This window comes from Neolamprologus brichardi, chromosome 1 (genome assembly GCF_056152115.1).
Source record: "Neolamprologus brichardi isolate AB-2024 chromosome 1, ASM5615211v1, whole genome shotgun sequence".
In the NCBI taxonomy this organism is placed as follows: domain Eukaryota; kingdom Metazoa; phylum Chordata; class Actinopteri; order Cichliformes; family Cichlidae; genus Neolamprologus; species Neolamprologus brichardi.
The window spans coordinates 41,608,717-41,881,522 of record NC_142104.1 but is presented as its reverse complement, the minus strand read 5'-3'; the positions used below and the strand labels follow the sequence as shown (position 1 = coordinate 41,881,522).

General features: G+C 41.9%; 4 protein-coding genes across 17 annotated transcripts; 1 reads left to right on the top strand and 3 right to left on the bottom strand.

Moving 5' to 3' along the window:
• Positions 1 to 1,625: 1,625 nt before the first annotated feature.
• Positions 1,626 to 11,163, bottom strand: LOC102786308 (ras association domain-containing protein 8-like). Of its 3 annotated transcripts, none has more exons than XM_006804570.3 (5): positions 11,034 to 11,163; positions 4,704 to 4,832; positions 3,821 to 4,456; positions 3,478 to 3,740; positions 1,626 to 1,911 (listed from the first exon to the last, which is right to left on the bottom strand). In XM_006804570.3, the coding sequence occupies exons 2-5, from the start codon at positions 4,804 to 4,806 to the stop codon at positions 1,759 to 1,761; spliced, it is 1,155 nt and encodes a 384-aa protein (XP_006804633.1). In that variant the 5' UTR covers positions 4,807 to 4,832; positions 11,034 to 11,163; the 3' UTR covers positions 1,626 to 1,758. The 3 variants fall into 3 exon arrangements, with proteins under 3 accessions (XP_006804633.1, XP_035769671.1, XP_035769672.1); XM_035913778.2 differs by having other exon boundaries at positions 3,484 to 3,740; XM_035913779.2 differs by having other exon boundaries at positions 1,821 to 1,906; positions 3,484 to 3,740.
• A 25,708-nt stretch (positions 11,164 to 36,871) lies between these two features.
• On the top strand, positions 36,872 to 198,571 carry LOC102789834 (serine/threonine-protein kinase BRSK2-like). 12 transcript variants are annotated; one of them, XM_087842218.1, is made up of 22 exons: positions 36,872 to 37,399; positions 120,257 to 120,351; positions 139,782 to 139,867; positions 146,339 to 146,479; positions 149,543 to 149,659; positions 153,263 to 153,296; positions 155,325 to 155,393; positions 158,121 to 158,267; positions 159,069 to 159,100; positions 159,635 to 159,799; positions 160,025 to 160,122; positions 163,052 to 163,205; positions 167,451 to 167,510; positions 173,278 to 173,338; positions 177,227 to 177,884; positions 178,377 to 178,425; positions 180,412 to 180,535; positions 183,328 to 183,508; positions 186,301 to 186,393; positions 190,656 to 190,703; positions 195,940 to 196,198; positions 196,436 to 198,571. In XM_087842218.1, the coding sequence occupies exons 1-21, from the start codon at positions 37,306 to 37,308 to the stop codon at positions 196,155 to 196,157; spliced, it is 2,724 nt and encodes a 907-aa protein (XP_087698344.1). In that variant the 5' UTR covers positions 36,872 to 37,305; the 3' UTR covers positions 196,158 to 196,198; positions 196,436 to 198,571. The 12 variants fall into 12 exon arrangements, with proteins under 12 accessions (XP_087698344.1, XP_087698352.1, XP_087698336.1 ...); XM_087842226.1 differs by having other exon boundaries at positions 163,055 to 163,205; positions 195,940 to 198,571; XM_087842210.1 differs by having other exon boundaries at positions 195,940 to 198,571.
• Positions 198,572 to 208,829: 10,258 nt separating this feature from the next.
• On the bottom strand, positions 208,830 to 235,986 carry LOC102789538 (ankyrin repeat and BTB/POZ domain-containing protein 2-like). The gene is made up of 17 exons (XM_087845139.1): positions 235,007 to 235,986; positions 223,092 to 223,220; positions 222,036 to 222,243; positions 221,779 to 221,931; positions 221,275 to 221,440; positions 220,990 to 221,079; positions 220,810 to 220,911; positions 220,586 to 220,682; positions 220,082 to 220,208; positions 219,738 to 219,991; positions 216,304 to 216,482; positions 215,462 to 215,567; positions 215,274 to 215,376; positions 210,855 to 210,927; positions 210,702 to 210,770; positions 209,886 to 209,999; positions 208,830 to 209,302 (listed from the first exon to the last, which is right to left on the bottom strand). The coding sequence occupies exons 1-17, from the start codon at positions 235,884 to 235,886 to the stop codon at positions 209,057 to 209,059; spliced, it is 3,096 nt and encodes a 1,031-aa protein (XP_087701265.1). The 5' UTR covers positions 235,887 to 235,986; the 3' UTR covers positions 208,830 to 209,056.
• Positions 235,987 to 238,774: 2,788 nt separating this feature from the next.
• LOC102789254 (USP6 N-terminal-like protein) lies at positions 238,775 to 271,988 on the bottom strand. Its single transcript, XM_087842199.1, has 14 exons — positions 271,646 to 271,988; positions 263,024 to 263,097; positions 252,842 to 252,927; positions 252,710 to 252,749; positions 252,545 to 252,625; positions 249,544 to 249,651; positions 248,892 to 249,001; positions 247,259 to 247,307; positions 245,135 to 245,255; positions 244,805 to 244,899; positions 244,646 to 244,711; positions 242,332 to 242,431; positions 241,609 to 241,761; positions 238,775 to 241,504 (listed from the first exon to the last, which is right to left on the bottom strand). Exons 2-14 carry the CDS (start codon positions 263,087 to 263,089, stop codon positions 240,810 to 240,812), a joined length of 1,770 nt encoding a protein of 589 aa, XP_087698325.1. The 5' UTR covers positions 263,090 to 263,097; positions 271,646 to 271,988; the 3' UTR covers positions 238,775 to 240,809.
• Between the last annotated feature and the right edge of the window lie 818 nt (positions 271,989 to 272,806).

Below are 272,806 nucleotides of genomic sequence, written 5' to 3'. Positions count from 1 at the left end.
ATACAATCCATTATTATTATTATTATTATTATTATTATTATTATTATTATTATTATTATTATTATTACTATTATTATTACTATTATTATTATTATTATTACTACTATTATTATTACTATTATTATTATTACTATTATTATTACTATTATTATTATTATTATTATTATTACTATTATTATTACTATTATTATTATTATTATTATTATTATTACTATTATTATTACTATTATTATTATTACTATTATTACTACTACTACTACTACTATTATTATTATTATTACTATTATTACTACTACTACTACTATTATTATTATTATTATTATTATTATTATTACTATTATTATTATTGTTATTATTATTACAATTATTATTATTATTATAAAGTTTTTTCTGCAGCCTGTATCCTTTTCAAGCTTTTTGTTAAAAACCTCCACACTTATATTCTCCCTAAGACGTTCTTCACACCAAGTCTTGCTTAACACTTTAAACTGCTGAATCTCTATACCTACATTAATTTAACCTTAATATAAGATAAGGGTCGTTATCAGTGTTGCAATATCTTATATTTCTAATGATGTCAATGTTACATTTTTTGTGCTTTCCAGTATTTTGTAAACTACTACATACTCAGCAAGAGCCCTTCAGTTCATCACTGCCCATATTATCTCTAACTGACGGCCTGCTCAGGGTCGACCCCTGCAATCTTTAAGAAAGAGGATACTTTTTATTTATAGGCTCGGCTGAGCACAGTTGTGTAACAGCCTGTGGCAGTTCCTGCAGTCTGCGAGGCACAGTGTTTTTATCTGTGGGAAGTGGACTATATTGTGTTTTAGTAGGCAAACTGTGACGATCCATTCCTGTATGAACACGAATTACAAATGCATGTGCTTTGCTTTCCGAGTGAGCGCAGCCTTGGCTGTTGGGGTTGAAGATCTGTTCACGGATGAGCCTTTGGGGCCCTCTGGTGGAGAAAAGGCAAACAGTGACACGAGATGATGAAGAAACACGTATTAATAACACAATTAGAGTCATGTGATTGAATACAAACAGTAGTTATAGTCAGTGGCATCAGCTTTATTTCAGACACTGGCAGTCAGAAAGAAAGCGACGTGTGTCTCCTTCCTTATACACAAGTAATCACGCCACATATTTGACTTGGCAGACTTTTACGCCTTTCTGACAGGACGCCCGAGGGACTTGTGTCTCCTCCACATATTTACACTGTGGAGCCACGAGTGTAAATATTGGCAGTTACACATGCAGAGGCATACGAGTGACATTTTCGAGGTCATGTATTTCTTACAGTCTATGTCCTGCAGACGAAAGTGAAACACCAGGGTCAGATATCAGTTATATTGTTGGACATATAAGGTGGTTTTTCCACCACATTTTAGAGGAAATGTGGTACATTTGACTCCAGAAGTCATGTGACAGCTTAAGTGTTACATTTTTGATTAGAATGAGCTTTAATAAAAGTCAAATCTCAAGTGATGATGTGTGACAAACTGACTGATAATACACTCGGGGTGGGAACGAGCTGCAGGTCGAAAGGAGTGAGATGAGGCACCAGGTGTGGAAGGAAATACTTTTAAAATAAAACAACAATAAATAAAGTCCTAATAAAATCCAACATCATGGCAGTAAATTTACATTAAATATGGCACAAACATAAAATGGTATCGTAGACAAAAGATGTAATGTCTCGTCTTCTTCTTCGTTTTGTTGCAGTCGCTGGAGTGAACAGCGCCCCCTCTGTTTCTACTCCCTAATGCCAGCGTTGTTAAGGCAAACATCGTTGACTGGTAGGTTTGTCTGCTCCGTCTGTGAGGTCACACCGGTCTGCTGGATGAACTGCTGCAAGTTACATTGCCTCAGCTCTTTGTTCAGCTCCTCAATAATCTCCAGCCTGTCCTAGAAGACACAACAGGTATTATATTACCGGAGAACATCGTATCCACCAGCTGATATATCTTGATGTTCTTCAGGGCGGCATCGTTGCCTCCGCTACTAAAAATACAGCAGTGCATCTTTAGTCACACCTTCGCACCAAATGAGACACATTTCAAAAGAATGGAGTGATGACCCGTCCTCCTCCCTCCCTGGAAGGCATTGCAAATGCTCAGGACCATCCCAGAGCCAGAAGTATCATCCAAGACCTGTTTGACCTGCTGCCCTCAGCAGGCACTGCAGTCGTCACCAGCTTCTTTCCTGAAACGCTGTTTGGAATCAACTCAAACATCCAAAATCCACAGTCTGCAGTAACATCACTGGTTTAATAACTAAAAATTTCAGCTCAACAGTCAGTTTCTTAACATTATACTGATCAATTAAGACTTTTCCTTCATTTGAGTTAATTAAAGTCCTTAGTTTTTGTCATCAGTGGCTCCACAGAGTACTTCTTAATACATTCGACCAACATACAAACAAATTCCTGGGAGAGTTGTGTCAGAGAGGGAATGTGGTGTAAAAACACATGCCCACATTGAATTTGCAGATTAACCCTTTTGTTTTTTGGTTAACACCAACTACTTTGCAAATGTGTTAATTACTGCTTAAAAGTATTATTTCAGTGCTCTCATTTCCACTGTTTCAGTTTCTGTGTGTCTGATCTCACCTCGTTACCGGGTGTGGTGAGGATTATTGGAAAAGTGTGATCCTTTCCAGGCGATTATTCATGCATTCAGAAAAAGGCAGGAGGACGGAGGATCAATGCAAAGACCAACAAAAACCTGTCTGTCAGCTTTTGTCATGGTCTGGGTGGTTTTCCACAGCATCGGCTCCTCCCCACTGGGTGGAGTCTTTGTTGTTCCTCACCTGATGGCAATCATACCGGCAGTATTTATGACCTGCGCACTCAACTGGTCTTCGCCAGATTATCTGCCAACTTTACCTCTGAAACCCACCTACTAAGCTCTCCTGGATACAAGTTTGCAGCCGCCGGTAATCTCTCCCTTTTTTCGAACTGCCAGTCTCTCCTGCCTGCCTCCCTGCATTGCACGCAGCACCCACCTGCAAGCTTTGCCCTGGCCAGCCACAGTTTCCCCTGCCCAGTCCCTGCACCCAGTTATCCCTGCCATCTAGTCATAGTCATAGTCATAGTATTTTCTCTCGCCTCAGACGTCTAGTTTATGTTCCTTAATTCTAGTCTGAAATTTCTGTTAGCCTCTGAGCATTGTAAATAAAGACTCTTTTCATTACACCGCACCTCTAGCCTCCGGGTTTGAAACTGCACTTGAGTCGTGTCTGGAAAGTTTCAAGTGTGCAGTGGCAAATTCTTCTCATGTCAGCTATAATATCACGCAGCATTATGTATCATACTTTTCTTTCATTTCATCATCTCATATTAGCTCTATAATGGATCTAGCTAATATGAACCCTGATGCAGCACATCTTCCCTAAAGCTGCTGAAACAAGTCTTACAGTAGTTTTTGTGAGATCAACCCTTCAGTTCAGGTAGAGATGATTGAAGAATTATACCTTTACCCTTTCCTCAGCCGTTTCCATCTCCTGCTGTAACTCAGCCAGTCTTACATCAAGTTCTTCTCCTAGCTGCAGGCGGTTGTGGAGCTCCTGCTTCAGGGACTGCAGGGACTCATCTTGCTGTGCCGTCAGAGAACTTTGCGTTTGGACTCTGACTTGCAGGTCTTCTTCTAGATGTGCAGAACGGGTTTGCAGTGTAGTGATTTTGTAACTTTGATCGTTTATGGATGAATGAATCTGATCCAGGCGCCTGTGCATACCTGTTGATAACAGTGTTAATGGTTTTTGTTTTAGAAATGCACCAAAAATGTTGGGAATGTAAACAGATATGAGCACATACCTTGTTCTCTTTCCATCTCTGCCTGTAATGCTTTCTCCCAGTCCTCCGTCTGCATCAGCTCTACCTCATTCTGTCTCACTCTCCACTGCAGTTCCTCCAGTTCTTCAGCCAGAGTTACTTCAGGAGACGACCACTTCTGCTCCCATAACTCAGTCTCTCTTTCCAGATCTTGAAGCTGAATCTCCAGATCCTGTAGTCTTCTCTGTTGCTGCAGAATATTCCTAAACACCTCGTCTTTGGGGTAAGAAGGATTTGTCTTCATGGAGTTCACAGGGTCTAGGAAAGATACCGGTGAGGCCCTCAGTTCTGGCGAGGATCTGGGAGATCGAGACCAGTCCTTCTTTGGTTTATTCCTTTTGGGAAGTGTTGAGGGACCCAGACTAAATGTCAGAGCCTTTTGTGGCTCTCTGCGTTTGAGGGGCTCTGGTTCTGAGGGTCTGGAAAGTGGAAGACGTCTCTCGTTGGCGGAGGTGTCTGGACCCTCGCTGAGGCTCGGGCCGGTCCTCCGCAGAATGAACTGGACCTCTGTGGCCAACTGTCCCAGTTGAGCCAGGTGCTGCAGTGGACAATCATCAGCAACCAAGTGTCTCTCATTCCCTCGTAACTTCAAAATGAGAACGTAACGACCTGTCTGACCTGAGCAGGGATACAAAAAGGCTTTTTAACTGATCAACATATGGCTAATAACATGAAATGCAAATATTAGCTGAATGTGGTGCAGAGTGTAATTTACAATTTTTTAGTCCTCCTAAAATGTCTGCATGTAACGTTTGTAGTTTGGTGTTCACGACTGCAAACACCAAACTAACACCATTCTGATAACAAAGTAATTCAGTGAGTGTAAAATGAGAATTTTCATTGTTAGTCAGACTGAGAGACTTACCGATTGCTTGTGCGAGAGCTATGACGACATCCTGACAGGAAGTGTTTAGTGATAGGCCACTAACAACTCTGACCACACCCTCCACCCACACCTTCAGCTCCATTGTTCACACGCAACACCAACTTTTACCTACAGGGTGACACATAAACATCTGTAAACTACACCAATAAACAGTCAATACATTCTAAAAATAAACAGTTTGGCAGTAATGTTAGGTAATCTTCCACAAAGATTAAATGTCTAAGTCTGCTGTCAGAAATACATACGGTAGCTTTGACCTTTATTTGCTACATCTGCTCATACGGCAAAGTTGCAAACACGGAGCAAAGCTGATGAATGACAACTGCAGGTTTGTGTCTGTTATTGTGCTTAGAGTCTAATAAGTACAAATATCAACAGAACAATTTTCTACATTGTGTTCTACATTCAAAACTGTTCATAAAAATACTTCTAGCAGAATGATTAATCCATCAGGCATGCTCCCATCTGCTTAACTGCCTATTCAAAATATTGTAATATTTTTCTATATTTTTATGTATAAATATATTTTTGCACTATATATTTCTTAAATTGCAGTTACACTAATCTAATTGTAGTTCCATTTATATTTTATAAGGAACATATGTAACCAATAAAAATAGCAAATCTGCCTTCTCCTATAATCTTTAGAGCACAAATTTATTTGTATGTATTAGAGATGGACCGAGCCGATATTACGCATCGGTATCGGTCTGATACTGACGTAAATTACTGGATCGGAGAGAAATAAAAAAAAGTGTAATCCGATCCATTAAATATCAAAAAAGCACCTCACTAAACTTGCGACACGGGGTAACTCGGCTCATAACCGTAGCACGTTGCAGCAGTATGAGTCACGTGATAGAGCGGCTGTGTGTATTTGGAGCCTCGCTACCAAACCAGCATTTCATCTCCGAGGAAGTTATCCCAGAGAGAAGTAAAGCAAGTGTGTAAGTTCATCTCTGAATGTTTGTAAAGCATTCCCACCTTAAGCTTAACAACCGATATATGGAGCGACTGCCTCTTCTTGCTGCTACTTCAATCATGAAACTGATCAATGATCAGCTGATCGGCTTTTCTGTCGCGAGTCCGTCTCTCTTCTTTGTTTTTGGCCCACTTTGTGCCAGAAAGAGGAAACCAGCGGCTGAACAACAGCAGCACGTTTAAGCTTGATCAGCTGTTGTTAGAATTTATTTAATATTACTTTCTACTCCAGGATCTTTTTCTACGTAGCTGACGTAACTGTGCAGGGGCGGATCTAGCAAAGTTTAGCCAGGGGGGCCGATAGGGCATGAACAGGGAAAAGGGGGCACAAAGATATACTTTTCTTTCTTATTCTCATTTAAAATGTGTAGCTTTTAATAAATAATTATCTGAATCTTACAACCAAAGTTTTAATCTGATGTAAAATGTATAGAAGTCCATTACTGTATATAGTGACTGTTAAGTCTAATATACCCTAGTAAGCTATAGTACTGTATTCCCTTGGGAAGGTATCATCTGTGCAGTCTGCAGTTCTGTTGAAGAAAGATGTTGAATCTATTTAATTATTCTTGAAAAATAATTTATTTCTGTGCATTTTTTTTTCACACTGCATCAAATTAAAGTTGATACGTCGATTAAGCATCATGAGCTGGAGGGTGGTTCCCTATTTTTTTTTATATTTTTTTTTTGCTGGGAGTTTTAGAGCCCTATTAGTTAGGTTGCTTACTTTTTAAAATACCAGAATAGGGAGGATGGAGCAGGTTTAAGTTTATTAGATTGATCAGTTTTGCTGAACTATGAAATATTTTGGGTGCAGTGCATTTTTTGCATACAGGTAGAACAGAATAGCTTTAGTGTTGTTGTTTTTTTAACTTGAGTATGAACTTATACAAAAAGCAGCAATATATTAAAAAACTGTTTTATTGATTAAAAAACACTATATCGGATTCATATCGGTATCGGCCAATTTCCAAATTTATGATATCGGTATCGGACATGAAAAAGTGGTATCGTGCCATCTCTAGTATGTATCTATTCGTGTATACAACATGTTGTATGTGTTTGGTGCTTTGTTTTTGTCCCTGCTGAAGGTCTGTTTGACTGAAATGTTGGGATTTAATAAAATAATTGTAGGCACGATCTATTTTTCTCTCTGATGGACAATTAAAACACTACTTTTTGAAGTATGTGAAATAACATACAAGTGGCTTAAGACAGATTAATATTCATTGTTACATATTTATTTTCTTATAAGTTGTAAAATTACTTATTATTACCAGTACGTTTCACTATGAATAGTTGAACTTGATGGACAAAACTTTGCTGCCAGTCTTACAAAACTGTTGGAAATGATGCCAATTTTGTCCTGTTTGGAAGTTTTAGGTAGTCCCAAGTCACAAACAACAATTCTCAGAAAAATGATGTTGAATTTTATAAGCCAGCACTGGAGGTAACTAAAGGGGTCTGAGACTCTGAGAGGTGGAGTGCAGGAGTCTGTGGAGGGTGGGCAGGCAGGGTTGTGTCAGCGGGCTGCAGGAGGAGAAACAGGACGACTGTTCCTCCTGAAATCTTGGCTGGGAGCTGGAACCAATTTCACATGGACAAACTGATACCAACACTCGGGTTTTCTCACACACTCTGCAATCTTTTTGCAAGAACAATAACAACAACAAAGGCTTTGTAGAAGAGCAGCCAGAAGAAGAGTAGCCTGTTTAAAAGTATCTGACTTATATAGCAAATAATTCTCTGTTTCCACTGACACTGAAAAGGCCAGTTTACACCCTAATGAGACATTCCTCTTATGCTCTAAGACAAATGTAAGAAATACAGACCATGTTGCTTTCACTTTCTATCACCTGGTGAATGGATGTGTTCATATATAGCACTTTTTCTACTCGACCTGAGTATCTTGCCCTAACCCTAACCCATGCAGGAGCCAACAACCAACCACCTTTCGATTAGCAGATGACCAGCTCTGTGCTCTAGCCACCCCCGAACCCACCTGAATATGAACATTTTAAATCATTAATTTAAAAATCCGTCGTCAATAAGATCGACACAGACACTGTAAGCTTACCCAGATTCTTTCCTGAAAGCAGCTCGTTTGAAATGTAATTGTTAAAAATGCACTCTTTCATGTTGATATTATACAAGTGGTGATCAACGCTGTCCCACTGCTTAGTAAAAGATTTAACTGAGTGTATACACTGTGGATCGGAGAAAAAAACATCAAACTTGTGCACTCAGTTCTTTCTGTTTGCTGTACAGTCCTGGAGAACAATTCAAAGACATCATTAAAAGCCCAAAGTTACCATGACATTTATGTCCATGATGTGTAACTTATTCCCAGTTACAGTTGATGGAATTCTACTCAAACTGTTTGTTTTTATCTAATCAGATCAGGGAATCTTTTGCCTCGTAGCTTTTTGCGTCAGTCCTCCTCCATGCAGGTTGCTCAAAGACGTACTGTTCTCTAACCTTTCTTTCACCTCTCCATCCTACTTGCTTGGTTATCCAGTTGGTCTAGGCCAGCGGTCTCCAACCTTTTTTGCGCCACGGACCGGTTTATGCCCGACAATATTTTCATGGACCGGCCTTTAAGGTGTCGCGGATAAATACAACAAAATAAAACTAGTACCGGTACCGAAAAAAAGAAGATTTATTCATAACACACGTGAAAAGACCCAGGAAAACCGAGTTAACGATAAAAACGATAACAAAATAACGCTGAAAACCGATAAAAACCCTGAAAACTATACATTTCACACCTGAGCCTCAACTCTCGCGGCCCGGTACCAAACGACTCACGGACCGGTACCGGTCCGAGGCCTGGGGGTTGGGGACCGCTGGTCTAGGCGACCAATGTTTTTAAGACTCTGCCTGTTCCAGACTTGTTTACCACACTGCTCTGCAAATACTCAGAGCTCAGTCTTTGATCTGATGCACAATGTAAATTCTGGGACTTTGTATAAACAGGTGCAATGGTTTCTTAATTATGTGTAGAACAAAACATCTAAATTATGACTGGTCATCTGTCTCTTTGCGTTAGCCCAGCAGTGGACGGGAGATCTATCCAGGCAAACTACCAAATGATTAATATTCCTGGTCCTATGTCTGTGAAGGTTCTCAGTCATCCAGGTCATCATAGTCTAAGAAGCTTAGAAAGAAAAACGTCTGGACTTTTCCTTGAAGACGTTTCACCTCTCATCCGAGAAGCTTCTTCAGGTCTAAGAGCAACTGGTGAGGAGTCCCAGATTTTAAGCCCTATTGGGGTGTCCCCAAGAGGGACATGGACCCCCTATTGATCCTCTACCCAATCACACGAGCCAAGATATGAAAAAAAAAACGGGTGTAGGTCACAATCAGTGAAGGTTTTGGGACTCTCCACCAGATGCTTTTCTTTCCAAGCTCCTTAGACATTCCTGGTCCGAGTAAAAAGATGTACGGGTGGTTTGTCAAAGTAGTGTGTTGCTGTACCTCAACAGAAGCTGTTGTTTGACTGTTGTGGGAATTTTAAACGTATGACCAAGTGGAATATGAGGAGAATATTCCGCTGGCTAGTTTGTTGTTTCCATCAGTTCTTGACGAACTGCATATTACTGTAACATTACGTGCCAATAGTGTCAGTTCAGCCAGGAAATCCATAAAAAGTTAATGTCAGTATAGCCTTTTGTGTTGGGATTGTAATGAGACTGAAAAACCTTCAGGAGGTTTCTGGAGTGACAACAAATATTTTTGGTGAAAATGAGCCGATTTAGGATTGTTAATCCATCATCATCATCACCGATATTCTGTCACAGGTCAGTTAATTAGACAAAAACCAGCCTTGCAGCCAACAGTGGTGCTTCCCGGCACATTCAGTGAACATTAGAGGGTTTTTCCTGGCTAACAATGCAAATATACATGACTGGTGATTGATACAAAATTAAGTTCCTTACTCAAGTGTGATAAACTAAAGTGTAATCCATACTGGAGCCAGAGAGAGATTTTTTTTAAACGACTCTATTCTTGTCATATTTTAGGGCAGGGGTGTCAAACTCAAATACACAGTGGGCCAAAATTCAAAACTGGAACAAAGTCGCGGGCTAACGTTAATATTTATTGAAAAATAAATCTTTCTCCAGATTTAAGAATGCATCTTTTCTTATGGACTCAAATAAGTTTAGCTGAAAAACTGAATATGGAACAAGCAAAGCTTAATACTAAACAATATATATATTAGCTGTATAATACCAGTAGGCCAGCTCTAATAGTAATTTGGTATGGCTTCGTGGGCCAAATGTAATTAGGCTGCAGGCCAAATTTGGCCCGCGGGCCAGAGTTTGACACCTATGTTTTAGGGGAACCCTCAGAGTGAGCAGTTTAACATATGTGCATACTTACATTTCAAACAGGTGTTTGACGTGTGGGGAGGTTTGTGTTTGTGTCATGTGTTTGCTGGGAAAGACGCGCGGCCTCACTGAGCAGGAATGCAGCAGAACATGTTGACATTCCTGAAAGAGTCAGACTCCTCCCACACATACTCCAGTCTCTGTTTACTAAATTCCACTGCCCAGCATCAGTTTCAGTGTCACCATCATTAAGAAAACAGTAGGTGCTATAACGCCCTTAAAAATACCATGAAACTGATTTTCTTTATGTGGAAAATGTTGATTTTCACTTTTATAAGACCTGTCGGTTCTTGATGGGTCACAAATACATTTTTGTATCAGCCTCTGTGTTACCTTTTTACCTTTTTTTGTAATGATTGACATTAAATTTTAGTCCACATCCAAAGATTTTGTTCTTGATATAGGATTATTTGATTAATAGAAAGCTATTTTACTTAAGTTAACCAAATCACAGCTTTGTCTTTGATTTGATAAACATGACGGGACATTTTATGCAAAACAATTTCTAATGCACGGAAACAGTTAAATAAAGGAAAAACATTTAGTAGCTGAGTGAGGTGCTAGTCTTAGGTGATCATTTCAGAGCCTGTTGGCACTCGCCTCGAGTCGGTAACCCTGCTGAAATGATGGAGCATCGTCCTCTCACAGATATTACCCCATTAGCTGTTTTGATGATGGTGCTGGACAGCACTGTCTAACTATAAATCTCCCACAGGTGTTCAATTTTGGGAGAGCTACACACTATAAAGGACATGCCAAATGATTCCCAGCAGTTTTCTCCTCATCGAACCGCTCAGTGAGCTTTTCTGTTAGTTTGTCTCTCATCTGTATTTCACTTCATTGTTAGTCTGTATGGGTAATCTAAAACACTTTATGTGTGATGCTTTTTAATCATTCAAAACTGAGAGATAAGCAGAGACAAATGTTGTACACTTACCTTGTATTTCAGTTTCTCTCTGTTTCACTGAAGGTCCACGGCTGTCAGTCTGTGTCGTGGTCGGCCTGCTGAGCAGCTGAACGGCTGTGACTCAAACACACCTACAGACTCAGCTGAGGAGGAGGAGGAGGAGGAGTGCAGCTGTGGAATGCAGCTCTTCTGGGTGTGCTGCATGTAATGTGATGTCACTGTGAAAGTACTCGGAAGAAGTAAAGTGCATTTACTGTAGCGGATTTTTTTGTGCCACAATCATCCTGCAGGAAATCACCGGCTTTTGTTCTGAGCTTGTTATCTTTTTCTTTTCAGTCCTTCGTGAAAATGCCTCGAACCACCACTACAAGTTCTCACCAGACAGGTCCACCTGTGCTTACTCATTGTTCACTTTTCCCCTAAATTCTACAGCCTGCGTCTGCCTGATTTTAACAAAATCATGTTAAACCCACAGCTTTGAGTTGCACTGGTGTGATCCTCAGTTACAGAGAAAAAGTTTCAGTGCTTTTACTCCAGCCTGTGGCTCCGAGCAGTGATGTCACTGTGACGCTGAAACTGGGCTCCTCCCAAACTAAATAGGAGATAAAAACAGAGAGGAGTGGCTCCTCCCACCAACTTGTTCTTTCTGCACATTTCCAACATTCCACCTCAAGGTGTTAGTTTCTCCTTTTCTCCTTTGCTCTGTGTTTCAGTGTGTTTCAAGTTTTATTGTCATGTACAGATGAACAGTGTAGCCACATTTATCCATAATGCATTTTCTCGTGCTCCTCAGCCTCACATGAGCATATAGAGAGTGCACTTATATTAGGAAGAAAATCACAGAATTTAGCAGTTGTAATAATAATGATAATAATGGTAAATGGCCTGTATTTGTAAAGCGCTTTTCTAGTCCCTAAGAACCCCAAAGCACTTTACATATCCAGTCATCCACCCATTCACACACTGGTGATGGCAGCTACATTGTAGCCACAGCCACCCTGGGGCGCACTGACAGAGGCGAGGCTGCCGGACACTGGCGCCACCGGGCCCTCTGACCACCACCAGTAGGCAACGGGTGAAGTGTCTTGCCCAAGGACACAACGACCGAGACTGTCCAAGCCGGGGCTCGAACCGGCAACCTTCCGATTACAAGACGAACGCCCAACTCTTGAGCCACGATCGCCGTTATTATTTTCATAATAACAATGAAAATGAGAAAAGGAGAGAAAAAAAGTGATAAATATTAGAGAATTTAAGACCAGTTGGTATTTACAGTTTAGAGTATTTACAGGTTGAAATGGTTTTGTATGTGTCCTTTCAATGCTGCTGGTTACAGCACCAAACCAACAGCAAACATCAGCATCAGGATGAGCATAAATGAAGCTGAAGTCGTGCTTCCATGTAGCGTTTCTTTTACTGAAGTTATTATTTTGTGTGGCCCTGCTGTATACCATTTATACGCTGACTTTATGAATTAAGTCTAAAGATCTCATTCAGTTAGACTGGAAATGTCGACAATGGGAGGAAACCAAGTAAAAGTCTTTCAATCTCTCATCAGGACAAACACAAACTCATTTGTAGTCAGGTCCCATTGAAGACTGTGCTCAAACACAGAGGCCAGTGATTCATGTGAATTAACATCTTGACGTCTCCCTCGACTGGTAGACAGATGAACTGGAAATATTACTTTTTATGGATGGACAGAGCTGCTCTTCAGCAGTGAAGCAGCACTGTGCCACGGACAGCCTTTTTAATCAGTCGGTGTTCAGTGGCTCGTTTTACTCAAGGTTAAATCCGGTTAATCCAAAATTGCAGAAAAAAACGGGACAATGAAATCTTGCTAATGTTGTGTGAAATTGATGAACCGTTTATTTATTTCCCCAAATTAAATTTTTTGTGCCTCGAGATCTCTTGGCCAATCCCATTTTTGATGTTTGTGTTACTGAGAAATGCCTTAGGAACCTGCCAAGTCCAGAACTCATCAAACACCAGAATGTCAATGATACTTGATATTCTATGACACTGGTGCATGATACTGTATCACGCACCAGTGTCATTCATCTGCCTTTTCATAATTCTACACCTATGAGTTCCTTAAATCCATAACCCTCCCCCATTCTTCTTATGATCAATTCAATATCTTTGAAAAACTTCATCTCAAGACGAATGATTTCGTCAGTTTGAAATCACGTGGACCCGATGGTTTCCATGCTGAGCTCTGCAAACATTTCTAATAACTTTTTCCCTTCTATTTATAAGAACGACTTCAGAATGTAGATCCACTCAGCTGATTACTCGACACTGTCTCCTATAAATACAGACATTAAAATTCCAAGTAAGGGTTCAGCATCCAGATTAGATAAAGTGATTAACTTTGCCCTCTCATTCACCCTGACCAGACAGGTTTTATTAAAGGCTGACTATCTATCAGTGCTCGCAAACCCAACACTTTAATGCAGCTGTCCCACATTAGTCACTGTAATGTTATCATGTAGAAAAAGCATTCAACAGGGTTCACTGGAAATGTCTTTTTGCAACACTACAAACATTTGGGGAATCATTTATTAGCTGAATCAGGGCTCTTTGTATTTCCTCAGTGACCACCGTCACCATCAGTTAGTTCAGCGGTCCCCAACCCCCGGGCCTCGGACCGGTACCGGTCCGTGAGTCGTTTGGTACCGGGCTGCGAGAGTTGAGGCTCAGGTGTGAAATGTGTGGCTTTCAGGGTTTTTATCGGTTTTCCTGGGTCTTTTCACGTGTATTATGAATAAATCTTATTTTTTTCGGTACCGGTACTAGTTTTATTTTGTTGTATTTATCCGCGACACCTTAAAGTCCATGAAAATATTGTCGGGCATAAACCGGTCTGTGGCGCAAAAAAGGTTGGAGACCGCTGAGTTAGTTGATAACATTCATAAAATCTCACTCTTCACAGTGGGACCTTTTTCACTAGCAGGAGCAGGAGTGAGATAAGATGGAAATATCAAACGTGTTCAAACAATCATTACACAACGCGTGTTTGTTTTATGACTCCATTTAGACAAACATGATTTTGCAGCCCTAGTTTCTCTCACGAGGTTAATATTAAATATATCAGGATGAACTTTTCCTACAAGCTTACAATCTCACTCCATCGTGCCGAATAGTACAAGATGATTTCAGTCACTGCTCCAACCTTCCTGCCTCCCTTTATAAACAAACTGTAATAAAAATGTCACGCTTACCTAAAGTCCGTCATGTATCCACAGTAGAAAAACCTAAATCTCAAGCAGGTGTCCTGGTGCTGGGTTTGGTGAGCCAGTGTTTGTGTTTTTGATTTAATATTCTTTGATTATTGTTATTTGTGGTTCTCTGGTTCTTGATCTTAGTTCTCCGTCCCTCAGTGTTTTAACTTAGCCTGTGTTTAGTCTCAGCCCCGTGTTACTCTGTGTTCCTCGTTTCACGTCGAGTCACCCTTGTCTCTATGTTCATCTCCTCTGCCTCCCCAGTCAGTCATATCCCCGTGTCTCAGTGTGAATAGCTCACGGTTCCTGTTTTACTCTGACAGTCTCGCGTGCCGTGTTCAGTGATTTCAGTTTTGTTTCCTCCCCGTCTCATTGTGTCAGATTAGTCCCAGCTGTGTTTCCTTCTTGTTTCTCATTCCCTCGTTACTTTGTGTATTTAAGCCCTGTGTTTTCCTCTGCTCGTTGTCGCGTTGTCCCATATGTTGTGTATTCTTTGGTTTCATTCGCGGTCACCAGTTCCTAGCTTCTAGATTCCAGGTTTCTAGTTTCCTAGTTTTCAGTTTTAGGCTGCATCGTCACTGCGGGGAACGCCAGTGTATTTATGGAACGGACCCAAAAGCCGACATGGGAGAACAAAACTAAGGTTTAACAATAGGCGAGCTTTTATTGTGGCTGAATATCATAAAAAACTAAGATCAAATATGAAAAGTGTGACAAAAACACGAACAAGAAGCTGGACTGGAGCGTGCAAAACAACGAGGGGAAACATGAGCATGAACCTGACCAGAAACCTGACGAGACAAAAGACGACCTGACAGAGGACTTAAATCCACAGGAGGGTAATGAGGGTAAACACCTGGGGAGACACAGCTGACACCAATGAACATGACCCCATAAGGGGAAGTAAAACTAAACACACACAACATGGAAACACAAGAGTCTTCAAAGTAAAACAGGAAACGTGGAGAGACGCAGACATGACGGGCCGGACAGGAAACATGACACATAACCAAGGAGAGATGAAACAAAAACACAAACTTAACGTGATAAACTTAAAACGGTCACAGACCCAGCCCCCGCTTTCTTATTTCTGGTGTTTGAGTTGTGTCACAGCTAGGGATGGGTATCGTTTAGGTTTTATCCGATACCGGTGCCAAACTGGTACTTTTGAAACGGTGCCGGTGCTTAAAGAATGGAGAACACAAAATTGGTCCAAAAACCTCTCATGTTTAACTGTTTTCCACTTTTTCTTTGTTCATTTTAGCCTTTTTGTCCAGGGTGAAGGGAGTATCTGCCATCAAACAAGAAGACAGCTGCATGTAGCTATGATGGTGTTTGCTAGTTCACCTTACATGCATTAATGTAATAACGTGGTTAGCCTACTCAACGTAAATTACACACCAACAACATTAAGCTACTCACGCAGAGAAGAACGGCTGCTGCTGCATCATCATCCTCATCATTTCTGCTACACTGGCAGGGCTAGGGGCCTGGACTCTCCTCTTCGGGTTTTTGGGGGATGTTGCTAACTCCGGGTCGATAACAGGCACCACACCCACAGTAGATGTGCTCGGTGTGAGGTCTCGCAGCAAGCTATCAAATACGGTGCATTTCTCGGCTTTTAAAAAAAACTGCTATGCGTCACCAGGTGTTTCATCAGATTCGAGGTGTTACCTCCTTTGACAGTATCACAGTATCAGCTTAAAGCACTTGTTGCAGCTGCTGAGTTTGCATCTTTTGCTGTGAAGTACAGCCAGACTTTGACCGCTTCGCCTTGGGCATTTTTAATCTGTAGCTCTGCTCTAAAAGAACGTACGTACCTGGACCCGCCTACTATCCTCGGAAACGTAAAATGATTGGCTAGAATCTAAAGTGTATCACATCTCAGGAAAATAAAGCACCGAAATGTGCGCTGCTTTTCGGTCTGGTTACTACCGTTTATGTCAGAACCGGTACCCATCCCTAGTCACAGCATGATAAAACTGCCTCCTTCGGTTTACCCTTTTGTTTCGAGTCGTCATCCTGCCTGCCACCACGTTCTACACGACACGATTAAAAGCTCCAAACTATTCATTCTGTTTCCAGCTCAGCTGCTCTCAATCTAATGTTACCTGCTAGTTTATCAGATATTCTCAATATTTCAAAATCATATCAATAGCTGGGATTCTGACAGCTTGAATAAAGACACTTCCAACCACCAGCTCCAGTTTCACCATCCCTCATTGATCTGGAACAATCCAAACCTTATAATCAATAAGAGCACATTCAGTTTGACAAAATGGAAAGACAGAGGAATTACTGTCGACTTCATCTATTAAGATAATACTTTCATGAACTGTCAGCAGTTTTTTTAAAAGAGTATTTCTTTTTGTTTTATTGGAGGACAGACAGGAAAGTGGGCTGAGGGCGAGGGCACAGCAGAAGTCAGACTGGCTCCAACAAACTTAAAAGACCTCACATTAAATTTGATTATCTAATGACAAGAGAGAAATTTACACGTTTATTCTATGAGACTAATACTACATGAATATGTCTGTATTTGTTCAGATTTATAATAATGTGTGTGTGTATGGACATGCAAACAAATATTTAATAATTGCATGCGTGACCATAGAAACACTGGTTAGATCAATACTATCATTACTTAATATTAGAATATTATTAAAATATTATTAAAACACAAATTCTAAAACAGTAAGAATCAGAATTTCTTTGTAACTCAGTAATGTTAACAATTACATTATATTTACTACTGTTGTTTGTGATGGACCGAGTTGAAAAACAGGAGGAGTCCCAGGAATTATTAGAAAAATATAGTTTCCATTTATTTAACTCCCAAAAATTATATTTACAAGCGTAATAAATGTTGAGCTCATAAAAGAGGTCAAAGAAACAAAACTGAACCCAGGCAAAGACCGCAAACTTAACGACCCAAATGACTGCTACAAACAAACATAACTGACCTAAACATGAAATGACACACAAGGGTATACATATATATAATGGCTGATCAGACCATTGTGACACATGAGGGGTAACAAACAAACACAATCATAAATCAAACGATGCAGTACAATCTAGTTTGTTAATAAACTAAACACCAAAGAAGAAAATCAAAAACCCCATTAAACCCTAAACTCAAATATTTAATTAAATACAAATACTTTGTTTTTAAAGTAAAGAAAACACACATTCTCCCCTTCAGCAGGAAGTGGTGGTGTGGTCCAATTATCTTCCTTTGCATTTAGTGGTTTCAAACCCTGGCTACCACCATTTGTTCAGCAACTCCCAGGGATGATGGCAGGTAAGAAATAAAAAGACAAAGGTTAGTCAAAAATCAAAGTAATGAAGTGGTATGAATACATAACTAAACTAAATGTGCGCTTACAAATAGAACAAATGTATCCAAACCAATCAATAAAGTTATTGGTAACTAAAATGTATTACTATTTTAAAATGAAGAATGAAAATACAAACGTTACCGACTTTAGAGTGAAGCCGCGGGTTTGGCCATCACATTGTTACTGATATGAAATAAAGCTTTACAGCAGTAAATCATATTAACACCTACAGCGCTGCAGCGCCTGCTTTGTGTTTTATTTTTTCTTTAAAAAAACATTTTTATGCATCTATGTTTGACCTTGCTTATGTCCCATTGAGGGCACTGGGCTTTTTAGACAAAAACCAGTTAAAGTAGTCCCAACAGGTGTTCAGCATGGCCAGGCCAACACAAACACAAACAGTACTACTCCTTAAGAAGGTGAAGGTGGGTCACTTCTTACTTGGCTAGATTGCCACAATAAATTGTGCTGTGAATTTAAGCTGTTCTGAAGGAGATTATGTTCAATTTTAGAGATCAGCGAGCATGAAGCCACCGACCAAACAAGTCTCCAGAATATTCCTGGAAGACTCCTCAGATCTCCGTGTCCTGATAGCAGGAGGATCGGAAGTCTTTGTGTTGAATGATTAGATGTTTTTTTTAATCTTCAAACTATTTTACAAACTTTTCTATAAGCATTAAATAATAAATACATCAAAATCAGTATTTGTGGCTTTATTTCAGTTACCCACAGACTAAGCCATCTAAACTGGTTTTGTTTTCATTCTTTAATTCAATTCAATTCAATTCAATTTTATTTATATAGCACCAAATCACAACAAAAGTCGCCTCAAGGCGCTTCATAGATACAGAGAAAAACCCAACAATCATATGACCCCCTATGAGCAGCACTTTGGCGACAGTGGGAAGGAAAAACTCCCTTTTAACAGGAAGAAAGAACCAGGCTCAGGGAGGGGCGGGGCCATCTGCTGTGATTGGTTGGGGTGAGAGAAGGAAGACAGGATAAAGACATGCTGTGAAAGAGAGACAGAGGTTAATAACAGATATGATTCAATGCAGAGGCATTAGGCTTCAAACTTTCCTTTTTGCTAAAGCATATAGTTAGGGCTGGACCAGGTGACCCTGAATCCTCCCTTAGTTATGCTGCAATAGATGTAGGCTGCCGGGGGATTCCCATGATGCATTGAGTTTTTCCTTTCCAGTCACCTTTCTCACTCACTATGTGTTAACAGACCTCTCTGCATTGAATCATATCTGTTATTAACCTCTGTCTCTCTTCCACAGCATGTCTTTTATCCTGTCTTCCTTCTCTCACCCCAACCAATCACAGCAGATGGCCCCGCCCCTCCCTGAGCCTGGTTCTGCTGGAGGTTTCTTCCTGTTAAAAGGGAGTTTTTCCTTCCCACTGTCACCAAAGTGCTTGCTCATAGGGGGTCATATGATTGTTGGGCTTTTCTCTGTATCTATGAAGCGCCTTGAGGCGACTTTTGTTGTGATTTGGCGCTATATAAATAAAATTGAATTGAATTGAAATAACTGCAGTGATTTAACAGTTTAATTCACAATTCACACAGGAATAAAGGAACATACTGCATCCTGTCATAAAATGTAAAGCTTTAGTTACCATCCATCCATTTTCACTCTCAGATCTCACTGTGGTGCCGGCAGTCTAAGCAGTGAAGCCTCCGCCCAGGCCTCGCTCTCTATGGTCACCTTATCCACGGGCACACCAACGTGTCAACAAACCAGCCAAGAGATGTAATCTCTGCAGTGAGTCCTGGGTCTGCTTCATGGCGTGACATAGGAATGTCAGAATACTTTATCTCGCAGGCTCTTAGAAGTTATTTAGGTCTAAGTGGTTTGCGATGCAGCTGCAGGGGAGATGGACACACCTCTGTGCTCTCTGGTTGTTGTTGTTGTTGTTGGAGTGTGTAGCTGTGGGCTGAATAAAGTGCTGGAAAGCATGAACGTGGACGGGTCTGCCGTGGAGTTATTACAGTGGCGCCGAAACCCAGGATGTGGCACGGACTACCCGTCCACATGCTCGTGCTTTCCAGCACTTTATTCTCTCACAGCTGCTTGTTTACACGCTGGCTGCAGCCACTCACTCCACCAACAACAACCAGACAGCACCGCGTCTTATGTCGGCGAGGTGTAATTGCTGATGCCGTGCAGGTGTGTCCATCTCCCCTGCAGGCATCGCAAACCACGCCCCGCCACAAAGTGGAAGTCCAAAATGTCCACAAGAGGTCTTTCTCAGCCAGTCTGCTGTGGCACCACCGGGTGGCAGTGTCTGCACACAGAGTGCATCAGCGTTTCTCTCTAACAAGCTGATTCACACAGAGGAAACATTTATCTTGGCTATTATATTTTATTCATTTTTGAAATGTCAAGTTGTGCCAAAAACAGCTGTTCATCCAATTATTTACTGCAAAAAACATTGTAGACTGCAGAAAATAAATCATAAAATTCTCATCCCACTTAGTGATACTATTAAATCTACATTTCATTTCAGTCTGAAAAGGAACTTTTAATAATTCTTGTATGGTTTTGGTTTTCTGTCTATTTGTTTTTTGAACAGTGGAGCTGATGTTGAGACGTGTACGAGCGCCCGAGCGAGTTTTGGATGAGAAGCCGGTGAAAGGAAACATCAGATGTTTGCTCGTTCAGTCTACATCTCATGCAGTATTGGTTTACTACAGTGTAGCATCTCATGATTTTCATGAGGTGTACCTTTTTTTATATTACTATGTATTGTTTGACACTAAAACAATACCTCTATCTGTGCTCATATCTGAGCTTAGCAGCTGTAACATAAAAACCAGTCTTAAAGCTGTGATCAAACATGCAACGAGCCAGTATCCAATTTTTGGGTCTTTGTGAACTCTGTGTTATCTGAGGTACTGGAAGTTTTTTATGTTCCCAATCCTGGTCTTTGTCTCCTCAATGATACCTCTGAAATCTCCTTAAAACAAATACAATGCAAAATGTTGTTCGCTGGATTCACATCCGCAAAGAAGACTATTACGAAGCAACGGTTCAGTCCTGACATTTGTATGGAATCATTCTGGAGACGATGTCTTATCCGTGTTATTGGCTTTGAACATACCACAGCAAAATTAAATAAAGCTCGACCCACGACTGTTGACGCTTGGAAAATCTTCTCGTCCAGAGTTATCTCCCGGAAGAGGCAATAATTGTTTTTGTGTTTTTTCTTTGCTGTCCCTATGCCTTGTGACTAATGTTTGCTTTGCTACAGCAGTTTACAGTTGTGCTGTATATGTCTGTACCCCCCCCCCCCCCCCCCCCCAACCCCGTTTTAAATCAATAAAATGTTGATCACAAAAAAAAAAGCATGCAACAAGCCAAACTGGTTTGTGCATTCGAGGTTTATTGAGAGTGTATTTATACTGCATTACACTCACGGATGAAGGAACACACAGACACATAGACTTATACAGGTTCAGGGGTGTTAGTGAGTGTCAGTCTGTTAGCTGTCAATCAATGGCACATATACAGATCTGTGAGTAGAACAAACTGTCCCTGACAAATAAACAGAAAAACTAAATAATATGTAAGCCTGCATATTGTGAGTGCTGTTGGTAATTATAGTCTTTTGCCAATTTAATTGCAGCACTGTAATCTAAATGGGTTTACAGAGCAATGGTCTAAATTAGCAGTTTTATAATTACTACTGAGCTGCGTGCATATCTCTCTATCCCCCACTTAATTACTAACAATTTGTCTGTGGAAAAGCTATTGTTAAGCAAGCAGTAATTGGAACAACAGCCTTTGTTTTCCATGCATTTCAGACGGCCTTTCTTATCGTTCCACCCAACAATGCAGCCAAACGACAGAGGCTTGCAGCAGCATAGCAAGAGATTGGTGAGTCAAGATTTCGTCATTGTGAAGCTTCTTTCCATGTGGTCACTGTGATCACAGCAGGTTGTAAGGCGCTCTGCAGACTGTGAGGGAAGTGGCAGTGGAAGTGTTTTCTGTGTGGTCATAAAGATGGTTTGGAAACAAAACAACAAAATTAAAGTCGGTTCGTTTTTCAGCTGTGACGAGACACCAAGAAAAGACTGCCAGCTGTTTTGTTTGTTAGGAAACTCCGTTCGTGTCACGTCACCGGGGGCTGTGGAGTCAGCAGCGGGTGATTAAAAGGTCTGAAGATCTCCCTCGTTTCTTTTTTAATATACTTGAATCTTCTAGCTGGTTGCATTTTTGCTGCTAACCTGCAACATGTTGTTATCACCTCTGAGTCTTTATGCACTCCTGAACGGTTTTAAAGTTTCTGAATCAACAGATGGGACTTTCTCTTTTAAACATGAATTAGAAATATTGGGGTTTAAAAAAAAAAGAAAGACATTTTTTTTATTTAATCTCAAACTTAAAGTTATAATCCTGCATCTTTAACTTGACCTTTTGGGGTAATGGTGTACTCAAGTCTGTTGTGCTCCAAATAAGAGCTTTTATTACACCAACATATGTCTGACTAACAAAACCTTGGCTTGACGAGTAACGTATCGGAGGACTGAACTAGCCTGAAACTGGGTTCCTCACCTTGCTTCATTAACTGCGGTGGCCGGGTTATAAAGTTATGCACTGTCGGCATGCTTTGTTTTCATTGCATTTTTTAATTTATATAATTTTATTGATTGGTGATATTATCAACACTTGTGCTGATCAGGCTAAATGTGAACTGAAAGAGGATTATCATCATCGATACATGAACAGAGTTTACACTATTCACTAAGTTTTTACCTCAGTGAGGAACTTAAATGACTTTACATGAATCAAGTGCCAAACACAGACACAAGAAACTAAATAGATAGAATAGAATAGAATAGAATAGAACAGGGGCGATTCTAGAATCAGAGCTTTGGGGGTGCTGAGCACCCAGAGAGCTGCCCAGCCAGGCAAGATAAACCTGTCTCTGTCAGTCCCTGCATCCTTAAATGTTGTCCCGAGTTCTCTCTGACTGTCTCCTTGGTGGATTTAAACCTCTGTTCCTCCCTGTCCTCATCGTCTGTTGTCTTCATCTCCATTATCAGTCATCATAATTTTACCATCTCTGTGCAAGTCTGCAAATTTCTTTATTAAATCATAAGATTCTTAAATTCATCAAGTCTCTCTGTGCCTGGGTCCTCGTCACAAAACATGACATCACTGTTTTGAACATTTTAACACAATTTAATCCCCACATTTGTGAAAGAAAAGCAAAACACTTTTTTGTAAAGTCTGTAACAAAACCATCAAATCTGATCAAGGTTATTTAAATGCTGCTAAAGAAGAATGGATTGGAATAAAAATACATATCCTAACCTTAATTACTGCGGGAGAATAATGAATGATGCTCATAGTGAGTAAGAAGTAAACTGAGTGCATTTTTTGGACAGAGATTCACATTTAATGTGTGTGTATAATATAATACAGATACATAAAAAACACTCCCGAAACAGAATAAATTATTACAAATAAATTATTACATAATATTAATAAAAACTATAAAAATGGAGGCAACTTTGCCTGTGGTAGAATGTATACAATGTGTACAATGTATGCAGATACTAATTTTACTAATTTAATAATACTAATTTTCTGTTGTAAGATTTATGAGTTTCATGCTTTCATAGTGGTCCTTAGGAGAGCTTGACATTTTATCAGGTGGTACACACTGTAAAAAGTTTGAGAAACACTGATAAGTGTATGTGTGCTTTTGGAAAACATTTAAAGCTGCTGTACAGAATCTTTGAAACAAGCTTAAAACATTTTTAGAATATAAACAGAGCACTCTGCTTCTCTTTACAGCTCCTCACTCCACCAGGGCTGTTTGACACTTTCTGATAGTGTGCAAATGTAATGTACGTACTGCGGCAGTCATACAGACAACTGGACGGTCCAAAAGCTGGCCTACCTATTACTGGCTGAGGTTTTAGTAGAGTTGTGGCTGAACCACATAAAAATATATCATTAATTTTAATCTCCCCGATCAATGATAATGTTATGTTGGAATGTTGTTAAAGAGGGTCAAAAATGTTTCAACCCAGTTTGTTTTGCAGATTCTGTATAGCAGCTTTAATATAGGGAGGACACAACTTCCAGATTGTGTGAGTTTCTGTTGTGCCTGTCACTGTTTCCTGTCTGTTTTCTTACCTGGTTCTTCCTGACCTTGCCCTTTCTCCTCACATTCCCCTCTTCCCTCTCTCCCTCTTTGGACGGACAATCATACACAAATAGACTGTATTAAATTAGATGAAAATTAAATTAATATGAAAAAATACTATTAAGATCACTAATAAAAAAGTCCTCTCTCAGTTTACTTTCAACCAAAAGGCAAATAACCAAACCACATGAACATCTAATAAAAGATATAAATATTGAAACACTGATCCAACATTATTCTTGATTGACGGATCATTTGATTTTACACTTTCACCTGAATGTGGCTCCTTTTTTTTGAAAAAACTTCCTCATATCCATCATGAACCTGGCTGTCTCTCTGTACACACACACACACACACACACACACACACAACAGGAGTTATAAGGTTAATGGGCATCCAGTCAGTTAGCTAGTTAGTATCCATTTAAAACAGGACAGTGGTAACAACAGTAGGCTACGGAAAATTTAAAGTTTTAGATTTTTAAATAGGCTGTATACATTTCAATGGGAGGAACAGGACGGTGAAATGTCGCTGAATTTACTACAGAGCAGGACGGATTGTAGGGTAGCAAACATTGTCGGAAAACACGTTTTCAACACTGCAGGTTACCTGGTGTAATGTTTTTCAGTTAAAAAGAAACATGGTCTGACTCCTACCCAACTATATAAAGAGTAACTGAAGGTTAAATGCAGCTAATATGTCCTGTTTTAAGCCAGGCACTCACACCTCTGCTCCGCTGTGTCTCAGCCACCATCGCTCTGGCAGCAAGAGCGCTAGAGCCAGAGCAGGAGAGAGCTGGAACAAACCATTTTGGGAGGGGGGGTTATCTATACTTTTGTTGTTAAAATGTTACGTCTCAAACAAGTACAGTACTGTATGCTTTTTATATTTTTAGTAGTGTGTCACACAAACAGCAAATATTGTCAAAAAAAGAAAGAAATCTTTGGGGGTGCTTTGATTCATTTTGGGGTGCTGAAGCACCTCCAAAAATGGGCTAAAATCGCCCCTGGAATAGAATACCTTCATTGTCACTATAGAGATGCACAATGAGATACAGAGCATTGCCAACTCAGTGCAAACGTGGGAGAAGAAAGGGGGGACTGCACAGTTTCTGCAACAATATATACACATGAACACTGTTTAGAAAAACAAGAAAAAAATATATGTTTATATAAAATGTACAAATATCAAAAAAAAGGAAATAAATACTTAAATAAATAGTGTTATGTATTTACAGTTTGAGTCATTGCATGTGGAATTAAGTATTGCACAGTGGTGGTTTATAGAGGAGGGGGGGGGGGGACTGTGATATCAGTGCATGTGGGGGTTCAGGGTGGTCTTGGCTTTGGGGAAGAAACTGTTCTTGAGCCTGTTGGTCATTGTGCTGATGCACCTGTAGTGCTTGAACAGGTCAAACCCAGGGTGGGAGGTGTCCTTGATGAACTGCAACGTGCAAAACTAACAAAGCAACTAAGCTGAGGCTGGCAGTTAGCAACTTAAAACCACTGATGTTCACGAACAGCTTAAAACAGGATGTAAAGGAGCTGAAACAGTCTGAACAGTTCGTCGCCTCCATATTAAAGAGGAGTGAAAGAAGCATCTATGTCCACTGTGAGCGACCATCTTTGAACAGAGGCGGTGGTTTACGACACCAACTCTCTGCCATCTATAATCCAGTTTTGAGTTCCCTCCCCAGACGCCTTAACGCCCACTCACATCCTGGGCCATCTGACCTCAGGAAATTACATGATAAGGTGGGGCCAGGTTTCACAATGAGCACACCCGAAACTGGCTGATTGTGACCCACACCCAGTTTCACACCTTGGCTCAGGCGATTAGAGGATCATCAGGGGGTCCTTTTGTCCCTCTGTGGGGGGAAACTCCCACTAGGTTTAAATCTGGGACTCTCCACCATTTGACCTTAGAACTGAAGAAGCTTCTCGGATGAGAGGTGAAACGTCTTCAAGCAACTTAAAGAAGTCCAGACGCTTTTCTTTGCAAGCTCCTTTGACTACGATGACCTGGATGACTGAGAACCTTCACAGACATATTAAAGAGTCTTTATTTAACTGAGAGACTCTCTCACTTTCTGAGCTCAAACCATGTGCCAGCACCTGTTTTTGCCTCCTGTCCTGAAGAATGTTTGAAGTTCCTGAAATATTTTGTTGAAAAGTTGGAAAATATGTTATAAATTACTCTCCATCTCATTGCTAGATCCATTACCCACATCATCCCCAGGGATCTGTGTGTGTTCTAGACTTTATGGTCCATGCAAAGTTATAAAATGTTCTGTAGATGTCCTGCATTCAGTTCGGTGTTGTCAGAGTCCTTTTGAGTTTCTTAAATCTGGCCTTGTTCAGACTATTTTAAGTATTTTAAATAGGGATCTGTTCAACTGCTCCTTTTTAATCCAATTTCAATTTAACGCTGTTTTCATTTTCCTGACTGACTGCAGTGTTTGACCCAGCTGACCATACACTGACTCAGAAGACCCAGGAACTGGTTTGGCTCACTGAGACGTCCTGTTTCTTTCTCTATGAAATACAACAGCGCTGCAAACTGTGCATATGCACCACCGTTAAAGAGTGGAACGGCAGAGGAAGCAGTGTGTTGGCGTGTGGGGTGGATCACGGGGCATTGCTAATGAAATTAATATTCGGACATTAACCAAAGGAAGAGTGCCCAAATCTATGCAACATGCTGCAAATGCAGAAGCGCACACACACTTACAGAGGACGCATGAAGGAGGAAGTCATGGTGAAGGCACGCAGCAGAACGTTTTCTTTGATTATTGCCATGTTTTCCTTCACTTCCTGCACTTTTATTACTCTTTTATTATAGAGCTGAACACTAAATACATAAAACAGCTCATTTAAATGTATAGAGGGGAGCACAGTCTACACTTGTAATCCACACAATGGCTGAGATTTCTGCCTGAATATTTAATGTGCTGACAACAGCAATAAACTGTAACTCCCTGCTAATTTTCTCTGTGAAGTTTTGTTTTATGGTTTCTGGGGAAATGTGTGTTTTCCAATTTGGTGGTATCAAAAAATGCTTCAGAAAAACAAGCTGATTTGCATTGAACTACAAACGAGTCAGTTTAAACTGACAGGAACGGCTTGTCGATCTTCCAAATATGCAAATGTGCAAAATCGCGATTAACAGTGTTTGTATGCATGGACTGGCAAAGACAATACCAGTTTTAGGACTGCAAAAGCACGAGCCAAGACTTAACTGGTTATAGTTCACAGGTTTTATTGACACAGATTTGATCATGGCAAGGGAAACCTGTCAACTGGGCAGCCACTGGGAAACTGGTAAGGAGGTCGTGTAACCGGTGTGATTCTGCGTTGTGTCTGACAAAAAAGGTAAAAGAAAGAAAGACCTCCAAGTAGATAATTTGCCCACTCCAGCTCCTCTCCCACAGGGGAATTGTAGAAAAGGGCGCTGGCATTTATTTCTACATTAAACATAAAGTATGCATTTACACGTAACATATTTGACATAAGATAAAACAACATGAAATCCGACATACCTGATAAAAAAGGTAAAAGAAAGAAAGAAAGACCTCCAAGTAAATCATTTGTCCGCTCCAGCTCCTACGACCAAATACAAACAGTGGGGAAGAGGGTTAGCTCAACCCACCACAACTTCCAAGCTAGCAAGGAGTATATATCCATGCTAGCATTTATGGCGCCTAAAACACATTTATGATACACACACATACTACACACTTATAACATCTAACAAAAACAGGCTTAATAATGACAATAATTGAACTAAAATAAATATGCATTATATGTGTGTTTTACAGTGTTGGAAAGAAATGACACCCACCTCTCCCACAGGGGAATTGTAGAAAAGGGGAGAGGCAAAAGAGGTACACTGTATTTATAGGATTGCACCAAAGAAGAAGAAGAAAAAAATGAGGAGGGGCTCTAACTGATAATGAACATAACTACAGGCTTGGAGGTCCTAAAAGTCAGGTATAAAAGGAACAGTTTGGGGGTTTAGGACACATTTTGGGTAATTATAACAATGTGATTTATGCAGTGTTGGGGAGTAACGGAATACATGTACCGCCGTTACGTATTTAAAATACAAAATATGAGTAACTGTATTCCGTTACAGTTACCGTTTAAAAAGGTGGTATTTAGAATACAGTTACTTTGTTGAAATAAATGGATTACACGGCGGTACTTCCCTGTTTCATATTGTGGCGGGTCAGGACTGTTTGGGTTTTGTTTGACAGCTACGTTCTGTTGTTCCAGGCGGCAGCGTTACGGTTGCCATGGTTACAGGGTGACGCTCTCTCTCTCTGCGTGTTTCCTGGGTGAGAGAGCGCCTGTTGTTGTTGTGCTAAGCTAATAGGCAGAATGCTACAGGTATAGCTCTAAAGAATGTAGCATCATGGGCAGTGTAGTCCGTGCTGCAGGGAGAATGGACTGCCATACACGTTATGTGTCTGTGAGCGAGGGAGGGAGAAAAAGGAAAAGTACGAGCTGTCATCGAGCAAAAACGGGAGCTGGAAGCGTGTAAATATAATAATAACCACTGCAGCCAAGAAGAGAGCCTGACGAGCCCAGTTGTAAGTAAGCTATTAAGACTCGACTGTACACCGTGTTCGTGTTTTCCTCTGAAACAATAAGTTCTGTTGGAGCAGCCTTTCAACGCCTCTCTCTGTCTCTGCTAGCAAAGTTGACCCAGACAACAAAGTAAAGCTAGTTTTCGGCTACGAGCTGACACAGAACCCACCGTATTAGCCAGAGGTCCCTTTACTACGGTTCGGAGCCGCGGACCTTCAGTAACAGTAATAAATCACAGCAATAGTACATTCATGTAGTTGTAAACAGCATGATAATATATTAAGTAATCCAAAGTATTCAGAATACGTTACTCTCATTGAGTAACGTAACGGAATAAGTTACAGAATACATTTTGGGGCATGTATTCTGTAATCTGTAATCTGTAATGGAATACATTTTAAAAGTAACCTTCCCAACACTGAATTTATGACCCTGTTACAGTCGCAAGAGGAACACAACAGCGAGAGCCTCTGGTTAAGGTTTCTTTGGCAAGTCAGCACCACGGACAAGCAGGTGAGTCAGAGAGGTGAGTATTGTGCCAGACTGTTCTCACACAGGGACGTGGGTCCTGCAGGGAGCATTCAACACAGGAATAACTGGAAAACAAGAGAATTGGAGTGATAACACCGAGTAATAAAGTCATGAATTAAATTTAATTTGTTATTTTTTTTTAATTTAGAAAGAGGGACAATCCATATTAATGAATATTTGTAACAAATGTAAATATGGCTAATTTCCATCTGTACACCGTCTGGCAGGTTGCTGCATGTTTTTACTAACATACATACAGAGACACTATTTACAGCCCATGTAGACAAAAACAGTGATCACATCATATTAGAACAAACAATGACAAGAAGAGTAGACGACAGAGGACAATATTCAATTATATTGAACAAACCCCAATATTACACATGCCCTCATTGTGCTGATATTGCACTGACCCATTACACTAATAGTTGTTCCCTTTTTGTAATATGTATCAACTTCATTACTATTATTACTGTAATAACAATAAGAAGAATGAAATGCAGTAATGGTGAATAAACACCGAAAAGAGCAGAAGCACTCACGAGAAGCTCCCAGTAGTCTGGGCCTATTACAGCGTAATTACAGGAGGGTTCGGGGTCACCTGATCAGGCTTCACCGAGCTTCACCAAAAAAGGAAAGTTTGAAACCTAAAAGCTGAGACAGTGTCGCTCTCATGATTATCAACCAGGAGTTGGTTCCACATCAGAGAAGCCTGAGAGCTGTTAGGATAATGAGGCACTATCACATCTGTAAGATATGATGAGGCCTGATTTAGGATTTTGTATGTGAGGAGAATGATTTTAAATTCAGAATTAAACGAGGAGCCAATTAAGAAGCCGATATGGGAGAAAGCATTCTGGGTGCTCGTCACACAGCTTTTAGAGTGACCTGATAATAATGAATACAACAGTACCGTCTAGAGGCAATAATTGCTTGAATTAGCTTTTCAGCATCGATCTAAAAACAGAATGTTTCTTATTTTAACAATATTATGCAAATGAATGAAGCCACTCTGCATATTTGAAGGACGTGTCCTGATCAACGGTGACTCTGAGACTCTTCACAGCGTTACTGGAGGACAAGGCAATGCCATCTAAAGTAAGTATCTGGTTAGATTTTTAGGACCAAGTACAGTAACCTCAATTTTGCCTGAATTTAGAAGTTGGAAATTAGAGACCATCCAGGCTTTTATGCCTTTAAGACATGCATGGATTTTGGTTTGTATGATCTGGCTTCATAAATAGATAAATAAAGCCGGGTATCATCTGCATAGCAATGAAAATGTCTGCTCTGTTTTCTAATAATACCGTCTAAGGCAGGGGTGTTGAACTCCAGGCCTCGAGGGCTGGTGTCCTGCAGCTTTTAGATGTGTCCGTGATCCAACACAGCTGATTTAAAGGCTAAATGACCTCAACATGTCTTGAAGTTCACCACAGGCCTGGTAATGATCTAATCATTTGATTCAGGTGTGCTGACTCAGGGTGAGATCTAAAACCTGCAGGACGCCGGCACTCGAGGCCTGGAGTTGGACACCCCTGGTCAAAGGGAAGCATTGGTCTCGGCACAGAACTCCATGTCTAACTTTTGTGTGTGACAAAGACCCTGTAAGCTGGAATCTATCAGATAAATATGATTCAGACTCACCGCAGTACAATTCTTTTAATACCAGCAGTGTGTTTTAATATCTGCAGTAAAACATTGTGGTCATCAGTGTCAAATGATCCCTGAGGTCCAGCAGGACAAGCACAGAAATGAGACCAGTGTCAACGGCCATAAGAAGACTATTAGTAACCTTCACTAGTGCTATTTCTGAGGTATGATGCACTCTAAATCTTGAGGAAAACTCTTCAAATAAACCATTCCATGCAATTATCCTAACTGTGCTCTCGCAGCTTAATTCTGCTGGCTCGAATCAGCTGGGTTTGGAGGATGGAGTTCGGAGTCATGGCATTGGACAGGCTCAGGTTACTGTGTTTTGTATCAGTAACATATATGCTGTTTTAACCCTTTAAGACCTACCATAGAACCAAGTCCGCCAGAGCTTATATTATATTTTTACATGCTGTGGAGCCATTTTTGGGAGCATTTCAAGTTGATATACATCAATACAACCATTATAGTCCAGATTTTAATAATATGTCTGCATTAAGTGCATAGAAATTACATAAATTGCAATAAAGTGCAATAAACTACAAAAAAATTGAAAATCGTTTTTGTTTTTTTAACATATATTTCTAGTTAGAGAAATTTAAGAGGCTTATCCCTCAAAACTGTAAATACAAAAAAGTTGCACAAAATAGTTTCCCACCACAGGAAATTTATTTTGAGTGTCTTCATAGTTTTATTTTTGAAATACACCAATTTTTATATACTGCAGGAAAAATGAAAATAAATATTATAGTGCAAATTTGCAAAAAAAGCAGCATATGCATCAAAATAAACTATTTCCAGCAGTGCAATATGAGTCCTAAGCATCCCAGAAACCACACAGAAAGTCATAAAGTCAAACATAACTTTTAAAAACACCAGTATAGGCTCATAAGGCCCTGATGGTAAAAAACTACATTTCCGCAAAATGACATAATTTCTGGTTTCGGGCAGGTCATGGCGGACATGCGATAGTTCGTGCTGATGGACGTAGGAAGTGTTATGAACAGCTGATCGGATCGGCAAAGTGTGTTTCTGGAATATTATGTTTTTGTTGCTGCAAGCGCTTTTTATGCAGTTTTTGCAAAGTTATATGTGGAAGGAAACTGTGACCGAGGACAAGCTGATGGCATAAGATGTAAGTACAACTCCTCCAGGCTTTAATATCAGCTGTTGTTTGCTATGTAGAAACTGTCACTGGATTACTTTAACGCTCAGGAAATCTTAATAGCACGAGTCTCTAAGACAAGTTCTAAAGACTCTGCACTCCTGTGCCCAAAATAAACCTGCACTGAAATTAGATTAGGGGGGCAAATTTTTGAACGAGAGGCAGTTTGTTGAAAACGAGGCATTCAGCGTTTGGCTAATTAAAAACTCCTACAGATGCACATATTCTAGTTGATGCAAAATATATTCAAATCAGCTGTGAGGGCTCACTGTATTTCCCTGATGAATATGTCATAAACAGCTGGATCACCACGGTGATGTTCCTGAGTAAAAACGAAAACTGATGAAGTTTCTTTCCTCCTCTCAGCCTCGCAATCCACTCTATCAGTCTGCTGTCAGAGGAGATGTTCTCTCATTTGGCTTCTTTCTTTAAGTGTGTGTGTGTGTGTGTGTGTGTGTGTGTGTGTGTGTGTGTGTGTGTGTGTGTGTGTGTCTGCATTATCCCGCTCTGTTGGCAAGGCAGCCACAATAGAGCTGACTAATGCAGAAACAGACTGCGGGCTAAGCTTCTTTTTTCAGAGAAGTCTTGAAAAGTGAAGGGTGCATTGTGTGGCCCATTCCCCTAATATTTATACCTCGGCCCTCGGCCTTCGTCCTGCACTGCAGAAAAGCATCACCAATGTCAGGAACACAGAAAACACACCCACTTACGCAGAAAAATTTGTATATACTCAGCAGGAGGGGAACGTGATTTTTCAGCCCCAGTTTGCACTTAAAGGTAAAAAACGAATTAAAAATCATTCATTAGTCAGACCTGTGTTTTGTATAGCACCTTGACAACTGGGCCTTTTGGCTGTTCCTGTCTGGGCTCTGTGACGTCAAAGGGAAATTAGGATTCAGACGTATTGTATAGCTCACGCAGTTTATCCTGTTTCAGACAGCAAACACATCAGAGAATGGCTTACTGTTTTTGCAATTTATAGGAAATCCCAATACAGCTTTGTTGCTTTGATTTTGAAAGTGAATGCAATTTTTTTATGTATGTGCTTGTGTGTATGAGAGTGGATGTGGTGGACCACACCTTTGTGAGAGATGTGAGTCTGCTAGCCATGAAAGATGGAAGCTCACATTGAAAAAACGAAACCTTTGCTAGCAAAGCTGTAAATGCAACACAGACTTTTTTATTTTTACCAAGCTTTACACGTCCAGGAATGAAGCTGAGCCGTTGTGTGATAGGGGAGCGTTTGATAAACAAAAGCAGATCATTTTGATTTTCTCCTCAGCTCTGGATGAAGCCCACGTTTCTCATCTTTGTACACAGGAAAGAGTTTATGATCATGGAGGAGCAGACAACAACTCGGTCAATGAAAGGCACTATGACAGAAAGTGATTTATTCATGTAGGTAAGTGCATGCTTGGAAATGGGACAAAATTGGCAGGTGTTACAATCAATGGCTGTCCAAATCTCACAGGGAAAAATGGCGGCTTTTTGAAGCAGATCCAAGATAAAACGACTGAAAGAATCCAGAACTGGAGTTGGTATTTTTGCAGCGTATTGCACACCAGGAGGTGTTCTGTAACCTCGTGCTAAAAATGAACCATGTGGTAACTAAAAAAATGACCTTAAGGGCAACAGCACTGCATCACAGACAGTTTGTTGCACTTTTGGAGGAGCATGACTCTGAACATGGTGACTCTGGGCTCTGGGCCAAGTGCTAAAGAAATGTTTTTAATATATGAAGTTCACATTTTCATTGCTTAATTGCAACATCTGTTCTTACCAGCAGTAGTTTAGAAATTCTCTAGGCCTCCACGGCAGTCCCAGTTTCTCATGTGGCCCTTGGGGAAATTGCCTGCCCCATCATGAGCACATCAAATAAAAGAATATCTTTAGTAAGGATGCTGTTCTGGCTCCATGTGGTGATGTGAAGTCACCATGTGCCAACATTACTTTCATTATTGTTTTCCCCTGTATGCACGTTAATATATAAGCCAAGTCTATGCCTATAAAGTTTGACTGGGAATGGGCCTGTGACAATAAAAAACTTGCCTGTTTTAAACTTTTGGATCTTACATGGAAGATCAGATGTCTTTGCACTTCTGGGGCATTTTCCCTGTGGTCACTACTGTTTTTAGATCACTGTGTAAGAGTCATGCCGTCTCTCCTTTCTATGATTGATTGATTGAATCTTTATTTTGAACATGTTGAAAAATTACAACAACATAGAATTAAAAACAGATAAACAAACAAAACAAAAGGAAAACGAGCAACCAAAACTACAAATAACTTTCAAGTTCAAAAAGGAGCAGGAAGCAGCATAAGCTTATTTAATCCCGCCCCCTTTCCAGTAATCTAGTAATCAATAGGCTACAGAAATACTTCCTTACAATTACATTATATGTTATGTGTATTTTTTATTTATTTATTAATTATATATATATCTATCTATTGTTCTAGCTGTCCATCCATGATCCATGATGCATGAAGGATAGGGATGGGTATCGTTTAGGTTTTATCCGATACCGGTGCCAAACCGGTACTTTTGAAACGGTGCCGGTGCTTAAACGGTGCTCAAACCGGTGCTTAAAGAATGGAGAACACAAAATTGGTCCAAAAACCTCATGTTCAGCTGTTTTTTTGTAAAAAGATAACAATGTTAGCCTTTTCTGCAGCTATGGGGCATATATGGTATCACTCTTGGCTGGAAGCAGCTTAAACAATGGAAAAAACACAAACTTTGTCCAAAAACCTCTCATGTTTAACTGTTTTCCACTTTTCCTTTGGTCATTTTAGCCTTTTTGTCCAGGGTGAAGGGAGTATCTGCCATCAAACAAGAAGACAGCTGCATGTAGCTATGATGGTGTTTGCTAGTTCACCTTACATGCATTAATGTAATAACGTGGTTAGCTTACTCAACGTAAATTACACACCAACAACATTAAGCTACTCACGCAGAGAAGAACAGCTGCTGCTGCATCATCATCCTCATCATTTCTGCTACACTGGCAGGGCTAGGGGCCAGGACTCTCCTCTTCGGGTTTTTGGGGGATGTTGCTAACTCCGGGTCGATAACAGGCACCACACCCGCAGTAGATGTGCTCGGTGTGAGGTCTCGCAGCAAGCTATCAAATACGGCGCATTTCTCGGCTTTTAAAAAAAACGCTATGCGTCGCCAGGTGTTTCATCAGATTTGAGGAGTTACCTCCTTTGACAGTATCACAGTATCAGCTTAAAGCACTTGTTGCAGCTGCTGAGTTTGCATCTTTTGCTGTGAAGTACAGCCAGACTTTGACCGCTTCGCTTTGGGCATTTTTAATCTGTAGCTCTGCTCTAAAAGAACGTACGTACCTGGGCCCGCCTACTATCCTCGGAAACGTAAAATGATTGGCTAGAATCTAAAGTGTATCACAGCTCAGGAAAAAAAAGCACCGAAATGTGCGCTGCTTTTCGGTCTGGTTACTACCGTTTATGTCAGAACCGGATACCGGTACCCATCCCTAATGAAGGATCTCCTGTATTGTGCCAAAACATGCTCCAACTTCACTTTCATTTTCAGCAAGTTGATGAATTTAAAGAGAGCCTCACCTCTGGGCAGCACGCTAGGTAAACAAGAGAGTCACAGCCTCTGTGCATGACACGATTATTGTAGGGAGAGTTCCTCTCTGTGACATAGCAATATGGGAGTTATGGCACATGAAGAATAGAAGACAAAAAGAAGATATTTGGGGTGAGCTTATCACAACACCTTATTTGCACTTTCGTTCTCATTGAACAGCCAGTCCTGTTCTCCCATAGACTCACTGCAGGTGACTAGAACAGTGCAGCTTTACCACCACAGCTGTCTGCAGCTGTTAAACAGTGTTACAGCCACCGGGGATCAAAGGGGTGCGATCCTACTGGAAGTGCGCACGGTGGCTATGAGAGGACTTATGACTGATCTGTAGACAGAGGTCTCAACCAACAGCCAGGTCGGATCACAATAAAATGCACCGTCGCTCACTCATCCCTGCCAGTCTTTGTTAGAGACATGGTTTTGACAGTGTGTACGTGTGTGTGTGTGTGTGTGTGTGTGTGTGTGTGTGTGTGTGTGTGTTGGGGGAGGAGGAGGCAGAAGGACAAGTGGGAGGGAAGGTAGGAGGAGGTGGGGGGCCCATCTGCCACTGAGCGTGCTGGGTCAAAAGGCCTTTGTTGTGAAGGAGTGATGAGACAGATAGATGGTCTTTGTCACCAACTGCTGGTTTAATCAAGTGAGAGTGTCCCAGCATGTAACTCCACCGCCACGCACACAACCACAACCACCCACAGTCAGACATGATGATTCTTCACCTTCAATCAACAACTGAGTGTCTGACAGAGTGCAGTGGTTACAGCAGAAATCAATCAAAAGAAAAGAAAAATGAGATGAACAAGTGCAAAGAATATTTCTGGATGTCTCTGTGCTTCACTATATTTTATTTTGTGTCGTATCTCAGTTATTTATATATTTTTTATTTTTTTTAAAGGAACTTTTAAACAGTTGCAGCCTTTTATCCCCCACTGTCTCCCTCAAGCCAAATTCAATTGAAAATCCTTGCCATGCCAGATATGTGCGCATGTGCGCTTCATAATTACAGCAGCTGCGTCAAGCGGGAATGGAAGCGGAAGTCAGAACTGCCCTTCAAATTAAAACCAGACACTATAAATGGAATTTTAAAAGAGAAAAATAATAAATTCAGCAAAACACAGCTTTGCCAGAATAAGAAGAGATAATATTATTTGAATCAGAAGATATTATGATTTCAAAATCATTTTTAAATATCGTTTTTGTTTTTTTAGGCTTAAAATGAACCCTTACACTTTAGAATTGAACATGTAATAACAAAAAAATCAACACTGGTGCAGATCTATCCTGCAGTGCTGAATCAGTCCAAGGTTTGTTCATGGACAATCAAATGAACTTAAGTTAGTTAGCGCATCTGCGTATTGGTGAAACGTCATTTACAGTGAGAAACCAAAAGGTTACCATTCCAGGAAAAAGAGTTTCTGAAGAACAAGAAACAAAAGCATCAAAACACCGGAAATGATGCTTTTTTTCTCTTTTGTTGCATTGTGTGGACCTTCTTGGTTTATAAATAGGAAAAGAAATGTGCAAATAAAAGCTTATAAAAACCATTTGATTCATATTTGACATTTTACCTTGTACAGTGGAGCCGGAAGTACTCTCCTGGCATCAGCTGTGACTTGACGCAGGCTGCTGGGGCGCCAGGCAGCAGCAGTAGCTGTCCCGTCATCAGCTCACACCCAACGGGGCTGCAGCGCACCGCTCCTCCGGCGTGAACATCATGACACCCGGATTCAAAACCGCAATCTGAGCCGCACTGAGGAAATCGGCGGAGGACTGTTAGCAACGGACGTGGATACCCACACACACACACACACACACACATACAAACACACACACTCATGCACATATACATACACGTTAACACACACAGGATCGCTAACATTGCAGCGGCCACCAGCAGCACAGCGCAGACTGGAGCTGTGACCGAGGCGAACTCCACCGCTCCGTGGAATTGCTCTCTTCGCCCCAGAGACGCGTCCCGCTCGGACCCCTGCTAAAGAAATCCCTCCCCGCGAGTCGTTTCACGCCAAAAATGTCTTCTTCGGGCAAGGACGCCAACAGCGGGCATTACGCCAACTATGTGGGACCGTACCGCCTGGAGAAGACGCTGGGCAAAGGACAGACAGGTTAGTGAAAGCTCCCACATCACGCGTGGGTGCCGTGAGGACCGCGCTCGGCGTCACCGCACCTGCCCCGCTGACATCATGCCGGGTGATGCAGTTTTGCGTCCTGCGTGTCCCGAATGCGGGGAATGGGAGGAAACGTGTGCTAGTTGCGGATGTTTCTGGTGGATGCGGGGAGATGGTGGTCATAACGGTGGTGGTGATTGTGGTGTTGGTGGCGGTGCGCCTTTAATCCTTGTTGTCAGGCAGAGAGGGCTGATGATGATGATGATGATGGGCCGCTGTGATTTTTCTTGTCTCTAATTCCGCTCCAGCATCCATCTGTCACATGGGCCCGCTGTGCTGAGGCTGCTCTCTGCAGGAGAGGCAGAGCGGTGATGCTGCACTGTCCGGTGCCTGCTCTCTCTCCCGCACTCTCTCTCTGTCACACACACACATGCCGCAGCTGCAACGCAACACATCCCTGCATTCGCTGGTGCAGCGGACGTATCATCGGCTTATTGCACAGACTGACTCTGTACATACAATGTGTTCAGTATGGAGAACAGCAGTGGGTGCAAATATCATTTTCAGCTGCACGTATGAGTCATTTTGGAGGACTGGACTGTTTCAGGGCTTCGGTGCTTTGGCCATTTTGGAGACTGTAGTTCGAGCTGCGAATGATCTGGAAGTGTTTACTATTACATTTTTAGTTTATAGCTAAAAGAGCCTAAATGGGATGGACACTGAAAATATTGTTCAGGTATCCCCGTCAAGCTGCCAGGTGATGTCATCACAGCCATATTAATGAGACGTCAGGTGGAAGGCTGATTTCCATCTGCAGCTCAAAGTCACTGCATCAGAATCGCCTCTCAGGTACAGGACAGTAACGTGGCTGCTCTGGCCTGGCTCCCTGTTTCGGACGCCCCACCATCTGTGATCACATGCGTCTAGAAACTATAAAGGTTCTCCCTCCGGTTCCTGCAGGTAGACCCGATGCACTGCTCAGTTCCCTCAGGGGGGTGAATAATTCATAAGCAGCCAATTAGCTGCTTGCTGGAGTTGGATTGTAACAGCCCCACATTGCTGCTGTATTGCTCACAGAATTCTCCTGTTTAGCGGATGGGATAAAGCTGCAAGAGCAATTTGTCACACAAAGCCACCCAGATAATTTGATTTGTTCGTGAACAAAGAACTTGAAGGCGACTAAAGTTCCAAATTTTATATTAGTTCTATTTATAGTAGGAGTCGACTTTGCGTGTAAGAGCTTTCCTTCTATTGAAAGCGGACGACCTCATTCTTTTCCATTTCTTCTCTCTGTGGCACCGCCAGTATAATAGCTGCTGTTCAGCGCGACTAAGAAGGCGTGATGTCATCACATCCGTTCTTGTTGCGATGGCTGTCTTTCAGTGTTGCACATATGCTGAAACAGGATGGGGGACATCCAAGCGTTCTTGCGGCTCATTTTTCAATCCACTTGCTCTTATTTTGAAGGTTCTGGATGCTGAGAAGCTTGCTGTTGTCCTACCAGAGGTAGCTACCTCTGTACACCACCTCCATCATCTTGGACTTCAGCTTGGCTCAGCAGTCTTTCTCCTGTTGTGGAGCTCACTGCGAGCTGGAGGAGTCTCTCTCACCAGACCCTGAACTCGCTGAACTCACAGAGGCTGCAGATGGTTGAGTCGGACTTCGTCGTCACGCTGGAGCAGTGGCTGTTTATTATTGTTTATTGTCACTCTGCTGTATCACTTAATGATTTATTTAAGGAAGTTCTGGTGCGCCTCCTTTCAGACGCTCATGCGCTCTTCCTACTGCCACAAATAGAATCGAATTATGTGGAAACACTGCTCTTCACAGGCAAAAACAGCACTGAGATGTTCTGCATTTCTGAAGTTTTCTACACATTTCCTGCAAAGCTTCATGTGAAAATGTGCCAGCTCCTGGTACGAAGTCTGCACGATGCCCATTCGAGATATTGGAATGGCGAGGATAGCGGCGAGCTGAGTTTACAGCCAGCGGTTGGTGGTTGTGTTCTGCTAAAGCACCGCCTCGATCCAAGCAGAGTGTTTCCTGTTGTGACAGCTGAGGGGTGCTACGAGCAAGGTTCAGACAGCACTCTAACCTGATTCTGATGACGTTTTTCACAGTTAACGTGTGAAAACTTGCAAGAATCCACCCCTCAGGTTATCATGTCACTGACCTCTGAAAGAGGTACGACATCACAGACACACGCCGCCTTCTCTTTTCCCGTGCCGTCATCTTCTCTGGCTTAAAAGAGCCTCTACCAGTAGTGGTGCTGTCCAGTGCGTGCATCAAGTGACCCTGTGAGTGCTTCTGTGTAACTGGATACAGTGGTTGAGTGCATATGCTTGTAGAAATGAAGATTCATGCAGGAGTGCATGTGTGTGCTGGCGTGGTGAAGCGACAGCACTGCGAGAAAGGCTCTTCGTATAAATCTAAAGTGCTGGTGCTGAGCTGGCAGATGGGGAAGTCCGCACATCATTAAACCGCCTACACAAGTGCAGAACAAGCCCACGCTTTTTGTTAGTCTGTTTGTGTGTGCTTCCCTCTCTGCACAAGTGGCACACTCGCTCTGCAGAATTGCCCCGTATCAGCTTTGTGGTGTGATTCTGCAGATTAATTGGAAAGGACAGACGTACGACATAAGATGTGATTGTTTCCAACTAATAAATGAAAGTTTTTGGTGACAATGTGATTATCTAAAGCTTTAGGGCGCAGCGTGGTGGTCAGCACTGTTGTTTCACACCAAGGTGGTCCAGGCTTTGAATCCACACACCAACTGAGCCTCTTCTGTGTGCAGTTTCTATATTCTCCCCAGTTTCCTTCAGCAGTCCAGAGACATGCATGCTAGGCTAACTGGTGAGTCTAAATTGGCTGTAGGTGTGACTATGAGCATGAGTCATCACTGAGTTGGATAAACTGAAGCAAATGTTTGCATGGCTCTTTATATTTCACGAGTTTATTTATATCAGCTCGTAACAACAGTTGCCTGAAGGCGCTTTATAAGTAACTGTTGTAGAGTTATAGCCGTACAGCTGATTATAAACAAGCACTTGGTGACAGTGGAGCAAAAGAACTCCCTTTGAACAGGAAGTGAACGATAGAAGATGACAGAAAAAGTCTCTTCACTTTTCCTTATAACCGATTAGCCAAAATGGCAAACATCCTGCGATTCCATCCTGTCAAAGTTAGGACTCCCATCTTCATTATCGGAATGTTTTTGGATCGTTGGCCCGGTCAAGGTCAAATTTATTTATATAGCACATTTCAAACAGCCGATGCTGCACAAAGTGCTTAACAATATAAAAATGGTATTAAAAAGCAACAATGTAATACAATAATAACAATAAAAAACAATAATAAGACAATAAAAGAACTAAACTAATTCAAATAAGACCAAAATGCTTGGGTCATAGTGTATTAAAAGCCAGGGCGTAGAAATGTGTCTTTAGTAATGATTTAAATTGCTCAAGTGTTTGTGCAGATCTAATATTTAAGGGGAGACTATTCCAAAGTCTGGGACCTGCCACAGAGAAGGATCTATCACCACGGGATTTGAGGTCAGTCCGTGGGATGGACAGCATTAGTTTTGAGCTAGACCTCGTGGTTTTTCCTGGAGCATAGGCAGAGAGGAGCTCAGACAGGTAAGGAGGGGCTCGGGGGTTAAGTGACTTAAAAACAAAAAGTAGAAGTTTAAATTGGATCCTGTAGGAGACAGGAAGCCAGTGTAGAGAAGCTAAAACTGGGGTTATATGCTCTCTCCGTTTGGTACCAGTTAGCAGGCGAGCAGCTGCATTTTGAACCATCTGAAGACGATGGATGGAGGCCTGATCTAGACCATAATACAATGAATTGCAGTTGTCTAATCTGCAAGTAAGAAAAAGGTGAATAACACGCTCACAGACGTTAGCCGGGAGGTATGGCTTTACTTTGGCTAGCTGTCTTAACTGAAAGAAGCAGGACTGAACTACTGCACTCACCTGCTTATTCTGCTGCCGGTGAAACAAGGAGTTTGTTCGGAATCACCTCGTGCATCCTGTGGAAACCTGGCGTGGCTGTAGCTCTTGTATACTTTGTGTGTTTTTCTATGTGTATTTGTGTGTACATGTCCACTGCTGCCAGGACACTTGCTCGTGGTTCAATGAGGGGAAACATGAACAAATAATAATTGGATTGTATTTCCCAGGATGCTCAAAGTGAAGCCTTTTCAGGCAAGATGCTTCAGATACATCTAGAACATTCATTTCTTCTTTTCTGTAGTCGGTTAGTGGAGGGTTTCCCTGCTTTAGAGGCGCTTGTTGAAGTCTGATTGGATGTGTGACACACTTGCCCAGAGCTACAACAGGATGGCTTTTTCAGAGATGGTTATTTCCTTTATTTAGACATTTTACAGACTCGAACAGCAATCGTTTAACTGAACGGGCCTTTAATCGATTCAAAGACAGTAACAGCCGTTGCTGCTGTTGAGTTGCGCGTCCTCTGGGCTGCTTTGCCTTCCTTTCTCATAGATGAGGAAAAACTGTTTTCACACTGATATGATGCAAAGTGCGTTGCTGTCTGTGCGACCACAGACGCTTCTTTGAACGTTTAAAGTCTTTTTTTTCCACTTTTGAAACTCCCACTGCGATGAATGCTTCATTCCTGCACTTCTGGAGTTGGAACAAAGCCGTCATGGTGTGTCTGCTGGTCAGAGCTCGGTGGCGAGAGGCTGCGCTGACTCTCAACAATTAGTCAGTCTGTTTTCATGTGTGTGCGGTGAAGTATTTCTCTTCTTACGCTGGTTTCCCAGGCTCCACGCAACGCTCGTTTTCTAAGTGTTGGCCAACATTTGGCATGTTGTCATGGTTTCATCGCTCCTCCTGTGACAGTGGCTGTTCGTTTCCTTTTCACTGCGAGACTGAAAGCTGCCAGTCTTTTCTTTCCTCTCTATACACACACACACTGTATGCATATGTGTGTGTTCGGTAGCTCACTATCCTGTAAGTGCAGGAGTGACGGCAACAGTTATTTTTATTTGACCATAATGTTAAAATGATTTTCTGTGTACACGTTTCCCAGTTGTGTTATAATGAATGTCATGTGGATGTAAAGCATCCTAAGGATAGTAGTCCCTTGGGCCCTGTGTGTGGGGGTGTGTGGGAGTGTGTGGGAGTGGGGGTGTAAGAAGCAGGGACAGCCCCAGCACAGATGGCTGCCTTTAGGTGGCTGAAATACAGCTTCATTATCAGCAGGTTGCAGGTGGTAACACTCCCATCACTCTCACTGCGTATGGATGCATGTGTGTGTGTGTGTGTGTGTGTGTGTGTGTGCGCATTGTGCTTAGATCATGAGAAATTACTGTGAGTGCTGTTTCTGGGTCTTCACTATATTTTATTAGACTTTGCTTCATTATTCTTTGTTTAATGTAAAACAACAGAGGTGTGTGCTGCCTCGTGTGCATGCACAGGGATGCTTTGATAGGACAATGCTAACAATTCTACACAGCGTTGTACAAAAATAATAAATGCAGTAAAACAGAGTCATGTAGGTGGAGAATTATCAATTAAAATGCACAAAGGAGAATAAAATCCACCACAAGTCGATGCTTATGTATAAAATTTAAGAAACAGCTGGAAGCCCCCCAGGATAAATGAGTCCCCCCCCTCACCAAAACTCATGCAGTCTGGCCTCAACACAAACTAAAATGTACAATATTTGTTAATTAGACTGTATGAGCGTGATTCGAACCAGGAGGGATCCTGTTGTCCTCACAGTCGTTCTCTGCAGGCAGGATTTCGGATCATCAACATTACGGCTGGTGTCATACCCCCCCCCCCCCCCCTTTTTTTTTTTTTCTCTTCTTCTTTCTCTACCCCCTCTTTCTCTTCTGTGCATCCTTTTGGCACTTGCTTCCCTTCCCAGCTGAGGGCTCGTTACCATGGTAACCGCAGGAATGCTCTCTTCTGCGGCTGGTTGGCGGTATCCTCACGCTGGATCTCAGCGCCCCTCTGCTCAGCCCCTAAGAGGGGGTGGTGTTTCGCCTGAAACATTAAACAATGAGCAAGAGACTACCCCCCATGGTCTCTCTCTCTCTCTCTCTCCTTACATAGCTCACCCTCACGCCTGTGCTCTCTCTCTCTCTCTGAGTTCAGCTCAAGACTGTCTTTGAACTCGTGCTGCTTGAATGAGTCATCACTGGGAGCCAGAACTATTTTCATCTTCCCAGCCCGGCTAATGCCTCTTTGTCTGCCAGATTATCCACAGCTTCATCTCACAAATTCAGTCTGACCCCCCCCTCCACCCCCCATGGAGATAGTAAATTAAACTCGGGCTGTAGTTTCAGGTATTATTGTAACAGTAATTCGGACCCTTTCCTTTTTTTTTGTACTTTTAGACCAACAACACTTGCTGGGAAGTGTTTGTTGCAGCTAAGCTGTCATCAGGTCGCTATTGGTTCCTTCAGCGCGTTCTCACTCCCGAGGCGTAACATCCCGACGTTTTGTCACGTCCCGCGGCGTTCCTGAGGAACGCGAAAGGAGACCTTCGGCATTGTTATGGTACGCGGCGGGTTATGGATGAAATCCAGTGCAATGACGCTCCCGCGGTAATAGACGTTCCAGCCATGTATTCCAGCCCTAAACCTAACCTTATCCCTAGCCCTAACCATAACCTTTTTCCTGATCTTAACCAGGACTTTAATGATGTTAAATAGCGTGTTTCTAAGCGATTTGAAGAAAAAGAGCGAACATGTGTAGATTGAGTCCATACTCCGAGGTCGTCATTCAGGAACGTGGTGGGTAGCCGAAAACGTAATATGTTGACGATTTGTCACCTAGCGTAAAATGTTACGTTTTGGGAGTGAGAACGTGTTGCTCAGCGCTACATGCTGTACTTAAACCCCTCCCCCTCTCACCTTTACATGGCGACAGACCAGCATGTACATAAAGAAGTGCAAAATGCAGTAGGCTTTCATACTACACTGGGGCGATCGTGGCTCTAGAGTTGGGAGTTCGCCTTGTAATCGGAAGTTTGCCGGTTCGAGCCCCGGCTTGGACAGTCTTGGGCGAGACACTTCACCCGTTGCCTACTGGTGGTGGTCAGAGGGCCCAGTGGCGCCAGTGTCCGGCAGCCTCGCCTCTGTCAGTGCGCCCCAGGGTGGCTGTGGCTACAATGTAGCTGCCATCACCAGTGTGTGAATGTGTGGATGACTGGATGTGTAAAGTGCTTTGGGGTCCTTAGGGACTAGAAAAGCGCTATACAAATACAGGCCATTTACCATTACCATGAATTAAACAAGGGCGCATAAATTAGCTAAATTGCAGATTTTTTTATGCATCTATTTTTTATGCATCTATTTTTTTTGTGTCATTTTTATGTTTGTGCGTTCTGCGGGGACAGAGGACGAGGCTGCGGGGCTCTGGTACATGTGTGATTACTGAAAGTTGATTTCCATGCGGGAGGGAGAGATGTACGTGGAGCGACCGCGATGAAGATAGAAGCAGACGTGTGGACGTTGCTTGCAGATGTGTTGAGTGAATTAGTGATGCAAGAAAAGAAAGAGAACAATTGTTAGATCAGATAAAATAGAGTCTTTGAAAGCGTGGGAAACTGGAAGAACAAAGTCTGTTTATTACACTGCAGCTCATCGAAAAGATGCTGTTTGTGTGATACAATTAGCTGCCACACACACACACACACACACACACACACACACACACACACACACACACACACACACACACACACACGGATGCACAAAGACATGCAGTGCTCGTTTGTTCTTGGGCCGCCTTGAGACAGCTGGATGTGATTTAGTTTAGCTTGCTGCCTGTTGGCTGTCAGTCACTATCAGCTGTGCGACTGACTTCAGGTGGATGAAGCTCCGAGTGTAGATCACTGCGAGTGTGACGTCTGCTGGTTTACACTTCGTTCCTGATGTTTTGATTTTCACTAAACTGACTCAGCTTTGTCTCCATTAGTCTTTAGTGTTAGTCAAGTTTTATCAGGTTTGTTTATTTTCTGTTTCAAAGCGATACTGAATGATAAAAAGTATTTTAAGGTATTAAAGTCCAGACATGAGCAGGTTACACCTGTGCATTTTCTAGCAGCTTGCTGTGGTTTCCTGTAGTTTGCAGGGACGATGGCGTCTTTTACTCTCAGAGCTCGAGTGGAATTTGAAAACACGTGAAGCAAACTAGCTTTACATGGTAAGCACGCACTCGGAAAGATGCTTTTTGGTCACATGTGGAATCATAGTCCATCATAGACCAGATGATCATGTTCAGACCCCAGAAACATTCAGTTGTAATTGTAAAGGTGAACCTTCTTGTTAGTTAGCACAGCGAGATGGATAATTAGATCAAATTTCTGTTATTTTTCACTTAATTCTTTAAGGTCTTTAAAGTTGGAGATGGTGGGGAGTCCCAGATTTAAACCTTTAAATCTAGTGGGAGTTTCCCCCCACAGAGGGACAAAAGGACCCCCTGATGATCCTCTAATCGCCTGAGCCAAGGTGTGAAACTGGGTGTGGGTCCCAATCAGCCAGAGTTTCGGGTGAGCTCGTTGTGAAACCTGGCCCCACCTTATCATGTGATTTCCTGAGGTCAGATGGCCCAGGATGTGAGTGGGCGTTAAGGCGTCTGGGGAGGGATCTCAAAACTGGATTATAGATGGCAGACAGTTGGTGTCGTAAACCACCGCCTCTGTTCAAAGATGGTCGCTCACAGTGGACATAGATGCTTCTTTCACTCCTCTTTCAAACCATCTGTCCTCTCTGATGGCCACTAGGTTTAAATCTGAGACTCCCCACCATTTGACCTTAGAACTGAAGAAGCTTCTCGGATGAGAGGTGAAACGTCTTCAAGTAACTTAAAGAAGTCCAGACGCTTTTCTTTGCAAGCTCCTTTGACTACGATGACCTGGATGACTGAGAAGCTTCACAGACACTTCTTAACTTTCTGCTGCTTCCCTTCAGCCTGATTCTAAACTGCATTTTGAAGCTTCAATGCAACAGCAAGTTTTTAGATGATAGAAGTTAGAAGCAGGATGCTTTAATGAAATATGTTCTTGACAGCTTGATGTTACAGATGATCTACGTAAAGGTGTGCTCAGATTAGATCGCCCCACAAATGACCATCATTCATCCATCTGATTGGCTGTTTCTAAGGTTTCTCAGGGTGTAAACGTGTTTGATGAATGTGGTTGATCCACTAAAGCTGGTGTGAACCGCAGAGCAGAAAGTAATCGTTTTTGATCTTGAACCTTGTGTTGGAGCTTTTAGCCTGTTGTATTTGGGTTTGTTTTTTTACGTGGCTGTTTTCACCTCCTGGCTCTCCTTTCTAAACCGGTCCTGGCTGTCAGCTGTAGGCAGAAACTCTCTTTATATTTGTAGCTAGAGGAGTGATTGGGGCCTCCTCTGCTCTGCTCCATTACCTCTGCTGTATTACAGACCCATGTCCTGTTTGTCTCTGGTCAACTCCTGCAGAGTGTTTGCAAAGCCAGATAATTGTCCTTAAATTGCTGCTGATTGTGTCATTGTCAGCTTTAAATATGCAGCACATTTGTGCACCAGGCAAGTTGATACGTTCATGTCTACATGTTGTTGAAGTGGACCACGTCGCCACCTGCCGTGATGGTTCCACCTGCCTGCAGAGTACACTCATGTGACGCAGTCTTGATGTCTGCCATCGGCACTATTGATCCTAATCATCAACATGATGACGTTGGAGCACCTGTTGTGATTAGAGATGGTGAACCTTTGCTGTACAGCATGAAAGGTAGTGAAGCAGAGGTGCTGCTAGCTATTTGACACTGTCGGTGCAGATGTGAACCAAAGAGAGAAGCAGCGTCTCGCCTCTAAACATTAAAAGCTTTCGAATTAAAATCTGTGGGTTGATTTCTTTCTTTTAATCATTTCATTTATTAATTAAACATTTTCCATGACTCTAATTTAGGGTTTTTATTTACATTTAAAGTTTCTTTTTGTTACTAAAGAAACTGATTGCAGAGGTGAATAATTTTTCCAAAGTAATCCAAACAGCAGCCGAGCCTTCCCCTACACGGCTTATTTTGTCCTTTTGCTCGGCATTCAGGATACATGAGACTGCAAAGAATGAAGTGGCTGCGTGGATGCTCCCCCTGGCACCCACACAGCCCTTTCTGAGGGACTCGCCTGTGTCTCCTACAGGCAATAAGAGGCAAAGGGCAGGTCCCGTGCCTCAGTCTCCCCACGAACTACTTGGTGCCCAGAGAAGGTGCTGATTAGTCAAGATGCTCAGGAGAGACCACACAAGAGAGCTTCCATCGCTCACTGGTGACTGTTCAGGAGAAACACTTCTCAGTTTGATGTATTTAGAGTCAAGTGGCACCAACAGCCTCCTCAAGGCAAAAGCATTAAAGGGAAAACCCTGTGAGAGCTGCTTGGCGACAGTGGCAAGGAAGAACTCCATTTTAACAGGAAGAGACCTTCCACCATACTTGGGGAGGGGCAGCCATGTGCTGTAGTCATGACATTTCCGTGGAGTTCGGTTTGTTAATCATGGGTAGCTTTGTCTCTCTATTGTGTGAGTCTTCACTGTCCCATTGTTTCTGAGTTAGATCCACTCTTAGATCCACTCTTAGATCCACTCTTAGATCCACTCTTGTCATTCCTGGTTTCAAAACATCCAGAGAGTGATGGTACTCAGCTCAAGGCTCAACATTTCACTAATCAGTGGGTGATATCACAGTGGTTAATATAACGTCAAACTGCAGAAAAACATAATACCGCAGTTCTGTTTTTTCCAATTCAATTCAATTCAATTCAATTTTATTTATATAGCGCCAAATCACAACAAAAGTCGCCTCAAGGCGCTTCATAGATACAGAGAAAAACCCAACAATCATATGACCCCCTATGAGCAGCACTTTGGTGACAGTGGGAAGGAAAAACTCCCTTTTAACAGGAAGAAACCTCCGGCAGAACCAGGCTCAGGGAGGGGCGGGGCCATCTGCTGTGATTGGTTGGGGTGAGAGAAGGAAGACAGGATAAAGACATGCTGTGGAAGAGAGACAGAGGTTAATAACAGATATGATTCAATACAGAGAGGTCTGTTAATACATAGTGAGTGAGAAAGGTGACTGGAAAGGAAAAACTCAATGCATCATGGGAATCCCCGGCAGCCTACATCTATTGCAGCATAACTAAGGGAGGATTCAGGGTCACCTGGTCCAGCCCTAACTATATGCTTTAGCAAAAAGGAAAGTTTGAAGCCTAATCTTAAAAGTAGAGATAGTGTCTGTCTCCTGAATCCAAACTGGAAGCTGGTTCCACAGAAGAGGGGCCTGAAAACTGAAGGCTCTGCCTCCCATTCTACTTTTAAATACTCTAGGAACAACAAGTAGGCCTGCAGAGCGAGAGCGAAGTGCTCTAATAGGGTGATATGGTACTACAAGGTCATTAAGATAAGATGGGGCCTGATTATTTAAGACCTTGTACGTGAGGAGCAGGATTCCTCCTCACGTACTCCAGTTCCTGCAGCTCTCGTGCCTTAGCTTAATAATGACTGAAGCACCCGACTGAAATCCAAACCTGCACAGGTTTTTCCAGATTGCATGCTTTCAGCAGAGGTAGCACACAGCCTCACACAGAGCTGCTCATTCACGTAGCTGAAGGTGGCCACCAGGATCGGCCCTGTGGCATATCTGCAATCTCCTCTTTTAATCCACTCCCACTTCCTTACACGCCTGATAGCCCGACTTCACCTGCTGTCATATTGAACAGAGACCAATTTAAGGCCTTCATCAATAGCTGGTAATCGAACAGGAACAGCCTATGGCTCCAGATAAGCCCCTTAAGGTCCCGCTGACCTCTTTCTTCAGCCAAAAACTTAATGAAATTGAGCATAAATTCTCCCCCTCTTCTTAAAACTCTCTTTCATCCTGTTCCAAAAGCAATCTGGACTTTCCCCCTGAGTCAGCACTTTGAGCGTCCAGGAGTGAAGCAGGGGAAATTACCATTTGAAGAGCGGCTTTACTTCCTCCTCTCTCTGATCCAGCCTTGCGCGCACGCTTGGCCCTCACTTCATTTTGCAGCAATATGAACTTTCCGGTATCTCGTATTAGATAAATAAACTCTCTTCCACTCTGTTTCCTAAAACCCCTGACTAGTGCATGATGGAATGACCAAGTGCTTCTGGTATCAAGCGATTTCACGGCAAAGAGGACACAGTCATGGTTGGAAGGTCCTGTTAGGCATCAAACCTTAATGAGGTTTTTGCTCTCTGCTCATTAGCATCACCTAAGCGCATCAGGGACAGGCTGCGGCCGCTTGTTGCTGTTTCATATCCTTTTTGCTGTAGCCAGCTGTGCAGATGGTCAAGAATCTGGGAGAGGTCCTATCTGACTTTCACTCGGCATCTAGTCCACCCAGATGGCTCGTAAGCGGTGGCGCGTGCAGATGAGATGCGTCCCCTGGAACTCACTGCCTGCAGTCACAGTGAAACATCCAATCATGTGGCATAATCAGATTAGGGGGTGTGAGAAACCCCACTATACTCACTTTATGGGTAGCACTGGCAGGGTGATCCCAGGATTATGTGTCTGCCTGCGACTGTGACAGTCTGGAGGTAAGAAAAGTCATACATCTGAATAGAAACTCTTAAAAGCAAACGCATATTCTATCACACAGTAGTAGAAGTAGTACACTGGCTCTACACTGTGTGTCTGCACATGCATGTGTGTGTTCGTGTGTGTTATTTTGCAGCATTTTAAGGGCCTGCTGCACTTCTGTGACTTGCATTGGGGCATTAGGACTGCTGGGGCGTAGTGCTGCATTACAGCAAAGGCTGGCCGCAGCCTCTCTGCAGTAAACGCACAGACAGGGTGCAGCCAATAAGAAAGTCACCCAACTGGTTTGAAGCCACTCAACACTGCCCTATGAATCATTCGAGCATAAAAAGGCTCCGAACTCGAAGGATGAATCAGTGCTGTGTCTGCACGTATCAGACAATCTGCCAAAGAACATATTTGACATTTTAAAGGCACTTTAGTAGCTGCTTACAATAACTTACAGTAGGCGACTTTCTTAAAGGGATTGTTTAAGAATAAAGGCAACACAGTTTGAAAGGCTTAACATCGTATTTTTGCACCAATAACGTGATTCCCAAAATGTTATTAGCTAAAAATCTGGCATCTCTGTATATGGTGTGTAGTGTATTGTTAACACTGAGTAAACTGGACAAGTGGAGGATAAAAAACAAACAAACAACCTGTCTACAGCAGATTAACAGTGTTAGCAAAGGCCTGACACAGAACCTGAAAGATGTATCTGGCCTTTCGATTCATCCATCTACTGTTCACTGAACCTTCATCACAAATGGTCTCAGTGGAAGAGCGGCTCTCAATAAGCCAATCTGAAGGAAGGGAGATTCGGAGGGGGAGGCTGAGGTAAGCCCGATTACTTAAGAACTGGACTTAATCAGTGGCAACAGGTCTTAGGAAGATGGGAAAATTTGGTTGAGCTCATTGTTCAGTATATACAAGGGAATTTAGGGGATAGTTATGAGTCAGTTATGAAGACGTTAAAATGATTAACCGTATTTTTCGGACCATAAGGCGCATTAAGCGAAACAAAACAGTCAGATAAGTCAAACTTTACTCAACTCATTCTTCTTGCTTCCTCCACTTCTGTACCATTGATTCATTAATGTTGAATTCTCTGCAGCTGCTCTATTCCCATGTTGTTGCAGTATATTAATGACTAATCTCGTATTGTGGATGGATTATCTCAGTTGTTCTCCTGACTGAAGTTTGGTCCGTTTACAGCATCCTGCCATGCGATTGCATTTGTCTCTAACCATCAGGAACCCTCACGTTAACTTTTATCGAGTGGAAAGAAGTTAGCATTCATCCTCCAGCTTCACTGTGTTTATGCTATGCTAACATAGCTGTGTCGCTAGCGATCACGTAGCACATCATTATATACCAGCTAGCCCAACTTCAGTAACCCTACAAACGTCACTGCTGTTTAGTTTTCTGTCTTCATTTATGTTGGAAGTGATAGCAGAGCTGTACGTTTGAATTCTTTGAGAAATCTCCCAGTCAGAACATGCTATATCATGTTTAGGTGGAAGCTAGCGAGCTAACTTCCTGCTAACTTCTAACTCTGTTAAATGTAATAAATTCTGTTTTCATGGATGCCTGGATGTTAAACTTAATTGTTACACCTGGTAGAGCAGCAACGCTGATCATTTTATTAAAGATGAAAGAATTTAGACAGTTTTTAACTCTCAGTGATGCTGCAGTGTTCGTTTGACTTTGGGACCTGAAGTGGATGGAGTTTAGGACCCAGATGACTCCGTGAGGCTCCTGACTATGGTGCTCCAACAATACATCGAGCGGTGCGGCTTCATAGCTTACCAAAGTCGTACTAAAACATTTTTGACAGATTTTTGAGCGCCGTGTAGCACATAAAATTGGTTCGAGGTCAGTAAGCACAACCAGAATTCATATACTGTAGATTTTTGAGAAAATTAAAGGATTTTAAGAGAAAAATACGGCACTGTAGTGAGTGTTTACAGCCGTCTAAAACAAGATGGAAGCTCTGTCAAGGTTTGAGCTTCAGCCAGTGGTGCTGGGTTAAAGTAGAAAGGCTGGTGGAGATTTTAAAAAGCATATGCTCTTAGTGTTCAGATGGCTGTAATGAACTTTGACCTCTTCTCTCAAGTGCTGCAGGTTGCCCAAATATGTGAATGTAAAGTATATCAGCAGTTGCAACCACAAAACTGAACATATGCACAAGCAGACGTGTTTTCTTTGTATATATATTTTATTATACAAATTCTGTATCAGTGGACGATGGCCATATTAAACATGGCCAGTGTTTCAAGTAATGAGGTCAGTTTTGTGCAAGTAACCCCTGTAAGTCAACACAGCGGCTGCCAGACTGCAGAGGAGCTCTTTTGTTTTTTAAAGGCACCTCATCAGAAAACAGTTGGTTTGTAGGAAATGGGATGTGACCTGAGATCGTCTTGGTTTAGACAAATCGTAAAATTAAGACTCAGCTTGAAGGCTGCAAAATGAGAATAAATCACAGCTACCATAATAAACAGGCGTCGTGTATTATTGTGTACTATCTTTTAAATCTTTTGTTGTAAAAACCAATAGGACTGAAACATTACGTCTCAACAAGCTGTTTAGAAAATCCAGACAGAAAAGTAAAATGCATGGACTTGTATGGAGTTTGGTGACAGCCTTTTTTTGTTCCTTTATTCGTTTGCAATCATCAGTCATGATAAGATCCTGACTGATGTGGAGCCCAGCAGCACAATAACAAGTCTGATGAGTAAATCATTGGATTGAGAGTTTATATTTGAAGGAGAGATGCTTAGTTAGTTAGTTTAATTGTTTTTTTGCTCAGGATTCTCTCTTTTCAAAAGATAAACAGCATCCATTACTGCAGTTAGTGAAGCTAACGCCAGTCTTTACCAAACATTCACCCACAGCTGGATGCAAACTTTTAAAATGATTGAGTTTAAAGTTGTTATTCAGGACGTTATCTCGCTTCACCTCTGAGCGAGCATCAGCAATGTTTAGTGAGAACAATGACATCATTGCTAGATATGACAAAATGTGCAAACGTGTGAAAATCGGGCCTAAGTTTTGATAAACTGTAATAATGACACATTTCTGCTGTGCCTTCTGTTCAGCCTCACGGCTCTTTGCACGTGGCAGCTTGCTAATATTGTCGTCGGGGTGCAGTTGGTTCAAACCAGCATTGATGCATAGGTGCGAAGGAATTTGTCCCTCACACTGAAACCAACACAGTCACTGTAAAAAGACTGAGCGCAGTGAAAGACCAGAATAAAACTGCTGAAAGTGAAGATTGAATAATATGATCTGCTTCATTGTTGCTTTGTGCAGTGATGAACACATAGAGGACATCATAGCTCTGAGGTAAACTGGGTTCGGTTTCCACATGTATGACACCCTGGTGGATGCTCTTTGTGAATTATGGTCCTGTGCAATTAATAAGAGAGTGGGTGGTGGGTGAATCGGGCCCTGGAAGCAGCACCCTGATGGAATGGCCTTAATCTGCTGTTAATCTGAGCATCTGGTGTACGGGGAGTGTCGGCTGATTTCACCAAACAACACAGGAAGCACCGCACACTCAGTCACAGTAACTCACAGAAATGGCATTGTGGGAGTTTGTTTCTGTACTTCGTGTGGTGAAAACGTGACATCTCATCTGTGTTTTCATACATTTGCAGCGCTGCAACAGCTTTTTTCTTTTTTTGTCATTGCCTGAAAAAGGCCAGATTGCTGCTGTTGTGAAGATGTTAGCCTGATAATGGAGGGGGAGGGGGCAACAGGAGGTCGTGACCCTCATTACACCACCTGCCAGATGGTCCAAGACCACGCTGCATGTGTGGATGAATTCAGACATTCATGTAGGTGATGATGACACAGTAAAGCCAGTCAAACAGACTGGGAAAGCACACAAAGGGTTTCAGCGAAGGTTTTGATTGGCCAGCGAGCACATTTGTTGTTCGGTTATGTTTATGGCATTTCCTGTTTTAGTGGTCTTTGTCAATTCTGAAAAAAAAGTTAAATAATTTTCGATGCATATCAGTTAAAATGCTAATTTTATGTATTCTTCAATCTTTAATCACACCAAAAGTTTCAAATATATTTTATTTCCAACTTGTTTCCTGCTGTCCTGGATAAGCGGCGGATGAATGGATGGATTTAGTTTTTCATTGTGCATGTTTGAAATTTACCTGACAGACTTATAATTTGAACAGTTGGAAATCAAACTGTAACCTTAGACGGTCTCTCACTGAAAGGAAGAAACAACGGGAACGAAACCAAGGAAAGAACGATGGAAGGAAGTTGGGAAACAGGGAAGGAAGTAGAAAAATGAGAGAATGGAAAGAGGGGAAGATGGAAATAAGAAAAAAGAATAAGAGGAATTTAAGAATGAAAAAGAGAAAAGAAGAAGAAGCGAAGGATGTGATGAAAAGAAGGAATAAGAGGAATAAAAGATGAAAGTAACAAAGGAAACAAGGAGGAAAGAAAGGAAGGAAGATCTGGTCAGAGTATCATGAAGAAGTGCAGACGTCGTTTTCTTACTCGACACAGTTAGTTGTGAACATGGCTGTCTGCCTGTCATTTCATCTAACTGATTTTATCCTGGAGGTGTTGATCCATATCTCCACCACTTTGACTCTTATGCTGGTCCAGCTGGTCCAGTCCCAGTGTGACTGGTGTGGCACTGAAACCCTCTGATTTTGCAGTCATGACTCCGTCTTCAGAAACATCTTCACTGAACATTAAGTCACACAGAGAGAAACTCTTATTCCCATCAGCCCCCTTCTGCCCCACCACTCCTCTCCCCTCCCTTTAAATCCTGTCTCCTGCCCTAAGGCGCAGGCAGCAGGGTGGGAGGTTGGGGGTAAACTAAGTCAAGTCCCCTTGTTTGACCGTGCTGTTGCAGCCTTTGTCCTTCAGGCTAAAACCCTCCCACAGACTTGCACAAACACCTCCACAGCGCTGCTGGTGTTCAAAGTGACACCGACAGACATGCTGCCGGGTCCAGTCTGGGAACGGGGCTCAGCACCTGCTGTGGATAACAAATGAGGAAAACCACTCTGTCTCCCATGTGCCAGCGAGATCTGAGAGGGTTTTGTAGAAACACAACTCTTAGTTTTTAAAGATGCAGTGTCTGTGATACTTCAGAGTAAATCTAGACAGGCATCGTCTCTAATTTGATTTAATCACAAGCTTTTACAAGACCTGACAGCACCTTCACCCTGCAGTCACTGGGCAGGCAGGTTAGGGTGGGTTAAATAAGACATACAAGGTCATCAAGCATACATACACTGTCTAATGACCCCTGGGACTCCACTCCAACCAGCACATCATTGCAGAGATAAAGCACGCACACTGCCACAGCATTTATTCCCAACTCACAAAGAAATGGCTGAAAGTGATGGTTTGTTATTTGTTACTGTTACAAGCTGTCTTATGTCCTGTAAGAACCATTAAACATAACTGTAGTGCAAAAAGGACCATATGGCACAACGTATGTTTCACAATATCAATCTGTTAGATCAGTCATACCCTGAAATGAACACGTACACCATTTATAAGTTATAATGCATTTATGAAAGGGGTGTTTTTGCATGAATACCACACATCTGTAGTTTCAAACAGATGTTTATCTGGCCAAGAGACACTAATGATCTAAGTTTGATACCCAGCTTTGTAAATCGTATGAAAAGAAGCAGAAAGTCAAAGAATATTGACACTAAAAATACAAAACAAGCTTTTCAATGTTGCGTGTTGAAAGTCACTACAAACATGTGGAATTGCAGTGAAACTGAGCGTACCAGTTACAAGTAAATGAGTGAGATTAAGTGGCTGTGCCGGCAGTGGAGGACTCAGGGGGCTTTGGGGGAGGTTAGCAGAAGCATATCAGCTCAGCTCGAGCAGGCCTCACCTAACAGGGAGAGCTGAGAAGAGCCCGAGCACCCGCTAAAAATACAACCCAGCATCTCAGAGTCCTGCAGCGTTCTTTAGTTCTGGAAGCCTACCAGCAGATCGGACACACACACACACACACACACACACACACACTAACCATACAATCGGCATGGAAACAAAGACGGTGCTTCAAGCAAATCTGGAATTAGAGAGGCAGGTGGGCGGGGCAGAGAAGAGGATGGAGTGAAAGAGAGAGTGAGAGGGGGAGAAGCATGCATGGAGGATGAATGCAAGCCAGTGGGGGGAGGGGACGGATGAACAGAGAGGGAGGGGAAAGGGGGGGCTGAAAACAGAAATCCTGAAAAAGGAATAAGCAACCAAAGAATAAACAACAGATATGAGCAAGTTGATCATTAAAAGGGGGAAATGGAGGAGAGGACTTTGTGATGAGCTGTGATGATACCTTGGCTATTGTACAAGTCTGAATGGCAAACCAGGCAATGATGTAATCATTTGTAATTGGTCCCAGTTGCTCGTTTGATTTTGACTGGCATTTTAGCACAGCCAATTAGATCCCAGGGTGGGACGGCGGCATCGAGCTTTATGTCTTACACGCTGTGTGCTGGAGGAACATGGTTTTTCTCTGATGCAGAAGTCGAAGCAGGAAATGTAGCAGAAAAAGTATTACACGCACACATGCACACATGGACACAGTCGCATGACGGCAGGACCTGCAGTAGACATGCAGTGTTACATGAAAGGCATTCATGCTTTAGATCAGCGGTCCCCAACCCCCGGGCCTCGTCGTTTGGTACCGGGCCGCGAGAGTTGAGGCTCGGGTGTGAAATGTATAGTTTTCAGGGTTTTTATCGGTTTTCAGCGTTATTTTGTTATCGTTTTGATTGTTTACTCGGTTTTCCTGGGTCTTTTCACGTGTGTTATGAATAAATCTTCTTTTTTCGGTACCGGTACTAGTTTTATTTTGTTGTATTTATCCGCGACACCTTAAAGGCCAGTCCATGAAAATATTGTCGGGCATAAACCGGTCCGTGGCGCAAAAAAGGTTGGAGACCGCTGCTGTAGATGATAAGCTTTTTGTCTATTTAAAATAACATGAAAGTGTTTCTTATCCATACACATGCATTTGTAAATGTTTGGCTAAAGCCTCAAATTTAATTGGATTTGAGAAATGTAAAGCAGCGACTGCCTTTGTTTGTTTTGTTTGTTCGGTTCTTTATCAGAGTAACATCCACCCATCTATTACTGCTTACATTTGTTCCTCATTGTTCACCAAAGTGTATCAAAATATAACATAAAATTAAATCAGCAGACATTGTTGAGTTCTTTCTGTTAAAATAAGGTGTTTATTTACCTAAGTGCATCCCTTAGAAGCAAAATAGTCTTTCACCTCTTTCATTTGCCTGCCTGATGGATGTGAATGAAACATATTTCCCTACTATTATCTGCTATCCTCCACAGTTCTTCAGGTTCTGTCTGTTCTGACACGACAGCAGATCTACAGGCTGAACTGAACCTTTAATAAACTCAAAAATAAAAAGATAAATAATCAAACTGTGTCTAATGCTGACCTTCAGTGCTGTTGTACGTCCTGTTATCGTCGATGGTTAGTTTTGGTAACTGTAGAGAAGTAAAAGTAACTGCCTAATGGCTGAAACATTATTACATAAAATAGACGTTTAGTGGCTGTTTATTGGTGCTGCCCATCTGTGCTCAGATTTGATCTCTCTCTGCCAGCTGCCATCTGCATTCAGCCTGGCCACAATTACCCACAGCCAGAAGAGAACGCTCCCTGTGACCCATTCATGCTCCTTGATGCGAGGTCAACCCTTAATTGGTTAGAGTCCCTATCTGTCCCACAATACGGGCCTTTGAAAGAGAGAGCTGTGATTAAGTTGTGGCTGTTCGGTTTTAGCTACACAATGGGAGACTCTCTAAAACACTTAGTGGCTTCGAGTAGCCTAATTCAAGCCCTTTTTGTTTACTCTGATCTCTTCCACACCTACCAGCAGAAGAGGATGAACTGCAGGATGGAAAACACACACTGGCTTGTAATGCTGTACTTGAATATCTACACATCAGTATCAACTGTAGAAACTATAAGTGGTGTTCAGCAGAGTTCTGAGCAATCAAGAAGACAAAAGGAAACTTCCTCTGGGACCATCTATTCTTAATGGTTTGTGAAGATCTAGAGAGGTGCTTCACATGGCTTTTGGAGGACGGGGTGTAATTGAACATATTGCTTAGTTCCTGCAACAATCAGTGCTGCACAGTCCAGACAAAAAGGTCAGAGTTTCATTTTAAACTATGCATTTATTGCAATTAGTGAGTAAAACTAGAATTGATGTCGATAGAAATGTAGAATGTGAAGAGTTGGACCATTGAAGCCTACTGGAAGATGTTTTTCCGACATCTGACATGGTTGGGTTCGATTAGGGTTAGAGCATACATTATAGCCAATGGACCATCGTGATCTAGGCCCTGGAGTACTCAGATGCAGTACGCAGATGGATGGAGGAGGCAAACACAGATAGCAAAGATTGTAGCTTGATCAAAGAAGCGAGTTAAAAATGGAGGAATTTCTCTAGACTCGTCTCCTTGTCAGGATAGAGTCTGGTGGGAAGGTAGATGGATGTGAAGCTATAATGGTGACTGTGTCTGAGGGATGAGGAGCTTATGGCCTTGTCATCAGTCTACCTTAGTTTTCACTGTCAGGTCTTATGAACAATTCAGCTCAGCCTCCAGCAGACTGAAGAGATTCTGTCACAACGTATAGATTTATCCCATGTTAGATATATTAAGTACAGAGAACCACTTGGAAGGTAAGTAACCTGACGACCCCCAAACCCTTTCAAATAGAATTATATGTGAACAAATATATCTTGGAGTTATTTTTGCCTGTTATGTCAGCCTCTTCTTCTTAGATATATCAGAAAATTTGTGGCACCAGATATTTGCAATTTCGATCCCTTGCTGCTTGATAGTTTGATAGAAAGCACCTAAGCATAGAAAAAGCTTTGTTTGATTGGGTGTGAATGAGGCGAAAAGTAGAAAAACGCTCCTCTTATATAACTATCATTAGCTTACAGCTTGAAGTATTTAAGGTATGTGCTAACTAAAAATAAAGATGATAGTTTATTAAACTTTTAATGAAATTTGCAGATTGTTTCGGTGGAGTTTAATAAACTCCTTGCTATCTAAAATATAACAGGACACTGGAGTAAACTCTCGAGCATCTCACACTTCTGTTTAATCAGTTTTCTGTTTGACGTTTATTCAGCTGTGTGACAACTGTAACTTTAATCTCAGCCAAACCAATTTACTCAGGAACAAATAAAACACTGAAAAACGCCAAAAAATAACATTTTAAATTATCTAAGTGACTTATACATCATGTTTAACCTGAGTAGCGACAGACCGCGAGGGGTTTGAAAACGATTTGCCGGGAGTCTGGTGTTCTCACCAGCTCTAGTGAGCCTTGAAACCCGTTGAAACCAAGCACACCATTGTTTTTCTTGTGACATTACCAATAAGTTTGATGTGTCACATGGCCCTCTTCCTATTGAAAAAACAAAAGTTGTATCCAAGATGGCCGACTTCTAAATGGCCACCATGGTCACCACCCATCTTGAGGAGTTTGCCCCCTCACATATACTAATGTGCCACAAACATGACTTTAATATCACCAACCATTCCCATTTTATTACGGTGTATCCATATAAATGGCCCACCCTGTATATACATGTGCTGTTCATAAAATTAGAATATAATAAAATAGTTGATTTATTTCACCAATTCCATTCAAAAAGTGAAAGCTGTATTCATTCCACACAGACTGATAATCTACAAGTGTTTATTTCTTTTAATTTTGATGATTATAACTGACAACCAATGAAAACCCCAAATTCAGTGTCACAAAAGATACTGAATTTGGGGTTTTCATTTTTTGGATGTTAAACTTAATTGTTACACCTGGTAAAGCAGCAACGCTGATCATTTTATTAAAGATAAAATAATTTAGACAGTTTTTAACTCTCAGTGATGCCGCAGTGTTCGTTTGACTTTCAGACCTGAAGCCGACGGAGTTTAGGACCCAGATGACTCCGCGAGGCTCCTGACTACGGTGGCCGTAATGCTCCAACAATCCATCAAGCAGTGCGCCTTCATACATTACCAAAGTCGCACTAAAACATTTTTTGACAGATTTTTGAGCGCCGTGTAGCACATAAAATTGGTTCGAGGTCAGTGAGCACAACCAGAATTCATACATAAGGCGCACTGTCGATTTTTAAGAAAATTAAAGGATTTTAAGTGCGGAAAAATACGGTAGCTAATGTAGTAAGCTAATAGTTTAGCTAAAAGAAACTATGAAGAGAACAGCTCCAGACTCCAGATTCCAAGCTGACAAAGACTTTGAAAAACAAGCTAGTTACTTTTGGTTTATGAGACTTCAAACATCAGACTGGTTTGAACCAAATGAAGGGAACAGTAAGAGATGAAATGTAATCCTATTGGTTTATCCATCACTGGTGCTTGTTACACACAAAATGATGAAAGAGGCTAATAACATAATATATGCATTATTCATAGCAGTATAGTCCAGTGTTAAAATGAACCAGAATTGGATTTTAGTTGCAGACATCCTGATGGTACTTTAGCATCTAGCTAGAACTACAGAATGAATTGCATTTAGGCTGATGCTGTTGATTAGATTTGGAGGGTTCCACCTTCATACCAGCTTTATCCGGTCGTTAAGTCTGACGTCACTAGCCGTGTCTGGGCCTAAACTCCGCTGCAGGTCCATATATCAAACGATCACTATGGCATTACTGAGAGTTAAAAAACTGTCTAACGTCTTTCATCTTTAATAAAAATGATCAGCGTTCTGCTCTACCAGGTGTAACAATTAAGTTTAACATCCAGGCATCCATGAAAACGGAATTTATGACATTTAACGGAGTTAGAAGTTAGCAGGAAGTTAGCTCGCTAGCTTCCATCTAAATGCAATATAGCATGTCCTGACTTCGGGGTTTTGGAAACAAATTCAAACGTACAGCTCTGTTATCACTTCCAACATAAATGAAGACAGAAAACTAAACAGCAGTGACGTTTGTAGGGTTACTGAAGTTTGGCTAGCTGGTATATAATGATGTGCTACGTGACCGCTAGCGACACAGCTATGTTAGCATAATATAAACAAGCTAACTTTTTTTTCCACTCGATAAAAGTTAACGTGAGTGTTCTCGGTGGTCAGGAACAAATGTAATCGCATGGCAGGATGCTGTAAACGGACCAAACTTCAGCCAGGAGAACAACTGAGATAATCCATCCACAATACGAGGTTAGTCATTCATATACTGCTGCATGGGCTGGGCTGGAGTTACATCCTAAGGTTTTAAAAACTGAGCTTAAATAAATGATTAGCGGTAATAAAAGCAGAGGGAGGTCAACAGTGATCACTGACTGTTTTAGGAGCTTTTTGAGATTAAATAGAAGAAAATACAAAACATTAAACATGTTAACAACACAAAAGCTATATTAAACGCAGACTACTTTAGGCCCGGAAGTAGGATTCGTCACGTCATCACTTAATGACCGGATTCCGGCTAGGGTTGATAAATCAGGCGTGATGTACACTGAACAAAAATATAAACGCAACACTTTTGTTTTTGCTCCCAATTTTCATGAGCTGAACTTAAAGATCTGAAACATTTTCTACAAACAAAAAGGACCCATTACTCTCAAATATTGTTCACAAATCTGTCTAAATCTGTGTTAGTGAGAACTTCTCCTTTGCCGAGATCATCCATCCCATCTCACAGGTGTGGCATGTCAAGGTGCTGATTAGACAGCATGATTATTGCACAGGTGTGCCTTAGACTGCCCACAATAAAAGGCCACTCTGAAATATGCAGTTTGATCACACAGCACAATGCTGCACATGTCACAGCTTTTGAGGGAGCGTGCAATTGGCATGCTGACTGCAGGAAAATCTACCAGAACTGTTACCTGTGAAATGAATGTTCATTTCTCTGCCATAAGCCGTCTTCAAAGGCGTTTCGCAGACCACATGTAACCACACCAGCCCAGGACCTCCACATCCAGCATGTTCACCTCCAGGATGGTCGACCAGGTGGAGACCAGCCACCAGCTGCTGCAACGATCGGTTTGCATAACCAAAGAATTTCTGCAAAAACTGTCAGAAACCGTCTCATGGAAGCTCATCTGCATGCTCGTCGTCCTCATCGGGGTCTGGACCTGACTGCTTATTTTTTAAAATAAGCATTTTATTATTGTTCAAGGTCTTAAGCTGAATTAGAATCACAGTTTAAGTTGAAATGAAGTTTTACACGCTGGTATTCATGTTTAAGTTGACTTGGTACCAAAAAGATGAAAAAACTGGTAGAGTTACCTTTTACCTACGCTTTGTATGGATTTCAGAGCGTGTACTTTTTCCACTGTTAAAGGTACAGGAAGTTTTAGGAAGAATATTGTACTCATAAATATACACTGGTTAGCTTGTCATTACATCAAGAAACTGATGCCTTTTCATGACATTAGAATGAATGGAGCGAGTCCAGGTTTGTGAAAGGTGCCAGGCTGCCCCACTGTTTAGGATACAGTGGCTGAGATGGACATTTGCGGTCGTTCATTGCAGAAATCTTTCGATTAGTGACTTGCTGGACACAAACTGCATGCATTACATAGAGGAAGTAGCAGGTAGCTGGACCTGTTCTGGTCTTTCTTCTTTTCTTGTCATTTCAGAGCGACTCTGAGCAAAGACAAAGAGTGACATCTTCCCTGGACAGCAGCCTGCTTATTATTGTCCTCTCTGACTTTAGTCTGTTTTAATAATGGAACATGACTTGGGGAAAAGGTGCAGTGCCGCAAAGACACACAGATCTGAGTTTACTTCTGCTTGTAATTGTGGCTGCTGACAGGGTCCAGCTGCAGTGGGATATCTGACAGTAGCCTACACACGCACACGCACACGCACACACACACACACACACACACACACACACCACATTAGGGTTTGTGTGTCTCTCTGAGCTGTGCTCAGGCTTCCCGCTGTCTGCCGTTCACTCTGTCACAGTAAGAGGATATGAATTTGAGTCTGGCTGACATACACGGCTGAGTAGATGAAAATGTGTCGTCTTGTTTACAGTTAGATATTCTTTTAGTGCAACAGATTTATAATCCTAAACTGTAGACAGAGGAGCTGTCATTTCACCCGGGCGCTGGGAGATTAATGGCTCTGTGGCTGATGTAAGCTGTATTTACACTTGATGGGTGACAGTGTAATGACTTCTCGTGCACTACGGCATCAACACTTTGTAGCAACACGTTTTCATACAAATGAAAATACTTGACTGAATAGTAAATGTCGGCTTTCCTGTCCCGTAGTGACGGTCATGGATTCTAAACAATGACACAGTAAATGCAGTGATCTACCTCTATTCAATTGTACAGTAGAGCCTACAATAATAGATACAGAGAAAACCCAACAATCATATGACCCCCTATGAGCAAACACTTTGGCGACAGTGGGAAGGAAAAACTCCCTTTTAACAGGAAGAAACCTCCAGCAGAACCAGGCTCAGGGAGGGGCGGCCATCTGCTGCGACCGGTTGGTGTGAGAGAAGGAAGACAGGATAAAGACATGCTGTGGAAGAGAGACAGAGGTTAATAACAGATATGATTCAGTGACAAAGCCTTTTTCTATTGGCTCAAATGTATTTGGTGGCTAAACCATTGAGAACGACATGTTTGGAGCACTCCTTTTTGACCAGTATCAGAACACCATGCAGGTACCCGGTGCACAGCTTGTCCCTGTATCTCTCAGCGTGAGTGCAGCATTGCAGAGAGCGGGTCCTCTGCTAATCAGAAGGTTGGTAGTTTGATCCTTGGCTATTCAGGACACAACAACAGCAACAACTCCAGCTCCAGGAAAATTCCACAAGCAGGGAATACGCATGATCATTTATTTATTACAGATGTTTGACTGCTGGATGGCATCTTGGCCCAGAGGGCGACTAATGCTAACGATGAGGGCTGGAACAAACACTAGGACAGCAGTTTATGAAAATATCACAAACGATGGAGAAGGCTTGGTGGAGGTTTGCTGAACATGCCACGCAGCTACACTCTGCAGCTTGTCAGAGTATCCTTGGGCAACATTCTTGGACTGTAGTTGGAGTGTGTGTGAGTGTGTGTGAGTGTTAGATAGAAAGCACTTTGGAGTAGAATTGGTGGATGAGGAATGTTGTTAAAAAAGTGCTTTCTCTGTAACAGTGTTTAAAAAAAGAAAAGAAAGAAAGCTAGCAGCTGTAGCTGCACTCATAGCAAACAGAAAAATAAATCACAGCAATGAGAAACCTTAGCTTTTTATTCTTTGTGGCAGAGCCAGCATGTGTGTGTCTGCTGCATGTGTGTACTGTGTATGGGAGCTGTTGTCCCCTGTGTCTCAGGCCTCCCAAACGGCAGTGATTTAGGGGAAGCCATTATGAGCAAAGCGCTGTTAATCCATCCGCCAGACTGGAGTGATAAAAGTTTCATTAAACCATTGATCTGCCACCTCTGTCACTGGAGGCTTGGTCAGCATGTCGCCACACTGGAAACACACCATCGGCGTTTATAGAGGAGCTGCTGCAGGAAACAAAGACGCTGAAAAAGCAACTCACACAAGACAATGAATTTTCTTTAGCATTAATGTTTCAGTTACTGACCCATCTGATATTATGTTTATCATGTTTCTCTGCTCTCACTTTCACTCTGTGCAGACCTCCTAATAACGCATTGTTGCAGTAAGTCAAATACGAAGTGTTACAGCTAACATAATGTGACAAACGTAGAGGGAGCCGACGGGGAAAGCCACATCGACTGAGCTTTTCTGTGCACAGTTAACACCGAGTAGTGCAAACACATAAAGCTGTTGGCATGTCGTTCTAGCACACACTCCTGTGCTGTTATGTCTTGTAGTGAACATAGACACAGATGCACAGACCAAACCTCCTGAGTGGACAAAATACTGGGCAGCTGACTCTGATGTGCAAGATGGTTAGAAAACGTTAAAGCCACACAAGGAAAGAGCTACATGTAAGTGTAAGTAGCAGTTCGTTTACCATTTACATCACTAAAGTGAAAAAAGTGAGTACAGTGGTGAGCAGCATGCGTGTAAATATGACAGGGTCATTAAGTTTTCCTCTTTTGGTTGAGCTGGCTGTCCCCAGGGAGCTCTCATATTCAATTTTAAGGTCTCTGACCTTACACAAGTCCTTCCTCTTTGATGCTAATATCACGAAGTCATTATCTAGCAGTTCATATCATGATTGTTTTCATATCTCAAGCAGCAGGGCGGTGCAGTGAGGGGGTCTGTACTTGCTGTACTTCACCTTTCACACAGCGTCAGTACGGCCTTCATTTTTATTTTGCGGCCCTTGAGTCTGAGAAAAAGTCGAATCTAATCTTGAGCAATCACTTACTCAAAATCACATTAATCTAGAGTAAGTAAAACACTGATCACTGCTTCGTTTACTTCATTAGCGCAATTCTCTAAAGCACAGTCGTGTGCCTCAGTCTGGGTAATCTCATTAACAGTCATCGCGTCAGTGTAACACAGGAAGTCTGACTGTCATCTTTGGACAAAGAGCTGTGCACTGGCTGCATCTACAGCCGTATATGTGCGTTACTGAAGGTCAGCTCTGCTCAGCCAACAGGAAATTGCTGACGGAGCGAGAGGATGTAGGAACAAGCTATTAGGCAGTTATCTGCCTGCGGGCTTGTGGTGAGATGAGTTTGCCTCCCTGGTGAGTTTCTTCATCTCCTCACAGCTTGATGCTCTCAGAGCAAACGTGTCAATACTTGCTGTAGGCCCGACCATCTTTCCATGTAGCTGTTGGTCAGATTCGCGTACAGATGCTAACGTGGACGCTCAAGTGGCTTATCCAGCTCTATAGAGTTGATTGGAGGAGAGGTAGAGCTGAGAAAATGCTACAAATTCTGTTTGCAATTTAATGTAGACAGAAAATGGGAAAACTTCCATAAAGCTCTCTAACGTCAAGTCCCCAGATAGGAAAGACATTCTATCTAATTGCAGTCATTGTTTCCCACTGCAGGGCCAAAGCACCCTGTCTGTGAGCAGACAGAGCTCATTCAATTCAATTTTATTTATATAGCGCCAAATCACAACAAAAGTCGCCTCAAGGCGCTTCATAGATACAGAGAAAAACCCAACAATCATATGACCCCTATGAGCAGCACTTTGGCGACAGTGGGAAGGAAAAACTCCCTTTGAACAGGAAGAAACCTCCAGCAGAACCAGGCTCAGGGAGGGGCGGGGCCATCTGCTGCGACCGGTTGTGGTGAGAGAAGCTCTGCTGAGCATAACTTGTTCTCTCATCCTCGATAAATAGAGGCAGTAACCTCAAAGCTACACTGTGAAGTAAGTCGGCAAGAGCTGGAAACCAGACTGACACTTACTGCTGAGCCTCAGTGTCAGACGTCTCTAAAGCCAAAGGGGAGCAAAGCTGAAAGCAAGAGCAGGAGCTGCAGGAGCTGCAGAGTGTAGCTGCGTGGCATGTTCAGCAAACCTCCACCAAGACTTCTCCATCGTTTGTGATATTTTCATAAACTGCTGTCCTAGTGTTTGTTCCAGCCCTCATCGTTAGCATTAGTCGCCCTCTGGGCCAAGATGCCATCCAGCAGTCACACATCTGTAATAAATAAATGATAATGCGTATTCCCTGCTTGTGGAATTTTCCTGGAGCTGGAGTTGTTGCTGTTGTTGTGTCCTGCATGCGCTCCAGATTTAAAGCCCAGACGCTAACATAAAGCCTTATTACACCACTGTCCTGTTTACTGCTGTTTTAATCTTTAATCCTCATATAGCCGGGATATAGTATATAAAGTGGGCCACATACTGGCAGAGAGACACTCATCATGCCCTGGTTGCCTGTGGTCTGATGTTGGGGCTCGGTGAGAAAAAAATGCTTCAGGCTGCAATAAAAGAGATTTTCCATCCCAGAATAAAACGATCTCATAGCTCTGTTTTAAATGAAAGCAGAACACGAGCCTTTCATCAAAGGCTGGAGGTATGGTTTTGAATAATGGAGCCGAATGTTGTTTTATTGATCGTAAAATAACAATGCTCCATCACCAGTCATCCCCTGAAATTCCCTTTACATGTGTTTAATTTCATGAGTGGAAAGAAATCAACAAGGTGTAAAACCTGTAAAACCATTTTGGAAACCTGTGAGGTTTCAGTCATCGTCACCTTGATCTTTGGAAACCTTTGGTGCTGAGCGATTTTTCAGGCCCTAATGCTACATCCATCTTTTTTATACTGTCTACAGTTTGATCAGAGATAATCTGACCAGCAGATTTAAACCCTCAACTGTTCAGTTCATTCTTATTTCAAACATACACATTCACCAACATTTCATAAAATCATTCCATGCAGCTGTTTGAAAAGGAGTAGGCAGACGTGTATACGTATTTAGCCCCACCCCCTTATCTTTACATCTTAATCATTTCCTCGTCATCTAAATGTGAACAACAAAACTTATACAATGTTTCAACTTAGAACATAACGTCACAAAAAATATTTTCTCATATTCAACTAAAAATATATTTAGATTTACTGATGTGCAAAAGAAAAGAAACATCACTTTGACTGCTTTCTTGGGTTAATTGCATTTTCTTCATTCTTATACTAATTTAAAATTTCTTTTTTGAGTTTTATTGTAAACTGGTTTATATCACTACTGACCTTTATTTTAAAAACACTGAAACACTCAGTTTATTTAAATCCAGGTTGAAGACTCACCTGTTCTCAGCTGCATTTGAATAAAACACCAAATCCACACTTTTAAGCTTAAATTTTAAAACTTACATTTTAACTACTGATTTTATCTACTGTTTTTTTTAATCAATTTTAAATCGTGCTTTTTATTTGTTTTTGTTTTTTAACGTCTTTGAATCACCTTGTTGTTGAATTGTGCGATATAAATAAACTTGCCTTCTAACTCGTTCCAGAATTGAACTCCCACTATAGAAATTGAAATCCTTTTCAATGTTGTTCTTACTCTTTGTATTTTTAAATTCCACTTCCCTCTAAGATCATACCTCCCTTCTCTCTCTAAGAACCATTTACTTATTTTGATTGGGAGCATCCCTTTCCTTGCCTTATATATTATTTGTAGGGCTGCACAATTTTGCATAAACTGAGAATCACGATTTTTTTTGCTTAGAATTGAGATCACGATTCTCTCACGATTTTCTTTTCCAGTATAAATATTTATTGCACTTATTAACTGCACATCAACTTTGTAACAGTTGAGACTGAACATAAAAACAATAAATAAACATAAAAACAACAAATGTCTCACGTTTTGTCGTTGCCGCAAAATGTTGTACTGCTTGAAATTCCGTCTCCACCGTTGCTCGACACTGTGTGTATAGAGCAGGTAGTGCAACAATAGAAAAATAGTTGCGGGACGGCACTGTGTAGCGTTTGTCTAGGGTGTTGATCATTTTCCTAAATCCCTCGTTTTGCACAGTGTTGATGGAGCCATATCTTGGTCAGGTGATAAGTAATAGCCTCCGTAATTTCTTTGTGCCTGCGGGAGTTCGACCTTGCGGTGCTGCTACTATGGCAAAACACAGCTTGCAAATGATATTTTTGACTCTCATCGTCTTTGAAGCCAAAAAACTTCCACATGCAGGAACGAGAACCTTTTCTTGGAAGTAATTTTACAGTGGGCTTGTCATTCTCACCGCCATCAGGAAACGTTTCCCCTGCGCTCATGGTGTTTCCTCCCCTCGGGCAGTTTCACGTGCTCTCCGTTGTTTTTTCCCTGCCAGATGGCTTCTGTATCACGTGGTATAAGGCTCCGCCCTCGTCATTTGTTGAGCAGGAAGCGTGAGCGCTTGTTTTCATGCAGATTATGTCCCGGATCAAAATGCGGTACAATCTTCTTTTTTTTTTTTTTTTTTTCAAAATCGTTGTCATTTGGAAATGAGATCGCACATAAGTATGAATCGAGATCGCGATTTTCTAACGATTAATCGTGCAGCCCTAATTATTTGCATTGTTTTTCACCAGATCCTGGAATTTTGTAGCTTGCGTCTTAATAAAGAGTGCGTTTACTTACATTTTAACTACTGATTTTATCTACTCTTCTGATTTTATCTACTGTTTTTTTAATCAATTTTAAATCGTGCTTTTTATTTGTTTTTGTGTTTTAATGTCTTTGAATCACCTTGTTGTTGAATTGTGCGATATAAATAAACTTGCCTTCTAACTCGTTCCAGAATTGAACTCCCACTATTGAAACAGACATCCTTTTCAAAGTTGTTCTTACTCTTTGTAATTTTAAATTCCACTTCCCTCTAAGATCATACCTCCCTTCTCTCTCTAAGAACCATTTACTTATTTCGATTGGGAGCATCCCTTTCCTTGCCTTATATATTATTTGCACTGTTTTTCACCAGATCCTGGAATTTTATAGCTTGCGTCTTAATAAAGAGTGTGTTTGTGTGAGCCCTACACCCCTCCTGATTTATTAATCTAATAGCCCTTTTCTGCATTATGATTATAGTCTGAATATTACTTTTTTTTTTATACTTTTTATTTATTCAGCAACATTTTTATGCAGAAAAAAACAAACAAAAAAGACAAAATATTATGAGGTCATGGGAAGACAATGTATGCCCGTGTATACAGCTGCACATCCACACATACATATATCAATACTTTGGTATTGCAAGTTCTATGCATTAAAGAGTGCTGCCACAATTTGTAAAGCCCAGCCATTTTCTCCAACGTCTCCTCCCCAAGTCTCCCTGCAGTCGCAGGGTGAAAGTCATACATTCCATCAATTTGATGTCTTCCACTATAGAGGTAGAAAGTAATATAGTGGGAGGATCTTTACAAAGCCAGCGTTTTGTTATAGCCTTCTTCGCAGATGCCAAGAAAATTCTCAGGAGATAAACATCGTCTGTAACTAAATCTTCTGCAAAATATCCCAGATACAATGATGCGAATGTACAAGTCACATTGAATCCCAGTACCTTTGTGATTATTTTTGCAACTTCCGTCCAGAAGGGTCGTATGGATGGGCAGGACCAGAATATGTGTCCATGATCTGCCATGACTTCCCCACAGTTTCTCCAACAAAGCGCAGGTGTAGCACTGAATTTAGACTTTTGTTTAGGTGTTATGAAAAAGCGTATAATGTTCTTCCAACAAAAGTCCCGCCACATGTTGGAGTTAGTTGTGGTAAACTGTGTTTCCCAAATCCGTGTGCACCCATCTTCTGTAATCTCAATGTCCATTTGTCTGAATATTACTTTTATATGTATTTCCCCAACCTCTACACAGTAACTCATGTATGGTAATAGTAAAGCACAATATAACATGTACAATATTTTCCTATCCAGGAATTGTTTTGCTTTCCCCAAGACAGCAACGCCCCGAGCTAACTGTCTGACTATAGTTTTTCTTTTAGCCACAGGCTAAACAAGCACAATTTCAGAAACTAGAGGATTTAAATAACAAAAAGTCTGTAAATATATTTTCGACTTAAAGTTCACAAAAAAGGTGGATGTGAACCAGGTCTTCAGTTTAAACAGGTTGCCAGCAATTTGATGGATGTTGGTTAACCTCATGTTAACCCCATCTTCATCCATGGCCGATGTGTGTAGTCCCAAACTGTTCTGTGCTCTGATATTTAGTTCTGACTCATTCACAGGGATGACCTTGATTTTCTTTACTGTTCTCTTCACTCTCAAAAAACTCTCGTCGTGTAAAACATGCCAAGGAAAGCCAAACAGTTGCTGTTCCTGTAATCACAATCACAAATTAAGTTGACTCGAGTTTGAGATCCGTCCAAAAAACTCCACCTTTGCGAATTATAACTTACATTTCAGTTTCAAAAACTTAGAGGCTCATTTTGATTGTGTAGACATTGTTGTCAACTGATCCACTGCAATGAAGCGCACAATACAGACTCTGTCACTGAAGCTTAAGTGAAAAGTCAGAGACTGAGTCAGTGATGGATGTCATTTTGGAGCCTTTGATTTGCCGAAATATTTATTAATATTGTTCAGAACCAGGAGAAGTTTGTATTGTCAGTTTATTGGGTAATACAGTTTGACAGTATAAACTCAGCTCCATACCTCTTTGTGCTTCTTAGCTGCGGGTGTGTGCCAGTTGGAGAGCGGTTGCAGGCTGTTGGCTCTCGCCGCAGCAGGGGGACTGCAGCAGTCTGCTGCTGGGTGTGAGGAGGAGGCCATGTAGCTCGCAGCTACCGCTAACCCCTTGATCATCTCCCCTGGAGAGTTAAAAGAGAGCAAAACAGGAACACCGGTGCTGCCGTATTTTTCAGCCTGCACTTTAATCTTTTTTTGTTGAGTCTGTTGTTGCTCTGCTTCGTTTCCTTTGGGGGCGGGGTTTGAGACACTGACGTTAGTTTTTGGCATCAGCCATGAGCTACTGAATTCAGAGTGTGATGAGATGAATAGAACTGTCAGTTCATGTCAGATTAAAAGTCTCATTAGTATCTGTTTGTAAGACTGAAGTTTTCAGTTTGGATGAGCGTCAGTGTTGTCACCAAACGACCCAAAGAGGAGCCGGCATTACCAGAACGAATCAATTTGTAACACTTTGAGTCTCATTTTTGCAGTTTTGACCACATATTCTTGGGAAAAAGTAATTACCTTCTACACAAGCATGACATCAGGTCAACCAGTCATACTAGTTTATAAATGCAACTGACACATTCTCATGTAGGGAACATTATTTCAGCTTCTTTAGCGTGGGCTCAGTTGCTGCACAGCTACAAGCCGCTTTGCAACCCACCACCTCTCCATTAATGTCGTATCTGTTTTCACTGATACCTTCTATATTCTTTGGGTCTTGCAGCTGGCTTTCAGGAAGTGTGAGGGGTCCCAGAACAGACTCATGCAATAGTGGCTGTAATATGGTGCAAGACAGAGTACAGCCTGAACAGGTCGCAGTCTAGGGCTGTGCGATTTGACCAAAATCTCATATCCTGATATAAGACATTTATCGTCCCGACAACGGTATGTATCACAAAAATGTTACATTTTCTGTAAATTCTGTGAATCTCGGGCAGCTCGACTTACGTGAAGTGTTTTCAGCTGGGCGTCGTGTAGCTGGAGTCGAGTGTTACATAAGTTGAAACGGACGCAATTTTCTTTGTGAGTATTTATTACACGGCGTGTTGTAAGGTTTATTTTTTAGCACCTGGCGGCTCTTTTTAGCTTCTTGTCCGTAAACATTCTGCATGCTATTTCATGTAATTCTGTTTATTTTGAAAAATCTCAACAGGATCTTCAGGTTTATTTTGAAAGGTTTATGTGGAAAATAAACAAGCGGACGGTGGAGCCACGCGATGGTTTTACCGTTGTTGTTGCTAACGACAACGCATAAAAACAGGCGCTTGTCTGTCCGTAGTGTGGTTGTATTAAATCTAAGAGAAAAAGAAAACTTTAACCCTCTAAAACCGGTCGGAGCGGGCACGCTCCATTTTGCGTAACTATTTTTAAATCCTGGTAGCTCTGCAACCACGTGAGCTAGCGCAATAATTTTTTTTGCATATGAAACCGGAGGAGTTGTACTTACATCTTATGCCATCAGCTTGTCCTCGGTCACAGTTTCCTTCCACATATAGCTTTGTAAAAACTGCATAAAAAGCACTTGCAGCAACAAAAACATAATATTCCAGAAACACGCTTTGCCGATCCGATCAGCTGTTTGTAACACTTCCTACGTCTATCAGCGTGAACTATCGAATGTCCGCCATGACCTGCCCGAAACCGGAAGTGACGTCATTTTGCGGAAATGTAGTTTTTTACCATCAAGGCCTCATGAGCCTATACTGGTGTTTTTAAAAGTTATGTTTGACTTTCTGACTTTCTGTGTCGTTTCTGGGATGCTTAGGACTCATATTGCACTGCTGGAAATAGTTTATTTTGATGCATATGCTGCTTTCTTTGCAAATTTGCATTATAATATGTATTTTCGTTTTTCCTGCAGTATATAAAAATTGGTGTATTTCAAAAATAAAACTATGAAGACACTCAAAATAAATTTCCTGTGGTGGGAAACTATTTTGTGCAACTTTTTTGTATTTACAGTTTTGAGGGATAAGCCTCTTAAATTTCTCTAACTAGAAATATATGTTAAAAAAACAAAAACGATTTTCAATTTTTTTGTAGTTTATTGCACTTTTTTGCAATTTATGTAATTTCTATGCACTTAATGCAGACATATTATTAAAATCTGGGCTATAATGGTTGTATTGATGTATAACAACTTGAAATGCTCCCAAAAATGGCTCTACAGCATGTAGTGGCGGACTTGGTTCTATGGTAGGTCTTAAAGGGTTAATAAATTCTACAGTGACCATCAAAACAATGAAAAAATATTTGCGTAAACCGTTTATTTTGCAACACCACGAAACAAACGATAGTGTAAAATGAAACGATAGATGTTTTCATATCGTCATCCGATATATATCGTTATATCGAGCAGCCCTACTCCCGTCCATCACAGGGGGAGCGTAGTCTGCATTAGTAACAGAGGTTTCATAGGTTTGCAATTTCTTCTGGCTACACAGGTCCTGATTGAACTACAGTTTATACAGTTTTGCACCTTATCGATCCTGCTAATACATCCATGAGGTTTATTGTTGATAAAACATGACTGTTAGGTTAATTGATTATTTGTAAATTGGCCATATGTGTATGGCCTACCCTAAATTTCAGACAGTGTAGATAAGTGTTTTCTTATTATTTGTAAACAACCAAGGATTTTGAGTTTTTTCCTTCAGTATTTAAGGGTCTGTATACTTCCTGACCTCTCAATGCTTCTGTCTAACCATTACAATCTGTCTCTTGTCGAAGCAGAGACTCTTCGCCTGCTGCTCTTTGGCAGATGGCATTGTGACAGGAAAATCAATGTTATTCACTTCACCTGTCAGTGGCTGATCAGTCTAAGCCTTAAGCAGTCAATGACTGTTGGAGGTCTCTGACTTGTAGACTTGAAGAATTTGCCGTGTTCCTTGCTGGCGCTTTGCTTGGCGTATGCTTCAGCCAGCACAGCCTCGTGTTTGTTTTTGATGATCTTCGCCTTCAGGCTGGGCTTCAAAAGGTCACACAGAAGGTCACGTTAGATCGAGGTCATCAACCTGGCCAGACAAAAGCAATCCACCCACAAACACTTGTTGGCTGAAAGGTGGAGTTTTCCAAGGTGTTTCCATTGGGAATGACGACAGGTAAAGACACACTAAAACAATAACAGGCTTATTGTTTCCTGTGAGATCAGCTGAAAAGAAAACAAACCATCAGAGTTGATCAAAACCTGAAAAGCGCATTCACCGTGTCGATCAGACGGACGAATGGATCAGACGCATGCTGCTCATAGTTGTATTTTCTAGGATTATTGAATACAGGGGGTGACAGCAGACGTGTACAGTATTAGTGAATAGTCATAAAATGTGGAGGCTCTTTTATTTGTTTGGGGATTTGCTTTAGTTTCCACCTCTGCACAGACAGGATCGCAGTGAGATCAAGCCCTCTCTCGCCTCCCCTCTCATCCTTTTTTCTTCCAACTGCTCTGATCCAGGCATGGTGGGATGTGAAGCTATAACAGCTTAACCCCACCCACAGCCCACAATGCCCCCCCCCCCCCAGCCCTCCCTACACACACACATGCAGCACATCTATAGCAACCCCACAACCCCCTAAACCCCCTTTCTCATAAAGCCCCCCATCGCTCTGTGGATGAACTCGTGCTCCACTTTTTTCATCAATACATGCACAGACTTTAGGGAATCCCTTTGTCTGCTGTGGAAGTGGAGTATATTGAAACATGGAGAGAAGAGATTTATCTCCTAGCACACAACAAATTTGATGAAAAAGACAAAAAATGAAAGTGTCTTTTATTTTGGAAGCTTGTAGGCAATTTCATTCCCTGAAGACAAAGACTCTGGTTTTGGAGCTGTTTTTGTTTTATTTTTATGAACCACACCGATGGTAATGAAAGGCACCACTTTTAGCTTAACATAATGGGGATTAGTGTGGGGCCGGGGCTCTGTCCCAGTTTTCTACCATCAAACATCACAGTTGTCAGCTGAAACCCAGTTGTGTCAGCGGAGGGAGGCTGATTGGTGAAATACCTGAAGGTAATGCCCAGCTGTATCCGTTCCAGTGTCCTCTGCAGTGTATTGCTGCTGTGTTTGTGCGGTTAGACAGGATGGCAGCAGCGCGTCTGGCGGAGAGCTGCAGTCGGCAGGCTCCTCGCCGTCAATCAGTCGGCTGTGAGCGGCAGCACGCGGAGGCCTTTGATTGTGGCGAGGAGCCGTGCGGCGGTCTGATCTCTGCCCACAAAGATTCACAGCTCGGTTTTTCAGCTCGCTCAGCAGCAGCACGTGTTACACACTGTGACACAAAGATGGCTTAGATGGATGGACGAAGCTTTATGATGCATTTAGAAAGATAGGAAAAGAAGTGAGGCTACAGGAGAGCGCGTGATGTTCTGTGGGGTTTATTTATTATCAGCTAAGCTTCAGGGATGGTCACCGCAGCACTTTAGTCTCTAATGAAATACCTTATGAGCAAATTACGGATGAGCACACTTTGTTTTTTACACACAATCATGGTTCCCATGGTTAATGTATGTATAGATGTCACTTTCTTGTCTTCCTTATGATGTTTGTCTGATTTTTAATCTGCCATTAAAAGCTAATAGTGTTGTAACATTTTACCTTCTAACTTTGTTTAAATGAAATTTGTTTCAAACTTTAATTGTGATTTTCAGAGCTGACAATGTTATGTGATCAGATGATCAATGAGGATTCAAAAATGGATGAAAAAGAAGGGAACTTATAGTATGGAGTCAAATTTTTAATCTATCATTACTAGTGCAGTCAGTGTTAATCTCGTTAAAATGACGTTAACACCATAACTGCATTAACACGGCAAACCTCCATTAGCGAGTTAACGTGTTACCGCCGTGCAGCCCCTCATACAGGGCGATCTGCGTTAACTTGCTAACGGAGATTTGGCGTTTTTTGGCGAGATTATGGCGTTAACGTCATTTTAATGATGTGCTACGTGACCGCTAGCTACACAGCTATGTTAGCATAATATAAACAAGCTGACTTTTTTCCACTCGATAAAAGTTAACGTGAGTGTTCTCGATGGTCATTAAAATGACGTTAACGCTGACAGCACTAATCATTAGTTAACATAATCTCAATTTCACCTTATTCCACACTGAGAAATCCGGTCGTTAAGTGATGACGCGACGAATCCTACTTCCGGGCCTAAAGTAGTCTGCGTTTAATATGGCTTTTGTGTTGTTAACATGTTTAATGTTTTGTATTTTCTTCTATTTAATCTCAAAAAGCTCCTAAAACAGTCAGTGATCACTGTTGACCTCCCTCGGCTTTTATTACCGCTAATCATTTATTTAAGCTCAGTTTTTAAAACCTTAGGATGTAACTACAGCCCAGCCCATGCAGCAGTATATGAATGACTAACCTCGTATTGTGGATGGATTATCTCAGTTGTTCTCCTGGCTGAAGTTTGGTCCTTTTACAGCATCCTGCCATGCGATTACATTTGTTCCTGACCACTGAGAACACTCACGTTAACTTTTATCGAGTGGAAAAAAAGTTAGCTTGTTTATATTATGCTAACATAGCTGTGTCGCTAGCGGTCACGTAGCACATCATTAACTACAGCTAGCCAAACTTCAGTAACCCTACAAACGTCACTGCTGTTTAGTTTTCTGTCTTCATTTATGTTGGAAGTGATAACAGAGCTGTACGTTTTAATTTGTTTCCCAAACCCCGCAGTCAGGACATGCTATATTGTATTTAGATAGAAGCTAGCGAGCTAACTTCCTGCTAACTTCTAACTCCGTTAAATGTCATAAATTCCGTTTTCATGGATGCCTGGATGTTAAACTCAGTTGTTACACCTGGTAGAGCAGAACGCTGATCATTTTATTAAAGATGAAAGACTTTAGACAGTTTTTCAACTCTCAGTAATGCCATAGTGATCGTTTGATATATGGACCTGCAGCGGAGTTTAGGTCCAGACACGGCTAGTGACGTCAGACTTAACGACCGGATAGGGAATCTCATTGGCACAAACACCCTGGATCATATTCTTAAAATTTGGTCCACATAAAACACAACAACACAGAGATTAAAGAGTTTCCTGATGATGATTGATTACAGAAGTATGTAATTTAATAAATATTTCTAACATCTTAATGTAAATGGAAAAAGGATGAATCTTGTTTTTATCGCCTTGACTCTATTGTGTCATCACTCAGACAAACATACTGGGCTTAACCTCTAATAGTATTGTCCTTTATTATTACCTTTAGTTTTATATGTATTATTAGTAGAGATGGTAAAAGGATATGTAGCATTAGAAGTATTATAGGTTATGATCGATCTGTGAGAGAGAGAGTGTGTACTGATACTAATATTACATGATACTACTACCTGACAGTTTGTACTGTGTGCAGCACGAGCAGGAGTGCTGACACTACTGAAATTCTGGCTGCCGTACAAGTAGAGCTGTCCGTGGTGCTGAACCAGCACAGACTACAGAGTCTGCAATGGAGCACATTCACTTCCTATCTAACCTCCAGCTTCTGGAAGACAAAAGAGCCCCGGGGAGCGGCTACTAATTTGAAATGGCTGGAGTGATTTGCGTCAGCATACAGCTAGTCTAAATGACGACTCGGAGAACGGTCTACATTTAACAGCCCCACGGAGCGAGCGGGAGTGCCAGGATTTCTTTGATCTACTGCGAGCCTCAGGAGCATAGGACTCTAAATCAGCCCGTCTCAAAGCAACAGACAAACACACAAACATGCTCGTGCACATGCTCCACTTTAGCCTTGGGGCTGTAATTTGTCTCCAGCACCCCCCTCCTTGGAGATTGGGGAGTATTTATGTAGATTATTGCTGGAAAGTAGGTTAAGATGAATGTTGTTGTGCCCAATACAAGCACCATCATCTGCCTGTGAGTTCAACGTGCACTTTGAAAGCTATTTTTAGGCGGGCGGGGGGTCTTCACTCCCACTCTAACCTTTATCTCTCAGTGTAAGCTCTAATTGGCCTGGACTGAGGTCCCATCTATTTACAGAATAAGTAACATAAACTAAAGACCGGCCTTTAAGGTGTCGCGGATAAATACAACAAAATAAAACTAGTACCGGTACCGAAAAAAAGAAGATTTATTCATAACACACGTGAAAAGACCCAGGAAAACCGAGTTAACGATAAAAACGATAATAACGCTGAAAACCGATAAAAACCCTGAAAACCATACATTTCACACTTGAGCCTCAACTCTCACGGCCCGGTACCAAACGACTCACGGACCGGTACCGGTCCGAGGCCCGGGGGTTGGGGACCGCTGCAGTAAAGCATCCTTACACAACATTTACGTTGTTTTGGCTTCTATACAGTCTTTAAATGTCAGCCTCTCTGTACCAACTCGAGATTAAATTTGATTGAGACATTTCGCAGAAGTGAAAAATAGCTCTCTGACCTTTATGAAAGCCTCTCTGACAGAGTTGAAGTCTGTTTAGAAGGCTAACACACACAAACTAATACTGTGTGTAACAATGTGTCTTTATTTAATGTTTTGTACATGTCACATTTCTTTGGGTAAACTGAACATTTGTTCATTCAGAACCCATCTTTATTATTACTACTTCAGCTTCACAGGTTAGCACGTGTCACTTCCTCACACTCAGACCAAACGAAAGATTGTTCTTAAATGAAAAAATGAATATTTGTGTGAAATTCTTGCCTTTGATTACACATGATGTTACATAGTGTAATACTTACAAAATAAACAATTGAATTCACTTCAGTTGCCTCAAATCCCTGATAACAATACTGCAGTACTTATGTAATACTAATATTTAAGGCTGTCATTCTAATCTGTGTTTTTTGGGCATACAAATAATAATAATAATAATGGATTTATATAGCGCTTTTCAAGACCCTCAAAGCGCTTTACAATTCCACTATTCATTCACTCTCCAAAAGTTGATTCTGTTCATCTGGACGTAGCGTTTTCTGGGAGAAACGTTTCGTCACTCATCCAAGTGACTTCTTCAGTCTGAAGAAGTCACTTGGATGAGTGACGAAACGGAGATTTATTTTCCTGGACGATTGAGAATGCATCAAGATATTCATTCACTCTCACATTCACACACTGGTGGAGGCAGCTACAGTTGTAGCCACAGCTGCCCTGGGGCAGACTGACAGAAGCGAGGCTGCCATATCGCGCCATCGGCCCCTCTGGCCAACACCAGTAGGCGGTAGGTGAAGTGTCTTGCCCAAGGACACAACGACCGAGACTGTCGGGGCTCAAACCGGCAACCTTCCGGTTACAAGACGAATTGCCAACTCTTTGAGCCACGATCGCCCTATAAATACATGGAGTCTATGATATTACTACAGAAAGCACACGTATGGAGTTATTATCATAGAATAGAATAGAATTCAACTTTATTGTCATTGCACATGCACAGGTACAGGGCAACGAAATGCAGTTTGCATCCATCCATGTGTGCATTAATATTTTTTAGATATCTCTGTTATCATTTATTTCAGATTTTGATTATTTGCTTCATGCACATCAGCACATCCCTAGTTTAGGTTCTGCTGCACAATGAGCTTATCAGGATATATTAGTATGACTTGTATAATATCTGATATGTGCTACAATGAAACTAACTTTAATGATAACATACATACAACAGCTTTCAGTCAGAAGTGCTGGTGTAGAATAATCCAGAAACATTATATTTCATCTGCCGACTCTTCTGAAAACATTAGGCGTACCCACAGCTACACATAATATTTAATTGAGTTTATTTTAGATTTCACACAGTCGGCCTGGTTTTCCGTCGTCTATTTGAATTCGCTGTGACAAACACGCCGTGACACTGTAGCAGCAGCGCACAATAAACTCCAGCTGGCAGACAAAAAAGTGATCGTTTGTTCCTCTTCAAATCAGAGAGCCTCCTGTCAGGCTGAATGGCAGCGCGCAGAGTCCTGAACACTGTTAATGGGCATATTTGTTGAGTGGATGGGAGGGGGTGGGGGTGGGGGGAGTCTTTTTTTAGATATACATAATAAAGGTGGAAGGAGGGGAGAGAGGGTGGGATGATCTCATAGCTGCTGCAGACATCAGGCAGGATGCTTTGTGTTACAGCTGCAGTCAAAAGCTAACGCTGGATTAGCTTTAGCTTTTTGTGCATTTGCACAGCTTCTCACTTCCTGTTTGTTGAGAACTCTGAGGTGATCATTTCCGTGAGGGCTTATTTCGAGTCAAACAAAACTAAAAGGCCTCGGGGACGCTCGTGGCCCTGTGACTGCAGCAGACACGCACCACAAACAAAACCCTTCAATAGATGACAACAGACAACTTTGCTATTCTTAGTTATTTTCTTTCCTGCTAACACTATAGTGTCAAACCTGAGAGTCGGCATTTTGTTTTAGCATCTCAGTGAAATCCGGCCACGTTTCTTTTGCTAAAGATCTCACAGAAAGACCAAAACTGAAGACTTTCTTAGTGCCACTGGTACCTGCTGAAGGATACATCAGATACAAAACCCAGAAAAACATGTCATAAACACCCCAAAAAACCCAAGTAGAAGAATAAAAATCTTAGAAATTGCTGGCCATTGTAAATTTTTGGCAAATATTACTTAAAGAGTTAGAAATGATGCATTTCTTTGGGACTAGTTTCAGTGGATTAATCCACATTTGTGGCTCCAAAATGGTTCGACTAAATGAAAAGCTTCATGTTCATGTAGATTCATTGTTGGCTGTTTCTAAAATCCCATAATATTACCAGTTGTAACCTTTAGGCTCACAATATAATTAAGCCTGACTTTTACACACAGAGCAGGCCTCATTAATTTTGATCATTTTATAGCTCCGCTGCACTTTCTCATTAAAATTAAGATGAAATGTTTATGGATGAGAATTCCATTAATGAGGAACTTAATGGCAGAATGTCTACACATGGAAGCTGTTTAGTTGCACTTTTATTGTAACAAAATAAACTTGGAGGTCCCAAACGTGGGTCATGTGATCATGCCTGGGCCAGGAAAAGTATGAGAGTTTTAGGTTCTGCTAAAAGCATTTAGTTCAGTTGAACAGTGGGTCAGGAAACAATTTGAGCTGTTTTAAGGTTTTACACTAATCTGAGAAGAATGTTCCACCAACACTGCACCCTGTGTGTCTGTGGTTAGTAGGTCGGGTAGTCGTGACCGTGTGGAAACACTAATAGTTTGCTCCAGGAGCTCTAAAGCAGGGTGTGGGGGCCTCCTTCACACTAGGGCTGCTCAATTAATTGAATTTTAATCTCGATTACGATCTGGGCTTTCAACGATCATTAAAAATGACTGAGACGATTATTAGCCCCTCCCTCGTGCTTTACTCTCGCGCTGCTCCGTGTGGCAAATCAAGCGCACCTCTCTGCATTTCAAACACGTGTCACAACAATTAAGAGCAGCGGTCTCCAACCTTTTTTGCACCACGGACCGGTTTATGCCCGACAATATTTTCACGGACCGGCCTTTAAGGTGTCGCGGATAAATACAACAAAATAAAACTAGTACTGGTACCGAAAAAAAGAAGATTTATTCATAACACACGTGAAAAGACCCAGAAAAACCAAGTAAACGATAAAAATGATAACAAAATAACGCTGAAAACCGATAAAAACCCTGAAAACTATACATTTCACACCTGAGCCTCAACTCTCGTGGCCCGGTACCAAACGACTCACGGACCGGTACCAGTCCGAGGCCCAGGGGTTGGGGACCGCTGATTAAGAGGACCCGAGGGAAGCTCGGAAAGCTCAGCAGAAGTTATTTGCCTCCAGGGTGTGTGGGCTCTGCCTTATTGACACAGTCAGGAGCTCCATACCGGATACAGGGCTCAAGAGTAGACCTGCTACTCTTCACGTGGACATGAGGCCTTTGAGGTGGCGACTAGAATATCTTCAAAATTCCTGCAAACGCTCCTGGCATGTCCATTTGAAAGGAGACCCAGGATTGGTGGAGAGAGCGTGCGTCTCGGAGGAGGAGATTTCATGTGACCTGCACATAGATCAGCAGCAGAAAAATTCCAACCAAAGTGGTTTTAGCAGTGTTGATTGTGCCATGGGTTTAATTTAATGTAACGAGTCTTTCATACAAATGATATTTGTAAGCTGTTTCTAAATGTTGTGCCTTCAGATGGTGGGAAAGATACATACACAAACTGCTATTGCTCATAATGAGGCAATCTGGCTGCGTTTACTTCTTCTCACCAGGCCATTGTCTCCTTCTATTGAAAAGGAGAAGAGGATTCCCTCCTCTTCACTCCTTTCTCTTTTGACACCTTATTTTCTGGGTTTTAGTATCAGTTCAGTTCAGACAGGATGATCCCTGTGACTCATCAGGCTTTATTACTCTGAACACTTGTATAAGATTAAATATTAAAAAAAGGGGCCATCCTCCTCCTCACAGCGTCATCAGCTCTCCTCTCTCTTTCAGTATTTATCCTTTTCTCCTTCTATCGCTCTCATCTTCCTCTGCTCTCCTCCTCAGGGAGCTGAGAGGAAATGACAGCGGGTGAGGTAATTAAATTGCGTTCAGTGGTGGGAGAGAGCGCGCAGGAAGTTGATGATACCGGGGAAGTTCCTTTTCTTCCACGCTTCTATTTTTTCTTGCACAGTATTTTGTGTTTTCACGTTCTTGCACGTGTCAAACGTAGGCCTGCCAGCCTCTGCTCCATCCTGTCACTTTGTCTCAGATCACAAACGTTTGAAGAGATCTTATGAAATGATGTTCTGGCACTGAATTATGAAATCAAAATACCCCCCCCCCCCCCCTTTTTTTTTTTTTTTGCTCGTACAGCAGCAACCAAAAAGGTGTTGTCTTCAGAAAAAATGACTTTTTTTTCTTCATAAAACACACCTCTTTCTGTATAACTTCAATAGATGCTGCAGGAATAGTATTTACAGATGTCCATCTGCTGTATATCTGCTTATGAATCATAATAAAGCTGAAATGATTATTTCCAAAACAGTTTTCACAACTCTGTGGTCGTTCTCAGCAGCAACGACTAAACGTGATGTGTAGTGTCTGAGTATATTGGTCTGATTTCAGTTACGAAGACAAAGTTAAAAGGATTAACCGTATTTTTCGGACCATAAGGCGCATTAAGCGAAACAAAACAGTCAGATAAGTCAAACTTTACTCAACTCATTCTTCTTGCTTCCTCCACTTCCGTACCATTGATTCATTAATGTTGAATTCTCTGCAGCTGCTCTATTCCCATGTTGTTGCAGTATATTAATGACTAACCTCATATTATGGATGGATTATCTCAGTTGTTCTCCTGACTGAAGTTTGGTCCGTTTACAGCATCCTGCCATGCGATTGCATTTGTCCCTGACCATCAGGAACCTTCACGTTAACTTTTATTGAGTGGAAAAAAGTTAGCGTTCATCCTCCAGCTTCACTGTGTTTATGTTATGCTAACATAGCTGTGTCGCTAGCCACCACGTAGCGCATCATTATATACCAGCTAGCCCAACTTCAGTAACCCTACAAACGTCACTGCTGTTTAGTTTTCTGTCTTCATTTATGTTGGAAGTGATAGCAGAGCTGTACGTTTGAATTTTTTCAGAAATCTCTCAGTCACAACATGTTATATCATGTTTAGGTGGAAACTAGCGAGCTAACTTCCTGCTAACTGCTAACTCCGTTAAATTGAATAAATTCTGTTTTCATGGATGCCTGGATGTTAAACTTAATTGTTACACCTGGTAGAGCAGCAACGCTGATCATATTATTAAAGATGAAAGAATTTAGACAGTTTTAACTCTCAGTGATGCCGTGTTTGTTTGACTTTGGGACCTGAAGCCGACGGAGTTTAGGCCCCAGATTCCTCCGTGAGGCTCCTGACTACGGTGCTCCAACAATCCATCGAGCGGTGCGGCTTCATAGCTTACCACAGTCGCACTAAAACATTTTTGACAGATTTTTGAGCGCCGTGTAGCACATAAAATTGGTTCGAGGTCAGTAAGCACAACCAGAATTCATACATAAGGCGCGCTGTAGATTTTTTGAGAAAATTAAAGGATTTTAAGTGCGCCTTATAGTGCGGAAAATAGGTTGATATCAATGAATCCCTGAGATTTTTCAGCCCATGGTTGTCCTGGACAACAGATACTCTTCATCTCATTTTCAGATGTTCGTTGTGTGAAAACTCAATTTGAGATTCTTTGCACTTTTTCTCACAACAGCTGTCTGTGTGGTGAAGTATATGAAATGGTAAATGACAACATGTCTTAGCGGCCGTGACGTGGTCAGCTAGGACGTGTGGTGACTGTCTGACATGGAGCTAGAAATAGAAACGGCAAAAAGCTGACTCACTATGATTTCTGAGCTGTTCTCATCTTTGGAACGCCACGGTGTAGAGGTTAACCCGTTTGTCTCACACGGCAAACGTGTTGTTGTTGTCTCCTCATCTTTTCAGTTTTAGTCATTTCTCCCTCTCCTCTCCTCTGGACTCATTCTATCAGTCTAGCAGTGTAAAAGCGGCCCAGCATGAGTCATAGCTCAATAGCTCCTCCCTCCCAGTAAGGCTCCAGCTTTCAGTTTCCTCTCTCTCCTTTAAATTGACCGAGTCGGTGCAGCAGCTACGAAATCATTAGTGCCCCTCTTGTTTCATTCGCCACCCTCTTCTTCTGTCTCTGTTATGTCGGCTTATTCAGTAAAAGTGACAGTTCCTCTCTCCTCTCCTCATTCTCCTCCGTGGGAAAGGCTCGGCCAATCAGATTAACATCGATCAGACATTCCCAGAGATGAGGGAGTGAGAAAAGGTCCTCGAACTCGATTGTCCTCTTCCTTTGTTGTGCGCGTTACTCCTATTTAGTTTTTTTCTTCTGTCTCTCCTCCCAGTGCTTCAGATGCTCACACAGTGGAAGTTATATCACACCAGTCATTTCCTGGCTCGTCTCAGGTTCGCCTCGGTCCTTTTAGCTCGCCTGCTCTGTTACGTAAAGCTGACCAATTAACAGCGCGGCTTCCTGGCCTCTGGTCACGGAGCGGCTGAGTCGTGAGCCATAATTAGCAGATCAGACGTCCGCTCTGGACTACAATGTGCAGACAGAGACGGTTATTGCTCTGCCAGTGCTGCTTTCATCTCAGCCATGCTCTGATTTTTTAGATCTCTGCTCTGCTCATCATGAATTTCTGAGCAGAAGTGGTTCGAGTGCAAAAACACCTGCCATATTTGAACAGTGCTGCAGAAATGTGAAAACCGTGGGCAGTAATCTGCTACATAAACATGAGTTTGTGTGCTATGTATATATAACAGAGCCCTCTGGCTTTATTAGTAAAATCTGAGGCCAACTGTTCCCACTTGTTGGAACGGTGAGTTGTTGTCACCTCGTTTAAAGATGGCGACGGCATAAATCAGAGGACATTTACTCAGTCTAGTCTTGTTTTTGCTTTTTGAGTTTATGCTCCGAATCTCGTAGCCTGACTTTGTTCCCAGAGCTTATTACTTTCATTTTGTGTATGACACAGCTGATAATAGCTTCAAAATCTTCCTAAACACACCTGTGAGTCATCTACAATACAGTGACATCTAGTCTAGTTTTGAATTTTGCGGCTGACAGACTCAGTCAGGCAGCAGACTGTTGGCCGCACACTCTGCTGTGCTGTAACGCGCCGGGCAGCGTTTTCTGTTGTACAGTGTCACAAGAAGACATGTTCATCTTCCTGCCTCGCTACATTGTTTGTGTCCCGCTGACAGTGGTGTCATTGTGAGCTGCAGTTTCATCGCTGGTGGCGGCGGTGTTGGTGACGCCTACACGCCAAGTCAAACAGCACATTCCTCACTGCACCAGACAGAAACCATGGAGACATTAGCTACACACCACCAGCTTTCTCACTGTTTTTTTTCCTTTTTCCACACAAATTGAAATCTGCTGACCTTATTAGTAAAAAGTGTCCCCAGCAAGACGCAAGATTCCCCTCAGCTGTAAGGTCTGTGCGCTCACCCTGATGGGAAAAATGTGGAAGTCGTTCTGCAGAACACCTCAAACACATGCATTAGCTTGGTGTGTGCGCTGTATAGAGAAACGTTGAAAGCACGGCCTGATACACATACTGTTTGGTTTCACTTGTAATAAGTTTTCAAGGCAAACACAGTCTGTCCTGTCTGCTTGATGTCTGCTTTTTAAAAATGTGTATTTCCAGAATGTCAGCAGTTGGAAAAACATATGATGCTTCTTTCGGCTCGCAGGCTGGAGATAAGCGGTGTAAACACAAATAAAGCTGTTCATATGAACATGAATACAAAGTGAACAACTAATGATGTGAATCTGCACGTCAAAAGTTTATCTCATGTCACTTGACCGTAAATACTAAATGTAATCAAAAGTACATTTCACACGTCAGGAAGATGTTATTACAGAGCAGGGCTGCCACAAACGATTATTTTGATAGTCGACTAGTCGCTGATTATTTTTGCGATTAGTCGACTAATCAGATCATCATCCATTGGATGTAAAACGTACAGCTTATTGCACCAGCAGCATCTGCTCTTATATAACTATCATTAGCTTACAGCTTTAAGTGTTTAAGGTATGTGCTAACTAAAAATAAAGACAAGATGATAGTTTATTAAATTTTAATGAAATTTGCAGATTGTTTCGGTGAAGTTTAATAAACTCCTTGCTATCTAAAATATAACAGGACACCAGAGTAAATTCTCCAGCATCTCACACTTCTGATAATCAGCTGTCTGCTTGACGTTTATTCAGCTGTGTAAAAACTATAACTTTAATCTCAGCCAAACCGATTTACTCAGGAACAAATAAAATACTGAAAAAAGCCAAACAATAACATTTTTAAGTTATCTAAGTGACTTATATATCATGTTTAACCTGAGTAGCGAAAGACGGCGGTGGGTTTGAAAACGATTTCGAGTCCGGTGTTCTCACGGCTCTAGTTAGCCTAGCCCCCGGCTAGCTATCGAGCTAGTGGGTAACAGACGTCTCCGAAAACGTCGGAGCGCTTTTGAAAATATGTGGTGTCTTGATAAACTGAGCAGATATTTGAGGTTTACACAGCTACATTCTCGCCTGAAACCTTAAACGTTTATTTTGTGACCCAGAAAGAATAATAAGAGTAACATTAAAACTAACTAGCTGCCGCCATTGTTGGAAACTGAGCTGGGCTGCGCTATGAATTCTGGGACAGAGCTTCTTCTTCTTCGGGGTTTAACGGCAGCTGGCATCCTTGTACATGCAGTGCTGCCATCTTCTGTTGCAGTCCGTTATTACACTCTTAAATCCTACTACTTATTCCTGCGTCTTTTCTGATCTTACAAAGCTTCAAACGACGCGTCGACTATTAAATCAGTCGTCGACGATTTTGATAGTCGACTAATCGTGGCAGCCCTATTACAGAGTAATATTCAAAGCTGTGTGGAGAAATGTCCTCTTTCACGAAATGTCAGTGACTTCTTAAACATGATGACTTGATAACCGAAATCCACGAAGCTGCTGTGGAGAGGAAAGATCAGCTTTGTCTCACCAAAGCAAATGGAAAGGTGGTGAGAAACGTGGAGATGGAGGAGGTATGAATCACAGACTGAGCGCTGGCTGGGGGTTTGAAACTGTGATCCGTCAAGTGAAAGGCGAGTGTGCATGAAAGAGGGAGCTAAAAATAGTCGAGTGTCTCTAAAGACATCATGCAGAGAGTAGAGGAATCACCTCTGCAGCCTCCGGCACAAAGACTGACAGAGAAACAGGATGAGCATGTGCGGACTGCTGAATGGGACATGCTGTGTGCTTTAAAATACAGCTTTGTGTGTGTGTGTTTTCTCTTTTGTTTATTTTTTGGGGGTTTTCTACTTCCTGTAATGGAATGGTTGAGAGTATGCTGAGCTTACTGAGCAGAGAGGGCTTGCAGACAGAGGTGGAGCAGGGTGGATGGTGGATGCAGGTCCAGTGCAGATGTGGAGTTCATTTCTTAGCTTGCCTCCACTGCTGAATATTCTATTAATATGTGTGGGCCACCTGCTAAGTAATGTCTGTGTGTGGGAAACACTTTCAAAGTTGAACTCTGTGGACTTAGCTTGACACAAATCGACTCTGCCTTTGCAAAGTAATCCGCTCGTGGCAGCTCTTCTGGAATAGCTGCCATGAAATTAAATCGAAAATTAATTCCCTAAGGCCTGAGGGGCAGTTATTTCATGCTGAAGATTACACTGGAATTTGATCAATTACAGTCAGAAGTTTTAATAGGACTGCGTGCTGTCGTGTGGAGACACAAGACACATCCAGTGCTGCTGGTCAGACCCACCTGATGCACTGAAAGCAGAGTGGAGATGTTTGGCCATAACGCACAGTTTGGGCAGAAGTTTGTGCCATCAAAAACTGAATTGGCCTAATTTGAAATCCAATGTATTGGTTTGAAAATGATTGTCACTAAATTGTAACTGAATTTTTTTTTTTTTAATTTAATTTGAGCCAGCTGAGGTGGTTCGGGCATCTGACAAGGATGCCTCCCAGGCGCCTCCTGGGTGAGGTGTTCCAGGCATGTCCCACCGGGAGGAGGCCCCGGGGCAGACCCAGGACACGCTGGAGAGATTATATCTCTCGGCTGGCCTGGGAACGCCTTGGTGTTCCCCCGGATGAGCTGGAGGAGGTGGCTGGGGAGAGGGAGGTCTGGGCCTCTTTGCTTAGGCTGCTGCCCCCGCGACCCGGCCCCGGATAAAGCGGATGAAGATGGATGGATGGATGGAATTTAATTTGAAATTGTATTCCATCCAGCTGATGGGCAAAGCTGCGGCTTTCACGAAGGACTAGGGCTGCTCGATTATGGCAAAAATGATAATCTCGATTATTTTCACTGAAATTGAGATCTCGATTATTTGACGATATTTATTTAACAATAACAATGTGTTGAATAATGACTTTAAAGATTGTCAAAAAATAATATAAAATAGTGCAAATACTGATAACAGTGCAAATGTTTGCAATATAAGAAATAAATGAAAAATAAACATCTATGTTTAGTGAACTTTGCAGTGTTGCTCTGTGGTGCAGCTACGACACTGTAGCAAAGTTTACACACTGTGTCTACTTGATCCACGTCTGACTCATGAACCCATAATGTTTCCACACCACTCAAGTTTTTTTACCTCTTTTCAACCAACAGCAGTCACTCTCCTCTCCAAATAACTTCTGCTTAGCTTTCCGAGCTTCCTCTTAATCAGCGGTCCCCAACCCCCGGGCCTCGGAGCGGTACCGGTACGTGAGTCGTTTGGTACCGGGCCGCGAGAGTCGAGGCTCAGGTGTGAAATGTATAGTTTTCAGGGTTTTTATCGGTTTTCAGCGTTATTTTGTTATCGTTTTTATCGTTTACTCGGTTTTCCTGGGTCTTTTCACGTGTGTTATGAATAAATCTTCTTTTTTCGGTACCGGTACTAGTTTTATTGTGTTGTATTTATCCGCGACACCTTAAAGGCCGGTCTGTGAAAATATTGTCGGGCATAAACCGGTCCGTGGCGCAAAAAAGGTTGGAGACCGCTGCTCTTAATTGTTGTGACACGTGTTCGAAACACAGAGAGGTGCGCTCGATTTGCCACACGGAGCAGCGCGAGAGTAAAGCACGAGGGAGGGGCTAATAATCGGCTCAGTCATTTTTAATGATCGTTGAAAGCCCAGATCGTAATCGAGATTAAAATTCGATTAATTGAGCAACCCTACGAAGGACCCAGATGTATGACCTTAAAAACTGAAATTGTATCGTGTGAAGTGAAACTGAAAGCATTCAAGAGCTCCATTTAAAGAAGGATGGAATACAATTTCCATCCATCCATCCATTCACTTCCGCTTATCCTTTTCAGGGTCGCGGGGGGCGCTGGAGCCTATCCCAGCTTTCATAGGGCGAGAGGCGGGGTCCACCCTGGACAGGTCGCCAGTCTGTCGCAGGGCCAACACACAGGGACAGACAACCATTCGCACTCACATTCACTCGCACATTCACACCTAGTGGTAATTTGGATTATCCAATTAACCTATCCCCACAAGCTGCATGTCTTTGGACGGTGGGAGGAAGCCGGAGTACCCGGAGGGAACCCACGCAAACACGGGGAGAACATGCAAACTCCACACAGAAAGACCCCGGCCTGATGGTGGAATTGAACTCAGGACCTTCTTGCTGTGCGGCAACAGTGCTAACCACCGTGCTGCCTGGAATACAATTTCAAATTTAAAATATGAAATTCGGTTTGAATTTAGTGCCGATCATTTTCAAACCAGTACATTGGATTTCAAATTCAGTTTTATTCAATCTGAGCAATTCAAATTCGAATTTAACTAATTCAGATTCAGCTCCTGATGGCACACAGTTCTGCCCACACACAGTGGCGTGTTTGGTAAAAACCAACACAGCAAATCTGCACAAAGAAAGAAAGTGGAGGGCTTGTTTTTGAGCCACAGCACCCTGCAGATTTTGAGTGCACACCAACTTATTCCAGAGTGTTTTCTAGAGCCAAACGTGAGGCCGTGTGTCTGACAGGTAAAGCTCGGCCAAAAGCACGCTGTGTATGAATGAGTGCTGCAGGACTGTCCTATGAAAACCATCTTTCCCACATGACTAGAGCTCAACATAAGCACAGCCTGCTTTATATTCAAAGCCACTTCTTTTTAATTAAATGCAGTATAACATTTCTAAACTACAGCAGGAGGTGCTTGGGATGGTTGGCAGCTGTAAAATAGCAATAACTGCTATAAAGCAAAGGTTGTGATGTGAGCAAATGTAAATGTAAAGTTTGCTCTGATATTAACAGAAGCCTGAGTTTATTCTGCAGTGGGAGCAAACAAAAAAATCAGCGTCTTCCTGTTCATCCACGAGAGGTCGTTGGGATTTGCCTAGAAAATGACTTCACGACAGAGGTGAGGTATTGCTTTACTTATGCAAGACGTTAGTTTGCACCAAGTGTAAAGCTTGCAGTAAAACATTGACCCAATAAGTATGTTTTCACCAGTTACTTTCCACAGTCACTACTTCCTAACTTCTAGCAGTGTTTATCAAGTAAACAATGAGGGAAACTTAAAACTGGAGCTTCATTGATATCCTGATATCATAGATGATGAAAAGGATCAGGCCGCCTGAGGAACTCAGCAACACCACAGGCTCAGAGACCGTGTTTATCCTCATCTGTTTGATGTAAAGTGGAACAAAACTCAGAAGCAAACATCGTGTTACAGTCAGTGATACGTGTAGCCTGGACACTAGTGACAAAGACCAGAGAATCCCGCTGTCCACGAGAAAGATGTGAGGTATTTCTCAGAGAGATACACACTCTTTACACACTCTATGCATTAACAATTATTTACTTCAACAGTTAAATCACAAGCATTAAGTTCACTTTGGGCCATGAGGGTACAGGTATTCCCCAGTGAGACGACCCGATCCTCTCTGCCGGCTCCGGGCCAGAGTCTCCGGCGCTGAGCAGACTCCTGTGTGTTTGTGTTGTACACGCATGCTTAAGTGAGTTCTGTGTCATATTGATTGGCGCTCTGCTCTCTAAGCGCTTTGGCTGGGATGTTTGGATTTCACCGGAACATGCTATCACGCTGCGAGTGTGTGTTTGAGGCAGAGCGGGGATTACTGCTATTGATAATCAGATCATTGTCACCGACACTGGCGTCGGAAACCATCCTTGGACCAGCTGTTGGACTCAGCAGGTCTGTGGCCCGGGGGAGCTACACAGTGTCAACACACACTCTGTGTGTAGCTTTGGCCTCTGAGGTGTGTGTTTGTGTGCACTTGTGTTGCCGTGCAGCACCTTGGCAGTCCTCCCTGTAGTGATGTGGGCCAGCTGAACATGAAAGAGTGTCCTCCAGTCTTTGTGTGTGTACTGCTGTGAATGTTTGGACAGAATATTAGAAACACCTCTTAGCTTAGCTCAGTGAAGTTTAGCCGCCGCACAGAGGACGCCGTTTATAATGCTGAGTACTGTAACCTGCAGTATAGTCTCTTATTTACAGTAGGGCTGCCACAAACGATTATTTTGATAGTCGACTAGTCACCGATTATTTTTGCGATTAGTCGACTAATCAGATCATCATCCATTGGACATAAAACATACAGCTTATTGCACCAGCAGCATCTGCTCTTATATAACTATCATTAGCTTACAGCTTTAAGTGTTTAAGGTATGTGCTAACTAAAAATAAAGACAAGATGGTAATTTGTTAAATTTTAATGAAATTTGCAGATTGTTTCGGTGAAGTTTAATAAACTCCTTGCTATCTAAAATATAACAGGACACCGGAGTAAATTCTCGAGCATCTCACACTTCTGATAATCAGCTGTCTGCTTGACGTTTATTCAGCTGTGTAAAAACTATAACTTTAATCTCAGCCAAACCGATTTACTCAGGAACAAATAAAATACTGAAAAAAGCCAAACAATAACATTTTTAAGTTATCTAAGTGACTTATATATCATGTTTAACCTGAGTAGCGAAAGACGGCGGTGGGTTTGAAAACGATTTGCCGGGAGTCCGGTGTTCTCACGGCTCTAGTGAGCCTAGCCCCCGGCTAGCTATCGAGCTAGTGGGTAACAGACGTCTCCGAAAACGTCGGAGCGCTTTTGAAAATATGTGGTGTCTTGATAAACTGAGCAGATATTTGAGGTTTTCACAGCTACATTCTCGCCTGAAAATATGTTAAACGGTTATTTTGTGACCCAGAAAGAATAATAAGAGTAATATTAAAACTAACTAGCTGCCGCCATTGTTGGAAACTGAGCTGGGCTGCGCTATGAATTCTGGGACACAGCTTCTTCTTCTTCGGGGTTTAACGGCAGCTGGCATCCTTGTACATGCAGTGCTGCCATCTTCTGTTTCAGTCCGTTATTACACTCTTAAATCCTACTACTTATTCCTGCGTCTTTTGTGATCTTACAAAGCTTCAAACGACGCGTCGACTATTAAATCAGTCGTCGACGATTTTGATAGTCGACGTAATCGTGGCAGCCCTAATTTACAGTAACATTTATAACCTTTATGCATGCAGGACCTGACTGCGCTGTGATAAAATTAAACAGGACAGGATCAGAACTGCCTGTGATGCTGGAGACAATCTCACAGTGTTTTTGTATGAGTCAGAGCTTTTCCCACTAATAAAACAGGAATGATCTTAGATTAGTGGACATTTCTGCTCTCTGTTTGAAACGAAATATTTTAATATTTTTCTGCTACAGACCCTTACATTACAGAGGGAAATAACATTTAAGAACATAGGATCCCACAAGCTAAAGAAAAGGACTTTCACATCCCTTAACGGTGTATCTTAAGCAGTGCAAATTGGAGTAAATGTGTGAAACTTTTCCCACTTTGTTACTGTTAGATTGCCATCACATTGTTACAGCGTCGGTTCTTTACAGGCTCACTCTTCTGGTTAATTCTGTATCATTTCACCAAATTTAAGACCGATTCCCAGCTCAACATTTCTGATGTCATTGGAAAAAACCGTTCCAGGGTAATGATGGACTTCTTTATAGGAAAACTGCCAAATATAAGCTCTCTGGTGTTATTAGCCGGCTCATAAAAATCTTTGTGATTTTATGTGATCAGCTCGAGGGCCGTTTTCTGCAGAGCCAATTTCAAATAGCTTCATCTGGAGAGTGACTGAAGCTATGTCATTCAAATGACTTTAGGCCAGATATCTGCTGCTGTGACTGCAGGAATTTGGAGCTTCAAAAGTGTAGCTGAACATGAAATTTCAGGAGCTTGAATTTGTTTGAAATATATTTTCATGCACGTTTATTAAAAAAAGACATTGTGTAACAACTTCCACTTGACTTTTGTAGAAGGTCTTTGGGACGTCACCATCAGTTGGTCAACTTAGTTAAAAAAGTAATTAGTAACTAATTACTTATAAAAAAGTAGTCCCATTACTTTACTGATTACTTATTTTAAAAGTAATTAGTTACTTAGTTACTTTTTAAAAGCAACCTGAATAAATAAAGCACGTTTCAGCCCAATTCTATTTTTTCTGCATATCAAACTGCATCAAATGAAAAAGTCTCTTTTTAAAATTTGTTTTATGACTTTTAATCTTTTAACTTTATGCACATCGCATCAAGCAAAATTTCAATTATATGCAACTGTCTGTGGCTGGAAGATTATTTAACATATTATTCTGACAAAGTTGTATTTTTACTCAGGTGTATATAGCATTTATATTCTTTTTTTATCCGATTGTATATATTATTTTATTTTATTCTATTCTGTACAGTTGTGTACAGTATCTTATTCTTATTGTATTCCAGTCTTGTTGCTATATAACTTTGCACTGTCCACTTCTGCTATAACAAAACAAATTTCCCCCGTGTGGGACTAATAAAGGTTGTCTTATCTGATATTATATATTTAAGCTATGTTCTGCATATTCCAGCATATAAACGATGTGGGGCGATCGTGGCTCAAGAGTTGGGAGTTCGCCTTGTAATCTGAAGGTTGCCGGTTCGAGCCCCGGCTTGGACAGTCTCGGTCGTTGTGTCCTTGGGCAAGACACTTCACCTACTGGTGGTGGTCAGAGGGCCCGGTGGCGCCAGTGTCCGGCAGCCTCGCCTCTGTCAGTGCGCCCCAGGGTGGCTGTGGCTACAATGTAGCTGCCATCACCAGTGTGTGGATGGGTGGATGACTGGTTGTGTAAAGCGCTTTGGGGTCCTTAGGGACTAGAAAAGCGCTATATAAATACAGGCCATTTACCATAAAATAAAATCATGTTTTGTGTTTACACTCTTTCAAATATATGCAAGTAAAACACAGTAAAAATGAATAGAATCAAAGACTCAGCAGCTCTTAAATCTATTGTCTGTGTTTGGCAAGAGTGGGGCGGGTGGAGGTTTGCCCACAGCGGTCATGTCAGTGGGAGGATCCGGGACTTTCTCTGTGGATGTCACGTTGCTGTGGCAGCGTGCTCGCTGCTCGCTCAGATCTGAAGTTTAACTTTTCGCTGTAGAAAGACGTTTTCTTTCCACGCAGAGTGAACAGCAGAATCTAATGTTTGTGTCACTTTTTACTGAATCTAACTCAGAGTAATGTGATTACTTCCAAGCTTTAAACGCTGCACGGTTGTACTCTCTCCATCACTCCGTGTTATCCATTGTTGATCTGCACACGTCTGTTACCACGGACGTCACACGCTCGGATGTCGTTGTCATGAGACACTCTCACAAACAAAATCACGTTTTAGTAACGCAACGTTAGGGCTGCTCAATTAATCGAATTTTAATCTCGATTACGATCTGGGCTTTCAACGATCATTAAAAATGACTGAGCCGATTATTAGCCCCTCCCTCGTGCTTTACTCTCGCGCTGCTCCGTGTGGCAAATCGAGCGCACCTCTCTGCATTTTGAACACGTGTCACAACAATTAAGAGCAGCGGTCTCCAACCTTTTGTGCGCCACGGACCGGTTTATGCCCGACAGTATTTTCATGGTCGCGGACAAATACAACACAATAAAACTAGTACTGGTACCGAAAAAAAGAAGATTTATTCATAACACACGTGAAAAGACCCAGGAAAACCGAGTTAACGATAAAAACGACAACAAAATAACGCTGAAAACCGATAAAAACCCTGAAAACTATACATTTCACACCTGAGCCTCAACTCTCGCGGCCCGGTACCAAACGACTCACGGACCGGTACCGGTCCGAGGCCCGGGGGTTGGGGACCGCTGATTAAGAGGACCCGAGGGAAGCTCGGAAAGCTCAGCAGAAGTTATTTGGAGAGGAGAGTGACTGCTGTTGGTTGAAAAGAGGTAAAACAACTTGAGTGGTATGGAAACATTATGGGTTCATGAGTCAGACGTGGATCAAGTAGACACAGTGTGTAAACTTTGCTACAGTGTCGTAGCTGCACCACAGAGCAACACTGCAAAGTTCACTAAACATAGATGTTTACATTTTTCATTTATTTCTTATATTGCAAACATTTGCACTGTTATCAGTATTTGCACTATTTTATATTATTTTTTGACAATCTTTAAAGGCATTATTCAACACATTGTTATTGTTAAATAAATATCGTCAAATAATCGAGATCTCAATTTCAGTGAAAATAATCGTGATTAGCATTTTTGCCATAATCGAGCAGCCCTACGCAGCGTGCTTATGGGAAAGTAACAGTAATCTAATTACATTTTGCAATAGTAATCCCTTACTTTACTCGTTACTTGAAATAAGTAATCAGATTACACGTTACTGCCCATCTGTGGTCACCATAAAGAATGTCTCCCACAAGAATTTGTGTTTTAGTAGAGAGGTCTGTGCTCAGAGGTGCAGACAGGAGTGCAACATTTCTTTGGATCTCGAGCAACAGCTGTCAGTTATGTTGGAGAAAGCTCAGTAAGTCGTTCAGAGAGGTTAAAGCAGCCTGCCAGGAGTTGGTGTTCTCGATAACAGAGGGAAGTGTGATTGCCTCAGAACTCAGATTTCCAAAGCTCGTGGTAGGAATCCTCAGGAACAAGAGAGGAATTTTGGCTCGATTGAGAGTCATCACGTGTGGATTTAGGTTCATTGAAGCTCCTCAGTTTTCATACTACCTGACAAAATTTTGAATGAAGGCTCTGCCGTGCATTCCTGCTGAGTCTGAGCTCAGACAGTCTGACATTAACCGAGCAGCTCTGTATTTCACAGTGTGGCACTCCATGCTGCAGGCTAAAAGGCTGCCTCTGCCACTGTGGCATCAGCAATTACAGGACTAAACTCATAAAGGGCTATAAATAAATATAAATGCATTGCAGTATACCAATAGGAATCCCCATATGTTGAGTCTTAGGATATATCGACAAATATGCACAGAGTGGCATTTTTCCCTCTTTCTTCAGGGTGGAAGGAGACATCATTCTGTCCTTCCCCTCCTCCACCGTCTCTCTCATATCATCTCCCAGCCAATCAGAGCGCAGCAGCTGGCAGACAGGCAGTAGGCTTATATTTAGGTCACAACAGTAGGATGCCAACTCAGCTAAGTGAGCCACAGAGCGGCTTGTGGAGATGCTGGCACGAGCCTGCTCATTGACTCGAACACATCCGAGCACTGGGAGGAAACTGGGGGAAGCTTATGGAAAAATGTGTGGCCACAATGCACAGCTCATTTGAAAAAAATTAAAATAGTGGTTTGCGTTGGTTGTCCCTACATCGGGGAAATCAAATATGATTGGTTACATATTTTATAAAACTGTTTTTATTGGCGTATTAAACAAATTCTGGGATCTAAATCATCTGTTACAGTCAGATGTTGGTGTGGAAGCTTTAAAGATCTACATGTACACCAATCAAGCTGCTCAAGGTGTGTGTTTTATTCATGGAGACGCCTTATTACAGCAGAGGTGAGTGAAGAAGAAGGAACCAATAGTAGAGAGCAGTGGGACTGAACCAGATGATGCCGACCACCTGTGGGGGATGCTTGTGAACACTGGCACTGAGCTCATACATGTAATCCCAGAAGATAAGATCAAGGATTCATCTAAAGAAACATCCATCCATTTTTCTTCTTCTCGTGTGAATGACTGGGAGACGGAGGAAAGGCAGGCTGCCAGTCTGATGATTACACCTTAAAACAAATCGGACCATATTCACCTGCTGTTTAAAAATCCACAAATATCGTGTGTGGGAAATGTTCTCGTGGGGAATTTGGAGAGCAGGCTTCATTTACTGCACACCCAGGCTTCTGTTGTCATGTTATTTGATTTCCACTTAATTTTTGACCACAGGAAGTGATGAAAGTGTTTCTTGTCCGTCACGAATGGTAAGACTTAGGGCTGGGCGATATGACCCAAAATTCATATCTCGATATTTTTCAGCTGGATGGCGATATAAGATGTATATCTCGATATTTTTTTTAAAGCCATAAGGTAAGAACAAAAAGAGAGTTCTTAGTCAAAGCTGCCTCAGCTCTGTGCTGAGCGCCGTGTTCCACATAAAATCGGTTCGCGGTCATCAAGCACAACCAGAATTCATACATAAGGCGCGCTGTCGATTTTTGAGAAAATGAAAGGATTTCAGGCCGTGCATGGCGTTAGCGTGTTTAGCTCGTTAGCATGGTTAGCTCGTTAGCATGGTTAGCTCGTTAGCGTGGTTAGCTCGTTAGCATGGTTAGCTCGTTAGCGTGGTTAGCTCGTTAACACGTTGACGCCGTCCAGCCCCACGCACGGGGCGATGCGCAATAACTCATTAACGGAGATTTGCCGTGTCCATCTTGTTGCTGCCTGCAGGTGAAGCGAAGGGGGAGGAGGGGGAGTTGTGTTCAGTGAAGGAGAGGCGAGGCGTAGTAACGTTGCGTAAAGACAAAAGCGGACAAAAGAGAGGCAAACTTGTGGCTCCACAACTATAATTATAACGTAACATAGACTATATCGATATAAAAGATATTGTCACATCTTATATCTCGTATAAAAATATATCGATATTTTTAAAAAACTCGATATATCGCCCAGCCCTAGTAAGACTGATGGTGGATGTGTCCAGCAGGCTCCGGCAGGGCCTGAATGAACACTGCCGATAAGTGACTGCGAGCTGCGGCGCTTCGTGTCGTCAGCTGTGTGTTCAGGGAGGTGGCAGTCAAGCTTGTGCTTACTATGTCAGTGTTTCTCATGCTTTTGTGAGAAAGACGTTGGGGCTCATTAACAGCTTGAATCTGACAAGCAAGTTGAGTCAGGTCAGAGTCATGTTGGAAATTAATTTGCAGTGGAAACGTTATTACGAGGTATTTGTGTTGTAGGAGAAGAGCGATGGAGCTAAGGGAGGGACCAGGCCTCTGTGGAGGAGGTAACAGCATAGGCTAACGCTAATTATGAAGCTCCTACTTGGGGCACTAAGAGTTTTGCTGCAGGACTGAATATTTCAGTGAAACTTACTATATGGCTTTATGTCTGTGAAGGTTCTCAGTCATCCAGGTCATCGTAGTCAAAGGAGCTTGCAAAGAAAAGCGTCTGGACTTCTTTAAGTTACTTGAAGACGTTTCACCTCTCATCCGAGAAGCTTCTTCAGTTCTAAGGTCAAATGGTGGAGAGTCTCAGATTTAAACCTAGTGGGAGTTTCCCCCCACAGAGGGACAAATTCACCTGAAACTCTGGCTGATTGGGACCCACACCCAGTTTCACACCTTGGCTCAGGCGATTAGAGGATCATCAGGGGGTCCTTTTGTCCCTCTGTGGGGGGAAACTCCCACTAGGTTTAAATCTGGGACTCTCCACCATTTGACCTTAGAACTGAAGAAGCTTCTCGGATGAGAGGTGAAACGTCTTCAAGCAACTTAAAGAAGTCCAGACGCTTTTCTTTGCAAGCTCCTTTGACTATATGGCTTTATGTTTAATGAGTTCTAATGTACAGTTATCACCTTTACCTCTTATAAAATGAGCTTTCGTGGCCCTTCGATCTGCTTTTACCATCAGTCTGGCTCAGAGTTCGATTCGCTGCTCTCACTCCCGGCGGTGGATTATTTCCTCAGCACGCCTCTGTGATGTTTGGATGTCTGCTGGGTTTTGGTGGTAAGACACATCTGATGCATTCGCTGTGTATTTTCCAGCCTGACTTGATAGTAAATCCTAAGGCGATATTTTTGAGGTCAAGAACTCAATTCGGCTTGAAATTGAAATGACCAGAACCATGAACCATGGTTTGGGTGTAACAGCGCTGTTTCTGTGCAGGCTTTGAAATTAATGTTTTTTTTGTTGTCACAGTTTCTATCGCTTCAATTTTGCATTTTTCCCCCATTGTACTTGTTCATGTTTACAGAAACAATGGTAATGGAAACCTGAGAAGCATCTTCAGACCTGACTGGAGTTAAAGTTTTTATATCCTGGTATAACTGAAGTCAATTTTAGAAGTTAATTAATACTTAACAATGACTTGCCCAGAGGAATTTTACTGTAGATTGATGTGACTGAAATCTAAAAGAACTTTATTTGACTCTATATCAGTATAACTTTGTTTTTCCATCTCACAGCATCTTGGAAAGAAAAATAGGTGATAAATTAAAGTCTGTTTGATTTTAGTAAAGCCATGATCATGTAGCTCTTTGAATATGCAGAGACAAGGATTACTGTCCTGTGTTTCAGAGGATATGCAGAGATTCTTCACTCTCTTTTTGGTTTGATTCGTGGACCAGAATAAATTTTTCGGTTTATGAAAAGATGGTTTGGAGTCAAATAAACATTTTTACAATGTTGCAAGTTCCCAAAAGCTGCATTTTGGTCACGATCAAACAAAGCACATGTTTTACACTCATTGCCAGAATTTGTTTAATTTAAACCAGAACTACAGACTTTTTTAAAATTTACAGAACAGATCCTGTCTTGATAAACAATTACACACTTTTAATGTTGACATATATTAAATATGTCCCTGTAAGTCTTTGTTACACTGACCCCAGCATGACACACACACACACACACACCTACACACACACACACACACACCTACATACACACACACACCTACACACACACACACACACACACACCCACACACACACACCTACACACACCTACACACACACACACCCACACCCACACACCTACACACACCTACACACACACACACCTACACACACCTACACACACCTACGCACACCTACACACACCTACGCACACCTACACACACCTACACACACCTACATACACACACACACCTACATACACACACCTACACCTACACACACACACCTACACACACCTACGCGCACACACACACAGACACACTGTCCAGAGCTGGTCGCTCTGCTCGGCCTCTCTCTCCTGCTCGGCCCAGCTCTGTCCTCAGTCTGTACTGGGACCGCCCCGTCCCTCGCAGCCAATAGGGGAAAGCGTGATTAACCCACTGCTCCACCCCTCCCCTGCAGCTGAGCCACAAACCACACCCACCACATTAACCTAAGTACAATCCTTGTGTTTGGAGAAGGAAAGTGTGGGTCGCTTGATGAATCTGATGTTCTACTCTAAACAGTCTAACTCACAAGAAGCTGGACTCGGTCCTTCCACACATCTGCAGCTTCACATTTACTGATGGAGACACAAGAAGAACAGAAAATGCTGAAATGAATTTGTTGGTGTTGGTATGGGTTTAGCATCAGTCGTTAATGAAACGTAATTGGCTGTCAGTGTGGGGGTAGTGGTGCAGCAAATGTTACAGGATGCAGAATTATTCCATTATTCATGTTCAAGCTACGAAAACAAGAATTTAGCTTTATGGAAAAGCAGCTGGGTTTGCATCTGCAAATGAATCCCTTTGGGGAGGTTGAAAGATTTAAATTGAAAATCACAAACTCATTAGTCCTGAATTCAAAGTGGCGTCATGCTGAGCAGGAGAAACGAACGCGTTTCCACTCTGCAATAAAATGGGCTCCTACTGTATGTGTAAGTGTAGCGTTAGCAGCAGGATGCTTCATCTCTCACTGCACTGTGGCCTGCAGCTATCAGTCGATGGTCAGTCTGGCTGCCTCATCGCTGCACAAGTGAAAGACACAGCAGAGGATTAGCTTTGTGTGCTTTCTCTGTCACAGGCTCAGTGGAGCATAACTTGGTGCTACACCTGCTTTAGCATAAGTACGACTGGTCTACTTCCTGTTAAATCTGACTTTAGTCGGGTTTTCCAAAGTACGGAGAGCAGTCGAAATGCTTGTTTGAGACGTTCGAATAAAGCTCTACTTCCATGAGGTCCAAAGTTCTAGGAGATTTATTAGATTTGGAACTAGCCCACTAATTGACATCTAAAGTTAAACATGACTTAGTGGGCCATTTCCTGACTGAAGAGGTTCTACTGCACTGCTATAACTTTGGCTCTAAAAGAAGCACCGTTAGTGTCTGGAGAATTAGTTGGACTTCATATTTAATGAAGTGCGACTTAATAGCTAGATATATGGTTAGGTTTAAAACACAGCATCACAGGGAAGATGAGGAACGTCAGTGGCAAAAACTGAAAATGGTCTCAGATGATCCCGTCGACAACGTCACAGATGTATCAAGTCCTGAAAAGTCTCGATCCAAATGCTCATCATCATCGTCATCTGTGATTAAACTGTATTGGTGGAAGGGTCCCCTCACCATCGAAGATGATCATCTAGGGCCTTTCTCAATATGCGTACTTGTGCGTACTTGCGTTCTCGTGTACTCGTGATACGTCATCAGTCGGAGACCAAGTACAATTCGAAGTACGCATCAAGCCGAGAACGCGAAAAAGTCCCGGATGTGTTCTCGCTCCGCCCGTTTTATCGAGCATGCATCGGTGGTGACTTGTGTGGACTTGGTACAGCTAAATATCCCAGAATGCATTTCGTCCAAAACTCAAACGCGGCAATGGCGGACGAGCGGGGCTAAAAACTTTTAAATACTCTTTCTGGGTCACAAAATAAACTTTTAAGTTCTTTTCAAGCGAGAATGTAGCTGTGTAAACTTCAAATATCTGCTCGATTTATCAAGATATCATATATTTCCAAACGCGCTCCGACGTTTTCGGAGACGTCTGCGACCCGCCAGCTCCATAGCAGACAGCGAGGTCGAGGATTATTACAGCCGGCGAGAACAGCGGACTCCCGGCACATCGTTTTCAACCCCCCCGCGGTCTTTTCGCTACTCAGGTTAAACAAACCCCAGTAGCTGTCTATTGTATTGAGTGTCCACTAAAATAAAAATAAAAGCGTTCTAACATCTCACCTGCTTGTTTTTATTAAGGTATGTACACGTATGTACATGTACACTATTTTTATTAATAGAGATTTCACTACTGAGGTTAAACATGATATATAAGTCACTTAGATCACTTCTAAATGTTAATGTTTGGTTTATTTCAGTGTTTTATTTGTTCCTGAGTAAACCGGTTTGGCTGTGATTAAAGTTAAGCTTCATAACATATTACTCACAGTTAAATTAAGAGGGCAGTAAAAACTCCGGACCTGTGACATCATCAAGTACGCTGGTGTTCCAATTGTACAAATCGCGAGTCCGTGCTCGCGTTCTCGGCGAGTACGGACTCGTGTACTTGAGAATTGAGAAAGGGCCCTAGTATCTTACATGCATCTCAGTGTGATGCAGATGTGTCCTCTGTAGCTCAAAGCAGCGAAGGCAAAGGGTGTAGGCAGCATGGAGGACTCTTAACAAGTTGGCTCGGCACATTATGTGACACAGTTTATTCTCACAGGGGCTCTGGACGCATGCGCAGTTCAATCAGTGGAACATAAATGCTGTGATGCCGTCGAGTTTGATTTGGTCCAGTAAGTGAGTTCAGAGAAGACGAGGTGGGAGCGAGCAGGTGCCCCACTTTACGCCCTTGCAACACATTGTCTTGAATTTTGAAAGCTCCTCACACTTCGTGTTTTTATCTGGTTTAAGCAGATCTCTGGGAGATGTAAGTCAACTCATCCTCAGAGTAAAAGCACAAAAGACAAGTAGGTTTTAGCCTAATCAGTTTGGAGAGGGGTTGCATCATAGAACCGGGCGTTTGGTTCTACCTCTTGGCATCAGCACCAATTTTCTGTATTGTCAGAAGTGTTTCTCCTCCTCTCCTTTGCTTCTCCTTTCATCATGTGGCTGATGTGAAGCTCCCTTTTCATCGTTTTTTCTTCCTCTCCTACTCAGATTTGGATCGGTCCCCTGTTCGCTCGCTCGCGCTCTTCCTCTCTCCAGTGGGTTAATTACTATATGTTGCAGCTTCCCCCTCAATCCTGCGAGTTACATAAAAGCAAAGTCATTAAAGTGAAGAGTTGGAACTTTTGCCGTTCTTGTCGTGACGAGATTTGCATCTGATGCCACGTTGGCAGCGAGGCAGACTCGTGGCCATTAAAATGGCCTGAGAGCTTTCAAAAAGACTTTGCAGAGCTCTGTGCCATTGCAGCGTCCTCCTCATAAGGACTTTAAGTACAGTGCAATATGATGACGACTTAGGCTACCTGCAATGAATGTGCCTAATGGAAGTTTTGGCCAGATTACAGAGAAGAGCCTCATATTTCTGCATAATCGACAGATTCTGATTAGATCACAGGGATATTTCAGAGGATGAGTTGCATATATGCTCAGATAATTCATAAGGCATACATTTGTTTTCCCAAAGACAACTGGCAGCCAAGACAAACACATTTCCACTGCTTCTATCAGTCAGCTTGCAGCCATAGGTGGGGCTTGCTTTATCATACCCCAGAAACCTCAGCTCCACCTCCTCATCCCGCCTGAAGCAGGCGATCCACCTTTTGCCAGCTGAGAACTGGCCAAACATCCACCGTTGAGATAAATTTGATATCTTCTTTCACCGCTCACAGTCGAGAGGAAGCCGCGTTCTAAAAGTAGCACTTGTGTGTCATCAGTTGCTTAATTGAAAATGGGGGTATGAGCGTCATACTGTACTCACAGCTCATGTCTGCACAATGCCGCCGCAGCACGGAGCAGCTCATTTGCTGCAGCTTTTTAGGATTTCATGTTGATACGAGTCGATTTTAAAGGCTTTGGTATTCAACGGCGCGCTCAGATGGTCAGACAAAAAGCATGGTCGCTACTCCAGCATGCTGCATAAACCTGCTGTGTCATTCATAATGTTGGCAGAGACTAAAAACAGATGCAAGCAGTTTGTGGGAATGTTTTTTCCAGTGGATTTAATGGACAGAGATGAGATGGGAGCAAACATATGCAAAGCTGTTGGTCAGGTGTTGGACGGCCACCTGCCTTGAAGACTGTAGGATTTCCCAGATATAGATTTTACTTGGATGGGCCGACCATGTATTCTCATGGTGCCAAATTTGAATGTTTATTTTTTGTCATCTTTTTATTCCATCCAGAACAGAGCTGTCCACGGCTGATCCAACTCCACTGTGTTTGACTGCAGCTACTGACTGTCGTCCATTTGCTCTGTCAGCCCGACGGCCACCTCACTGTGTGCTTTTAGTACCAGCAGCAACATTTACACTATATTTTTATGGAAACTTAGTTTCTTAAAGAGCAGAAGAATTTTTCATATAATGTTAGCTTTACAACTCAGCCCCACTGTGGTGTGTGTGTGTGTGTGTGTGTGTGTGTGTGTGTGTGTGGCTCTCGGTGTTGACCTCCACTTGCTAATAGCTCTCGCTGCGGGAAGCTAACTCATCCACAGTGGGCCATTAAAGCGCACTCTTCACTGTAATTTACTGTAATTTCGTCATCCTCAGCTTCTCCTCTGCAGCCTATAGAGCTGAGGCTCGTGGTTTCTAATCGACTGACAACACTCGGGCAGTATCTCACCCTGCGTCCAGATGGAGACGGGTGGTTGAATCATGAGCTTGAAGACGTAATACTGAGGAACTGTAAATATAAGCTACACAAATGTTAACTTGTTAAGTTAATGTTAAGTAACCACTTGTATATATTTGGTTTTAGCAGTTTAGGACACATGCCACATATCCTTCCTTACTGCCTACAATAACACTTTATACCTTAACCCTAATACACTCAACGTTTTCTTATTCTCTTCTCCCAAAAGCTTTGTTTGTTCTAAGAAAGAAATGAATGCACAACATGTTCTGGGCCATTCACTATAATGCAGCTACTACAATCTTTCCTGTTATCCCTTCTACCCACTGAATGACACATTTGCTAAACTGCACATCCTCAGTTTGCACCGGGTTCCTATTCTAAGTCTAAGTAGAAATAGAGATAATAGAGGTGGGAATCACCATACATCCCACGATACGATATTATCACAATACTTAACGCACGATACGATATTATTGCAATTTCTTTTAATATTTTGTGATATTCAGATTCTGTACATAAAGGTAAACTTTATCAATATTCATTTTCTCTAATATCAAAGTCTCACACTCAGTCTTTCTCTCATTTCAGTTTTATTGTTGACAAACTGAACGGTTTGTATTACAGTCTAGTCCAACTTAACTGAATCAACCATCTGGTACATTTATAGCTATTCTGAACTATGCAGTTTATGAAAACTATGCAGCCCCTTCAGCAACTGAAGAATTTGAAAGTCAATTAAAACAAAATATAATTTTACATTAAATAAAAAAGTTTTAAACTTCATTAAAATGAAACATGTCTTAAATTAAAATAAGTAAACTGTCATGTTTATTGCTGCCAAAAACAAGTTAAACACATTTGGACAGTGAAGGAATGTCAGGATTCTTGCTCAGAAAAAGGATCAACATGCTCTGAAGTCAGAGCACAAAAACCTTTTTGTAACAAAATATCGATTTCTGCTGTCCCTGTATCCATACATTATTAGCAAACAAAATATCACCATACTACACAGTATCCATTTTTTCCCCCCCACCCCTACTGCCTACGATAACACTTTATACCTTAACCCTTTCCTACACTCAAGGTTTTCTTATTCTTTTTTCCCAAAAGCTTTGTTTGTTCTAAGAACGAAATGAATGCACAACATGTTCTGGGCCATTCACTATAATGCAGCTACTACAATCTTTCCTGTTATCCCTTCTACCCACTGAATGACACATTTGCTAAACTGCACATCCTCAGTTTGCACCGGGGTCCTATTAAAAGTCTAAGTAGAAATAGTAGAGATAACCCTTTTGACATCATTATGACATCAGCCAGATTTTTCCCAGGCTCAGTAAAAAAACAACAGAGGACTTTATGCAGCACTTCCTTAATGTAAAATATTTCTGTTAATTTTATTGCAGCATTTCTTCATGTTGTTTTACAGTAAGTAGGACACGTGGGATTTGTGCCACCTCCGGCTGCAGATTATCATACTTATGTACAAATTTGCATACATTACCCAAACATACTGATATGGATCTTGTTTGTCACTGATGGCGACCTGCGTTTTAGCTTCAACGCTGCACAAAAGCTCCCATGCTTTCTGTCTTTGCTTCCCTCTCTTGAGGCCTGACCTGCTTTCCTCTTATTATTTTCTTCTGCTCCCCCTCTCACTCGATAAGAAAAGATGGGGGGGAAAGGAGGAGCTGGTTTTATTAATTACCTCATTAATGGAGAAAGGGGAGTTGTTTTTGTGAGAATGTGGAGGAAGAAGGATATTGAGTAAATTCATATCATCAGGGGAGCACAAGGGAAATGATGAAGGAGGGGAGGCTAACCTTGACATAGATATGCTGTAACTATGTTGCCTGTTGGTCTTATTTTCTTTAATTGTCAAACAGTCGAGAGGTGATTGGATGTCTGAGCTATCAGCTGTTGCCCGGTGTCTTTGGCTCGGCTGTTAGAGTTGATACGTATACATCCTAATGAAGGCTGACAGAAGGATGCTGATTTGCTGAATGTCACCGGTCTGCTTTGTTGATATATAACTGCAATGATTCAGGATGACCTTTCCATCAGCTGTTATCACCTGGTGTGTCGCTATCATCGCTGCGGGGAAAAATTTATTTTTTTTGACACAGATGGAGAGATTAATCCAGCCAAAGCAGAGGGAACAACGAAACGCATTAATTGGTGGACGATCAGGCTGCTGTCTGCACTGCGTTTGTCTCCATTTGTTTAGGTTTTAGTTTGAAAATCACCGTAAATATCTTTGGACCCATTTGGTTCTCATTGGTGTCCTCACGTTCCTTTCAGTCGGATTTGTTTCATCGTCAACAAAACACAACTAAATATATTGTGTTAGGTTTTCTGTTGATCGGACGAAGAAGCCAAAAGATTTCTGTCAGTTATGTTGGCGACATTTTTTGTCCATTAACAAGCAGGACATCTTGAGACGTTAATATTAGATCAACTCGATGGAAGTCAGCTCGAGTGCTGAGCAAGTTTTGACTGTTCAGAAATCTTTCTGAATCTTTATTTTCCCTGTTCTTGAGTAAAATGAATGCAATCCTGATATCACAGTTGCAGATGAGTGTTTTTCTTTTTCTATGCACGTGTTAAATTTGACATTACAAACCTGAAATCCAGGGAACATCTAGAACTTTGCTTTAAAAAATGCCCGGACTGAAATGTCTCTGACTAGATCTTCTGTTTCTCAGGAACGCCACCGTTTTTTATTCAGTTGCTGCAAATATCAACTAAAGCCCAAAACCACCTAGGGCTGCCACGATTAGTCGACTATCAAAATCGTCGACGACTGATTTAATAGTCGACGCGTCGTTTGAAGCTTTGTAAGATCTCAAAAGACGCAGGAATAAGTAGTAGGATTTAAGAGTGTAATAACGGACTGAAACAGAAGATGGCAGCACTGCATGTACAAGGATGCCAGCTGCCGTTAAACCCCGAAGAAGAAGTAGCTGTGTCCCAGAATTCATAGCGCAGCCCAGCTCAGTTTCCAACAATGGCGGCAGCTAGTTAGTTTTAATATTACTCTTATTATTCTTTCTGGGTCACAAAATAAACGTTTAACATATTTTCAGGCGAGAATGTAGCTGTGTAAACCTCAAATATCTGCTCAGTTTATCAAGACACCACATATTTTCAAAAGCGCTCCAACGTTTTCAGAGACGTCTGTTACCCACTAGCTCGATAGCTAGCCGGGGGCTAGGCTTGCTAGAGCCGTGAGAACACCGGACTCCCGGCAAATCGTTTTCAAATCCACCGCCGTCTTTCGCTACTCAGGTTAAACATGATATATGAGTCACTTAGATAACTTAAAAATGTTATTGTTTGGCTTTTTTTAGTATTTTATTTGTTCCTGAGTAAATCGGTTTGGCTGAGATTAAAGTTATAGTTTTTACACAGCTGAATAAACGTCAAGCAGACAGCTGATTATCAGAAGTGTGAGATGCTCGAGAATTTACTCCGGTGTCCTGTTATATTTTAGATAGCAAGGAGTTTATTAAACTTCACCGAAACAATCTGCAAATTTCATTAAAATTTAATAAACTATCATCTTGTCTTTATTTTTAGTTAGCACATACCTTAAACACTTAAAGCTGTAAGCTAATGATAGTTATATAAGAGCAGATGCTGCTGGTGCAATAAGCTGTACGTTTTATGTCCAATGGATGATGATCTGATTAGTCGACTAATCGCAAAAATAATCGGTGACTAGTCGACTATCAAAATAATCGTTTGTGGCAGCCCTAATCCCACCAAACCTGATCTACCAAAATTCAGTATTTTTTTTGTACTGATCTGGAGCCAGGAGTGAGCAAACTATGTCCAAGGCTTCATTCATGGTATGAAATCAATGTTCAAGCCCATTTCTGTATATATGATCTCATTAGGCTCAGTTGGCATCCATGACATCGAGCATTTCCTCCAGGCCTGGTTGCTACGATGACCACTCACCACTCAGCCTTTTTAGTAAACCTGAAGCTGGAGTCGATCAATGTTACAGAGCAGCGGGGGGATTTGACTCAGACGATTGGTTGGAACAAAAGGGGATTGCATCAAAATGATTGACAGCGAGGTGAGCAATTACAGGGGTGACGTGAGGATAAATCAATATGTGCTCGTGTTGATATGAAGGCAGGGAAATGAATACGTATCGACTCTTATGTTTATTCTGTTTGGGTGTATAAGGGAAAAGGATGTTCTCGATCTCTGTAATAAGATGTAAATAGGCCAGAACTCGTGTTTAGTGGTTGGCAGATCTGACTCAAAAATGAGAAGCAGTGTGCTCATCAATCTGGTCGGACAGATACAGATGGCTCCCAGACAGGCAGGAAACTCCATCAGAGTCCTGCTGAGTCCCACGCATGCAGGTCTGCTGCTAAATGACAAGCGTTTTCCCCTCATTTTCTCTGTGCCCCATTGTCCCCCACCCCCCACTGACAGTTCCCATTTTAAAGTTTTCTCTTGATCTCTCTCGATACATCAGCCGGGCTCTGATTGGTATTTTGTATCACAAAGCTGTTGTGCTTCACGTTTGCATTCGGTGCTGCAGCTTGGCATGAGAAATGTCTCCCTTCAGGATGTTAATGTTGAATGTACAGGAAGCTGGAGTCGGTGAGGATTGTACAGATGGATGATTTAGTAGGTCTTTATGCGGTACGGACACCAACTTCAGAGGTGGTAATAGTTTGGTTGCAAAAAGAAAATTCCTCGTTTGGGGACACACTTAATGAACCTTAAGTCCATTTTGTAAATTATATTCATATATTTTGAATGTCAGAAAGAAGGGCTCATTGGTTAACAGTGCACTGGTTCCAAGTCATTAGTCAATGGGCATCCAAATTTAGTCTGAGCTGCCCATCACCCATCACAGAAGACACCAAGATAGCAGCAATGAAAATGCTCATCCTCAGGGTTCAAAGCAGGACTTCAGAAACCAGTGGGTGACACCGTGGTGGCTACATGAATCTTTCTCTGTGTTTTAAAATATTTGATTCTGTGGAACGCTGCTGCATTCATCAGTGCCACTGTCATCACCAACGTCAAAAGGGGCAGGACTGTGACATTTTAACATTATGCAGCGCTCCCACAATGAGCTCATGGGTGCGGATTCAGCCAATAGAGCTTCATGTCCAATCAACACCACTCCAGCAGTCTAACCTTACCGATATCGAAGAATACGTTTACTTTTAGAAACTCCAGGATCCGTGGATCATCTTCACTTAGTGCTTGCTTGTCTGTTTTGGTCTGAGTGTCGTTATCATGTGGTCGGCTCTTCTAAAGGTAAGATTTGGAGGCCTTTTGACTTTCACAGATCAAAACTATACGTAGTGGGCCAGCGTCTAAATCACACTCCTTGTGAAATTGCTGCCTGAACTGTGATGAGTATCAGACTGTTAACTGCTGACCTTACTTGGTTGTTACTTCATAGTTTGAAGTATGTGTGGGTGACCGGCTGTGGCCTGTAGGTCCGGGTTCTCAGAGCTGCGTGGTAGAAAAAATGTATCCGAACCAAAAAAGAAAATAGTTTAGTAAAATACACTTTTCAGTTCAGTTATCACTTGACTCTTATTTAGATATATCCTGTTACAATGGTGGATATTTGTATTACAAAAGTTTCAAATGACATAAGGAGGTACAAATATGGAAGTACAAGTTATGCCTGTGAGCCAGAAGCTATATTATTGGATCTGTATGTTTACATACAGCGTGGATGTCCTTAATATGGTCCTGTCAGGCAGGTATGAGCGAAGGAGCCCCACTCAGTGAACTTCATTTGGGAATGTCTCCAAAAAAATGTGCCAATGCCAACATCACAGAGGGTTCTTTTGTTCTCAGGGACAATAAATGTAAATTATGTCATCATATGCATCCAATTGCCCTCCAGTTCACCATACCTCACTATAGGTAAGTGGAGTTGTCACGATAGTACAGGGTGGGCCATTTATATGGATACACGGTAATAACATGGGAACGGTTGGTGATATTAAAGGCCTGTTTGTGGCACATTAGTATATGTGAGGGGGCAAACTCCTAAGATGGGTGGTGACCATGGTGGCCATTTAGAAGTCGGCCATCTTGGATACAACTTTTGTTTTTTCAATAGGAAGAGGGTCATGTGACACATCAAACTTATTGGTAATGTCACAAGAAAAACAATGGTGTGCTTGGTTTCAACTGTGGTACTCGCTGTAAACATGTATGAAGCATACAGTGTGTATTCTATATTTATGCATACATTACCGTCTCTAAATAATTTGGGGATGTGTGTGCATGTGTGTAACTGCTAAGGTAACCAGAAACAGCCGATCTGTTAGTTTACTGTTAGCTGACAGTCAAGGTTTTTCAGATTTTTGTCACATCATAGGAGAAAGTTTGTGTCATTTACAATCAGCTTCCTGGAAATGGTAAAATGGTAAATGGCCTGTATTTATATAGCGCTTTTCTAGTCCCTAAGGACCCCAAAGCGCTTTACATATCCAGTCATCAACCCATTCACACACTAGTGATGGCAGCTACATTGTAGCCACAGCCACCCTAGGGCGCACTGACAGAGGCGAGGCTGCCGGACACTGGCGCCACCGGGCCCTCTGACCACCACCAGTAGGCAACAGGTGAAGTGTCTTGCCCAAGGACACAACGACCGAGACTGTCCAAGCCGGGGCTCGAACTGGCACCCACAATCAGCTTCCTGGAAAGTTAAAGTCTACTGTTCCTGTTGTAATAGTCTTTAAAAGTAACCAGTGCAAACTTGTCTTCCTTAGGGGGGCGCTGCAGCTGTCTCAATTATATTAAAGAGTACGACAGAATTTTAAGGTAAAGTCAGAGACCAGTTGGCAATCATCTGGCAGCTACTGGTTGCCAGGGAAAAATGTGTATTCCCCAACTGATTGGAGAAATCTTGCAGTTGCGAGGTGGTGTACGGTGCTGCATTGAAAATCTCTTGCAATTGGTGTAATCCAGTGTTTCCCAACCACTGTGTGCCACAGAAGATTATCTGGTTCCACCTGACTTTAAGCGATCGGCGTGAGCATCGGGCAGAACAATTACATTCTCTCCCACTAAAGGGGAAGGACATATAGCTGCTCTAATTCAATGGGTTGCCAACAGCCAGTCGAAGAAGACTTACATAATAGTCATGCTGTGAGACGACGCAGCACGAGTAGCAATAGATGAATATTTTGAAAAGAAGAAGTAGTCAGTCTGACCTGGTCCTGGAGAAAACTCCGACCCAGATGAAGGCCCAAGCATGAGTTGTGGTCAGAAGAAAGCAAAAATCATATAAAAAACTTTATTTCACTACCGACAAATGACAAGATCTGTTTCAGTTCAAATGTAACTGTTTTGAAATATAGAGTGGGTTAAAAAATGACAACCATTTTTGTCTAATAACTGTCCAGATTAGCGAGGCTTATATCTTATATACACAGTTTAGAAAATAGATGGTGGAATGACACAGAAGTTAATTTCCAGCCGTTATCTTGAGCATGTCAGTATAATTATCAGCTGATGTGTTGGTTTCAATTAGGCTACAAGCGAACAAAAATCACTGCTTAACGTCCAACAGCCTCAAACAAGGAGGGAAAAACTCTCTTTAGGGCCTAGGCCTCTAAATGCTTTAATGTGGAGAGCTAACAATAACATCAGAGTCCTGTAGGAGTAAATCATACCCGAGGGTTATTTAACAGATGCCATTTATAAATATTCCAGCTTCGTTTGTGAGAAATGGTAATTTTTCAGTTGCTCAAAACCATTAAGTACTGCAATTCTCGTGAGTCTTATTAGGAGTTGCTATGGAGATGACTCCAGTCAGAGCCTTGAATCTGTGTTCAGAATATTCAGAACACAACTTCTCAGTCTGAAACTAACCCAGACCTGCGTTACTTATCTAAAATGTATTAGATGCCAGAAGAGCTCTATCGGAGGTGAAGTGGCCATTGAAAACCATACGCATGTAGTCTTTGACTTTTTGGATTCCACTGCCTGATTTATTATATGTGTGTATTCATTAAAGAACCTTAATTGGGACTTTGAAAGCAATTTGTGCTTTCAGCTCCAAAGCACAGAGAGAAAACACAGAAGGTTTAATGAGACAGGAGTTTAAGACTCGAGGGCACGTCCCCTCTGGCAGAAGCTCGGTCTGCAGAGTTCACAAATCCTGGACATTATTGATCTGATTCAGCACAGAGGACCAAACTGATCGAGGGGAGAGAAATCAACGAAACTGAGTCAGTTGTGGCTCCAAACAGTCGCAATGATTCATTCGTCAGAGTTCGTGTAAGTTAAAAACACTTTTCTTAAGAGTCAAAATACAGTAAACTTGTAATCTGCTGTTCCGTTGTGAAATGTTGAAGCTTCAGGTCTGCGTAGTGAATGAGTTCAAACTGAACATGGAGCAGCAGCGGTCAGTGTTTGTGTTTTAAAGGTGTTCTTTAAATTACCATTCCATTACCACTTCATTTTGAAGAAATGGAATCTGGGACAGTTATTCACAGCACACTGCTGATAGGAATCTACCAGCTGGATAGATTCTTTCTGTAGGGTTTTACATTTTCCCCCCGTATCTGCTTGGGTTGTCCTGGGTAAACCCAGGAGATGCATGCTGGTGAGTTATTGGTGATCCCAATTCAGTTTAAGTGTGTTGGTGTAAATGGCTGTCTGTGTCTCAGTGTTGACGCCCTGTGATGGTGACCTGTCCAGGGTGTCCTGTCTCACGCCCTGTGACAGCTGGGATAGGCTCCAGCCGCTGAACTGTGGTCAGATAATGGGATGGATAATTGTTTTGAGCTAACAGTGCTAATGGAAACCTATCAGATATATTCTAAACTAAATGAACACGTAAATCCATATGTCTTTAATTTGAGTTAAAAGTAATATAAGCCAGTAATTTTTAAAACTTCCATGTTTGTTGTTGGACTATAATGGACGGGGGAAATTCAAAATAAAGATAAAAAGCTGTAAGCTAATGTCGATTTATCCAACGTGACTTAACCGGGCACCTGAAGTCATATTTAAATGCAATAAGCAAAACGGTGGCCGCCCGCCGCCCATGGCGTTAACCGCCTCATGCTCGGGACGATTCACAGTAACTCGTTAACTGAGATTTTCTGCGTTAATGCGGTTATGGCGTTAACGTCATTTTAACGAGAAATTCGGACATTCTCTTATAGCGCTGCTGTGCTGAACTTTACAATGCAGGAGATGGTTTGCTCTGTACAGTCAAGGCAAAACAAAAGTACATCTTCAATTCTGAGGTGCTCCATGTCAGAAAACATAAAAAATGGAATACACTCTGTGATTCAGTAGCTTTTACAATCACATTTAGCTACAATAGCTTGATGTAATGATTTTCTATATCACATCATTTTAGCCCACTCTTTGTTGTGTCATTGTTTGAGTTCATTTAGGACTGTGGGCATTCATGTATGCACAGCTCTCCGAATATCCCTCCACAGCATTTCAGTTGGGTTGAGGTCTGGACTTTTAGCGGGCAGTTGTACCACCTTGATTCTTTTGTTTTTCAGCCATTCTGTTGTAGATTTTCTGGTGTGCTTGGGAACAGTGTCCTGTTACATGGCCCAATGAGCCAAGCTTTAGCTGTTGAACAGATGCATGCATGTCACTCTGCTTTGGGATAAAAAGGAGTTGAAGGTTGACTCGGTTACCTCAATGTGCCCTGGACATGCAGTGGAAAAACAAGCCGCCATAATGCTGTATGTTATGACCAGACATCATTGTGGTCTTGTCTGTCCAAAAGACGTTTTATGGTTTATTCAGATGTAGCTTGGCAGACCTGAAATCGCACACATCATTTTAGAGAAAAAGAAGATATCTACCTTAAACCAGCCATGCTTACTCAGTCCTTTTCTAATTGTATGATAACAAAGCCTGGAGGTTAGTTATGAATGTTAGAGTTTGACATGTAGGTCTTGGCTTTTTTAACATTTGTCTGACCATTGCACAGTCTGACCTTAAGGTGAAGTTCATGGGGCATTCACTGTACTGGTTGTGGTGAATGCTCCAAACCAACTAACTTCTAGAACTCAGTGGTCATATTGGCGGATGATCAGGTAATCAAGTGTAATTGATTCGCAGCACCTGGGTGCTACTTAACCTCTACAAAAGCAGTAAAGGTGTGATTTTCCACAGACTGCAAAGAGTCGTAGTTATGATTTCTGCTTGGTCATCGCCAGTTGTCACTGGTTACTACTACTACAGCGCATAGTTATGCTAAACCTGTGACTTGCTTGTTTTACCTGGTGGAGTTTTCGTGTTTGTTTGGTTTCTTCATCTTTATTAATTTTTTAGAACTATTTGATGGGAGTTTCTCCTGACTTTTACTTTGGATGTTTCTCTTTGTTATCACTGTACCAAAAAGTAGGGCTGTTTGATATAACGATATATATCAGATGACGATATAAAAACGTCTATCGTTTCATATCACGCTATCGTTTGTTTCATGGTGTCGCAAAATAAACTGTTTATTTTTTCAGGGTTTTGATGGTCAGTGTAGCGGCTATATTCATTTTTTTAAAGTTCTCTTTTTCTCTTATATTTAAAATAACCACACTATGGACGGACAAGCGACTCTTTTTACGTGTTGCCGTTAGCAACAACGACGGTAATATCAGCGTGTGGGACCTGTCACTACCCGATCTGTACCGGAAACCCGATCGGTACCACGCATGTGCAAAAGGCCACTACTGCCGCTCAAAGCATTTTACGATGGTTACGGGTCAGAGTATCTGTTAAGATGTTAAGAATAATAAGTATCTCTTAAAATGCTTTGCAATAATGAAAGTTTTCAGTATAATGTAGACAAAAACAAAAAATAAAAAGATAGTTACGGATCAGGACTCCCAATCCGTACCGCGCATGTGCAGACGTTTTCTTCTTCTTCTATTCGTTTAATGGCAGTTTACTCCCCAGTGTACGAGGATACTGCCACCTGCTGACCGAGCAAATGAGCCCTGTTGTAAACTGAACTAGCGTCATTACAAACGCGTGTTAAATTTGATTTAGTGATAGTCGAGTGTGTTTATGCTTGTCTGTGTGGAGAGGATTGATTAGAATAGTGATGATGATGTCCACTATCACTATCCATCCATTCCTCTATCCATTGTTTAAATGTCCCGGACAGTCGAAAAGGAGGCAGAGCTGTTGAGAAATGCTAGGAGCTAACTGGGCGCTAACCGTGTCATTCAAATACATAACTGTCGCAATGTTGGCGAAGACAGTCGTAAGATTTGCAGATGCGTGGTACCGATCGGGTTTCCGGTACGGATCGGGTAGTGACAGCTCCGCCGTCCGCTTGTTTATTTTCCACATAAACCTTTCACAATAAAGCTGAAGATCCTGTTGAGATTTTTCAAAATAAACTGAAATGATGACAAACACAAAGACCAGTCAAAACAAATGGAGGACCTTATTTCTAAATGAGGAGCTACCTCTGTAGCATGGACATGATTTGGTTCTGAAAAGTCTGACACAGACCAGAAAACTGTACTATGCAAAATATGCAGGAAACCGGTCCCCACCGGCCCCCAAACACTGCAAACCTCTTCTACCACAGACGCAAGAATCACGTGAAAGAGTGTGCAGAGAGTTTACGGGTGAGAAGCAAAAAAAGAGCCGTCAGGCGCTCCAAATGTTAGAACAGACTTTTCCCCGACGCACGGCGTGTAATAAATACTCACAAAGACAATGGCGGCCGTTACAACTTGTGCCTAAAAATGTACAGTTTCATGCATCGGTCAAAACACTCGACTCCAGGTACACGACGCCCAGCTGGAAACACTTTGAGTCGAGTTGGCTGAGATTCACAGAATTTACAGAAAATGTAACATTTTTGTGATTTATATCGTTTTCGGGACAATAAATGTCGTATATCGAAATATGAGATTTTGGTCATATCGCACAGCCCTACCAAAAAGACCAAAGTTGGTGGTTATTTCCTCTGATGTTCAGCGCCAGTCATGAGCCCTTTATGATGCTGTGCAAGTGGAACAATAATTGCTTGATGCTCAGATTAAAAATAAAAATTATAATTCTCTGAAAGCACACAATAGCTGATTCAAGACATTTAAGCTGTAGGTGCAGAGTCTCTGCTTCCTAGTTTGCTATTTTCTGCTCAGCTCTCACAGAGTACTCTCCTCTACAGCACCTATCATAACTTGTTGGGTTGAATGTGTTCATACAGAGCAACCTTTATAGGGCTTTCTTAGTCCTGAATTATGGCAAGCAGTTGTAGCCGTCCTCGAGCCTCTCTGACAGCAAGATCAATAAGACTCGGCGAATGTCACGCAGGAAGCCATTTCAGTTCTAACTGGTGACATAAAAGAGCCCCCAGGCTGCCATATTGGCCCAGAGACCCCCGCTGCTCGCGGCTCCGCTCGCTTCCTTGTGAACCACCGCAGGGAAATCACCTTTCAAATAGTGACACACTCATCTCCTGTGAAATATATATGCAGCGCCACGTAATGAAGAGGTGCATATGCACAGTGGCATTTCCACTGCCGTCTGAAGACCTTCAGCACAAAGTAAAATATAGTCCCCTGGTGTCAGAGCTTTGATAAAGATGAATGGAGTCATTGTGACTGTAATAAGATAAAGGTAGTATGTGTTGACATTTCTGTTGGAATGGTGGAATAACATCAGGGCAGCTCTCAGAAGTACACAGTGATAAAGAAACCTGGGAGATGTAAGCCGGTGACATTTTTATCCATGTGGTTAACAAAGCTGAGTTTATATCGGCTTGTAGTAAAGCCAGCTATACATGTGCAAACTAGAATCATTAACTTAGTCTGCTACTGGGTCTTAGTGTTTTTTTAATTATCATATATTTCTTTCAATGTGTAACCAGTTGCAGTAGTTGTTGTTTGGATAAAAGAGATATTCCTGAATAGTGGAATTGTAAAGCGCTTTGGGCGCCTAGAAAAGCGCTATATAAATGCAATCCATTATTATTATTACACAATATTTTCACAGACCGTCCTTTAAGGTGTCGCCGATAAATACAACAAAATAAAATGATACGACCAATACAAAAACTGTGGTAATTTAAAAATATAATAATAAACGTGAATTAACTGTGTAACTTTATTAGCAGCGTCCTCCTGAAATGCGCCAACAACATTGAGAGTAACGTCCTCCTCTCTGCCCGTTAATGCGCTCTGGTCGCTATGGTAACGCGCAAATATTTCTTTCAAAATAAGATGCACGACTACAACACAGGAAAAGACCCAGGGAAACCAAGTTAACGATAAAAACCCTGAAAACCATAAATGTCACACCCGAGCCTCAAACGACTCACAGACCACTACCGGACCGTGGCCCAGGGGTTGGGAACCGTTGTGTTAGGCAACAGAACCAGTGCTGCAATAAAGAACCAGCAGTACCAGCAGAACTACAGAACTAGAACAAGAACATGAATGAAAATCCTAAAACTCAAAATATTGAAGAAATTGATTATGATTCTGAAGTGGGCTTATTTGTTCCTATCCGATTATTAAGTGATGACGTGACGAATCCTACTTCCGGGCCTAAAGTAGTCTGCATTTAATATGGCTTTTGTGTTGTTAACATGTTTAATGTTTTGTATTTTCTTCTATTTAATCTCAAAAAGCTCCTAAAACAGTCAGTGATCACTGTTGACCTCCCTCGGCTTTTATTACCGCTAATCATTTATTTAAGCTCAGTTTCTAAAACCTTAGGATGTAACTACAGCCCAGCCCATGCAGCAGTATATGAATGACTAACCTCGTATTGTGGATCAGTTGTTCTCCTGGCTGAAGTTTGGTCCTTTTACAGCATCCTGCCATGCGATTACATTTGTTCCTGACCACCGAGAACACTCACGTTAACTTTTATCGATTGGGAAAAAAGTTAGCTTGTTTATGCTATGCTAACATAGCTGTGTCGCTAGCGGTCACGTAGCACATCACTATATACCAGCTAGCCAAACTTCAGTAACCCTACAAACGTCACTGCTGTTTAGTTTTCTGTCTTCATTTATGTTGGAAGTGATAACAGAGCTATATGTTTTAATTTGTTTCCAAAACCCCGCAGTCAGGACATGCTATATTGTATTTAGATAGAAGCTAGCGAGCTAACTTCCTGCTCACTTCTAACTCCGTTAAATGTCATAAATTCTGTTTTCATGGATGCCTGGATGTTAAACTCAATTGTTACACCTGGTAGAGCAGAACACTGATCAGTTTATTAAAGATGAAAGACTTTAGACAGTTTTTCAACTCTCAGTAATGCCATAGTGATCGTTTGATATATGGAGCTGCAGCGGAGTTTAGGACCAGACACGGCTAGTGACGTCAGACTGAACGATCGGATACTCTGGTGAAATAAACAGATATGTCTGATTCTATGCATTATTTTTTTAAATGTATATATTTATATGTAACGTTAATATGCAGTTGTGTGGTTTGGGATCGGTGTGTAGTATTATAAATCGTTCCTTTTAAACTATAAAAAAAATCCTGTATCAGGATTTGTGGTTTTCTTTCATCTTTTTTCTGAAATACATCAAAACAAATTATTTGTTTTATATTCTTTGTGACTCGTTTCTTCAAAAACAGATAAAATAAGGTAAGACTTTGAGAACTAAACTTAGGAAAGGGCACCTCGAGTACATCTGCTTCAGAAAGTTACAGACTACATTGTCTAACAAAACTTTATGTAGGACTTAAAGCAACCTTATGCCCACCCACAGCAGTTCATAGAAAGCCCTTCCTGATGCAGGTCTGTTCCTGCTTCAAAGGGAGTTCTTCCATCTTACTGCCATCAAGTGCTAGCTCACTCATCGTCTTCATTGTTCGGGGTTTTCTTTCTATGATGGTCAGCTATGGTTAGACTTCGTCCTCTGTTTTTGTTATGAGTTTATGCAAACTCATAACAAATGTTTTTGTTATGAGTTTCCGAGTGTGACTCAGAATATGAAGAAATGACGACTGATGTGAAATTTATTTACATTTTTGTGTTTCAGGTCTGGTGAAGCTGGGTGTCCACTGTGTCACAAACCAGAAAGTTGCCATAAAGATTGTCAACAGAGAAAAGCTCAGTGAGTCAGTTCTTATGAAGGTAAGACCAATTTTACCCTCTGTGTATGCAGTCATCCCCGGCTCATGTGGTTTAGTTGGGGTTCTAATTCATCACCTGGTTCCCGGTCATGTCAGTGGGATTTGGAGAGAAAAGCAAAATCATTGGCCGTGTCTTGTCTGTCATGAGTGCATTGTCCCATGTACAGGAGTTAGGAGTTTGATGCACTGTTCTTTTTTCTATGTGAATACTATTTAGCATTGCATGTTTTCCAGATTTTTTGTGGTAATTCTTACAACATGAAAATGTTCAAGTCCTTAGATTTCTATAACTACTTTTTTGCAAAGCTGCTATTGGCAAATATTCACTTTAGACACCCACAGGAGCAGGAAATAGACCAGAACACAATGCAGGTACAGTGCATTTCTCTCTACATTTCAAATATAAAAACCTCAGTTTCTCGTGTACTTTCTCCGTCGCCTCTCTGTACAATGAAGGCGAATTTGGTACTTTACTTCTGTGGGGAGGTTTTGCACCTATGTAATTGTCAGACGTCGTTGCCCACATTTATGCTTGTGTGTGGTCACTTATTAAAAACTGTGCGGTCATGTCGTGGAGTTTTATTTGCAGTCCCAGCCGATAGGAGAAAAAAAGCATTGGGCCTTTTTTCCCTCGTCAGTCTTGTTGTTTTTGTTTTGTGTTTGTCACATCGTGTCCCTCTCGGTACTTTCAGCAATCTCTTTCCTGCTGACATTTCTTCTATATTTATGATTATTACTCTTTATACCGAGATGATGTGATGAACCCTGCTTCCAGGTCCAAACTACTCTGTGTTTATTAAGGCTGTTGTGTTTTTAACATGTTTTAATGCTGACATGTTCACTGCCAGCCATTCCCTCCTCTGTCTGTCTGGGGGTTGCCCCTGTAGCTTTCTCTAATCTTTCGCGCCTCGGCTTTATTTCAGAAGAAGCCGAGGCCCTGTTGTCATGGCAACAGGCAGCTATTGGCTCAAATTGTAACCGTTGCATTCTCACACAACAAAATTTAACCAGCCACCTAAAAATATAGTACCAAACCCAGATGGGATTTGAAGGAGGTGCATGTTGAAAGCATCACCGAGGCGCCGCTCCTCCTGCTTCCGTTGGCATTTTGAAGAGACCCCATCTCGTCCCATTTTGTTTGACATTTTCAGATGTGCTGCAGGTTCCCTTTTTTTTGTGTCTCTCCTTTCCTTTGCTCCAAACTTAGCGAAGCATTGGATTTATTCTGTCGAGGTTTTGCACACGAACGTCTCTTTTGTTCACCGTACAAGACACATTTACATTTCCCTTGTTCGTCGTTAGACGCCGGATCACCCAAATCATTTCCATATAAATACATTTTGTTTTCTTTTTGTCATCTCAGATTTTTATCCATGACTGATAAAGTTGAAAGAATTTCCACTGGCTTTACTAAACACACCAATATGAGAGAAAAGGGCGAGGTTACTGGCAGCAGTAGTTCTACAGAGATAGCGGTGTATTTTAAGGCTGTGTGAATTATACAGGACTCAACCTGCTTCCCTTGCGGGGATGGTGTCTGTTAGTCAGCATCTGGACTAGTGAAAGTCATCTGACTCTAGAGGACAGTGATGGTGCCATACTACTACACAGGCCGACAAATAGTTAACTTTATATGCTTGGTGAGTACAAAATGTTTGATAAGCAGCTGAATAGCTCGGGGACCGAGTAGTCCCTGTTGTAGTTCCTTGCACTGGTCTCCTCCAGGTGCTCCACTTTCAACCTTTCAGAGACTAATTAACTAGCCAATCAAGTGATGGCGTGGTGGTACAACGGTTAGCACTGTCGCCTCCCAGAAAAAAAAATGGCTTCCAGTTGAAACTTTGTGGCTGGCCTTTCTGTTTGAGCTCATGTTCTTCCTGTTCTTCCAAAGGTTTCATCCCAAAGTCCAAAGACTTGGATCTTAGGTTAGGTTCGTGATTGTAAATCAGATTTGGATGTGGATGGGAATTTGTTTGCTCACCCAGCTGGGATTGGGTCCAGGGAAGTTGGATAAGCAGTGGATGAATAAATGATGAAAGGATTACAATAAGCATAATAATGCTAAAAATTTAGCAAAACTATCTAATAAATAAGAATTTAGCAGCCAAACTGTTAATCACATTTTTAATAAACCGGTCATCCCCCTGAAGTGTGTGCCATACACAGTATATAAGATGGATGTTGCTGCTGGTTTCTGAAATATCATTTTGAAGATGAACCCTTCCATCACTGTCATCTTTGTGTTTGGATGTTGGATCTGACTGTGAAAATGCGTGCTTATTGGCCAGTGACATGTCAGTCACTAACTAATGAGCTCATCCTGAATAATCCTGTGCATGTGAAATGCAGGAGTGTTAAACTGTGCTTGGGTCACACATAGGCCAATTTAATTAAAAAAAAAAAAATCCCTTTTTGTTAGTTTAAAGATCATCCTGACAGGGTTCATGATTAAGAAACCTTTTAAAATCACACATTAAAGTTATTCCATGTTTAGTAATTTGGTAATAATAATTTGTCAAGCTCTAGAAGTATACTGCTAAATTACTGCGCATTTTCATTGTCGTGCTTTTAGAAGGTCGGTTCTGGTCCTAAGGGGTTTTGACTAGCTGCCATATCCGTACCTACTGCACCCCAACAAGTTTGGATTATATAAATTGACCATAGATGTGACATGGTCGTCTGTTTTTGTGGTGGTCCTGTGCTGGACTGGTAGTCTGTGCAGAGTCCATACTTTTCACCCAACGTAATCTAGAATGAGAGCCTGCATTCTCTCAGGAAAACTGTGCAAATTTAATTATTGAAAATATAATAATATTTTTATGTTTTAAAAGCAAGAAAATAAGTTAAATAAAAACAGAAACTAAATAGACATTTGTAATAGGGCTGTACGGTAATACCGGTACAATGTTAGGCAACGATAAGAAAATGAAATATCACGATAGAATATGGGTATAACGCGCATGCGCAGTGCCTTTGTTTTCATACGCACATGGCTGTTTGTTGAGTGAAACATGAACCAGAATTGGTTTGTAAAAATGCTGCCACTTCAGTGATGTGGAACTGGTTTGGTGTTTGTCCGTCAGATACACAACAAAGCACATTTTTTTTGTAGAACATGCAAGCAGCCGTCGTTATTGCCGTATTTGTTGGACTAAGGTGCTCTTAAATCTGGGAGTTATCTGGGTCCTAAACTCCCTCCGTTTCAGGTCCCAAAGTCAAACGAACACTGCAGCATCACTGAGAGTTAAAAACGGTCTAAATTCTTTCATCTTTAATAAAATGATCAGCGTTGCTGCTTTACCAGGTTTAACTATGAAGTTTAACATCCAGGCATCCATGAAAACAGAATTTATTACATTTAACGGAGTTAGAAGTTAGCAGGAAGCTAGCGGAAGTTAGCTCGCTAGTTTTGCTAGTTACCTAAACATGATATAGCATGTTCTGACTGAGAGATTTCTGAAAAAATTCAAACGTACAGCTCTGCTATCACTTCCAACATAAATGAAGACAGAAAACTAAATAGCAGTGACGTTTGTAAGGTAACTGAAGTTGAGCTAGCTGGTATATAATGATGTGCTACGTGGTGGCTAGCGACACAGCTATGTTAGCATAGCATAAACACAGTGAAGCTGCAGGATGAACGCTAACACTTTTCCACTCGATAAAAGTTAACGTGAAGGTTCCCGATGGTCAGGGACAAATGCAATCGCATGGCAGGATGCTGTAAACGGACCAAACTTCAGTCAGGAGAACAACTGAGATAATCCATCCACAATACGAGGTTAGTCATTAATATACTGCAACAACACGGGAATAGAACAGCTGCGATAGAATACAGCATTAATGAATCAATGGTACAGAAGTCGAGGAAGCAAAAAGAATGAGTTGAATAAAGTTTGATTTATCAGACTGCTTTGTTTTGCTTAATGTGCCTAATAATCCCGTGCACCTTATGGTCCGAAAAATACATATTTGACTTTTTTATTTGGCACACTGCAGTTTAATGTCGCAAAGCACCTCTTTTTAACTTCAGTGGATTTTTTTTTTTTTTTATTATTATTAACATTTTCCCCTATCTACCTCATGGTCCTTAGTGGCCTTTGTTGTGAACTAACATGCACTCCATGCAAAGATGCTATAGTGTGTATATCTACCACCAATGCACGGTTCTGGTGGGATGAGCAGCCTGACATTTATAGCAATGCTTCGGAGATCAACACCTTACACAAGACTCACCATCGTCCCGCCTAGCACCCACATGTCTGTCCTGGCTTTACACTGGCGTCGCGCTGGTTTTAAAGGAGCGTGTTGTACAGGAAGCACAGGTTACTAAGAGATGGAGGACAGAAACGGCTCAGGACAGGATAATTAAAACAATAATAGTGCATGCCAATCTCACACTCACACAGACTTTGACAGTATAGCTGTGTGCTGTGGCCTACTACCTTTACTGTTGCCTCATTGCTGGTATTAAATGGTACTGGGAGACTCAATTTTGACATCATCAGTTATACATTAAAATCTGATGAGACATAAACCTAATCAAGTCTTTAAGATTAAAAACCAAAAGAACATTCCACGTAATCTCGATCTGTGGCCCGGAGATGTCTGTGTGTGCCTCCCCAGACTATCACTGACCCACCATCAACCTGGTCATACTGAGAAGGCAGCACAACGTCCTGTCACATGTGACATGTGCTCAGGGTGAACTTGCTCTCATCTGTGAACAGCACAGGGAGCCGCTGGTGTACCTGCCAATTCTGGTATTCTATGGAAAATGTCAGTCGGGCTCCACAGTGCTGGGCAGTGAGCACAGGACCCACGGGTTTCCCAACCACCGTGGCACATACTTGTGCCGTGAGAAGTGTTCAGGTGCGCTGTGGAAGATTATCTGGTTCCACCTGATTAGTACTCTAAGCCAGCGGTCCCCAACCCCCGGGCCTCGGACCGGTACCGGTCCGTGAGTCGTTTGGTACCGGGCCGCGAGAGTTGAGGCTCAGGTGTGAAATGTATAGTTTTCAGGGTTTTTATCGTTATTCAGCGTTATTTTGTTATCGTTTTTATCGTTTACTTGGTTGTCCTGGGTCTTTTCACGTGTGTTATGAATAAATCTTCTTTTTTTCGGTACCGGTACTAGTTTTATTTTATTGTATTTATCCGCGACATCTTAAAGGCCGGTCCATGAAAATATTGTCGGGCATAAACCAGTCCGTGGCGCAAAAAAGGTTGGGGACCGCTGCTCTAAGCAACCAGCGTGAGTAACAGGCAGAACAATTACATTGTCTTCCACTAGAGGGCAGTAAAACTGCCCTCTAGTGGAAGACAATGCTCTAATTCAACGGGTTGCTAAATGCCAGAAAAACAGAAGAAGACAAAGAAGAAATGACATAATAGTCATGCTGTGAGATGATGCAGCACGAATAGCAATAGATAAATATTTGAAAAGAGGAAGTAGTCCGTCTGACGTGGTCCTGGAGAAAACTCTGATCCAGATGAGGGCCCTACCATGAGTAGTGGTCAAAAGAAACCAGCCAATTCCGCTATACCTGGTGCGTGGAGAAAAATGATCAATGTGCTTTTCGGGACATTTTTGTTTGGTGTCGTGTGATTTTTGTAATGTGAAATATGTGCCGTGGCTCCAAAAGGTTGGGAAACACTGCACTAGAGAGTGTTGGGCTCTCAGTCCACCCTTCAGGAAGTCTGTTTCTGATTGTTTGGTCAAAGACATTGACACCAGTAGCCTGCTGGAGGTGTGGGGCTCTGGCAGTACTCATCCTGTTCCTCCTTGTACAAAGGAGCAGATACTGATCATGCTGATGGGTTATAGGTCCAGCGTGTCTCCTGAAATCTCCATGCTCTTGAGACTGTGCTGGAAGGCAACAGGACACCTTCTGGCTTTGGCACGTTGCAGCATTTTGGAGTCGTTGGACTACCTGTGCAACCTCTGAAGGGTCCAGGTATGATCTCGTGCTAGCAGTGGTACCACTGATCCTAGCCAAACGCAAAACCATTCAAAAAACAGAAAAGATGATGGGAAACCAAAGCAGCTAAGATGGATCAACAACTCCCTTAACTGACCAGATCACATGTCAGTATCTCAGAAGTTAATTTGACCCGATGCTGATTAAACTTGTTTCTTGTATTTTTTAACAGTGTATATAAATTGAATGAAGACAAATAGTCATTACATGTTGCTACGTTGTAAAGGCACATTAGCATTACTGCCACCTGTTTGCATATTTAACAGTCACATGATGTTGCTGTCATGTTTGTCCATGAGATTATGCTGTTGTCTCTGGGAGCATGGGGAAGACTGGGTGAAGGTCCAGGATTTTAGAAATAGAAACAGTTTATTGACATTGCAAATTTATAAAATATGATTCATTTGTTTTGAACAACTTCTCTATTGCCTTTGCTACACTGAAACGATTGTGTTTGGGGGGAAAAACATAATCGAACCACCTGAAAATGAAACTTTCATGAATGTGTCGTTCAATTCATTGCAACAATACGTAGCAATGACACTTTAGAATGATGTTGTTTTGGTGATATTTGAATCAGTTCATTACAGCTAATTCTGTTTAATCCATTTAGTCCATCGCCTATCCTCTGGTCCAGCTGGTATCAACAATGGTAGCGTACAATGTAGACATTTTTACCAAGTGCTTTTTCTGTCTCTGCTTCATTTGCTGACTCTTGTCCTGTGGGAGCACTCGTGTTGTAAGCGTGAAAATACAGAAACAGCATGTGGACAGGGAGGGTGATTGTGTGTGTGTGTGTTGGATTAAATCTCTTTTTCCACTGAAGTGCAGTGGATCGTTGGCTAACCTCTTCAGAGGTTGAATTGGGCCTCCTCATGCCTGACCGGACTCATTTCATCTTCTCAACGTGTGGTTGGTTGTGTTAATGGTGTCAATGCTGTCTTAAAGTGTGTTTATTCTGCACACAGCCGCTGTTGCGTGTGTGTGTGTTAGGCTTGTTTTACCATACTTGTGGGGTCTGAAAGTCAGTGGCTCACCTTTTGCATTGGGACCAAAATGCCCCCCGACATTAAAAGGAAAACAAAAAAGGGGGAAAAAGAAAGTGTGAGGGCTTTGGGGTATGTTTTATATGAAGAAGATGATTGTAATTATTCTTACTTTATTCACTATTATTTCTTCAGTCTGGGAGTAGGCTAACTGGGCCTTTCTTGAACAGTTTTGATGTTTGTTTGTTTGTTTTTTATGTAAGGGCATGAACCTTATTCTTCCCGTATGTCACCTAAAAGTCCGCTCAAGCCCAACCCAACATTTCCAAAGGGAACTGAAAACTTCACAGCTGAAAATAAGTGTCTGACATTTCAGATGATATGATCCCGGCCAAACTAATGCACTTTTCACAACTCCTTATCAATCATGTAATTAGTTTTATAACTTGGATTTGGCTGTTATAGCTCTAACCACTGGTTCTCTCCCAAATAATGAAAATAATCTCATTCATAGTCAACATATTATGCCATTTCTGAATGTCACCATTATGCACAAGGTGTCTTTTTGTCTTTCTGTGTCACTGCCTTGATGAACTATGGATAGTGATGGTGGATAGGGCTGTGCCAAAATCTCATATCCCGATATAAGACATCTATCGTCCGATAACGATATAAATCACAAAAATGTTACATTTTCTGTAAATTCTGTGAATCTCGGGCAGCTCGACTTGCGTGAAGTGTTTCCAGCTGGGCGTCATGTAGCTGGAGTCGAGCGTTTTAACCGATGCATGAAATGATACATTTTTAGACATAATTTGTAACGGCCGCCGTTTTCTTTGTGAGTATTTATTACACGGCGTGCTGCGGGGAAAAGCCTGTTCTAACGTTTGAGTCTAAGGTTTATTTTTTAGCACCTGGCGGCTGTTTTTGCTTCTCATCCGTAAATAATCTGCTCTTTCACATGATTCAGTTTATTTTGAAAAGTCTCAACAGGATCTTGAGCTTTATTGTGAAAGGTTTATGTGGAAAATAAACAAGCGGACACGCGATGGTGTTACCGTCGTTGTTGCTAACGACAACGCATGAAAACAGGCGCTTGTCTGTAGTGTGGTTATATTAAATATAAGAGAAAGAGAGAACTTTAAGAAATTAATATAGCCACTACAGTGACCATCAAAACCATGAAAAAATATTGCCGTAAACAGTTTATTTTGCGACACCACGAAACAAATGATAGCGTAAAATGCAACGATAGACGTTTTTATATCGTCATCCGATACATATTGTTATATCGAACAGCCCTAATGGTGGATGTCAAGATATAAGCCCATAATGTTCATGAATGAAGGTTAGAGTGGTGTCTGTGGAATAAGTAGGTGTAACAGATAGGAGACCCTGGTTTGTGTCCCACTTGAACTTTTGGGTTTCGCTTGGTTGATGTGGGGCATTAAACAGTACTTATAGCATCTTTATATATAGAAAATATCATGGTTTTATTTAAAATACATTTATTTCATTGAAAAATTATGAATTGGAAGCACGTCATGCAGCTCTGCCAAAGGATGCCTTCTGCACAACTGAAACACACTAAAGGGATTAAGCCTGAACGAATATATTAGTTGTTAAGAAACAAGGAAACTAAGTTTGTCTGACCTGGAGATGGTGCTGGCTGTGCAACTGGTACAAAACAAAGTCATCTTTAGGTAATATTGATAGAAATGCTCATAAATTCATATAACAGTTTATGTGTTTGTCAGATTCTCCCGTCTGTCTTATGTCGGTAAGTAAGAAAAGCTATTTTTAGAGATTTGAAACAAAAATTTCATTTTAAGAAGCGAAGACCAAACATTTTTGGGTAAATTAGGCTCCTTTACTGGGATGGTGCTTTTGTACCTGCGCGACCTTTAGCCTGTCATCATTCAGAATGAGTGAACCTCTCGAGTGACACGGCAGCGACGGAGCGGACAGCAGATACGTGGAATTGTTCTGACTGTAGTCCTCCACATAGGACAGCGTCTACCCTTTAACTGTGATTAACCACTGACCTTCATCCGCTCACTGTCACATCAGCCAGCCCGCGCTCCGCATGATTGTTGCTCATGTATTCTGATTGATGCCGCTGCACAGTGAGGAGGCTGTGAAGGCTGCTGGCTTCGTCTCACTTATCACGAAGATGTCTGCAGGGAAACAACTGGGCACACCGCCTGATAGTTATCCAGCAGCTCTGGCAGCAGAGACGCTCCCTGGTGATCACTGAGATGCAGACATCTCCTCTGACTTTAGTGCTTTTCTTCTGTTATTTTTTATTTTTTACTCTTCTTTTCTTTCCTCCTCCATTCCGATCTTTTCCCGCTTCCTTTCCATTTTTCTGCATTCTTTCCCTTTTATCTTGTTACTTTTGTTTTTCCTTTTCTTCACATTAGATATATTTGTGATGTATTTGTATCACCACTCTATACATCTGCATTGCTTCATAAACTGCTTCATTGTTCTGTCTCTTCTGTTGGTTCACACAAAACAGTCATCGTCAGGACTAGCGGTTTGATTGTGGGATTGTGATTGGATACTGGAGTGGACTGGGCTTTTCGCTCTTCCAAGATCACCGAGACATCATAGCAACAGATGGCGGTTTGATTACCGAGTAAATGTTCCAATCTATTGCCACTTGTGCCCCTCAGCCCTGCATCATGTTTCAGTTAAATAGAGATTTGGAAGCAGCAGTGGTGATAATTCATTAAGAGTATCTATCAGGTGTGGAGGCGTCAACTGGAGGAGGAAGTTGGCATCAGTCAGGAGCTCTGAGCCCTAATGAATCAGTAGTAGAGATGGACCGATCCGATATCACGTATCGGTATCGGTCCGATACTGACGTAAATTACTGGATCGGATATCGGAGAGAAATAAAAAATGTAATCCGATCCATTAAATATCAAAAAAGCACCTCACAAAACTTGTGACACGGCGTAACTCGCCTCATAACCGTAGCACGTCGCAGCAGTGTGCTCACGTGATAGAGCAGCTGTGTGTATTTGTAGCTTCGCTACCAAACCAGCATTTCATCTCCGAGGAAGTTTTCCCAGAGAGAAGTAAAGCAAGTGTGTAAGTTCATCTCTGAATGTCTGTAAAGCATTCCAGCGTTAAGCTTAACAACCGATATATGGAGCGACTGCCTCTTCTTGCTACTACTTCAATCATGAAGCTGATCAATGATCAGCTGATCAGCTTTTCTGTCGTGAGTCCGTCTCTCTTCTTAGTTTTTGTCCCACTTTGCACCAGAAAGAGGAAACCAGCGGCTGAACAACAGCAGCACGTTTAAGCTTGATAAGCTGTTGTTAGAATTTATTTAATATTACTTTCTACACCAGGATCTTTTTTTACGCAGCTGACGGCTGGTAACTGTGCAGGGGCGGATCTAGCAAAGTTTAGCCAGGGGGGCCGATAGGGCATGAACAGGGAAAAGGGGGCACAAAGACATACTTTTCTTTCTTATTCTCATTTAAAATGTCGAGCTTTTAATAAATAATTTTTCGACTCTTACACCCAAAGTTTTAATCTGATGTAAAATGTATAGAAGTCCATTACTGTATATAGTAACTGTTAAGTCTAATATACCCTAGTAAGCTATACTACTTTTTCCTTTGGGAAGATACCATCTGTGCAGTCTGCAGTTCTGTTGAAGAAAGATGTTGAATCTATTTAATTATTCTTGAAAAATAATTTAATTCTGGGCATTTTTTTCACACTGCATCAAATTAAAGTTGATTACATCGATTAAGCATCATGAGGTGGAGGGTGGGGGGTTTCCTATTTTTTTTGCTGGGAGTTTTAGAGCCCTATTAGTTAGGTTTCTTTCTAGTTATTTCTGCTAAGTACTCTTTAAAATACCAGAATAGGGAGGATGGAGCAGGTTTAAGTTTATTAGATTGATCAGTGTTGCAGAACTATGAAATATTTTGGGTGCAGTGTGTTTTTTGCATACAGGTATAACAGAATAGCTTTAGTGTTGTTGTTTATTTAAACTTGAGTATGAACTTATACAAAATGCAGCAAGATATTAAAAAAACAGTTTTATTGATTAAAAAACACTGTATCGGATTCATATCGGTATTGGCAGATATCCAAATTTATGATATCGGTATCAGACATAAAAAAGTGGTATCATGCCATCTCTACTCAGTAGTATGTAGTATGAACCTCTTGAGATTTTAAATAAAGAAGCAGTTGGGCTGCCAGAAAAAAATGTGGTCAGTGCTCAAGTCATCCCTGCATCTTTATTTTTCTACTATATGATGTCATTGAGAGCACAGACACCTCTGACAACAGAAGCCCAGCTCATCAAACCTTCTGCTTATGAGAAACAGCCAAGACGAATAAAGTTGGCTCAAAGAGTAGCATTAAAGAAGGAGGAGCTAAAGCCACTGTCAGCCTGCATCAAGGCCCAGTGTGTGATACACAGCGACTATTTTTGAACGATGAGTCATGGAAAGCTCAGGTCCCAGAATAAAAATCCAGAGCTTTAAATGAGCAGAAGAGGTTGTTAGAAATACCAACAGCAATATATTTTTAAATTCTGTCTTTCAGATAAAGATAAGGCTCGAAAACGACTTTTAAGGGTTCAGCTTAGAGATACTCCATCTCTGACTGACGGTGTCCAAGATATGAATGTGTTCTAAAGCTATAATGGCTTTACATTAATGCATCATTAATGTTAACTCAATTTAAAGCCGACACTTCTTTGTGTCTTATAGGCTGCATTATGCATGCTCTAACTTGATAAAAGCTGATATGCTAATGCCTTTTTGATGACACTGAGCAAAGCTGGAGACCTCAATGGAGAGGATGAGGCAAAGTTAATTAAGTTGAGCGGAGATGGTGGTTGAAGGATAGACGAGTCTCCGACGTGATCAGAGTAACAGCGTTTCACCTGTGCTGCCGCTCGCTTTTACTCCCACCCCACCCCCAGCCCATCTACGTGCCTTCACACTTTATTACCGCACATTAAAAAACCATATGGGTCGTAATCGAGCTTAATAAATGTCAGCGTCGTAGCTCGCACGGGGACGGCCGGGGTTCAACGTCTGTTTGTCTTGTACATGAGTTTAATTAGCCTCTGCCATGCTACAGTGTGTGCACGATTGTGTGAGGAGATGAAAATGAGGCTAATTAGATGTGATAGCAGGAGGCTGGGCTGATGTGCTGCACCTGCAGCCATCCTGCTTTGAGAGCGCTTGTGGGAGGTGGGAACATGCACACCTCGTTACCTGAAGTGTGCTGACCAAAGATTGCATCGCCATAATGTTACAAATACTGACCAGTGAAAGATATAACACCAAGACGTGCACCTCCTACCTGAACATTGTTGCAAACTAAGCACAATGGTGGCATTTACACTGTCCTGTGGGAAAGTGCAACTAGACTGACGAACAACAATTCATGGCATTGGCCTCCCAACACATCAGATAGCAATCCAAACAATCATCATGTGCCAGGACAAGCCTGATCCACTGGGACCTCTCTCCATATCCCTGACAACGGAAAGGATCTGATGGAGAATTTGTCAGAACAAGTTCCCGGGAGAACCCCAGAGCTCCTGGCTTCATTCACGCTCCAACTGGTCAGAGCTGTTACGAGAAGCACACAATATTTAATCCTGGTAGTTTTAATGGCTGATTGTTCCACAGACAAATCGATGAGATGACGACAACAAAACATTTGCAGTAAGGTTAGGGTTAACCGCCACCAACATTAGCAGGACGCTTACATTAGAGCTGCTTATTGTGTGTTTTGTTTGGGTTTCTGGCAATGTGTGGAATTACCACGATTAGGGAGGGGATAGGCTAACATATGAAACAGGACATTTCAACAAAGTAACTATATTCTAATTATAACTTATTTAAGCGGTAACTGTAACAGAATACAAATAAATGGTAAATGGCCTGTATAGCGCTTTTACTAGTCCCGCCTAGGGACCCCAAAGCGCTATACACACCCATTCACACACTGGTGGAGGCAAGCTACATTGTAGCCACAGCCACCCTGGGGCGCACTGACAGAGGCGCCATCGGCCCTTCTGGCCAACACCAATAGGCGGCAGGTGAAGAGTCTTGCCCAAGGACACAACAACCGAGACTGTCTAAGCCGGGGCTCGAACCGGCAACCTTCCAATTACAAGGCGAACTCCCAACTCTTGAGCCACGGTCGCCCTCATATTTTGTGTTTTAAATACGTAACGCTGGTACTCCATTCCTCCTCAACACTGCCAGCAGGCAAGATTTTTGAACGTTGGCATATTTTCCACACAATTCCTGAACTTCCAGCTCTGTCACAGCAAAAGGAGTGAGCCGTGTGGGAGAAATAAATGAGGATCCATGTGAAGGTGGTTTATTGTAACATAAAACACAAGGGGAAAAATGGCAAAACAGAGCTAAAGCTAAACTATACTGGAACAAAACTAAACTACAAAACAGCAAACCAGAACACGAACATGAGTCAGCAGAGGCATATGGAGGTTGATAGCAGGGAGAACACACAGTAGATTCACAGACAGACCAGCGACCAGTGCACCAGTAGACACGACTTAGGCTACGTCCACACGTACCCGGGTATTTTTGAAAACGCAGATTTTTCTATGCGTTTGCACCTTTCGTCCACACGTAAACGGCGTTTTCGGTCACTGAAAACGGAGATTTTTAAAAACTCCAGCCAGGGTGGATATTTTCTAAAACTCAGTTTTTGCATTTACGTGTGGACGAGAAAAACGGAGAAAACACAGCGTCAAAGGTGTGCGCATTTTTTGACGTCACACTGTGCGCCACGTTATTGTTTCGGTGAGATGAATTTCTACAATACTGTTACTGTTAATTGTTCTCTCTGCAGTGTTTAAATGCTTACATATACACACAGTTACTGTCCCTCCACACATACGACTCGGTTCTGCTTCTATGCCCCAGCTTTGTTTACTTTTTCCCACCGAGGCTTCTAGACTTCTGATTGGCCAACATTTCTGCACGGTTAGGAATATATCGCCACCTGTTGCTTTGGCATGTTCCTAGCAGCGTTTTCCTTTATTTCTGCGTTTACGTGTGGACGGGATTATTTTTTAAAATGAAAACAGAAAATCTCCGTTTTCAAAATACCCGTGTACGTGTGGACGTAGTCTTAAATAGACATAGAAGAACACAGGGAGGAACACAGCTGGAAGTAATTGACAAGACGAGACAAGGGAGACAAACTGAATACACTCACATGAGACACAGACCTTCACAATAAAACAGGAAACCCCTTCACAAAGACACAGAAGTGAACCTACACTAAACATAAGACACAAACCCTAAAAAAACAGAAACAGAGAATTCTAATAATAATCAACAAAGCACAGAAAATAATCCATAATGCAAAAATAAACCAAAACATAAGAAACTCAGACCCAGAACGTGACAGTTACCAGCATTGACAACGCAGGCAGCTTCAGATATGAAGTAAGATTTGTTTTTCATTTTCTTTCTTTCTTTCTTTTTTATTGGAAATGCAAATAAATGTAGAAAAACTTGATTGCATTTTATATTATCTTCCACAGACCATGTGACCATTGTGAGGAAAAGTTTTTACATTTAACACTTTGTGACCAGAACGTTGTCCAGCGGGAAAAAGAAGCTTTTTTCTCTCATTTCTTAACTTTGTAATCCGAGTCCGATAGCTAGCCTGTTGTTTTTTGTTTTTCACCATCACACAGTAAAGCTCTGTACTGCACACCAATAGTAACTGCTTTACAGCTGATTTTAACCTTATCATGTCAGCATATTTGCAGATTCTTTCAGTATTACTGTTGACATGGATATTTCTCTTTACTAATCTTGACTTCCAAATATGACAGCAGCTCGCCTGCTATTCTGAAAAGCCATTTAATTAACCCTTTAAGACCTACCATAGAACCAAGTTCACCAGAGCTTATATTATATTTTTACATGCTGTGGAGCCATTTTTGGGAGCATTTCAAGTTGCTATACATCAATACAACCATTATAGCCCAGATTTTAATAATATGCATGCATTAAGTGCATAGTAATTACATAAATTGCAACAAAGTGCAATAAACTACAAAAAAATTGAAAATCGTTTTTGCTTTTTTAACATATATTTCTAGTTAGAGAAATTTAAGAGGCTTATCCCTCAAAACTGTAAATACAAAAAAGTTGCACAAAATAGTTTCCTACCACAGGAAATTTATTTTGAGTGTCTTCATAGTTTTATTTTTGAAATACACCAATTTTTATATACTGCAGGAAAAATGAAAATAAATATTATAATGCAAATTTGCAAAAAAGCAGCATATGCATCAAAATAAACTATTTCCAGCAGTGCAATATGAGTCCTAAGCATCCCAGAAACCACACAGAAAGTCATAAAGTCAAAGATAACTTTTAAAAACACCAGTATAGGCTCATGAGGCTATATGGTAAAAAAAACGACATTTCCGCGAAAATGACGTCACTTCCGGTTTCGGGCAGGTCATGGCGGACATGCAAAAGTTCGCGCTGACGTCTATTCCAACGTAGGAAGTGTTATGAACAGCTGATCGGATCGGCAAAGCGTGTTTCTGGAATATTATGTTTTTGTTGCTGCAAGTGCTTTTATGTCATTTGGGAGCATGCCCGCTCCCACCGGTTTTAAAGGGTTAAACTCATAGACAGTTTTTGTTTTGGAGAGCTGGTCTCACTTGAGTTTGCTTCATTGGTCTCTATTTGCATTTGTGCAAAAAATGAAAAAGGTTTATAATTATTTTTAGTTTGCTTTGAGGGCTGAGAGAGACTGAGCATAAAACACACCGAGTACTGCCTTGGCCTCTTTTACTGCCTCCCGTTTCTACCATTGACCACACATAGACATGTTGCAAGGGTGTCTGTTGAAACAGTGATGATTAGAGGGAAGGCAAAATGATCAATATTATTATTTTCTGTTAACGCAGCTTAAATTTCTTATATCAGAAGGATTAAAATCAAATGATTTTTGCCTTGGCAGCCAACAGAGATGGATTTAACCCTGAAAATTAACCCAATGATATAAAGAAATGCGTCGCCTTTCTCACCAGCTTTGGGAGAACAGTTGCAGGTTAACAAGAAGAAAGGGAAACGCTGGCGTGGCCAGCACATCTCACTGTGCGAGCTTTGATAGAAGAATGTCATTTTCAGGCGGCCTCTGCCTGCTCTCTCACACCTGTCACATCACCCTAAGCAGGAACACCAGAGGATCGCTCCCATCTCAGGCCGGCCTGTTGACACATAAAGAGCAGGAAGCGTGTCGTGAGGACAGAGTGAGTGATGACGGACTGATGCCATTTATGTGTTCTCCTGCTTAAAGCACAGCAGTGATGAGACTCTGCAATCAATAGATGTCAGTGGTGTGGTGTAGATCCCCGCTGACTTCAACACTCAAAACGGCAACAATCAAGCAGCTCCCCTTTAAGAAAGCACTTGGTGACAGTGGCAAGGAAAAACTCCTTTATAACAGGAATAACCAGGCTCGGGGAGGGACGGCCCCCTGCCTCGACAGACGGGACGAGACAGCTGATCATCAGTTGTTGTACAGGTCAGGCGCCCACAGTGTAATCAAGTCAGGGTGTGACACACTGAGCTGTCTCACAGTTCAGTTCAGTTTTATTTATACGACAGCAGTCGCCTCCAGAAGGTAAGGAATCTGTGTGCCACGTGGACGTCCAGATCAATGTGTAACTTTTATGCAGTGAGTGTTTTTTGTGTATTTTTGGTGACATGGAGAAGGTAATACATGCCTTTATTTCAACACGGCTACTGTAATGCTGTTTTTTGAAGTCAGCCAACGATCTCTTGCTCGTCTTCAGCTCATTCAAAATGCTGCTGCCGCCTCTTAACTGGTACCCACAGCTATGAACATGTAACACCGGTCCTGTCTTCTCTTCGTTGGCTTCCTGTTCATCACAGAATTAATTTCAAAGTCCTAACACTGGTTTATAAATGCCTTAATGGTCTTGCTCCTCCATACTGAGTTACTTCAGCCTTATATTCCTTCACGGAGCCTCAGATCAGCTGACCAGCTGCTGTTGGTTGTCCCAAAATCAAGGCTTAAGCGTAGAGGAGAACGAGCCTTTTCAGTTATGACCAGTGTTGGTCAAGTTACTTGAAAAAAGTAATCAGTAACTAATTACTGATTACTTCCCCCAAAAAGTAATCCCGTTACTTTACTGATTACTTATTTTCAAAAGTAATTAATTACTTAGTTACTTTTTAAAAACACGATTTACAACCTGAATAGGTGATAAAGCGATAGATCTTTCAGCCCAATTCTACTTTTTCTGCATAATCATCATACAAAATGTAATCAAATGGAAAAGTCTCTTTTTAAAACTTGTTTTATTAGTTTTAATCTTTTAACTTTATGCATCAAGCAAACATTTTATTAAATGCAACATTCTCTGACTGGAAGAAATTAGTTTAATATTTAAACCTATTTTCTGCACATTCCAGCACATAAAATAAAATATTTTTGTGTGTTTACACTCAGTCTTTCAAATAGATGCAAGTAAAACACAGCAGAAAATAAATAAAGTCAAAGACTAGCGGTCCTGTTGCTCTATTTTCACCTGTAAAGCAGGAGTGGGGTAGGTGGAGGTTTACCCTGGTGCAGGTGTGCAGCGGTCAGTGGAAGAATCCGCGAGTGTCTCTGTGAGTTTCCCATTACGTCGTAGCTACTCGGTGCTTGTTTGGAAGTTTAGGGGTTTTTTCGCTGTTAAAAGAAGTTTTCTTCCCACGCACAACGGACACTAATGTTTTTGTCACTTTTTATGGAATCAAACTCAAAGTAAGGTCAGTACTTCCACGCTTTAAACGCTGCACGCTCATACTCTCTCTGCACTCCATATATGATCCATTGTTGATCTGCACACAGCTGTTGTCACGAACGTCGCACTCGCTTACGTCACTGTCATGAGACATTCTCGCAAATAAATCACGGTTTTAGTAACGCAGTAACGCAGCGTTCCTACGGGAAAGTAACGGTAATCTAATTACCGTTTTTGCAAGAGTAATCCCTTACTTTACTCGTTACTTGAAAAAGTAATCGGATTACAGTAATGCGTTACTTGTAACGCGTTACTGCCCATCTCTGGTTATGACCCCAAAACTTTGGAATACGCTGCCTTTAAATATTAGACCAGCATCTTCGTTTCCTGTTAAAATGCTTTTGAAAACCTTTTTTCGATAGTGTTCAGACTGGCTTGAGTTGATATGGTTTCTATGTGTTTTATTATGTCTTATGTGAGTGTCAGTGGTTGTTTCTTTTGTTTCTGTACAGCCCTTTGGGCAAACCTTTTGTTTTTAAACGTGCCATATAAATAAACTGGATTTGGATCTTCTGTCTAAAACTGCAATAAATCAACTACCATTAAAAATGAGAGATTGTGATTCCTTTGTCCCCCTGTGGATTCAGCATTCATCGCCCTCTGGTGGTTTCCGTCCTGTGTGATAAGCTTTCAGCCTGGATTGTCTGACTCGACATCGCTCTTGTTCCCCGTTTAGCGATCTGTCCACAGGATTTACATTAGAGCTGCAGACATAAATGCCTCCGAGATGCTTAATAAGATATCAGACTGTGGGTGTCCACAGAGGAAATAGTGCTGTACTTTACTTTGTGCAGCACAGAGGTCTAAACTCTGTTTACCCTCCGGCCTGCTGAGGTGCCAACTGGCAGTAAATCCTGAGCACAGCAGGCAGGTTAGCACTGAAACAGCTTTGGGCAACATCTGTGCAACTACTGTATCATTTCATGACACTCACCTGCTGGCAACAATCATTTAAAGCTCCTCTCATATAATCTGCTGTTATGTACTCTTCTGCGACATGTGTTTTGCAGGTTTTTTGGTGGGGCTTGTTTTTTTAGATAATGAAATATCACTCAAACAGAATGAAATGTAGATACATTCATAGCGATGTGTGTGCATATTTGAAATGAGGCAGCCGGTTGATTCTGCATTCAGACTGCTTCATCACTTCCTGTGAATCGGTCAAATGCTGGAATCCTTCATCTAACACGAAAACATGTTTTTGTCCGAACATTCGTCCATCTCTTCAAATCAGGAGACTCAAAAACTGAAATGAGTCATCGAGCGTTTTGCTGTTCAGATGTGTAATCGCACACTGATCTGTAGCAGGATGAATAATCCCTGCTCTGACGGTTCAAAATAAATATATAGAAACATCCTCAAGTGTCTGAGATGTGCAGGCGTTGTTTATCGCAGCCGTCGCAGAAGTGTGTCTGTTTGTGTGGCCGCCTCGGGCACGTTAACGGTCACCTCTGTGGTATCACGCCAGCTTTTAAAGTTAGACAAATGTACAAGCTGAAAGTGTGAGAGCCCTCATTATGAGTGTTGTTATTCAGAACATCGGGCTGTCTGCTTCCATCTTTTTGAATCTTTTTCTTGTGTTTGTCTTCAGGTGGAGCGGGAGATAGCTATTCTCAAACTCATAGAGCATCCTCACGTTTTAAAGCTGCACGATGTCTACGAAAACAAGAAATACCTGTGAGTATATCCCTCCCTCAGTGAACACTGTTGACACTCTTTTTAAAATATAATGTGTGAAAATACAGTTTTGTTTTTATTTATTGTTTAACAGAGTTAGGAGAGTTTGTAGGCTTTGAATATAGCAGGTACTGCATTAAAGTGCTCGTCCAAATGTTAACGTATCCAGAAGAACTTTAGCATCGAACTTTTTAACTCCAAAAACTTTTTAACCAAAAGTTTCAAATTGACTGATAAGTGTGAAGTAGTCAGACTCGAACGTCAAGGAACGTGATGGGGAAGCAGACTCAGGTTTCCAGAGGTGAGCAATTTATTTACAGTGAACTCCATCTTACGTGAAACTTAACAAAACTTCCCCCCAAAGTAACTAAATTAACAAAACTCAAAGTACATGGATGCGGTAACACAGCTCACCTCTCCTCCCTCAGTCTGGCATCAATTTCCCTTCAGTTAGTGCAGCCAGTACCACTCACTAGAGCTGACGGACCTAAAACTACACAGATGACTAAGGCTACGTCCACACGTACACGGGTATTTTTGAAAAGATTTTCCGTTTTTGTTTTAAAAAATAATCCCATCCACACGTAAACGCAGAAATAAAGGAAAACGCTGCTAGGAACATGCCAAAGCAGCAGGTGGCGCTATATTCATAACCGTGTAGAAATGTTGGCCAATCAGAAGTCTAGAAGCCTCGGTGGGAAATGGTAAACAAAGCTGGGGCATAGAAGCAGAACCGAGTCGTATGTGTGGAGGGACAGTAACTGTGTGTGTATATGTAAGCATTTAAACTGCAGAGAGAACAATTAACAGTAACAGTATTGTAGAAATTCATTTCACCAAAACAATAACGTGGCGCACAGTGTGACGTCAAAAAAGGCGCACACCTTTCACGCTGTGTTTTCTGTGTTTTCTCCGTTTTTCTCGTCCACACGTAAATGCAAAAACTGAGTTTTCAAAAATATCCACCCTGGCCAGAGTTTTTAAAAATTTCCGTTTCAGTGACCGAAAACGCCGTTTACGTGTGGACGAAAGCTGCAAACACATAGAAAAATCTGCGTTTTCAAAAATACCCGGGTACGTGTGGACATAGCCTAAAAATGACAAAAACCTCCTCTCACTTCTGATTAGCACATTAAACAGCTAAACGGGTCTATTTATAAAAACAAAAGATTCAACAAATCCATTCGGACCTGGAAACAAACAAAAGGAAGCATTTCTATGGTAGAAGAAGCCCCTCCTCTTGGTTCAACCTGCTGATGTCATATCTGACATCATCAGCACTTTAAAATGAGGAAATGCTAGGCGGGCCTTTCCCCACACCTGACCTGCATGAAGACTGAAAGAAAGAACAAAGTATGAACAAATGATTTAATCTGCAACATAATAAAATATAAAGAAACGTGTAACTGAGTATTTACCTTAATTTGCCAGCAACAGAACGCTTGCACAAACAAACCCAGGATAGTCGGGCAGCAGTGTTACTTTGACACAATAATGTGCATGACGTGCAAAAAAAGTCAACACATCTGGGACACGTGGAGAGCATTACAATTGCTCATCTACTTTGTCACAATGAGCATGATGCCAACTCAAATGAACAACAGCACGAAGGCCTTTCATCAGTCGGCTTAAACCTGAAGAAATTGAACCCATTCATCCAGAGTTGAGTTATAAAAATATAAAGTAATATAAAATGCTAATCTATAGGGATGGGTATCGTTTAGGTTTTATCCGATACCGGTGCCAAACTGGTACTTTTGAAACGGTGCCGGTGCTTAAACGGTGCTCAAACCGGTGCTTAAAGAATGGAGAACACAAAATTGGTCCAAAAACCTCTCATGTTCAGCTGTTTTTTTGTAAAAAGATAACAATGTTAGCCTTTTCTGCAGCTATGGGGCATATATGGTATCACTCTTGGCTGGAAGCAGTGCTTAAACAATGGAAAAAACACAAACTTTGTCCAAAAACCTCTCATGTTTAACTGTTTTCCACTTTTTCTTTGGTCATTTTAGCCTTTTTGTCCAGGGTGAAGGGAGTATCTGCCATCAAACAAGAAGACAGCCGCATGTAGCTATGATGATGTTTGCTAGTTCACCTTACATGCATTAATGTAATAACGTGGTTAGCCTACTCAACTAAATTACACACGAACAACATTAAGCTACTCACGCAGAGAAGAACGGCTGCTGCTGCATCATCATCCTCATCATTTCTGCTACACTGGCAGGGCTAGGGGCCAGGACTCTCCTCTTCGGGTTTTTGGGGGATGTTGCTAACTCCGGGTCGATAACAGGCACCACACCCGCAGTAGATGCGCTTGGTGTGAGGTCTCGCAGCAAGCTATCAAATACGGCGCATTTTTCAGCTTTAAAAAAAACGCTATGCGTCGCCAGGTGTTTCATCAGATTTGAGGTGTTACCTCCTTTGACATTATCACAGTATCAGCTTAAAGCACTTGTTGCAGCTGCTGAGTTTGCATCTTTTGCTGTGAAGTACAGCCAGACTTTGACCGCTTCGCCTTGGACATTTTTAATCTGTAGCTCTGCTCTAAAAGAACGTACGTACCTGGACCCGCCTACTATCCTCGGAAACGTAAAATGATTGGCTAGAATCTAAAGTGTATCACAGCTCAGGAAAAAAAAAGCACCGAAATAAAGCACTGAAATGTGCGCTGCTTTTCGGTCTGGTTACTACCGTTTATGTCAGAACCGGTGCCATCATGGCACCGGATACCGGTACCCATCCCTAGTAATAAATTTATTCATATTTTTTTAAATTAAGTCATTCATTCATCCTCAACTTCAGGCCTCAAAGATGATTCAGACACTGTGTCCATAAACAAGCTTGGAAACGGTTGCTATTGTGAATCCACAGAGAACGATGCTACACTCTCATATTAGGAGAATTGTAATTTTGCGACGGCTCTTTAACGGCTGACAAACGGCACTGATAAGCCAAACGTCTCACTAACAGTCGGCAGCACTGTACAACAGGACAACGTTTACACGAGCAGCAATCTGAGCTCCGGGATTTGATTAGAAATGCTTCTTTGGTTCCCGTCACTTTAACCGGCCCCCGGCGACTCAAGCGTTCGCGCACGGGTTTTATTGTATACATTAATCTCGTGCATGTGATGGCTGTGCTCCAGTGGCGTGGCTTAATATGTTGTTCAATAATTGATAAAGGTGCTGCTGTCAAATGGAGCGGGAATTTGTTTTCTTAATGTTGCGAGGATGTGGACGAACGGTCATCATGGATGCAAACAGTTTGAAATTCTCACACTCACAAATCACGCCCGAGCGTGTTTCTAATTTAAATAGCTGTGATGGGTAAATGCTCGAGCAGATCCCTTAATCTGCTAATAAATCAGGCCCCGGGGAAGACGGGCTGCAGGAGGAGCCGGCTCAGCCACGGCTCGGAGACGGATGAACACAGGAGATGGATAAAACCACAAACCCACATGGGTTGGGGATTTTCTCAGGGATTTATGTTGTGCATCAATGTGGTGACTTCAACACATCACAGCTAAATACTCTTTAGTTTATAACCCAATTATTCCAATAATGCTTCTTTCGATTTGAGGGGAAAATGAACCAGCGGATCTGTAGGGACTCGGATGGGAAGTACATTTAATGTAATGTTACATGATTGGAGGTTCTTTACTAACGTAACTGTGGGAGATCTTTTCGTTTTGGTCCAGGAAATTACATCGTGTGTTTTACTTTACTATTTGATTGCAAAAATTGCGACGGCTGAAATAAGGTCATCTCAGGTTGTGTTACATTTCTAGGCAACAATCAAACTGAGAGCGACTGACCACGAGAGGTCGCTTTTCTCGAATTGTTTCTATCTGCAGAAACATTCTGGCTCATCTGAGGCTTGTTTTCAACACATTACTGATTAGTTCAACACACAACTAATCTTACTTTGCCTTGGAGTCACAACAAAAATGGAAAGCAGGCTGATATTCGCAGAGGACGGGGTTCAGACGCACCCTAAACCATTGGTTGTGCGTCTTCACTCAAAGTGTTCGGTCATAAAGGCTAAAAGTCCCTCACACTTTCAGCTTCTACATTTGGCTCAGTGGCACGATATCACATGCACGTGGTAGTGGTCACACAAAGAGCCACATTTCTGCGACAGTTGTGATAAAGACTTGCAGCTGCAACACAATTTATTAACCTTCACTTCATCACTTCAAGATAATGATCTTATCTTCTGGAGGGAAGCAGCAGAAAACAATGAATTCTCCTAGGAGACGGTTCTTTAAGAACCCCACGTTCCAGACACGTGACCAAAGACTTCTTACTAATTTATGGCTGTGGGTCGTTTTGGCTTTGTTCCTTATATGTAGTCAGTGTCAGTGAGCTGTCAGGGCAGGTTAGTCTATTAATTACAACAAAAAGTGGTCATGTTGAAGGTTTCTCTAAAATATTATTATAAAAAGAAAATTGGGCTAAAAATGTGTTTATGGTGATCAAACTGCGTCTCAGTAGCCCTAAAAACTGGCTTTTGTTACAATGTGGGAAACTCCATTATCAATCAGACATTAACTGTCCAGGTTCTCAGTCACCATCAGTGACAACTCGAACTGCACAAAAAGCCAGTTTTTCAGTTCAATTCAATCCAGTTTTATTGATATGAACAGTCACCTCGAGCAGAATGATGATTACTCTCTTTGTGTTCTAATTGCAAAGTGTTGGGAGAACAATTGAAAACATTTACATCTTCTAATAGGGTTAGAACTGCTGATGACATCACAGGGTTAAAATGCTAATGTATAATTGTAATACTAATGTACAGCAGTCCCTCGTTTGTCACGGGAGTTACGTTCGAAAAATAACCCACGATTAGGGATGGGTATCGTTTAGGTCTTATCCGATACCGGTGCCAAACCGGTACTTTTGAAACGGTGCCGGTGCTTAAACGGTGCTCAAACCGGTGCTTAAAGAATGGAGAACACAAAATTGGTCCAAAAACCTCTCATGTTCAGCTGTTTTTTTGTAAAAAGATAACAATGTTAGCCTTTTCTGCAGCTATGTGGCATATATGGTATCACTCTTGGCTGGAAGCAGCTTAAACAATGGAAAAAACACAAACTTTGTCCAAAAACCTCTCATGTTTAACTGTTTTCCACTTTTTCTTTGGTCATTTTAGCCTTTTTGTCCAGGGTGAAGGGAGTATCTGCCATCAAACAAGAAGACAGCCACATGTAGCTATGATGATGTTTGCTAGTTCACCTTACATGCATTAATGTAATAACGTGGTTAGCCTACTCAACGTAAATTACACACGAACAACATGAAGCTACTCACGCAGAGAAGAACGGCTGCTGCTGCATCATCATCTTCATCATTTCTGCTACACTGGCAGGGCTAGGGGCCAGGACTCTCCTCTTCGGGATTTTGGGGGATGTTGCTAACTCCGGGTCCGATAACAGGCACCACACCCACAGTAGATGTGCTCGGTGTGAGGTCTCGCAGCAAGCTATCAAATACGGCGCATTTCTCGGCTTTTAAAAAAACCGCTATGCGTCGCCAGGTGTTTCATCGGATTCGAGGTGTTACCTCCTTTGACAGTATCACAGTATCAGCTTAAAGCACTTGTTGCAGCTGCTGAGTTTGCATCTTTTGCTGTGAAGTACAGCCAGACTTTGACCGCTTCGCCTTGGGCATTTTTAATCTGTAGCTCTGCTCTAAAAGAACGTACGTACCTGGACCCGCCTACTATCCTCGGAAACGTAAAATGATTGGCTAGAATCTAAAGTGTATCACATCTCAGGAAAAAAAACCCACCGAAATAAAGCACCGAAATGTGCGCGGCTTTTCGGTCTGGTTACTACCGTTTATGTTAGAACTGGTGCCATCATGGCACCGGATACCGGTACCCATCGATACCCACGATAAGCGAAATCCATGAAGTAGTCAACTTTATATTTTTTACAATTGTTATAGATGTTTTAAGGCTGTAAAACCCGTCACTACACACTTTATACACTTTTCTCAGACAGGCGTGAACATTTGTTTACTCACAAAGTTCAAACCTTCGTAGAAAAAGAAGTCCAGTGTTATAGAAGGAAACCAAAGGCTCCCGCAGGTGACAACGTTTCGTCGACATTGTTGTTTGTTGAGGAGAAAACTTACAAACACACAGTCCAGCCCTTCAGCGTCACGCTGCTAAGATCAAAGATTTATGTAAATTTGACAAACTGAACACATTCTGTACTGTACAGGAGACACGGCACAAGATTGATTGACAGTGGTCTACAGCCAATCAGGACGCAGAACACAACGCGCTGTAAAAATAAATAGAAAATAGAAAGTATGCAAAATTGCACAAAAAACCCCGCAAAACAGCGATTTAGTGAGGGACCACTGTAGACATGCAGCATTAAGTGTTCCTTGTTTTACTGGTATTGCAGGTTTCAGAGGTTTCCCGTCACATGTATTTGGCCTCTGTCTTCTTTTGCAGATACCTGGTGCTAGAGCATGTGTCTGGTGGGGAGCTTTTTGATTACCTGGTGAAGAAAGGCCGGCTAACACCGAAAGAGGCTCGAAAGTTCTTCAGACAAATCATCTCCGCTTTGGACTTCTGCCACAGCCACTCCATATGGTTTGTCACTCAGAGACAAATATTGGGTTTCATCACTGAGGGTTGGGTTTTAGCCAGGAGTGCTGGGGAGAAATGGACTTCCCATGTAACTCTGTTCTACAGGGCAAACATCAGGGTGCAGCAAAACAGATAATTTATCACAGCAATTTGTAATTATACATTTTCGAAAGTACACAAGTGTGTGGGTGAGTCTCAGGTAGCTCCGCACACACACATCAAACGGACCAGGTGAGGCCAGCAGGTGTTTTTACTAGGACATGGAATCATTTATGGCACAATATTTGAAGAATATATCCAAGCTGTGCTTCACAGCTCTGCTCTGAGCCATCACAAGTGCGACCGAGCACAATAAACTGATCTCGTTGCCTTTGCTTAAACGATGAGGACCAGGTCTGCAGCCACTCTCAGGAAGTTGCTGTCTTCAAAGCAACTTTGGTGTGTTAATACGGCAATAATTGGACAGGCATCAGTCTGCTATCAGTGTGACTGAATGAGGTCAAAGGGCATCTAAATGTAATCTGTTTGTATTAATACGCCAGTTAACTGTGATAAATCTGCAAAAATTGCAAGTCTGTGTCGGTTTCTTCAAATCTTTTGTCATCCTCACCCCACACAATTAAACAAAAAGTCACATGAAGCGCACAATATCCAGCGTCCAGCTGAGTCTTGTATTGCAAAGACATGTTGCAGATTTAAGGTCAGGCTGACTGCAGCGTGAGGGCAAAAATCTGTTTACCAAATGCAGTATCGTAAAACTGAGTCAGTTAGTCATAACACATTAACGGAGTTCATTGCCCCACCCTGCTTCTTCACCTTTGAGGGAATTTGCATTTAGTTTAATGAGCACTTAACGAACTAATAAAAAGATCAAAGCATTCTTACTGTAGTTTATATTCTAGCGAATTTTTATGACTTTTCTATCGTTTCTACAAACACTGGAGTGTTTGCTCCATTCGGATGTGTGAAGAACGAGACATTCATCCTCCTGCAGCCTCTTTCCTCATCAGCTGCAGCTGACTTCAGAGGCTGCAGCTCCTCTTGATCTCTTTTCATCTCTGAGACCACCTTTAGTTCCTCCACACATGACTGCAACACAAGAGCAATTGCACATCAAAGATGTTCTGCCTTTGAGTCTCAGCGTTAGACATCAAGTGTTCGACTTTTAAGGAGCACATTTATTCTCCGCTGTGTGTTTTCTGTAAGAAAGACGCACAAAACTCGAGCTCTGTATGTCTGCGTTTTATTTCCCTCGCTGGTTTTAAGTAAAACTGTGGACTCGTATTTGACTCTTTCAGCCGCTGATGAGTTGCAATCACCTGGTCTAGATTACAGAAAACATTAAAGGCCGTTTCCCTGAGGTCGGGACATGACTGCGAAAGCTGGCACAGCTCTGATGACCTTCTGTATTCACTACTTTGAGTCCCTCGTGGGACAATTTAAAACTGCTAAACTGATCAGTGTGGAACAGATTCTTACAGTGCATGATCCTGGTGTGCTGTAGAGGCACCAGTGTTCACACTGGGAACATCACAAAATGGGAAAATGAATGTTATATTTTTAAAACATGGACGTCCCATCACATATTATTCTCTGCTGCCCTGGTTTAAAATCATCAAGCTGATCTTGCTGTCACCATCACCCCTGTCCTAAAGCATAGCATGCTTCATCCTCCCACGTGACTTTAATCACAACCATAATTTACAAAATCAATTTGTAGACTCGACCAGGGCTGGGCGATATATCGAGTTTTTAAAAAATATCGATATATTTTCATGCGAGATATAAGATGTGACAATATCCTTTATATCGATATAGTCTATGTTACGTTTTAACATAGCCACAAGTTTGCCTCTCTTTCGTCCACTTTTGTCTCTACGCAACGTTACTCGGCCTCGCCTCTCCTTCACTGAACACAACTCCCCCTCCTCCCCCATAGCTTCACCTGCAGGCAGCAACAAGATGGACACGGCAAATCTCAGTTAGCTAGTTGTGGTGCTGAACGGCGTCAACGTGTTAGCGAGCTAACCGCGCTAACGAGCTAACCGCGCTAACGAGCTAACCGCGCTAACGAGCTAACCACGCTAACCACGCTAACGACATGCAGCCCACAGGGGCTGCACGGCCTAAAATCCTTTCATTTTCTCAAAAGTTGACAGCGCGCCTTATGTATGAATTCTGGTTGTGCTTACTGACCACTAACCGATTTTATGTGCTACACGGCGCTCAGCAATCTGTCAAAAAATGTTTTAGTACGACTTTGCTAAGCTAAGGAGCTGCAGCGCTTGATGGATTGTCGGAGCATTACGGCTACCGTAGTCTGGAGCCTCGCGGAGTGATACGTACTGTTCTTCAACGTAATATTACCGTATTGTGTGAAAAAACAACATTGTTTTCTTTTATTTATGGAGCATGATTATCTAATAAATGCTGATAATTTATTTTTGAGTAATTTCTTCATGTAAATCTATGCTGTATGTAAATAAAAATGCCTGTGTGACATCTGGGACACAGTGTGACTAAGAACTCTCTTTTTGTTCTTAACTTATGGCTTTAAAAAAAATATCGAGATATATATCTTATATCGCCACCCAGCTAAAAAATATCGAGATATGAATTTTGGGTCATATCACCCAGCCCTAGACTCGACTCTCTATAAGTAACGTGTTCACTGAGGTCACAGAGCAACTGAAGAGTCATTTTCCAACAGTACTTTGTAATGTCACCATTCCTGAAGGATCCTGTGGACCTCAGCGTGCAGACAATAAGACCTTGAATAAAGGTTAGAAACCAGCCTACGCTCCAGGTTCAATTATGTGTTTCTTTACTTGCCCTCAGACTGTTTAGCACCACCAGGGTTGCAGCTGAAAATATAAGGCCCATGTGCATGTAGAGTCATGGCTCCAGCTGGGCTCAGATTGTCTCACTTATTATTTCCTGCTGTGATGTTTGTCCTGTTGAACAGAGTCATATAACCAATTCAAGTCCCTTGAAAAGCCACCACCAAGAAAATGTATCACGAGTAGACTCATGTCTGTCATCTCTGTCTTTGCTGTTCTCTGGCAGCCACAGAGATTTGAAGCCCGAGAACTTGTTGTTAGATGAGAAGAACAACATCAGGATAGCAGACTTTGGCATGGCGTCTCTGCAGGTCGGGGACAGTCTGCTGGAGACCAGCTGCGGGTTAGTATTCAAGTTATTGACTTGCAAATTATACCAAGTTATGCTTTGAGTTCTTTATAACGAGCACCAAACGTGAACATGCTGAACAGAACAATGGATGTTATTACTGTTCTAAATGTATTCCATGGTTATTATTTGCACATCTTGATTTGCATGACTTTAAATCCCTTTAACTCGCCAGTCTTTCCATTTACCTCTCAGCTGAAAACCTGCTTTAGCTCTTTGTTTCTGACTCTCTCGAGACATAATGGTTCACAGTGTCATTTTTCCAGCATCTTGTTAGAACCAGCAACAATCTTTTGGTTTGCTATAAATCAAAAGCGTAATGAAAAATGATTGTTCCAGCAGTAGAAACCTTTCCTAGTATTTTGTTGTGAAGTCTTTGTGGGCTCTACAGGATATGTGCTGGTCAGCTGTAGGCCAAGCAGCATTTCCCAGAGTCAGCCATGTGGAACGGCTAAAGCTTGACGGCTCTGGCTCAGAAATGCTGCACAAAGCAGGAGGGAGACAAATATCTGCAGTCAAAGTGCTCCAGTATACAAACATGTGGACAGTTTGACCCTGTGCTGTACATGTTGTGTGCTGGTTGTGTGTCCGAATCGCCAATAAAACAAAATATGATGTGGAAATGTTGGCAAATCTGACATGTGATGTGCCGATACACAGTGTTGGGGAGTAACGGAATACATGTACCGCTGTTACGTATTTAAAATACAAAATATGAGTAACTGTATTCCGTTACAGTTACCGTTTAAAAAGGTGGTATTTAGAATACAGTTACTTTGTTGAAATAAATGGATTACACGGCGGTACTTCCCTGTTTCATATTGTGGCGGGTCAGGACTGTTTGGGTTTTGTTTGACAGCTACGTTCTGTTGTTCCAGGCGGCAGCGTTACGGTTGCCATGGTTACAGGGTGACGCTCTCTCTCTGCGTGTTTCCTGGGTGAGAGAGGCCTTTTTGTTGTTGCTGTGCTAAGCTAATAGGCAGAATGCTACAGGTATAGCGCTAAAGAATGTAGCATCATGGGCAGTGTAGTCCGTGCTGCAGGGAGAATGGACTGCCATACACGTTATGTGTCTGTGAGCGAGGGAGGGAGAAAAAGGAAAAGTACAGCTGTCATCGAGCAGAAACAGGAGCTGGAAGCATGTAAATATAATAATAACCACTGCAGCCAAGAAGAGAGCCTGACGAGCCCAGTTGTAAGTAAGCTATTAAGACTCGACTGTACACCGTGTTCGTGTTTTCCTCCGAAACAATAAGTTCCGTTGGAGCAGCCTTTCAACGCCTCTCTCTGTCTCTGCTAGCAAAGTTGACCCAGACAACAAAGTAAAGCTAGTTTTCAGCTACGAGCCCGACACAGAACCCACCGTATTAGCCAGAGGTCCCTTTACTACGGTTCGGAGCCGCGGACCTTCAGTAACAGTAATAAATCACAGCAATAGTACATTCATGTAGTTGTAAACAGCATGATAATATATTAAGTAATCCAAAGTATTCAGAATACGTTACTCTCATTGAGTAACGTAACAGAATACGTTACAGAATACATTTTGGGGCATGTAATCTGTAATCTGTAATGGAATACATTTTAAAAGTAACCTTCCCAACACTGCCGATACATGCCGAGTCTTTCTTTGGGGCGTACCTTATAGTCTGATAGGATGGATACTGGAAATCTTCCATATAACTGAACCAGTATAGGGCGTCCTTTACTTCTGGACCTAGTTTAGACTTCTGCACATGGATTTTTTATCTGCATATTTTCAGTCATTTATGGCTGTTTGCTGAGCATTCAGTGGAGCTGGCGGTACGCGTGCATCGATTGGATTCAGTGGGGCTTTCGAGTCGCTAATAGTCTTCAAGCTCACGCTGACACCGTGTCCGTGTTGGGGTCTGTCAGATTACTCTTTCGCTGAGCGATCCTTTAAATATCTCTCGTAAGTCAAAAGAGTCTTTCACTTCATGTGACGTTAATGGAATTCATTAAATGAGCGAGCTGCCTCCAGCGGGAAGGGAAGGATGAAAATTAGCTCGGGTGTAATTAGATTGCAGTTAGTGTATTTTGACATGAGTGTGTTTGAGTAGTTCAGATCGACTGGGTTTACATACATTATCATAATTAAGTATGTTGCGAGTGAAGATGGAGTGTGTGTTTACTCTGCGAGTTTAGATGGGATGCTGCTGGAAGAAGTCATGCTCTCCGCTTCGTTTATTCCATGATGAATCGGCACAGGGAAGCTCCAGAGTACAGTTAGTTCTGCTGCAATTGTGCAATTATTAGATTATTTAAAATGCACACATGAGAGGAAATACTAGAGAATTTCTTTTTGTGAAAAATGACCATGTTTCAAAAAGCAGAAAGTGCAATATTTAAAAAGGAAGGCAAAGAGCACAGAGCCCATATTTTGGCACCATGCATTGTCAGTACTTAACGCTCCCTTTGACTCTATCACAGCTCGCAGTGCTCTTTCTGCAGCACTTCAGAGTCTTTCACTTTCTGGCATATTTTCGCTCATTGCTTCTGCAAGTGTCTGCTACGACTGTGAGATTCTTTATCCATCTTCCTGCACTGCTCTTTGAACACTCCGATTTTCACTGATGGGGGTTGTGAACTGTGAGAAACATGACAAAACTTGTGTGCCTCTTCAGGTCGTCTGTTGTGGATTTTGAAGGATTATTGTTCAATTATAGAGGATTTTCTCTTGCAAAGTCTGACAACCATCACAGCAGAGAGGGTTGAATTCATTCTTCCATTGACCATCGCTCCACAGTCTGCAGAAAAGACTTGGAGTTCTTTTCATAAAGGTCTGCACACATTTCTTTGCTTATTGAGCTCAAGAGGTTCACAGGATTTGTTCACTTGTATACAGTGCATCAGGGTTTTTCAGCTACACACGTGCAAGCTTCTGTTTCAAAATATAGCTATGTTGATGCAAGAAAGGTCAGCTTTTCCAGAAGTTTCCTGCAGTCCAACGAGTGGTTTGGATATCTTACAAGCTGTTATTAGAAACTGAGGAAATTGCACTAGCGGCATAGGATGCAGTGACGATTCCTGGCTCAAACCTCTGGTCGGGGCGTTTGTGAAGATGTTGCATGTTGTTGGTTTCCCCTTACAGTTCAAGGCCTTTCGCCCAGTGTCACCTGGGACATGGATGGATCCATTGGGATGGATTGAAGCTGACTTCTTCTTTGTGGGCATCAGTTATGCTAGTTTTCGGAGTGCTATAAAGCTGTTTAGGGCCTTGGTTTCAGAGTCACAGTATCAGAGGCTTAAAGACAGATCTGCACTTGACAAATATGTTCTTAAAGGTCTGGCACTATGATAAAAGACATAAAAGAAAGCATCTTTTTTGCCGTGTGTTGGATGCTGCCGTGCGTTATCCAATAAGCCGAGCCACCACAGCACATGTTCGATGTTATGTAATACTCTTTAAGCATAAAGAAATCTGTCATGCAATAAAGACTGATGTCATTATTTTAATGCATGTGAGGTAAAGACTTGCGCGTTTCAAGGAACTGCTATCCAGAGCATCAGCTGATACTTCCCCAGTGTATTTATTGTGCTTCATGTTGTATGCTGAATGGCCGCCTCTTCTTACAGATCTCCACACTACGCCTGCCCAGAGGTTATCAGGGTAAGTGCTCGCTCGCTTCTTGTCTGTCTCTTTCTTTCATTCAATAATAGGAGCTCTGAATCAGAGTGGCTCTTACATCACTGCTCCATCCTCTCTGCATTCACCAGGCTTCCTCGTTCCCTCTCACTTGTGCGTCTTTATTGCCATATTTCTTTTTGTTCCTGCTTCCAGCTCCCCGTACCTGTACATCTTCATAAAGTCAAGACTTTCTTTTCAGTTTGATCCCTTTTTCTGTGATAGGGTCTTAGTTTTGATTATCATGGGGCACTTCTAGCACCAGTATGCCCCGAGTGAGTGCTCTGTACTCTCTGAGGTAATCTGCATGGTTTATTTTTTTATTAAATATTAAGTATATTAAGTTGCTGTTTAAAGATGCCTGTTTCAAATGTAAGAAATAGACATTGTTTTCAGTGGACAGCAGCCCAGCTGTGTTTCTATGCTGTCAACATTCAAAATAGTTAAGCATTGAACACATGACTGTAAAATCAAACTGCGACAAAGGGCGGTACTTTTGTTCTTTTCAAGGTTTAACCCCCAAAACGTCATTAATTATGAGCATGTGTGATTTAGTGTTGTTGTTTACTAATAATTCTTCATTAACAATTCTACAGCGGCTTGCAAAAGTATTCGACCCCCTTTAACTTTTCCACATTTTGTCACATTACAGCCACAAACATGAATCAATTTTATTGGAATTCCACGTGAAAGACCAACACAAAGTGGTGAACACGTGAGAAGTGGAACGACAATCATACATGATTCCAAACATTTTTACAAATAAATAACTGCAAAGTGGGGTGTGCGTAATTATTCAGTCCCCTGAGTCAATACTTTGTAGAACCACCTTTTGCTGCAGTTACAGCTGCCAGTCCTTTAGGGTCTGTCTCTACCAGCTTTGCACATCTACAGACTGAAATCTTTGCACATTCTTCTTTGCAAAACAGCTCCAGCTCAGTCAGATTAGATGGACAGCGTTTGTGAACAGCAGTTTTCAGATCTTGCCACAGATTCTCGATTGGATTTAGATCTGGACTTTGACTGGGCCGGTCTAACACATGGATATGTTTTGTTTTAAACCATTCCATTGTTTGCTGTGTCCCCACATGGCTTGTGGCAAACTGCAAACGGGACTTCTTATGGTTTTCTGTTAACAATGGCTTTCTTCTTGCCACTCTTCCATAAAGGCCAACTTTGTGCAGTGCACGACTAATAGTTGTCCTATGGACAGATTCCCCCACCTGAGCTGTAGATCTCTGCAGCTGCATTTCTGATCAGCTCCTTGTTCGGCCTGTGAGTTTAGGTGGACGGCCTTGTCTTGGTAGGTTTACAGTTGTGCCCTACTCCTTCCATTTCTGAATGATGGCTTGAACAGTGCTCCGTGGGATGTTCAAGGCTTGGGAAATCTTTGTGTAGCCTAAGCCTGCTTTAAATTTCTCAATAACTTTATCCCTGAGCTGTCTGCTGTGTTCTTTGGACTTCATGGTGTTGTTGCTGCCAATATTCTCTTAGACAACCTCTGAGGCCGTCACAGAGCAGCTGTATTTGTACTGACATTAGATTACACACAGGTGCACTCTGTTTAGTCATTAGCACTCATCAGGCAACGTCTATGTGCAACTAACTGCACTCAGACCAAAGGGGGCTGAATAATTACACACACCCCACTTTGCAGTTATTTATTTGTAAAAAATGTTTGGAATCATGTAGGATTTTCGTTCCACTTCTCACGTGTACACCACTTTGTGTTGGTCTTTCACCTGAAATTCCAATAAAATTGATTCATGTTTGTGGCTGTAATGTGACAAAATGTGGAAAAGTTAAAGGGGGCCGAATACTTTTGCAAGCCACTGTATTTCTATAAATCTGGGACTACAAATGATTTTAGATGCTAATTTTATACATTTTTGAGAAACGAGGGCTGCGATTTTTGGCCAGTTAATGTGTTAAGGCCCAGAGCAGCCAGGGTGATGTTTGGGAAACATTTTAGGATGAAGCTCATCTCTGTGTGTGTCTGCATGTGTGCACCAGGGGGAGAAGTATGATGGGAGGAAAGCCGATGCGTGGAGCTGTGGAGTCATCCTGTTTGCACTTTTAGTGGTAAGTGAATTCTCCTTCTGCACTGCAATGGCAGAAAATGGCCTGGACATTGTGCTTTTACAGTCATTTTAACACGCGTTTGGCATCTTCATGCAACAGCAGTGAAACTCATAACATTTCCAGACACAACCAAAATATTGAAGAGCTGCAAACATCGCAGAAAAAAGAAGCAAAAAGACAAAAAACTGAGATTAAAAACAGCTACAATTGTGTGATAAATGACCATAAAGTATTACTAAGAGATGCAAAATGCCCACAAAGAAACCAAATAGTTTAAATATAATATGTAATGACAAACTGAACAAAAATACAAAAAGGTGCTAAACAAAATCAAAAAATCATGAAGAGGGATGTGAACAACTGTAAAAAGAGGAACATTGTATCCACGAGGAAGCACAACAGAATCTTAACATTAAAATAGTTACATTTTCTAAATCGGGCAACTCCTGATTTGATACAATGTGACAAGGGAAAAAAACAAAGGGGCGGAGTCAATTCAGGTTTTTCCTTGGCAAAGTATTTATACTGTATACAGCTGGGATAAAGTAAAAAAGATCGTGAATTACTTCTGGACAAAGTAAATCACCTGATGGGAGCACTCTGGAGTCTGTGGTTTCCACCAGCCAGGATTAAATTAAAGATGGGCTGCTGGAAACACAATGTGTACTGATAAAATATTAAAACCACATTATAAATAAAATGGGTACAGACAGGATGTTCTCTTTTCCTTTGTAACAGGCCTCTTTGTTCTAAATTGTGAATCGACAAATGGCCGACTGCAGAAGAATGTTTCCACAACAGAAATCTGTGTTTCATAAGTGACAAAACACGGTGATCGATCATTTAAGGCCGGTCATAGGCAGCGCTGGTGTTTGCAAACGTGGCTGCTGGTTGCATACATCTACATGCACATTATATTCCTGTGGCGTAACGACCGCAGCTTTTCAGGAGAACTCTGTGGGATCTGTTGTGTTTGCAGTGACTGTTTATCTCTGCAGGAGATGCTAATAGCACATTTGTGAGTGAGAGTCCAACTCTGACCTTGGTTTGTCTCATTGTTCCCTCTTGCTTGAATGGCTAGCTTAAATGATTCATTATTACTAAATATTATTATACCAGCATATCTATGTGCACGTACAGCCTTGATGCCCTGAATCTAAATGAGACTTTAGTTCTTTAATCACTGTTTTGTTGAAACTAGTGCTGTCAGCGTTAACCTCGTTAAAATGACGTTAACGTCATAACCGCATTAACGCAACAAACCTCCGTTAGCGAGTTAGCACGGATCGCCCCATGCGTGGGGCTGCACAGTGTTAACGAGCGATCCACGCTAACCGTCTAACGTAGATTCGTCGCGTTAATGCGGTTATGGCGTTAACGTCATTTTAACGAGGTTAACGCTGACAGTACTCGTTGAAACATATGAGAAAATGCAGGTTAGAGATTCTGTCCGTCCATAAAATAATCAACTTATTCTTGTCAAGCTAATAGATACATTTGGACCCGGACCACATGTACGAGGCTTTATTATGGTAAATATGGCAGCTTGTATGTAGTTTGGCCATGGGTCAAACTGGGCCTCTGAAAAACTGGAATGCAGGATTTTGTAAATTCCAGGTTGTCGGAAAATAAAATATTTATGTGGGGAAAATCCAGTTTATCCCAATATTGTTTTTTCCCCTACAAAAAGATTTGAATATGTCAGCTTTGCTTCGTGCGGACACGTCACATACGAAGGCTTTTCATACCAGCAGCTCTGTAATGTGCTAGTAGTGAGTAAATGACTGTTTGTTTTGGTGCCGTGTGAACGCACGAGTGTTTTATCCTCTTGATGAAGATGGATCACATAACACAGTCATCATGTGAAGATAAATCTCTCCGCTGGTGTTGTTTTGATTACCACGCAGCGTCAGTGACCATCTGGCTTCATCCTGCTTGTTTTTTTTATGAGGAGGAAACGGTATCAGTCATCGTGTTATTGAGCGTGCGTCCTAGCTGGAGAGCAGAGGCAGAGCCGGCTGGCATCACTCACTCTGATGACTGATACCTCTCGCGAAACTGCCTCTGGTCACCTTCTTTGTCAAACGGCAGATTATCTCTCAGGGCACACCTGACAGGCCGGCTACATGACAACAGGCAGATGTCAGCGCTGTGATCTCGTGTTGCTGGTGTGATTTTAATACAGAACTGCTTAAACAAATAAATACAAAGAACCAGGACCTGCTGTGCTCGTTTTTAGCTCCATATCTCCATTCTTGGTAGTTTGCATGATCCACAGAGCAATCCACATATTAATAATGATAGTTTATTAATAATTATTGAGTAATTATTTAGGTTGTACCAGGCCTAGAGGCGACATCGCTGCTCATCCACTAACTGAAAGCTACTTTAGCTCCTCCCCTTTTAAGGCTGTCACCACTTTCCTCTGATTGCCTCATCAACAGAAAGCTTAAGTAGCCAGTGGGCAGGGCTTCTGTGCTTCATGTGACCAACTGTAGATATCCACTCTCACTGACATTATGAAGATCTGGGAGTACAGAACAATCTGAAGTGGAGCGTTTACAGCATTGGGAAGACTTTAGACTCCAAAGGAGCATCTACAGCTATGCTGACCTTTATTAAGACCACGTTATTAAAAAGTAACCACCACTACAACAGGATGTATAACAGAAAATAAGGGATTGAAATGTGTAAATGTTTAGACGTTGCCATTGCGCCTTTTCTCAGGGTGCTCTTCCTTTTGATGACGACAACCTGAGAAACCTGCTGGAGAAGGTGAAGCTGGGAGTTTTCCACATGCCTCACTTCATCCCTCCAGACTGTCAGAACCTTCTGCGCGGCATGATTGAAGTAGACCCCATCAAGAGGCTGACGGTAAGCTGCTGCAGTCTGCTCACGTCACATCGCCTCCTGGCCCGATTCGTTATAGACCCGGAGAGGACTGAGGTCCTCCATCAGCGTGGCTGTGGTCGCTTTGCATTTTTATGATCTCCGCCTGCTGCCGTAGGAACTACATGCTGCACTGGTGCTAAATTTAGCACATTTGCACTGTGACTGACCTTGCGGCTACTGTTCTTTCCTTTCATCTAAAGCCAAAGATTTGTTTAGAAGACAAATATAACAAAAGTACTGTTAGATAATCTGCTTTCACTTAATTTTCTTCTGCAGGTTAAGCAGCTGTGTTAGGCATCATACCGCAGCTGATGAATCTGTAATTCAGGAGTAAGAACAGCATAAAAGTGTAAAACGAAATCAAACACCAAAGAAATGATAAACAAGTCACAGAGAAACTATTTTTAAAAGCTAGTTTTATAAAGAAGATTTGAAAGAAAAGGCTTTTAAACTTTTACACTGCGAACCTCCCTGCTTCCTGCATCCGTTTCCCTTTATTCCAGCTAAGTCATAGCCTAGGTTTACTTCACTGCAGTTAGCCGGGCTGTAGGGTCTGCTCCTGTTCACTGCTCCTGAGCTTGAAAAAGGCTGGAAAAAGCTGCAGCGTGCAGTTAACCAGCATGCTCACCAGTGTGCCTCGTTGTGGTGAAGTGGACACCGGATCCTGCAACTTAATGCTGTGATAAAGACACCCATTCCCTGGATCTTCAGAGACCATTGAGCCTGCTCGTCTTTGTCCGTTTCACTTGGAAATCATTCATTAATGTTTATTTGTCCTTACAGTTGGAGCAGATCCAGAAGCATACGTGGTATCTGTGAGTACAGACACTTGAGTTTATTTTCGTCTGCTTCTGTCTTGGTTCAGTGTGTACGTGCATGTCCGCTTAAAGTAATGCGATGAAAGAAAAACGCACAGCAGATAATGCAGAATGAAAATAATAAGAGTGTTTTTTGAACTCTCTGATGGAGACCTCTCAGAGAGGAATCATGTCCATTAGTCCTGAGAGTGAGAGCTGTGTTTGCTCCAACGCTGAGAGGCCAGATCATCAGGATGCTCTAATGCACCTCTGATTTCTAATGGATGTAATATTTCTGGATTTTAAAACTCAAATTATTTTGATGTGTGTAAATGTATCCTGTTATCAAAAGCAAGTCTTGCCAGATTTTTGGCCTGCTTGACAAACCTCTGTGCATCTTTGGTTCGATTACTTTACTACTTACTAACTTTCCACCAAATTGACGTTTTCAAAAGCTTTTTCTGATCATTGAATTTAAGGACTGAGCTTCTCTTTTGTTGTGAAGCTTTAGTGTCTTCACCAGAGCGTTTGATTGTGCGGTTTATGTTGCAGAGCTGGAAAGAACGAGCCAGAACCCGAGCAGCCCGTCCCCAGGAAGGTGGCCATCAGAACACTGGCTTCGGTCGAAGAGATCGACCCCGACGTCCTGGAGAGCATGCACTCCCTGGGCTGCTTCAGAGACAAGGACAAACTGACCAAAGATCTGCTGTCTGAGGAGTGAGTGACAATGAAGGGACGAGGGAGCAAAAAGTCATTTACAAAACCACACATGAAGCAGATCGAAAGGGTGGGAGGCGCTGAGACGGAGAAGAGAAATATATTAGAGACTGCTTGACAAACTGTCAGCTTGATGAATTATTTCATTTAATATCTTGCGATGATCAACCGTCTTTTTGCACCGCTGGGTGCTCAGCTCACGGTCATTTCTCTTTGTCTCTACAGGGACAACCAGGAAAAGATGATCTACTTCTTGCTACTGGACCGGAAGGAGAGGTATCCCAGCCACGAGGACCAGAACCTGCCACCACGCAACGAGATCGGTAGGCCAGTCTAACCAACATCTGTCATTGTTCCATACATAAATGCCTCAACGACTATTTGGTGTTTTGCTAATATCTTTGGAACGCATGTTCATCAGCCCCACATGACTGAATTTGAATACCTTTGGTCATCCCCTTAACCCCTTAGGGTTTGGCTCAGCAGGTTGTGTTAACATGCTAAGCATGTTTATACAGTAAATCAAACTAGAGTAAGGCAAATGAAGCAATGAAGGTTTTAAATGCCAACATTTTTTTTGATCCCATATGTTTTGATTCTTTTTAATTATTTCATCCAGGGTTGCCACAAACCTATTTTACAAAAAATATACATGTTGTTTGATTCCAGTTTTGAACTATCTCTATTAACTTTGAAAGCAACTCAAATCTACCAATAACCTGTTGTCTGTCAGTGTCCATGCCAATTTAAACTAGTTTAATTAAGGAGTAGCATTCAGACTCCATCTTATAGAGATTAAGTATTATCTGCATTTCTGTTTGAGTAATTTCCTACTAATTTTTATTTTAATATTAATAGAAACTAGCAACTTAAAAAAGGTGTTTATATTTAATTCATTCAGGTTCATCAAAACTGATGGCTATCTCGTCTTTAAGTCTGACGTCATTAGCCATGTCTGGGTCCAAACTCCGCTTCAGGTCCCAAAGTCAAACGTACACTACAGCATCACTGAGAGTTACAAACTGTCTAAATTCTTTCATCTTTAATAAAATGATCAGCGTTGCTGCTTTATCAGGTTTAACAATTAATTTTAACATCCAGGCATCCATGAAAACAGAATTTATTACATTTAACGATGTTAGACGTTAGCAAGAAGTTAGCTCGCTAGTTTCCACCTAAACCTGATATAGCATGTTCTGACTGAGAGATTTTGGAAACAAATTCAAACGTACAGCTCTGCTATCACTTCCAACATAAATGAAGACAGAAAACTAAACAGCAGTGACGTTTGTAGGATTACTGAAGTTGGGCTAGCTTTTATATAATGATGTGCTACGTGGTGGCTAGCAACACAGCTATGTTAGCATAACATTAGCACAGTGAAGCTGGAGGATGAACGCTAACTTTTTTCCACTTGATAAAAGTTAACGTGAGGGTTCCTGATGGTTAGAGACAAATGTAATCGCATGGCAGGATGCTGTAAACGGACCAAACTTCAGTCAGGAGAACAACTGAGATAATCCATCCACAATAGGAGGTTAGTCATTAATATACTGCTGCATGGGCTGGGCTGCAGTTACATCGTAAGGGTTTAAAAACTGAGCTTTAAAATGAACAGTGGTAATAAAAACTGAGAGCGATCACTGACTGTTTTTAGAGATTTGTTGAGATTAAGTAGAACAAGATACAAACATGTTAAAACACAACAGCCTTATTAAACGCAGAGTAGTTTGGACCCGGAAGCAGGAAGCTAGTAAGCTAGTTTATGACTGTCTCTCTAGTTAGCCAATTTTCTATAAATGTAGGTTTGCCATTTTCACTTTTCATGCTGTTAGTGACTTTTGCTTTGGTTTTTGCTTGGATAGTTAGTTAAATACACTCTTTTTATGATTATAGCTCTGTGGTTAGCTATCTTTTTGTGGAAGAGTGCAGAGTGAGCTAGCTAACAAAGCTACACAGTCTTTGTGTACTACGTGTCGAACCTTTTTTCATCAATTTTTGTTGTTACTACTAGTTTAAAAATACGTTTTTGGAAATGACATACATACACACACATTTTTTTTTCTTTTTGCCTGTCCCGTTTGGATCTTTAGCCGTCAGAATTGTCGTCTGAAGGCCAAGAAAGATGCCAAAGCGGATTTACTTTACCAAGTGGATCATCATGGCCTTGCCATATTGGTCCATTTGATTGACCTTTATTATAATTATGTATTTATTTGATTTGATTTTTGGTTGTTACAGACGGGACAGACATGAATGGGGGATAGGACAGGGAGAAAGAATGAAAGAAAGAGAGGGAGAGAAAGAAAAATAGAGGAAAGAAGAGACGGTGAGAAAGGGGGAAGAAAAAAAAAAGAAAAACAAACAAAACACCTGGATCACCTGCATGGAGATAAAAAACCAGAATAGAAAACAAACAACAAAGAGCAACATAATAAAAACAACACCATCACAATAAATTAGATAACAGTAGATACTACATGTTATTGTGCAGTACACAAGATTGACAGCGCACAATGTGCTTTGAGGTAGCAGCCAAGAAAGGTGTAGTTTGTGTCTTGTTCACCTGTACACCTTGTACACCTGTGTGTACACCTGTGTGGATCAGCACGCTTGTATTCAAAGGGTTTCTCCTTGTAACGATCTGCTAGGGAGTGTCATCAGTATTTTAATGTGTTGAAGTAAAATTTAGCTAATGTTAGCCATTTAGGAAAAAGCTAATCTACCAAATTAAAGCTAAATATATGCTAATACAGTCATGTTTTGACATACTGATTAGCTTTTTAATGTGAAACTGATAATAGCTGAGATACCAAGAAAAGGTATTTTGTGTTTGTTTGCTATCTTCTTTATCCATGAGCGTCTTCCTTCCACAGAAAAAAGTAAGTGGAAAATCTGACTAAATGTAGGTCAAATGACAAAATTTGGTATGCTCGTCCAAATACAGGAACACATTTTTTTTCTACTCTGCTCCTTTAAAGTGGTGTCCTAGGTTACATGTAGAGGGGTAAAAAGAGCATAATGAATAGCTTAGGGGGCTGAAGTGTTCTGATAAACTGAACCTTTCAGTTAGTATTTCACCTTTAATTTACTGCTTTATATCAGCTTTATGAGATTCTACCATTTGATAAATATAGAATAACGTGTTATTTTTGAATTCTTCTGACTGTTTTCTGTTTTTTAATGATCACTTTTAATGTTTTTGCCTTTATCTGTTTCCTTCTCATCTCGGCTCACCCTGGGCCCGCTCAGCAGACCCTCCCAGGAAGCGTGTAGACTCCCCCATGCTGAGCCGTCACGGCAAGCGGAGGCCGGAGAGAAAGTCCATGGAGGTGCTGAGCGTCACAGAGGGAGGGTCTCCAGTACCGGTGCGGCGAGCCATCGACATGGCCACGCACGGACAGAGGTAAAAGACCGAGATTGGCACTGTGCTCGTGTGCATGGACAAACATGTTTCTCCAGGTCAATCAAGGCTGTTTGCTGTTGTTTAAAGTGTCATTGATGAGTTTTCAATTGATTATCAGTTATGATAAATAATGCATTTAATCACAGTTTACAGCACTTTATCAAAATTGGACTGGTCTTTTAAAAATATTAATTTCACACGTGTACTGTTTGCCCCCAGTACGACTTCACTTCAATCTTTCGTTTCACTGAGCTCTGTCAGGTTTGCTGGGAAGTCTCTCAAACAGCTGTAAGTCCTTCCATGCTTCAGTGAACTGTGGTTAAATACATGATGCATTATTCTTTCTCTGGTGGTGTCAGACATACAATACACATCACACAAGGCCTGATGTAATCTCTGGGTTTAGATCTGCCTGAGACTAACGGTGCACTCTTAGCTCTGGCAGAAATTCATCACAGATGTTGAAATGCATGGACCGGTCTCTCAGGTTTGTGCGTGGTGTGGGTAAAGTGTGCATGGAGCATGCAGGACAAGAAGCATCCCGGTTTGAGAAGCTGTGAACTGAAATCCATTTAGCAAGCGGGCGTGCACGAAATCTGTGGATGTTTTTGTAGTCGAGCTGTGACAAAATAATGGAGGAGATTGTAATCCATGTGTTTCCTGCTTCCTAATAACCTTGTATGGACATGGGTGTACACACATATATGACAAACAGAAAAAACTAGATGATAATGTGAAACCCTACATGAAGAGCTGAAGCAACAGCATGTTGTTTACTAGGGGAGTGAGGTATTAGTATGAGACAAAAGTTCTAAATCTTCTAAAAACATAAAACAAAGTAGAAAAAAATGTCTTGTTAACTTATTATCTGATGGCATCTGAGAATAATGCGAGTGAGCGGTCTTCATCAGTCCTGGCTCTGCAGCTCCCTCACCAAAACCAGAGTAGGAGTGAGAATGCAGCTGAGGATCAATCCCATGCTGCAGGAAACGGCAGACAATGTCCAAACTGTATTGTCGTTGTCGGGGGTTTATGTGTGAAAACGAGCTTTCATCAAGCTACCATATTAAATTACTTACTTTATATTCAGATGCAGTAGAAACGATTGATGGAGCATCAATTTAATGGCCTGATGGACTTCTGTAGCCAATGGTTGACACTGTGGTGGCTGTATGTGTTTTTTATATTATCTGTGTATTTAAAAGAGAGCAAGCTAACACATTTAATTCAATATATGCTCTGGATGTGTTTTGAGTAATTTATGGTGTCATAGAAGAGGTTAAGTAGAAGGAGCTGAAGATCTTTGTGGTTCTCTTTCATAGCATTCGTTTCCTGTCTCATTATGGGAATGTCTCTTGTGTGACCTTATCAGAAGCTCAAATGCCTTTATGCCACCTACATGATGCCCAGACAGTGGGATAGCTCAGTAGGTAGAGTGTTTGCCCCATGACCGGAAGGTCGGGGGTTCAAATCCACCAAACGGCTACCTTGAGGTACCCTTGAGCAAGTTACCGTCTCTGCACACTGCTCCCGGGCGCTGGATTGGTATCTGCTCACTGCTTCTTCTCGTTTTTAAGAGAAGAGTGGAAAGACACCTGTGCTATTGGGTGCTAGCATACAAGCATTAGCAATACTGTCCTGTGGCTAATGTTGGTGTCAAGTAGCAACACTTTCACCCCGGGAAGTAGCAATCTTTTCCCAAAGCAAAGTAGCAACACTTTGCTAATAAAGGTACCACTAGCTTTATCATCAGGTAGCAACGGTTTCTCACATTAGGTAGCAATACCTATAGAAAAGTACTTTTCACCCCATGCTAGCTGAAGAATAGCAATATTCTCTGGACTTTAGGGAGTTGTAGAGCTCGCTAACATTCACAACTCTCTAGCTAACCATGGCTATGACTGACAACAAAGTTGCAAAACTTTGTCCTTGCAGCAAGTAGATTTCTGCCTGGGATACACACCCCGTGTGTGCGGCATGCCTTGGCTTATCGCATGCACGAGCTACCATGACATCCATACACAACTGCGCGGCTTTCACATGCAAACTACTCTAGCTAGCTCGCCAGGCTAACCTGTCGGGTGGCGACCCTTTGCTGTGTGAGGCTGCTGCGGCGCAAGGAGAAATTGAAATGCCCAACGATTTGGCCGCAACACCAGGCCCGAGCTGGGCAGATGCAGACCCTCACCCCATCGTCACTGCTTTCCCGTCACTGGAGACACATGGAATATGTGAGTTTTTCCCCCATGCTTGAGTCACCCTGGATTGGAGATGCTAACGAGGAAAGAGATGAGTCAGGCGACACGGAGCTCCTGCTGTCTGACGATGAGGAGGAAGAGCCTAACTCCTTGGCTAGCATCAGCTTGGTTGAAAAGCCCTCGGCTAGCGGTGAGGTTGAAAAATCTGCACTGCCGTCTCCCCTGGACATGCAGGACGTGTGCAAGCGCACAGCAAGCGCACAGCTGCTAGGCTCAACATCCCGTGGCACGGCGTGCAAACCGAGGTTGTAAAATCTCATTTTGATGGTGAGAAATATCCAAAGGCAAAAAAGACGGGAAAGCATGTGTTGCCCGTTTCCCCAGAGCTACTTGATGAGATATAAGTGATGGGGAAAGAAAAGACATACAGCGAAAAACACCCCATCGTGGGGAGCTCCCTTTTGGTTTATGAGAGGATGGAGTCAAATACCACAAGTGGAACTGTTAATATTGATCATCACATCCTCATCACCCCATCCCTCCTCTCCAAGATAGACCGCTTCCAGTCTAGCCTTACAAATAAGTGCTAAAAGGCAGCTGCTCTGTGGGTAAGAGCCCACAACGCCGCCTCTATGCTAATGGCTTACCAAGCCAAGCTAGAAAAGGACATGACAGCTAAATCAGATACCACAGTGTGGGAAGAAATCTGCGTCATAACTCACCACGTCCTCCGCCTCCACAAGGTAGCTATACAGGCTGCTGGGAGAACCATGAGTCTCATGATTATCCAGGAGCCGACACTCTGGCTCGGGCTGACCAACCTGCTGACTAAGAAAAAAGAGGAGCTCCTCGACACCCCTGTCGCCCCTCAAGGACTCTTCGGCGCGGCTGTTATATCATTGCAGAAGAGATGTGAGGAGAAAAAGAGAGGCGACAAGGCTCTTCTCTAGGGCCTTGGGCCGCTGTGCCTCTACCCAGGTCTCCAAAAGTTGATTCTGTTCATCTGGACGTAGCGTTTTCTGGGAGAAACGTTTCGTCACTCATCCAAGTGACTTCTTCAGTCTCCAGTCTGGAAACGCTACGTCCAGATAAACAGAATCAACTTTTGGAGATTTATTTTCCTGGATGATTGAGAATGCATCAAGACGTTTCTCTATCCAGGTCCTTTTCAGAGCAAGTTCAATGGGACATGTTCCACACAGAAGGCAGAAGCCGGGCCGGCGTTCCCGTCACTGGACCCTTCAGAGGGAAACAGCAAAAGATTGCAGTTGTGTTTCACAAGCACGTCTCTCATGCATTCTGGATTAAAGTGCGATAATGCAGACGTGCCCGTTGCCTCCGTCGCAGGTGAGGAAGGTGACAGGACACCGGGATGGCGAATGTTGGCAACCACAATAGGGCAGCCTGCGCGAGCTTTCAGATCACCTGGTCTGCTGTGTTTTTGTTGTCAGAACATGAAAAACTGTTTCTCTTCATATAAAGCAAATTGTACATTTGCAGTATATATTTTTCTTGTTCAAAAACCATATTCTAAACGCTGACATATGCTATGATGGAGCTTTCATACAAATTGTTGTACGCCGCTCTGCTCGTGATGAGCTGCACTCAGCAGGTGCCGTCTGATTTGTTACACTTCAGCAGCTTTAACAGCCAGAAAGCGTGCGCGTCTGCCTGCGTTCTCCTATTTCTGAGGACGATTCAGACAATGAAGCTGAACATTACAGCTTGTAAAAATGTTTCACAGGTGCAAAAATACAGAAACTGATTGTTTACGGTAAGGGAGTGTGTTGAATGTCCCACTGACTCCAGCATGACCCATGAATGTGTGTCTCCTCTTAATTTTTGACTCCTTAGTTCTCGATCTCTGCATGTATTTGAGGTTTTTTAGTTCTTGGTAATTTTTGTCTTGTTTTGTTTTAGTTTCACAGTAATAAATTAGTTTCAAGATTTATTTTTTAACAGGCTCGCATGTTGCACATTAGGTTTTCCCTTGCTTGACTGCCTTTCTGTCTATCTCTTGATTTTTTTTTTTCTGCCCCCTTTTTAGCAAATCTGTTTTCAGTAAGAGCTTGGATATCACAAACGCTAACTGCAGCAAGGAGGAAAGGTATTGGATTTCTGAGTTTCTGTGTTGTTGTCTGTGTTATTTTCTTCCCACTCGTCTCTTTGGTTTTTCTTATTGCTTGCGAAAGTTCGTCACACCTTTGTCTTTCACTTTTAGATGTAGCATGCGGTTCATCATAGGAAAAGTTTATTTACCTTTTGTTATGAAAATCTGTCTGTGGCCACTCAAACATTTGTGATTTCTTTTGCATCATTTTTACATTAATTGATCATCTAAAAAACCCACATTGTGACCAAAGCAACGCCACAACAACACGATATTCTCTTTGCTAACAAATCACTTCAGACGCTCAATAAAAATATGACATTAAGAAAAACAAAAACAGCTAATGTCAGTAATATTTTATTTTCTGGACAAAGATGGAGAAAGTCTTATTTTCTTATTAGTGGATTGAAATCTCTAGCGACAGGCGAGCATCATTTCTTTCAGCACCGTCGTTCACTCTGTTTTTTACTACCTTTGAACTGAAGGAACAGAAAACTGAAGATTTTGAAGGATGATATTTATGTAATGAGTTTGGGTCTCTGGAGAGTGACATCACACATAAATGCATTGGTCCAAATAAAGGTAAGGCAGTGACTCGGCGTTACTGCCTTTGACAACACATTTTCCTCATATTTTAATAAATAAAAATCTATTTTATGTTTGGGTAAATGCAACCCTACTTCAAAAAACAGGTTACAAATATTTCCATTACAATCCTGGTGAAGTCTGAAATCGTTTTGGTGGATCACGTTTACCTTTTCTGTCCAGTACAATGTTTTTGTTGCTGTAGTCAGTTTTCAGCTTTCTTCTTATATGTTCTGTAGGTGCCCCTTATTTACTGTAAATGGATCCGTCTGTGTGAAGAGTGCCTGGACAACAACAACTTTTACATGATGTTAGATAGGGCTGTGCGATATGACCAAAATCATAATCCCGATATAAGAATTCTATCGTCCCGGTAACGATATAAATCACAAAAATGTAACAATTTCAGTAAATTCTGTGAATCTCGGGCAGCTGGACTTGCGTGAAGTGTTTCCAGCTGGAGTCGAGTGTTTTAACCGATGCATGAAACGATACATTTTTAAACATAAGTTGTAACGGCCGCCGTTTCCTTTGTGAGTATTTATGACACGGCGTGCTGCGGGGAAAAGCCTGTTCTAACGTTTGAGTCTAAGGTTTATTTTTTAGCACCTGGCGTCTTTTTTACTTCTCATCCGTAAACACTCTGCTCTTTCACGTGATTCAGTTTATTTTGAAAAGTCTCAACAGGATATTGAGCTTTATTGTGAAAGGTTTATGTGGATCATAAACAAGCGGACACGCGATGGTGTTACCGTCGTTGTTGCTAACGACAACGCATAAAAACAGGCACTTGTCCGTCCGTAGTGTGGTTATATTAAATATAAGAGAAAGAGAGAACTTTAAGAAATTAATATAGCCACTACAGTGACCATCAGAACAGTGAAAAAATATTGCCGTAAACAGTTTATTTTGCGACACCACGAAACAAACGATAGCGTAAAATGAAACGATAGACGTTTTTATATCGTCATCCGATATATCTCGTTATATCGAACAGCCCTAATGTTAGAGTTGTAGGGACAGACTACAGCTGGTGTCCATCAGTGCATAATAAGACAAAGTGGATACAAATGGAAACTCAGGTGTATCGTGTCAGATAGTATTGGATCTAAACAGCATTTGGATCCAAGTAGCATGATGTAAAATGGTCACGCTGTTATCAGAAGCCTATATCAGTGTGAGCAGAGTTTTCTGTTCACACTGAAATCTGAAAAATGGCACACGATGAGTTTTGCACTCACTTCCTTTTTGGTGTTGCTTCCTCAGCCGCTGAGAGGCAAACACAATTTTTAGGTCAACTTCCTGCCTCCGTGTCTAACTCCGCCTCCTCCCCTCCTAACATCTTCACTCCATATCGTGTGTGTGTGTGTGTGTGTGTGTGTGTGTGTGGAGGAAGTACTGGCAAACAAACAAACTTTTTTGCACTTTGCCAGTGTGTTTTTCCAATGATGCATGGGGAGGGTTGTGTATAACGATTTGTGGATCCTCCCTGTGCGGCTGACCTTGCAGGAGGAACACAAGTTTGTCTATGGATTTGTGGCCTTAATGGAGATTAGCATAAATTAATTGCTTTGAATGCAGATGGAGCATAAACACGAGATGAAAATGAGGTTCACAGTCCCACTGAACAGCTTTTTATCTTGCTCGTCATCTAACTGGGAATATCCGTAAAATGAAGCTTGTTGTGCCCACGGACAAACATCACCAGCAACAAACCAGGAATCCATTTTCCCGTTTCAGAGATGAGCTAGCGTTAGCGTCCTGGGTTTGTCCTGGATGGGCGCCACCGTTGATGAATTGCGTGTTACAAAAGAGCTCCTCTCCCTGACGGGAGAGTCCCGTCGCCATGATTTAACGTAACGTCAGCGCGTGCTTCCTCAGCATGAGGACGCAGAGCAGATAGAATATGTGTGATTCTGCAGTATTATACTCTGTGGGACCGTATCACAGCGGGACTACAGACAATAATGGAAAACAAAGAGCTTTTAAAATCATTAAGTAGTTGATACAATTAGCAGATTTTCAAAAAGTTCGCTTTGATGCTTCGACTTCTCACATAATGATTTCTTAACTTCAATTATTTATTTGTTTTGCTCTTCGGTTATTTTAAATAACTTTGATGGTCCAGTTTTTGGGTTGAAAAACAAACATCATGAATGAACTGTGATTTCATCATTTCTTTAAAACTCTTTAAAACTATAAATGTTAGCTACTGGTGTATTTTTTTGCATAACCAGAAGCGCCATATTTGGATAAAAGGGTAAAGTGCAAAAACGATCAACTAATTCTAAGAAGCTTAGGTAGCAAACTGCATTCAGAAAGAGCACTGCTGCAGTGCACAGACACACACATCTGCTCATTAGTTCAAATTGATATAATTTCACTCACCAAAACAAACATCGTCGATGATCTGTACCATTTAGTAAGTCATTGTTTGTCAGGTGTTTTCATTAAAAATAGCCTAAAAGGTACTGACGGCACAAACAGGAGAGAGGCACAGTTCAGTGGCTCCAATTAGATGCAAAGATGAGGCCTGTCAGAAAGTGTGAAACGACCCATAGTTGGGCTACCAGGCTTTAAATATACTCTGTAATGCTGTTAAGTTAAGCATTTTAAAATGAGACTCTGAGAGAGACCTTTGTTTAATTCATTTGGAAATAATATCAGTTTTTAGTTGCAGTTTACTGTTGGAAACATAAGCAGTGATCACATTTAACGAGGTGCGTCTATATATTTAAATTAATGATAGCTGCTTCAATTGAAAGATTAGAAGTGGTTTTATTAACACAGGCTCACCATCAGCTGTTTGATGTTCGTCTCTACTTCTTAAATACGTAAATCATCAGCATGTTTAAGTCAGACTCATTCATCGTGTCATTAAAAAAACAAGATTAATGTAGTTTTCTGTTTCAAAAAGACAAAAAATCTGGATGATGAATCCAGTAGCACAGCAGCAGTTACGCAGATGTTTTATTTCACTCACAGCTAAACTCAATTAAAGCAGAATGTTGAGTTCAGATGTAAAAATGCTGTTTATAAAAGCTTCACACAAGCAGAAGAAGCTAATTGGTTTCTAACAACTTGCTAATATTTGTTTTAGAAGTTTCTTCAGCTGCATCGCTGTAGAGACGCTAAAGCAGCCAAAGAGAGAGCATTTCAACATCGGCATTTTAAATATTATTTTAATAATATTGTTATTATATTATTATTTAAATAATATTATAATAATAATATTTAAATATTATTATAATAATATTATAATAATATTATTATTATAATATTATTTAAATAATATTATAATAATAATATTATTTAAATAATATTATTATAATAATATTATTTAAATGATAATATAATAATATTATTTAAATAATATTATAATAATAATATTATAATAATATTATTACTTAAATAATATTATTATTATTATAATATTATGGTTATAATGAAAATAGTAATAATAATGAACAAACCAAGGGTCATAGCTGTGAGCTCCTCGTGTGATGACAGCACATCTGCAAAATCTAATTTGCGGTTGGCAATGTCATTTCTGCTTTATGAGAATTTTATTTATTTATTTTCTTATTTTTGTGTGTGTGTGCCTGTGTTTCTATCAGTCTGTCTGTGTCTTCAAGCATTTTTAATTATGATGTAGTGTTTTCATTTTTCACTGCCAACAAAGCCAAATCGTCTATGGGCAATTAAATCCCAAAGTCTTCAAGCAGACCTGAATGGTGGAAGTGGCGTACGGGCAAAAGCGAGAAGGGGGGGTGAAAAGTTAATGACACGTAAATGAAAAATGGAAACACTCATAAAAAGAAGAAAAGAGAAACCATGGTAATGAATTTTGCAGTAGCTCTGGTTCGGTGTGTGTGTGTGTGTGTGTGTGTGTGTGTGTGTGTGTGTGTGTGTGTGTGAGCTGCTCTGAACTTTGGTTAAGGACATGATTTACTGAAGCCTGAAGTTGTCCTGTCACACCATAACTTTCCCCTCTAGTTGTATTATTAGCCACACAAAAGCTAAGATCCTTCAGAATCAATGGAAGTGAAAATGTCCACTAACCACTTCCACTGTAACTAACCATTTACGGCCAGGTTAGCAGCCTCTTACTACCGTATCTGTAATGGTCATTGCACTAAATCAAATAGAAAAAGAGGAACCAAAAGACAGGAGAGCAGTCAGTGAAGTCTGTGGATAGAAATCATGAGAATGGAGCAGATCAGGATATTTTGGACAAGCGGAAGAAGATGGATGGATTTCCACCATAGCCCACATTTTCATCAGAGCTATATCATAGGAATATATTATATTAAAGGTAGCACCTTAACTCCAGTGATCAGGAGAAAAGGCTGCAGCAGACCAGCTCTTTGAGTTGTAATGCAGTCAACACCAGAGATTTGAAAACTGTAAAGCACTTTATTTTGTACACATTCATCTTTTGCAGGGGAAGCTGAGTATATAGAAATGTGGAAGATGAATGTTGTCTGGATGAAACAATGAATGATTTAAACATTTTCAAAAAGAAAAAAGAAACTCGCTGAGGTCCAGAACTCATGCCAGCTGTAAAAAAGCATGCTAGCTTAATGGTGCTTATTGTGACTGTGGCCTGGGGGGGAACAGCCTCGCTGACAAATGAATTTTTAGTTGCCCCACGAGGGCAGCTCAAGAAGTTTGGTTTGGAGAGCTCACAGATGTTGATACGAGGAAAGGTTTCAGCAGGACGGAGACAATAAAATGTATTTGTAGAAGGGAAAAAGGAAGAGCTACACAGAAAGGTTCAGCTCCTTTGGATGAAGTGTGTGTACATGTTTAGGCATCGCTGTGAGGACAGAAAATTGGCATGCTACTATACTATACAGTCACTTATGGGGACAAAGTGCCGTCCCCACGAGTTTGAAGACATTTTTGAGGCTCAAAATGTGGTTTTAGTGTCAGGGTTACAGTTAGGTTATGGTTAGGTTTAGGCTCAGGGTAAGCAGCAAGGTAAGCATTATGTCAATGAGATGTCCTCACCAAGATATGAAAACAAGTTTGTGTGTGTGATGTCCTCACCAAGATATGAAAACAAGTTTGTGTGTGTGTGTTTGTGTGCGCTTTGTACATTGTGGTATTGTGCATCATGCATACTGTCCACTTTGTGAATATTGATTTTACCTTGTGTGTGTGTGTGTGTGTGTAGGTCACGGTCAATCAGTGGAGCGTCCTCTGGTCTGTCCACCAGTCCTCTCAGCAGTCCCAGGGTAAGTATACGTCCCTCCCATGCAGTGATTGGTTCCCCACAAGCACCTTGCTGGCTGACTGGCTCTGCTGGCATATTGTTACGCTCATACACACATACTTGTTCACATTTCCCTCCCATTGCCTCCCATCAGCAGCTCACATTGTGGACTTCATCATAAGCCTGTTTGACGTACAGCACAGCCTAAATGAGGGAAACGAGTGAGTTGTACATCATGTCAGGGCAGGTGAAGAAAGAAGAACTCTGCAGTGAAGCCAGTCTGGAAATGTTAAACTAACTAAAGCATGAAAAGGCCAAAGATGACTATATACAACTAACAAAGTCCATCTGAGAGCCATTTGTAGTTCTCTCATTGTAGCCTGCTGAAGATTCATAAGACTTCAAAGCAGAAGGAAAAAACATGTCAGTAATTTTCTAACAGCTGGTCAGTGTGGGCTTCAACTAACATGAGCAGGAGGAACTCGAGTAAATTTCAAGTTCTGCACATATGATATTAGAGTATCTGTGATAATAATCCCCACAAAGCGCTCACTGTAACGACAAAACAAATCGCTAACAATGGGAACCATAAAAAACGAGTCCTCTGGTAAAATAACAGCACAGCTGCAGTAAATAGTCGATTCATTTATGTAATTGATGGAAGTTTAATAGCTTAATAATTTGAGTTTTCAGGGAAAAATGTTTTTAAAAAGTATCTATCAAGTCTTCTGTTGTAGTAAATGAAATGTTCTGTTTTTTCAGTCATAAACACTCAGCACGTTGTTCCTAATGACCCACTAGAATACGCCAGCGACCTCATCGCTACGAGGATAAATTAGTGTTTGCCTGTTGATTGAATTAAAATTTTTTGTGTGTTTGGGTTCCGGCTGGTCACCAAACAATCAAATGCTTTTTGCATTTTGTCCTTTCTTTCCAATGAACCACTAACACCTTTGCCAGCGCCGACGTATGGGCGCTTCTGAATAAACTGTAAATATTGGCTAAAACCAAATATTTGGAAACAAACTAACACGTGTATAATTCACTGTAATAATTTGTGTTTAAAAAGTGAATCGTCAGGGGAAACGTAATAAGACATTTAACCCTTTAAGACCTACCATAGAACCAAGTCCGCCAGAGCTTATATTATATTTTTACATGCTGTGGAGCCATTTTTGGGAGCATTTCAAGTTGCTATACATCAATACATCCATTACAGCCTAAATTTTAATAATATGTCTGCATTAAGTGCATAGTAACTACATAAATTGCAAAAAAGTGCAATAAACTACAAAAAAATTGAAAATCGTTTTTGTTTTTTAACATATATTTCTAGTTAGAGAAATTTAAGAGGCTTATCCCTCAAAACTGTAAATACAAAAAAGTTGCACAAAATAGTTTCCCACCACAGGAAATTTATTTTGAGTGTCTTCATAGTTTTATTTTTGAAATACACCAATTTATATACACTGCAGGAAAAACGAAAATAAATATTATAGTGCAAATTTGCAAAAAAGCAGCATATGCATCAAAATAAACTATTTCCAGCAGTGCAATATGAGTCCTAAGCATCCCAGAAACGACACAGAAAGTCATAAAGTCAAACATAACTTTTAAAAACACCAGTATAGGCTCATGAGGCCTTGATGGTAAAAAACGACATTTCCGCGAAAATGACGTCAGTTCCGGTTTCGGGCAGGTCATGGCGGACATGCGATAGTTCGCGCTGACGTCTATTCCAACGTAGGAAGTGCTACAAACAGCTGATCGGATCGGCAAAGCCTGTTTCTGGAATATTATGTTTTTGTTGCTGTAAGCGTTTTTTATGCAGTTTTTGCAAAGCTATATGTGGAAGGAAACTGTGACCGAGGACAAGCTGATGGCATAAGATGTAAGTACAACTCCTCCGGTTTCATATGCAAAAAAAAATTATTGTGCTAGCTCACGTGGTTGCAGAGCTACCTGGATTTAAAAGTAGTTGCGCAAAATGGAGCGTGCCCGCTCCGACCGGCTTTAAAGGGTTAACAGATGCTATTTGTTGGGTTGATGATGATGTCGCTCCGTTACTAACTCAAACAGTTTCCACCAAATTACTGAAAAACAAATCACAGTCAGTGGGTCATCTGTGGAAAATAAAAGATGCACTTTTTTATCTATATCGTCATCTAACTGCTCTGCAGCTGTGAAATAAATAAAGGGCTTCTTGTTCTTATTCTTTTATCCTCATTGTTATTCACAGCAGGCTGATCTGATTTAGGATCATTTGAACCCAGTGTGCGCTGCGCTGTACGTCACACAGAGCTTTAGATGAAGCGGGACCAGATCCATTTATGAGCGCAGACCAAACTGAGATCTGGCGATTAATATCCATGAAGAACAGATTCTGATGACGTGAAATTAGTGGAAGAACACGTCAGTCAGTCTCTGAGAAAACCCTGCTGCAGAGTCAAAGCAGGGAGAAGTGTGTGAATCAGTTCACAGCCTCCAGGTGTTGCTTTGCTGTTTCCTTAAAGTCGTTCATTTTTACTAACTAACGCTCAGAGCACAGGCTGGGTATCGTAACATTTTCTATCCTGTGAGGACGTGCTGAAGTTTTATGTTTTGTCCTTGTGAGCCGCACGTTGTGATGTGTGACAGCAAATTAAAGAGGAGATAGATTGTAATCTTCAGCTCCTCTTTCTATAAGTGATGCTGATTCGTTCAACAGACCCACCTGAGTTTATTTGCTCAGTCTGTTTCATACATGCTGAAACTTTTGCTGCTTTTGAAACCTCCTAAAAAGGTTACTGTTTTAATTACTGATAAGAATCAATGAGTAGCTTCTGATGCATTTCTTTTTTCAGTAATGAGAAAATACTGAATCCGAACTGCAGAACTCTCAGTGTTAAACTCTTACACAGACATGACTGTGTTACTTTATGCAGATCAGCTGCACATGCTATTCCAAGAACGGGCTGACAGCTCGCCACAGGCTCTGCAGCCTCGCCGTTTTTGATTTGCTGAGGTCTGCTGTGCTGCTGCAGTTTGTTCAGCTGTGGATTCTCACCGCTCTGACCTGTCTTATCAGTGATCTGCTCATTCATCCCACAGTATTGTGCGTCAGCACTGGGCATGCACTCTGGCTGCTTTCCCAGGTGGAGGGTGAAGCTAAATCGGTTAGCTTTCAAGCTGGGTCACTTGCTGGTAATTAGGGATGCACCGATGTATCTCACAGTAGTCTCATCTGTCAGGTGAAAGCCTTAGTTTCAGGAAGTGCAGCTGATGGTTGGCCCTGATATTAAGAGGCCAAAACATTTAAATAAACTCCAAACGTTCATCTTTTCAGTTAAAAGTTGTTCCTTTCTCCACATTCTGGAGATTTGCTGCAACATTCCAGCGTGTTCAGTGTGACCACAGGCCACAGTGGCGGCGTTTTCACAGGACAGTGAGGGGTTTAGCTTTTAAAGAGGTGGACACGCTGCTAGCTCATATGTAGGATAGATAAAGCGTGCGAGGCTTTATTCTCCGTGTAAACAGTGATTTACATGGTTATAATGCACTAAAGTAATGAGTCCAGCAAAGGTAGACTGTGATATTGTGTATGCTGTAACAGAAGCGACACAGTATGAGAATGTGGACCACGTTGATCTCGGTGCATCCCTTCTGTTAATGCTTCATGAATGCTCCACTGCTGCCTCGTGATTGGCTTAATCACTCTGCTAATCGCATGTTCTGTCTTTCTTTCTTTCTTGCACTCTCACCACTTCCTGCCTGCTCCACTTCTCAACCATCTGCCACACTCCTTTTTTATTTCCTGGTGTTTGCTTATTTTTGTTTTTGTTGAATGGGAATGAACCTTCATTGGGCCGTGGTGTTCCTCGGGCTTTTTTTATTGGCTGCTGTCATCTGTGACGGTGCATGACAATCGCAGCCCATCCGGCGGTTTTTTATCCCGCCCCAATCTCCAGACCTGTGCCAGTCCCCCAACTGCAGCCCCACCCACTCCCCCGAGGTCCGCCTTAATGGGGTGGGGCCCCGTACGCATAACTCCTACCAGCCAAAGATGGGCTCGCCCATCATGCACCCCCGCACACAGACCCTCCCTGCTAAGCCCAAAGTATCTGAGAAGCCCCTGCAAACCACCAGGTCCAACCCACTCCCTAACACGGACCAGACTGCCACCACCCCTAAATCTGAGCCCTCCACCCCGAGCCAGCCTCTGGCCCCTTGCATCCCCAACAGCCCCCGGGTGAGGCGCCACCCTCCCCTTACCGTTCCCCCCAAGCTTTCTATCCCTCTCTCCCCGGTGCCTCCGATGTCCCCACTCCGCCGCCACCACCTCCACCCTGACCACAACGCCAAATCTGTCCCCATCACGCAGGTGACTCCCCACCCCTCCCCCAGAGGGAGCCCTCTCCCAACCCCCAAAGGCACCCCAGTGCACACGCCCAAGGACAGCCCGGCTGGCACGCCCAGCCCGACACCACCGCCCAGCCCTTCCATCGGCGGCATGCCCTGGAGGACGCGCCTCAACTCCATCAAGAACAGCTTCCTCGGCTCACCACGCTTCCACCGCAGGAAAATGCAAGGTATGGTGGAGGAGACGGGTAGGGCCCAAAATGAAACCTCATGATTTGGCTTAATCAGATTGAATTTCTTACTCTTATCCATGTGATAATCTACTCAGCAGAGTGTTTATGCAATCCATCCTTATAGCTCCGGGGAATAACAAGGACAAATAATCTCTTAATGACTGCGTTTACCTGCAGTTAACCTGACGCCAGCCTAACCGTGAGAATCTGCATCCTGAGGCCATGTCATGAAGAAGATAACGGCCTCATTACAGAAAGTGGAAAATTTACAAATTTCCCTCATTTTTTCATTAGTTTGGGTAGTTTTCTTATAGCTGCTTTGATGCTGCTGAACCAACCCCCCTCCAGACAAACCGAATTAAGTCATGATGAGGCCCAGTACTCGTTTACACTGATGACATCTGCTTAGTAGTGCTAAAAACAAGACACAGAAGTATCTCTCCAAGTTATAGAGCCGAATCTAACAACAGCCTCTGTTTGTGTCCACAGTTCCCACCCAGGAGGACATGTCCAGTCTCACCCCAGACTCCTCGCCAGAGTGAGTACCACAGCAGCAAACATGAATACCTCACCTGTCCATTATGTTTATGTAATAGCAGCACAAGTGTTTCAAATGTGAACCTGCAGCAGCTACATTATTTTAGCATATTGGGAATCTGAATGGTAGACTTATCCATGTGATAGCATTTTAAGTTAGCAAGCGAACTGCGTTTTTTCGATGTTATTCATATAACACCAAATCACAGTATTATAGTGTAAGGTAACGATCCTGCAACAATACAGAGAAAACACAGGAACAGGCTCCCTGTTGTTAGGTAGTTTATTATTTAGCAGTTAGCAGTTTGTCCCTGTTAGCAGGCAGGCTAATGACGGTTATCATAAGTCAGACGACACCAGCTACAAGTTATTTTAAACTCCAAAACCAAATCTTACCCCAGTCAAAACTATTTTTAATTAAAGTTAGCTGAGTCATTGATAAGCATGTCAGACATTGCCCTTTTTTATTATGTCAGGGAACTCAGTGATGTGCCCATTCTGTGCAGTTATACCATTAATAACCAGCCAGGCTGCGTAGGCTGTCCACTTCCTAGAAAAGCATGTTTGCTGTGAAAGTATCTCCTCAGTCACAGAGAAACGCGTGTGTCCCATCAGGTCTGTGTTTTGGGAAAATGCTTCAGTACAAATCTTTCAAAAGCATAATAACGATTTAAAATTAGGTAAAGTAATCATCTGCACAACTCTATGTTAGTTAGCAGTGGCTGTTACAATTATTAGTCAGATATCGGTCTCTAGGGCTGGGTATCGTCACTGATTTCTAGAATCGATTCGATTCCGATTCAATTCGATTCGATTCTTGGAAATTTTGACAGTCAGAAATATTATAATTCAGATCAGTACATTTACATATTTTTGTATCTATAAAAAGGAAGCTGACACATGCAAGACTTTATCAAAGGTGTGAGCATCACAGCAGATGCCTTTGTGTCAAAGTAGCTGAAGATGAAACACAGAAAAACATGAAGGTGATTTTCCTGTTCTGGGATTTTATAAAAATATTCTGCAGTACATCAAAAATGAAAGAAAACCATTAATCAACACATGAACATTACCTCTGAAGTTACAGCGGTTTGATTAGAGACACAGCGTTTTGCATTTTGCATAATTTTAAAAAGTTTAAATTTGTTCAGTGTTGAACGGCAGAAATTAGGTTTTCTTTTCGGAAGTAAGTGAAAGGAAACAAACAGCGTCCGACAGGCTGTAAACAACGGTAGACTTGTGCGTAACAAGCAAGCGAATAATGAAGAAAACAGATTTTTAGACGGGAAACTGTTCTTGAAGTACAGAGAGAGAGAGAGAGAGAGAGAGAGCTGTGCATGAAGTGTGATTTTATTGTGGTGGAAGCAAAACAGCAAAAGTCAGAGGAAATTCATGATGATGTTTATGTGAAGCTTAGTTTGGATCTTCTTTTTCTGCTGGTTCGGTCAATATTGTTTGGAGAGAGATAAAACTCGGCGCAAAAAGGGCGTAAACACAAAGCGCGGACCCGCCGAAACATCAGAATCAGCGAGCTGTCGACTTTCAGCCCCGATCGTGTCGGTGCCGTCAGGTGAGAAAGGCGACATCTCACTGATTGTGATGTTTCGGCGGGTCCGCGCTGTGTGTTTACGTCTTTGTGCAGAATCCGTGTTCCTGCTCTCATTTACTGTCTTAGCTGTTTGGTGGTTGTTGAAATTTTGTGAGATTTCACCTGAGATTCTGGCATTTCGGGAAAAATACATTTATATTAAAAAATCGATTCAGGATTTTAATGAATCGATTTAACGTTATCCAAGCCACAATCGATTTTAATCGATAAATCGATTATAAAAACCCAGCCCTATCGGTCTCATTTGTTTGGGTTTCATTGTAATTGTTACAATCCCACCTCTTTTCTTAGTTAGTTGTTAGTTGTTAATAAAATATAACCTGGTTATACTGAGTGTGCTTTGTAACGCTGGGACCAAACTTTGAATCTTTTCTGCAGACTGGCTAAGAAGTCATGGTTTGGAAACTTCATCAATCTGGAGAAGGAGGAGCAGATCTTCATAGTCATCAGAGACAAACCTCTCAGCTCCATAAAGGCCGACATTGTGCACGCCTTCCTTTCTGTAAGTCTCCCTCCTTACTCCTCTCTGTTCTTCTAATCCTGTAACATTTCATTATTGATTACATTATGCCCGATTTGAATGATCTATGCTACAATGGAGGCTGATCTGATAAATAACTGTTGTATTGTTGTAGCTTTCTTCCTTAATACAAAAAGTCAGACACAGCACAACACAGCAGACTGGAAGACCTGACAGAGCACGTTCACATCAGTTTGACCTCAATCTGCCTTTTTTCCTCCCACATCTGAATTTGTTGATGTCTCTGAAGTCTTATTCTCAGATATCAGAGAAAAAAATAAAGACAATAAAATCTTTGTTAGCATTTTTGCGTACATAATTTTACAGTCTTACAGTCAGTGTTGGAAAGGTTTTTTTTTTTTTTCATTTTTCTTAAAGAAATCACCTACATCATGTTGTTCATTATGTTTTTATGTCATGTGTAATTTCCATTGCAAATATTAATCACAGTTAAATTAACAGTGGATGCAGCTGTGATGTCATGTACACGTCCTGCGTTCTCAGGAAGTCCGGACTCCCGTTTGAACTTACAAAGTCCGGACTAGTGAAAACGCGAGTACAGACTCGTGTACATGAGTATTTAAAAATGGCCTAACAGCCTGCAGTCTATGAGCTAACACCAGCTAACAATGTTAGCTCGGTGGCGAGTAGCCTTCAGTAATAGTAATAAAAATCACAGCAATAAAACATCGAAGATACTGAAGTTTCGTCCGTTCCATTCTTCTTATGAAGTGGTGTCGGAAACGCATTCCTGCCCGTGCACTGCTGCCTCTGGGTCCATGATGTAACTGACACCACCAACATTAACAGGACGTTTTACATTAGAGCCTCTTATTACATGTTTTGTTTGTTTCCAGCAATCAGAGAAACTGAATTAATCCCAGATGGAAAATAAATTAGAAAAAAAAGGGGGGGGTCGGACTCAAACCCGGGCCGGCCGCTCTCAGCCATGCAACATATGCACAGTGTTGGGGAGTAACGGAATACATGTACCGCCGTTACGTATTTAAAATACAAAATATGAGTAACTGTATTCCGTTACAGTTACCGTTTAAAAAGGTGGTATTTAGAATACAGTTACTTTGTTGAAATAAATGGATTACACGGCGGTACTTCCCTGTTTCATATTGTGGCGGGTCAGGCCTGTTTGGGTTTTGTTTGACAGCTACGTTCTGTTGTTCCAGGCGGCAGCGTTACGGTTGCCATGGTTACAGGGTGCCGCTCTCTCTGCGTGTTTCCTGGGTGAGAGAGGCCTTTTTGTTGTTGTGCTAAGCTAACAGGCAGAATGCTACAGGTATAGCTCTAAAGAATGTAGCATCATAGGCAGTGTAGTCCGTGCTGCAGGGAGAATGGACTGCCATACACGTTATGTGTCTGTGAGCGAGGGAGGGAGAAAAAGGAAAAGTACGAGCGAGCTGGAAGCATGTAAATATAATAATAACCACTGCAGCCAAGAAGAGTGCCTGACGAGCCCAGTTGTAAGCTATTAAGACTCGACTGTACACTGTGTTCGTGTTTTCCTCCGAAACAATAAGTTCTGTTGGAGCAGCCTTTCAACGCCTCTCTCTGTCTCTGCTAGCAAAGTTGACCCAGACAACAAAGTAAAGCTAGTTTTCAGCTACGAGCCGACACAGAACCCACCGTATTAGCCAGAGGTCCCTTTACTACGGTTCGGAGCCGCGGACCTTCAGTAACAGTAATAAATCACAGCAATAGTACATTCATGTAGTTGTAAACAGCATGATAATATATTAAGTAATCCAAAGTATTCAGAATACGTTACTCTCATTGAGTAACGTAACGGAATACGTTACAGAATACATTTTGGGGCATGTATTCTGTAATCTGTAATGGAATACATTTTAAAAGTAACCTTCCCAACACTGTGTATGACTACATGTTCATCCAACTGAGCTAAACCTGCGCCCGACTGCATTAAATCACCAAAATTGGAGAAGGCATAGAAAGGGGACAGCTTAACATGAAACAGGAAGTGACCCCCGTGTATTCTATTTATTTCAACAAAGTAACTGTATTCTGATTACCACCTATTTAAACGGTAACTGTAATGGAATACAGTTACTCATATTTTGTATTTTAAATACATGACGCTGGTATTGTGTTACTTCCCAACACTGCTCACAGTGTATGTGTAAACCTTCAAAATAAAGCACAGATGAAAACCAACATTATGTTCATTATGACTCACGTTGGTACCTGAGTAGTAGTGATATTTGTTTCTTCTCGCATGCACATGTTTGAAAAACATGATGTGTTAACTTATAGATTTTGCATTTTCATCCCAAGTTACAAAGCCTGAAATATAAGGTGAAGATGCTCCCTCATGAGCGTGATAAAAACCTGCTATAGTGAGCGCGAAACTCACAAAGCAGGACCATAGAAGCAGTCCAGGAGAAAAATGCAAACGCTCATGTACACCAACCAGCCACGAGATTCAAACCTGACTAATATTGTGACGATCCACGCTGGTCCTCCACAACAGCTCTGTGCAACAGCTCGCTGTCTGTTCACGTCTTGGTGTTAGCGTGGCCTCCGCCGCTTATGCATCAAAATGTCACCACATGTTAGGATGTAGCACATCCAACACAGTGTCTCCTTCTGCTCCCGTCTCTTTCTCTTACATCCATGCTGCCGTTTTAACTGATGCGCAAGTCGTCTGTGTCTACGTGCCCAGTGCTGCTGACTCAGAAGCACTCCGCCTTTGCTCGTCCACCAACCTCACCCTCCTACCCTCTCCCACCATCTCTCCCCAGATTCCCAGTCTGAGCCACAGCGTCATCTCTCAGACCAGTTTCCGGGCAGAGTACAAGTCCACAGCTGGTCCGACGGTTTTCCAGAAGCCGGTGAAGTTCCAGGTGGACATCACCTACACCGAGAGCACCAGCGCCACAAAGGAGAACGGCATATATTCTGTCACCTTCACCTTGCTCTCAGGTAAACCACATACATCACAAAAACAACACGGCGCATCGAGGCATGCAGACTTGGTCAGGATGACCTGCTGAAGTTCAAGTCGAGTATCAGAATGGGGCAAAAGGGGATTTTAAGCATGGCGAGATTCTAGAACAGTCTAGAAAAGGAGAAAATATCCAGTGAGCAGCAGTTTACTGGGTGATGATCCCAGTCAGAGGAACAGCAAAGCCAGCAGCAACTCAAATAACTACTCATGGCAACCAGCGTATGTTGAAGAGCTTAATCATTTTACATGGAGCATGCAGCATTCAGAGGGTGGAGTCAGAATTGCATGACTCCATCCTACCTCAGTAGCAGTTATTATTGCCACAGCTCAGATCATCTCTGACTGCTTTCTTGAACATGGCAAGGAGTTCAGTCTACCCCTCTGGGGTCCTTTTGTTAGATCTTTGGGGAGCGAGAGATTGGTGTCATCGATCTGAGGAATGTTTCCAGCCCCTTGAATCTGTGACAGTCCTGAGGGCCAAAGGAGGTCCAACCCAGTCGTAGCAAGGTGTACCTAAAAAAGTGTCTGGTGAATGAGTGTAGGTCAGGCGTGTCCAACTCCAGTGTGTCGGGACAAGGACGCATCTAAAAGCTGCAGGACGGTAGCTCTGGAGGACTGGAGCTGGTATATTAAACAGGAACAAACATGCACTCGTTGGGACGCCTCAGCAACAAACAGGTTTTCTTCTTTCCTGTGACACTGAACACAGCGCTGTGCTTTTCAGTGACTGTTCTGCTCACAACCTACAACCATTTGGAGTAACTTACTGCAGCTACCACTTACAGCATGTTTATGTATGTGTTACTCACACACCAGGGAAAGCTTATTACCTGAAGCTAAACCTGCGATCTATATCACACGTAGGTAACACAGGTTACCCGCAAGAGGTTTAGCAGTCTCTGACATTGCTGTTGCTGTCCATCAGTCTGGAAAAGGCCTCTCCAAACAGCTTGACTCCATCATTCTGCACTGAGAAAGACTGTTCAGTGGGAAGTTTCCAGAAGAAAGCCCTCATGTTTGCATGTTCTGAAAGTACCACAGTACTTCTGTACAATACCCTTACACAAGGCCAAGATGTTTGGCATGTTATTGGACAGCACAGAGTCCTCATACCAGCTGTTGGTGGGGGAGGGGTGATGATTTGGGCTTGTTTTACGGCCACAGGACCTGGGAACTTTGCAGCTTTTGAGTCGACCATAAACTTCTCTGTGCACCCAAGTATTAAAGTGTTAAATCTGGAGCCATCTGCTAAAGCTTAGCCAAAATGGTGTCATTTAGGAGGAAAGTGATCCCAAACACAGCCAGCAAAAAGAACCAAATCCAGAAGTCAGCCTGAAATGCTGCTGAAGCTTAAGAGAGCCGTGCATCGGTGAATGCATAGGAACCACAACAAACTAGGGATGCAACGATACCAATTTTTTCAAACCGATACGATACCGATACTTGGATCTGAGTACTTGCCGATACAGAGTACAAAAAACGATACTTCTACCACACACACACACACACACACACAAATGCAATGAATTGGAAGACAGGTTTTATTTTATTCTCTGTCGATAAAAAATAAAATCTTAGTAAAAATGACCACAAAAAAATTTCAAGTGAAAAATAAGCACTTCTGTTAAATTATTGCAGAGTCTCCACATTGTAATTTAACAAAATATCACTGAACTATTGGCACTGTCTCGAGCTTTCAGAATAATAAATAAACACTTCTGTTTGGAATAAAATAAATACAAATTAGGTTTGAGAATAAAATAAACTTTTAAATTATTGCAGTGTCCATATTGTAAACAAACAAACAAAATAACAAAAGTATTCGGCATTGACAAACTCCTCATCTGCCCGTGGATCATCAGTCGACTGTGCCGTTAAACCAAGGACTGACATCGCGCACACACTGCTTGTCTTTACCTCTTTGGAAAGTTTTGGCACCATTATCTCCCTGATGGCGGTTGGGAATTTCATATCGCAGCTCGAGTATGCTGAGAAGACGGTGCAATCCTATGTTTTCCACGGCCGGCATTGGCTGGTCATCCAGAGCGATAAAATGAGTCGGAGCCTCTGTTATTTTAACTGCCCGTGGATTTTCTCTTGACATTTTTCTTCGCTTTTCCAAAACCTGAGTTAAAGTTGGCTGTTCCACACTGCTGACATTTTGTTTAGCCTAGCTACAGCAGCCTCCAGTTTCTCTTTTTTATCTGGAGCCGCCAGTCTCTCTCGTCTAACCCTGTGCCTGTTTAGCGCGGGATGTCCCCCTAGTGGCCAATCTAAAAAACTACAACAGAAATGACAAGCCACCCTCTGATTAATGAAATAAGTTAGTATCGGTTCATGGTATCGGTTAACTTTTACGAGTATGAGTACACACACATTTTACAGTATCGGCCCCGATACCCAATACCAGTATCGGTATCGGTGCATCCCTACAACAAACTGAGACAACGCTCCAAACAAGCCGGTGTGAGAGACTGAGAAAGTCTTACAGACAATAGTTCAGATTACTGCTGCTCAATATACTGAATCATGGGTTGCACTTAGTAGAAAGCCAAAAGGAAACAGAACAGCCATCAGAGGTTTGCCTGTGGTGTCAGGTGATGTGACTGCTACTGCTAACACTAAACGATTTCAGTGGGAAACAATAGTGAAATTATGCTTACGAAAACCCCTCGTGTACCCCTAGTATTGCTTTTTTAAGTGCTCCTTGCAGCCCTGTGGCGACGTGTCAAGTCTGGATTATAACACGGACCCGGTTTCTCAACAGGCCCCAGCCGACGCTTCAAGCGTGTGGTGGAGACCATCCAGGCCCAGTTGCTCAGCTCCAACGACCAGCCTGGCATCCAGCCACAGATATCCGGTAAGTGGAGTCCCTCGCCACTCGTCCTCGACCACGCCTACAACCCCCACCCTCCACGCCCTCACGACCTCCCTCCCTCCTCGCATCACAGCACAGCCACACCCGCGGCCCACCTCGGCTCAGCTTAGCCCGGCGCACTGCTTTTAGCACACGGCATTTCCACGTGCATGTCCCTGCCACATACCATGGTGTGCACGTCAACACACCAGCACACACACACAGTCGACATGGCAGCGTTATGTATGAGATGTATATACACAGGACTGATTACAGCCACTAAGAAGTGTATCTCAAACTGTAAATAATTCAACATAGACTCTGACCTCACACTTGACTCAGCAGAAACACACACTCTCTCTCACACACACACACACACACAAGCAAACTGTAGGTTCGGCTAATGGATGTTTACAACTGTTCATTTGTGGATTAGCTGCTTGTGCATGCAGCATTTTCGTCTGCAAGAAGGAGAAAAGTACATTTGTCTGATTAGTGTCAATAACGCTGGAACAATCCCACAATTCTTTCAAACCTTTGATGTGATTGGGACGTTCGCCATTATTTTGGGGGCTGCCTATATATAGATGGAAACATTAGGGGAAAAATATGGAAGAAAAGAAAGTCTGTGTTCTCCAGCTGTCCGTGTTAGTTTCGTTTGTCCGTGTGGTATCCTGGTGGTCTTCCTCTTGTTTTATCTGTGGTTATTTACTTGATAATGGTCCCCTCTTGTGGTGAAGCAGAGAAATTACAACCTGACCTTAGCGTCACACACAGGAGCACTGACACGTAAAAGTAGTTTTGAAATGGATGATCCTGCCAAACAGCCAGTCACCATCATTATTGTGAAAGATGTCCACCTGCAGGAATCGCACACTCAGCTTAAAGGACCCACTATCAACAGTTACTGCCACAGATGGGAACTGCTATCACGCACTGTATGCACAGCCTCAGTCGCTTCCACCATTATGTAGATGTGCCAATGAGCCACATCTCTCTCTCTTTCTTATCTCTCTGTCTCTCTCCCTTTGGCCTGCCTCTCCATGTCACCCAGCTTCTGTCATCCACAGCTTCCTCTAAAGCCTCGTGGATGATTTGAATGGCTCGCATGCTGAATGAAAGCCCAGAACCATGCACATTCACACACATACGCGCAGTTTTGCAAACTGGCCTCTTTGCTGGGGAAAGCCAGCGTTTTCATACTGTTTCTCACGAATGTGTCTCGATGGTTCTGGGTGAGCTGCCATTCACACACACACTCACACACGTGACTGATACTAAAATGAAAGCATGCTCTACAGTGTGTGTCGAACAAACATGTATGTGATATGGTGTGTGTTGATCTCTGTGCAGCAGGAAGAAGGCAAATCTGCATGTGTGATAAAATGTGCTAAACCCCTGACAGCTGTAACGACGTCAGTCTTCTGTGTGTATCTGTATATATGCAAGGTTGTGGAAGGTGAATGTGAATGTTCAGCCTATTTCTCACTTTCTTGCTGATAAACAGCTACAGAGGAGCAAGTTTCTCCCTGTGGTTGTTTAGTTTGGCCCCACAGTGGTGATGATGATGATGATTAGGGCTGGGTGTCGTCACTGATTTCTAGAATCGCTTCAATTCCGATTCACAAGGTCCCGAATTGATTCGATTCAATTCAATTTTGCCTCAGACAGAAATATTATAATTCTGATCACTTATCAGCACATATCGATATTTTTATATATATATAAAAAGAAAGCTGACACTTGTGAGACTTTATCAAAGGTGTGAGCATCACAGCAGAGACCTTTGTGTCAAAGTAACTGAAGATAAAACATGAAGCTGGTTTTCCTGGTCGGGTTTTTTTAGCAAAGTTACAGGTTTGATTAGAGTCTGTCAGGGGTTGCTGAGGGGATGTGGAGAAAAGGACTCAAACGCAGGACTCATGGTGAAGATTCAGGGTGTTATTGTGAGGGACGAATGACGAAAACAGGAGATGGCTGACTGACTGAATAACTGAATGAACGGCTGACGGATCTGAACTTGGAAGGCAAACATGGGGCATAGACGGCAGTGACAACATCAATGACACGACAGTGAATGAGTGGAAACAGAGGACTTAAATACACAGACTGATGAGGATGATAATGAGAGACCGCTGAGTACACAGCTGAACATAATCTGACTAATGACACAAGAGACAAGCTGACACAGGAAAAGCAGGAAGTGAGAACATTGATGTGGCAACATAACCTAAATGTGACAAAACTGAAGACACTGCGTCACCGACCCAGGAACCCTGACAGAGACACAGCATTTTGCAATTTTGCATAATTTTAAAAAGTTTACATTTGTTCAGTATTGAACTGCAGAAATGAGGCTTTCTTGTCAGAAGTAAGTAAAAAAAACCAGCGGCCAACACTGTGGACTGGTGGGTAATAAGTAAGCGAATACTGCAAAAAAACAGAGATTTTTAGATGGGAAACTGTTCCTGAGAGAGAGAGAGAGAGAGAGAGAGCTCTACATGAAGTGTGATTTTTATCGTGGTGGAAGCAAAACAGCAAAAGTCAGAGGAAATTCATGACGATGTTTATGTGAAGCGTAGTTTGGATCGTCTTTGGCTGCTGGTTCGGTCAGTATTGTTTGGAGAGATGAAACCTGCAGCTTCAGAATCGAGCACAAAAAGGACGTAAACACAAAACGTGGAGCCGCCGACGCTTCAAAATCAGCGAGCTGTCGGCTTTAAGCCCCGACGACGTGTCCGTGTTCGTGTTCGTGCCGTCGGGTGAGAAAGGCGACAGCTCGCTGATTCTGATGCGTCGGTGGCGCCGAGCTTTGTGTTTACGTCTTTGAGCAGAATCAGTGTTCCTGCTCTCATTTACTGTTGTAGCTGTTTGGTGGTTGTAGACATTTTGTGAGGTTAGAATAATCCTTTAATTGTCCCACAAGGGGAAATTTTGGTTGTAACAGCAGCCAAAAAGACAAATATACAAACAAACAGTACACAGGACACGGAACAGAAACATACACAATTTTTACACAAAACAACAGGGAAACATATATTAAAGAGAAAAAAGGATTCGGTCAGGTCGGAGCTGCTGATACTGGCTGCCAGCTCGGAGCGGCGCCGGAAGGTTCAACCTGAGATTCTGAGATTATTTAAAAATTGATTCAGGATTTTAATGAATCGATATCACGTTATCCAAGCTAGAATCGATTTTAATCGATAAATCGATCATCAAAACCCAGCCCTAATGATGATGTTTAGATTTTACTTCTTACCCAAAAATTTAGAACAGTCTCAGTGGTGCACAAGCTTCTTTTTGTCTCCTTTTTTCGAATCCAGTCCATGCTAGCTTTGTCAGAAAGTCGTGTTCGATTGTTCTTTCTAAAAAACAACAACAAAGAAGTTTAGGTACGTTTGAATTATGAGGGCGAACCAACACGTGAGGGACGTACTTGCATTGGTACAATCATGTCAACATCTTTTAAAAGATCAGGAAGGATTGTGAACATTCAGCACAGAGACGTTTTGCCCTCTGCTTCCCTAAACAAACAGAGATCAGACTATAAATCGCTCTCTCTGTAGCACAGTTGGGCCTTTAAGTCTCATTATTTCACAGTTTTTGATGAGACCGGTCCACATTACCAAGGAATGCTTTATTTTTTGCATATATATTTGTTTTGAGACTGAAAGAGTTGAGGACATAAAAAGAAAAATCAGGCAAGACTTTACACCATCTGCAGATATCCACCCACTCCATAATTACAGTACGATGTCATTTTTAGGACTTGTCCATGAAAATATCTGCTTACACGACCAACAAATGTTGAGATTTTTTCTTTCTGTCAGTTTTCTTTAGGTGGTTTTTTCATTTTCACTCATTTCACCAACATCCTGTAAAGTTTGGTTCCTATAGAAAAATGTAACGAGAGCGTCAGACTAGCTCGCCACGCTGACTAAACTGTTTGCAGCAGGTTCGCCCATAATATGCTGAATATAAGTTCGTAGGCTCAATACTCCCAACTTTAAGGTATTTGGATGTTGGATTAAGAGATTAAGTCGACATGTTTCTACCTAAACCAATCTAGCAATGACTGAAACACAGAAAATATCACAACAAGGAAGGAAAGAAATGAGCTGAACATTCACGTGTTTGGAGTCCACTCATGCCAAGAGGGAGTGTAATGTGTTGCCCTGCTGATGTTGGGCTTCAGCTCATGTGTTGATGAAGCACACGGCCTCAGTGCGTGGGTTGGTGTTTCTGACACTGTCCTTTGCTCTCAGATGGCTCTCAGCGCTCAGCTTCTTTGCCCAGTAAATCCTCCAAGCGTGGTAAGGCCCGGAGCGTCCGGGAACTCCCGGCAAACCACCTTAACTCTGGCTTTTAACACACTGGCAACGTCCTGGAGGCCCTTTCACCAACACACTCTGTCTGCACTAACACATGTGTCTGGGAGCGTGTGAGCTGCAAATAAAATATAATTCATCGTAACAAGTCATTTTAATGGAGTATTTCCAATGAAGAGTAGAAAGTGTTTTGGCAAGGGCGTAGATTTGGCATGGACGGACCAATATCCAGCGATTATTGAATTGTCCCCACCAATAATTTGATCTTTTCGGGTAAAGAAAAACAAAACCAATAGAAAGAAAAAACAAAAAGATCTGTCAACGTCTCATTCACCCAGCGGTGCAGAAAGAGTTAAATTACAGTCTCTACTGGAGTCCTACCTCATGTGACAAATATGGCCAATGTGATTGGCTGAGCCTTTCAGGGAGCTCTGTTTAGTTTTAGCAGCGGCAAGCCTGCACTGCGAGGAGGAGAGGAGGGCGGCAGCACAAAGGAAGAACCTGGATATAAGAAAGTATTTTCCAAAGAAACCTGTAAGTCACTTAAAGTCAAGTTCACTCATAAAATGTGTCCGTCGTAATAACGTTACAGGCTATGCTAGGCCATACATGCTGACCCTCCTGATTTTTCCGGGAGAATCCCAAACTTCAGTGCCCCTCCCGAAAATCTCCCGGAGCCACCATTCTCCCGACTTTCTCCCGATTTTCACCCGGACAACAAAATTGAAAAACCATATCCCAGATTGGCCCAGCCAATTCCAGTTTCCAACAATGGCTACTACTGCTGCAGCTACTTAGTGTTAATATTACTCTTATTACTCTTTCTGGGTCGCAAAATAAACTTTTAACATATTTTCAGGCGAGAATGTAGCTGTGTAAGCGTCAGATATCTGAGCCCAAGAGCTAAAAACTGATTTCCAATGTTTCCGTGTTTTTTATGTGTAACATTGTTACGTATGCTGCTAAATAGACTTTGGTGAACAGGTATTACAAAGGGGTTATATATAAAATTACAAAATTACCTGTTTCTCAAGTATTTTTGTAACTGTGTTATTGTACTTACATTATAATCAATCAGCTTCCTTTTGTCCACTTAAAATATGTTTACAGAACTATTTTTTGCATTTGTTGCAATTTCAGCTGTCGTCTTCGCCAGATTACTCTTAAAAGAGACATTTTTAAAGCCAACAATAATTTTTTTTAACTGCATAAATAAAGGAAACATAAAAGCCACTGCCAAAAACTGATTGCGGCTTCTACCTTGTTACAGGAATGTTGTTTGTTGCTCAAGATGACGTGATATCATTCATGAGGGATACATTTGACATGTGTTTCACATATTATAGACCAACAAGTTATTTATAGCAGTTTAAATACAAGCGATCAGTTTTTGGCAAATACCAGAACTCATTTTTTGGCAGACAATCACTTTTTGGCACAACACCTGGTCCTCAGGAAGACGCAGCCTCTGAATTTGGACACCCCCGGCCTGTTTCCGGCCGGACAATAATAACAGTGACGTGTAACTTAATTTATCCAATAAACATTGTAAAATTCAAGTTTTTTGTATATTTACATATATGGCTGAAGTAAACTAAAGTCTAAAATACTTAGTCAGTCATTTGTTTAATAGTAATTTAACATTATAATTCACATATAAAACTATGAATTGTAATTTTAAATGGTTTAAAAGCATGTAGAATAGCATATGCAGGGTAGTATATTTCTCCTTTTTTTATCAAGAAGCAAAGACAAAAAGGAAAAAAGAAAGAAACGGTGCAGAGTTCGGTGGTTGAATCATCCCAAAACCAAATCTACGCCCTTGGCTTTTGGGGTTTTTTACAACAAGAAACTGATGATTTAAATCCACAGGAGAGTTTCTTAGAGGCACCTCTTCATTTTTCCAGTTGTTTATTCTGAGACAAACATTAGTGTTGATGAGGGCTTTTGAAATTTGGTCTCTTTAAAAAAACATGCCCAGAATGTGCGCAACTCAATGACTTCTTTTAATCAAACAAAACCAATATGATGCATCAACATACTGAGCCAATTTCTGACCCCAGCTCCACCAGTGTCAGTAACAGAGGCGTGTTTAAGTTTTATTGGATTTTAATAATGCTCTTTGAATAGGAACATTTAAAAAAAATGTAATTAACTAATATTTCTTATGGCTCATTTTAGCTCGTCAGTTTTAGCTTTTCAGCTAGGACTAAGCGAGTCTGGGCGCAGGTTTATCTCAGTGGGTGAGCAGGCGACCGTATGGCCGGAGATCCTGAGCTCGAGTCCGATCAAATTCTTTCAGTTTGTGCCAGAAAGATAATGCTCGTGTAGCCGCTTATTCACGTTTGTTCCTGAGTCTTTCTTTTTAAAATTTTCTTTAATTTGATGAATATATCATCCTGAAACCAAAAAATATGCATCTGTGACAAAATCATCTGGAATTTTTGTTGACTGATGAAAGTCATGAACAATAAGAAAACAACGTGTGATATGACAGCAGTGTGTTAAAAATTAGGGCTGTCAGCATTAATCTCATTAAAATGACGTTAACGCCATAACCGCATCAACGCGTTACGTTAGCGAGTTAGTGCGTGGGGCTGCACGACATCAACGCGTTAGTGCAGTTAGCTCGTTAATGCGATAGCCCCGTCCAGCCCCACGCACGGGGCAATACACGCTAACTCGCTAACGTAGATTTGCCGCGTTAATGCGGATTTGGCGTTAACGTCATTTTAATGAGATTAACGCTGACAGCACTATTAAAAATGTTTTCACCTGACAAATCTAAAAGGGCCTCATTATTAGTGTTTAACAACTTTTTTTATTGACGGACAATAAAAAATAATTTGTTCAAAAGCCACGCAGACTGACCATTAAGCTTTCTAAACACAGAGACATCCAGTTTATGATTTCATAAGGACGATGATGGAAGGCAGTGAATTCTCCAGTCTGGGGGGCAATGGGCATCTTTCTTTATGTAAAAGATAATTTTAAATGTAGTGGGGCCCACTAATTGGCCCAGTTGGTCAAAGTTACTGGGCTATGTAGTGTCAGTGATGTTTCCACGGTAGTTTTGGCTGAGTTAGGGAACACAATGACTTGATACGATGACTATATTTCTGTGTTTGGGGTTGGAGGTTGGCATTGGGGCTTTACTAGCCTGATTAAGCCTTTGCATGATAATGCTTGATACCAGGTTGTTCACCCCTCCTCTATAACTTTCCATATTTAACCGCACTTGAACAAAAGATCAGACACAAATGGAACACGTGTGTGCGTGTTGTCAGAGGCGGACGATGGTAAGTTCTCAGGACACGCCTTCACTCTTCACGCACATTCAAAACCAACACCAACAGACGCTCACTGAAGGATGTACCGTTTTAAACTAACCCTGTAATGTGTATTAATGTGTGCACCGTGCTGTATTGTTGCATGTTTTATTCATTCGTTGCTGTTTAAAAGCACTGATCAAAAGACTTATCAAATGTTGTTGTGATGGATGTTGGTATAATGGTGAGTTAACTGGAGCTTTGGAAGACATTTGCACTGACATGGTTTACCGCCCTTTATTTCACTGCTCAATGCAAAAGTAACACAATAGAAAACAATGGTTAGAGACTGCAGCACAGTTATCATGATTATTGTGATTGTGTGCTCATTGTTGCCACTTCTGCAGCCATTCATAGACAGATTAATAAACTGGTAAAGATCTGTTGCCATTCTAAATAGACAGAAATGTATACTAACTGATTCGAGTCCAGCCAGAAGCTCAGAGATCTAAACAGAAATTCCTGATGTAGTTGCTGCAGGACAGCGATTTAACTGCAGAATGACAAAGTCACTCAGCAACCTTGTCTTCATATAGAAATATAACCAGGATGCAAACAGCTGAGTCGTGTCTGACGAGATGCTTCTAAGAGAAGCTGCAGCCATCGGCACAAACCAACTCTGATTGATTGTAATTTGCTTTTGTAAATTAGGGGACAGTTTGCAGACCTTCCCTCACCAGCTGTCCTGTGTAAACACTGTGCTTGTTTCAGCTACTTGCAGTCAGTCACCAAATGTGAAAAAAATCAATGTAGGGAAAACCACCAATTTCTATTTTAATCTCCTCTATTCACAAGGAGGATGCTGTCCTATTTTTACTCTGTTGCAGGGAAGATGTGGAAGACTGAGAGTGCTCTTAGAGTCTGTATCTCTAGAATCTGCTGAGAATCGGGACATTTTTTTATTTTTCACTGTCACAATAAACCAGTTATTTGATCATCTACAGTACAGACAGTGGCTTTTATTAAATAACACGTTAATGCTGCATTAGAAACTAATGCAGGCTCAACGCCTGTTACGACAGGCTGACTAAGCGTTTTTATCAAAAACATGTTATTAGACATAGCCACTGCGATCTTCGGTTTGTCGACATACGTTCTTGAGCCGTTTGTGCTGTGAAGTCATATTTTTTAATGTTTGTGGGGAAACACTTTTGGACTCAAATGGCTAAATTTACCATGTGTTGAGGGTGGCAGTCTATGTGTTGGTGGTTTATGAAAATGTAATTGAACGCTGTTTAAAAAGCACAAATGATACCATTTGGAATCATTCTTGTGTGCAGCAGTGAAGCAAAAAAGTGAACTTTTAAGCCATATGTTCCTATTGGTTTTTCTCTTACAGCTTCATAGTTGTACTATGGTTTTACAGGAAACACTGAGTCCTGGGTTTTTAGTCATTTATTTATTTTTAACAAAGACTTCAATTTACTGATCCCTCTAAAAACCCCGTAAGAAATCTGCCTCTAGGCTAGCTGTTGAAACCAAAAGCTGAACCCAGGTATCCGTCAGGTTTAAAATCTCTTCCCTCTGCAGTGTCAGCTGAGATTTGGTGGCGCGGTTCTGATGGTAAGATTCGAAATGTCTTCCAGTGCTCCTGTTGGTTCTCCATGTTGCAGGGAAACTGAGACTCAGAGACCAAAAAAAACCTCTCGCAGTAAAAGTGATGGAAGTCCTGATACAACCAGTGTCGTTTTGGTGCCACCTCTTCTTCGTCTGGCCTAAAAACAAAAGCTCTGACTTCAGTTGTCTCGGTCGTAAGAGTCTCCTTTCCTAGCTCCACTCCTCTCATTCCTCCATCACGTCCTCTTCCTCTCCTCATGTTAACCCCATTGCTCATTTGTTGTTTGTTCTCTCTCTCTCTCTTTCTCTTTTTTCTTTTCTTCCCGTCTGTGTAGGCAGCCCGTTGAGTAACTTCTTTGACGTAATTAAACAGCTTTTTTCAGACGAGAAGAACATCCAAGCGTCCCACTCCCCCGGCGCCACGCCTAGCTCCCCCACCAAGCATACCCCCAGCAGCAAGCCCAACCAGCCCCCACCTAATGACTCTAAATGCCCCCCTGGCAAAGACAAAACAAAGATGGCTGCCAGCAGCAGGACACAGGAACAACCTTAAGGAGCCGTAGCTGTGCATGACTAGATGAAAGCAGTAATCAGGTCATTAAATAAGAGAAATTAGGAGAGCTGCTAACTTTGCCCTTTAGCTAAGAATAAAACAAGAAGATCTACTTTTTGCCTATAAATTTTGTACTTAATAATGGGAATGGCTATTTCAGTTTAAAAGTCGATCAGTATTTTACAATAAGTAGCAGATGTAGCTTCGTCGTCCCTACCTTGTGTCCCTCTCTGTGTCCTCCTCACATGTGTGATGGCTTGACTTGTCTCTGCCACCAGGGATCATCCATAATAACTATTAACCTTGGCGAGACGGCTGACAGCGGCCTGCTGGGCCTGCCAGCACCAGGAGAGTTTGAAACTGGAAAAGACTGAGGACCACTTCCCTAGCCCACTTGAATCCACTCCCCCCGCCCTATATCTTTGAGTCTCTTCCTGCTGCCGCATCAGTAGAGTACACTTCACCCCGCCACACCAAACACAGACACGTCTTGGAAGACTTGTAAAAAGAAAAAGAAAAAAAGCCTTAAGACAGTGACGTTTGTCAGTCTGCACACATGTATACCCTTCCCTCTTTCTTCCATTTCTCCTACATGTACATAAAAAAATGCACCCACACATACACCTCGGCATAAACAACCTGTTCGCGTGATGAACTTGAAATCGAGATGGGATGCAGGAGCGATGGAAGAAAGCAAAGGTGGACGGATGGATCAACAAACACTGGCTGGATTGTAATTCTTTTTAAAATCATATTTCTTTGTGAGCAGCAGGTTCTTTTAGCTCGCTCTGTGGTGTTTCTGTACATGGGTTCTTGCAATTAAAGACTGCCCATAAAAGTATGATAAAGAGGGTTGGCGGTGGTAATAATATATAAATGAATGATCTATTCTGTTGTACAGACTAAACTATGTCCCTGCTTAATGTCAAAAAGTGTAGTAGTGGCATTATGTTTTAGAGTTTTTGCCATATTTTCTTTTGTATTCACGAACAGGCACGGCCACACCAGCATTTGAAATGTTTCATTGTAACAGTAGATGGAGCTCACATACAGGAAGAGACCTGCAACCGAGGTCGTGGGGAGTCAAGAAATAATGCAACTGCTAGCGATAACGGCAAAACAACCTTTGTTAATGTGAGGTACATGAATAGTAATCTAAATGAGCTAGCTAGCTAGCTGCAGACTTGCTAGCTAAACTTAGTTTCTCACTTCAGACGGAAGAGCCCATTACGGTAAAAAATAGAAATGCTCAAAAAGCCATCTTGGATTTAGCGCTAGCAAGTTCTTGCTAGCTAGCGCGTTGACCGTTAACATTGCCCAGGAAATTTTGCTGGTGTGACCAGGCCTTTTTGCTTAGTCGTCTCCTTTTTATTTTGCACTTTGAACATTTGTCTTGAGTTACACCATTTCAGTATGTTTTAAATTTTCTCTTTTATTCCCCAAGTTCTTTTAGATTATCTGCAGGTTTCAGACAATATTGAACTGCTGTGTATATTTTTGTACTTTGCTGTATTTTGTCATTTTTTTATTTAATTTATTATTGTTTATTTATATGAAAGATGTAGAGAATGTTTCTTAATGTCAGATTATTTAAGGATATTTTTGTCATGTTTAATTTATTTGACCACTGAGAAATGAAAACATTTGTGTGTGTTTGTTGCTTTTCCCTGGTTTTTGATGCAAGAAACCTTGTAATATATGTTTGGGAAAATAATTTACTGTAATTTAAGAATGTAGTTTTAGCCTCTTTGAGAGGAACAAACCCTTTGTTGATAACTGTCCTTTTCCCCATGCCCCGTGCGCGTATGACGGCTCAGAACTCACCAAACACTCATTCTGTAAATAAGCCGAGTTTACTGGCAAGCTTATTTAAAAAAGAAAAGAAAAAAAACCACAAAAAAACAAGGGGATCCCTATTCTTAGCTTTGACCTTGTATGGTTGTTTGCATGTTCAGCATTTGTCTTTTCTTTGCATGTTGTCGTTGGAATTGTTCTCCTCTTCCCCTTTTCTCTACACGTTTCAGTTCTTTATGTGCATTTATTTGAATTTGCCTTTTTGTTTTTTTACGTTTTCATTTAATTTGCTGTCCTTTCTCTTTTTTGATTACTGTGTGCACACAGTAACCGTGCAATGCATTCTCCTTACTCATTCTCTCAAAGAGGGACCTTGCTGGCAATTGGGTCACTCACTCAGCCCATCTGGGTGTGTGTTGAGTTGTCAGAAAGAAAAATTAAAGCAATACCTTTCATCATTCGCTTTCCTCTTTTTCTACTGTGGGAATCCAGAGCACACAGAATGGACTCTTCGGTACTGAGCGCTACTACTGAGCAGGATAACCATTTGCAATGTATTCCCTTGTGATGTTACTGTGAACAACTTCAGTGCTAAAGGAAATAAATCTGTTGACTTTGGAGTAGTATTTGTGTTGCGCCTTTTTTTATTTTATTTATTACGTTTATTCGTGTAAAGAAGTAAATCTTATATGTTCAGAGTTCCAGTAGTGTTCAAATCTTGGCCTTTCAGACTTTCTGCTGCTCTAATAACTGGTCCAACAGCTACAAAAAGATGATATCTAAGCACAGTCTATAAAGTTGTATGTCATGTAATTTATCCATGTTTATAGGATAGTGTCATCATCATACAATCTCTAGTTGATGTTCATATTCATAATTCCATAAACCCTTCATGTGACCAGTGCCTTAAGTGTAGCTTTGCCACTTTATAAGCTAATAATTCACAACAGTTACCACCAGGCACTTTATATTGTCAGGTATAGGTTATAGAACTCCCCTGTTGTATAAGGACCTATACCTGACAATATAAAGTACAGGCAACTCCAGGCCTCCATGGCCGGTGTCCTGCAGGTTTTAGATCTCACCCTGCGTCAACACACCTGAATCACATGATTAGTTCATTACCAGGCCTCTGGAGAACATCAGGACATGTTGAGGTCATTTAGCCCTTTAAACCAGCTGTGTTGGATCACGGACACATCTAAACCTGCAGGACACCGGCCCTCGAGGCCTGGAGTTGCCCACCCCTGATATAGACCAAGATGGCTTGAATGAACCTTTACATTGTCTTTGTTACATTACTACTTTGATGGTCCACCATTCTTCCAAAACAGACTTTGGTGTTTTGATGATAACCCCGGAAAAATCTGTATGACCCGTTGGTTCAGTAGAGCTGATGAGTTGCAAAAATGAAAGTCTGCTTCTATGATCTGCACGTCACCTTCATTGGGTTGTTGTTTATCCTCAGTCAACCAATCAAAAGTGACGTAAGACGATTACCTGGATCGGTGTCTTGTCTGGAGCGGGATGTTTTCACGTTGGCCTATCATTCTACAAGACCACAATTCCACAGCTAGAGGTACCGGGAGACTACGTCCTCATTCCAGGTGTCTGCTGTCAATTCCCCGTCAATCAGCTGTTGATGACGTCAGCCTGTCACCTCCGCTTCAGATCGCTCTCCTGAACGCTCGTTCCATAGCCAACAAATCATTTGTACTGAATGACTTTTTTAGCAGTAATAGTCTGGACTTCATGTTTCTCACGGAATCTTGGCAGCGGGAGAATGAATTTATCCACCTTAATGAGCTCTGCCCGGGCGGCTGTCGCTTCATCGGGACTCCGCGTTTGGACCGTCGTGGTGGTGGTCTGGTCACTATTCACCGAGACAATTTCGCTTGCAGGACTATGGACTCTGAGTTTTTCCCTTCCTTTGAGTCACAACTTCTTAAGGTTGGTTCTTCAGATATATTTTATTGTGTTTTAATTTACCGCCCTCCCGGCCCCGCTGGTGTTTTTATTAAAGATTTTACGGACTTTTTATCTTCCATTATTAAACTGGAGAAAGTCTTAATGATTGGGGATTTCAACCTCCACGTGGATAATCTTAGCTGTAGCATGGCCTCTGACTTTTTATCTATTACAGACTCTTTTAGTTTTATTCAGCATGTCTCTGGACCCACCCATGTTAAAGGCCACACCTTGGACCTTGTGTTTTCTCTTGGCTTAGACATAACTAATGTCTGTGTTAAAGACGTACAAGTGAGTGACCATTCCTGTGTTACTTTTAGTCTTAGCTTCCCACTGTACGCACCACCTTTTAATCTCATGTTCCATAAGCGGTTCATAAATCAGGATGTTGCTTTGAAGTTTTCTAATATGTTGGACCCTCATGTGATTAGTGGCTGCACTGATGCTGATGTTGCTACACAGTGTTTTAATAATCACTGCTTGGAGATTTTAAATTCAGTGGCACCTATGAAATCTGTCATTGCTGCCCCAAAAAGAGCTCATCCGTGGATAAATGATGATGTAAGGAAGGTCAAAAGAATCTGTAGAAAAGTAGAACGTCTTTGGAAATCAACCAAACTCGAAGTTCACAGGCTCCACCTTAGGGAACTTTGGGTTTCCTTACATGAAACCATAAAAACAGCCAGATCAGCATATTTTTCTCAGTTAATATCATCAAGCAAGAGAAATTCCAAGGTACTGTTTGACTCCATAAACTCTATTGTTTCCCCCGTGGTCCACCGAGTACCTGTGACATCTATATCTGAGAGTGATGAGTTTCTGAATTTCTTTGTGGATAAAGTTGATCATGTCCGTATGAGCATTGGTTCTTCAATACCATCTGTTTGTGTCTCTGGGTCACCTCCCCCTCATTTACTGTCAGTGTTTAACCCAATGACCATACATGACCTTTCACTCCTGCTGGATAAAATGAAAATTACCACTTGTGCAAATGACATTCTACCTGCTGGGCTGTTTAAAAATGCTCTCTCTGTCATTGGCCCCTCTATTGTAGAGATATGCAATGCCTCTCTTTTAACAGGTGTGGTCCCTACATTCTGTAAACATGCTGTTGTTGAGCCGATATTAAAAAAGAGCAGTTTGGATCCAACTCAGCTTAAGAATTATAGGCCTATCTCTAAGCTTCCATTATTATCGAAAATTCTGGAAAAAGTAGTTGCAGATCAACTTACCACTTTTTTAGAAAAACATGAAATTTATGACAAATTTCAGTTGGGTTTCCGTAAAAGTCACTCAACAGAAACCCATCCATCCATCCATCCGCTTCCGCTTATCCTTTTCAGGGTCGCGGGGGGCGCTGGAGCCTATCCCAGCTGTCATAGGGCGAGAGGCGGGGTACACCCTGGACAGGTCGCCAGTCTGTTGCAGGGCCAACACACAGGGACAGACAACCATTCGCACTGTCATTCACTCGCACATTCACACCTAGTGGCAATTTGGATTATCCAATTAACCTATCCCCACAAGCTGCATGTCTTTGGACGGTGGGAGGAAGCCGGAGTACCCGGAGGGAACCCACGCAAACACGGGGAGAACATGCAAACTCCACACAGAAAGACCCTGGCCTGATGGTGGAATTGAACTCAGGACCTTCTTGCTGTGCGGCAACAGTGATAACCACCGTGCCACCGCAGCACGGTGGCACGGTGGCACGGCTTCAACAGAAACCGCATTACTTAAAGTCTCGAGTGACATTATGATGTCAGCTGACTCCGGAGCATCCTCAGTCATGGTTTTGTTGGACTTGACATCTGCCTTTGACACCATTGACCACACCATCCTGATTAACAGGCTCCGGGACGTAGTTGGTGTGTCTGGTCTGGCTTTGAAGTGGTTTCAGTCATATCTCTCCAACAGATCTTTTAGTGTTTTTGCAAATCGGTTTATGTCACATTCTAAAGATCTGAGATGTGGGGTACCGCAGGGTTCAGTTCTGGGTCCTATTCTTTTTCTTTTGTACATGTTACCTCTAGGACTTATAATTAGGCAGTTCCCTGAGGTGTCTTATCACTTCTATGCTGATGATATTCAGCTCTATTGTTCTTTTAAGCCGATGGAAGTCCATAAACTGTCCTCTTTAATTAAATGTTTAGCTTCCATTGAACAGTGGCTTGGTGACAACTACTTACAGTTGAACTCTGAGAAGTCAGAAACATTAATTATTGCCCCTGACAACCAGATATCTCTAATCAAACAGCATCTTGGTTCTCTTGGCTCATCTGTTCACCTGAGCCTCAGGTACCTTGGTGTGATCTTTGATTCTGCCATGTCCCTAGAACAACACTCTCGCCAGTTAATTAGGAACTGCCTTTTTCAGCTAAGAAACATCTCCAAACTGCGAACTTTGCTGTCTAAGTCTGAGTTAGAAATGGTTATTCATGCTTTTATTTCTTCTCGCTTAGATTATTGTAACAGCCTTTTTCTTTGTTTGAGCAAAAGGAATCTTGACCGTCTCCAGTTAGTCCAGAATGCTGCTGCAAGGCTTTTAACTAAGACACGGAAAAGAGAGCACATTACACCAGTGTTACGTTCATTACACTGGCTTCCAGTACATTTCAGAATTCATTTTAAAATCTTGGTACTGACTTTTAAAGCTTTGAATTGTGAACCCCTGCTTACATTTCTGATCTTTTAGAACCCCACGCACCCTCTCGCAGCCTGAGATCTTCTAATCAAAGGCTGTTGGTGGTCCCACGAACTCGTTTTAAGACCAGAGGAGAGAGATCTTTTAGAGCGGTGGCCCCCAGGTTGTGGAATGCTCTCCCTACATCATTACGTTGCCTTGATTGTATTTATTCTTTTAAAAAGCAGCTTAAGACTCATTTATTTAGATTGGCTTTTAATTAGATTTGTGCTGTGTTTTATTATTAATGTATTTTATGTATTTCTGTTTTATATTACTGTGAAGCACTTTGTGGTTTTTATCCTGTGAAAAGTGCTATAAAAATAAATTGATTTGATTTGATTTGAAGACTCTTCATCTGAAATACCTTTTTGTTGAGAACTTGGGGGAAGACCACCTTAAATTAGCTTTTCTTTCTTGCAAGTAGTGCTATTGCATAAACGTAATGGTCATAACTCCCTAGTAAGGCTGCAGCCAAGCATAGAAAATACTTAAATTATACTAAACATCATATTAAAGCAGTCCGTTGAAAGAAATCAATTCTGCAGAACAGAGACAAGTTACAGTTCTTAGATCATTTAAAAGACTAATGTACATCAAAGTGCTTCACAATAAAACCGCAGTGCGGGCAGAGCAAAGTACAAATAGTACAATTATACTTAAAATTGCATTATCATGGTGTAGTGCAGGTAAACTAATTTGAAAGTCAAACTAATTTGTTTCAAAAGCTAAGTACAAACAAGTGTGTTTTTAAACGGGATTTGAACAATTGAATTGATTCCGAAGTACGGATTTTGACTAGGAGGTTATTCCACAGTCTAGGGGCAGCGATGGCAAATGCACGGTCACCTCCGTTTTTTAAACGAGACCGTTGGCTGGAGGATCTTAGTGCTCTCTTTGCGTTGCACGGATCAAGGAGATCAGTTAAGTAGCTAGGGCCCAGGTTATTTAGAATTTTAAAAGTGAGCAGAAGGATTTTGAAATCAATGCAATATTTGACGGGAAGCCAGTGTAGGTTAGCGAGGACAGGGGTGATGTGCTCATGCCTTCTAGTGCCAGTTAAGAGGCGTGCTGCTGCATTTTGGACTAATTGCAGGCACTGAAGGAGGGGGAGTTGGAGGCCCAGGTAAAGAGAGTTGCAATAGTCCAATCTAAAAGTGATGAAGGCATGGATACGTTTTTCGAGTTCTTTATGTGGTAAATAGGGCTTAGCTTTGGAAATTTGGCGTAATTGATAAAAGCTGGTTTTTAACACAGTGGATACCTGCTTGTTTAATTTAAAAGAACTATCGATGAGCAGGATGAGAAAAGTGGCTGGCGAAAGACCCCATTGTATCAGTTAGCTGGCCCAGGGGGAACGTGGCTATCAAAAACACTAATTTCTGTTTTGCTTTCATTTAAGATCAGAGAATTCTGGGATAGCCGGTCTTTAACCTCCCGCAGACATTCGAACAAAGGCGAGAGTGGGGACGAGGCATCCAAATTTAGAGGAAAGTAAATTTGGATATCATCTGCATAGTAGTGATAGGAGATGTTATGTTTTTTAAAGATGAGTCCCAAAGGCAGCATGTACAGGGAGAACAGCGTGGGGCTTATGCAGACACCTGAGGCACACCACAATTAGCAGGGGAAGAAGAGGAAGAGTATTTCCCCATGGTGACAAAGAAGGATCTGTCTGATAGATATGATTTAAACCATGAAAGAACATTACCTTTAAGGCCAACTACATGTTCTAGCCTTGTTAGGAGAATATTATGGTCTACGATATTGAAAGTTAGATCTAATAAGACTAGAGTCACAGGGCGGCAGTTAGGAGGAGATCATTAAAACCTCTCAATAAGGCTGTCTCAGTACTATGACGGGGTTTGAATCCAGATTGAAATTTGTCACTGACACCATGTCTCTAAGAAGGACTATTTTTTTTACATTTTAGACATGAAAGGAAGTTTAGAGATCGGTTTGAAGGACTGTTGGGGTCAGCGTTGCTTTTCTTGATTGCAGGTTGTACGGCTGCGTGTTTGAAGGCAGTCGGAACCAGTGGCGTGTCTAGAAAATTTTTGTTGGGGGGGGGCACAGATTTGGAGAAGGGTGGCAGATGTAATTGGCAGATAATGTTAAAAAAAAAATTCTACCAAGCGTTAACCATAATTCAATAACCCTATGAACCTAATAACCGAATGCGCTTTTAACTCTTATTAGAATGAGATTTTAAACACTACAAGTGCCTGGGATAATATAAAAATATTACATTCATTAAATAAAAAAAACTGTTATTTAAAGCAGGATTTTGTTTTACTTTCCAATTATGTACCACAATACATATATTTGTTTAGTTAATTATTTATCTCCAAATATTAGGATCGGTTGAACACTTGACAATATAAACATCCCTTCCTTGCATTTTCATTCTCACACATTTCTTCATTTGTAGAACTCACAGGTGACAATGATGACTGCTGCTCAGTCCACCTTTCCCTGACATTGCTCTCTGCTTCTGGTTGTATTTTAGCCTTCTTAAGGAAGAAATTCTCAATATTTTGAGATCTTTTCATTCTTCCTGTTCTTTTATCTCTACTGGTTGGTCCTGAAGTAATAAAGCAAAAACCTAAGTCACAAACAACAACTTTCCTGATGTATGGCCTTGACTAGAAGTCAGGGATGTCAAATTCTGGCCCTCATGGACCCCTGTCATGCACGTTTTAGATGTTACCTATACCAACAGAGCCAATTCCAATCAAATAATCCCCAAACACCTAGTTGTGCAGAAGTCTGTAAATGATTCTTTAAATCAGCTGTGTTGACATATGGAAACATCTGAAACCGGGAGGACGGGAGCCTTGAGATCCAGAACTGCACATCCCTGCACTGAACATGGCACAGGGGTGATTTACACTCTATTCATAACATGGAGCTGGCAGATAAGTAATGAGAGAAATTAGCTAGACCGCACAGTGTAGTGTAAGTGCTGCCTTATGGTAAACTTTAGTAATACTGATGTATAAAGAACAACACTGGCTGATGATGAAGTACAGTCAGCTGGCATGGTGACACTGCCAGTATTAACCTGCAACCAAATCTGCAGCTCCACACAACAATGTTACGACTTGGATTATATCTTATAACTCATAACTCTTATGCTAGCTTCCCCCAGCAGCCTACTGTCTGAAAGTGTTATTTTTTCCTTGGTATTCTAATTTCACCGAAGTCTACTAAACTCAACAAACTTAATATTACTTACCGGGACATTTATTCTCTCCTCATTTTCTTTTGCCGAAAAATTGTTTTTCCTAAGGTGATGCTCATAGTGCAGAAGCTGATGCTGCATTCACTTACACTCGGATATCTGAGCTTCACTGTGAAAACATAATCGTACATTTGATTGAATTTTATTGTTTTAGCTTTGGGGTGGAAACCTGGGGTGGCCTGTGCCAGAACACAGCCTGATGACAGTGAAGAGTTCATTAGAAGTAAAATAGAGAGACCGATAGTAGTCAGAGGTTCCTTAATAATGTGGGAAGGCAGAATGTCATGCAGCGTATTAGAGTTACTCATATGATCAATAATTTCTTTCAGAGTCGAAAAAGATACAGGCTCAAACTGTTGAAAACCCACAGAGCATTCAGAAACTGGGGTTTGGTTAACTGCCAGTAGATATGGTGCCCTTAGTGCTGAAATTTTATCTATAAAGTAATGTAAGAATTTTTCACAGAGAGCCAGGGAGGCGTAGAGCAGGGTTATAAACTGAATTAAAGATTTTAAACAGAACTTGTGGCTTGTGACTGTGGTCAGTAATAAGTTCTGTCAGGAAGGAAGCTTTTGCAATTTTGACAGTCTTCTGATATTTTGATCGGCAGTTATGCAGGATTTCCAGGGACACCTGAAGTTTGCCTTTTTTCCATTTCCTCTCTGCTCGGCGACATTCACGCCTGAGAGCGCGAGTGGATTCATTCAGCCATGGTTGGTAAGTGGGCTTGAAGCGTTTAGCCCTTAATGGAGCCACAGTGTTTAAAATCGAGGAGCATGTTGAAATAAAGGAGTTAGAGAATTCATCAACTGATATAGCTGAATTAGAGTTGGTATCATAAAAAGTAGAGTTAGTAAAGGCCACAGAGAAGCTGGTAATCTCAGGATTAATCGTGCGCACTTGGCACAATTCAATTCCACATTACAAAGTTCAATATCAAACATGACTGGGAAGTGGTCCGAGATCCGAGCGTCGCTTATATCCGTAATGTGCATGTCCAGACCATATGACAATACCAGATCAAGTGTGTGGCCTTGGAGTACATGGCAGGAGGCAATTGCCGCACTCGATTTGTTTTTAAAGACCGAGGCTAGCCCTCCACCTCTACCCGAGGTCCTGGGACAGCTCAGAAAGTCACAGTTTGGGGGAAGAAGTTCCAAAAAGGAAAAGGACTCACGGGGCATACCCAAGTCTCCGTCAGGAACAAGAAATCTCACCTTGATGAGAGAAAAAAGTCATTTAGGATTAAGGACTTGTTCTTTAATAAGCTGGCGTTGAGCAGTCACATTATCGATTCTAGGAGTGCGCCTCAACAGGCGTAGATTGCTGTGCTTCACGCCACCTCTGGAGGTCTGCATCCAACACCGAGCAGGTAGACCGAGCGGGCATGCTGGCTGACATGGCGAGTCAGCCTAAAGGTAGACCAGTCCTGGAAGGATGGGGAGGAACGTAAAATAACATAGTGGTTAATCACTTCGTGTGACTTTAGGTAGGCCTTGATGCATTCACGGATACCGCTCCGTTTACCCTGTCTCCTAGGTCGTTTTTTCTGTAGGGGGGCAAACGTCAGGTGGCGTACGAGGGGAAGAATATCCATCGAAAGCGGGGGGAAAGTCCCTGGTTCCCAGCGTACGTCTGGCGTTTGATGGTTCAATGGTCGAAGATTCAAAAGAGTTTGACGATCATAGGCAATTAGTGCAAAAACAGCCGGGAATCATACATAAAGCAAAACGGCAAGCAGTACTCAGAGCTTGGGGAGACGAAGACGGCCTGGCGTACACACTGGCGCCATCTTGGATTCCATCTTGGATTAGCTACACTAATAAGATGTTCTGTAAATGTAGCCATAAATGAAGCTCGCAGTCACTCAGGCTCATTGGTGTAGCACCTTTCACCTTATCAACGGTAACACCTTAATATTCCCAGACAGTCTGTCCTGTTAACAATATATGGACCAAACAATTAACCAGTCAATCCTGAGACAGCAGTCCTATCATCTATGATGGTTTCAAACTGAGTTTCCTTATATTTCCCCAGACCATAAATCTTTATTTAAATGTCACCAAACCATTTAGCCGTTTCATGGAGTTATACTTTTAAAATAGTGTTCCAGCTTCTCCGTTTATGTCTGTTAGTTAGCTAGCTCAGCAGTCCCCAACCTTTTTTGCGCCACAGATAAGTTTATGTCCAACAACATTTTCAACATTTTCCCAGACCGGCCTTTAAGTTGTCCCAGATAAATACAACTAAATAAAACCAGTACTGGTACCAAAAAAAATAAGATTTATTCATAACACACGGGAAAAGACCCAGGGAAACAGAGTTAACACTAAAAACCCTGAAAAACATAAATTTCACACCCAAGCCTCAACTCTCGCGACCCGGTACCAAACGACTCACGAACCGGTACCGATCTGTGGCCTGGGGGTTGGGGACCGCTGAGCTAGCTAATAAAATCTGCTAGCAACAGTTTTTCAGATTACCACAAAAACAGGACTGAATCTGACAGTAAGTCAGAGTAGAAAATGTTTTCCTAAGGTTGCATTTTAAATGAGTACTGATATTTTTCATTATTCTTTTTTGGTGTTGGCGTGCTTCCCAAATATGGGCTAAAATAATGTAAAGTAATGCTAACACATTAAATCACCAGCTTTAACAAGTGGTCTGAGATAATTTTTCTTCATCACCCCAACCAATCACAGCAGATGGCCCCGCCCTCCCTGAGCCTGGTTCTGCCGGAGGTTTCTTCCTGTTAAAAGGGAGTTTTTCCTTCCCACTGTCGCCAAAGTGCTTGCTCATAGGGGGTCATATGATTGTTGGGTTTTTCTCTGTATCTATGAAGCGCCTTGAGGCGACTTTTGTTGTGATTTGGCGCTATATAAATAAAATTGAATTGAATTGAATAATGTCAAGCTCTTTATTAAACACACATCCTCTGAGTGAAAACTCGGATAATTAAATGAAGAAATGATCGTTTACTCATCACAGCTAACTAGAGCCAAACGTGACATTAATCCTTTTTTCTGACCAACATCAGAGTCAAATCCAGAGTAACAAGAAAACCTTCAACCAGTTAAGAGCTGTTAATTAAGATCATCGATACTGGGATTCTTCTACACTAAAATGTGTCTCTACACTATATACAGTATGGCTTCTATTCCCAGGTACACATACGAGTGTGGTCGAACACAGTCCACATTTCCACCATTTCTACTCTCGACATGCAGAGTGGAGGATATAAAGTCTCTGGATAAGTACATTCTCCAAGTCCCTTAGGAGGACCAGTAGATCCTGATCTTGGTCGAGTCCAGACCGGGTGCCCAGGCCTGGGTATAGCAGCTCTTGACTGAGACCTCCTAGCAGCAGGCTGTGGAAGTCCTCCCTGTCCAGGAGCTGATCCATGTTCTGCAGGAAGAATCCTTCACAAAACCTGCAGAGTTCAGCTCCTCCATGGTGCTGCAAGTGCAGAAGCTGAGTCAGTGTCTCTGCGATAATCCATTTTATATATGATGTTGATATAGGAAATTTTTCCTTGGAGATTTTTTTCGCAGCAACATTTATGCAAACAGTTGTTCCTTCTATTATGATCTTGAAATTCGAGTCACCCTTAAAAAATACAATAATTTTTACACCTAAAAGAAAATAAGGCTCGAGTCTTTAGTTTCACAGCATGAAGGTCTAAATAGAACATGGTCCAATCAATCAGATGTAATGTGAGAAATCACAAATTTTGCCTGTTCTTTATTTTATCTGTACTCTAAAGTCATAAAGAAACATTTTGGAAACAGTTTGTGGTGGAGTTTATACGAGTCCCATCATCAGGTTCTGTAACTGCCCATCAAAAGGCAACAATCCAAAACTTTACCTGAGTTATGTTTGATCAGTCTCCCCTTCAATTTCATCTTTTTTGGGATATTTAGATTTGCCGTGGCTACTACTACTGCTGCTTTTCATGGCAGTGCTTTCATATGCTATGGTTTGAATAAAAGCTGTGTCCCAGATATCTAAGTGTCTTACATGTCAGCTTGTGTGTTTTTACCTTAGCAGCCTTGTAGATGCTGACAGCATTGTCCAGAGTAAGGCTTTGCGACAGTGACATTTCACAGCGTCTTTGCAGACCTCGGAGCTGGTAGAAAGTGGCCACTGGCAACAGCTACGAGACAGACACCAAAGAGTAAACCATCGGTGTACTTTACACTATTTACAAAGCTTGTTATGCACACATGAGTGGTGAATACACATTACTTCTGCCATAGTAATAACCTGATGGTAAAAATGGTAAATGGCCTGTATTTATATAGCGCTTTACTAGTCCCTAAGGACCCCAAAGCGCTTTACACATCCAGTCATCCACCCATTCACACATTGGTGATGGCAGCTACATTGTAGCCACAGCCACCCTGGGGCGCACTGACAGAGGCGAGGCTGCCGAACACTGGCGCCACCGGGCCCTCTGCCCACCACCAGTAGGCAACGGGTGAAGTGTCTCGCCCAAGGACACAACGACCGAGACTGTCCGAGCCGGGGCTCGAACCGTCAACCTTCCGATTACAAGCCGAACTCCCAACTCTTGAGCCATGATTGCTGCTCCTGTCCAAAAAAGCACGTTACCAAAAAGAAATGTCTGACTGCAGCAGCAGCAGAAACAACAGAAAATAACAGATGCCGTCTAAAATATTTGCCCCGGTGACAGAAGTAATGCAAGAAGTCATAAATAGTTTAAACCTACCTCACAGTCAGTGGCTTAAAGAGATTCATCTACTGAAACACAAACCAGTACAATCCACAACAAGCTGGAAATCCTAAAACAGGCCCAGACTGGAGCAGGCATTGACTCAGTCTGTGGGACGTTTACCTTCAAGGCTTCAGAGGGAGACACAGACAGCCCCTCAGTTCCTCCACAGTACAGAGACTTCATCATCATCTGCACGGAAACAAACAGCCTTCATCCACCTAAACGTCTCCGTCACATCTGCACCGAAGCACAAGGGGTAAGCTAGTTCCTCACCTGGAAGGTGCCGTAGGTCATGTGATTGATGTGGACGATGTTATCGGGGGAATCTGTGAGCAGCTGGCGAAACCTGCCAGGACAGAACGCACATCAGGACACATGTCATTCTTTAAAAAGGCGGTGACATTCGAGGCCACTTGTTCACATAAACTTTCTAAATAAAGTGTAAGAGTAAGAATTAATGATCAATAATCACATTAAAATGGATCTCATTGGTTATCATAGCACACGGAAGCTCACTGAGGAATGCCTCCTATTAGTGGATGAAAGGTTCATTTCTAGGTAAGCAGTGCTCAGTGTCATTTGATAAAATGAACATTTAAAGTTTGGTTCTAAATCATGATGTGTCCGGGTGTGGTTGGTGGCTCGGCTGCAGGGGAGGAGTGGAGCAGCAGGTTCAGGATGGGCTGTGTGGGTCTTCCCTATTTCAGTAGCAGCCGGGCCAGAGAGAGAGGAGCTGCTGGAGCAGCGTGCGCCGGAAAGTGCCGCGAATAATAAAAACTGATTGTAGCAAAATAAAAGAAGAAGGCAAAAAACACACCCATGGAGCCGTGTTGGGTCTTTTTCTGGGTTAATAACAACAACAATAACAATAATAACAATAATAATAACAATAATAACAATAATAATAACAATAATAACAATAATAATAACAATAATAACAATAATAATAACAACAATAATAACAACAATAATAACAACAACAACAATAATAATAACAACAATAATAACAATAATAATAACAACAATAATAATAACAATAACAATAATAACAATAACAACAACAATAATAACAACAACAATAATAATAATAACAACAACAATAACAATAATAACAACAATAACAACAATAATAACAATAATAATAACAATAATAATAATGTGTACTGTATTGATCCCCGTGGAGAAATTCCTCTCTGCATTTAACCCATTCACTCAGTTACACGTGCTATTTAAAAAATAATATTGGATCCATTTCACAATGTTGATATTTTGAAATTGATCTCACATATTGTGAGAAGAAACAATTAAGATATAATTATTTTGTATTGCTCAAAGGTTTCATGAAAATACAGTTTGGTGCAGGTTAAACTTAGCGAGCAGTGGTGTGGTGAAGCTTACGGCCGTGCAGTGTTAGAATCAAGCAGCAGCCACAAACAGGTCAGCTGATCACAGCCTGTATGCAAAGAAAAAAAACTGCTGGGGCGTATTTGTCTTATTTCTAAATTATTTTCTTCCCTCACACTGGTCCAACCTGCCAAATCCCACTTTACTGGACCTGAACACGACTACTCTAATACATACGTACATCAGAATATTTAGTGTAGTGGACAGGTTCCTCTGTTATGAATTATACAAAGCTGCTTCACATCTTAGGTTAATTTCACAGTCAGCACTTTATACTGTGCTTAAGTGTTTTTGAGTCAGCAGCATGTTTGGGGAGTCTGTTGGGGGATTTCACTTATAACTCTTCTAGACGAGCTTTGCTTAAATAAGAGCTCAAAATAACTTTACACTAGAGCCATGTGCAGTCCCTCATGTCCTTCTCTGTCTGAATTAGAGCTGTAAAGTTAATCATATTAATATCTGCTCTCAGTGACATCATACAGATCCAAGAGTAGAAAAACTCATACATCGCCTTTATATAGCTCCTAATGTCTTGCATAAGATTGCACCTCATATTTCCCATTTTTGTAGTAAATGTCAAAAAGAAACTGGCACTTTTTTTCATTACTTTTGGGAATGTAAATTAATCAAAAGATTTTGGAGCTTCATATCTCAAGAACCAAGTAATAGTTTTAACAATCTGATTCAAAGGCACCCCGGGTATTTTCTTCTTGGCCGACCCTCAAAAGAAGTAACATTGAATCACTTGCAGCACAAATTATGTGACAAACTATTGCTGGTAGCTGGGAAATCTATTCTCATTAATTGGGTTAAGGATAAACTCCCCTCTGTGACTTTGTGGTACAGAGAATTATTTAAAGTTATTCCTCACGAAAGAACTGCTGCTATTTTAGCAAAATGCTGCAGCAAGAGTCCTGACAGGGACTAGAAAGAGAGAGCAGATTTCTCCTGTTTTGGCTTCCTGTTAAATCCAGAATTGAATTCAAAATCCTGCTCCTCACATACAAGGTCTTAAATAATCAGGCCCCATCTTATCTTAATGACCTTGTAGTACCATATCACCCTATTAGAGCACTTCGCTCTCGCTCTGCAGGCCTACTTGTTGTTCCTAGAGTATTTAAAAGTAGAATGGGAGGCAGAGCCTTCAGTTTTCAGGCCCCTCTTCTGTGGAACCAGCTTCCAGTTTGGATTCAGGAGACAGACACTATCTCTACTTTTAAGATTAGGCTTCAAACTTTCCTTTTTGCTAAAGCATATAGTTAGGGCTGGACCAGGTGACCCTGAATCCTCCCTTAGTTATGCTGCAATAGATGTAGGCTGCCGGGGGATTCCCATGATGCATTGAGTTTTTCCTTTCCAGTCACCTTTCTCACTCACTATGTATTAATAGACCTCTCTGCATTGAATCATATCTGTTATTAACCTCTGTCTCTCTTCCACAGCATGTCTTTATCCTGTCTTCCTTCTCTCACCCCAACCAATCACAGCAGATGGCCCCGCCCCTCCCTGAGCCTGGTTCTGCCGGAGGTTTCTTCCTGTTAAAAGGGAGTTTTTCCTTCCCACTGTCGCCAAAGTGCTTGCTCATAGGGGGTCATATGATTGTTGGGTTTTTCTCTGTATCTATGAAGCGCCTTGAGGCGACTTTTGTTGTGATTTGGCGCTATATAAATAAAATTGAATTGAATTGAATTGAAATGAGGGTCTCTTTCTCAATGTTTGGTCCCCTTTGCTTTCCTATTTGCCAAATGATTTGTCCCAACTGTTGAGGGGGGGTGGTTGCAGTTAAGATGTTCTCAGTTAACCCTTTAAGACCTACCATAGAACCAAGTCAGCCAGAGCTTATATTATATTTTTACATGCTGTGGAGCCATTTTTGGGAGCATTTCAAGTTGATATACATCAATACAACCATTATAGCCTAAATTTTAATAATATGTCTGCATTAAGTGCATAGTGATTACATAAATTGCAAAAAAGTGCAATAAACTACAAAAAAATTTAAAATCGTTTTTGTTTTTTTAACATATATTTCTAGTTAGAGAAATTTAAAAGGCTTATCCCTCAAAACTGTAAATACAAAAAAGTTGCACAAAATAGTTTCCTACCACAGGAAATTTATTTTAAGTGTCTTCATAGTTTTATTTTTGAAATACACCAATTTTTATATACTGCAGGAAAAACGAAAATAAATATTATGATGCAAATTTGCAAAAACAGCAGCATATGCATCAAAATAAACTATTTCCAGCAGTGCAATATGAGTCCTAAGCATCCCAGAAACGACACAGAAAGTCAGAAAGTCAAACATAACTTTTAAAAACACCAGTATAGGCTCATGAGGCCCTGATGGTAAAAAACTACATTTCTGCAAAAATGACGTCACTTCCGGTTTCGGGCAGGTCATGGTGGACATGCGATAGTTCACGCTGATGGATGTAGGAAGTGTTATGAACAGCTGATCAGATCGGCAAAGCGTGTTTCTGGAATATTATGTTTTTGTTGCTGCAAGCGCTTTTTATGTAGTTTTTGCAAAGCTATATGTGGAAGGAAACTGTAACCGAGGACAAGCTGATGGCATAAGATGTAAGAACAACTCCTCCGGTTTCATATGCAAAAACAATTATTGCGTTAGCTCACGTGGTTGCAGAGCTACCGGGATTTAAAAAATGGTTACGCAAAACAGAGCGTGCTGCTCTGACCGGTTTTAAAGGGTTAAATAGGAAGTAAGCGTAAAGGACAACAATTCATTCTTGGAGTTTATCTTTGTGTTCGTGAAAATGTGCTTTTTTTGTGTGTGTGTGTGGTTTTTGTTGTTGTTTTGTTTTTGTGTTTTTTTGGGGTTTTTTCTCTCTCCTCTTTACCCCATATGTGTATTTGTACAGGTATATAATGACTTTAATATATTCCCTTTGGGTTTTTTTTTTCTTTTTTTCTTTTTTGTTTGCTTGTTATGTTTTATGCTTTTCTTGATAATGAATAAAAACTGTTTAAGCAAAAAAAAGAAAAAGAAAAACTGAAATGTAGCGTTTAGAGGAGTCAAAAGCTTGAGCCGTTAGCTCACCCAGACTTCTTATTTACACATATACCCTGACCTCATTATTGGAAATTTAACTACTTACAATTTACATGTTATGCAATTTCTCCGAGCCTATATTCTTGCATTGTGTAGTCTTTTTGCTACATGCCCTTACACATTAATTTTTTTTGCATTGACTAGAGCATGTCTGCAGCCTCTTAAAGGTTAATAATAACAGGCAGCTAATGTCAGTCAGAGAAGAGAGTTGATACCTGTCTGACGCAGACATCAGCAGCACTCGGTGTGCAAAGAATGGGCGCCCGTCCACCATGAACGTCACGTCTGACATCTCTTTGTTGTTCAGAAAATGAATATCTGAGCAGAGACAAGCATGTAATCCTTCATAAGTTGGTCAAATGTAACACGTTAAACATTGACACTGGCAGGAGGGGAGTGTTACCCAGCTGTGTGGACAGAGTGACGTCCAAAGGTGGGACCGGAGGAACGGGAGACGAGCCGTAGCAGAGAGAAAAGACAGTCGCCAGACGCTTTGTTACCACGTAGTCCTACAGAGAATGAAACAGAACAGGAGATCATCGTAGCACTGACCTCTGCGCATTCAGCAGCACACATCCACACACAGTCCTTTATATATGCTGTATTATATAAGAAGACTGATGATCCAAACTCTGAGTCCTCCAGTGGTGAAGCATCTACGGGAAACATAATAAATTTTCCCCGAAGCATCCATCAGCATGTGAGTATGACACGGATGGATGTGTGAACGTGGCTCACACTAATGCCACTGCTGAGTGCTGTGATGAACTTTACTGAGAAATTACCAAAGAACAAACAAGTAAATAAATGAGAAAATATTTTTATAATATTTTTATAATATGGTGTCATAGTTTGAACAGGTTTGAATTTCAGAATAGTCCCCAGTGCAGGTATAAATGTCCCCAAATGGTTGGCTCTTTTCAAAAGTGTGGGAGTGGTCGGGAACCACGCTTTGTCACGTTCTGCAGCAGTATCATTGTGACACACAGTTTGTCTTTCATGCATGGGAGCAAAAAACCAACTGAACTTCATAGAGCTAGTAGATGTTTGTTGCACTGGGCGCAGAGTGTGAAACCACTCTCTAAAATCTGTTTAACAATAAAAATGTACCATCGCTATTTTTCAAGACATTTCTGTTTCTTTTGTTTCGCTGCTCTGCCTCAAACCCTTCATCTGCATTTCCATGAAATTATGGAAAGACAGGAAAATCCACATAATCAGAGATGCAGAGGTGCTGAGTTGTACCTTGGTGGTCTCCAACATGCTGAACATGAGCGGGATGCCCGTGGAGAGAAGCCCGGGGCTGTAGTCCTCCGTCCTGATAGAGGTGAACTCTGTGAGGAGGGAAATGATGACATCGTCCCTACACAGCTGTTGGGCTCTGAGCAGAGACTCTAACCAGATGTGCAGCCTCCAGGGGACACCTGGAGAGATCAGCGAGAGGGAACCAGGGAACGAGTTTGAGGTCTTTGTGCAGTTGGAGCCAGAAGCAACAAGCTGTTAAACTACTCTGTTTTTCCCCCACCGCTCTCTGGATCGCTGCTCATCAAAGCCAAAGGAAATAGGAAGCTGCAGGCAGCTGATTGCAAATGTTCCTTTTATAAAGACGCTTTCAATGCAATATATGGAAAACCACCAAGTTTCCTGGCATCATACAAAGTTTGGATTTTGAATTTTGTTAGTTCATTCAGTTTATTTCACTTTCATTTGTTGAAGCACACAAATACAAAGAGAACGTGCACACCTCATGGACAACAAAAAGGTTCAAATTTATATTGAAATTCGTGCAGTCAGCGTTAAACGCGTTAACGAGCTAACCGCGCTAACGCGTTTAACGCTGACAGCACTAGCTGTCACATCCTCAACTTCTTTTACGTGTCTCTCAGCGCAATCTTACGCTGTGTCCCAATTCAGGGTCTGCACGCTTGAAGTACGCATTTTAAATGTGATTACGTCACCGCCACACGACGACGGCTGTCCCAATCCAAAGTGTACTTCAAATGCATACTCCAAATGCGCCGTCGATTTCCCCAAATATCAAGCATGGTCCGGTGCACGCTTCGTGGTCCCATATATCCCACAATTCATAGCGCGGCGGTAGGTGTGGTAGGTATGATAATTTTGCCGCAAAATATGGCAGAAGGGAGCGGCCAAGAGTGAACTGTCAAAAGTAAGTACTGAATATGACGTCACTTATTTATGTGCGAATGTTTAATAACGAAGAACATTAAAACATTGCTGTTGGCCACATGTCGGCAAAGTTATGTGACATTAGTGATGTTTGTACTTTCAGCGTTAACTTGGTTGTAAAGCCTTTATATATATAGATATCAATATCTATATCTATATATCTATCTTTCTATCTATATATATATATATCATAATAATCTGACAATACTATGATATTGGCCATATTATATTTACATTACCACAGTGAGATGATTTTAGTCTCATGAACAACATTAGCTAATTGTTATTTACTAACTAATCTTAAATGACTGTTCAATACAGAAATGAAGCCCAACAATCATGTTTTACAGTCCTGTGGTCTCAGCCTCAGATACTCAACTAATCAAAGTGATGTCATGACAAAAATGAATGACCAACAAAACATTTTTCTCCTTCATTTCTGTCAAACAAAGCTGTATGTAACGTTTCTCGCGGTTAGTATCATGGTTGCTAGGCAACCTGAACAGCGCCACGAAGGCTAGACCGTCCCATTTCACAAGCCTCTCACTTCCGCACTTCTCGTACTTATAGTACGCACCGTACGTAGTACGCGTAGTGTGCGTACTTCAAGCGTGCATACCCCGAATTGGGACACAGCACCTGAATTGGAACATAGCCTTAGCATATGTCGCTGTCGCTACCCGATCCGTACCGGAAACCCGATCGGTACCCCGCATGCGCGAAAGGTGTCTACTTCCGGTCGTAGCGTTTTACGATAGTTATGTGTCAGCGTATCAGTTAAGATGTTAAGAATAATAAGTATATCTTAAAATGTTTGCAATAATGAAGCATTTCAGTACAATGTAGACAAAAACGAAAAATAAAAAGATAGTTACGGATCGGGACTCCCCGATCCTTACTGCGCATGTGCAAAGTCGGACCGTACAAATCGGGTCTACCCGATCCGTACCGCGCATGTGCAGATGTTTTCTTCTTCTTCTGTTGGTTTAATGGCAGTTTACTCCCCAGTGTATGAGGATACTGCCACCTGCTGACCGAGCGAATGAACCCTATTGTAAACTGAATTGGCGTCATTACAAACGCGTGTTAAATTTGATTTAGTGATAGTCGAGTGTGTTTATGCTTGTCTGTGTGGAGAGGATTGACTGGAATAGTGATGATGATGTCCGCTATCACTGTCAATTGTCAGTAAACACTTAATCTGGCTGATGAATCTTCACGTGACACATTGCTAAATCAATATTATTAAGTCTGTAATAAGGCGCCATTCTTCTTATTTTACGGCGCTGTTGTTCAATCGGGGAACGCTCTCTGTTGAGGAGAAAAGCATAAATTTGTTTGTATACGGATTATCCATAGTTTAAATGTCCCGGTAGTCGAAAAGGAGGCAGAGCTGCTGAGAAATGCTAGGAGCTAACTGGGCGCTAACCGTGTCATTCAAATATATTGAATGTCGCAATGTTGGCAAAGAGAGGAAGTGACGTAGATTTGCGCATGCGGGGTACCGATCGGGTTTCCGGTACGGATCGGGTAGTGACAGTGACAGCATATTCCTGCAAATGGTCCGTCAGGTTATTGTCTCCCCAGAAACACTTCCCTTGTGTTTTTTCCCATTTCCGTTGTGTTTTATGTGCTTTTGCAGCGTTTTTCTTATTGCTGGTGTGTTCTTAAGTTGCAGTCCGTTTGGCCTCTCAGGGCCACCGTATTTGACTCTACTAGCTGAGTTTTTGGAACCAGAGAGCTGCTTCACGTAAGCAGAAAAAATGTATTTTTGGACTGGTCTCACGTTTGAGTCTCAGCAGCTAATCACTTACAGTCCATCACATCCCACCTGACTATAAAAGAAAAGGTTATGAATTGAAACAGGTTACCTGGAGCGTTATTAAACCGATAAGTATATAAAAATACTAGATAACAGTTTTAAACGCTCGCTGTTGAAACATGTTTTCTTTGTTTTCCAGATTGTTCTATATGTCGACACGCCCTCCTGTCAGATTATAAGAACTCTATCAAGCAGTGAACACTTGAGGTAGATTTTCATGTCCCAGCAATGAGCTTCATAAATACACCCCTGTGCCTGCTTCTTGGTACTGTGCTAGAGCTGCACACTAGCTAATAGTTTAAATGTTCACTTCACTGGACGTGTGTTTTTTTAATGAACTAATTTTTCAATCAATTTGATTTTATTAGAGCCAATTAAAGTAACAAATAAGGTGTTACTGGGCTCATTATGAAGCTCATGATGAGTCTCTGTCTGATATTCATGGATATTTTCATCCTGAGCTTTGTAATAAAGGACTGTAAATCTCACATTTTGCTCTCCTCTGATTTCTTCAGCATGAAATTTTGTTTTTATCTGTCACAAGTTTAAAATAAATTACGCACATTTCAAAATGATACCTGGAGCCTGCAGTGCATATGTATTTACTTGTTATTTAAAAGTCGATTACCCCAGTCCAGAGTTCCTCAGTTTGACATCACGTGCTTACCCATGTCTCTGAGCTCCATGGTGACGTCCAGGTAGCCGTGCTCCGCGCTGTAGTAGGCTGCCTGCTGCAGGGCCTTCATCCTGTTCTTACACAAACTCGGAATAATGCTTGGGGAGTCAGGAGCTAGAGGCTGTGTTGAAATTTTTAGTTCCTCTTCCTCCTCATCCTCCACTCCTTCAGCCAGGATCTCTTCCAGAGAGAGGATGTCCTCCTTCCTGTGCTGTGGCTGCTGCAGAAGCCTCCTGAGGATGTTTCTGCAGGTGGAAAGGGCAAATCTGTTGCTATGTATGTGTGAAAGAGCAAGGTAAAACAGGAAGTGGAAAATGTGGAACTTTAAGTCTCACCTGTGCCCATGTGCTGCTGCATAGCTAAAGCAGTTCATGTCTTCATACAGCGGTGAATTCCCATGATGCACTTTGATCAGAGGGTCTGCTCCGTGAGCGAGCAGCAGGCTAACCATGTCGTAGTAACCTGAGAAGATCGGATGTTCTATTGGTGGATCCATTCGAAACAAATACACTGACACACACACGCGCGCTGTCTTTCACTATATCAGCAAATATCTCATGTGACCACGAGGCCCCTCGTAGAGCCTAAACTGGCACCACTGTCAGTATACAAGTCATTATTCTGCTAAAACATCTACTCATACAAATAGTTTTCACCAAACAGTCAAACACACGAAAACCTCAAAATAGATGTTATATTGTAACCAGTTTTTATTTACACCACTGTAATTTATTCTTATTAACAATGTGTTTCTGATCAAAAAGGTCCACTTTGGTAAAGCTACAGTTTTGTCAGCTAACTTCAGATTACACACGCTAAAATGTTCAGCAGAATGATACCCGCTGCAGCAGCTAGCTGTAGCGGTGTCTCAGCGGAGCTCTCCTGACTGTCCAGCAAGGCTCCACCCTCCACGTCTGCACCGGCCTCCAAAAGCAGCTGCAACCATGAGAAACACAATACTGTGAGAGCCTCATTCAGTCAGACCACTGCAGCAATTCAAATGCTAATTTCAGTAGTTCAGTGAAATGTTTTTCTGCTGATGGAGTCTGTTTGAGGGACTCACCTGAGCCACGGACAGGTGACTGTGAAGCACAGCAAATGTTAAGGCCACCCAGTGCCGACTGCCTGGGTAAACAGACGGATGTCTGGCAGAGCTGCCAGGGACCTGAACATAAAGCACACACATACTTCACAACCTGTTGTTATGCACTGAGGTTTTACCTACACCACCATCACTCTTTACCTGCATGTCCAGGTGAGCTCCGGCTTCAATGAGCATCTGCACTAGTGCCTCATCTCCTGCTGCTGAGGCATACATCAGAGGGCTCATTCCCTGCAAGAACACAAAGTAGGTTTTCTTTCTTTTTATTTATGTACATAATTTAGATACAAAGTAATACAATGGAAAACTCTCTACTCTGATTGGAGTCTTCTCAGTAAATTTTTAAGCAGTTTTCTGAAATACATTTTAAACGTATAAACCATCAACCTAGTATTGTTGCAGTCACTGAAACACAGCTGCACTCACCTGATCGTCTACAGTGTTGACACCTTCAGCTCCTAGAAGCCGGGCGGCGTGGTGGAGCAGGTCTGCTCGGCCACACGAGAGCATCCTGAATCCTAAATCCAACTGGAATTTAGCCGAAGCAGCTTCTGCATCCAGACATTTACACAACTGGAAACAGCACTCTGGCCTGCAGAGTAACGCAGTAAAAAACGGGTCATATCAATTTAACTCTTATCTGCACGGCAGTTTTAGAGAACATCCACCTATCAGAGGACTAGATGCTGCTCATACTGATAGCCATACAGCTTGTTTTGATATTCAGGGTTCCTGATTGGAGGCTTGATTTCATTTTCTTTTTTGTGGTCACTAGGCAGTCTTTCTGTACCTGGAGGATCTAAGGCATCCTTTCAATACAGTGTAGTTGAGAAGGTTGAATAATGCACCAATAACCAGACAGGTTGGTAATCAGTCAACTCCTGCTTTGACAGTATACACGATCAGTGGTTTTATTCTTTGGTGTCCTACCTCAGCTGCCTGGGCTCACAGTCTAGTCCTGGCAAAAGCTGTCTGGCCGCCTGTCTGACATCATCACTATCAACCAATAGGCTGCGGCGATGTTCAGCGTGCACCACGGCAACACGGATCCACTCCATGAGAGGAGGGAGGAGCAAGAATGGCCTGAAAAAAGTTTAACATAAGACAGTATAGAGGTGGCCACACACACACACACACACACACACACACACACACACACACACACACACACACACACACACACACACCTCTCTCTGCTCAGTGTCATGGTTGGAGGGTCAAGGTTGGGATTCTCCAGTGATTCCATCTGTGGGCTGGACAGGAAGTAGTAGAGTGTGCGGAGGGCATCTGGAGCCCAGGATACTGGCATTTGATTGGCTGAAGAAGAGTGGCTGATGGAGGGACTCGAACTTCTTAGACGCTGCATGTGGTGCATTGCTCGACACACCAGATCACCTGCAAAAAGACGGGAACCATCATTTCCCACCACCACAGGCTGTTTATAAACTTAATATATTTGTATTTATGTCTGTTTTATGGACAAAGGAAAAATGTAAAAATAAAAAAAAAACAACAGCAATAATGAGGCTGAGATTATTTACCATAAAGCTCATACAGTTACAATTTAATTTGCATTATTTCTCCCTCTGATCTGCCATTTACCTGCTGATCCAGTGTTTTTGAGTTATGAACCTTCCAGTTTTGTTGACATAGTGGATCACAGTGGGTCTGTAATAGTCAGTTCTGGAGTAACAGAGTACATGTACCAGCATTATGTATTTAAAAACACAAAATATGAGCAACTGTATTCTGTTACAGTTACCACTTAAATAAGTGATAATTAGAATACAGTTACTTTGTTAAATGCATTACATGGCGGTCATTTCCTGTTTCATATGTTAGCCCATCCCCTCTCTAATTGTGGTAATTCCACGCATTGCAGGAAACCCAAACAAAAGACGCAATAAGAGGCTCTAATGTAAGCGTCCTGTTAATGTTGGTGGGTCAAAAGACTCCAACCTAAAGAAACATCTGGAAATAAGTTATTTTTAAATGCTAACGTTAGCCTACTGCAGCTAGCTTGTTTTAGCTGTGGTAGCTACCTGGGTTATGTGCCAGATAATGAGGTGCGGTGGCCTGCAGGGTCTGAAAGTGCTCTTGTTATTTGGACACAAGCCACAGATTATGGAACCAAGTGGCAGCGAGAAACGCTGTGTCCCAGGAGTCCGACGTCGGTCACAGTTTAAATAAACACACACAAAACACAGGAGCCCACTGTGCTGACTGACACAACACACACGTACTCAGCTCTCCAATGCTGCCGACGCAGGTGGCAAGGAGCGCCTGCTCCAACATCCGCAGCTCCAGCTGGATGTAGGCATCTTCCCTGCTCTCTGTGTATGGGCTGATGTGGGCTGGAAGTGACAGCTCACCTACAAACACAAAGAACATTTATGAAGCTGTAAGTTTTTAGCCAAGTTTCCTGCATAAAGCTGGGAGTTGGTTTGTTGCATCACTTTGGCCTGTGTACGTGGTTGGAGAAGGTTCTGTCGTCAGAAACTCTTTGCCAGTTTTAAACTCATCACTGCAACGTAGCATTACAAAAGTATCTCCCAAACACACAGAACATCATGGATACAACAGTTCTGAACGCACTGCAGCACAAAAGCTCTCTCATGTTATTGACATGATGCACCACCACTTCAGGCCATCTGCTGGTACGATGCGATGCACTCACTCTCAAAGCCAAGCAGCCACTTTAGAAAAGCCCATACAGATATACGCCATCACCCACTTACACACACACTCGTAGATCCCTGACCATTGTGTGCTTTTGAATCGGGGATTTGCTGACTCGTAACCTTACGCACAATGGAAGCCACATCACTGATGGCAATCTGCAAAACCTAAAGCCCAACAGAATACAAATCCAGCTTTAGTGACGCATTCACAGTGATCATGTGTGGAGACATGAACATGACCGACCAGCCAGGACAGATGGGGATAGTGAAGTGGTTGTAACCACTGGAGTGTTTACAGGTACTTAGTTTTAAAGTTCAATTCAGTTTTATGTATATAGCGCCAAATCACAACAACAGTCACCTCTATATTGTAGAGTAGATTGTACAATACTTGTAAGAGCTAGCTAGAGTAAGCTAGCATTTTCTGCATCCTTACTATACACTAGTGTTTTTAAAACTTAAGATCCAGCAGATTTCAGTCAGAATACAGACAGATCTTCGTCCTCTTTGACGTCTTCCCTGCAGATGGCGGCTCCTCCCTGAACCTGGTTTTGCAAAAAGAGGTTTTGGGGGTCTTTTTCTCCCCACCGTTGCCAAGTCCTTGCTCACTGTGAATCATGTAATTCCACTGGTTCTCTCTATGGTCAGATCTTTAGCCTTGACATGACCATAAACCACAGGTGTCGAGGACCGGTGTCCTGCAGGGTTTAGATGTGTCCTTGATCCAACACAGCTGATTCAAATGGCTAAATGACCTCCTCAACATGTGTTGAAGTTCTCCAGAGGCCTGGTGATGAACTCATCATTTGATTCAGGTATGTTGACCCAGGGTGAGATCTAAAACCTGCAGGACACCGGTACTCGAGGCGGTATACAGCTCAGTGTATTAGAAACAATACTCACCGTATGGTGTGGCCCAAACCTCATCCAACACCTCTGAGCTCAATGTTAATCAGACTGTTTATCAGCCTGAGCTGATTCATTCCTCTCTACTAAAAAAACATCTCTGCTTTCTAAAACCAGGCCTGGCCAGAAATAAAGAAAGCTTTGGTTAAAAAACGGACTTGTGTAGGTGATAATCGATGCTCATTACCCTGCTATGTTTACAGACAGGAGACAGGGTGAACAGGCATCTATTCACTGGTGCACAACAGGGGACCAGTCTGCAGCGGACAAAGCACAAATCACTGTTCTCTAATACCGACCCGTGTAGGACCGACCCCCCCTAAAGACACGCCTGAGCTCCTGTTCCCAACACTGCCCTGCTTACATCCAGAATCATGAGTGATTAAGTCATTTCCTTTGACGGCCTCCTTGTGTGTACCTGCAGCTCAGTGAAAACAGCGCTCAACAACCCTCGAGCCTGCAAGCACCCACTGTGAGAAAGACTGAGTGTATGTGTGTGTGTGTCCCAAATGGAGAGAGAGGCTCAGTCCCCGGCCCCGAAAACAACAGCTCTTTTCTGCTGCATGGTATAATACTGCAAGTGTTTGGTTGAGACAACAGAAGCAGAGAGTCAAAGGTTGTGTGTGTGTTTCAGTGTGTGTTTGTGTGTAAGGGTTTGAGGTTACAATCTCAGTCCGATCCAGACTAAACCAGGAGAGAAGGAAATACATTTAAAAAGAATCAAAACCTCTGCAGTGCTGTGAAAATACAGAGCCCCGCAGGGGACATGGGAGAAAAAAAAATTAAGACGGACTTTTGCGAGATCTCGCAAAAACTTTTGCGAGATCTCGCAAAACAAACTCAGGATCTCGCAAAGGTTTTAGCGCATTCTTTGGAGGCCGCCAGCTCGAAGCCGACCAGGAGGTCGAGGCACGATGTGCCGGGAAAGCGGTGTTCCTCCTGGCTGTAGTAGGTCTCGACCTCCCGTTAGCTTCGAGCTAGTGGGTGTCAGATCTCCGAAAACGTCGGAGCACTTTTGCAAATATGTGATGTCTTGTAAACCGAGCAGGTATCTGACGTTTACACAACTACATTCACGCCTCAAAATATCTTAAAAGTGTATTTTGTGACCCAGAAAGAGTAATATTACAACTAAGTAGCTGCCGCCATTGTTGGAATTCAACTTTTGCGAGATCTCGCAAAAGTTTTGCAAGATCCCGAGTTAGTTTTGCAAGATCTCGCAAAAGTCCGTCTTAATTTTTTTTTCTCCCATGTCCCCTGCGGGGCTCCGTAGTGAAAACGGGTCAGATAGTGACAACATAGAACATTTACATGCAGAAGGTTTTATTATTGCTACAAAAATAATTTAGAGTAAAGACTAGTAACAAGAGTAAGAGTAAAGGTCATGGCATCAAAGCAATAGAAACTCAACAACATCCAACTGGAATCATGTAGGCAGACCTCTGTCACCTTCTCACTGTGTTTGTTCACCACTCCCCATTTAATCATGAGTTATTATTAATCTCTGGCTCTCTTTAACAGAGGGTCTTTATCCTGTCTTCCTTCTCTCACTCCAACCAATCACAGCAGAAGGCCCCGCCCCTCCCTGAGCCTGGTTCTGCCGGAGGTTTCCTCCTGTTAAAATGGAGTTTTTCCTTCCCACTATCGCCAAAGTGCTGCTCATACGGGGTCACATGATTTTCAGGCTTTTGTCTGTTGTATTATTGTGTGATCTTCACCTTACAACATAAAGCACATTGAGGCAACTGTTGTTCTGATTTGAGGGAATCACAGATTGTTGCTAATCAAATAAATTAAGGCTTTTTTGAACTTCTGTTAAAGTCATTTAGAACCTGTTGCTGTTCTAATATTTTAGGACTACATCACACTAGAGTAAAAATAGGATGTCAACTAGCTGGGAACAAAAGGTTACCTGGTGATCACATCTTCAACCAGCAAAACTGAGGATGCAGTCGAGCCTCTGCATCTAAAAACTGAGTCAGTAGTCTCGAATTCTTTCTAATGGTCAGCAGGGTCAAGTTTAAGAAAATGATCTTATTAATCATTTAAAATAATTTATTGCATAAAGGCCTTCTTAAGTATATCTCTCTCTTCATACTTTGGTTCGTTAAAATAGATGATAAAGGCAGAGCATGCTTTTTGTGACTGACAAATTGTAACCAGACCATTAGGCATGCATTGGATGTAAGATGCATCCCTCACTTATTTGGCTTTCATTCTACTAAGCAGAGATGGGCAGTAACGCATTACTTGTTACTTGTAACGTGTTACTGTAATCTGATTACTTTTTTAAAGTAACGAGTAAAGTAAGAGATTACTATTGCAAAAACGTTAATTAGATTACTGTTACTTTCCCGTAGGAACGCTGCTTTACTGCGTTACTAAAACCGTGATTTTTTTGCGAGAATGTCTCATGACAGTGACGTAAGCGAGTGCGACGTTCGTGACAACAGCTGTGTGCAGATCAACAATGGATCATATATCGAGTGCAGAGAGAGTATGAGCGTGCAGCGTTTAAAGCGTGGAAGTACTGACCTTACTTTGAGTTTGATTCCATAAAAAGTGACAAAAACATTAGTGTCCGTTGTGCGTGGGAAGAAAACTTCTTCTTACAGCGAAGAAAACCTAAACTTCCAAGCAAGCACCGAGTAGCTACGACGTAATGGGAAACTCACAGAGAAACTCGCGGATTCTTCCACTGACCGCTGCACACCTGCACCAGGGTAACCCTCCGCCTACCCCACTCCTGCTTTACAGGTGAAAATAGAGCAACAGGACCGCTAGTCTTTGATTTTATTTATTTTCTACTGTGTTTTACTTGCATCTATTTGAAAGACTGAGTGTAAACACACAAAATATTTTATTTTATGTGCTGGAATGTGCAGAAAATAGGTTTAAATGTTAAACTAATTTCTTCCAGTCAGTGAATGTTGCATATAATTAAATTTTTGCTTGATGCATAAAGTTAAAAGATTAAAACTAATAAAACAAGTTTTAAAAAGAGACTTTTTACATTTGATTACATTTTGTATGATGGATTATGCAGAAAAAGTAGAATTGGGCTGAAAGATCTATCACTTTATCACCTATTCAGGTTGTAAATCGTGTTTTTAAAAAGTAACTAAGTAACTAAGTAATTAATTACTTTTGAAAATAAGTAATCAGTAAAGTAACTGGATTACTTTTTTGGGGAAGTAATCAGTAATTAGTTACTGATTACTTTTTTCAAGTAACTTGACCAACACTGCTACTAAGGACACGGCGTTTCATTTCTTCTGACTTTTCTCAATTTAATTAGCCAAAACCTGCACCCCAGTTCAAATAAAAGCTAATAACTGGCTGTGGTGTCCATGGTGTCAGTGTCCCCACTATAGCACTGGCTTTTTTACCTTGACCTGTTGGTCAGAATATTAGAGAGATGGATGCTTAACCCAACAATGTAGACAAGAGCCTGCAACTACAGAAATATTATAACCATGGAAAAGGGATTTTTGAATTCACACAGTTCACCTAAAAGCACCAGTAAGTCACTTGTTTGTGTAGCATACAGTATGATAATACAGTACAGTACAATACAGTATGATCCTTAACAATCTAAGTCTTTTAAGTGGAGGTCCGAAGGTCAGTCAGAGCAGGGGTTAGCTCAGTGCTCATAACATCAAGGAACCTGAACAGACTGTTTAAAGTCAACTTATGGTAGAAACAATCCGTATCAGGGCTTTTATGATATGATATGTTTCACATGGAGCCAACATGAAGAAGCTGCAGAAACAAGATTCAAATGGCACAGAAACAGAGAATCCTGTGCTCTTACTTGGGTGGGATTAAATAAAGCCTCCGCTCAGAGAAATGTCAAACACACAGGTAGAAGATGTTGTTTTCGTAGTATAATCTGGTTGAAACCTGCAGGCCGCATGTCTGGAGCGATTCTGTGTTGGCTTGGGGCAATGAGCGCACAGAGCCAGGAATCAGCAGCCATGAGATGCTGTCAACAGCAGAGCAGAGCTCCAGCATCCAAACGGCCTCCTGTCACGAAGAAGTTTACAGTTTGATTAAAGCTGGTCAGGACAGAGCCGTCCAATGTACTCGACCTCTGGTTAACCTTTTACTTTGGTGCAGTTGTCCATAAAATGCTCCTGCTGGAGCCTTCCTTCGCTCTGTGGTGGAGCTCACAGATTGTATCCTCCTGCTAATACAACCCAAAGTAGCCGAGCCATTAAACATTAAACCACATTTTCCTTCTGTTTTATAGTTTCACATAAAGGCCAGATGGAGATGACATTAAGTGACATTTGGTAGCACAATGAGTGTTGGATTACTCCATGTAATCTGACCCAGCATCAGATACTGTCTCCAGCTGGCTGCATCCACTTCCTCCTCAGTCATAGCTCACACACACACACACACACACACACACACACACACACACACACACACACACACACACACACACACACACTGTTTTATCCTTTACACTTAGTTTTCTTTTATGCTTTTATATGACATTTCTTTTGCTTTTGTGTTTTAATGCCATTCAACTTGCTTGTTGTTTTGGTACCTTGCCATAGCCTCATCCTTCCCTGTTACTTCATCCTATTCTCTTGCATGTTAAGCACTTTGGTACACCACTGGTTTTTTAATGTGCTATATAAATAAAGTTTGTTGTTGTTGTTGGATAATGCTTCAAAATATCTGCCCAAAGATAGCTCCCACGACCTTGCACAAAGGATTGTGACATCACTAATAGTACTGATTACAGTAATATTTGGTTGTTGAGATCCTGCCTGTAGAGCTGACACAGTAAATAAATCTAAGTCAGCTTTCACATGACCAAAGCGTTCTTCAGGTAAGCCATCTTTGTTGGTGACACCATCATGACCGGGTGCGTCTGCTCTCTGGGCCATTACCAGTTTGCAGCAGAACAACTGTAACCACTATATGTGCTGCAGAGTAATTCATCTGCGCCTCTTTTTCTGTTCTCTGTCATCCTGCTCATGACCCAGAAATCAGCCTCATCGGTGCATCGTGTTGAAGGACGTCAGAGTTATTCAAATATATTTGGAGGAAAGAGGAGAGTTACTGAAGGATGCTCAGGAGTAAAAATAGTTCACTGATTTTTTTAACCTACACAGAAGCAGATGAAAACTACAGATGTCACAAAGGAAGACAAAAAAAGCCTCGTGTAAGGAGATCGCTCTGAGCTGATCTGACAACCAGTGTTAGCCTAAATCTGCTTTCTGTTGGATTTATTATGAGCTGTGTCTGTGGATGCTATCAGCAAACAAAGTGGAAATGTTTGCTCAGTTTCACTGCTTTTGCTGCCAGATCAGGAAGAATCAGGAAGAACGCTGGCTGTTTGGACCAACTGTTCCTGTTAAAGAAAGATGCAGTTATACAAGTATGTGTGTGTGTGTGTGTGTGTGTGTGTGTACGTGTACGTGTGTGTGTGTACGTGTGTGTGTTTGTGTACGTGTGTGTGTGTGTAGGTGTGTTTTTGTACGTGTGTATGTGTGTGTGTGTGTACGTGTGTGTGTGTGTACGTGTGTTTGTGTACGTGTGTGTGTGTGTACGTGTGTGTGTGTGTATGTGTGTGTTTGTGTGTGTGTGTTTTTGTACGCGTGTGTGTGTACATGTGTGTACATGTGTGTGTGTGTACGTGTGTGTTTGTGTGTGTGTGTTTGTGTACGCGTGTGTGTGTACATGTGTGTGTGTGTACGTGTGTGCGTGTGTACATGTGTGTGTGTGTACGTGTGTGCCTGTGTGTGTGTTTGTGTACGTGTGTGTGTGTGTGTGTTTGTGTACGCGTGTGTGTGTACGTGTACGTGTGTGTGTGTACATGTGTGTGTGTGTAGGTGTGCCTGTGTGTGTGTGTGTGCGTGTTTGTGTGTGTGTGTGTACGTGTGTGCCTGTGTGTGTTTGTGTACGTGTGTGTGTGTGTGTGTTTGTGTACGCGTGTGTGTGTACGTGTACGTGTACGTGTGTGTGTGTACATGTGTGTGTGTGTGCGTGTGTGTGCGTGTTTGTGTGTGTGTGTGTACCTGTGTGTGTGTACGTGTGTGTGTGTGTACATGTGTGTACATGTGTGTACATGTGTGTGTGTGTGTGCGTGTTTGTGTGTGTGTGTGTGTACGTGTGTGTGTCTCCTGCCTGATCTGGCTGTTTGTTCAGTCCAACACTGGGAGTCGTGAACCTCCCATGAGTGAAAAAGAGAGCTCCTTTGTGCATGTGTGTGTGTGTGGGTGTGTATGTGGGTCAGAGGCTAACAGCACTCACTCATTTACTTCCCCCGTTCGTCGTCCTTTCAGGGTTGGGACCTGTAGTATCCCAGCGTGTTGCAGTGAAATGTGGTGCCTGTTTGTGTTTGGCTGTGTTACCAGGTTCCTGTTATGACTCGTTCACATGATCGTTTCTGTTTCCTGGATGATTAAGATGCTGCGTGCAGCATGATGGACGTGCAGACTTTCACAATAGAATCCAGTTTTCAAACTGGACCCAGTTTTAGTTCTAAGTTTATCACAGTTTGAGTTGTTCCTTGTTGTTAAGTCTCCGTCTCTGTGGTTAATGTGCCAGTGATTTAGTTTCTTCCTGTTTTATTTTGGCAGTCCTTTGTCTGTTAGTCTGTATTTAGTTTTACTTCTTATCTTGATTCTGTTGACCCGTACCTTGTGTTCTCGCTCCCGATATGCTCATGTGTCTATTTAAATCCTCAGTCTACTTGTGAGTATTGTTTTGTTGTCTCACTGTGTTACTGTTGCATGTAGAGGAACGACGTTATTGTGAATCGTTACATTTTTTGCAAATTGCTGAGTGGTACAATAACATATATTGTGATTTATTACTTTTTTCAAAGGCTAATTATTTTGTCTGTTAAGTTAAAATTATCTCACTTCAGTTGATTTTTATGTGAAAATCTGATTGTCACACACACCAAGCTGTCAACTAAAATCTGCTATCAATGTTGCCATGAGACAGACAGTCTTCTATGGTGTCAAGTTTGCAATCACGTGCAATCTGTTCCTAATAATACAGCAATTAACTGTGATAAAAGGTCAAAAAGCACAAACAGGTTTCTGTCTGCATAGACAGAAACTCACATTAACTCTCACATTTGCAGCCTCCTCTTCACAGTATTCTCAAGTATTTAATCAAATATCAATATTTGGTGTCCCTGTCTTGGTGTCTATACAATATCTCCATGCAAAATATGGCAATACTCTGCTGTATCGACACCCCCCTGTATCTCCTGTTCCCTGTATCTCACTTTTTGCTTGCAATCTGCCTGTTTCTGTGTCTGCTTTAGGGTCCACACTTCAACACACTAAACACAACAAATTTGTTTGAACATATAAGGGAAACGATTCAATTCGATGTCATTTATATAGTCCCAAATCACAACTCTGTTTCACCAGGTGTGGTCCCTAGGTTCTGTAAACATGCTGTTGTTGAGCCAATATTAAAAAGAGCGGTTTGGATCCAACACAGCTTAAGAATTATAGGCCTATCTCTAAGCTTCCATTATTGTTGAAAATTCTGGAAAAAGTAGTTGCAGATCAACTTACAAGTTTTTTTTTTTTTTTTAGAAAAACATGAAATTTATGACAAATTTCAGTCGGGTTTCCGTAAAAGTCACTCAACAGAAACCGCAAAATTAAAGTCTCTAGTGACATTATGATGTCAGCTGACTCCGGAGCATCCTCAGTCATGGTTTTGCTGGACTTAACATCTGCCTTTGACACCGTTGACCATACTATCCTGATTAACAGGCTCCGGGACAGAGTCGCTGTATCCGGTCTGGCTCTGGAGTGGTTTCGGTCGTACCTCTCCAACAGATCTTTTAGTGTTTTTGCGAATCAGTTTATGTCACATTCTAAGGATCTGACATGTGGGGTACCGCAGGGTTCAGTACTGGGTCCTATTCTTTTTCTCCTGTACATGTTACCTCTAGGACTTAGAATTAGGCAGTTCCCTGAGGTGTCTTATCACTTCTATGCTGATGATATTCGACTCTACTGCTCTTTTAAGCTGATGGAAGTCCATAAACTGTCCTCTTTAATTAAATGTTTAGCTTCCATTGAACAGTGGCTTGGTGACAACTACTTACAGTTGAACTCTGAGAAGTCAGAAACATTAATTATTGCCCCCGACAACCAGATATCTTGGTTCTCTTGGCTCATCTGTTCACCTGAGCCTCAGGTACCTTTTTTTAAATTCTGCCATGTCCCTAGAACAACACTCTCGACAGTTAATTAGGAACTGCCTTTTTCAGCTAAGAAACATCTCCAAACTGCGAACTTTGCTGTCTAAGTCTGAGTTAGAAATGGTTATTCATGCTTTTATTTCATCTCGCTTAGATTATTGTAACAGCCTTTTTCTTTGTTTGAGCAAAAGGAATCTTGACCGTCTCCAGTTAGTCCAGAATGCTGCTGCAAGGCTTTTAACTAAGACACGGAAAAGAGAGCACGTTACACCAGTTTTACGTTCATCACACTGGCTTCCAGTACATTTCAGAATTCATTTTAAAATCTTGGTACTGATTTGTAAAGCTTTGAATTGTGATGCCCCTGCCTACATTTCTGATCTTTTAGAACCCCACGCTCCCTCTCACAGCCTGAGATCATCTAATCAAAGGTTGTTGGTGGTCCAATGAACTCGTTTTAAGACCAGAGGTGATAGATCTTTTAGAGCGGTGGCCCCCAGGTTGTGGAATGCTCTAACTCCATCATTGCGTTGCTTTAATTGTATTTATTCTTTTAAAAAGCAGCTTAAGACTCATTTATTTAGACTAGCTTTTAATTAGATTTCTGCTGTAAGTTTGATTGTGCTGTTTTTTTTTTAATGTATATCTGTTTTTATATTACTGTGAAGCACTTTGTGGTTTTTACCCTGTGAAGAGTGCTATATAAATACATTGAATTGAAGTGAACAACAGTTGCCTTGAGGCACTTAATGGAAGGTAAAGACCGGTGACAGTGGGAAAGAAAAACTCCCTTTTAACAGGAAGAAACCTGACAGAACCAGGCTCAGTAAGGGTGACCATCCGCTTGGGATAAGGGGAGGAAGAGTAGAGATTAATGATAACTAATGATGAAACGCAGGGTGGTGTATAAACACACAGTGGGTGAAAAAAAGGTAAGTGAAGAGAAAAAAAAAAGACAGTGCATCATGGGAAGCCCTCACCAGCCTCGGCACAACCAAGGGAGGATTCAGGGTCACCTGATCCAGCCCTAACTATATGCTTTATCAAAAGAAACAAAGTTCTAATCCAAATCTGTACAATAAAGAGCCCAAGGAATTAATCTGCCCTTCAAACTTGAGGCCGAAAGCATCTCTTGTCAATTTTGTGACAAAAGATTCATGCAACTTTGCTCTGTAACACTTCCTCAGTTGCCCATTGTCCATGCTGTGATTAGAAAGAAATTCTTATCTCAAAATAACTTGGAGCTATTCAAAGACAAAATATGTTTAAGAAGAACAAAGCTGACCTCAGTACGTCTAACAGACAGTGTTTCCTACTTACTACCCCAAATGCCTCTTTCCTGTCTGAAGGATTGTCTAATTGCTCTCTCTGTGGTGTTTGTAGACTTCTTAAGCTTCTGGTTCTTATTACCTGGACTCTGGAGAGTTCTCAGCAATTTAATGCCATCATCAACTCGTCTAATCTGTAACACTACCCAGTTCAACAGAGGACCGAGTAGGAAGTCAAGGTTTTTCCCCTCTGTAGTGAGGTCAGCCTGTGAAGATGTAGCCCACAGCCGTCAGTCACAGATATGCAAGTCCTGGCACTGTACTGAAGAAGAGGTCTTTTTCAAAGACTGATTGAAATAACAAAAGCTGGCAGGTTTTCATCCAGACATCTTCCTCTTTCTCACAAGCTGTGATGTGAAAGTGTAACAGAGAAAGAAGAGGAAATATCACATATTATAAGATAAATGTGACAGAAATTTGGAAAGAGAAATTTTAGCAGAGCACCGGAAATGCGCTTTTACGCCTCAGACTAGCCTCAGACATGCTACAGCTGGACATAGTGTTATTGTCTCTATATATGACATATATATATATATATATATATGACTCCTATAACAGCAGAGGTCAAAAGAACACTGCTTCACTGTGACTGACAGTGAAGTAAGAGCTCCAAAACAAAACAAGTCCTAATGGACAAATCGTTTTGTAACCAGATGAACATAATTATAATAAAAGTGAACATCAGATTGGAATGTTGCACAAAGAACACACTGTATCCACTGTATCAGAAAAAAGGTGTCAGAACCTTTTTTGAACTTTTTGAAGTATCGTTTGTGGATCTGCTGGAAGGTAACTTGGATGAGTTGGTTGTTGTAAAGCTATTTCTTATTTGGATTTTCTGTAGTTGTCATTTTTCAATCTAAGGTTCTTGACAGGGGAGAGAAAAACAGCCTGTACATGTGCATATAATACCTGCTTTAAACTTAAGCGATAAATTAATAACATTTGCATTTTGATCCTTTTTTAGATTTAGATCAGAATTTTTAAAGATCTATACTTTATTAAAAGTAAGGTTCAAAATCTCGTCATGAGGTCACTGAACTCACCACTGGCATTTTTGCCACATATGAGATGCTCGTAGACCTGCAGCAGCCCCCACAGCTCTGCGTCGTTGCTCACAGCTCCATCCAGCAGCTCGGTGGTCACCGGACCGCAGATGACCCCGTCGTTATGCCCTCCCTCCTCTTCCGCGGTCAGCCTCGCCGCCTGCAGCCCACGTCCTGCCACTTCCTCTGCCAAAGTTTCGACACAGGCTGTTAGGCACACTGCAGCGTACTCGTGCACACGAACCGACACCCGCGTCTCCACCATCCACCTAAAGAAACGGCCCACGGAGAGCGTGAGGCCGCAGCGCGAGGACTTGCCGCGCTGACGCGCGGTGTTGCCTGAGTTCATGCAGTACAGGGACACCGCCTTCACAGCAGATGAGATGCACTTCTCTGCGAGACCCCAACTCAACACCAGCCTCACTGCGCTCTGCACTTCCAGCCGTGTGCACCGCCTGTGCAGCTCACTCAGCCGCTGAGCCTCCCGGGAGATGCGCACCAAAGCTCTCCGGAGCAGGACAGAGAGCCTGAGGACCGCTTCCCTCGTGTATGACGCACGCGTGCCGGCAACTTTACGCACAACTTCCAGCAGCTCCTGTTCGATCCAGGGATACTCCTCCAGCTCGGGCAGAAAGGGGCATTTCGTTAGGATATCTATCACGTCCTCCGGCAGCGTGCTCACAGTGTCCCAGCTACCGTTTCTGCTGTACAGGGAGCCGGCGTGCTGCCAGCAAGGACCCCGGTGAGGTGTGTTCAAATTTGGCTGCGAGTGCCCCGACCTGCCCGAGGACAGGCTGAGTGACGGGCAGTTCTCCTCCGCCATATAACCCGAATCCAGGCACAGGCCCTCTAGGGTTTTAATCAACACATTGTTGGACATGATGCGGAGCTCTTTACGCACAATAGAGAACCCAGCTAGTGTTTACCATTCCAATTTTGATCCCCAGTTTAAAGAAGAGAGGCTCCTACATCCAGCTGCCAGAAACACACAGCTGTAGGAGAGGCTGTACCAAACCTGACCGCAGTTTAAAGAGGGACGGAGTGTTTTACGCACAAGCGACCAATCAAACTCGAACTCACAGTCCTGCCACAACATCCTTTTCACCCTGCTCGTCAGCACCTCCCTGTGGCTATAACCACGCGTGATTATCTGTGGGTGTGTTAAAGTCATTGGGGGGGGAAAAAAGTCTGGTGTATGATGTTCACATTAAAAACTAGCTGGACTAGAAGTCCTTTTCACCTCAGCTGTTTTTACTTTCCAAGTTGGAAAAGCCCAGATGAGACATATTTTGTTAAAAGCCAGCATGAACAACACGGAAGCTGAACTGTATTTTCAAAAATGTCATTAAATTTGTCTTCTGAGACAAGCAAAGACCTTATTCAAAGCTATGAAACCTGAGGCCTCTGATGATGCAAGATTTCACCATATTCAGCTAAATTCATTGTTAACCACGAGCTTTCTATACAACGAATGTGGCTCTCTGGGGTACACCACCATTGTAACTTATGGTGCAATCAAACAACACCCTATAAGCAAGCACTTTGCAACAGTAAGAGAAAAATTCCCTTTTAACTGCAAAAACACAGTCACAGGGAAGACCAGCCAACTGCCACGACTGGTTGGGAGTGAGAGGCAGGAAAAAAGACAACACGGAAGAGAGCCGTCGATTAAAATGAATGAATAATGATTAAAGTCTAAAAACACATGGAGAGTGAAAAGAGGAATGAAAAAGAAAAGCTCAGTGCATCATGGGAAGACCCCAGCAGCCTAGGCCTATTGCAGCGTGCCTAAGGGATGGATCATGTGACCTGATCCAGCCCTAACGATATGCTCTAGCAGAAAGTTGAAGCCTAATCTTAGAAGCAGAGAGGGTGTCAAGCACCTTGAGGCGGCTGTTGTGATTTGGTGCTGTATAAATAAAATAAAATTGAATTGAATTGCCTTTAATATCTCTTGTGGGCCTCTGCCATTCAGGATTTATTTTTAATTTAAAATAATTATCCAGTCCAGCCCACATCATAGCTCTCAGCCAGTGAGACTTCAGAGCCTTGTTTCCCTCCTTCTTTCAAACAATAACCAAGGTACAAAGATTTGCCACAGAGTAATTTGCCTTCACAGAATAAGTCAATAGAAGAGTTTTGCTGTCTGAGTTAAATATTTTGTTCAGTAGCATTAAATGTTGTTTTGAGGTCTAAGAGGACACACACAAAAATAACCTAAATAACCTAACATTAGTAACCTTCACTTTACCTTACTTTGGATGACTCAGGAAGTAGACCGGGTCATCTACCAGTCGGACGTTTAGCGGTTTAATCTCTGGCTGCTCCAGTCTGCATGCCAAATATCCTGGGAATAACACCAAGTTGGTCTCTGATGCGCCATGGGAGCATGAACGTTAGATATGACGCAAGAAAAAAGAGCTAGTTTGAATAGGCGAATGAGGTATGTTGTTCCTGTTGCTCCTGAAGACCTTCTATGACTCTGTGGTGGCCTCAGCCATCTTTTACGGTGTGGTCTGCTGGGGCGGCAGCGTCTTTGCAGGGGACAGGAAGAGAACGAAGAGGCTGGAGGGCCAGCTCTGTTCTAGGACGCTCTCTGGACCCTGTGGAGGTGGTGAGTGACAGGAGAATGGCGGCTAAGCTGTCCTCGCTGTTGGTCAGCATCTCCCAGCCCATGCAGGAGACTCTGACATCACTGAGCAGCTCCTTCAGTGGCAGCTGCAGCACCCACAATGTGGGACGGAGAGACTCCGCAGGTCTTTCCTTCCTACTGCTGTCAGACTCCACAACATGGTCTCTGCAGAGGACCACACACGTGCAGACAGACACACACAACTGTAACTCTCGCCCTGTCTGCTTGTTTTGCAATGGCACTAAGAGCAATTTTCCCAGTGTAACAAAGTATTTTATTCTATTTGTACTTTTTCTATTGTATATGGCAGGGGTAGGCAACTCCAGGCCTCGAGTGCCAGTGTCCTGCAGGTTTTAGATCGCACCCTGGGTAACACACCTGAATCAAATGATTAGTTCATTATCAGGCCTCTGGAGAACTTTAAGAAATGCTGAGGAGTCATTTAGCCATTTAAATCAGCTGTGATGGATCATGGACACATCTAAAACCTCCAGGACACCAGCACTCGAGGCCTGGAGTTGCCTACCCCTGGTATATGGTGTTCTTTCCGTTTTGTGTAGTATGTTATTCTGTTTATCTTATTCTATTGTTTTTTCTCTCTTGTACTTCCTGCTGTGACCAAAAATTTCCCACGTGTGCAACTATAAAGGTTTCTCTTTCTTTCTGTCTTTAAAGAGGCTTTGAGTGCTCAGGTACAGTAGAGAAGCACGATGTATAAAAACAGCACATTTACTGCTTTATTGTCTCTGCTTGCCTTACTGTAAAAGTCCCCGCAGACAAAGACAAAATAAAAACAGTGTTAGTGTCCAATATTAACATTTATTTGTATGCTGTGTGTATTTATTGTATGTTAACTGTATGTTAGTATGACTCGACACACTGATGTTAGGTTGCCGACCGTGTTACCGGGGTAACGCGCAGGCGAAGAATCTCTTTTGAATAGTAGTTATTTTCTTTAGGTTTAATAAGACATGTTTGAATTCTCCTGCTGGTCTTTACCCAGCACGACCACATCGGTCATATCGTTGCCTCGTTCTGTCCCTTTCAGTTTAAAAACATCTTAGACCTCGAACCCATAATCTACCATTTCCCCGACATGATTTTTACTTTGCAAGAGTCAAGGAAGACAAAGAAAATCAAAATTAAAGTTTATTGTTTCACCTCCAAGGCTTCAATCAGCTAATTGGTTGGACTGTAGCTACTGGACTTTGGCACATCATTTCTCCAACCCTGGAGGATTTTTAGGATGTAAATATAGTCAAATACCATAAAACATATTTACATCAAAACAATGGCATTACATTGTAAAATATGACTAGATTTATTTGGAAAAAATGAAGACCTTTCTAGAACAGTTCTCTCCTTCCTGGCTCGTCTATAACTGGAGAGAAACTCTTAATCTAAACTAACCACAAGATGTCAGCGTTTCATTATTTCTAAGAACACAACTGAAGTTTTTCTACCTTCAGATGAACAAACTAGTCCCAGCTGTGTATACCTACTGGTTCTACAGCACTGTACAATATTAAACACATGTTCAAATCATCTGATACATACACATTCGTGTTTTGCGTATTTTCACCGTTCAAGGAGGAAACGCACAAGATGCCTTTTCTGAGATGATACAAACAATAAATTACAGAGCTAGAAAAAAGCACTTCTTTGAAATGAGCTCAACAGGTTTCAGTGCGTATCATCGCAACAGTGAGCCTGCTCACCACGTCAGAGATCTGCACAATCAGTACAGCGCCAGGAAGCTGCTTCTGTTTCCTGATGTAGAGTCAGGTTAGGTTCAACGAGGTCCAATGCAGAACTGAAGCCAATCCAAATAAGGCATCGAGACGTTATTACAAAAAATAAACCTGTAACTCTCCTAGCAAACACTTTACAAAGGCCTAGACTGAACAGACAAAAAGTTAAAAAACTACAAACATGTTTCGTCTGTTGTAAAGGATGATGCTTCAGACTTGGAGTTCTTGGAAATGACTTTCCCGCCAATCCAGACCTAGAATATGATGTCTTGATTAAAGCAGGCGACGGCAGTTTTAGTCAGTCAGTATGATTGGGGGTGGCTGTTGCTCAGGAGGTAGAGCAGGTCGCCTACTGATCGGAAGGTTGGTGGTTCGATCCCTGGCTCCTCCAGTCTGCATGTCAAGTATCCTTGGGCAAGATACTAACCCCAACTTGCTCTCCGATGCGTCCATCGGAGTGTGAATGTACTTAGAAAGCACTGAATATAGATAAAGTGTGAGAATGGGTGTGATTGGGTGAATGTTGTATAGAGCGCTTTGAGGACTCCGGGAGAGTAGAAAGCGCTCTATAAGAATCAGTCCATTCTGGGCAAAAATGCTTTGTGCCCAAAGTTGGAACGATGACGTGACGTGTTTTCCACAGATCAGCGATTTTAGCAGGTACTCTGATGTTTTTTAATGTTCGGTTAAAGTGGAAAGATTGGTGCCCACAAACAAAACCCAAACTACTGAAGCTTCTGCTCGACTGGAGAAAAGAACTGAACTGAAAATCAATTAAATCTGACAAAAGTTCTCAGCTGATCCTCTCAGAATATGCTGATATATTTCTCATCAGTTACAGGCTCAAGCCATTTAAGGCTTATAAATGGCTTGGGCCATTTGCTTATTCAGCAAAGCATGTGAGGGTTGTATTAAGACAGACATCTTCTAATTAAGACATTTAAAAGCCATGACAGCTAGCTAGCATGTCCTTTACTTCTCCCACAACTGGATACTGTCACACTGGATCTAACAGAACAGCACATACATCGTCCTGCTCACTGCTTCAGGACCAAACAAACCCATCTGCCTTTCACTATGTCGACATATTGTCTTTGTAACCTACATCTGGAACTTTCAGCCACATAAAGGGCAAAAATCTACCAGTTAAAATGTTACCCAACATGAAAAAGGGCTGAAAAGTCCGAAGGAGGAAACAGCTTCTTGTAGCCAAAAGTCTTTAGAAAGTCCGTTTGAAAATTGGCAAATACAAAACTTTTATAAATACTGGTCCCGAAACTGAAAGCACATTTTGAAGCAACTGTTGCTTAACACTGTAAATCTGACTAATAAATCACACCAGAACATTAATCACAGACTTAACCTTTTTACATGTAAAAGCGTCATAAATAAATTAGCGATCTACACTTTTCTGCTCTTCTCATGAAACATCGGCAGCCGATGTGTCCTCTGATTCTGCACTCGAGTCCAGGTTCGCGTCCCTGCTCAGAGCTGAGGCCTGCTCCGGCAGCTGCAGCCTCTCTGCTGCAGGCGGACTCTCAGACTGGGCCGTGCCCAACGCCGGCGAGGCTACCTGAGACACGGGCGCCGAAAGAGTCCGCGGGACTTTGCAGCAGAACTGACCGGTGACGGCCGAACGCGCATCTGCAGTGAGGTCGTTAGTAGAGGCCGAGTGCGTGGCGCTGGTTATTTCTGAAGGTGAGGGAGGTCCTACCGGGACATCTGTGTCAGCTTCTATTCCAACCCTCTCCGGGTCGGACCGTGGTGACGCCTGATCTGCTGCAACCACAGTTTGACTCCATGGGGGTTGGTAAGGCGGAGGCCCTGCTAGTGGGGAGCTGTCAGGGGTGAGTGGGGCTTGGCTGTGGATGATGACGGGATCTGGGGAAGGCAACGGAGTCTCCTCTTTGTCCACACCTTCAAGATTCACAAGGTCCTTGGAGGGACTCTGGTCTGGGGATATGGAGTCTGGCTGGTGGGGGATGATGCGGAGGCACAGGCCGGCTTTGGGGAACCCGCTAGCTGACGTTGGCTTCCCTTCAGAGGGCCGCACTGGACTCAGCAGCACGGGTAGCTCTTGGCCCAGCGGCTTACGGGGCAGCTCCTCAGGCTTCCCTAAAAACGAGCCATTAAGAACTGTTTATTTTCCTTAAGTGCACATTATTGACACCGAATAATGTACTGGAGTACTGGAGACTCCTAAAAGGACAGCCGCGTACCTGGAGGCGGGAGATCCAGCTTCATCTTTCGCAGCTCAGCCATGGAGGCCTGAAGCTGCTCAACGATCATGTCGTCGCTGTAGAAAAAAGTCTGAGCGATGCGCTCCTGCAGGAACTCTCTCAGCTCCTCCAGAGACATCTTCAAGAGGCGCTCTGTTCACAAAGCAGATGTTAAACTCACAGAAACGTGTGCAGTCACGTCTCATCTGTCTTGTACTGGAGCTGTATTCAGATGACATTTAACCCCTATTTTAAAAAACTGACAATAAAAAATGTGTAAACTGAGTTCTGTAATCTCACATATGATTTTGTAATGAGCATATTAATTATTTATATTTATATAACATCTTCTATTTTCTGCAATAATAACCTGTTTGCTACAAATGAGATTTAAACGACTGTAAACATCTGTACACTTGTAGATATCCACACGAACACAGAAACCCTGAATCACACAAGTATACAGACATTTATGCAAAAATCATAAAGATGTCTCGAGACCAGACACCAGTAAGTAGTACTTAAATTGCAAAGCGTGGCCTTGCCAAGTTTCACTTTTGCAGACTTTAGGAAAGCAAACAAAAACTGGAAAACTTCAAAATCACTCGATCTCAGGAGGTTAATAAGAGGCTAAAGTTAACACAATGTGGTTGTTGTGTAGAAGGGGAAGCTGAGCAGAGAGTGATTTATTGTTTCGTGGCGACCCATTCATCATCTCCTTACTCTTGTGTATCTTGAGGATAGTGTAAGACATGGCGGTGAGGAGCCGCTCTCCCTCCAGGATGAAAATGTCCCACAGGCGGAGCGTTAGGGTGAACGGTGTCTGCCGGATCACAAACACAAAAAGTTAGAGAATCACTGCAGCTTAGCTGGATTTGTTTGTGCCAGTGGGTTCATGTATGTGCTGTTCTCCTGCTGGCTGGAGTCAGGAAGTTTGTTTGGTTCCTTCTCAGACCTCAGAGGCCCCGAGGCCCCTCTGAGCCCGGCAACTCAGCGGGATGGAGAAGTGCTGACAACAGCCAAACGCTGCCAGACCACTACCACAGGATTGTGGGCATGCAAGTAGAAGGCTAATAACAGTTTAGGCTGACAGGTCTTAATGCTCTCTTCTAATGCGATGTACCCGAGCTCTGCTGAAATCATGTACAGTATAACTGTGTGTGAAAGACGATCCGGTTGTAAAGTCTGATGTAAAGTCTGACGTCACTAGCTGTGTCTGGGCCTAAACTCCACTGCAGGTCCATATACCAAACGATCACTATGGCATTACTGAGAGTTGAAAAACTGTCTAAAGTCTTTCATCTTTAATAAAATGATCAGTGTTCTGCTCTACCAGGTGTAACAATTGAGTTTAACATCCAGGCATCCATGAAAACAGAATTTATGACATTTAACGGAGTTAGAAGTTAGCAGGAAGTTAGCCCGCTAGCTTCTATCTAAATAAAATATAGCATGTCCTGACTTCGGGGTTTTGGAAACAAATTAAAACGTACAGCTCTGTTATCACTTCCAACATAAATGAAGACAGAAAACTTAACAGCAGTGACATTTGTAGGGTTACTGAAGTTTGGCTAGCTGGTATATAATGATGTGCTACGTGACCGCTAGCGACACAGCTATGTTAGCATAATATAAACAAGCTAACTTTTTTTCCACTCGATAAAAGTTAACACGAGTGTTCTCGGTGGTCAGGAACAAATGTAATCGCATGGCAGGATGCTGTAAAAGGACCAAACTTCAGCCAGGAGAACAACTGAGATAATCCATCCACAACACGAGGTTAGTCGTTCATATACTGCTGCATGGGCTGGGCTGTAGTTACATCCTAAGGTTTTAAAAACTGAGCTTAAATAAATGATTAGCGGTAATAAAAGCCGAGGGAGGTCAACAGTGATCACTGACTGTTTTAGGAGCTTTTTGAGATTAAATAGAAGAAAATACAAAACATTAAACATGTTAACAACACAAAAGCCATATTAAACGCAGACTACTTTAGGCCCGGAAGTAGGATTCGTCACGTCATCACTTAACGACCGGATTCAGTGTTTTTATGTTACAGAGATTAGCATCTGCTAATGCTAACTGCTATATTTACACAGGCTTAACTTTCCAGTTTTATTAAACACGCAGTTGGCTAAATTCATAAATTCACATTGTAACGAGCAGCATATGTGTAATCTGGCTATTTAATGAATAATAATTATCATTCAGAGCATTGAGATACCAGGTTCCTCCAGAACCAGCTCTCAGTTTAGGAGACATGAAGCATCTTTTCTTTGAAGGTCAGGATTAAAACGTTCCTTTCTGATAAAGCTTGTAGTGTCGGCTGGATCAGGTGACTCGTTATGCTGCCACGCGCTCAATTCAATTCAATTTTATTTATATAGCGCCAAATCACAACAAAAGTCGCCTCAAGGCGCTTCATAGATACAGAGAAAAACCCAACAATCATATGACCCCCTATGAGCAAGCACTTTGGCGACAGTGGGAAGGAAAAACTCCCTTTTAACAGGAAGAAACAGGAAGAAAAAGGAACAGGAAGAAAAAGGAACAGGAAGAAAAAGTGTTCAGCAGCCTGAGCTGCTGAACACTTTTTCTTCTCTGTATTCTTTCATTTCCTTTCCCTCACACCCCAACCAATCACAGCAGGCGCTGCCAGAGTCTGTAGGTGATAGCTTCCTGTTGGGAGGGAGTTCTTTTTCTCCACTGTTGCAGGTGCAAGATCGTAGGAGGTTTTCAGATTTTTATTCGCTTTAGTTTAGTATGTTTCAGGCTCTGATGCAGGGTTCCACCTTATAATATTAAGCACTGTGTGTTGACTGTTGTTGTGAACTGGCACTATAGCGAAATTGAATTGAACTGCTTTAAAACTTCCCAAGCAAAATAGAGAAGATACATGAAAATGATATGACATAAAACAAGAAGAGGGGAAAGCAACCTCTTCACACAGTGAGAAAATAATCAGATGACCTTTTATTCAACGTTTAACAGGCAGAAAAAGATGATCTTACTCCTTTACCCCAAGATAAGGACTCACCCTGTCAATGAAACACTGCAGGAACCATTTGGTGCTGTAAATGCCTGCAGACATCTGCTCCTTGTCCTTGAAATAGAGAACACGAGTCAGAATTAGCACGTATCCTGCTTGCTAGAGCGTTACTCCAAGTTTTTCAAAAACAGAAAAAACTGATCTCACCAGATGTTTCTTCAGTTTGGGAACGAGCTTGGAAATAATCTGATCATGATGTGCCTGGAATCTCTGAAGTTTTGGAAAGCCTGGAACAAAAAAGCCTTAACAGGACAGAAGGGAAGCGAGAACTTTTTAATCTAATTTCATGTCAGTCCAAACCAAATCTGACAAGCAGTACAGTTTGTAATCAGTTCCACCACCCGCAGAGCCAAAGACTGCCATCTGCACGGTTGGTGCAGCTGCAGGAAAACGATTTCAGTGTTTAGCTTCATCGTATCTCACAGACATGCAGAGAACACGTTTGCTGTTAATGTTCAGACGAATGGGATGTCTCACCATGCATGGCGTGTTTCTGGTTGGTGAGCAGCTGTGACAGGGCCCAGAAAGCGTCTTCCTCATTCATGTACATGAGCAGCAGGGCGGCAATCTGACTCATGCCCTGGCAGTAGCTCACCTCCTGCAGGAAACGTGCAAAAAGACCCCAATAATGAGCTTTCCGCTGTTGTGGTAACTGTAACTGACACTAGGTTAACACAAGTTAACACAAGACTATCAAACAATTATTCACTTTTTGTCATCATCCTGTGGGACCATCCTCCGCCACGGATACTAGTTTTATTATTATCAGCAGTAGTGTTATTGTTGTATTTGTATATTCTATAGTCAGTGTTGGGGAGTAACGGAATACATGTACCGCCGTTACGTATTTAAAATACAAAATATGAGTAACTGTATTCCGTTACAGTTACCGTTTAAAAAGGTGGTATTTAGAATACAGTTACTTTGTTGAAATAAATGGATTACACGGCGGTACTTCCCTGTTTCATATTGTGGCGGGTCAGGACTGTTTGGGTTTTGTTTGACAGCTACGTTCTGTTGCTCCAGGTGGCAGCGTTATGGTTGCCATGGTTACAGGGTGACGCTCTCTCTCTCTGTGTTTCCTGGGTGAGAGAGGCCTTTTTGTTGTTGTTGTGCTAAGCTAACAGGCAGAATGCTACCGGTATAGCTCTAAAGAATGTAGCATCATGGGCAGTGTAGTCCGTGCTGCAGGGAGAATGGACTGCCATACACGTTATGTGTCTGTGAGCGAGGGAGGGAGAAAAAGGAAAAGTACGAGCTGTCATCGAGCAAAAACGGGAGCTGGAAGCATGTAAATATAATAATAACCACTGCAGCCAAGAAGAGAGCCTGACGAGCCCAGTTGTAAGTAAGCTATTAAGACTCGACTGTACACCGTGTTCGTGTTTTCCTCCAAAAACAATAAGTTCTGTTGGAGCAGCCTTTCAACGCCTCTCTCTGTCTCTGCTAGCAAAGTTGACCCAGACAACAAAGTAAAGCTAGTTTTCGGCTACGAGCCGACACAGAACCCACCGTATTAGCCAGAGGTCCCTTTACTACGGTTCGGAGCCGCGGACCTTCAGTAACAGTAATAAATCACAGCAATAGTACATTCATGTAGTTGTAAACAGCATGATAATATATTAAGTAATCCAAAGTATTCAGAATACGTTACTCTCATTGAGTAACGTAACGGAATACGTTACAGAATACATTTTGGGGCAAGTAATCTGTAATCTGTAATGGAATACATTTTAAAAGTAACCTTCCCAACACTGTCTATAGTGCCTTAATAGTCAGAAGGAACAAAGCAGATGGGCCATGATCAAAACGAATTAAAAAACCCAGAATATATTAAACGTGGACAAATTTTCAATTACTTAGTCATTCTTATTTTGAAATGTTAATCATGCAAAGCAAAAAACAAAAGCACGGAGCTTCACTGAGGGGAGCGGAGTCTATCTTAGCAAGGTGAGAGGCAGGGTGCACCCTGGGCAAAGGCCATCGCAGGATCAACAATGAAAGACAGACAGCCATGCAAACTTGTATGCACTCCTAAAACTTTAAGATGCACGTCTGTGGCTGTGGACGAGGACCCACACAGGCACTAGGAGAACATGAGAGAAGGACCCCAGCTGCAGCAAGCACAATGCTACATGATTTTATTCATATGCACAGAAGAAGCAATGGTGATGGTCTTAATAGTATATTGCAAATATGTTTGTTTGGTGTGGGCAACTGTATTTGACATAGTACATTGCAACACTATTCTGTGAGTGCTGCAGCTTCAGCAATTTTTGCAATCCACATGTTTCACGTCTAGTAAAAACCCCGTTTCTGCAAATAATAAAAGCAGCTCAGTAAGACAACCATCAGTGCTGTATCAGCTGCTGCCCACTTAAAGCACTCAATGAATATCATGTCAAAAGCATGCAGTACTGTGTGTGTGTGGGGTGTGTGTGTGTGTGGGGTGTGTGGGGGGGGGGGGACAAGAAACCACAGTGGAAAATGAAGTCTCTGCCCACGAAAAGAAAATTTAGACGTGACTGCAGATTTTTATCAGTTCACTTGAGTTGCTGGTGTTTTAATGTTTCATGTAATTTAGAGAAATCAGCTACTTACTGTGTTGTAGACCGAATATGCAGAGAGGACATGAAAGAGAGCCTGCTGCCTGTAAATCAAAGAAACAGGAAGGAAAGGAGAAGAAACAACAAAAGGAAACAAGGAAGGGAGTGAGAAGGAGAGGAAATGAAAAAATGAGTGTCATGAATCCTGACAGTGTATGTGAAGCTGTAAGCAAACCCCACAGCAAACAGTGTGCTGGACACATACATACAAACCAGAAGTGAGAGGAAAGGACAAAATAACAGTAATACAGCGAGACTACAGCCCCGTCTCTGCTCTTTAAAAATCATTTTTGTATCCTGAACATCGGTTAGATACTGAAATGTTCTCCAGCTTCTGAACAGGCCTGTGGACCATTACACTGACATCACTCTGTGACAGGATCAGGTTACACATAAACCCACGCCATCCAGAGCTCAGCCTGCCCACCTCTCTCTCACACTCAGTCCAAGTTCACCCTGAGGTCTCTCTGCTGCAGACGCTGATTTTTTTAAAATCTGTTTGAATATGGTAACAGTTACAACCTGGAAAATGATATGTAACACACACTACATGACCCAAAGTATGTGGACATCCAAGCCATGCGCATCGATGTCCTTCTACAACAACCTTAATTAGTCTTGTCTCAGGTTTTCCCCTCTGACAGGAACCTGGACGCAGGGATTTCAGTGCTCAGCCTACTCTGAATCCAGCCTACACTGCAGTCAAACCACAACTGCTGGTTCCTTTCAGAAGTAAGAAAACTCATAAACCTATTTGGATTTTTATTTAAAATATCCATCCATCTTCTTCCGCTTATCCGGGGCCGGGTCATGGAGGCAGCAGAGTAAACAGAGAAACCCAGACCTCCCTCTCCCCAGCCACCTCCTCCAGCTTATCCGGGAGAACACCAAGGCGTTCCCAGGCCAGCCGAGAGATATAATCTCTCCAGCATGTCCTGGGTCTGCCCCAGGGCCTCCTCATGGTGGGACATGCCCAGAACACCTCACCCAGGAGGCGCCCAGGAGGCATCCTTGTCAGATGCCCGAACCACCTCAACCTGCTGCTTTCCATGTGGTGAAGCAGCAGCTCTACTCTGAGCCCCTCACGCACCCCTGAACTTCTTACTCTATCTAAAAGGGAGAGTCCAGCCACATTTCTGCTGCTTGTATCCACAGCTCGTGACCATAGGTGAGGGTAGGGACGTAGATCGACCGGTAAATTGAGAGCTTCGCTTTTACACTCAGCTCTCTCTTCACCACAACAGACCAGTACAGCATCCGCATCACTGCGGCCACAGCACCAATCCATCTGTCGATGTCCCGCCCCCTTCTCTCGTCACTTGTGAACAAGACCCCGAGATACTTGAGCTCCTCCACTTGGGGCAGAAACTCGTCCCTGACCCGGAGTGGGCACTCCACCATGGCCTCAGATTTGGAGGTGCTGATTCTCATTCCCACCGTGAATAAGGAGTATTCCAGTATCCCAATACTGGAATACTATAATACTAAAGTAAAGTATGTCTCTGTAACTGTGGATCCCACCACTGAGCTTGGCGGTTATAAACATCCTTTGAGAACAGAAAGTCTGAGCCGTTTATCCGTCTGAAATCCATTTCAGCTGCAAAATCCGACTCAGCAGTGAAACTTACTTGACTCCAAAGCGATCCATGAACATGATGTGGTTTCGAAATGTCCTGTTGATGTCCAAGTCGATCTGTTTGATCTCAGAGGAGCACAGTCTGGCCTGCTCCTTCATTTTCTGAGGGAAAATCAGACAAAAGTCAACAAGGACATGTGGAGGTACCTGTGCTGAAAGACAAATATGTCAGTTTTACATATCAGGGAATATATAATGTAAATTCAGTCAGAATGAATCTATTATTGATTATACTAACTGTTTATGTGTGTCATCAGTTTTCTGAAACATCTCGTCTGTCAGAGAAAATGTGATTGCATCTATGAATGTTATCTTATCCTTTACAAATATGTGTCAGTTAAGATCAGTCTGCCAGGTGATGAGACTGTCAGCTTTGATGTTTCATAGCTTCTGCAACATACTGAATTTGATTAAAAGTACATTCACTGAAGCACGTTTTTGACTTTGTTGCACTTTTGTTGTAACTTGTTGAACTTTTTTAAAAACATGCTACTTTTATACTTTTACTTTATTACATTAGACTTGTAACATTTACAACATAGCTACAGTTTATAACAGTTTTTCTCTCAGCTTTTATACGTCCAACTTATTTTTATGCTCGGAACAGATTTTCACAGAGACTCACTTCAGACGTGAATAAATACCTCATATTTGCCCTCGTTCTCCTTCTTGGCCCTGTCCACGTCCAGCATCAGTGCCCAGGCCCGGCCTCGGAGCTGCAGGGGGATGCCTTTGTATACTCGTTTTACCATCTGACAGCAGAGAGCAGAGGGAATCATAAACACCGGGTGAATAAAACGCCACAAAGTTTAGAGAACAGAAGCTACAAAGACTGAATCATCAGAAAGTTAAACCACCTACTGATCGCCTACGACCCCGTTCACAGTAAAACCAAACGTTTGAAAACATTTTCCGTGAGCACTCGAAGCAGGTTTGTAAGTATCTGTCTGTACAGTTTCTGTTAACTTGGTTGGCTTCTACTTCTACCCCAAGTACCTCCACTCATCAGTTCATCCACCTTGCTTGCTCTCATTGCTGTGTATGCATTTGATGTACTTTTCTCAGCTTACTGACCACTCAAAGTGCTTTAGACTACAAGTCACATGTTAGCCACACATTCATAAAGCACTCTACATGTCTATCCTCACGTTCATGGCCAGTTTAGATGAAGCGTTGCAGAGGTGCCGCATGAGAACTGGGATTATTACAGAGATCTGATTTAAAATCCCACCTACATTTACAACAAAGCTACAGATTTTTACAATTTTCTGATTACTCTGGGTTTTTTTTTTACTTAGGCAGGTTGCACAACTATATTTTTTAAAAGATTTATTATTATTTTTCCATCTTTCCGAGACAGCAACATGATATTTACTCCTGCAGCCTCCCAGCCCTGATTTTGTTCAGTCACTGCTAACCAACTCTGCTCCTTATACACTAATGTGCTGCCTCTGTAGACTTCAGCTGGTGCTTGTTCTGCTTCAGGGATCTGCTGTAAACTGGTGGCTCTTTGAACCAGAATCCACAGCAGCCAGAGATCTGCTGCCACTACACAGAGTTCAGCACAGCTGCAGAGCAGAACAGAGACTACAGTCACCAGCTTCAGTCAGGTGGACCTGTGCATATTGTATTATTTATTCAGTCATTTGGAAAAGGACTGGTGTTTACAGTTACAACTCCCAACTAGAACGAGCTCAATGACGACTTTAAAAGAGAGCGTTAGGCTAACAAAGAGCTCAAATTCATGTTTCGAGCACGATAATGTTTCATGTTTTTAACAAAGACAGATGACAGAAATGCTCAATGATGGATCAAACTGAACTGAACTCAGTTTGATTTATTTATATAGCACCAAATACCAAAACAGTTACTGAAAAGTTTATATTTTATGGTAAAGACCTTAGAATAACACAGAGATTTATCATTTATGAATGATTTAGGCAGCACGGTGGTGAGCACTGTTGCCACACAAGTCCTGAGTTCAATTCCACAATCAGGCCGGGATATGTTCTCCCTGTGTTTGCGTGGGTTCCCTCTGGGTACTCCGGCTTCCTCCCACCATCCAAAGACATGCAGTTTGTGGGGATAGGTTAATTGATTAATCCAAATTGCCACTAGGTGTGAATGTGAGCGTGAATGGTTGTCTGTCTCTGGCTGTATCCCAATTCAGGGTCTGCAGCCTTAAAGTACGCAGCCTCAACAATCCCCAAGGGCCGCGTACTCAAAGACCGCTAAGGCCGGAAGTGCGAGGCTTGTAAAATGGGACGGTCTAGCCTCCGTTGCGCTGCCCAGGTTGCCTAGCAACCATGATACTAACAGCTGGAAACGTTTCATACAGCTTTGTTTGACAGAAATGAAGGAGAAAATCTTTTGTTCATTTGTTTGTTTGTTTCTACATGAGCTTTGATCATTCTCTGATTAAGCTCAGCTATTGAACGGCGTATATTTTAAAGTAAAGGCTTTAAAACCAAGTTAGTACAAACGTCACTAATGTCACATAACTTTGCCGACATGTGGCCAACAGGAATGTTTTAATGTTCTTCGTTATTAAACATTTGCACATAAATAAGTGACATAATATTCAGTACTTACTTAAAGTTTACTCTTCAGGCGCCCCTCATCCGCCGTTTTTTTTTCGGCAAAATTATCCACACCCACCACTGCGCTATGCATTCTGGGATATGTTGGGCCACGAAGTCTACACCGCCACGTCCTTAAGATTCAGGGAAATGAAGGACGCATTTGAGGGCCGCATTTCGAGCAGCCTTCAAATTGGGACAGCCCTCGTCGTGTCGCTGTGACGTAATCGGCCTTAAAATGCGGCCTTTAAGGCTGCAGACCCTGAATTGGGATACAGCCTCTGTGTGTCAGCCCTGCGACAGACTGGTGACCTGTCCAGGGTGTACCCCGCCTCTCTCCCTATGACAGCTGGGACAGGCTCCAGCCTACTGGAAGCGGTTGGATGATTTACTGACACTAGTGGAGACCAAGCTAACGGTGGATGCACACTCAGCTGCTCTGGTTGAGTCTATTGATTTTCCAGCCACAGTAACAACGATCAATAAGCATAGCAGCAACTCTCTCACTAATGTAGGTGTTTTTCCAGAGGGTCGGAACCAGTCAAGCTAATTTTCCACCTTTACAAAGACGCACATCGTCTTAGTGAGGAAGCGTGTCGGTGCAAAACCAGAGAAACTAACCCAGAGCTGCAGAGTGTCAGAACCCAACCTCTGCGTTGTATAACGGGATTTTTAATACATTTTTAAAAAGTATAATGGAAACATGAAATTAGCATATAAGAAATCTGATTTCATCATTTTTTCAGCTAAATTGTTATTGCTAATGACTGCTCGTGAGACTTATGGGGACACTTAAGCTTGTATGAGGACATCATTATCAAGACGGAGAGAAGATTGTAGGTTTTTTCCTCTCCTAGTGTGATTTACATTCTGGTGAGAAGCTTTGATTCAGAATTATTAATGAGGGAGTTCATTTGAGCTGAATATGAATATGTTCTGGACTCAACGCTGACACTTGCTGTGATTCAATCTGTGTTACAAAACTTGCTGACATCAGAGAAACCAGCTGCAATCTTACATGTTTGTCAGCAATCAAGTCATTCTAAATCTGCGAGCTGTTACTCACCCTGTCACTGTTCTTGTATTTATCCCACTTCTTCACCATCTTCAGCCATTTCTCTGCTCTCTCGATCTCCTGCTGCTTCAGCTATGAAAGTAAAAGAAGCTGGTGAACAAAAACATCCTACTGCATGCATTTGTCCTGAAAGAAATGTGACATTTGCCTCTTTACCTTCTCTTCATGTGCAGTTGGTGCCGGCAGCTCATCTTCACTGGAAGAATGAAGAGAAACAAATGATGAGAGGCTACAAAACAGGGCAGAGTGGCACCAACCGGCACGACTTTACTCTGAACACAGACTTACTGCATGAAGCCGAAACGGTCGATGACTTTGTAGATGCTGTAATCAGCATCCTCCCAGGGGTAGATCTCCACCCCGCCCTGCCTGCCCTGGAAACAGTAACAGGTATAAACTTACAAACTACAGTCTAGACAAATAGATACGCACATGTGTACAATTACTTACATAAACAAAAGGATCTTATTGAGCTGAAGCGCAACTGCCCTAAAGGAACTACAAAGGCCCCAAAATGGAGTTTAAAGACTCCTGATGAGCCCAAGGTCCTACAGTATGGATATAGGTACTCCTTACATGGGTCAGTTCTACATCTGGCCTGCATCTGGCCCAGATAAATGGTAAATGGCCTGTATTTGTACAGCGCTTTTCTAGTCCCTAAGGAACCCAAAGCGCTTTACACAACCAGTCATCCACCCAGTCACCCACACATCCACACACTGGTGATGGCAGCTACATTGTAGCCACAGCCACCCTGGGGCGCACTGACAGAGGCGAGGCTGCCGGACACTGGCGCCACCGGGGCCCTCTGACCACCACCAGTAGGCAACGGGTGAAGTGTCTTGCCCAAGGACACAACGACCGAGACTGTCCAAGCCGAGGCTCAAACAGGCAACCTTCCGATTACAAGACGAACTCCCAACTCTTGAGCCACGATCGCCCTATAACACTTTTACATAACCCATGTAAAGCCTGCCTCATTGCTTTTGGCCTGTGCCTGGCCTGGATGCAGGACTTGCGAGTGCTGTGCCAAAAGAAGTCCAGATCAGGTCCCCATGTATCTTCTATCTCGGTCCATACACAAACCTTTGCACACAATCGTGTTTGTCGTTAGTATCTTCACAATTTATTTATTCATTTGGTGTGTGTGTGTGTGGCAGGGGCATATTGTGATGCTCCTCTTCCTCTTTAATGCTACAGTTATTATTATTACAGGTATTACAGACCTAGCAGTAAGGTCTGGGGTTGATAAGCTGAAGTACTGTAGAGGTACCAGAAACTACAGTTCCTCTTGGGTCCACTTCAGGCTGTCTCCAAAAACAGTCAGTCGGCTTAGGCTGACGTGACGCTAACTGATTGCACCCTCTCATCCAGAAATCATCACTTCTGCCTTAAAAAAAATCATAGTTTGAGTCCAGAAAGCTTTGATATACAGTGCTCCCTCGCTATAACGCAGTTCACCTTTCGCTGTTTCGCTGATTTTTTTGGTGCAATTTTGCATCCTTTTTTTTTTTTAAACAACACATTGTGTTCTGCGTCCTGATTGGCTGTAGACCATTGTAATCAATCTCGTGCCGTGTCTGCTGTACAGTACAGAACGCGTTCAGTTTGTCAAATTTACATAAATCTTTGATCCTAGCAGCGTGACTCTGCTGTACTGTAAGTTTGGCTACGTTCACACTGCAGGCGAAAGCGCATCAAATCCGATTTTTTTGACCCTATGCGACCCATATCCGATCATGGTGTGACAGTGTGAACGGCGCAAATCCGATATTTTCAAATCCGATCTGGGTCACTTTCGTATGTGGTTCTGAATCCGATACATATCTGATGTTTCAGAAAGCGACTGCTGTTTGATGGTCAAGTCGCATTAAATCCGTCTTTTACGTCACTGACACAAAACAGACGCCAATTATCAGCGCCGGAGAAGACATCGTGAACGCTTCCTGGCCATCCGGTGAAACTGTTGGGAAGACAACGTTGGAGAAACGTGAACATTTTATTTGTATAATCTGCAGATTCTGACAGAAATCTGCAACTATCCTTTGAAGCACCGCTCCTCTAAAACAGCAATAAGGATCATTATTAGGTTGTTTACATTATTATGTAAATAACAAAATAACTTAAAGCAAAAATTGGGAAACGTGAAGTCCGAAGTCTTTATATTAAGGGCCATCAGTCAAACAATACTGTTGCTCTGGGTCTAAACAGAGCGCGTTGTGTGTGACGTCTTCTTTTGCGCTTGCGGGCGCTTTGAGCGTTCACACTAGAGCGCGTTTGCTGTCGCATTTTATTTGTAGTGTGAACGAGCAGACAAAAAAAATCGGATTTGATCAAAAAATCGGAATTGAGCATCAAGACCTGCAGAGTGAACGTAGCCTTTGTAAGTTTTCTCCCCAACAAACACAACAATATCGACAAAACGTTTTGTACCATCAAAGGCTTCTGCGGTAGCACCCAACAGGCAGAGGAAGATGCTAACCATCGCACAAAAAGACATGCTAAAGGAAGGTAGAAGTTAGTGCATTTTCCCGATTATAAGGCGCATTAAGTGAAACCAAACAGTCAGATAAGTCAAACTTTACTCAGCTCATTCTTCTCGCTTTCTCTACTTCTGTACCATTGATTCATTATGTTGAATTCTCTGGCAGCTGCTCTATTCCCATGTTCTGCACCTGAAAACAGGGTTTGATCTTTGGCTTCATTCTATAATACTGGGCTTATTTTTCTATGAAGGTTTGAACTTCTCCTCCACATCGAAAGGAGCCACCTGAGGTGGTTCGGGCATCTGACAAGGATGCCCCCTGGGCGCCTCCTGGGGTTGGGTGTTCCAGACATGTCCCACCGGGAGGAGGCCCCGGGGCAGACCCAGGACACGCTGGAGAGATTATATCTCTCGGCTGGCCTGGGAACGCCTTGGTGTTAAGTTGGTGGAGGTGGCTGGGGAGAGGGAGGTCTGGGCTTCTCTGCTTAGGCTGCTGCCCCCGCGACCCAGCCCCGGATAAAGCGGAAGAAGATGGATGGTTTGAACTTTGTGTTTAAACAAGAGAGAAAAGTGTGAAAATGTTCATGTCTGTCTGAGAAAAGTGTATAAAGTGAGTAGTGAGGGGTTTTACAGCTTTAAAACATCTATAATCATTGTAAAAAATAAAGTTGGCTATTTTGGGTTATTTTTAGAACGTAACTCCCGTGATAAACGACATTTTTTTAGAGCTTACTTTTGGATTAGGGCTTTGCACCGCCCCTTAGAATCAATGCTTGAGGACCAAGCATGTCATGATCATGTTCATTAGGGTTCACATAAGCCACATTGCCATACTGTATATCCTCTACATTTACAGTTTGCATTGGTACTTCGTGATTCGTGACATTTTTTAAAATACATCTATTTAAATATTTAAGCTTTACATCACAGTCAAAAGCCAAAAAGTACACATGTGACTAACTAAATGAATAAAAGCACAGTATAAATGTGCACAGAAAGCTCCACACTAGGGCTGCCACGATTAGTTAGTTAAACCCCGAAGAAGAAGAAGCTGTGTCCCAGAATTCATAGCGCAGCCCAGCTCAGTTTCCAACAATGGCGGCAGCTGGTTAGTTTTAATATTACTCTTATTATTCTTTCTGGGTCACAAAATAAACGTTTAACATATTTTCAGGTGAGAATGTAGCTGTGTAAACCTCAAATATCTGCTCAGTTTATCAAGACACCACATATTTTCAAAAGCGCTCCAACGTTTTCGGAGACGTCTGTTACCCACTAGCTCGATAGCTAGCCGGGGGCTAGGCTAACTAGAGCGGTGAGAACACCGGACTCCCGGCAAATCGTTTTCAAACCCACCGCCGTCTTTCGCTACTCAGGTTAAACATGATATATAAGTCACTTAGATAACTTCAAAATGTTATTGTTTGGCTTTTTTCAGTGTTTGATTTGTTCCTGAGTAAATCGGTTTGGCTGAGATAAAAGTTATAGTTTTTACACAGCTGAATAAACGTCAAGCAGACAGCTGATTATCAGAAGTGTGAGATGCTCGAGAATTTACTCCGGTGTCCTGTTATATTTTAGATAGCAAGGAGTTTATTAAACTTCACCGAAACAATCTGCAAATTTCATTAAAATTTAAAAAACTATCATCTTGTCTTTATTTTAAGTTAGCACAGACCTTAAACACTTAAAGCTGTAAGCTAATGATAGTTATATAAGAGCGGATGCTGCTGGTGCAATAAGCTGTACGTTTTATGTCCAATGGATGATGATCTGATTAGTCGACTAATCGCAAAAATAATCGGTGACTAGTCGACTGTCAAAATAATCGTTTGTGGCAGCCCTACTCCACACACAAACCTCCTCCCCTAATCAAGTAAGCACTCAGTCTCTCTCCATGGTACAACTGTACATGACATGCATTTAGAATCTCCTTAAACCTGCACAAAGTTTAGAAGTAATGCTTTTATCATGGAAAATCCATTTGAGCAACAATTTGATCCCAGTGTTGACATAACACAGAGGGAACTAATCCTCAGACAGACAGCCTGAGAGGCTTCTCACTCCACTCGACTATGGTTGGCTGCCTAACTGGAAAGCAGCCAATCAGCGAACCCAAAGAAAGTGTAAAGCTTCACCATGGCTGAGTCGGCTCTCTGAGCCTTAGAGGCCCTGCATGTGATGTCGGCGTCATCAGAGTGAGAGGACTAAAAATAATTTTACACTGAGGGCGTTTGGAGACGCACGGTGTGTTACAGAAAGACATTAAAGCCAGAGAGATGGCTCTATTTGAATTGCACTCATTTAAATTCTGCTACGCTGATTCACTACAACTGAATCTAATTCACTAAATGAATGACTCACATCATTTGTAAGACACAATACGATTTGATGGAGTGCATCAAAACACAAGAGCACCAGTGTCTACAGCTGCCTTATTTCATAGCACTAATGACTGTCAGGCCACTTTAAACCATTCGACACAACCCGACTAATCTGCCTTGTTTTCTTTCATCTTTTCTGAATGACACAGCTACTGTGAGTTACAGGTGCCGACAAACAGACAGCTGATCTTACCCTGATCGTACTTAGTGGCAGCATTTACTTACAGAAGTCAAGTGGTAAGAGCTAGCAATTAGCACTATGACCGCCTGCTTAACATTGTGTTGGTCCCCTTTTTTCTGCTAAAATAGCACTGTCCCATTGAGGCACTGACTCCACTAGACCCCTGTAGGTGTGCTGTGGTATCTGACACCACGATGTTAGCAACAGAGTCCTGTAAGCTGTGAGGTGGGGCCCCCGTGGACTTGTTTGTCCAGCACATCCCAAAGATGCTCGAATGGATTGAGGGAAATCTGGAGTCCAAATCAACACCTCGCTGTGCTTCCTGAACACTTTTGCTTTCTGACAGGTTGCATTATCCAGCTGAATATTGTTTCCATGAAAGGGTGTACATGGTCTGCAAAAAAGCTTAGCTAGGTGGTACGAGCTGAAGTAACATCCACAATGATGAAGGTTTCCCAGCTGAACATCGCCCAAAGCATCACACTGCATTGGCCAGCTTGTCTTCCTCCAACACAACAAACAACACACACCCAGCCATCCACGTGATAAAGTGATTCCGATCTTCTTCCATTGTGCTGGGGTTCAGTTCCGATGCTCGCTTGCCCACTGCTGGCACTTTGGGCAGTGGACAGGAGTCAGGATGGGCAGCCTGACTGGTCTGCATCTATTCAGCCCCATTCGCAACAAACTGTCATGCACTGTGTATTCTATATATGCTTTAGTAGATGTTGGATCAGACCATATGGGAAAGCTTTTGTTCCCTGTGTACATCAGTGAGCCTTGGCTGCCCATGTCCCAGTCTCTGGTTCACCCCATTTCCTTCCTTGGACTACTTTTGATAGATGCTGACCACTGCAGGCCAGGAACACGGCACAGGAGTGGCAGCATTGGAGATACTCTGACTTCGTTATTGAGCCGGCACAGTTCAGCCTTAGTCAAACTCTCTCAAATCCTTACATTTACCAGTTTTTCCTGCTGCTAACATGTCAGCTTTAAAGACAAAATGTTCACAATGCACCCACTAACAGATTCCACGAAGAAGAGATAATCAGTGTTATTCCTAATGTTTCACTAAATTCTCATTTTTAATGTTCTTAATTTTATACTTACCGTACTGCTAATGTTTAGAGCATCATTTTGGAGCTCTGGCTTCTTTTGGCATCGAAAGAAGAATAATTTTGTTATCCATATATTCTTTTTCAAGATGATAATACACAGTGTCATTTATTTGAACTGTTCTTTTCCAGTTTGACTGTCCAGGGTACATCTTTAATCTTTTAAAATAAAAAATAAAACAAGAATTAGGCCCACAAGTTTGAACTTATTTGGACTTTTCTCTAATCCAAGTAAACGCACATTTTCAAATAATAATTTGATAATCTTCTGTATTCACTTCCGGTATGATGGCTTTGCCGTTGCCGGCCGTGGTTTCTGTGTGCTGTTTTTTTCGGCCTTTTTGCTTTCGCTTTTTGTCACTAATGTGTTGGCTGCCCTTGTCTATGATCGCCTGACGCTATTATCCATCCGATCCTCTATGATAAGTCAAGATGCCTTATCCTCCTGCGGTATTTTCCATTCTCCGCTGCCGACACCGGTGTCTGGATCTTTGTTAGGTGTCTTCTACTTCGCTGAGAGTGGCGCTTTTTAACGCTCGATCAATGACTAATAAAACGTTCCTGCTGAACGATTTTATTCTTTCCAAGAAACTGGACTTCTTATTTCTAAATGAAACCTGGCAGTGCGATGGTGACTTTTCATCCTTTATCAAACTCTGTCCGAGTGGGTACTCATTCAAATGTATACGTACATTATTATTTGGTTTAATGCCCCTTAGAAACCTGCCCCTCAAATATATGTTTTTGGTAGTCATCAACTAGCTTCTGCATTATTTTGGCTGGATATTTAATGACTCTTGTTGGCAGAATTGGTATATAAAAATTGTTGTTTTCCTGGCACAGATCTGGCGTTTAAGCACAGCCCACAAATTTAACATAGGGTTAAGTTTGGGGCATTGGGAAGGCCATTCCAGAAACTCAATGGGCCATTTCTAAACAGGTGCAGACCATCGGTTCAAAGAATTGTATGTAAAGACAAAATTGATTAGGATGTTCAGGAACAAACCAGGAACCAACAAGATCAAGCCTACCAAGAGCTGGAAACTGCTGGGAGGCCAGTGTCGCTGTCCACAGTCCACTGGCCTTCCAGCTGTTTACGCTACCACGGACTAAGAAAGAGTGTCGACCAAAGAAAAAGTCCATGCTTATGAAATTAATAACTTCAGGTTCAACTGAAATTTGCAGTTGTCCACATGGACAAGCCAAAAGCCTTCTGGGGAAAAGCTTTAAGACGAGACAAAGACTGAGCTATTCAACCACAATGACAAGAGATATGTTCAGAAGAATAAAGGTTAGGCTTTCAAACCATGGATAGAATAATGAAGTGTTGTGTTTTCGAACTTCAGAGCTGCCTCCTGATGAAATCAAAAGAATTTTGAAATCTTTCCCACATTCTGCTGCAGCCAGGTTTGACAGAGAAACACTAAATCTCTTAACAGCAACAAATTACTGCTATTCAGATTAGCACAATAGCTGAATTAGAGTATCGCCTGGGGTTGTCGAGTGGCAAACACTGTGTGGAAAATGCTGTGATGTAAATGAACCATCAGAGGGAGCCAGGAAGCAGCGTGTGCCAGGTGAAACCAGGCTCGGTTGATGCCTCTAGCAATATAACCATAAACCTGATGTTTGACAGACGTTTACCCAGGGTCCCCTTGTGGTGTGGGATCGGTCTTCTCCCAGCTCTGTTTCTCTTGTACACTGTGCTCTGCATGTGTCCAGAACCCATCCACAGAAATCACAGTGACTGGGAGTTCAGCCAGTCCCTGCAGGTCAGTGTCAACTCAATTACTGCACAGTTTGTCACAGATGTTGCTATGGCTAAAAAGCTCAAACCCCTCCATTGCCATCCTTTCACTGCGAGCCGCTGAGCTAAATTTAGCCTGTGGCATCACCAACCCCACCCGGCCCCAGCTCAGCTCTGCATCAGCACATTTACCACTCTGACCAAAGCTCCTTTTCTATGTTACAGCTTGAGAAGCTTTCCTACTTACAACAGCTTTTTTTAAAAAGCACGAACACTTGTGCAATCATAATAAAACAATTATTCAAACTGAGAAAATCAAAGCATTGATATGTTTTTTTTAAAAAGTCAGTTTTGCCTTGCTCCAACGGTTCAGGCTAAGGTAGGGTTATGGTTGCCACCTATGATGATGTGGTCATGAGGAGTTATATTTCCCAGTAATGGTGAGAGAAAGTAGTGGTTTTTTGATTTTGTTAAGAACCATGGTGACAGAGTGCTGAGGATTGCCACGAACACGCACCTCTGCAGTGACTGTTTTACATTTCAATACATTATTAACAAGCTAGCTAGCTCCAAATATGTTAGCTTTTCGCTCAGAAAAAAACCAAGATGGCTACACGCAAAAAGCTAAACTCAAAACTGTAGTCAGCGATAGGGCAGCGCAATATGGCAAAAAATATTTGTCACGATATATATTTGAAAGCTTGCGATAACAATATAACTGACGACATAATTGACGCGAGACGAAGTACTTTACAACTCCACAACTTTATTAGTGCAAAAAACCCCCCCAAAACATTGATTTATTTTCATTTAAACAAGCAGCTGTTTATATTAGTTTAGTTATAGTTGTCGTGATATTTTGTTTGCTAATAATGTATGGATACAGGGACAGCAGAAATCGATATTTTGTTACAAAAAAGTTTTTGTGCTCTGACTTCAGAGCATGTTGATCCTTTTTCTGAGCAAGAATCCTGACATTCCTTCACTGTCCAAATGTGTTTAACTTGTTTTTGGCAGCAATAAACATGACAGTTTACTTATTTTAATTTAAGACATGTTTTATTTTAATTAAGTTTAAAACTTTTTTATTTCATGTAAAATTATATTTTGTTTTAATTTACTTTCAAATTCTTCAGTTGCTGAAGGGGCTGCATAGTTTTCATAAATTGCATAGTTCAGAATAGCTATAATTGTACCAGATGGTTGATTCAGTTAAGTTGGACTAGACTGTAATACAAACCGTTCAGTTTGTCAACAATAAAACTGAAATGAGAGAAAGACTGAGTGTGAGACTTTGATATGAGATAAAATGAATATTGATAAAGTTTACCTTTATGTACAGAATCTGAATATCGCAAAATATTTTTAAAAAATTGCAATAATATCGTATCGTGCGTGAAGTATTGTGATAATATCGTATCGTGGGATGTATGGTGATTCCCACCTCTATTAGTTAGTTCCCCCCAACGTTTGCTACTTGTGTCATAAGGCATGCAGCTATTGAGTTAGCTTCTTTGGTCTCACCACCACGCTAGTTGAAGCGGACGCCTCTTCACGTGCTTTAACAGCTTTGTTGTACTCCAACAAGCGCTTCTGCTTCAAATGATGAAATAGGTTTATCGTCTCCTCCCTTCGTCACGACGGTCCGCTTGCATGTTCTACAAAAAATTGTGCTTTGTTGGGTATCTGACGGCTGAAAACCAACCCAGTTCCACACCACTGAGGTTGCAACATTTTTACAAACCAGTTCTGGTTCATCCGTTTCAACGATCCGCTTTCACCCTTCTCATTCTCTGTCGCTGCCATGCTTTTTCTACCATGTGCGTATGAAAACAAAGCCACTGCGCATGCGTGTTTTACCCATATTCTATCGCGATATTTCATTTTCTTATCTTTGCCTAACATTGTACCGGTATTACCGTGAACGGTATAATATGGCCCAGCCCTAGTCAGCGACTCGATAGATAACATTTAGGTGGCTACACCGGTCGTTCATATAAAAGTCCATGGTCAAGACTTTTTACTGTAGACCTGAAGCCTGATTTTGCTTCCTGGATAAAAGAATGATTTCCAGTTTCTTGCTCAGACTGAAGAATAGGTGGATCATTAAATTCCCAAAGCCGAGGTATTGGGATCACTAAAACTCAGCCTGTACATGTAGTATAACCTGTACTACATGTGTAGAGTGGATGGCTTTCTTCTCAGTCCATTGAAGACTAATCAAGAGGAAAGCATGTAATGAATCATGTCCGTTGAGTTTTTAATGGCTGCTTTTAATGTTAGTTTTCACTGCAGTCACAATCAATATCTGTGGTCTTCGTTCTCCGAGACATCGCACCACAGGCATAAACATATTATTACACAACATGTTATTAATGCACTTTGCCAGCATACTCACATCCACCCACACACATACACGCTTGTTGTCCTCCACACATGCAGAAATGTGCTGCACACAAAGCAAACACAAGAAGACATTTGAATTTTTGTCCTTTTGTGTTTTTTGTTAAGCCCAAAATGAACCATGTGAGAACACACAAGTGACAATGTAAACTCACCGTAGCATACTTCAAGATGATATCAGCTCGTTCTTCTGCGATTAGACTCTCGATGTCTTTCTTCATGTCAATATCTACGGAAAAAAGGAAGAGCAAGATTTGCATAAACTAGAGAAAACAACAACTGACGATGAAAAAATAACACCGCCAGATGTGACTAACAGCACGATGAGCTGACCTGAAGCATGCTTTGGTTTTAAAGAGAATAAACACATCAGTAGATGGTTGCCTTGGATTTAGTAGAACAATATCATTTTTTGCAGTCTGAAATATTGAAAATTGACGATCTAGTAAAACTCCAAACAGCACAAATTCTATTCAAAGCAAAAAATAAAGAACTGCCAGGTAATATTCAGAGTATGTTTTTTTTGAAAGAAGGAAGTTATAATTTAAGGGGTTTTTGTAACTTCAAAACAATGAAGGTCCGTACTACAAGAAAAGGCTTTTGTGTTTCTGTTCATGGAGTGAAACTGTGGAACAGTCTGAATATGGAATTAAAGCAATGTCCAAACATAAAACTGTTCAAAAAGAGTTATAAAAATATGATCTTCTCAAACTATAAAGAAAAGGAAAATATTTAAATTAAGTGAATGTCTCTATTTAAAAAACAAACAAACAAACAAAAAACTCATGATGTGATATTAGTATATATAGTATATCAGAAATCTGTTCACTATTTTTATTACAAATTATATCAGTAAGGAAGCTGACTAAATATTAACTGAGAATTTATGGCAAAGGGGTGGGATTAAATAAGTGTTTACTTCTTCCCTTTCAACATGTAAATTAATCAGAACGGTTTTTTTTGTATGTAATTTGTATAGTATTTTTTTTTCTTTCTTATTTTCTTTTCTAAATGTACTTGTATATTGTTCACATGTTGAAATAAATTACCAATCAAATCAAATCAAATAGCGGGGCTTTAAAATATCAGCTGCAAAATTGCACTAGAAACGTGCTAAAGCAGCGGTCCCCAACCTTTTTTGCACCACAGAGTCGCGGATGAATACAATACAATAAAACCAGTACCAGAAAAAAGAAGATTTATTCATAACACAGGAAAAGACCCAGGGAAACATACATACATACATTTCTCAAGTCTCGTGGCCTGGTACCGGTCCGTGAGTTGTTTGGTACCGGTCCCTGGCCCGGGGGTTGGGGAACGCTGGTCTATAGGACTGAACAAGCTCGGTAAAGTAGAAAACTGTAGTTTTTATCCCTGCGGATCTGAACTCAGGAAATATCCTGTACCAAAGCAAGGCCAATAAAATCTGAGACGTGGTGATTGATTTAGTGATCTGAAAGCAGGTTCTGGTGAGTGTACTGTGCATTTGTCTGTCAGCTGGATTAAACAGCTGTGTGAAGGTGTAAAAGTATAAGTGCTCATATACAGGCGCTCCAAGGTCCTGTGCCAAACTGTGACATGACAAGGCCTGTTTAAAGAGCAATACATACTCTTCTAACTTATACAGCCTCTAGTACTAATAAGTAATAGTAATAAGAAAACAATACAGTACATTTCATAATTTGACTTAAATCCAATAAACGGAAGCCACCGAGAAAATGTTCCCTTTGTTTCATGAAACTGAGCATAACAAAGTCACGCTTATCTGCAGGTCAGTGATTTATGGCCCCCGTCGAATGATTTAGGAAGTAATAAAAGTTAATGGCAGTTATCATTTTGATGACTATCATAAAATTATGATATTTCATAACTCAGTAATAATCAATAATCCGATGCCCAAAAATATGTGATCATGAAAATATGGCGATAGGGCTGCTCAATTAATCGAATTTTAATCTCGATTACGATCTGGGCTTTCAACGATCATTAAAAATGACTGAGCCGATTATTAGCCCCTCCCTCGTGCTTTACTCTCGCGCTGCTCCGTGTGGCAAATCGAGCGCACCTCTCTGCATTTCGAACACGTGTCACAACAATTAAGAGCAGCGGTCTCCAACCTTTTTTGTGCCACGGACCGGTTTATGCCCGACAATATTTTCATGGACCGGCCTTTAAGGTGTCGCGGATAAATACAACAAAATAAAACTAGTACTGGTACCGAAAAAAAGAAGATTTATTCATAACACACGTGAAAAGACCCAGGAAAACAGAGTAAACGATAAAAACGATAACAAAATAACGCTGAAAACCGATAAAAACCCTGAAAACTATACATTTCACACCTGAGCCTCAACTCTCGCGGCCCGGTACCAAACGACTCACGGACCGGTACCGGTCCGAGGCCCGGGGGTTGGGGACCGCTGATTAAGAGGAGCCGAGGGAAGCTCGGAAAGCTCAGCAGAAGTTATTTGGAGAGGAGAGTGACTGCTGTTGGTTGAAAAGAGGTAAAAAAACTTGAGTGGTGTGGAAACATTATGGGTTCATGAGTCAGACGTGGATCAAGTAGACACAGTGTGTAAACTTTGCTACAGTGTCGTAGCTGCACCACAGAGCAACACTGCAAAGTTCACTAAACATAGATGTTTACATTTTTCATTTATTTCTTATATTGCAAACATTTGCACTGTTATCAGTATTTGCACTATTTTATATTATTTTTGACAATCTTTAAAGTCATTATTCAACACATTGTTATTGTTAAATAAATATCGTCAAATAATCGAGATCTCAGTGAAAATAATCGTGATTATCATTTTTGCCATAATCGAGCAGCCCTATATGGCGATGGATGAGGATGATGAAGAGGTGGTTTGAGACAGAAACGAAAACTGTGGAATATTCATATTTTTGTGCTGTTGTCATTTTAAGCCAAAAAGTTTACTTTTTACACAAAAAAATGTTCCCTTGGCAGAAACCTCTGTGTGTGTGTGTGAAACTGTGTTAAACCACAGTAAAAAGGTTGTTTTTGGTAAAGCCAGTGCTTTTGTAAGGATGGGGAGAGTTGGAGGCTGCGTGCCCCGGTGGATACATTTTGTTTGTTTAATCCAAAAAAGTTAGACTTACAAACGCTCCGCCTCAGCGTGAGACGCTCGTACCGAAGCGAGAGCGATGTTTTATGTGGAAAAACGCCTGAATGTGGTGAGGAGACCAACAACACTGGTAAAGTTGTGGGGCAGCTGGTCAGGACTTTCTGCAGCATCTGCAAAGCTGTCTTGGTTGGTTTTTAAAAAACGCGCTTTACTCATCAGAAGGCCGTAAATTCAGCTCATTGGTCAGATCAAAACCGTCCTTAGTGGCTGAAGCGAGAGCCTGCCTTTCTAAAATTGCTTTATTGATCAGTGGTTTTTCTCATTGGTAAAAGCTAGGGCTGCCACAAACGATTATTTTGACAGTCGACTAGTCACCGATTATTTTTGCGATTAGTCGACTAATCAGATCATCATCCATTGGATGTAAAACGTACAGCTTATTGCACCAGCAGCATCTGCTCTTATATAACTATCATTAGCTTACAGCTTTAAGTGTTTAAGGTATGTGCTAACTAAAAATAAAGACAAGATGATAGTTTATTAAATTTTAATGAAATTTGCAGATTGTTTCGGTGAAGTTTAATAAACTCCTTGCTATCTAAAATATAACAGGACACTGGAGTAAATTCTCGAGCATCTCACACTTCTGATAATCAGCTGTCTGCTTGACGTTTATTCAGCTGTGTAAAAACTATAACTTTAATCTCAGCCAAACCGATTTACTCAGGAACAAATAAAATACTGAAAAAAAGCCAAACAATAACATTTTTAAGTTATCTAAGTGACTTATATATCATGTTTAACCTGAGTAGCGAAAGACGGCGGTGGTTTGCCGGGAGTCCGGTGTTCTCACGGCTCTAGAGAGCCTAGCCCCCGGCTAGCTATCGAGCTAGTGGGTAACAGACGTCTCCGAAAACGTCGGAGCGCTTTTGAAAATATGTGGTGTCTTGATAAACTGAGCAGATATTTGAGGTTTACACAGCTACATTCTCGCTTGAAAATATGTTAAACGTTTATTTTGTGACCCAGAAAGAATAATAAGAGTAACATTAAAACTAACTAGCTGCCGCCATTGTTGGAACCTGAGCTGGGCTACGCTATGAATTCTGGGACACAGCTTCTTCTTCTTCAGGGTTTAACGGCAGCTGGCATCCTTGTACATGCAGTGCTGCCATCTTCTGTTTCAGTCCGTTATTACACTCTTAAATCCTACTACTTATTCCTGCGTCTTTTGTGATCTTACAAAGCTTCAAACGACGCGTCGACTATTAAATCAGTCGTCGACGATTTTGATAGTCGACGTAATCGTGACTAGTCGACTAATCGTGGCAGCCCTAGTAAAAGCCAAGGCCACCTCTGTTTTAAAAGGTTTCACTGGTGGATCGGGGAGGAGCTCCATCTCGCGATCGCACCGTGAATCAGAGAGAATTTCACCCACACTGACCAAACTGTGCAAAGTCACAGCTGACTCTCTCGGGGTCTCACGCTGAGGTGGAGCGTTTGTAAGTCTAACTTTGATTCTGATTTTCCTTTTTTGGATTAAAAACACAAATAAAATGTAATAAAGTTTCCTATCGGGGCATGCAGCCTCCAACTCTCCCCATCTTTACAAGAGCATCGGTTTTACTAAGAACAACCGAACAACACACACATACACACACACACACAGGACCCCCAAAACAGGCTCCTGCCAAGGTGACATTTTTTTGTCTAGAAAGTAACATTTTTGGCCTATAAGAAAAGAAAAAACAGCACAAAAATATGAATATTCCACAGTTTTGATCTTGAACCACATCCTTGGCCATCGCCATATTTTCATGACTACATACTTTTGGGCATCTGATTATTACTTTTGGCCTCCGGGCATCGCAACCACGAGGCCAGGTGCAACAAGAAGCATGGGTCGTGAGCCTCACTTTACTTCACTGCTCAATTAGCAATGTTAACCTGCTTTGTAATTACCAGTACGCCCTAGCATACTCTATTTGAGCCACTTTTAAAAAATGAACCTCACTCGGCTGAAGCTGGATTCTGACTGATGTTTCATCATCAAACTCAGCAGCAGAGGTATTAATCCAGCTTAATCTGCATCCTCTGTTTGGCTCTACACCAGTGACAGACCTGGAGTGATGATCCGGACACATTGCAGGACAACGCAAATCATCTGGATTAGGGAAAACCCCGAAGCAGGATTATGCAGTGAAAATCTGTGTTTGTCAAAGCCTGAACAAAGAGAAACAAAGAGCCAAACAGCAGACGTGCAGAAGTGCGGACACGTAACACTGATGGCTCCTTCTTGGTTTAAAAAGTCCACAAAAAGGATCCACCTTAAGAGTGTAGCTCTGATATTTAGACAACATGCCACACTGTAGTGTCTCACTGTAGCAACAGAATTGACTTTATTTATATTTGAGTCCATTTGAGCTCCTTGTGTCCTGTTGAGTTTTTATAAACGAATGACACAGAGAGCAAACTGAGCGTCTGACTATGCAAAGTGAACTGAATGTATGTTTTTACCCAGTAGGTAACAGGATGCATCCTTTCTGCTGTGTTGCTTTTGTCTGAAGACAAATCTTTCCCATCTGTTCTAAGATGGTGGCGTGTAACCAAAAAAGGTTTACCGACTTTCATCTAGAAGCTACCGAGGAACGGGCACTGAAGCTTTAAATATGAGCTGTTCTCTGAAACATATGGCAGCGGCTGCATGTGGTCAGCGTACTAAATCACAGACGAGCTCTGGCAGGAGACGCAGCACAAAGGGTGGAGACCCAACCTAGGAGAGGGAACAGAGACGGCACCCTTTCACACTACCTGACTGATGAACATGTACTCTGCCTTTGCAGGCTGTGTTTTACTCTCAGAATACAAACTGAGCTTGATTTAAAAAACCTCCGAGTGGAGACTTGGGAGCTGGACTTGAACCAAGTCTTTTGCTGAAGTGGTTCATGGTCGGAGGGAGGATTGTTGAAAGTGGGAAATGAGTCACATTTTGCCCTCTGTGCATTTAAGTTACTGCGGGGGCATAAAGTGTTTGGTTGCATCGGCTCATTTTAATGTCATAAGCTCAGTTTCACTAATTAAACTTGCTGATATTACTCTATCAGGATACGTACTGAATCAAAACATATTAACACATTAAGTCATATTCAATATTAAAGAAGTGGTGTGTTCATTTAATATCGTGTGGAGGAGTTTAAACTCTTTTTTGTCAAATAGAATTTTTTTTTTATTCTGACCTCCAAAACTTTAGAAAACAATATAAAAAAATGACATGTTCTGTAGGGGTGGGGGAAAAAATGGATACTGTGTAGCATGGTGATATTTTGTTTGCTAATAATGTATGGATACAGGGACAGCAGAAATCGATATTTTGTTACAAAAAGGTTTTTGTGCTCTGACTTCAGAGCATGTTGATCCTTTTTCTGAGCAAGAATCCTGACATTCCTTCACTGTCCAAATGTGTTTAACTTGTTTTTGGCAGCAATAAACATGACAGCTTACTTATTTTAATTTAAGACATGTTTTATTTTAATTAAGTTTAAAACTTTTTTATTTAATGTAAAATTATATTTTGTTTTCATTTACTTTCAAATTCTTCAGTTGCTGAAGGGGCTGCATAGTTTTCATAAACTGCATAGTTCAGAATAGCTATAATTGTACCAGATGGTTGATTCAGTTAAGTTGGACTAGACTGTAATACAAACCGTTCAGTTTGTCAACAATAAAACTGAAATGAGAGAAAGACTGAGTGTGAGACTTTGATATTAGAGAAAATGAATATTGATAAAGTTTACCTTTATGTACAGAATCTGAATATCACAAAATATTTGTAAAAATTGCAATAATATCGTATCGTGCGTTAAGTATTGTGATAATATCGTATCGTGGGATGTATGGTGATTCCCACCTCTAATATTCTGATTGGATTAGGCTTGTAACTGATGAAGACGTCAATCTCACAGGTTTAACACGGAGCTGTTATTCCTGTTTAGAGTGTCGTGCTTCTTCCTTGGATTCCTCTAGATTAGCTTGTCTAGGTTATATATTTTTTTCTCAACCCACAATCATATTTATTCAACTTTCACTTCATATTATACAGAAAACTATTAGCTATAAACTACTAATTTTTGTTTTTCTGATGATCTAACCTCTGTTCACAAATTATCTGTGCTGATGTCTGGATGTCTCAAAACCTGAGACATTTAGAACTGAAGGCAAACTTGAGACTAAACTGAAACATTTTTTGTTGGTCTAAAATCTCAGACGTGTGACCAAAATGTAACAAATGTTCTGTAATATTCTAAACTGCAGATCTTTTAACTATTTCTAGATCAAAGTGTGCAGACGTTGATTTCAGTAAGTGTGTTCTTTGAAAGTGTGTGTGTGTGTGTGTGTTAACTTGCATTTTATTTCTTTGTAAAGTTTACTTTGGGTTTTTTTCCTGCCTTAAAACAATACAAACCTACACAGGTCTAATGTTTATGTTTCCTGTGTTAAGCACATCGAGTTTGAACTGTAATGGTCACTACCATTGTAATTTTAAAATCTGAGGTTTGGACTTTTACATAAAGTGAATATCCATCTGTCCCCGGGTACTTTATGGAGCCCTGTGGTTAAAAACTTCCTGGTGGACCACAAGCCTGGGAATTTGATCAAATGCCATTTAATTTAGGAGTAAGCATCATCGGAGCTCTAAAGAGAAGGAGAGAGTGAGAATTCCAACACAAAGTGAGTACAGCAGGACATACTTAAATGTTTTTTACTGAATGACTCAGGTTCCTGTGCAGTTACTTGAATTACTAAAGATAAAGAATGCCCAGTGAATTAGGGATGTTTTTTAGCCCTTGCTGGTCTGGAGCCTACTCTCGATGATTCTCTCTGAAGACTGTAAAACATTTACAGACTCCTCATCTATTAGCTAATAAAGTACAACGGAAACTTCGCACTTTGTTGATCTTTTTCATTGGTTTCAAACTGGATAAATAAAACTTTTACATCTTCCCAGCGAAACCTCACAAACAGAATCTCTTTTTTTTCTGTGCTCCAGAAAAATGAAAACATGTACAATGATTAGAAAAATATTCATGTACTCAGTATTCAAGAACTGGCATACATTGGTTCAATTTAAGACCTAACCGCTGTGTTGTGTTTGTGGTTATTAAGCCAATAAAGACTTAATAAGACCCACAAATGTTGTGAAACCGGGCGAAGACTCAGAGAGTACAATGTTACGGGTCATTATTTCAGGACAAACAGGAGTAGCAGAAATACAGCAGTATAATAAAGCGTAATGAATATCTGAACAGTGCTTCTGCTTTCAGCTGTCAGGAAAAATGTTGAATAACTTCGCTGTATATCTCGCAGCTCTCCCAGCAGGCCCGAGAGCTGCTGCCGCTGCCTTCAGTGTCTCCATCCCAGACACACGCAGGGCCAGGCTGCTGAAGGATGCTGCCCACGGTGCGGACGTGTTTCGCTGACATCAGGACCTTTGTAGCGGCTCAAAGTGTCATTTAGCGCCGGTAAACAAACACACAGCCTCCGATAGTACGAGCCGCGCGCGACGCTGTGATTTGACACCATTCTCCAGCCTCGCGCGAGACCTCGTTTTTATTCATTATTATTACTCCGCAGAGAATAAGAAACAAAGCTGGGGCATGGCTACAAAGAAACAAATACGCTTGTAATTACCTTGATTCTCTGGTGTATTCCTGCGCTATCCGTGCAGTTACCGCTCCGTTTGCTTTGGGCATTCTCTGCTGAAAGTGCAGCTGCAGCAGAACAAGCCACCGGGCTGGTAACAATAGCCTCCCCCTCCGTCAATCCATGGGTTACCATCAGACACAGCACACAGGAGCACACGGACGGGACACAAACCCTCCAGGTCCGCGATCCAAGCAGCGGCAGCGGAGAAGACGCACTGAGCAGGCGCCGATCGTCAGCCGTGTGTGAGCTGTAAACGATCCGGCCTTAAAGAAACAGAACCGACAACAGCTGTCCCGGTGGAGACGCAAACACCAGCATAGAAGCAGTAACCGGGCTTTCTGCTGCCGACATCTGCTGGAGAAACACTGCAGTGCAGGGATGGAGGCGGAGACGTATGGAGCGCCGAGAGTGCCAGAATGAAATAACTGCGTGCAGTTCATCAAAAGTGTCTTTGATCTAGTCAAGTTGGAAATACACAAACAATAAATACATATTATTAATTAATTAAAATAAATATAATAAATGCATAATTAATTTCATTTAACATAATTATTGATGGTGGCTGTATCTGCATCATAAAATAATTAATAAATAATATTTTTTATTGCTCATCATCAGATGATACCTAACATCTGATTGGCTACCCTGCACAGAAACTCAAGACAGACTGAGCCCAGAGTCACTCAGGCCGCATCGAACTGGTTTGAATTGTTTGTTCCTGAAGCTTCATGACTGGATAGTTTTAGTGGCTGACTGGACAGAAACGTTTAGAGCAGTGTGTTGATGCTCTTCATGGATATGCTGAATGGTAAATGGTAAATGGACTGGTTCTTATATAGCGCTTTTCTACTCATCTGAGCACTCAAAGCGCTTTACACAACTTGTGCATTCACCCATTCACACCCATTCGCACAAGCACATCTCTCTAAGTGCTTTTATAGCTAACATTCACACACATTCATACTCCGATGGATGCATCGGAGAGCAATTTGGGGTTAGTATCTTGCCCAAGGATATTTGGCATGCAGACTAGGGGAAGCCAGGGATCGAACCACCAACCTTCCGATCAGTAGATGACCTGCTCTACCACCTGAGCTACAGTCACCCACGAAGAGCACTGAAGAGCGACGTCAAGCCGAGAAATGA

Bases quoted from the DNA above. Each gene is read 5' to 3' on its own strand.
- LOC102786308 (XM_006804570.3), bottom strand. From the start codon at position 4,806: ATGGAGCTGAAGGTGTGGGTGGAGGGTGTGGTCAGAGTTGTTAGTGGC. The intron at 3,741-3,820 runs GTATGTGCTCAT...TGTTATCAACAG, and splicing joins AGAGATGGAAAGAGAACAAG to GTATGCACAGGCGCCTGGAT. The intron at 1,912-3,477 runs GTATAATTCTTC...TGTGTCTTCTAG, and splicing joins CGGCTGAGGAAAGGGTAAAG to GACAGGCTGGAGATTATTGA.
- LOC102789834 (XM_087842218.1), top strand. From the start codon at position 37,306: ATGTCTTCTTCGGGCAAGGACGCCAACAGCGGGCATTACGCCAACTAT. The intron at 146,480-149,542 runs GTTTGTCACTCA...GTTCTCTGGCAG, and splicing joins TGCCACAGCCACTCCATATG to CCACAGAGATTTGAAGCCCG. The intron at 190,704-195,939 runs GTAAGGCCCGGA...CCGTCTGTGTAG, and splicing joins CAGTAAATCCTCCAAGCGTG to GCAGCCCGTTGAGTAACTTC.
- LOC102789538 (XM_087845139.1), bottom strand. From the start codon at position 235,886: ATGTCCAACAATGTGTTGATTAAAACCCTAGAGGGCCTGTGCCTGGAT. The intron at 222,244-223,091 runs GTACGTGTGTGT...GTCTTTTTGCAG, and splicing joins CGGCAGCATTGGAGAGCTGA to GTGATCTGGTGTGTCGAGCA. The intron at 215,568-216,303 runs GTACAACTCAGC...CATTCTCTGTAG, and splicing joins GCATGTTGGAGACCACCAAG to GACTACGTGGTAACAAAGCG.
- LOC102789254 (XM_087842199.1), bottom strand. From the start codon at position 263,089: ATGAAGAAAGACATCGAGAGTCTAATCGCAGAAGAACGAGCTGATATC. The intron at 252,928-263,023 runs GTGAGTTTACAT...TACTGTTTCCAG, and splicing joins TCATCTTGAAGTATGCTACG to GGCAGGCAGGGCGGGGTGGA. The intron at 249,002-249,543 runs GTATTTATTCAC...ATTTTCCCTCAG, and splicing joins AGAACGAGGGCAAATATGAG to AAAATGAAGGAGCAGGCCAG.